The 255095-nt window shown below is 42.6% G+C and overlaps 23 protein-coding genes, 1 long non-coding RNA gene, 2 other non-coding genes and 2 pseudogenes across 42 annotated transcripts; 17 read left to right on the top strand and 11 right to left on the bottom strand.

Annotated features, from left to right (window-relative positions):
• Positions 1-1253: 1253 nt before the first annotated feature.
• Positions 1254-8312, bottom strand: LOC9267254 (protein DGS1, mitochondrial). Its single transcript, XM_015776291.3, has 14 exons — positions 8046-8312; positions 7560-7674; positions 7244-7447; positions 6886-7014; positions 6632-6799; positions 5762-5956; positions 4725-4825; positions 3581-3670; positions 2672-2744; positions 2557-2585; positions 2328-2451; positions 2025-2135; positions 1694-1794; positions 1254-1613 (listed from the first exon to the last, which is right to left on the bottom strand). Exons 1-14 carry the CDS (start codon positions 8252-8254, stop codon positions 1511-1513), a joined length of 1752 nt encoding a protein of 583 aa, XP_015631777.1. The 5' UTR covers positions 8255-8312; the 3' UTR covers positions 1254-1510.
• Positions 8313-11773: 3461 nt separating this feature from the next.
• LOC4332961 (expansin-A21-like) lies at positions 11774-13444 on the bottom strand. The gene is given in 3 exon segments (NM_001417793.1): positions 11774-12428; positions 12798-13134; positions 13225-13444. Coding segments are annotated over 3 exon segments (795 nt in total). The 5' UTR covers positions 13367-13444; the 3' UTR covers positions 11774-12112.
• Positions 13445-24611: 11167 nt separating this feature from the next.
• On the bottom strand, positions 24612-29309 carry LOC4332960 (polypyrimidine tract-binding protein homolog 1). 2 transcript variants are annotated; one of them, XM_015777447.3, is made up of 10 exons: positions 29039-29309; positions 27908-28117; positions 27127-27189; positions 26972-27045; positions 26779-26874; positions 26119-26173; positions 25907-26011; positions 25743-25824; positions 25316-25428; positions 24612-25161 (listed from the first exon to the last, which is right to left on the bottom strand). In XM_015777447.3, exons 1-10 carry the CDS (start codon positions 29231-29233, stop codon positions 24760-24762), a joined length of 1395 nt encoding a protein of 464 aa, XP_015632933.1. In that variant the 5' UTR covers positions 29234-29309; the 3' UTR covers positions 24612-24759. The 2 variants fall into 2 exon arrangements, with proteins under 2 accessions (XP_015632933.1, XP_015632934.1); XM_015777448.2 differs by having other exon boundaries at positions 25363-25428.
• A 2197-nt stretch (positions 29310-31506) lies between these two features.
• LOC4332959 (KH domain-containing protein At4g18375) lies at positions 31507-36036 on the top strand. 3 transcript variants are annotated; one of them, XM_015776696.3, is made up of 8 exons: positions 31507-31647; positions 32361-32936; positions 33249-33671; positions 33764-34021; positions 34108-34374; positions 34456-34514; positions 34707-34779; positions 34947-36036. In XM_015776696.3, the coding sequence occupies exons 2-7, from the start codon at positions 32364-32366 to the stop codon at positions 34753-34755; spliced, it is 1629 nt and encodes a 542-aa protein (XP_015632182.1). In that variant the 5' UTR covers positions 31507-31647; positions 32361-32363; the 3' UTR covers positions 34756-34779; positions 34947-36036. The 3 variants fall into 3 exon arrangements, with proteins under 3 accessions (XP_015632182.1, XP_066165102.1, XP_066165103.1); XM_066309005.1 differs by having other exon boundaries at positions 34878-36036; XM_066309006.1 differs by having other exon boundaries at positions 34883-35197.
• A 147-nt stretch (positions 36037-36183) lies between these two features.
• On the top strand, positions 36184-36257 carry TRNAI-AAU (transfer RNA isoleucine (anticodon AAU)). Its single transcript has one exon. It is a non-coding gene; the product is annotated as a tRNA-Ile (tRNA).
• A 3140-nt stretch (positions 36258-39397) lies between these two features.
• On the top strand, positions 39398-41455 carry LOC4332957 (RNA-binding protein CP29B, chloroplastic). Its single transcript, XM_015772975.3, has 4 exons — positions 39398-39832; positions 40325-40426; positions 40761-41042; positions 41147-41455. Exons 1-4 carry the CDS (start codon positions 39485-39487, stop codon positions 41210-41212), a joined length of 798 nt encoding a protein of 265 aa, XP_015628461.1. The 5' UTR covers positions 39398-39484; the 3' UTR covers positions 41213-41455.
• Positions 41456-53539: 12084 nt separating this feature from the next.
• LOC4332956 (cystathionine gamma-synthase 1, chloroplastic) lies at positions 53540-57159 on the top strand. Its single transcript, XM_066308272.1, has 11 exons — positions 53540-54059; positions 54156-54259; positions 54372-54445; positions 54581-54749; positions 55357-55416; positions 55507-55710; positions 55785-55871; positions 56133-56240; positions 56344-56439; positions 56522-56640; positions 56722-57159. The coding sequence occupies exons 1-11, from the start codon at positions 53657-53659 to the stop codon at positions 56840-56842; spliced, it is 1545 nt and encodes a 514-aa protein (XP_066164369.1). The 5' UTR covers positions 53540-53656; the 3' UTR covers positions 56843-57159.
• A 3150-nt stretch (positions 57160-60309) lies between these two features.
• On the top strand, positions 60310-63923 carry LOC4332955 (transmembrane emp24 domain-containing protein p24delta9). Its single transcript, XM_015775755.3, has 3 exons — positions 60310-61009; positions 63388-63464; positions 63549-63923. The coding sequence occupies exons 1-3, from the start codon at positions 60533-60535 to the stop codon at positions 63691-63693; spliced, it is 699 nt and encodes a 232-aa protein (XP_015631241.1). The 5' UTR covers positions 60310-60532; the 3' UTR covers positions 63694-63923.
• A 4595-nt stretch (positions 63924-68518) lies between these two features.
• LOC4332954 (probable polyamine transporter At3g13620) lies at positions 68519-71588 on the top strand. The gene is made up of 2 exons (XM_015775753.3): positions 68519-69496; positions 70787-71588. The coding sequence occupies exons 1-2, from the start codon at positions 68605-68607 to the stop codon at positions 71392-71394; spliced, it is 1500 nt and encodes a 499-aa protein (XP_015631239.1). The 5' UTR covers positions 68519-68604; the 3' UTR covers positions 71395-71588.
• A 38177-nt stretch (positions 71589-109765) lies between these two features.
• LOC9270360 (probable polyamine transporter At3g13620) lies at positions 109766-117671 on the top strand. Of its 2 annotated transcripts, XM_026024463.2 has the most exons (3): positions 109766-110807; positions 112023-112092; positions 116852-117671. In XM_026024463.2, the coding sequence occupies exons 1-3, from the start codon at positions 109829-109831 to the stop codon at positions 117444-117446; spliced, it is 1644 nt and encodes a 547-aa protein (XP_025880248.1). In that variant the 5' UTR covers positions 109766-109828; the 3' UTR covers positions 117447-117671. The 2 variants fall into 2 exon arrangements, with proteins under 2 accessions (XP_025880248.1, XP_015629002.1); XM_015773516.3 differs by lacking the exon at positions 112023-112092.
• A 150-nt stretch (positions 117672-117821) lies between these two features.
• LOC136351134 (uncharacterized) lies at positions 117822-119757 on the top strand. The gene has a single exon (XM_066308963.1). The coding sequence runs from the start codon at positions 117929-117931 to the stop codon at positions 119624-119626; it is 1698 nt and encodes a 565-aa protein (XP_066165060.1). The 5' UTR covers positions 117822-117928; the 3' UTR covers positions 119627-119757.
• Positions 119758-122055: 2298 nt separating this feature from the next.
• LOC4332952 (probable polyamine transporter At3g13620) lies at positions 122056-132076 on the top strand. Its single transcript, XM_015774650.3, has 2 exons — positions 122056-123084; positions 131268-132076. Exons 1-2 carry the CDS (start codon positions 122133-122135, stop codon positions 131864-131866), a joined length of 1551 nt encoding a protein of 516 aa, XP_015630136.1. The 5' UTR covers positions 122056-122132; the 3' UTR covers positions 131867-132076.
• Positions 132077-140135: 8059 nt separating this feature from the next.
• LOC4332950 (glucan endo-1,3-beta-glucosidase 4) lies at positions 140136-148005 on the bottom strand. 2 transcript variants are annotated; one of them, XM_015777494.3, is made up of 5 exons: positions 147803-148005; positions 143087-143214; positions 141210-142172; positions 141080-141107; positions 140136-140728 (listed from the first exon to the last, which is right to left on the bottom strand). In XM_015777494.3, exons 2-5 carry the CDS (start codon positions 143151-143153, stop codon positions 140350-140352), a joined length of 1437 nt encoding a protein of 478 aa, XP_015632980.1. In that variant the 5' UTR covers positions 143154-143214; positions 147803-148005; the 3' UTR covers positions 140136-140349. The 2 variants fall into 2 exon arrangements, with proteins under 2 accessions (XP_015632980.1, XP_015632981.1); XM_015777495.3 differs by having other exon boundaries at positions 143087-143205.
• Positions 148006-152964: 4959 nt separating this feature from the next.
• LOC9268085 (serine/arginine-rich SC35-like splicing factor SCL33) lies at positions 152965-156367 on the top strand. Of its 2 annotated transcripts, XM_015772593.3 has the most exons (6): positions 152965-153079; positions 154083-154234; positions 154785-154862; positions 155426-155590; positions 155694-155828; positions 155910-156367. In XM_015772593.3, the coding sequence occupies exons 2-6, from the start codon at positions 154089-154091 to the stop codon at positions 156037-156039; spliced, it is 654 nt and encodes a 217-aa protein (XP_015628079.1). In that variant the 5' UTR covers positions 152965-153079; positions 154083-154088; the 3' UTR covers positions 156040-156367. The 2 variants fall into 2 exon arrangements, with proteins under 2 accessions (XP_015628079.1, XP_015628081.1); XM_015772595.3 differs by lacking the exons at positions 152965-153079; positions 154083-154234 and adding an exon at positions 155122-155230 and having other exon boundaries at positions 154831-154862.
• A 9604-nt stretch (positions 156368-165971) lies between these two features.
• LOC9272317 (IQ domain-containing protein IQM2) lies at positions 165972-168961 on the top strand. Its single transcript, XM_015773818.3, has 9 exons — positions 165972-166102; positions 166232-166789; positions 166904-166969; positions 167069-167157; positions 167250-167340; positions 167439-167585; positions 167685-167777; positions 167903-168004; positions 168149-168961. The coding sequence occupies exons 2-9, from the start codon at positions 166268-166270 to the stop codon at positions 168770-168772; spliced, it is 1734 nt and encodes a 577-aa protein (XP_015629304.1). The 5' UTR covers positions 165972-166102; positions 166232-166267; the 3' UTR covers positions 168773-168961.
• Positions 168962-169224: 263 nt separating this feature from the next.
• On the bottom strand, positions 169225-169343 carry LOC112938463 (U5 spliceosomal RNA). The gene has a single exon (XR_003241662.1). It is a non-coding gene; the product is annotated as a U5 spliceosomal RNA (small nuclear RNA).
• Positions 169344-169801: 458 nt separating this feature from the next.
• LOC4332948 (uncharacterized) lies at positions 169802-179099 on the bottom strand. 2 transcript variants are annotated; one of them, XM_015777566.3, is made up of 5 exons: positions 178898-179099; positions 171878-172148; positions 171233-171469; positions 170900-171117; positions 169802-170444 (listed from the first exon to the last, which is right to left on the bottom strand). In XM_015777566.3, the coding sequence occupies exons 1-5, from the start codon at positions 178948-178950 to the stop codon at positions 170183-170185; spliced, it is 1041 nt and encodes a 346-aa protein (XP_015633052.1). In that variant the 5' UTR covers positions 178951-179099; the 3' UTR covers positions 169802-170182. The 2 variants fall into 2 exon arrangements, with proteins under 2 accessions (XP_015633052.1, XP_025879847.1); XM_026024062.2 differs by lacking the exon at positions 178898-179099 and adding an exon at positions 172337-172731.
• A 3624-nt stretch (positions 179100-182723) lies between these two features.
• On the top strand, positions 182724-186583 carry LOC4332947 (protein COP1 SUPPRESSOR 2). The gene is made up of 6 exons (XM_015772316.3): positions 182724-182873; positions 182976-183212; positions 183327-183441; positions 183544-183617; positions 184556-184713; positions 185894-186583. Exons 1-6 carry the CDS (start codon positions 182797-182799, stop codon positions 186064-186066), a joined length of 834 nt encoding a protein of 277 aa, XP_015627802.1. The 5' UTR covers positions 182724-182796; the 3' UTR covers positions 186067-186583.
• Positions 186584-202822: 16239 nt separating this feature from the next.
• On the bottom strand, positions 202823-206885 carry LOC107280222 (uncharacterized). The gene is made up of 4 exons (XR_010740086.1): positions 206263-206885; positions 204892-204987; positions 203378-203464; positions 202823-203296 (listed from the first exon to the last, which is right to left on the bottom strand). It is a non-coding gene; the product is annotated as an uncharacterized lncRNA (long non-coding RNA).
• A 2107-nt stretch (positions 206886-208992) lies between these two features.
• Positions 208993-209810, top strand: LOC4332945 (uncharacterized). Its single transcript, XM_015774631.3, has one exon. The coding sequence runs from the start codon at positions 209197-209199 to the stop codon at positions 209635-209637; it is 441 nt and encodes a 146-aa protein (XP_015630117.1). The 5' UTR covers positions 208993-209196; the 3' UTR covers positions 209638-209810.
• Positions 209811-211841: 2031 nt separating this feature from the next.
• LOC136355630 (putative F-box/LRR-repeat protein At5g02700) lies at positions 211842-213632 on the bottom strand. The gene is made up of 3 exons (XM_066308462.1): positions 212859-213632; positions 212512-212765; positions 211842-211875 (listed from the first exon to the last, which is right to left on the bottom strand). The coding sequence occupies exons 1-3, from the start codon at positions 213630-213632 to the stop codon at positions 211842-211844; spliced, it is 1062 nt and encodes a 353-aa protein (XP_066164559.1).
• A 2337-nt stretch (positions 213633-215969) lies between these two features.
• On the top strand, positions 215970-217509 carry LOC4332944 (uncharacterized). Its single transcript, XM_015774836.3, has one exon. It carries the CDS (start codon positions 216041-216043, stop codon positions 217319-217321), a length of 1281 nt encoding a protein of 426 aa, XP_015630322.1. The 5' UTR covers positions 215970-216040; the 3' UTR covers positions 217322-217509.
• Positions 217434-218133, top strand: LOC107280295 (uncharacterized; annotated as a pseudogene).
• A 1742-nt stretch (positions 218134-219875) lies between these two features.
• LOC136355540 (uncharacterized) lies at positions 219876-222030 on the top strand (annotated as a pseudogene).
• A 3186-nt stretch (positions 222031-225216) lies between these two features.
• LOC4332943 (uncharacterized) lies at positions 225217-227488 on the bottom strand. 2 transcript variants are annotated; one of them, XM_066308306.1, is made up of 2 exons: positions 227334-227488; positions 225217-226643 (listed from the first exon to the last, which is right to left on the bottom strand). In XM_066308306.1, exon 2 carries the CDS (start codon positions 226591-226593, stop codon positions 225313-225315), a length of 1281 nt encoding a protein of 426 aa, XP_066164403.1. In that variant the 5' UTR covers positions 226594-226643; positions 227334-227488; the 3' UTR covers positions 225217-225312. The 2 variants fall into 2 exon arrangements, with proteins under 2 accessions (XP_066164403.1, XP_066164402.1); XM_066308305.1 differs by having other exon boundaries at positions 227345-227480.
• Positions 227489-232918: 5430 nt separating this feature from the next.
• On the bottom strand, positions 232919-237050 carry LOC4332942 (uncharacterized). 2 transcript variants are annotated; one of them, XM_015772322.3, is made up of 5 exons: positions 236587-237050; positions 236113-236490; positions 234416-235024; positions 233798-233925; positions 232919-233206 (listed from the first exon to the last, which is right to left on the bottom strand). In XM_015772322.3, the coding sequence occupies exons 1-5, from the start codon at positions 236968-236970 to the stop codon at positions 233203-233205; spliced, it is 1503 nt and encodes a 500-aa protein (XP_015627808.1). In that variant the 5' UTR covers positions 236971-237050; the 3' UTR covers positions 232919-233202. The 2 variants fall into 2 exon arrangements, with proteins under 2 accessions (XP_015627808.1, XP_066164885.1); XM_066308788.1 differs by lacking the exon at positions 232919-233206 and having other exon boundaries at positions 233794-233925.
• A 2317-nt stretch (positions 237051-239367) lies between these two features.
• LOC107276793 (heavy metal-associated isoprenylated plant protein 43) lies at positions 239368-240590 on the top strand. Of its 2 annotated transcripts, none has more exons than XM_066308807.1 (3): positions 239368-239504; positions 239606-239678; positions 239772-240590. In XM_066308807.1, the coding sequence occupies exons 1-3, from the start codon at positions 239493-239495 to the stop codon at positions 240098-240100; spliced, it is 414 nt and encodes a 137-aa protein (XP_066164904.1). In that variant the 5' UTR covers positions 239368-239492; the 3' UTR covers positions 240101-240590. The 2 variants fall into 2 exon arrangements, with proteins under 2 accessions (XP_066164904.1, XP_015630086.1); XM_015774600.3 differs by having other exon boundaries at positions 239603-239678.
• Positions 240591-243188: 2598 nt separating this feature from the next.
• Positions 243189-251739, bottom strand: LOC4332941 (protein phosphatase 2C 32). 7 transcript variants are annotated; one of them, XM_015776475.3, is made up of 7 exons: positions 251538-251739; positions 250372-250949; positions 247497-250001; positions 245373-245486; positions 244646-244910; positions 243836-243969; positions 243189-243518 (listed from the first exon to the last, which is right to left on the bottom strand). In XM_015776475.3, exons 3-6 carry the CDS (start codon positions 249933-249935, stop codon positions 243854-243856), a joined length of 2934 nt encoding a protein of 977 aa, XP_015631961.1. In that variant the 5' UTR covers positions 249936-250001; positions 250372-250949; positions 251538-251739; the 3' UTR covers positions 243189-243518; positions 243836-243853. The 7 variants fall into 7 exon arrangements, with proteins under 7 accessions (XP_015631961.1, XP_066164833.1, XP_015631964.1 ...); XM_066308736.1 differs by having other exon boundaries at positions 250372-250941; XM_015776478.3 differs by lacking the exon at positions 250372-250949.
• Positions 251740-255095: the final 3356 nt, after the last annotated feature.

The raw sequence follows: 255095 nt of genomic DNA, 5'->3' as shown, positions 1-255095 counted from the left end.
GGTGAATCGTCCATACCCCAAACTAGCTTTCAAGTTCTTTGGCCCATTTGAAATTCTGGAGAAAATTGGTCAGTCGGCTTATCGGTTACAGTTACCAGACTCAAGTTTGATTCATCCCGTCTTTCATGTCTCTCAGTTGAAAGCACATGTTCCTGATCATACACCGGTCTTTACTTCTCTTCCTCACCCTGTGGTTTTGGATGCCGCTGACGTTTGGCCTGAAGAAATACTCGATCGTCGGCTTGTGAAAAAGGGCAATGCAACACATGTTCAGGTGTTGATTAAGTGGTCTTCTTTACCGGCGCATCAGGCTACCTGGGAGGATTATGAAGTGCTCAAGACCCGCTTTCCATCAGCACCAGCTTGGGGACAAGCTGTTTCTCCGGCGGGCGGTACTGTCACGCCTGTGCCACACGCGTGACGAGCTACAACGCCAGGATGACGTTTACAGTAACGTGTCGGGTAGGTGTGTGCGCATGTGTGTTGTGTGATTCGGCCAAGCGGCCAGGATGGCATGTATGACCTTTATAAGTAAGGAACCCTGTAATGAGAGAGGTGTGAAATGAAGAAAGGAAAAACGAATCTCTCCTCTCAACTCTGCTCTGCCCCTTTCTTCCTCGACTCTGTCTCCTCCTCCTCTGTTCTTCACCTCTCCTACTCTAGTTCTTCCTCTGCTATGATCTAGTAGTGTTACACGGAGATGAGAGGAGAGGAGAGGGAGAGGAGGAGGAGGCGGAGGCTGTGGGGCACTGGGGACGAGGAGGAGGCAGCGATGGCAGTGAGGGCCGGGAGGAGAAGACAGCGGTGGCGGTGGAAGGAGAAGAGGCGGAGGTGGCGAAGCGACGCGTGCGAGGAGTCGCAGCGATACACAGGAGAGGGAGGGGGAAAATGAAAATACACAGGCATAGGAGGACTAGAAGCTGAGAGAAGTTTCTTGAAGGGTTGTTTCTGAAATCTTCTCTTATCAGATCCGACGGTGGTCGTTTACCAGCAGTTGTATCGGACGGTCCCTGTTTTATGGATGACGTGGCCCAACCAGATTGCAAGAAACTTTATTTCTTTCAATACTTTAGATATGTTCAGGCAAAAAAAAAAACATAATGCCATTTTCCGCTGATCCTGTAACGATGTCTTTGATCTGGATGATCAGAAAATGAAGTTTCAAAACAACACAATCTGCTTCTGTTTTCTTATCACCTCGAACCGTTTGTTCTTTATAGCTCATGAGAGTAAAAACTGTTATTTCCAGTGGCTCATCAAAAAGATCATCCATTCACATCATAAGAAATAAGTACTAGACATTAGGAGCGGCACAAGGCCATTTCTCTATCGTATTTTCGGTATCAAAATCTTCATGGAAATCCTACCAGCAGGTGCATCAGACTGAATGCCTAGGCAGGATTTGCGCATTCATCGTCTCAAAATGAACCACAGTAAGTTCACCAATCATCACCCGAGGAAAAAAAAAGGATGATGAAAAATTTCAGATGCATCAAACACCCCCTAATGGCTATGGAAAGCAGTCATACGTTCCCTTCAGTCGTGAAAGAACCACCAGCTTGTCTGTCATACTCATCTTAGGTTTCGCCAGATCCAAAATGTCTTCTCTTAATCTGCAACACAAACGATTTTGTGGAAAGGTCATCCAGAGTAACCAGGAATCAAATGGTAAAGAATATGAGTTGATACTGACCTTGACCACTCGCCTGTTTCTTCTGCATGTGATTCAACAGCTCTGTATAATCTATCAAGGTTGTACAGTGTTAATCCGAACTTACAGCATGCCTCTTCCTCCTGTAAAGGAAGAAATTCAGAGGCATCATTTGTAAAGGGTGCCCCTCATTCCAATATTATTAAATTTATAATCCAAAAGTTAATAATAATAAGAGGGAGCACTCATCAAAGTGGCTTTGTCATCGATACAAAAGAAGCATTCTCAGTCAACAAATTTAGGCCGAAAAGCTCTTTAAAGATTGAGAGAATGAATCCTAAAGAGCAACTCATATAGATGTAGATAACATTACCATTCCATTAATCATGCAATTTTTAAACTCCATAAGTTTTCTCTCTGCATCAAGAAGCAGCAGCCTTCTTTGGCGCCGTGCAATCCTGCCTCTTCCCTCGGCGCCTTGGTCCTAATTTATAATTAAGACATTAGTCACCATATTTTTTTGCTTTTCTACACGCATGTCCACATACTGCAAAGATCTGTGGCACAAATAGGTTACAGGGAAACACAACAAGGCCCCACAGACCTACAGATACTTCTGACAGATGATGATATTTCAAAGAGAGAATGATAGAATCACGGAACTCTATTAACATACATTCATAATCCATGCTTGCACCACAGTGAGGAGCAAAAGCGAAACACCAAATGCAGGTAAAGCTGCAAGAATAGCGAAGTTTATCGCATTTCCTTTAAGAATCTGATCCAGTTCCAGCATTGCCCTGTGTAAGAAGAATCCAATTACATCTGTTGATGAATATTAGACAAGAAAAATATATCTTTATGCATTTTAGTTATTATTGTCAGACAGAAATAGTATAACTTACTGCTTGATATCCACTGTGCGCTTCTGAAGCTGAATGTTCAAAGTTGAAGGTGAGAATAGGAAATATCATGAAGTGGAATATTCGATGCATCCAAAATAGAGTCAAGTGAACTAACCTGGATAAGCATGGCATATGCTAACTCTCCACCGAAAAGATTCTTAACAGGATGGGTCCATTCCTTCTCATATCTGCGCAAATACATGCATATAGTTCAATGCACAAATAAACAAGATAAAGGATATGTCTACTGTCAATTTAGCTTTCCACTACAGAAGCACAATCTGAGCATTAAGTGATTAACTGGTCATCCTAAACAGAAATTTTGGAACAGCTAGCTATACAAGAAGTATGTAAATATGTAGAACCTACTACTATGTAAAATAGCTATAAAGCATGTGTAACACGAATCTTCCAGATGCTATTGGAAACTAAGAAGCTAATAAGTTAATTTCCATTATTGAAAAGTAATGTCAAATCTGTTTTAACGTCAAATGCTGGGTTTCGAGCATAGAATTACATTCATCTTGAACTTTTAACTTCTATCACCACCTTGCAGAATTTTACTGAGACATGAAATAGAGTTCCCAAGAAATTCAGATGGCTCATTGCTTTCATCCAAACATACTAGGAAACAAATGAACCCTGAAGTTGGAAGAGCCTTACGGTGCAAGGTTTACCCCACGTGCAAATATAATCACTTTAGTTTCAAAAAAGCAACTGAAACTCAAATGAAGTATATGAAGCACATGCCATGTTTTCCTTTGTGATCAAATGATCCCAAGTTCCAACCCTGAATCAAAAGCTCCTCATATGGAATTACCTCTATAATATTTGCTCTTAAAAGGTAGCAGAGAAAGATCAAGATGAAGAATTACTTTCTTCAGCATAAGGAAAATACAGTAAAATTCTTGAGAAAAAAATATTACAGGTGCCTTTTGAACTTGCAACATTTGGCCTAACACTGTAACGCATAAATGCAAACAAGTCAACACCACATCAGTTTATAGTTTTCAAACAGACTTACCTCTCCATGAAATTCTCCATAAGTGCTTGATCTGATATATCTTGTGGCAGCTTCTCATTTGAAGTTTGCTGACAAAATTCAAGCATCATCCTACAAATCCAATATGTAACCAGTGGGCTTAAAAAATGCAAAATATAATTTATGCTCCTCTAATGGACTCAGAAAAAAATGGCTGCAAAGCTGAAGTTTTGCATATTCAAGAAAATTAAAGTTTGTAATTTTTTGTTCAAGACAAAAGAAATTGCAAATTTTTTACTGAAAAAGTTACAGCACTCCAGGATGAAAAAACATTAGTCAAAACCAATAATATCAACAAAAAAGTAGATAAACGAAGAAAATCTTGGTGCTGGGTTGGGGAATCTTTTTGTTTAGGCGTCACCACTCTTTTGTACAGTATTTACTATGTCATCAATGGCTTCATCAATCATCACACCTGTACAATACTTTCATATTGTTTACTGTGGGTTAAAACGGGAATGGAAGTAGTGGGAAGTTTTCAGGACATGTCCCTAGACACCTACTGCATGACTGACTAGCTGTAGTGTAGCTGTTGCATGGCGAGGGAAGCAAGGAGTGAGAGATATTTTAGGATTTTTTTTCCATTGATTGATTCCTCAAAGCAGGTGCAGTTTGTCTGACCCTTTATACAGAGAAAGGACCTAACATATCTTATCTCAGCATAGCAGCTACTTACTTGGTATCTTGAGGACGAGGACAGAATCCTAACAGTAGTAAACAAAAGATAACAAAAAGGAAACAGAAATTCTAAGCTGGTACCACTGTGCTCTTGTGCCACCACATCTACTTCATGTCACACAAGACAAATACTCATAGTGACTACCCCACTATTTATGCCTAAAATAATTGGAAAGCACTTCAAAATATGGTGGTGGGTATCCCAAATCAAAATTACAAGCATATCTGCTGCATTATTGAAACCCCCATACTGGCATACTCGACTTAAAATTCTTGAAACCACAGGTAAATATCATCTAAAGTATTCATATCTGAGTAAACAGATGAACATGATGAAAATGCAATATTAGATATGCAATATGGTACTAATTTGTCGAGTGGCAGAAAAAACTATGTGATATGATTACCATTAAATTTGCATATTAGAGATGTAGTATCAGGGAATAACCTGCGCAATACTTCTTCATTCAGTTGGACCTCTTGTGTATCCATTACATGTTTACCTCTGTTTTTGAATGTCTCAAAAAGCTCACCTCTGATGGAAATGATCTAATGATCATCAAATGAGAATAAAACAATCATGATGCAATCACAATAACATAATTGATTTCCAAATTTTAAGAACAATATCAAAATTCAGCCACAACAAAGGTGTGGAAAAAAATTGCAGCTATATTAAATCCAACTAGAAGTTCCCCACTAAAACTTGACACTTGATCTCCTACACTAATGCTCTCTGAAGTTATATCATGTTGCATTCAATGGTTCCACAAGGAATAGTATTTAGACTATTTCGGTGCAGATGTTGGTGCATATTACTCTACTATCTGTTGATTTTTATATAATATTGTGTGCGATTTGACTTGGTGTGGTCTGCCAAAATGAATTTATGACTGTGAATCTTTTGCAATATAGCGTGTGTAACTACAAAATCATGATCATAAGTTATTGCAAACAAAAATTCAAAATTACCATTTTTGTATCACACAACTATATAATGTTGCATCTTACATTACTTATTTATTGGTAAAAAATTACAATGTCCAAAATTTTGAAACTACGTGTGTGCCTTATAATTGTCAACAAAGATAGTAGTTAGTTATATGCCTTATATACACATGTAAACTTAAGGATGTTCATGGTAATAAGTGCAAGTGCTGCAGTAAACAAACACATGAAATTGTTTCTATACTCTATCATATATGCTTATACTATAAGAAAACAGTACGGCTAGTATGCACAAGGCAGCATGCTTTTCTTTCCCTTTATCTGGTTTTCCTTTTTGTTAGACAAATATTTGCATGAATAGATTAACAAAATCTTATCCTCCTGTACCTCAGAGAACATCTCATATATGTCAATGTCGGAATAACGAGAAAAGACTTTAACTAGAATGCCTTGATTCACCCTCAGTTAACTTACACTAGCATCATTTAAAAATGCATAAGATAAATAATAGAAGGACATAAATAGAAAGTATCCTACAGGTTTCTCAACATGCACATCCCAAAATCCAGCTATTGACTCTTTGGCACTTTGAACCCAGTTGTCGATGTCAGAACTTCCCATCAAGCTACTGTGTCGCAAAAGCCACAGAGAACATGCCGAGAGACCCAACGCTCCACATGTGTAGGGCAACCAGTATATGGTCATATGTCTTGGTTTTTTATGCCTTGAGAGCTATAATTGCAGAAAATATTTGCTTCAGGCAATTAAGCAACATATAATCATCTGATAAGAAATGTAAGATTTATTGTTGTACAGTGAACAAACCCACTTATTTCTACATAACTGCAACTTACATAGTTTATAAAAGTAAAAATATGATAAATGGAGAAATCACAAAAAATAAAATACTACCTGGAGAATGCTATACATTTACACATTTACTCTGTATTGAGATACAAGTTTGGCATTGAACACATTTTCACTAGTTCATCCACATGATTAATTCTCACATCTCAAATCTCATGGTTTTGATAATCAGCATGTTGCTCCATTATATGCATGCTAATGGGGCGCCTGTTCAGAACTATAGGTATGACAATACCACTCATTTATAGTCTGAAACAATGCATATGCATATAGCTATATAAACATTTTATACAGCAAGCACAAACAGGTAGTGGGCCTGTTCAGCAAGCTGGCAGCGGCGGCTGCGGCTGCGCGTGTGCATGTGGCACTGTTGGTGCCGGCTGTGCCACAACTGCAGAACAGGCAGCCGAACAGGCCCAATCATAGAACCTCCAATAGTATAACATTGATCCAACCATACCCCATCTACAACTCAGGTAACATTAATAGAAGTAGCAAATGCGAGACAAGTTGCTGTTGTTGAAAGAGAAAGTTGCTTACCTGAGAGCAAACAAGGTTATCTAGCTTCTGGAGGTTTTGGTAGATAAAACATATAGCATCTGTTGAGGAGGCCTCTGTCCACTCTGAGTTATCATAATCAATTTCTGGTAATCTTTCAAAGAGAAGTTCAGATGGGCTTCCATCGAGTGCGAACAGTAGAGTATGCCCCTGAAGAAAATATATTACATAATGCCAAACACAAAAGTATATTATACATATAACATCCAAATGCAAGAAAAGCAAACAATGCATACCTCACAAACATTTTGGAGTGATACCTCCAATTTGGAGAAGACAGTATTCAAAACAGCAAACAGTGTGTGAAGCGATTTATCTGAATTTTCAGTTAATCCTTCTTTGAATTTGTCAACTTCGCAATAAACCTATAGAACAAGCAAGGTATGATTTGGATTTATAAATGTGGAACTGTGTCATGTAAAACAAACAATGTTATCAAAGAGTTAGAAAATTGGGTTTGAATGATCTGACTAGAGTAGTACAGCAATTTTTGGAAGCGAGCAACTACAAAGTTAGCTTTGAAAGAACTGCTGACACGAGTTTTATTCTACTAGACATAAGCATTTGTAATGATAAACATCTGACTAAACAAACCTCAGCAAGAAAAGCAGCCAAGCAGTGTTGCATGTTTGTCAGGACAGCAAGTTTTGTTGAGACCATATCAGATGCAGAGTGCAAAATGTACTGGGTTGGACTCTCATTGCTCCTTAGTCTAGTCAATGTCTGATATGTTGCTTTAACAAAGGCCCTTGGTCCCCTTTCAAAGATCATAAAATACATTTTCTGTGAATTTGTTCCCTGAATAAATATAACAGAACCAAAAATAGGTAAATAGCATGAAGTATAAGATGCACTCTTTTAATTAATTGCAGCGTAAAAAAAATAAAAGATTTATGAATTAACTTGAGACCTCAGCTTTGGACTGCCAAAAGAGTAAGCTTTTCTGAATACCATGCAAACTACACAGCGTGTGTTGTACAATATCTTCTAGGATGCCAAAAGCTTTGGGCGTCTCACCGGTAGCCCTGAAAGTAACAAATGATTTAAAAAACAAACTTCATGCAATTATGTGTCATCAGTCATCACGGTCATCGACGACGCAAAGAAAATACCAGAACATTAGGCATTAGCCACACGCTTACACAACATTCCTATCAGATATTCGCATTTGTAATCGGTAGATTTTGCCTATATTGCACCTAGTCACTAATTCCAAACGCATTGTACGAATTCCTCACATACCACCAGCTACCAACCTAAAACCCCAAAATTTGCCCAAATTTACTCGGTCTGTCCAGTCCACGAATGCACTAGCATAACACTAGCAAGCGAGAGCTTGCAGCACAAGCATAAGAAGCACAGGAGGCACACTAAAATCCAAGCAGTGGTTTCTCACCGGGCGGAATGGGCGGCGGCTGTGCGGAAGGGGAGCGGAAGAGCAGGGCGTCGGCGGCGGCGGGGGCGGCGGTCCGAGAGCGAAGGGAGGCGGGCGAGGAGGGAGCCCCATAGGCGTGCGGGCACTGCCAGGGCGGCCGCGGCGGCGTGTCTCGCGGCCTCGATCGGGTCGCCGGAGCTAGGGCTCGGCGGAGGCGGAGAGATCGCCATAGCGCCGCCGCCGTGGGGGCCTCCGGCTGCGGACTTCGAATTTCCCTTTTTTTTTTCTGACTGTTCGGGGAAAACTCTCTGCTTTACCCCCTCAACCTTTCACAAAATCACAAAACACCCCCTTCTATTACCAAAAACCCTACTGTCTGCGCCTTCAAATTTGGAGTCCTTTACCCTATGTCATTAATAAAGTTGCTGGTTACCTGTATGCCAAAAAAAAGTTTAGAGTTACATGTATACCATGAGCCCAACTTTCGTTGACCCGTGTGCTATTTTGGATGGATGGAGACATAACAGAGGTGTTAGGGGTTGTTAGGGGCTGTGTAAAGACGGTTTTGCCCTTATGTACAATAATGGGTTTAAAAAATTAGAAAAGTGAAAAATAATTTAGGAAAAGCGTTAAAAATCAGAAAAAATGAAAAATAATATTTAAAAAAGGTAAAAATCAGAAAAAGTGAGAATAAATTTTAAAAGTGTTTAAAAATCCGGGAAAAAAGGAAAATGTGGGAAATATTAGAAAATGGTGGAAAAAATAAGGAAAAATTGGAAATAAATTTTGTAAAAAGGAAAAAACAGGTGCATGACCATTGCATACCGACAAATAACGGGTAATCAAATATTATAGTTTAGTGTGAGTGACAGAAATTCATGTGGGCAGGTATTATTGTCCAATACATAAAAACAAGCATATGCCCTTTTTTTTATTTAATGCTTCGAATCAAGCATACACATAGAGCTTCCAAAGGGCACCAATTTCCAAAAGCAATCGCATAATTCCAAATTCCGTTTCTCGCAAAAGACGAGAACTCCAAACCATATACAGATGCATCTTGAAACCCCACACGAGAGAGCGAGAGCGAGAGATCAAGAGATAGCACGAGAGCAGTAGCCACAGCTAGCACATCGTGATTCGAATCTCACGTGACCACCGCAAATATCTCACTCGCTCACCTGCGGTGGCGGCCATCGACGGAGGGCGCGACGGCGCTGCACCACCCGGTGACCGACGACGATGCCGCCCTCCCGGACCAACCACCACCCGCCGCGCGTGCCGCCCACGTGCCGCGCGACGAGGGAGGACGCGGGAACGCGTGGGCCCTGGAGGAGGAGAGGAGGAGGCACGACGGCCTGGGCGCACGGCGACGGCTCCGGCTCCAGCGAGGCGAGGCGGCGACGGCTCCGGCGAGGCGAGGCGGCGGCGGCGTGCGGCTAGGGTTAGGGTGCGGCGGCTTGCAGCGCAACTGGGAGAGAGCATGCACTCACGGGAGATAGCAGGAGAGGAGAATAGAGCTGAAAATCCTTAGGGGCAAATTAGTCATTTTCATACATGGGTCCCACATGTCAGAGCTATGGAACCGTTAAGTTCTAACAGAAGGTGGACGGAATGTCACACGGGTCAACGAAAGTTTTTCTCATGGCATACAGGTGACTCCAAACTTTTTTGTGGCACACAGGTAAGCTGCAACTTTTTTAATGGCATAGGGGTAAAAGACGATTTTTACACCACCTATTTTTACCATCCTTTGCAAGTTGAACCATGTTTACTGATTGGGTCACTTGGTATGCATTTACTAGCGGTCGGCAGTCCCCTTCTCCAGGCTCCGGCGAGGGATCCCTCGACGGCGGTTCCGCCTGCCTCTCTGGTACGAGTACTTCCCTCCCAACCTAAAAAAGTCTCCCTTCACACGCAACTGCTATGCAGCAGCATGATCAAACTCAACAGTCAACACACAAACGCTACCATCTAGGTCCACCGGCCACCGGCTGAAGACCCTTGTTGCATACGGCTGGAGGTCGTCGGTGCCAAGGTGGAGAAAGTCTCGTCATCCGGCCATGTCGCTAGCGTCAGGGCGAAGGGCCTCTGCCTGGTGGACGCCCATGCCACCTCGATCGATGGCTTCCTGAAGATGGAATCATTGGGGTCGTCGGCTGGCTCGTTGCTATCATGCTTGTTTTGGGTTTATGAGGTACACAGGTATGCGTCTGCTATTCGATCATGGAGCAATCCATGGAGGAAAGTTGACCCTGAGATCTGGGAGAGTGAAACAAAGCAATGTATTCAGTAATTCCTAGGAGATTTGGGTTTTGTGGGGCAATCAATATTCCTCTTATGCTCTTCAAAAAACTAGAGTAATTAATCCGTGTTCCTCGCTTGGTAATCGGAAACATGTTGAATTTTCTCATGAAAAGAGAAGATCGGATCTTGATTACTGCTAAATGTAATAGTTGGCCTTTTTTGCTTCTCATGCATGATCTGAATGGGATAGTTCTGGTATAGTCTTAGATCCTGTCAACATAATCAGATGTGTCGTAGTATTGTTTTGAGTGCGATAGGGCCGAGCATGATCACCACAGGGTCCGTGTCAGGCGTCCACTGGACGACGACATGCTAGCCCTCACTGATGACCACCCCGACGCGTCGCGCACGCTCCTGGTATCGCGCACCATCGCCACCATGAGCAAACACCAGCTGCTCGTGTGGATTAGGCCGAAGCACAACCCATGCCATAAACCTGGTCCAACCTGAAAAAGATGGTAAAATTAGGTGGTAAATCCGATTAAAAAATAAGGATAAAATGTTGCAAACTTCTTTAACTCCCTGAATATACTCTATGTTTTTGTAGTGACATTATCTATCTTCGCCATTTCGATGAGATTTGATGGTAGGAACGATACAGATAACAATCTGTTCACTTTAGTTATTTGCGGCAGCAGCTGCTTAGCACCAATAATATCTATCAACATTCTAGCTGTAGCTGCCACTGTTGCTGCAAAGAAGCTGCAACTACAACAATCTCTCCTGAACACACCAAACAATTGTAATTGGAGTGCGATGAGAAAAAAGAAGAGTATCCCGGGCTCATAAAGCTAACGGACAGGGTGGACCCTGTGATGGGTGGTGAAAAATAGGGACGTTGATGTTGCGGCAACAACAGTGAAGCAATTGGGTTGGTAGTTAGTGTTGGGCGAGATTAGTAATAGGAGTATAATGAAATTTGAAGGATGGGAGATGGAGGATAGAGGATCAAAGATCAAGCTAGGTAGAGGGGTAGTCAACGAGAACAATGGGAAGGGCTAGGTTTAACAAGTCTAATTGGAATTGGAAGCATATTGGCAACACGAAGTGGTAGTATTGCTCAGTAGAAGAATGTTGTAAGTTTTATTATAACACTATATTTAAACATGTCTTCTCGATATGTCTTGCGAAATCCATATATAGTACCTAACAAGCACAGAAAATAGCGCACCACCAAAAACATATGAGCAGTACACCAACAACATGCAACTGACACATGGATCAATTCTCCTATTACATACTACCTTCATCCTACAATATTTATCGTTCTAGGTTATTTAGCATAAATTAAGGTTTAGTAAGGAAGGAAAAATTATAGTGCCCTTATTTGTATTGTAGTGAGAAGGTGGTTGGGGTAAAATGGAAAGAAATTTATATGGGGTCATTGATGAGATAAGTAGTACTTTAATAATAATTATTTTGAAACAAAATTTAAAATCCAGTAAGACAACTAATTTAAGACGGGGAATATATTACATTAGTGTTGTCTGGATTACGTCAGTTTCACATATTACATCCATCGCACTACTAACAACATACTATTGCAATACAGTGGAATTCCTACGTGTCAATCGAACCTAATGATTGATCGATCGATGGAGATCCACTTAATAAGTGGCAAGGGGTATGCAATAAGTGGCAAGGGGTATGCGATTTCAATCTGAAGTTTAAGGGATGTCTCTTCCTCGAAATCTTGTTTTTTTTATCCGACCTATCAATGGACAACATACATCATCGTTCTAGGCGCGCTACTATACGTACGAGTCATCTCATCGATCTTCTCAGGTGAACTGGCGTCCGGTGAAGGTCTGGCCGAACGCCCATCCCGCCGGCGCGACGTTGTACGACACGACGGATCGGCGGTCGCCGGTGGTCACCGTGAACGACAGCGCCTGCCCGTCGAGCAGCGCGCCGCTCTGCCAGTTCTGGCCCCAGTTCCTCGCCATGGCCTGCCACCGCGCCTTCCTTCCCCCGCCGGCCTTCACCGCCACCGCGTGCACGTCGCCGGCGCCGCCCACGTTGCTCACCAGCACCAGGTTGAAGTAGGAGTGCCCGTTGATGGTGAACCTCATCCCTCCCTTCCTCCGGCACGCCACCCTACACACACATTTAGACCTTGTTTAGTCAGCGAAAAATTTTGTTTTAACATGTCACATAGAATATACGGACACACATTTGAAGTATAATAACAAAATAAATTACAGATTCCGCTACGAATCTGCGAGACGAATTTATTAATTAAGCCTAATTAATCTATCATTAGTAAATGTTTATTATAGCACCATATTGTTAAATCATGACGTAATTAGGCTTAAAAAATTCATCTCGTCATTTACACATAATTGTTTTTTTCTATATTTAATTTTTTATTTTGGGAGCTAAACAAGACGGGTAAATCAATGGCGGATTAATTATCAGCTAGTACGACGAGTTGATCAATCGATGGCGGCGGCGGCGGTTGCTGACCGGCGGTAGGAGACGGGGACGATGCCGGACTGGAAGCGGGCGATGCGGAGGAAGGCGGGCTGGGAGAGGTCGAAGTGGTGGAGCGGCGGGTTGCACCAGCCGCCGCGGTCGCCGGGGAGCGCGTGGTTGGCCGGGCACAGGTCGGTGGCCGTCACCACGATGGACTTGCCGGCCGCCGGCGGCAGGCACCCCCGCCGGTCGCCGCCGCCGCCGCCGCCGCACCGCAGCTCGAAGCAGGCGCCGCAGCTCAGCCCGTCCCCGAACATCACCGCGCTCAGCGCCGCCGTGTCCGTGCCGTACCCCTGCCCGTACGTGTTCCCGTACCCGCACGCGCCACCTGCACACAACCGGCGGCGCCATTGCCGCCACTTCGATCAATTCTGAGCTGAGATAGATGTATATGTATCGGCGTGCATTGGTTACGTACCCATGGTGCCGGAGGCGTCGGCGCCGCCGTAGAAGGTGGCGTGGGCGTCGGTCCAGCGGCCGGACGCCGCCGCCGAGGAGGAGGACAGCGACGACGACAGCGAGAGCAAGACGAGGAGAATCGGTAGCGACGGCGGCGCCATTGTCGTATCGTACGTACGTGCGCAAGCGAAAGGGAAAGCTGATTAGTTAAGCAGCTTGTCCACTTCGACACATCGATCGTTTTGTTCGTTCGTGTGGGGGATTTATATAGGCGCCATAGCTGGCTAGCTAAAACATAGAAGAAAACACATATGACTACGAGCAGGTTTTCAATTTCGAAATTAGGTGTTATGCCGGAGGTGAACGAAATATTGGAAATTTCGGGAATCTCTGACCGAAATTATTTGAAAATTTGACCAAATTTATAAAAAAATGCAAAAAACCAAAAATTTCGGGCAAGATTTGAGCATGCCGGCGAGGGTGAAATTACCGAAATTTTAGAAATTTCGAATCAAAATTTCAAACCGTGCGTATGAGTTTGTAATTTACTCATTCGGCTTCATATTATAAGTTACTTTAACTTTTTTTTCTTAGTTAAACATTTTTAAGTTTGACTAAATTTGTGAAAAAATATATAGTAATATTGTTAACCCAAAATAAACATATTATCAAAATATATTTAATATTACAACTTACAAAACTAATATATTTACAGGTTTTCTTGTTAGTATGAACGAGCTTTTTGAAGATGTCGATGATGAACAAGTACTCCGCCCATGGAGGATGGGGTGTACTAAGTTGCCAGTTGTCTCTTCGGCAATTTGAACATATAGATCTTGTACAACGAATTTGGATGGAGGGTTGTCCAAATTAGTTATACTATCCCTCTCGGTTGTCTTTTTGTTTTTTTTAACGGAGGGAGTACGTCTTTTAAAGAAATACTCCCTCCGTTTCATAATGTAAGACTTTCTAGCATTGTTCATATTCATGTAAATGTTAATGAATCTAAACACACACACACATATATATATATATATATATATATATATATATATATAGTAAATTTGTTTGGTGCTCCATGGTGCCCGGGCACCATTGTTGAAATTGAGTATATACCCAATTCAAATGAGCATGAAACTTTTTCAATTATTTAGGTATTAATATTAACTACTTTACTAACTAGTTGAAAGCAAGTTTGAACTGAATTTGAACTTGTTTTTGTTAGATTTTGATTCTAGGTATATAGCATCCATACATATAATTAGTTAGGTATGTAATCATGGATTGTGAAATAAAGTTAAATTTGAGTTGTTTTGTTGATAGGTATAGGTATGAATCGAATTCTTATAACTAGGTATATACTCACAATTTGAAAATTTTGAAAAATTTAAGTGATTTTGTGCATTTGAAACCATGGTGCCCGGGCACCATGGTGCCCCATATGAGGGTCCTATATATATATATATATATATATATATATATATATATATATATATATATATATATATATATATATATATATATATGTATATGTATATTAACATCTATGTAAATATGGATAATCCTATAAAGACTTACGTTATAAAACGAAGGAAGTACGTCACATTTGTTGTCCCCAAGACCGCAGAGGCCCGGGGACCCGTCCTTGTTCCTCCGACAGCACGAATGCATGCCTTTTCTCTCATACGTAAGTGTGTATCGAAAATCGGGCAAATTTCATCCATTTTGATTTCAGTGAGAACCTACACAACATTAGGGCACCCGCAATGGTTATCTATAGGCTCTCTACAAGATATCTATATTAGCATATTTTTCTACTTGGAAGAGATTAAATGAAGAGAGAGAGCAAAGCTATCTACTAACCTGAAGATAGTATATAGAGAAAAACGAGGCAATGTATTAAAGAGCTATAGATACCCATGTAGACATACTATTGAGATGGTTTACTATTAATCTAGTCTATTGCTGAGATGTACATATTTTATAGAGAGCATCTTACTTACCATTGCGGGTGCTCTTATATCCTATTTAGTTTGAATTTGACATCCGAAATTTCCGAACTTCATTCATTGTGGTGGAGCCCGAAATTTTTATACAATTGAATCGTCCCAGAACCTCGTCGATCTCACCGTCATTCAGAGTTTAGGCTTCAGGCTGTCCATGAACAAGGTTGTTCATGGGCATCGATCCTGTGACTTGGGGCAGAGGCAGGCTTCCAAAATCTTGTTTAAATTGTATTAAATATACTACGTAAATTTTATAGAAAACCAATACTTTATTAGTTGTGCCTTACCTTACCTCTAGTCTTTAAAAATTTATGGCATCGTCACTGCTCTATGACTAACAACTTTCAATATCTCTACTATTATAAAAATTGAAGATGTTTTTGCTGGTACTTTAACACGTCATCCGTGTATGAGTCGGTTTTTAAGTTCATTCTCTTTTGGAAACCGTATTTGGGTCGTGTTTTAAGTTTGTCCGTTTTTAGAAATACAGAAGGAGTCGTATAAGAAATCTTTTCAAAAAAAACTCGCATGCTAACTTGAGATGATCGGACTCCTAATTGTAGCTAATGATTTTCTAGAAAATTATATATCCAAACGAATTCTCATAGTGAATTTCACCTTAACTAAACCGTATAACAATAATAAGATTAAAATAGTTTTCACCCGTTGCAACGCACGGGCATTTTTTCTAAGTATATTAGGCCCTGTTTCTTTTAGCTTGGGATTATTATAATCCAGATTATTGGGAGTAAGTTGAAAGAAACAGATAACTTATTAAAGTAGCTTATTATAATCTGGAGCCCAGCTTATTATAATATGATAAGCTCATTTTGGTGAGCTTTTTCCAGATTATTAGGTGAAAAATTACCCACCATGCCACCCCACTCCCTCTTTAGACTTGCAAACCCAATAATCTAGGCTCTAATAATCTAGAAAAGAAACAACTAACCGCTTATTCTACTACAGATTATAACAATCTAGCTTATAGTAATCTGACTCAATAATCTAGATTATAATAATCCCAAGCTAAAAGAAACAGGGCTATCGGAGATATAGGCCCGGGGGAATGCAAAGTGAGGGGAAGTCACCTTCCCATCCAGCCACGTGGCTCTACAGCCTGGCCCTCCCCCCGCGTCTCGCGAGTCGCAGAAGCAGCCAGGGGGCCTCGGGGTTCCACGTCACACCCCTCGGGCCCTCGCGCTGCCTCGCCCCGAGGCCCTCGCCCAACTGCCATGTGGCGGGGGAAGCGAGCGGGGAGGAGACCCAGGCTGAACAGCCATCAGTGCGCGCGGCGTCCCAACTGTCCCTCACCGCGTTTAATGCGGTAAGGGCAGACGTGCGGTGCCGCCCGATGGACCCACGTCAATCGGGTGTGACCAATCTGTGACCGGCCTATTGCCGATTGGACGGGCGGTCGTGCCCCCACGTCGCCTCTGTATCCGGCGGAGTGGAGGTAGGTATGTCCTGTCCCATCGGAGCGTTATCCGGAGTTCCCTCCACGTGAGGAGGACCGCCACAAGCCTTCGCTCATTTAAGAGGGAATGACAGGGCTGTCCCCCGTGTCAGGCGGGGGGCGGCGCCGGGTCCCACTCAAGGACGGACTGCTGCTTAGCTTCCGGGCGAAGGCACGGATCGTGGTCCGATCAAGGTAAGGAGGGTTCCTCTCCCGTGAGAGAAGAGGTAGAAGCAGCACATGTGGTATCCCCTTGAACTATAAAAGGAGGACCTTCCCCGCCGAAAAAGAGGACGACACTCAGTAGGCCTAAACTCCAGGAAGCGAAGAGCAAGAACGTTCTCCGGAGTTGAGGAACCCTTGTAACATTCAACCATAAATCCCACACACAGGAGTAGGGTATTACGCTCCATAGCGGCCCGAACCTGTATAATCTTGTCGCCCATACGCGGTTAGGAAACACTTAGGGCGGATACACGATTTCGAGAGGTGAACCCTTTTCCCCTGGCCGAACTCATAAAAGGGGATCTCACGATCTCCCGCTAGAGAGGATCACTCCTCGACAAGGGCCTTAATAAATACTCCCTCCGTTTCATATTATTAGACTTTATAGCATTACACATATTTATATAGATGTTAATAAATCTAAACATATATATATGTTTAGATTCATTAACATATATACGAACGTGAGCAATACTAGAAAGTCTTATAATATAAAACGGAGGAAGTAGTACTCTACAACTTTTCTCCAAAATGCAAGGAGTTCAAATAGTTTTTGGGTGATAAGAATATAAAGCTAGGTAGCATGCATATTTTCATGTGGTTAATTGCTACAGTACAGACACTGTACAGTTCTGATCTGCCGATAAAAAGGTCAGGGCTGGCCTGCTACGAGAATTAAATTTGAAAACATAATGATTTGCTTTTTTCTCAGAAATTTTGGGATGTAATTTTTTAGCAGAAATATATCATCGATCTTGCACAACTGTTGTGTGAAAATGATGTTGGCGTGACGACACGCGCGGAATGGTCTTGCATAAGGAATCAGCGAGACCGAACGTCTTGTCCAACGGTGCCGCTTAATTAGTGAGTAATTACCCTAATTAATAATTAATTAATCATAATTAGTAATTATTAATTGATTAATTAATGGCTAAAAGTCCCACCAACCGTTGAGGCTGAGTTGCTTAACGATATGCTTGTTATTCTCCTTTTAATCGTAATAGGAATTTTAAAAATCAAATATAATATTTTTTAAGGTTTTATTTATAGTTTTATATATCCCATCAACCAATGTCACCCAAGAGCAAGTTGCTCCTACCCACTTTATTTTCATTTACTACTATTTGTGTTTTATACTGATAGAACTTTCAACATTCAACATTTTTCATTCTCATTTTTTATTTATAAATTATATTACTACTTGAACTTTTATTTCATTTTTCCAATTTTCAGAAATCATTTTAGTTTCTGTTCTAAATTTTACCTCATATTGTACACTACATGTATTGTTTCTTTAATTAATTAATGGATAATTAGGGTACTTAATCACTAATTAACAATTTTCAATCGGCATGTCAGTCGGTATCGCTGGCTGGTTCAGCGAGACTGCTCGGTCTCGCGGTTTGGCCGCACGGTCTCGCGTCGCCACCGCGCATGTCCTTGTTTTCGCCGTTCGGTCTCGTTGTTTCGTCGGGCGAGACTGCTCGCGTCGTTATTTTCGTGTAACGGTTGTGCGAGATTGACGATATATTTCTGCTAAAAAGTTTACATCCCGAATATTTATGAGAAAAAAGCAAGTCAAATGTATCGTTTCAAATTTAGGCCGCCTGCTATTCAGCCTTCAGTTATGTAATCAGAGATGGCTTGCAAAGCCAAAACCACATGCAAAATATTAATGCAGAACCATGAAATGGGTCTACATTTTGCTTCAAAGTGTGTTTCACACCTTTAATTCTTATATGAAGTAGTAAATGACTAGATGCGACAACCATGTTGTGCATTTCCCTTCGAGGGACCAAATCTACAGCAGAACAGCACATCCATGGCCCCTTTTGTAGTCTGTATCCGCTCATCAGTTTCATGTACGGTGCATGCTTGTGGTTTGCATGCCTGAGGCTAAATTGAATGCTACCTGCATTGCATAAGCCAAGCAGGACCAGCAGCAACCATGACATATCCCATGATGTCAAGATCCCTAGACCATCTCCAACAAGATTGCAAAGAGTGGCTGCAATCTGCATACATGTGGGGGCACTAAATGTGCAGGCAAGACAAGCCTTTAAGCCTCCACAACCAATTGGGGAACTGCCTCTGTGTGTTCTTCTCAAACTACATCCCCTTTTCTTTACCTTCTCCTTCCAATTGCATTGTGCATACAAGTATAAAACCATTCTTGGCTCTTTTGCCATTGCCAGTGCCAGAGGTAGGTAGGTGATGATATGGATGCTAATAGATCTCTCCAGCCTGCAAGTTGCTCCTGTTTGGTTGTAAGTTGTAACCAGTAACCAACTAGTATTTGGTACGTACGGTGGAGATGAAACCAACAAGATCTGTGCGTGAGACTGAAGACTGTGTAGGCATATTTATGAACAGAGATAGGCCATGGATATCAGTTATGGAAGTCTCCCAATTTCAGATCATGATGTCCTGCTGCCTGTTGGCATCAAACTATGCAGATCCAGGAAAGATAGGAAAGAACAGCATCTCAGGGCTGGGTACATTGCACTGATGCACACAGCATCTTCAGTAAAAGAGCCTCTGTGCACTGCGAGATCTTAGAATTCTCCACGGAGATTTTACGATGCTAATTATGGTGGCTCAGTAATTGGGACGCTGTTTCAGTGTTGACATCTTCGCTGTCATGTCAGAACAAACAGAAAACTGAGGCCCATATTTTTCAGACATTTTTTTTCTTGTCGGTAGCACACTCATATGTCAGAGAAGTTCAACCAAACAGATTTACCGTTAGAGGAACCAAAATTACAAGCTAGCCTGTAAAAATTGCCGTATGCAGATAACAAATCTTTATCATTTCCATGTGTCTTAGATGCATCTATCGAAGAAGTATCTTTCAGTAAAGCAATTCCTTTTTGTTAAGAATTTTCTCAATACTACTATAAGAGTTTAGGCCTCCTTTGATTCATGGGAAAAAACTGGAGGAAAAACATAGGAACAAGAATACCAGGGGAATTGGTACTATTCATCCCTTTGATTAATAGGAACTGAACAAAGGAAAAGCATGTAAAATTTTCCTACGACCATGATTTCAAGAAAAAATCATAGGAAAATTAACATCCACCGTGAGCTCATTTTTCTTTTGCTACACGTAGGATCAAGGCAAAGCACTATTGAAAGATATGGTTTATCCTAGCAAAATCATTCAAACTCTGATTACTATTAACTTATTAATACTTAACTTTACTATGTTTTTCCTATGCACCAATCAAACGATCATTTCTATAGTTTTCCTATGTTTTTAATCCTCTGTTTTGCATATGATTTTCTTTACTATTTCTATGTGTTTCTTATTTCTACGTTTTTTCAATCCTGTGATTTTCAAGGAACCATCAGTAGTTATAACCCTAGTAATTCAGCAGGTAAACACTGGACAGTTAACAGTTTCTAGAGCACGGCACAGGTGCAACCGTAGGTGACCGACATTTTCACTTTATTGTTACTTTAGATGCCAATGCCTAACCACCTCAGCTTTGAGTCCTTTCCAGTCCTTTGACCTTTTATTTCATCTAATGTCTATTAAAGAAGCCGGCCATTGTTCCAAATCATGGTGTGTGTTTTTTCAGATTTCCTTTCATTGATCACCTGTTTCTTTGGTACGACGTAAGACAAGTAGGAGCGAAATTTAAAGCTCTGTTTGCGAGAGCCGGAGATTCCGAGAAAGGAGAGCACATTGTATTGTACAGTAATTCGCTGCAAAATGTTCTCCGTGAGAGAGCTTATTCTTTTCACTGATGAAAAATCTCTCTACTGACAAAGGCATATCCAAAGTGACAAGAAAGATTTGCTTACAACCTTTCCTAGGAGTAGCTCTCACGCTGAGATTTTATTGGGCTTGTCCATATCATGACTCCAACCCTGGCAATCCGAGTGCAGAGAACAGAGATAAGAACAAGAAACACTGCATTGTCACTAAGCTCTGGTCATTAACTGAATCTAAGTTTGGTGACAAGTAGAGCGTCCACATCAATTTGGTTGATCCATATGGTTAGTGTCACAAGATTTTGTCCAGTGTAACTACGCGGCACTAGTGCTAAGTAGTGGCTTGCTACTCCATGGCAGTAGGCTGGTTGTTGTCTCCCAATCCCAAGTGCGGTTTCCAGGGGATTTCACAAGAAAAAAAACAAAAATAAAATAAATAAATAATGTGGTGAGTATAATTCACACTTTCACAGTGAATACATAATGGAGATGTCTTGTAAAACCTTGGCTCGTGCATTGTCATTGCTGGGTACTCCGTACTGAAAAATCAAAGAGAGATGCGTGGACAGGTTGACAAGTGCACAGTCACTTGAGCTTTTTCTTTGCAGCGTGGCATATGCCATGTGATTAATTGCTCCTGACATATACAGGGCATGTTCACTTTGATGTCAAAAAAAACCTTACCAAATTTTGTCATTATATTACCAAAATTTTGCTGGATTTCCTATATAGTTACCAAAATTTAGCAGCAAACTAAATGTAGCCACTTTTTTTTGGCAACTTTATCAAAATTTGGTAAGGTTAAAAATTGCATCAAAGTGAACATGCCCATAATCGTTCATAATGACATCCGATCGAATCCAAGGAAAGTATATATTAGTAACCGGCTGACTGTTGTTGCTGGTACTGCCAAGATCGCTGCAGCAGTGCTGGCACCACAATGGCCTCCCAAACGCGTTGCCCTGCCTCCTCCAAATTGATGTTTTTACTTTGAGATGTGGGCCGTAAGACAACAGACAAGAAAATTATGCGTTGCTCAGCAGAAGCAAAGGGGGGCAGGACAGACGAATGTGGCACTGCCTCCATTTCCAATTACATGTCGCTAACACTATTCATGTTCAATCTTTTACCACTCTTATTTTAATAACAAGTTATTAAATCTCTACTATTATAAAATTAAAAATATTTTTGCCGGATAGTTTGGTCCGTTGCCTTCGAATCCTAATCACTTCCCTCGTCATCGTTTTTTTTTTCTCGGCGCTCGCATGTGTTTCCTTTTTTTTTTCTCAGCCCGTAGCGCATCACATCGCCTCCTCCGATTCAGTTCTCCTTTTTTTCCGCGATCCAGCAATCAAGAGATGGGCTTGGCAACGTAGCGATGAGAGAGGTGCACAATGCGCCTGGGAAGGTCAGATGGAGATGGCCTGCGCGCGTGTGTGCATCTTTCTATTTTTGGCCCAGTCAAATAATTGACCCATCCTAATGGTCAAATATAAATATGCATGCTCTCCTATTATCAGGAAAAAGAAATAAAAACAAAGGGAAAAGAAAATGGGTAACTTTCCGATCGTCACCGCGTTTTCGTCCGTCGATTCCGCGGTAATCTTTCGTTCGTATATACAAGCTTTCATCCGTCGATTCCGCGGTAATCTTTCGTTCGTATACGAGCACATCCGATTACGCCATGGACTCGCCCCCAATCCCCTAGCTCATATATAAGGAAACTTAATCTTTGTTCGTTTGTCACTACCTAAACCTTAAGTCCTACCGATCCTAAAAGTACAATAAGAGATTGTTACGAGGAGGCGAATCAGATCGGTATAAGAGTAAGAATATCCCCCAAATTCGAAACCCTTATTTTGATTTTTCCGAAAAATACGAACCCTAACCTAAGAAATTCCCAAAATTAAGAACAGTTAACCCCGAACAGGCAAATCACCAGCTCAATGGAAAACCCTAAGACTCACCGGGATTAGGGTTAGTTCGTCGGACTTCGTGGCGCACGGCATGAGCTCCGCCTGTGTGCGCACCTCCGAACTCTCAACCATCTTCGTGCGACTGGTGTACAGCTACACGCACCGCCGTGCATCCCTTAGCCGTCATGTTGAGGAGGAGAACTCGAACTTGAGCGCCGCCTCAGTTTGCCGCTCGAGGTCGAGGCTCGCCTTGTTGTAGTCTTGCGCCGTGTCGAGGAGGAGAACTGAGGTGGGAGAGAGGGATCGACGCATGGTATCAGCTCGCAGCACGCCGTTTACCACCATCGCCGCCATTTCGCTCGATGCCGACGGCCTCAGCTCACATGAACCGTCGCCTTGGCCATGGCATCCCACTGCGCGCCGCCGCCCTGGCCTCGCCGGAGCCATGCTCGACATCAGGTTCGCCACACACTGGCGCCTCAACATCGCCGCCGCTCCGTCGGCGTCGCCGTGACCACTACCCCTCGCCTAGCACCAGAAAATAGGGCCAGGGAGAGAGGGTAATAGGGTTAGGGTTTCGGCTGGTGGCAATTTTATCCGGGTTGATCAATCTAAACCGTCCGATCAGCATTAGAGGACCCACGACTCTCCCACACTGCATCAGCCACCCATCAGAGATTGTAGCCATCCATCAGGATCGGACAGCTCACGCTAACGGGCCGCGCTTGGGCTTCGCGTGCCTCATGGGCCGCACGATCACGTGCCAGCTCTAGCCTCCGAGCCGTTGCCGGTCTTCGGGCCAAATTGATTTTCCGTTATTATCGGACCGAATTAATGATTTCCTCTTTACATAAGAGCATTTTAATCCGTTTAAGCAATTATTTGATGACATAAAGTTGCATTATAAACTTTCTTGTGCAATTAAGATCATATATGTAGCTAAATGGAACCAACAATAAATTTGGCAACAAAATTTAATTTATTTCCATTATTCATATATAATGTTAATTTAGCTTCATTTTGGCCAAACCATTATATGTTTTTTATGACATTTTGACACTTAGCTTTATTTATAGCCCCAAAGTGAGATACAATTAAAATCCTATGAAATTATGCGTGTTAATTGTCACGTTATGTTTTAATATTTTATTGTTCCATATATGTCTACGATATTAAGGAATAGATTTTTATTTATGTGCACAATTAATATATTTTATTTCAATCATGCCATTTCACTCTATTTTGGCCCAACGGTATTATGGAAATCTTACAACCGGGCTGCGGCTAAAAAGAAAGGAAAGAATGGGCTTTCGACCCAAAGCCAAGTATGGATTTTAATTAACTTATTCAATATAATGTATAGCGGTACCAATGTTTTAATTTATCGCTCAGCTCCTAATGATTGTTGTGCCATTGGAGAAAATGGCTTTGGCTTTTGTTGTACCACTGGAACAAACGACTTTACCGTTGCAACGCACGGGCATTATTCCTAGTACTTAAAAAATGAGTAAAGTGCATGGGTGATACTTAAACTTGTAAGGGTGTATCATCTAGATTCCCAAACTCTCAAATACAAATCCAATTTCCAAAACTTGTCAAAATATCTCATCTAGGTCTCATTTGCCGGTCAAGATGATGTCACGTCATGTTCGTGTGGCATGCCACATCAACGTCACACGTCACGTAAGATCCTAAAGAGGTTGTGACGTTTTAAGACCTAAATGACACTTTGACAAGTTCTAAAACTTGGATCTATATTTTAAGAGTTTAGGAACCTAAATGACATAACCTTATAAGTTTAATAACCGCTTGTGCACTTTACTTGTAAAAAAATAGTACCATATTAATCAAAGTGCGTCTGATATAAATGTAACCATGTGGATTTGTTCAACTTAAAAAAATGATTGGTGATCAAAGTTAAAGCAGTGATTTTTTTTGTCACAACAGTGACAAGTAAAAAACGAGGGAATACTAAATTCCAAGATACAGACCAACGAGCTGACGATAAACATATTAGGAATATACAAAGTTACCTTTGGGAGAAAACTATGATGAGTTTCGATGAAAACCCTTCATTTTGTGCCGCGGATGAGAACAACTGGATGAAGAGTTTATTTATAAAAAAGGTTCCATGAGAAGAAAGACAGGGAAAAGGAACTGGTTTTGCCCTATTGCAAAGGTACACAAAGTTACTAATTAGAAAGGGCATAGTACCAGTTGTGAATAGGAATCTAAATTTAGCGATAATATGGATGTGGTTGCCCGGTTCCTGGTGCACCTGCTGGTCCAGGCTGATTTCCATATTGAGGCGGCGGCATCTGCTGCGAAGTATGCAACTCTTGTGGTGGGGCAGCAGGAGCAGAGAAGCCCCCTGATGCGCCATACTGCATTGGTGACGAGTACATTTGACCTGGATATGCTCCTGGAGCTGGAGCATACCCAGAGTTCCCGGGATTCCAATTTGGCACTTGCCCTGTTGTGCCGTGGTTTGGAGCAGCAGCTCCAGGTGGTGCATATGCACCACCGGCTTGTGGATTACCTTGCCACCCAGCAGATGTTGTTGGTACACCAGGCGGTTGTGGTACTGCTTGCATCGCACCTTGAGGGATTGTGTAATCCCTGCTCTTGTCACTGTGTGCCTGAAAGAACAGACAGATACATGGTTCATAATTCATATGATAGGAAAGTCTGTGCTTGAATACAAGATGAAGGGTTCTATGATGGCAGTAAATCATATCGTCTAAACAGGTTTCATGCCCATAATACACTAAAGAAAATGCACACCTATTATACCTTTACATTGAGATCAGTATGACGAGAATATGACAGGTGGAGCTTACAGTAGCCACCATCGTAGATGCAATGCCCTTCCAATGCTTCCTTCGCAACTGAAGCTGTAGTTACATCTGAATGGTAATGTAATGAAGTCAGATCATGAAAAAATGTCTGAATTTAAAGCACATGAAATCATAAACAGAACAAGCACATGTTTGTTACGATGTAAAGGAAAGCATGTTTACATTGGTTAGTTCTGCACAACTTCTGCACATTCACTTCAATTACAAAAATAGGAAAATAATTTCTGTAAACGAAATAACAATATCAAGCTTTGTTGGAGGTGTGGTCTGCTAGGTCAAATGTTGAAAATGAAAGCACTAATTCAACACAAAACATAATTATTCTGTAATTCTACTAAGATGATATGTTCCAAGGTTCATACCAGGGTACTGAATCAAAGCTTGTGTTCCACCGTTCTTCTCAAAAATAGCTATTTTCTGGACTGTACCAAATGCAGAGAACACCTGGAATTGATTAATCTTAGTCAGCATATAGTAACTACAAAACAACAAAATCTTTGAATAAGTGCTTTCCAATTTAACTTACAGTATGGAGAACATCCACCGTGACTGCATATTGCATATTTTCAATTGATGCGAGAAGAACATTGCCTTCAGCTTCCACTTTCCTTCCATCGGCACCAACAGCAGGCTGTGAAGGAACATCAAAAGGCAGTTTATATGAAAGGCAGGTTCATATAAATGGAAAAAAAAAGACAATTAAATTATTCAAATGTTGGTGATATCCAATAGTAGTACCTGTAACGTATCTATTGCAGATGAATTAACCGGAAGGTAAGGGTTGGTGTAATCCCTGCAAAATAAAAAAGAAAACATGTTTAACAAGATACATAGTAAGAAGCATTTTGATCTATAATAACACAAGGCAAATAAGATAAGGAACAAAGATGGAGAAGACGAATCCACTGACAAATAAAGATTTTGCAGTAATATACTCATACAAATATGGAAGTTCCATACAAAAAGCAAGAGGCTAAAAAAATGGAAGCCAAGTGCTACTATGGATGAATATGCCCTTAACCCATGAAAAAAGCTACTTTGTTTTAGCCAACGATTAGGTTGCAAATTCAAATCTGGAATCCAGTGGTTGATAGTCTATTTTACCAGGTTTTCAAAGTAATCATGTGTCAGTATATAAGGAGGCAGCAGGATGAACAGGAAAGATGAATAAAGGTAAAATGCCCATGATGTGGCAGAACACGTATTTCTGAATTTGCAGGGAAAATATGAGGTATGATCTTGCAATGCCTAGGCATAAATCTTAATGTAGACATTAAAATATGGTACCAGGTAGTATGTTGATATTACAATCCTCCTAGACATATAGAGATCCATCTTAACAACCGCGAAATTTGATCTTTGTAAATTAACTCAAGGCAAAAAAGATATAAGTGATACCTGCTGCGATGTGACTGGAACTTGATATTCAGATCCTTATGCGCAGAGAACGAAATACGCAAACAACAAGATGTTACATGCTCTGGAAGCAAGTACCTACATTAAATTAAAGTCTCAGAGGAATTCAGTTTATAGGAGGAGCAAAGTGTGAACAATATTAAAAGATGCAATGTACAGAGAACAAAGATGTCACCTTGGGATGCTTCTTCCATCTAAGGCTTCTCTTGCTGCAGAAGCTGTGGCTGCATCTGTGTATTGAATCAGTGCCTGCGGGGGAAGAAAATAAGGTGGGAAGATCGCCTTTGTAAACAATCAAGTATATTAACAGAATTTGAAATTTCAAGTAACCTGAAAACCTGCAGCCTTCTCAAAAGTGGCTATTTTGTGAACAAATCCAAAAGCTGAGAAAACCTGAAATATAATAGAAGGGTCATATATAGGAGTAAAAGAGAAAATTAATCCAGGAACTGGCAGCACATATAAAAATCTTGTAGTTGTAGTACATAAAATCAATTATTAAATATTCTATCTGGCAGGAAACTCTTAAAGGTTATCCTTTTGTCCACCAAAAAGACAAAGAGGACAGAAGATCTTAGACAGATGAACCAGGGACGAATGGAACTATATTGTATTGCTAATAGATGGATAAAAGAACCACAAAATGATCACAAAAGAAGCACCATAGATGTACTAATTTTCTAAAGGTTGGGAATTTAACCTTTCATCAATAACTTGGATAAACAGGGAGGTGCCCTACACCGTGGAAAAGCGTGATGATGAAAGATAATTAGAAAATGGCATCCCCAAGAGTTCATAAAAACTTCAGATGTAATAGTTAGAAGACAGAGGCAGCAAAACAAACATGATATCTCTCCAATTGCAGATGTTGATAACGACATTTTCTCCGTGTTAACATGGGCCTGCTGATTCATGCAGAATACGTTACTACGAGATGAAGAGCTATGTAAAATCTTTGATTTACAAGGATCAGGTCAGGTAGACTCCCTTGGATCCCTTCAGTCAATGGCAACCGATATAGCAACAGTCACACTTAAATTTTTCATGATCTTACTAATTCACCCATTGAAATACTTTCATGTTGGAAAAGAAACTAAAATTTAGAACTCACCAGATGGATCACATCGATGGTGACATCGTTTGCTTGAACACCTTCTATAGTAACTAGCAACACATTTCCAGCAGTCTCTCCAGGGCTCTTGTTGTTAACTATTTCTTGTCTGTTTGAATACTGAATGTAAACAGTTTTGCCTCGGATTTGCGCTGGTTCCGAAGATGATGCAAAGTAAGAAACCATCGAAATAGCTTGATTAATGTCAGTCTGCAAAGAAGGAATGGCTTTGCATAAGTAATGCGCAGCATTTATTACAAATAAAACATAAGTATAAACAATAATAGAATTTGTAGGAAGATAAAGTTTCTGAAAGCCTTTCCTAGAAGTCTAAAGATACACCACATTTTATTAGATAATCAATCTCACAAATAGAATCATACTCTAAAGTTACTAATGACACAGAATACAGCTTTGCTGTCATTTCAAAGCTCCCAGCTCCCGCCACCATATATCCAAGAGCCACAAATCACATCCCTGTAACTGTATCCTATCACAAACCAAACAGTGACATGTGGAACTTTTAAAACCACAAAACCACATAGGCCCAGCCATCCATATAGATAGCGGTTACCGAGTATGCTACAGATCGATTCCTGACAGACAGATTGATACAACATATAGCATTCCAGTATCATAAACTAACCTCGGTCAACTCCAATCACAAACCCAACAATCCACCTGAAAACCCATCCAAAATACTAACATTGTTAAACAACTTTACTACTAGTATCAAATATCCAGTCCCGCGTGTATCCTGCAGCCGCATCTTATCAAATCCTTTACGATGACCGAAGCTCATATCAATTCCATCTTCGCGATGTGTTGGCATAGCAAAAAAAAAAAAAAAAAAAGCTAAAACCAAGCAGATGTGAGGACGGCATGTGAGCCAGTGACCCCCACTGTCCCCTAATTACGGACTGCGCTATACTATCCGAGACAAAATCCCCTAATTACAGGACTGCGCTATACCTATACGGCCGAATCGATAGATCGTGGATTGAACATGGCAGATCATCCGGTGGCCGATTCATCCGAACGGATCTCGAATGAGATCGAGCGACGAGAGGGGGGAGATGGAGGCGGGCCAGGCGGGTGGGGAAGGGGAGGGAGAACGGGGGGAGGGCTTACGAACTCGACGAAGGCCTGGTTGCGGTTGGCGCCGACGCCGCACTTGGTGTTGACGATGCGGCCGAAGGGGTTGCAGAGCTCGACGAGCTCCTCCTCCGCGCACTCCCACGGCAGGTTCCGCAGGTGCAGCACCTTGGACGGCGTCTGCGTGTACCGGAACTGCTGCCCGCCGCCGCCGCCGACCGACGACGACATCTCGCCGGGAGGGGAGGAGAGGGGAAGGGATCTCGCGCGTGTGGAGGCCGGAGGGAGCAGCAAAAGGCTAGGGTTCGAGTTCGAGGAGACCAGCGTGTGGCTGCCTAAAGGTTGTGCCTGTGCGCAGCATAGATCTCTCTACAAACTGACCCTTCCAGAAAACTTTTTGCAACGACCGTGCTAAAAACTTATTTGCATAAATAAATCGTCAGCTCAACGCTATTAAGATTAGTGGTGATATATAATGCTTTAGTGTCAAGAATATTGACACTCACATCCTATTCGAGAAGACAAAAATTTAACTAGTCATATAGAATTAGCTTCATGGTGTTTGGTACTAAGTTATAAGAAAATATATAAATGCATGCTTGTATATGTAATGCACATGTGAGTTGCTACTGGATCTGGTGCTCGGTACTAAGTTATAAGAAAATATATAAATACATGCTTGTATATGTAATACACACGTGAGTTGCTACTGGGTCTGGTGCTCTCATCCTGAAGACCCTGGTTTGAGTCCTTCCTTCTACTCCTTTTAAGGATCTTTACCTTTTTTACCAATTCTACACTTGTTAATTATTTTTCGTATTTTATTGGGAAATGACACATTTTGTTTAAATAAATCATACACGAAGAAAATAATGAAATATTTTAGGAATTTTAAAACTAAGAATTATGTAGAATAAGTGTTTTAATTAAAGTATTAATTATGAAGTCAATAATTTTAATAAAAACATTTTCACCAAAATATATATCACAATTTCTTAGTTTAGCCAATAATATAAGGATTTTAGGAATTTAAAAGAAATAAAAAGCTCCCGAGGACACCAGCATTTGCTTTAGTTCGAGCTTAGTGTTCTCTTAAGAATTATATATATTTAGTGTTTTAGTTAAAGATTAACTATAAAATAGATATTGTCGATGGGTGATACCGCGACTACGGTATTTTGCATAGTATGGGGATCGTTGGTACCAAGGTATATGCGAGATTGAAGTAAAAGATATGGAGACAAGAAATTTTATACAGGCTCAGGCCCCTTATCTGACAGGTAATAGCCCTACTCATGTTGGGCGAAGCCGATGTTGCTCTTATTCATTATAATTAGACCAGTACAATATTTGGGATATACCTATCTAGCCGTTATCGACTTGGCGCCCGAAAATACCATCACGTAGCCAACAACGGGGTAGTCTTCCTCCTCGAATTCGCACTCGACGAGATCAGAGATAGCGCTAGATCTCTCTTATTGGCCTCCGCATACATCATATTGGGTTTGTCTAGGCTTATCTCTGATGTCGATATCTAGCGGCTTGTCTTGGCGTGTGTTGATCTGTTGTTGTGTCGTGTATTGATCTTTTTTTCCCTCCTCCTATGGGATATATTTATACCATAGGTGTCCCATTGTCCATGTAAAACTAGAGAGATCAATATGGATACAATCCAAGTAGTCCTTATAGTTTACATATAGAACTCTATTCGTCATTCCTTATCCGGAATTCCTTCTATATACGAGGTATGATTCCGTATAACACTTGGTACATGGTGTGCCCTACCGAGCTTAGTCAACCACTTTTTGGTATGTGGTATCCATAATATATTTGTATTTTAAATTTTATATTAAAAAATAATTTCACCAAAAAATATGTCACTATTTCTTAATTTCGCCAAAGAAAATAAGGGGTAGAAAGAAATTCCTTCAAATGGGAGGCATCCCTAGTATTTGAACCAGGGTTTCAAGCTTGACAGACATAGCCTCATACCTACTATTTTTATATATAATCTGGTAAATTCTTGCCGCTTCCGATGGAATATTCAATATCTTTAGCGTTAATGTGATATTTATATATAACCTGGCAAATTCATGTCATCTTCGATGAAACGCCAACGTCAAAGATGTTAAAAAGGATATACTCCCTCCGCTCCTAAATATTTGACACCGCTGACTTTTTAAAACATGTTTTACCGTTCGTCTTATTAAAAAAACAAGTAATTATTAATTCTTTTCATATCATTTGATTTATTGTTAAATATATTTTTATGTATACATATAGTTTTACATATTTCACAAAAGTTTTAAACAAGACAAACGGTCAAACATGTTAAAAAAAAAATCAACGGCGTCATTGTTAACCTCGATGGCTCTAAGCGCATGATTAGTTTTTAGCACGATTTATTTTTTAGATAAGTTTTCTGAAAGGGTTAATTTGTCAAATTTTCGGGCTTTAGTGAAAAGCTTGAGATAAAAGGCGGTGTACACGGGTGTCTCCCCCTTGGCCGCTTCCCTAGGCTTGGCGTAAAAGAAAATCTCCCCGTCTCGTCGTCTCCTCCGCTCCTTGCGCCATCTCGCGGCTGAACAGGGGAGGGGCGGCGATCTCCATCCGGCGAGCGGAGCAGGGGAGGGGAGGGGATCTTGGTGAGCATCCATCTGCATTCTCTTTCTGATTCATCTATCTCTCTCTTCCACCGGGATTGCACCTCCGTGGAATTTGCTTGCGTTAACCCTAGCTTCTCTTATAGATCTGGAAGAGGTTCTTCTATTTGATTTCAGAGCCTTAACCTTAATACAAGTAACAGTTTGTTTGTTCCCCCCAATAGTTTGGGGGTTCAACTGAACCCCCACGTCCCAAGTTGGATCCGCCCCTGATTCGCGTGGTTGGAGTGTTTTGGTTAGAATTTTTTTTTTGTCGGGATATCTTTGTTAGTTCTTCAACTTAATAATAATTGAACTGTAAAAAAAGAGTCGGAGAGGTTATCATGAATAGACCAAACAATTTTTATTTTTTCTCGTTAGATCTTTTATAGTAATCTAGTTGGTAGGATCGAAAGATGACTTTTGTTCATTGTGGTATGGGATTGATTTGTTCATGTGGATTCGTTTAACGCTTGGCCATGATAAACATGCCATCATGCAGCCATACAAGTGTAAGGATTATTAATATGTGCTGTCATTACGAATTTGACAGGGTGATTCGTGTGATTATAGTTGATTTTATTTGGTAAATGAGAATTTCAGGAGGGTTTGATGTGAATAATCTTAGAATAGCTTCCTTCTTGCGCGTTATTTTAGTTTCCATTTATTTGACCCAATATTCTCTACTGTGTTGACCGTTCTTTCTCCGATTGTAGACAATGGTTGGACCTGGGCATAGGAACAGTCACGGGAAGCGTCACTCTGATTATGCTGAAAATGGAGGTGGCAAGAGAAGGAATCCTGGTGATGATACATATGCTCCTGGTCCAGATGATACTGTCTACCGCTATCTTTGCCCTTCTAGAAAAATAGGGAGCATCATTGGGAGGGGTGGAGAAATTGCTAAGCAGATGAGGGCCGACACTCAAGCTAAGATAAGGATTGGTGAGAGTGTATCTGGTTGTGATGAGAGAGTTATCACAATATTTAGCTCAAGCAGGGAAACTAATACCCTAGTAGATGCTGAAGATAAGGTTTGCCCTGCCCAAGACGCTCTCTTTAGAGTTCATGAAAAGCTATCCATAGATGATGATATTGGGAATGAAGAAAGTGATGAAGGTTTAGCTCAAGTTACCGTTCGGTTGCTTGTGCCATCAGACCAGATTGGATGCATTATTGGAAAAGGTGGGCATATTATACAGGGAATCCGCAGTGACACTGGTGCTCATATACGTGTTCTTAGCAATGAAAATCTCCCTGCGTGTGCCATCAGTGGTGATGAACTTCTTCAGGTTTGTGGAGGATCTCTGTTTCCATCTTTTTCCCGCGTTACACATGTCGTACATGCGTTACTACTATAGGCATTTATGGCTCTGTTTGGTAACATGGGTTATTTGTGACACGTCCGCAACATTCTCTTTTACGGAGTACCCTTTTTAAGGTGCAGTGACTTAGATTTAATAGTAGCTGTTTTCACTTTCCAGTCAACCAGCAAAATAACTTTTACTAGTTTAATTTATCATTTACAGTACTTGATTTTTTTTGCTATGCCATCTGTGGAATAGTCAATAATGCTAATGAACCCTTTATTCTTTTGGCACTAGATATCTGGGGACTCAACAGTTGTCAGAAAAGCTCTTCTTCAAGTGTCATCTCGTCTCCATGACAACCCATCTAGGTCACAGCATCTTCTTGCATCCAGCATGACACAGCCTTATCCAGTGGGCTCCCACCTTGGTAGTTCCTCAACTGCACCAGTTGTGGGGATTACGCCTTTAATTAGTTCTTATGGAGGATACAAAGGTGATGTGGCTGGAGATTGGCCTTCTATATATCAACCACGGAGGGAGGAGAGCTCTGCAAAGGAATTTAGCTTGCGCCTTCTTTGTGCTGCATCAAATGTGGGAGGTGTAATTGGAAAGGGTGGTGGAATTATCAAACAGATTAGGCAGGAGTCTGGAGCCTTTATCAAAGTTGATAGTTCAAATACTGAAGATGACTGCATAATTACTGTTTCTGCAAAGGAGGTGCTTTTCTCCTACGGTCCTCTGCTGATTTAGCATCCATGCGGATATTTAATTCTAGTCCTGATCAATTCCGCTTTCTCTTTCTCATGCAGTTCTTTGAAGATCCTGTCTCCCCAACAATAAATGCTGCAGTTCATTTACAACCAAGATGCAGTGAGAAAACTGATCCGGAATCAGCGATCCCGTCTTACACAACACGCTTGTTGGTGTCGACATCACGTATTGGGTGCTTGATTGGAAAAGGTGGTTCAATCATTACTGAGATAAGGAGAACATCAAGAGCAAACATACGTATCCTTTCTAAGGAGAATGTACCAAAAGTAGCAGCAGAAGACGAAGAGATGGTTCAGGTACAATTTAAACTTATGTTTTAATTTTTTTTTACTGGTCTTTTGTACTGCGATGAGTTCACCAATGTAATTTGCTTGCACAACAGATCAGTGGAGACCTTGATGTTGTAAGACATGCTCTTCTGCAAATAACTACTAGGCTGAAAGCCAATTTCTTTGAAAGAGAAGGTGCTTTATCAGGTTTCCCACCTGTAATCCCTTACCATCCTCTTCCAGTTGGTGTTTCTGAAGGGCCAAAGTATCTAGGCAGAGATACTAAGCCTCTTGGGCATGATTATCCATATTCAAGTGGATATCGTGGCTCAGATGATATTGGCCCTATTGACAGCTATGCAAGTTATGGCAGCTCCCAGGTATAGCTTCCCTTTCACTTCCCTTCCTTTCCTCTTCATGCTAACAGACTCTTATCAAAACTTCGACTGGAATTTCTCCAGGTCTCTGGAGGAGGTTATGGGGCTTATGGTGGATATAGTGGTCGTTCTGGCAGCAGTGGGTAAGCATACCTGTACTTTATGAGTCAGCAGTATAGACAGTACCTGTCATAATACCAAATATTTATGTTTCTCTATGTATGGAAATTCACTCTTAAGTGTGCACTAATTTTTTTTAGGCCTAGTCTACTTAATATTTCATTAATCTTTATATCATATGTTTTGCTCACTTAGCACATTTCATTTTTCATCAGGTTATCTGGCCCTAGTTCATTTTCCTATGGAAAGCGACATGGTTATTAGGACTTAGATTGACAAATGCAACAGGTATGGTTCATCCACCTTGTCTTGAAATGAACAGAATGATCATGCGATCAAGACTTGCTCCTTATTGCATTTCTGCCTTTTAAACACATTTAACCCAGCTCAGCTATCTTCTGATGGACCTGTTCTTTTCACCTTTGCCCCATGCCCACCTCCCTTACTAAAAACAGCCAAGACAAAAGAATGCCAAGACCAATGAAGTATGGAGCCTGCTTATTGGAGCCCCTTCCCAAACCAGATGACCAAGAGTATGGCCCCAACCTGGAAGCTTTGCCTAAGAGGGACCTGCCTGGATGCCATAGACCATCTTATTTCCCTAGTATACAGCATTTACTTATATTTTCCTCTGGGACTATGTTGATTCCCCGTCTTACATGTTCTAAACCTATGTATTGAAAGTTCACAGTTGAGACTTCCTGTATGTGTTCTCGTGCAACCTGCTTCATCTTAGTAGTTCGTGTGGAAGAACTTGGTTCCCTGTTTGCCAACCAAAAGCCTAGAAGTTACTTGCCCTTGCTTTAAGGATGTGGATCGTGTCATCCTTCACATTCGTTCCTATCTGCACATAGTTCCCCAGAGAAAATTGTACCTCCTCAGTGAGCTCAAAATAGGCTAACATAAAACTTAAGTTTACCTATAAACCAATCTCAGCATGGTCTTCTAGTATCAACCTGTCTGGTAAGCTATATGACTACTATGGCGATTTACAGTTAGCTGGAAGTTTTCGCTTTTGCTGATTTATAGATCATAAAAGCCCTAACATGCAATTGTGCAAGCCATGCTATACATGGGATCTTGACTTGATGTGCACGTGTGCTCTGATGCTCAATCTGAGTGTGGGTAAGTTTCAGAGAACCTCTCAAAGTTAATAACTGGGTTGAGATTTTATCGAGTTAAGAGTTTCCTTTGTGTTTTGGAGTCTTTTCCTCTTCTTTACCCTTCTCATGGAGGTGCAGGAGCATACGCCGTGTGCTGCTACTGCAGACTTGTCCACTGCTATATGGAACCACTGCTGGAGTTGCAGAACGTTGGTGCCATGCCATGCAGGGCATTTGTTAGTGTATTGCTGTAGACTATGATACATTTTCGATGTAGGCGGTAACATGGCAAACAGTATTGTGCTGCTTTCAGTATATTTCTTTTTTTTGGCCAAATTTGTTTATGCATGTAAAAGCAATTCTCTCAACATTGTATTTGAACAGTTTGGTCGAATTAGCCGATCATTCTTATGTACTGATTGATGTCCACTGTTGTTGGTGATGGACTACTGAGCACTTTGTAGTACGTGATTTTCATAGACCGGTGCTGTTGTGATTTTCCTAGACAAATGTAGTGTTGTGGCAATTGTATTTAAATGAATAAAGGGAACTACCAATATTAGTAGGATAAAGTTCAAATGCACAGCAAGGCCTATTAGCTCAGCTGGTTAGAGCGTCGTGCTAATAACGCGAAGGTCGCAGGTTCGAGACCTGCATGGGCCACTTTTTTTTGCCACTTTTTTTCCCTTCCATGTTCCATCTCCATTTTGCCACTTTTTTCTCTCGCTGTGCGCGCTGTGCATATTTCGGTGGGGAAAATAGATTCATCGGCAGCTGCCATATATTATACCTAGCGAAACCCCGTGAATTGCTACGGAAATTTAGTATGATAACAATAAAAAAAATAACGTGTAAGATAGCTAGATAATATCAGATTAAGTAAAATAATGTGGTTTATGATAATTTAAATTTAAATAGTATGTAGAATGGTGATTCAAACGTAAAAAGTAAGGTGGTATGACTTTATGGAAGAAGAAAAGTAGGGAGATAGTTTGGACCGTAGATTAATTATCTAAAGGCGGAAAATAATTGATGTGATATGACTTAATTAGAGGAAAAAATGAGAAAGATAATTTGGACCATAGATTAATCATTTAAGCACCAACTAAGTGAGGATAAACTATATAAGTATATAGGATATCATAAAACATAATAAAGATATACATTGAAACATTATGTGAATTATATTGGATGATAATTTAACATGTTTGTATTTGAAAAGCTCTTAAATTATAAAAACTATAAAGATATAACATGTTTGCATGATGTTTAAATGTGATGATTGTTAGTGGATGATGATGTGGCATCTTGTTAATTAGTGGATTAGTGGATGATAATGTGACATCTTGTTAGTGGATGATATGATGTGGCATCTTTGCATGTTAAGCTTAACGAGTTAGTGGGAGATAACTTTATAGTAAGATATGATATGTACATTACTACGAACATGATCCCTCTATTGTATAAGGGCATGTGCAATGGGTCTGGATCCCCTGGAGTCACTCCAACTCCATCGGTGGATTTGATAGAATCTCTACGGTCTCTTTTTTATCGACGGTTGGGATGAAGCCATTAGTTCCCACTTCCCACTAGTCTCTTTTGAAAAAAAAAGAATTTATCCTAATCTTGTAACAATAACAAATCACCGTCTACAATATATTTAGACAATTTGAGAATATACAAGCTAATTTTACTTGCATAACCCAGAAATTCTTTGATTAATCCATGGTGTAAACACCGTACTGAGCACGTGCCTCTAGTTTTGCATGTATATGGTTTATGTGTGTTTGCATGTACTATGCGGTTAACACTTTTTTTTTTACATGAATGTAGCTTCTTGTGTTTGGGAAAGAAGAGAACATGTATACTTTGTTAATTTGGTAGGCAGAAACTTAACCATTACTAACATAATAAAAAAATAAAGTAATTCCCATTCAAACCATAGGAAGCAATAGATGGCTTCATCTCAGCCATAGGAAGCAATAGATGCCATGGATTTGATAAAATTCACCCGGTGGAGTTGTACTCAACTCTAGGGGATCTGTACCCCAATATATATAAGCCTATGATGGAGAAAACAAGGTGGCTCCATGCACAAAAGGTACATTTGTTAGCTTGTGACTGAACTACAATTCATTTTTTATTTGTTTGTTGCCGGTAGCAACGTGATGATTGGGTAACAGCTAATACCAACTTTCACATCACAGTGTATATAACCAGGTTGGAAGGAAGCATTCAATGCCTATTACCTGCTTTTCTCCCACATTGTGGATGTCCTAATGTAAGGGATTTTAGAGGGATGTGACGTATCCTAGTACTACGAATCTAGACAGATGCTAGGGGATTGTTTGGCTGGAGGAGTCAACCCATCGGGGAGGGATGGTAACTTATTTATAGTCCACCTTTCATCATCTTGCATGTCCCAGTTTTAGAGTTTATAAAAGTGAGGGACAAATATATTAGGGTTTGTTAAAGTGTAACTACTATCAGTAATAAGCAAATTAACTATATTATTTGTACAATAAACAGTGTGGGGGTATGGAGAGGTCTTCTTTTCTCTTGTGGGCCTTACCTTCACCTTTTGCATTCACACATTGGCATATATAAATACTAGAGTTAGGGAATAAAAGAGGGTTTGGGGATAGAGGGACTTGAACCCTGACTTAGAAAGTCGACGGATTTTCCTTTTACCAGAAATTTCATTGTTGTCAGTATTGACATGTAGAATGGGACTCTCTCTTTATCCTCGTCCGATTAATCCGCTTTTAAAAAGATTTCAAAAACTATGATTTGAAGGATTTGATTACTCAATATTCGATTGGAATGGATTTTATAACACCAACTAAAAATTATCACAAAAAATTCTAGGAAAATTCATACATGTACTTTCAATAGTATTACATCTACGTGCAAAGTCGCATCTTCAAATTCATTCTACATAGAGAATAACAAAAAAGATAAAATTCTGACAAAATTGCAACCTTAAAACTGTCAGATTTTTTGTTTTTTTTTGTTACGGCTAAAATATAATGAATTTTACTTTAAGATTTTAACCCTAGGTGTAATACAATTGAAAGTATGTGTATGATTTTTTCTAGATTTTTTGGTGACATTTTTTAGTTGGTGTGCACGTGTGTACACGTGAGGGCCTGTGTGCATAGGATATGTTGCCACATATATATATATATATATATATATATATATATATATATATATATATATATATATATATATATACACACACACACATACAAAGCTACTACCTACTGATTCCTAGGCCCATACAAATTTATATTTGTATCGGTATATGCGGAATGTGTGAAAAATAAAATTACCTTGTGATGGAAGCAATAGTAAAATTAAGTAGAAGATATATACCTGCTATTAAAAATACTATCTTATTCCCCAAATGTTTGACGGTAGTTAACCAACGAAAAAAACAGAGATAGTATTTTTTGCTCATCCATGTCAAAAAAACGAAGCCAATATCTATACTACATTAAATGTGGGCAGTGGTGATGCCAGTGAATCTTCCGTCACCACCACTCTTACTAGCGTGTAGGCTTTCACGCTGTTGGTGGTGTTGGTGTTTCATCCTGAAACAACATAAGCTTTGTGTTTCTTGGTCTGGCTAATTTAGTAAGCATCTAAAAATTGATGGCAAAAGACAGCCGGAATTGTAGATTCTTAAGGCTTTGAAATGAATGCCAAAATTATCCTTTAAGATTTGGTGGTCATGCACGGGCAAATTAGCTACAAGTATAAACAAACAATATAAAACCCGTCTCCTCTCCTCTACTGTTGCCTCTTTCCCAGTTTGTGCTCTCTCCTCTCCTCACTCCGCCTTATCCCCAAAACCCTATCGATCCCATCCCCTTTCCTCCTCACCCATGGCGGCCACGCTCTTCTCCACCGCCCTCTCCCCGCACCTCCTCCCCCTCCCCTCCACCTCCTCCAACCCCGCCTCATCCTCCCTCTCCTTCCTCTCCAAGCCGCTGCTCCCCGCCCTCGCCGTCGCGGGATGGCCGCGGAGGAGGACCAGCCCCTTCGTGCCGGTGGCCGTGGCCGTGTCGGAGGAGGTCGAGACGGAGGAGGACGAGGAGGAGGAGGAGGAGGGCTCCGGGGGCGAGGAGTTCTCCGACGACCTGAGGGTCTTCGTCGGCAACCTGCCCTTCAGCGTCGACAGCGCCCAGCTCGCCGGCCTCTTCGAGCAGGCCGGCTCCGTCGAGATGGTCGAGGTCACCACCCCATTCGTCTCGCCTTACTAAGTACTCCTATCACACCACCTTCGTCGAGTCGCTCGCTGGTGTGTCCCTGTCTTTGTGAAACCAGAAATGGACCGCTGGTCGCTGGTGAAGTGGTGATGAATGATTGTGTCTAGTTGCTTCATATTACAGTTCACGACAAATTCATTCTGTTGTTAATTTAGCTTAAACCGCGATACAATTGGGTTGCATATGGTAGTGTGGGCATATTCTCGTTCTTTTAAGAAAAAAAAACTTATTTCGGGTGCTCATTGTGAGGTTGTATTTGGAGATGATTAAGGATGCGATAAGGTTGCCATTATTTAAGGTTGTTAAATTTGGTGTGCTGGCGCTCATGCTATTAATTCTGTGACTGGCGAAAGATTTAGGATTGCATTTTTCTGGTTAATTGCTCAATTTTAAGAGTAGTACTCGGCTTTGGTTGATTTTTCCTATATTGTATCATGCTAAACTGCATTGTTGCAGGTCATCTATGATAAGCTGACTGGAAGGAGTCGTGGGTTTGGGTTTGTGACAATGTCTAGTGTTGAAGAAGTTGAGGCAGCTGTCGAGCAATTCAATGGCTATGTGAGTATATGCTTCCATACTTCTAAGTCATTATTTTTGCTCCATGTTGGTATATGGGCTGGCTAAAAATATATTGCATAAAGTGCGCTCCTATTTCATCTCTTTGGTTTGCATGCTGTGGCTTGCATTCTTTCAAGATAACTGTAGCTGAGGTTGCTCGATATGAACCTGCTTGCTTGTTTTAATCCTTGTTTGCTTTTAGCTTATTCATGACTAGAAAACAAACTTTAATTTACTCTTTTCTGGCATGTTGCTGGACATATGTTGTGTTATATCCTATACAACATCATTGAATTGTGCTTAACTAATTTGCTGATTTCATTTCTTAAAACAGATACTTGATGGGAGATCTTTGAGGGTTAACTCAGGGCCACCACCACCAAGGGAGCAATCATCGCAGAGAGCACCCAGGGGTGAGGCCAACAGGGTCTATGTAGGTAACCTTTCTTGGGGTGTTGACAATGCAGCTCTCGCAAACCTATTCAGTGGGGAAGGGGAGGTCTTGGAAGCCAAGGTCATCTATGACAGGGAGAGTGGCAGGTCAAGGGGATTTGGTTTTGTCACGTATGGTTCCGCTGAAGAGGTTGAGAATGCAGTTTCAAATCTTGATGGCGCTGTGAGTTTTCACTAAGTCTGGCTGGTTTCTTATTCTCATATGTCTTTCAGCATCATTGTTCTTTTAGTGTGTGCTAAAACAAGCCTATTTTCTTTGTTGTGCAGGACATGGATGGCAGACAGATCCGAGTTACAGTAGCAGAATCGAAACCACCTAGGAGACAATATTGAAATTCGTTTAGATGCCCTGAAGCCTATGGTTAGTCCAGATATGAATCATACTATCGTCATGATTGTTCTATAGCATCGATGGAATTCTAGTCGTAACTTCCACCATATGGTTCAAAAGATTGGTTTGGTGATGAGATATATATCATTTTGTTTTAACTTTTTGAACCCACTTTTTTTTGTTATGTATGGCTTGTTCCTTGAATTATAGAGTAAAGTGCACGGCCGGTCTCTAAACTTGTGCTATTCAGGTCTCATAATTTGACAAAGTGTGTCATTCCGGTCCAAAACTGTCATAATCCTTTCGAGATCCTGGCGCTGACATGATATACCACATACTAAGCACCAACATGGTATCATCAGTAACTACGCAGTATGTCCACATCTGTATTTCTAGATTGACCTGCCCTTCCAACTTGGCATCTCATTGAATCTGCTCAGTATCTTGAGCGGATAGACCAGGTTGGGCTGATCTTGTTTTATTTTGGGAACAATTTCGATTGATGGGGCTCTGACGGGACCAAATATACTTGGACTTTTTTTTTACCAGTATACGTTGTACGACTCCATTTTCCAATAAAAAAAAAGGTGAATAGCCTATGAAGTTTCGCTTCGAGCTCAATTTAGTTGTTGATGTTTCAAACCGTCCAAAAAAAGTCCTCCAAATTTATTATTTGGGTTAATATAGTCCTTAGAAAAAAAAAGCCACGAAAGCATATCAAGTCATCCTTGTATGTAGCGGTATGAATAAAATGACTATTCTACCCTTATATACCATATAGAAAAAAAAAGACAAACAGAAAAAATAACAGGCCAGCCCAGTCCCAACATTGTTAATTTACATGATCGCTGCAGCAATCGTAAGTGATAATTATAAAACGATCATATACGTGTGAAACATTTATCTTCTTTTATCTTCTTTCTTTTTTATATGGTATATAAGGGTAGAATGGTCATTTTGTTCATACCGCTGCATGCGAGGATGACTTAGCATGCTCACATGGCTTTTTTTTTTTGGTCAAAGGACTATATTAACCCAAATGATTAATTTGGAGGACTTGTTTGGACGATTTGAAACCTCAAGAACTAAACTGAGCCCAAAGCGAAACTTCAGTGACCATGTTAGTTATTCACCCTTAAAAAAAAGGAATAAGTTCACTTGGTGACTCTCAAAAGTGATTGTAATCTAATCCGTGACCCTAAACCACAGAACCGGATATCTTGACCCCCAAACTATGGAAATCGGTACAATTTGACTCCCTCGGCGGTTTTAGAGGGCGGTTTCGCTGATGTGGCGCTGACGTGGCGGTATTGACCGGGTCTTTTTTACACGTGGCGTTGACGTGGCGCTTAGGTGGCATTTCAATTAAAAAGTTATACGTGGGACCCATTTGTCATTCACATACACAATTGTGGGGCCCACTAACATGTGGGCCCCACACGCATCTTCTCCCTTTCTTCTTCCTCCCCTCCCTTCTCTCTTTCTTTCTCCCTCTCCTCTACGGCCGTCCGTGGGGAGCGAGCGGCGGCGGCGGCCGTGGGCTGGAGCTGAAGCGGCGGCCGCTCGCCGTTCCTCTCGCACCACCACCACCCGCACCACTCGGCGGCCGGCATCGAGACGTCGTCGGCGGCCGAGCGGCGGCGGCAACAGCCCACGGGCAGCGGCGGTGGGCGGCGGCGGGCGGGAGAAGCAGTGGGAGGACAAGGGGAACGGCGGCGGGCGGCAGAAGCAGTGGGAGGACGAGGGGAACGGCGGCAGGCGGGAGAAGCAGGCCACGGCGGCGACTTCGACTTTGACTGCTGAAATGGCGATGGTGATGGCGGCGTGGTCGGCGGCGAAGCGGTCGAAGAGGAACTCGGATACCTCGGCCGCCGCTTCCCCTCATCCTCCCTCTGCCACGAGCCACCGCCGCCCTCGCCCACCCGCTCTCCCGCCGCCGCCAGCTCCCGCCCGCCGGCCCCCATCCCTCAGCCGCCGCTCACACCGCCGCCGGCTCCCCTCGTCCTCCCACTGCTGGGCCGAGCTCGCTGTACCCCGCCGCGTGTGCCTCCCGCCGCTGCCGCTGTGGTCTCCTCCGTCTTCGCCGTGGTGGAGCTCAGCCCGGGTGCCGCCGCCGCTCGCAGGTCGCCGCACCTCCGTCTCCGCCTGCTGCGGGAGAGAGAGAGGGAACGACGAGGAGAGAGAGGGAACTGAGGGAGGGGAGAGAGAAGGGACATGTGGGTCCCACAATCTATTTTCTGTGTCATTGACAAATGGGTCCCACACATATTTTTTAATTCTAAATGCCAGCTAAATGCCACGTCAACACCACGTGTAAAGAAGACCCGGTCAATACCGCCACGTCAGCGAAACCGACCTCCAAAACCGCTGAGGGAGTCAAATTGCACCGATTTCCATAGTTTGGGGGTTAAGATATCCGGTTTTATGGTTTAGGGTTACGGATTAAATTTCAATCACTTTTGAGGGTCACCAAGTGAACTTATTCCTAAAAAAAACTGTCCATTTTGAATTTTGGAACAAGTCCACTTTTACTCCCTTAAAAATGACCCGAATCTAATCCATGATCCTAAACTGCAAAACCGGATATCCTGACCCTCGAACTATTGAAACCGGTACAATTTGACTCCCTTGGTGGTTTTGGAGGGTGGTTTCGCTGACGTGACATTGTTGACCTAATCTGTGGGGTTGATGTGGCGCTTTGGTGGCATTTGAATTAAAAACGTATACGTGGGACCCGTTTATCATTCACACATAAAAATTGTGGGGCCCACATGTCAGTGGGCCCCACATGTCATCCTCTCTCTCTTTCTTCTTCCTCCCCTCTTCCTTTCTCTCGGCCGGCTGCGGGGAGCACAGGCTGGAGCGGCGGCGGGCGGGGGCCGGAGTGGTGGCAGCCGGCGGGAGCTGAAGCGGTGGCCGCCCCGATCCCATCGCCGTGCTCCACCTCCAGCCAGGAAGGCGATGTCGTCCGGGAGCGCCACCCCGAGGAGGATTTCCGACTGCGCCGCCACCGCTGTTGACGCCGACGACGCCGTTGCCGGAGGTTGCAAAGCCTCCCCAAAACCGATAGCAACGGCGTACTGGTCATGGCGCTTGAATGCGATAGCAACAGCTCATGAGATCTCTCTCCACCGATTATCTTCTCCTGTATGTGCCGCTCGTCGATTAGTTCGTTTCAGAGCTTCAGACTACTCACGACGACGATCGCCTTGCCGATCTGCCTCCTGAGTTCCGCGTGCTGAAAACGACTGCCATTGATGTTAATCCATTTTCCTTGGATCATTGTGTGTGCTACTGCAAAACCGATCTAATTCTGTGTTCTTGCGGTAGTAATTGTCTTGTATATATAGGAGCATTTGTGAAGACCAAACAACTGGGCATTCAGGAATTCAGAGTTCAGATTTTAGTAGTGTTGTGATTTGCAGGGCGGCAGTTGCGTGGCAGCCGACGAAGCCAACGGCTCCTGTGACGAGGACGAAGCGATGTCGGCGAGGGGTGGTGGTGGCTCGTGCTCGTGGCGAGGTAGAGGCGGTGGAAGTTGTGAATTAGTGAAACTGCAGCTTGACCTATATTTGAGGGAGTCCGCCGCGCCCTAATCCAAGCGCCATGGACGAAGGCGGAGCCCTCGACGCCCTTGACCGGTCGGCCGGCGAGGAAGACCCACCCACTCCCCTGCATCCGCATCTCTTTCTCCTCCCTCCCCTTTCTCCCCCGGCACGGCGTTCCTCTTGTCGCATGGGCGGCCGCGGCGCGACGGGATTGCGTCCGCTGTCGTTGCCGCGCTACTCCACCGCCGGTCGTCGCTCACCAAGCTCAAGTCCCGCTTCGTCGAGCCCGCCTGCCGCCGCTGCCGCTCCGGTCATTGCCGGCCGCCGCCGCTCCAGCTCCCGCCCGCTGTCGCTACCCCTGCCCGTCTATTGCTCCACGAGAGAGAAGGTGGAGAGAAAAGGGGGAGAGAGGGAGGAGGAAGAAAGAGAGAGAGAGGATGACATGTGGGCCTCACATGTCAGTGGGGACCACAATATATTTTTGTGTGAATCACAGATGGGTCCCACATATATTTTTTTAATTGTAATGCCACGTAAGCGCCACGTGTGACGAAAACTAGGTCAATATTTCCACGTCAGCACCACATCAGCAAAACCACTGAGGGAGTCAAATTGCACTGATTTCAGTAGTTCGGGAGTCATCCTATCCTATCCGGTTTTGCGGTTGAGGGTTACATATTAGATTTGGGTCACTTTTAAGGGAGTCTATGTGGACTTATTCCTTGAATTTTTGATCGCATGAGCTTCAGTTCGTTGCGTGGGACAGTGGGAGTGGTGGGTTTGTTCGTTTGGCCGGCGGTCCATCTGTTCAGTCAAATCCCGAAGTGTTAGTGGATTTAACTTTGAACCCTATTTTTTTTATTAAAGCACAACGTCGTTAAATCTTGAAAAATCCGCTTTCACGGGGAGTCGAACCTAGGACCTCAGATGCTACTGAGACTCTTGTAACCACTAGGTTACAGGTCCTTTCGCAACTTTGAACCCTATTTGAACTTGATTTGCAGAATTTGGATATGAAAGCTTTGGTTTTAACTTCTCTTTTTAGAGAATGGTATTTTTTTACCCAACTTTTGCATCAAAACAGATGTATGCGGTCTTTTTAAATTGGGAATTTTGTCCCTCAAACAACCTAATCTAAAATTCTTTTATATAAAGATTTGAACTCAGTATCTTGAGGTACTACTTAGGTCACAACCACTAAACTAACTTCTCGCACCTGCAAATTTTTTTTTCAAAATATCTAGCTTTCTCAAGCAATTCAGAAAACTAGAAGTCAAGAGCTTTGGATTTTTTTTAACTTTTTCAAAATTTTAAAAACTGACTACCAACCACCTGCATATGTAGTGTAGTCACTCCTTAAAATTTTAAAATCAAAGATGAATGGGAGGATCATGAGAACAAGGTGGTCGTTGAGGCGTCAAGCTCTCGTGCAGCCGCGGAACAGCAACAAGAACAATTCGGAAGAGCAAACATGACCTCTACTTGCTTTCTCTCTCTCTCTCTCTCTCTCTCTCTGGATAATTGGAGACGACAAATCACGTCGCCAGAAAGCAGCCTAGTACCCACTGAAATCCAGAACGACTTTTCTCGGAGAAACGAAGCCGTTCGTGCCTCAACAGTGCTGCCGAAACCGACGCCATATCGATCATGCAAAAGCATTTCTGTCTCAAGATCCAGACAAACACTACCAACACATACACACACACTCGCAAACGCTTCATCAGACTTTCTTTTGAGTACTGCAAGTGGAGATAAGGAGAGAAATCCGATCCGTCCTCCTCTTCTCCACCAAATAAAATGATTGGCAATAAGCAGCAGCAGCAGTAACAATGCAAAAAGAGCATGTAATCTATTGGTTGCAGTGATCTGAATAGCATCATAAGATTCTGAGTTTAAATCTTCATAGGAGTGAATTTCAGATTAGATTGTTTGCGGGACTAGGTTCCTAATTTATAGGAGCGAATTTCATATTTGGTTAAACAAAGTTCTCAATTTAAATGATTGTATATATCCAGTTGGATGTAAATGTCGAGGAAATAATACCCTTCTTAAAGAAACATACATCCTGGCCCTGGTAGCGACAAGATCTGCAGAATCTTGCAAATTTGGTGGTGGCCATTGGCGGATCGCAGCAAAAGGATGGGTGCGTGCAGTGTGTGCGTTCGATAATAATAGTATAATTAAATGGATGGGCTAACAAATGTAATGCGTCGTAAACAATCTGCCGCAGTTGGTTTATAGGCAGCTGCCATTTTGCTCAGCACTGTCCGTCCTTGTCCTGTCCTGCGAGCCGACGCGGTGGCCACTAAAACTAACTAATCAAAAAATCAAATCATGATTAGATGAGATAAGGTTGTGAGCTCATCGATCTCCGGCTGTACTAAATTCTGGGGTTCACTATCATTGCCATGAATCATGCATGTCGACGCACAATCTATCTTGCTGCTGGAGCGACCGTCCGATCTTTTTTTTTTCTCTTTCTGGTTAGGATATGTGCGGCGAACTTGCTCCTCTATGTCCAGCGGGAAAAAAAAGTCTGAAAAAAATATGTTCAAACCATTTCCACACCAGTATTTTTTTTTGTCTTCAAATGGTTGTCGGTGTACTGTATAATACTCCCTCCGTCCCAAAATATAACAACTCTTTTAGAATTTATTTCAAAATATAACAATTTATTTACCAATATTCTCTTCACAACTAGTCACAACCCTCCGCTATTCAATTTTTCCATCTACCTCACTTCTTATCTAATCACAACCCTCATTCATTTAATTCTACATGCTTTCTTAATAATCGTTTCTAACTCCAAAAATACTTATATTATGAGACGAAGGGAGTATGAGATATTCCATAGATGTATGGATGTGCTAGTCCACATATATCATACCCAATATGTGTACGTAGAGATTGACATGTGGGGCAATAGGACGGTGGGATCCACGCATCACTGGCCGTAATGGCAGTGGCATTATGGTAGAGGATCCTCACCCACATACGTATAACGAGGATAGGATTCTGAATTAAAAAAAATCAACTTTGGCAAAATCCTGATGACCTACTCGACCTCGACCAAAACTATATCAAAGGATTCCATGATTATTTCTTCGAGTATAAATGGCCTCGGAAGAAGGATTAAGGATCAAATCATCAAGCCTAAAGCAAACTGAACAGATAGAAGAGCAATTCGCTGACCCTTACAATAAGCCATCTCGCTAGAATAAATTTGAAATAGAATTATTAGAATAAAAACTCGAAAATGTTGCCCTATAATGGAAGATAAATCATGGCATTTTTAATAAGTTATAAATTTGTATCACAGTAAACTATTCACAGTGTCACCTTGTATTTACCATTGGACTAAAATCCGATCATTGTGAGTTGTATTCTACCTTTTCTTCAACTCTCCTCCGGCTTTTATCTCTCTTTTTTTTCACTAATAACAACAACACCAATGTCCCCATCATTCCACTTTCATTACAATGTAAACGTTAGTATATGATGAGAGGATGTCGGCATCGCTAGATTAGGATTCGGGATGAGGGTTAGTGTGAGTGTGGCTATGGGCCGGGGAGAGGGGTGTTCTGAAGCTTAGAGGGATGGTCGGGGAGGGGAGTGGTGGTTCGGGCGGTCGGTGATGTGTGGTAGTCGGGTGGTGCAGCTAGGTGGCAGCAGTACATAGTTTTGGTAGATTAGCTAGTCGCAGGGGTTGAGCGAAATGGAGTGACCATGAGGCGGAGGGAGGTACCTATGTATTAGGTGAAGTGAGCCGCCGGAGATGAGGTAGGCTAGATGACACCGGTGAGTCATGGTTTCATGGAAGTTCATTCGAAGTAAGAAGATAGAAAAAAAATATAACATGTCTCATTGGAGAAGATAAACCATGTATATCATGAATTTGTTAGGTGTCGATCCAACGGCTCACGGTAGATACAGGGTTATTAAAATTTTAGTTGACTGATATATAGTCAATCCCGTATAAGATCTAAGCATGCATAAAAGTGGGCTCAACAAGAAGTGCTAGGCTGCCAACTAATAATTAGCTTTCACTAAAAGTAACAACAGAATCACTTGCACCAAATCATATTTAATTTTTGACATGACATTCGACCTTATTAAAAAGACTATGTCAGTATTATTTATTTTATTATAACTTGTCATAAATAAATCTATTGAAGCATTTTAAACCTGACTTATTCTTTTTTATTACCCTAAATTCTTTAACAAAACAATATAAAATTAACAACATCGTATATTTTAAAACAAAACGGAGGAAATATATTGAATTATCTAATGATGTTGCGAAGTCACACCACAATATAGTGTAGGTATGCCGTGACCTATACATCTAATAACACCAAAAAATTCTCTATGTTATTATTCTTTTCCCATGATTTTGGAATATTCGTTTTGGGATGATGGGAAAACAAACGAATGGATATGTATATATCCCTCCAACTCAGCCGATGAGTTGGGTTCTATCCTTATTTGTGACTGACAGTGCATGCCTAAAAAGGTGGCCCTAGGTGGCCCGAGAGCAAGTGCCAGGAACTGAATCAACTGAAATGAAATACCCCAATTCTCCGTGGCCCCGTCCACCTCACATTGAGCGAAAATGTTCTTTTTTTTTTCCAAAGACATAATTACGTTAGGATTATCTATTGACTTCGTTTTCAGTCTACTAACCAACCAATTTATTTGGATCATTAACCAACCAATTTAATTGGATCATTAACGAACCAATTAAATTTGGGTCACACCATTTCTTTAGGCTGAGTTTTATTTGCTAAGGTTCCCAAGTTACACATCTCGTTTTTCGCGTGTACGTTTTTCAAACTATTAAACAGTGTATTTTTTTCAAAGAAAATTCTATCTGAAAGTTGCTTCATAATTCATATTTAATAATTTATTTTTTTAAAAAAATAGCTAATACTTAATTAATCATGCGCTAATGAGTCACTCCGTCCAATAATACCAACCGAACATCAACCTTGATACTCCTACCATCCTAATATAATATAGGCATGATCAAACTTGTACAATTTTCAAAACTAATATTTGACTTTTTTTTCATATATACTAGAATCTTTGACTTATATTTCTCATATACTATATGGATTGTTACACCAAAATTATAACTATCTAAAAGTAAATTTAAATGTGAATCCAATGATATTATTTTAAAAAAAATAAAATGTAATTTATATTATACTAACCATTGGCCAAATATTTTTAATGTTGAATCTTAAAATATATGCACACGTTAATTATATTATGGGATGAAGAGGGTATTAAGGCTGAGTTCGGCACCGAGTGTTCCCAACTCCGCTTCCTCATTTTCCGCGCGCACGTTTTTTAAACAGCTAAACGGTATATTTTTTTAAAAAAAAATTCTATAGAAAAGTTGCTTTAAAAAAAATCATATCGATGCATTTTCAAGTTTTTTTTTTGACTAATACTAATTAATTAATCATATGCTAATGAACTGCTCTTTTTTCGGTGCTAGAGGTGAACTTTCCTAGCTCTAACGAACGAACGCATCCTAAGCTGTTGCCACTACAAGCCTACAACACCAATTTCTGTCTTCTGAAAACCCCTATTGGTGCTTTGTGAAGTCCTGGTGTGGCCGACTACAATTAGCCTATTTATGGTATTTCCTGCACTATAGGGAAAATATCTAAAGTAGTGAAAGAATTAATCTTTCTCTCATCCTCATTGAGCCACGTAGGCTACAAAACGACCACCATCAGATGTAGGCAGCAAGCAAAATGAACCGTTGGATTCTTAGTTCTATTCAAATGAACAAAACAAAAAGCCTCAAAACTACAATGCACACTGTCAATGATAGAGAAAAAAATCAATAGCATAGTTCAAGTAAAAATACAAAATGTATTTACTAAAACAAGGAACTTCGATATGTTGTCTTCGGTTTTGGTTTTTAATACATGATGCTCTTGATTTTTAAAGATGTATTTAACAAAATCACATAATTATCATTTATTTTGTTAGTATTTATTTTATTATTTATCATTTATTTTGTTAGTATTTATTTTATTAGAGGTATTTTTATGTATATTTCATATTTACACAACTTTTAAATAAGATGAATAGTCAAAAGTATGTCTAAAAATTAGCGGTGTTGTACGTTAAAATCCAGAAAGAGTACACACTTGCAAAAATAAATTATTTGATTAATTACTAAAGTGTTGCATTTGTACTTAAATATTTGTATTAAACATTATGTTATCTTAATATATCATTTACATTCCATTCAGCAGAAAAAACATGCCTAAAAAGTACTTAGTATATCGTGATAATAGTTTATTATGTTGTTTGAATATATAGTGATCTAGAGAATGGTGTGTGATATGCACCAACAACAAGCACTTGAATGACTATGGCCCTGTTTAGATCCCACACAAAAATTTTACACCCTATCACATCGAACGTTTGAACACCTGTATGAAGTATTAAATATAGTCTGAAAAATAACTAATTATACATATTATGACTAATTTACGAGACGAATCTTTTAAGCCTAATTGATCCATGATTTGACAATGTGGTGCTACAGTAAACATTTGCTAAGGACAGATTAATTAGGCTTAATAAATTCACCTCATGGTTTACTGACGGATTCTGTAATTAGTTTTTTTTTATTAGTGCCCTAACGCCTCATGCGACATCCTATATAATACCCGACGTGTCACGCCAAAACTTTACATCCCTAGATCTAAACACCCCCTATATCCTAATATTATGCAACAAAATGATGTAACTCTGATTTCTACTTCTCTAAAATAACGCTCTCATAATATAATATATTATTTTTAAGATTATTGATAGCAAAATAAAATATCCCTATTAAATAAGATTTGGTTGTGGGTGAGTGGGTAGTAGTGTGTAATAGGTAGAAAATTGAATTTGAGTTGATAGATGTGATAAGTACTACACCAAAATCTCTTATATTATTTCTCAAATAAATTGTTATATTGTGGGATAATTAGTAAGGATAAAATCTCTTATATTATGTAACAAGGGAGTATTAAATAGTGCAGATGTACTCACAAAATAATTTACGAGCACGTGTTAACACTTATATGTGGATATTTATTGTTGCGCAACGCGCCACTCTGTGACTAGTTTAATATGAAATAAGTTATATAGTGCCATGTGTAGATTATCGTCATAAACTGAAAATAAGATATGAAAGTAGAATAAACTAATTTTGTTTATAATACTGCCAAATTGCGACTACCTCAATACTAACAAAGAAATGTAAGACCAGAATTTAGAACCAATAGTTCAGATTTTATCATTCTCATTTTCAACATCAACTTCACATTTTACTGCCTATACATATTTTTTTAATAATGGAATATAATCCCGGCCTTTGCTCAAATAGCTACATCCAATTATAACACCAATTCAACAAAAACTCACACCTGAATAAATAAAAGCACACACAAACTAAGAAAAACTCACACAACATAAAAGATCACAATTATTTTATTGCCTATACATATGTGAGCGGTAAAAAAAAACCCTTCTATAAAAAAAAATGTCATGTGCGGCGGTTGCAACTTTACAGTGTAACTGTGTGCATACATCATATTATTGATCCTAACTTAGTTTATAAAATCTATGGATGTGTATAGCTACCATCTAGCTCCCTTGAGTCTCGGTCGGTCTTAAATCTCTCACTATCAAATACTATCATGTAAGTCTTTGCCAAACCTTGATTAAGACATGGCCAATAATTTATCGTAAGGTACAATTTTGCAAAAGATTAGGTGAATTGTGGGAAGGTTGTGCCATGTCAAAAAAATGTGGCAACCAGCAATGGACTCAAAATTGTTCAGCAATGTTTGGTTAAATGGGTAGATGTGTATAACTAACAAGTAACAACTAACAACCCACTTAAGTATTATTTAGCTTAAATTGGGTTCAATACTACATTTCGCAACACCAATCGCCAACACATCAGATGTTCAGCTAAGGTCAGGTGTGTCCACAAGTTCTTACTACTAGGTTTGGAAAAAGAAGGAGTAAGCCATGTGATATTCAGAGTTACAAACCATGCATTGTCAGAACCTAAGCTCTAAAAAACCTGAAATGTTTGGCAAATTATAGCAGTAACCAAACATAGATGTGTTTGAGAGGAGAGGAAAAGAGAAGATACACAAAATGAGATTAGTCATTAGCGTATGATTAATTTAGTATTAACTATTTTAAATGTGAAAAATGGATCAATATAATTTTTAAAAACAACTTATAACACACCGTTTAGCAGGCTTAGGAAACACCTGCACGGTAAACAATAGTGTTTCTCTCGCTCCGCTGATGTCGAAGGAACATGTAACTATTTTCCGCTCTTAGATATGATAATCAACTTTTTTTATATGGAGTAGTAGGCAGTTAAACGTTGAAATCTAAAAGTAACAAAGGGCCTGTTCGGTAGGCCAACTGCTGCGGCTGCAGCTGCGTACAGTGAGTGCGAAACTGTTCGTGCCGGCTGCGCCGCAGCCGCAGCTAGGGCAGCCGAATAGGCCCAAAGTTACCTTAACACCGAACGTAGCTGACATGACTTGAGATCCTCTGCAGTCAAATGCATGGTGTCTTCATCAGGGCCACACCACATGTCAGTGACAAAGTCACGTGACTTCGACGGGATAGGGTCCTGCTCATGCTCAGAGTTGAAAAAAAAAATCCGTTCTCCCCCTCGGGTGCACCTAGCCACGGAGGCCTCTCACCCACCCCACTACAAATAAGCCCGCACCGCATTTCGAAAGGTCACACGAGCGCCACCCACACCCCTTGGATCCCCCCCCCCCCCCCTTGAAGCCGCCGCGACCCGCCGCGCCGCCCGCCCAAACCCTAGCCCTCCTCCTCCTCCTCGCCATGGCCACCGTCTCCTCCCTCCCGTCCCCGGCGTTCCTGGCCGCCGACCCGGCCGCCGCGCTCCCCTCCGCCACCATCCTCCGCTTCCCGCCAAACTTCGTCCGCCAGCTCAGCACCAAGGCCCGCCGCAACTGCAGCAACATCGGCGTCGCGCAGATCGTCGCCGCCGCCTGGTCCGACCCCGCGCGCCCCGCCTCCCTCCCCGGCGGCGGCGCCGGCGGCCGTCGCGGCGCCTCCTCCCGCGCCGCCGCCACGCCCGCCGCCGCCGCCGCCGCCTCCGCGGCGGCGGAGGCCACGGCCGAGGTTGGCGCCATCCCCAACGCCAAGCTCGGCCAGCCGTCCGCCGCCGCATTGGCCGAGCAGGCCCTGCTCGGTTCAGACGCCAGCCTCGCCGTCCACGCGGGTAATCACGATCAATCCCCTCTCAGATCTATCGCCTTCCCCCCGCTGCTTCGGTTTTTTTCTGATCCATTTCGTGCTTTTGATATACCTATCGAAGGCGAGAGGCTGGGCAGAAGGATCGCCACAGACGCGATCACCACGCCAGTAGTGAACACCTCGGCCTACTGGTTCAACAACTCGCAGGAGCTCATTGACTTCAAGGTTAGAAATGATTGGCGATCTTTCGTAAATAGTTGGGGGGTTGCAATTACTCCTACAAATCGATTTGGTAGATGCCCTTTTTGCAAATGTTAAAAATTTCCTCTTCTCTCAGGAGGGGAGGCATGCTAGCTTCGAGTATGGGAGGTATGGTAACCCGACCACTGAGGCATTGGAGAAGAAGATGAGGTGATGTTTCCCCTTTGTTGCTGGTGTAATATTTTCTTCTTGAAATGAATGGTTCTGCTAATTGGAAGTGGGAATGCTTGATGCTGTGTTGGTTTTAGTGGATGGGATTTTGATTGCTCTACTTCGATGTTTCAGTGCACTGGAGAAAGCCGAGTCCACTGTCTTTGTGGCATCCGGGATGTATGCAAGTGTGGCTATGCTCAGCGCGCTTGTTCCAGCAGGTGGGCACGTTGTGACCACCACTGATTGTTACCGCAAGACGAGAATTTACATGGAGACTGAACTACCTAAGAGGGGAATTACGGTAATCTGATCTTATTATTCTTGTTTGCAGTAATGCATATGTAACTTTCAATGGAGTTTTTCTTGTAGTTGATGTGACTTGTCATTGTTCTATAGTAGCAGAAGGCTTACAAATTTTAAATTTTATGATCTACTTAAAATATTATATTTGGACATGGAGGCTACTATTTCCTGTGTTAATTGGCACAGCAATTACCTGTCATCTTTCTAAGTTCAATTTTATGTTGTATAATAAACTAATCCAACATAACTCGCATTCTTTTGTCCACCACCACTCAATCATTGCTACTTTAGTAATCTGTACAGATTCCTGTGAGAGCCAGATAGAGGCATTTATAATTATACCGGTACTTTTTGCGTGCGTGCGTGTGCACACACTTGATTCTGCAGTTACTATTTGAGATTGGCTTTCCATCAATTTGTAGAAGCCAAAAATGTATAATGATTTCATAGTTGCTTTCAAATTTCCAGTATCTTGGAAGTGCATATTAAATATTTATGTTCTGCAGAATACGGTGTTTGGAATATGCCTATGATCTTTGTTCCATTTGTTTATACATAAATGTTTACAATTTGTTGCTTATCTTATGACACAATTTTGTGTCCAGATGACCGTTATTAGACCTGCTGACATGGATGCTCTCCAAAATGCACTGGATAATAATAATGTGAGTGTGATCTTTGTACTATTTCCTTTTCCTCTAATGCTATCATATGCCTATTTATTAACCAAAAATTTATCCGTGACCTCTACTCAGGTATCCCTATTCTTCACCGAGACTCCTACTAATCCATTTCTGAGATGCATCGACATTGATCTTGTCTCAAAAATGTGCCATAGCAAGGGAGCATTGCTTTGTATTGATAGTACCTTTGCATCCCCAATCAATCAGAAGGCACTAACTCTAGGTGCTGACTTAGTTATCCATTCAGCAACAAAGTACATTGCTGGGCACAATGATGTAAGTGTTTGGACCAAACTTCCTGTACTCATTACACATATAGATTGCCTTGACAAGAATATTTTGTTTTTTAGGTTATTGGAGGCTGCATCAGTGGCAGAGATGAGCTAGTTTCCAAAGTCCGCATCTATCACCATGTAGTTGGTGGTGTTCTAAATCCGGTGAGTTTGGGCTGGTAAAATATCTCTCTCGTTTGCATTGACTAGAGGTAGTGATAGCCCTTGTTAGGTAATTCTGTAATTAAAATCGTCAATTGTACAGAAATAGATAACACACTATAATAGATGATCTGCAGCTGTGAATGTCTGAAAGCGATTTGAATTGAAGTTGTGAATGTCTTTGCATTCTATTTCTGTATGTTATACTGTTGATGAATATTCTGGTCTCTTGTCTCTTAACTTTTCATGCCATTATGATACCAGAATGCTGCCTACTTGATTCTTCGAGGCATGAAGACACTGCATCTCCGTGTACAATGTCAGAATAATACTGCAATGCGGATGGCCCAATTTTTAGAGGAACATCCAAAGGTTTGCAAACTCTGCACTTTTCATTTGTTGTACAAGCTATGAAGCTACGAGTAGTTCTTTTTGTTGTGTTGTTTTTTCTGAGTCTCTTATTTCCTATCCTTAGATTGCACGTGTCTACTATCCTGGTCTGCCAAGTCACCCAGAACATCACATTGCCAAGAGTCAGATGACCGGCTTTGGTGGTGTCATTAGTTTTGAGGTACTTTCTTCTCTTTAATTCTCATCTCACCTGTGGATATAACACCACCCATTTAAATTTCTAAAATACCTTGTCTGTGCAGGTTGCTGGAGACTTTGATGCTACTAGGAGATTTATTGATTCTGTTAAGATACCCTATCATGCCCCATCATTTGGGGGCTGTGAGAGCATTATTGATCAGCCTGCCATCATGTCTTACTGGTATGGACTGTTCATATTTTGTCACATTCAGATAATCAATCAATCAAAAAGAACATGTTGCTGAGTTATGAATCATTACAGGGATTCAAAGGAGCAGAGAGAAATCTATGGAATCAAGGACAACTTGATCAGGTTCAGCATTGGAGTGGAGGATTTTGAGGATTTGAAGAATGACGTTGTTCAGGCGCTTGACAAGATCTAAGCACCTGATTGCATCCTCATCATGAGAGTTCATCTATCTGATCTTGTTTGCCTCTGCATCACGTGGAGAACTTTGATATTCCAGCTGAGAATTGCGAATAAGTTTCTTCATTAGTTCCCATTATCTAGTCTTTAGTTCCAATTAAGTTTGTGTCTCTGTTTTTTCCTCTCAAAATGGCTATGTTCAGAATTATTTTTGAAATGCTGAAAATCCACCGTTGTGTTGTGTACTTTTGCTTGCCTGTTGTCCTGTTGGTAGTCGGAACAGAGAAGTTGCTTTGCATACCGTTGGGATGCATTATACCAGTAGTTTTATTACGGTTTGAGCCTTGCTATTGCTGACATAGATCACTATGGGTATGGGATGTATGGATTCAATGAGAACAAAGCCCAATCTCCATTGCAAGGGTGAAAGGATGCTGGGGCTTGATATCATATGATGCTGAACTACGCTTGGTTATTGGCTCCCGCATGAGGTTGCCGCTTGTAGATGTCCATGCGATTTGTGGTGAGTATTCTGACCGTAAGTGGATGTATGCTGAAAATTTGTAGCATTGTGTCCGTGACAAAGGAAATGTAGGACTCCAGAAATTTCCATTGATCCTAATGGCTTCATTTTCTCTCCTTTCCAAATGAAGGCCTCCAGTATGGTATGGTTTGGATTTTTGGTTACCACAGTTAAATTTTGTTAAACAGATTGATAGCGTAAAAATTGGATGTGATTGCTTGTATACAATGCTCCATAGCTATATTGTACGGAGTATTTCCTGTATTTTGGCAATGGTAACATTCAGCCCGTGCCAAAACTTTGTAGTCAAATGCCCATCATATTGGACCAAAGGAAATAAAAAGACGCCATAAAAAAACTCACTGTTAAACCATTGAGTGTTGTTATTTGAGCCAAGACATCGGTGGTTTACAGCTTTGCTACACTTGAAGGAAGGACGTGGAAGGCAGAATAATGCATTCTTTTAAGATGGGTCTTCTTCGATTAATCAGCTTATTGAATGTAATGTTAATGCAAGTGTAGGTCTAGAGCAACGGCATGTGGCAGTGGTACACGAGCAATTTGGTTCAGGAAATGCTATGAATACGATATTTTACGTACAATCTTAGTACGAACAAAATGTACGACAGGGGTCAGGAGCGTAGAGCTCATGGACCCTCAAGCCCATATCTCATATCTAGACTCATCTTCTTTCTTTGCCTCTTAGCTTATGTCGTAAATATGACTTTCCATTTTATTTTCTTTCCTATTTAATGTCCAAGACCATATAATGCTGGTATAAAAGAGAAAAAACAGTTGCCAAACATATACAAAATGCCCTCTTATAATATTTTAATATAAATTTTTGCTTTGCAAAACATGCCATTTTCTTAGTTGATCAATTCGCCACATGATAAATTAAATGTTGAGTGCCGAAGTACAACAACTCCTTCTGATTATATGATTCTTTACGTTTTAGATAAGGTTAAGGTTAAATATTTATAACTTTAACTATCAATAACTTAAAAAAATATTTAGTTTACAACATATATAGATTTGTCTTTATGGTAAATGTTATATAAAAATATAGTCAAAGATATATTTTAAAGAACATGTTCTAATTTAAACGTTAATAATTATATGAAACCAGAAAGATATGATAAAGATATGATGTATATAGATTGGTTATGAAGAAAATTACTTCGGTTCGCTGTATCAGGATGCTTACGAGATGGCAGGCCTAGACATGATGAGTTTGGGCCTTGGACATGGGCTCACTATGGGAGAGTAATCTTTTTCCATGTGGATCCATACCTTCTAACCGTTAATGTTCGATAGGAGAGAAGCGTTATGCCATCGTAAAAAAATATCGTATGTATAGCAGTGCTGATTTGGCTTTCACCTAAGAACAACATAAACATTCTGTCTAGTCTCTGGAAAACAAGATGTGGAGTATAATCCAATTGTTTTGTCTGAGTTTCAAATAAATAAAATCTGTCACGCCAAATTCCGTATATTTTCGATTAACCATCAATGCTCTATTCGAGAAAGATGTATATCCTTTTTGCCCGATAGCCATATTCTGTCTTCCATAACATTGATAGCAAGAGTGTCGGGTGATGTTTGCAAGGTTCTCGATGGGATTTAATTACTCGGGCTTAAAACACATCTTTAGTCTTGCCAATTGTAATTGAAAAATGTTAGCTTGCCAAGGACTTTACTTTGATCGTAGAAAGAAATCCAGTTCCCTCCTTGGGCACTACTAGCAGTAGTTTTTCCAATTCGAAGTAATACTGATTTTCTTTTTTTACCATATCCATGTTTTCTAAAAACGTAGTGTCCCATATCAACGTATCGTATGGTGTCGGATGATGCTCCTCTACAAGTCATGTGACTTTGTTACCAACATGTGAGCTTGGTGATCCATGAACTCACATATCAGTGACAAAGGCACACTTACTTTGTAGGTAGATTATTTCAATCCATCAATAACCTCTCATATCTAACAAAGTGGAGAACCAAAGTAAAACTAGAGGAATATAAAAATAAAAGGAAATTGCTATGCATACAACCCAGCTGTCTGACTCACCGTACGACTTAATTTAATTAACGGTTACAAACGGCTGCATTGCAAAAAAAGACATACTATTCATCGTAATTGATCCATGGTCGTATATATCTTTACTGGACGCTCATTCGGATTGGTCGCCCGATCGAATTTGAGAAAAATCGGGCGCTGACATCAGTCCCTGATTTATGTGCAAAAACTACTTTAAACTGTTTTTTCTCTTAAATTACTTATCCAAATCATGATCCGATTGCACCATTAATTTCGTTGTAATTAAATCTTCAAAACAAGACCACACATGGATATATTCCGACGAAAAAAATAGCTTATTATTGAATTATTTTTAAATGTTGCATGATATATTGGAATTGTTTTACTAAGTAGATTGAAAATGTTTCACTCGTTTAAATCGGGTGTTGTTTCACTTTATATAAAAATAATGTTTCAGCAAATAGCGAAAGAATGTTTCATTTCACTGTAACATTAGATCTATATATAGTGAAACATTGTGAGTACACTAGGTGAAACATTTTTCGGTGGAACAAAAAATAAACCAAATTCCCTTAATAGGGGGTTTCCAAAATATGTGGATTTTTCGTTGCAATAGAATATTTCGTTCACTGCAACATTAGATCTATATATAGTGAAACATTGTAAGTACACTAGGTGAAACATTTTCGATGGAACAAAAAATAAACTAAATTCCCTTAACAGAGAGTTTCTAAAATATGTGGGTTTTTTTGTTGCAAAAGAATATTTTAATTCAATGCAACATTAGATCTATACACACTAAAATTATGAATACACTAGGTGAAACATTTTTTTTGAAAAAATGGGAGGGAGAAGTGGATGGGCCCACGAGGTGGTCACGTAGGGGGAGGGCGCGGGCAGGGGGAGCGCCCGATCCGACACCCCCGCGCCGGTCACCCGGGGTGAATCATTTTCGATCTTTACTTGTACGTCTAGTTGTTAATAAGTTGTACGAGTAGATAGTTACACAAACCGAGAAGGTAAGAAGGAGGTAAAATAGACTCCGTTCCGTTCCGTTGCCTGGACACGCCTCGCCTCCTCGTCTCCTGGAACAACGAAACAGGCGAACGCCGCGTCGCCCTCTCCGATCTCTCCCCGCCTCCGCCATGGCCGCGCGATCCCTCCACCACCTCCTCCTCCTCCTCTTCCTCGCCGGCTTCCACTCCCTCTCCCTCTCCCCCGCCGCCGCACTGCGGTTCGACCTGCAGTCGGGCCACACCAAGTGCATCTCCGACGACATCAAGGTGGGCGCCATGGCGGTGGGCAAGTACCACGTCGTGGTGCCCGAGGGGGGCGGCTCCACCTCCTCCTCCTCCTCGTCGTCGTCGTCGGCGCAGCCGCTGCTCCCGGAGTCCCACCGCGTCTCATTGCGGGTCACGTCACCCTACGGCAACAGCCTGCACTACTCGGAGAACGTGCAGTCGGGCAACTTCGCCTTCACGGCGTCCGAGGCCGGGGACTACCTCGCCTGCTTCTGGGCGCCCGACCACCGCCCCACCGCCACCGTCGGCTTCGAGTTCGACTGGCGCAGCGGCGTCTCCGCCAGGGACTGGACCAACGTCGCCAAGAAGGGCCAGGTCGATGTGAGTGCCTCTCTCTCTCTCTCTCTCTCCCCCCAATCTGGGATCCCCCAAACTCTTTTTGCTTACTTTGTTCCAATCTGTTAGGATCAATCAATACTACACGGCAGAATTAGTTTTTTTTTTGAAAAAATTGTTAAATATTGTGATCCATGGGTTGAGGCATTGAGCGATCGAGGGCTTACTAAACCAGAATTAGGAAGAATAAACTCTTACCTTGTTCCAAGTGTTCTTTCGGATAATTTGTTAGATATTATGACAGATGGATTGAGGCATTGAGCGATTGTGGGCTTACTATATAGAATAGGAAGAACAAATTCGCAGCAGCTCATAGTGGAGTGGAGACACTATGTGGGTTTGGCTGAATGCTCCTTAACGTCACCTTTGTGATTCTAGCTTGGATTTGATTAAGCAGGTGTGCATTGCATTGCGTGCCAGATTAACATCTATAGATTGCAATGCCGAATGCCTGGGGGGTTCTTAGTAGATGGAGACTTTCTTATGCTCTGATCTAGTTGGATGCACGATTTGGTTGTGTCAAATAATTTTGTAATTTATGTGTTTTTATACATGCTTGATGCATGTAAGGGGTTTGGCATGTTTTGTCTTGACATTTGGTTAAGTAGATTCTCTGGTTTGGAGCTGCATGCTTCTTATAATGATTTCTTTTGTACCTTTTATCGATTGATTTGTTGTTAGGTTGTTACAATTAATCCTCTTTTCCAACAGGATTGGTATACTCATCCAGGGGGCATTTTATTGCATTTCTGTGTCAGAGGCTAGAAAATTTGGTGTTTCTTTTCTGAACCAAATATGAGTTAACCAGTATTTTTCTTTGGGTATCACCCCTTAAGGACTTGTTGTTTACCTTGATCAAACATGGCTGTTCCTTTTTCAATTTTGTCTGTGGAGGTGCTTGAACATAAATCAGTACTCAGTTTAGTGACCTAATTTTGCTAAAATTTCCACTTCAGTTCATTTGGTTTATGAATTTATACATATGGACTAGCAATCAAGAAAAGTGCAGTTTTAGTTGGATAGTGGGTCAATAGGTAAGCATGGGTGGACCCACTTGCAGCCCTAGTGGCTTCTTCTCCTTATTGAATGTACTTACCTTATAAAACTTCGTCTTTCACTTTATGCATATTAACGTATGCTTTATTGGTGATATGGCGCATAATCTTGATAACCCTAACACAGAGAGAAGGCATGATTTATACTTGCTAATTTTGGTGAACACAAGTCATTGTTGATTAGATAGGCTAGGGTGCTAGACCAATAACAGAATTCTCCCCTCGTGCTGCCACCTCCCTGCATCGCTCCCTCCCGTAGCACCTCATTCATCCCTCAGCGCTCTGCAGCACTTCATAGTCCATACGTCACATCCCTGGCCACATCTCCTTGTTCTGGTCCCTCCCCACATTAGCCCCTTTGGCATCGTTGATGCCTGTATGCCCTATATGAGGCAGCAGCAGTAGTGGCCAAGGAGAGTTCGTCATGGTTGTATTGACTTTGTCGTTGATAGATGCCAAAAAGAGGACAGCTATGTCATACCCAGTGGTCAATTGGGTTTATAATTTACGATAAACTTTGGCAAAGGGCCCAACTTTTTAGCCTATAAAATTTGAGGGCCAGGCCTAAAATGGGGTGATCTGAATTTCTATTTTTTTACCTAAAAATATTTAAGGGCTAGGTAGGGTTGTGAAAGAACCCATCACCCTAGGTAGATATAATTTACACCCATAGTTCAACTCCCATGTATGAAGCTTGAAAGGTTACTCCTTTCTTCAAAGCGCTAATGACGTAGTGACTGCATAAAAATGGTTTGCCTTTGGCATATTGCTTCAAAATCAAGAAGGAACTGGTAATTTTTTTAGAAAGGTATTGCTCCCACCAAGTAGGCCTCTTCACAATTCATGTTGCACCAATGACAAATCATGTTTTCTATCCATTTCCTAATTAATTGTGAGGTTAAGCAATACATGTTAGTTCACACTAGAGCATGTTCATATGTTATTTAAGTGGATTTTCCACTTTGGTTTACCAGGATTGGAATCCATGAATTGTGGGTTGTAAACCTTAAGAGGCTGTCAAATATGCTACTGATTATTATGTTCATTAGCACAGTAGCATGGGTAGTACCGCTTACTACAACTGTACACTATCATATCGTTCACTTATATTGTTCAATCATATCCCCTCCCTTCTCTCTCTAACTGGTGACTGTAGCATCACAATGGGTCTTATCATGCAACTCATTATCAGCAGTATTACACATTGTAAACTAATATGTTAATGTGGACATGCAAAATCACCTCCATATTGTAGTATTTGCAGAAATATATCTTTTGTTCACACATTTATCTTTTGATATGTGGCAGATGATGGAGGTTGAGCTCAAGAAGCTGGAGGATACTATCAACTCTATCCATGAAGAAATGTTTTATCTTCGCGCAAGGTATGGCTTGCAATGATAAAACATTTCTTTGTGAAATTCAATATGATCTCTTAAATCATTATTATCCGTGTTTCATTTCTCTAGGGAGGAGGAGATGCAGGAACTGAACAGGAGAACAAACTCAAGGATGGCTTGGCTTGGTTTCTTCTCACTAGCTATCTGCCTGTCAGTGGCGGGGTTGCAGTTGTGGCATCTGAAGAACTTCTTTGAGAGAAAGAAGCTTCTATAATTCTGACTCAGAACATTTAGGCATAAAATTGTGTGATTTCTCTTTTTATGCTTACCAGGCGTAAATTTCCTGCAAGGGACAGATGTTAGCATAGTTGAGGAACATTTCTTTTCAGTTTCCTAGACCAACTTAAATAGATGTAAAATGCAAAGACGACACCAATTTTTGTTTCCTTGCTTGCAAAGTATGTTGTTTTCATGGTTCAAAAGACAAGGTTCTATTTTTTTGTTCTTGGCCTGGCCTCACTGCTCTAACCAAATACTTCATCTGCAGTTGGTTACTGCTGATTATGGTAAGTTTAGAACCAATGTTGTTGTGATTTGTGATAACACATTCATAATATTTTATATTTCTAACACTAATGCCTTGTACTTCCTATGGTTATATGTTTTTTCTTTAGGCTTGAAGCATGAGTCATTTTTGCCTGCTAGATGCGCCCAAAGACTGATTATCATGTCAGGTTCTGTGACTGAAAAGGGCAAAGGTATACACTGAACTTTCTATTAGCTGTTGCATTTGCCCTTTTTTGGCCTTCAGAAACAAGTGCCGCCTTCTCACCTTTCCATGAAAAGCGCACTTACTTATGACCATATCAATACCAAAGTTTGGCTTACGATTATGTGGGGTTTTTTTTTTTTGAAGAAACAACTATCACTACGAAGCAACAGGCCAGATGTGTGGACGTTCGGTTAGATGGCCAAACTAATAAATCATGATTACAAAACGAAGAGGAACGTACATAGATTCTTGTTTTATTAACTAGCTAGCCACCTATACACTCAAGGGTCTGAAGGCTCTTCAATAGCTTATTGGAGAAGACATCCCTTGGGAGAATCTAAATTAACGCATAAAAAAATAGAAAAGTAACAGAGAACACCAGCCTGAACCCTGTTAAACAGACTGCAGTGGTCCATCTGAGACAATAGCAATGCATAAACCCGTGCAACATAGAAGTGATGATCCAAGGCAGTGAAGTTATCTTGCTTGATTGATTGTCGTTGTATTTTTGTGGGGACAAATCTTTTAGTTTTAGATCATGCAGTCCAATGCTTATGGCACGTTTCTGGGTAGCAGTTTCCACATTTTATGCGACCAATGTTAATACACTAGTAGTATACTTGTGAAGTGAGTTTTACTCTAATTCTTGCACTTTCAGATTTCTCTATAAAACTATTCCAGGCCTGTTCTAGCTGATAGACAACAGATGAAACTAAGTTTATGACAATTATTTGAGGATACAAATGAATGAGTTGACTATCAGAAATTTGATAAGTTGATTTTATTTTTTTCTAAGAAATGTTGATGAAGAATGTTTTTTTTTGAAAAAAAAACTGTTTAGGAGATTAGGAAACGTGTCCACGATAATCCATAATATGTATTGTCATTAGAATGCCCGTAATACTTGCATTTTGACAATATGTTGGTTGGCACTAGGTAGTCAGCTTGTATCTGGCAAATCCGACCAACAGTATGTTATGCAAAAGTTTTTTTTGTTTGTTATTATCAACATTTGTTTGTAAATCCAACTGGTGTGTGCCAGTGTTAAAACGTTATAGTCATGCGTGGTATTTTGAAGAGGAATGAACTGACGAAGTTCCACTGTTATTTTATCGAGAAACCGTTTTTTTTTCTTGCAATTATCAGGCATCTGCAGCTGTATGGCTCTTGAATTTTGACTTATCTGCAACTTAACGAATCTAATTGCAGCAACTGGTTTATAAATGTCTCGTTGCTGGTCAGAATAATCAGGCAGCTGACGTATCTGTATGGCTGTATCAGAGGTGTTAGTCCACTTGACGCTTGCTCATTTTGCAAGTACTAGTAGGGGCTGTAGGACAAGTCAAAGAAAGCCTGGTAGATAAAAGAGGTTACCGCCAAATATTTCAACTCAAATCGAAAGCAACTTGATGGAAGCACTGCATGAAGATTTTCAACGAGATGTCTAAATTATTGCAAAATGACGAAGGCATCAACAACGACAGATTCACAGTTAAAACATAAGTACATGTCACAGCGTTAACATAGGTTGAAATGGAGCTGTAACAAGCTGATTAGACCCATTAGGTTTGCGTTATTATGCAGCATCAAGTTACTTTAGGAACTTTGCTATAATTTCGTAAGAAATACTAATTCCCCCTGTTAAAAAAACATCTTTTTTTTACTATGAATATGGATGCTTTGGGATGATACTTTGCTTGCATGCTGCAGCATTCAACGAAAAGTCTGAACATGCAGGCAGCAATGTTTCTACATGCCTTTCTTTCTCTGAAATATTCGGCAAAGATAATATATCTGCTAAGAAATATAAAAGAGTCACAATATTTTTAGGCCATGTTTAAGCTACTCCTAAAATGTCCTCACTAGCTGAAGACACTCGTAGGGAAACTCAGCTCGCAATGTAGGATACCCCTAGATGGGCTCCTCAAAATCTGAAGTAACTTAATAGAGACACTCCAACCCATAATAGGTATTCCAATACACAAAGCCCCATATTTATTTTTACTACCCTACCCCTAATCTCTCTCTCTCCCACCCCCTCTTCTCTTTTTCTTCGCCACCATCCTCGCCTTTCCCTCTCGCTGCCGCCGCTCGCCTCTCCCGTCGCCGGCGGCCGCGAGGATGACGAGGAGGGCCGCCTCTCCCGTCGCCGGCTTCCACCGCCGCCCCTCTCTCTCTCTCTCACGTCGCTGCCCATCGCCGTCCTTCCCAGCATCCTCTGCCTTGCACCGTCGCCGGTTGGGGGCACTAGATCCGGTGCTGTAGTGGGCAATGCGGATCCGTCTTCGCTGTCACCTCTCTCTTCTCTCTCTCTCTCATTGCCACGCCGCCGGTGAGGGGCAAGAAGGGGAGGCATAGGGGAAGGAGGTGGGGGACAGGGCACCGGGTCGCCCCATTGTGTACCCCCAATGGAGTAGCTCAGGAAAAGTGAGCTGAGGAGCCCAGAGCCACCCGTCCCCTGTGTAGGGGTCACGCTCGCGCCTCCCTCCTAGGGGACGACCCGACGACGGAAGTTGGATGTCATTTGCGAGGCTACTCTCTAGGGGCACGCGTTGCTGATGGCCTAAGTTCCCACACAAAAATTTTATACCCTGTCACATCGAACGTTTGAACACCTACATGAAGTATTAAATATAGGCTAAAAAATAACTAATTGCGCAGATTGCAGCTAATTTGCGAGACGAATCTTTTAAGCCTAATTGCTTCATGATTTGACAATGTGATGCTACAGTAAATATTTGCTAATGATGGATTAATTAGGCTTAATAAATTTGTCTCGTTATTTACTGACAGATTTTGTAATTAGTTTTTTTATTAGTGTCCGAACACCCCCATGCGACATCATATATAATACCTGATGTGACACGACAAAACTTTACACTCCGTATCTAAACACCCCCTTATTTTATACGCAACATAGATTTTGAAAGCACGAGAGATGAATATAAAAATCAGTGGCCAAATGATAGGCTGCTAGCGATATGCGTGGCCTATTTCTTTTTAGAATCTTCATAGCTTCCCGAGATATCAGCACATGCTCATGCTCTTAGTCACTCTAGAGTCTATTACTATACGCTCCCTCCATCTCTAAATATAAGTGATTTTGGTTGGATGTGACACATATGGAGGGAGCAGTTACTACTAAGTTAAAAAGAACAAACATATATACAAACCTATTTTTTATGAGATGGAGAGGGTACTCTTTCTGTTCCAAAATAATTCAACTTAAGATAAAATATGATCTATCCTAAAACAACAAATTTGTATTATCTTAGAATATGTTATTTTGGGATGGAGGAAATAGTTATCCTTGCGATCTACTCCCTCCATCTAAAAAGGGCAACCTGCAAAAAGATGTGAAACAATATAGTACGATGAATCTGGATATAGAGGTTCAGAGTTATTATACTATATTGTGTCATATCCTCTCATAGTCCTTTTTTTAGATGGATGGAGCATATTATAGTGATATAGTCATCCCAGTTGGCTATAATTGGAAGTGATTAATCTGGTCAAATCAAATAAAAGAGAATATCCCGTCTTAAAAATAACAAGTCATTTTGAACTTCTCGAGACCCATTTTAGAATTTTGACTACCTAGTTCAGTATAATCATTATCATAAAAAAGTTATTTAGTTTGTTCTTATTTTTTGCATAAGTGTAATATTATGAAAGCTCTTGTTAGGATAAAGTTGAATATATCATTTTCATATACCCAAAAAGATATTTTGAATGGTTTTTATGGTTAAAATTAACTCTTTTTGAATGTTCGTATTTCAAGCAACTTGTTTTTGAGAGCGGGGGTATGTTACTTATTTATTTGTCATATCGGATCTAGCCCAAGGAAAACTTTCCTTTTATATTGGATCAATCACAAAAAAAGCGAAACGTCGAACTGAACGCAAATAGTGTTTCTCCTTTCCCTTTTCTTCGGTTTGACTACAGGAGTGATAAAAGCATATCGGTCCAAAATATCTTTCCTACAATCATATTTGTCTCGCACAACAGCCAAAACATAGCAAAATTCTAATTTTCATTACCATGTTCATATAGAAAGGCAATGTCGAAAGCTTCAGATACCAACGATACATTTGAAAAGTTTAAAAGTTGGATTGAAACACTCAATTTTTATTTTGGTACAAAGTGACAGAGCGAGAGACAAAAATTACTCGCACATCTGAAATGTGACCAATTCGATAGATTGCTGCACCATTTTCATATAAAATTCGAACTAAAGCAGTTTGCACGCACCAAACACATGACTAGTTGACTACTAGCAATCACTGCCCACTCATACATAATCCCGGCAATGGCGGCCGAGGCGACCAACCCCTCCACCTCGCCTCACCAACCTCCTCCACGACTCCGGGGAACTCGAATCCCGCCCCGGATAGTCGCCGCCGAGATCGATCCATGGCGGCCGAGGAAGCCCACCGCCTCGCCGACGCCAGCGCCACCGCGCCGCCCAAGAACGCCGCCGCCGTCGATGGCGTCGCCGTGGCGGCGCCGGCGGCCGGCGGCGGGCATGGGAGGGCGCCGGGGAACAAGCTGTCGCTGGTGCCGCTGATATTCTTGATCTTCTTCGAGGTCGCCGGCGGGCCGTACGGCGCGGAGCCGGCGGTGCAGTCGGCGGGGCCCCTGTTCGCGCTGCTCGGCTTCCTCGTCTTCCCCTTCATCTGGGCCGTCCCGGAGTCGCTCGTCACCGCCGAGCTCGCCACGGCGATGCCCGGGAACGGCGGGTTCGTGCTCTGGGCGGACCGCGCGTTCGGGCCCTTCGCCGGTTCGCTCATGGGCACGTGGAAGTACGTCTCCGGCGCGATCAACGGCGCCGCGTTCCCGGCGCTGTGCGCCGACTACGTCGCGCGCGTCGCCCCGGCCGTGTCGGGCGGCGGCGCCCGCGTCGCCGCCATCGTCGCCTTCAACGTCGCGATCTCGGTGCTCAACTACACGGGCCTCAGCATCGTCGGGTGGACCGCCGTGGCGCTCGGCGTCGCGTCGCTGTCCCCGTTCGCGCTCATGTTCGGCGCCGCGCTCCCCAAGATCCGGCCGCGCCGGTGGCGCGCCACGGCGGCGGACAAGGACTGGAAGCTCTTCTTCAACACGCTCTTCTGGAACCTCAACTACTGGGACAGCGCGAGCACCATGGCCGGCGAGGTGGAGCGGCCCGGGAGGACGTTCCCGCGGGCGCTGCTCTCCGCCGTCGCCATGACCACGCTCGGCTACCTGCTGCCGCTCTTGGCCGCCACGGGCGCCATCGACGCGGCGCCCGAGGACTGGGGCAACGGCTTCTTCGCCGACGCCGCAGGTAAATTCTTCCGATCACCAACAACGCCATCGAATCGAATCCAGTAATCAGATCACGTTCTTGCATAATCACAAACACCTAGCACGCGCGCCACGCCGAGATTCTTGATTGATTGATTTATTTATTACTTTTTGCTCTTTTCCATTGACATTGGTACACGATTCCATCGAACGTGTGGACCATGGAAAACAAAAAAGATTTTTTTTTCTTTTTGCGGGGAAATCAATCTTTTTTAGTGTTGTTGTGATTGTCATGAGCCATGGCAAGTTAACAACGTGGGAAAGAGGAGACCAAGCAATTAGGCAGAAAGGAACAATTAGATGATGATATTATTGTCGTCGAAGAAAATCTCTATAAAGTCAATTCCCCTTAGAACAATATGGCAATATCTTTACAGTACTGTCAGTACAGCTACCTCTCCAAGAACAGTACAAAAGATTATGTGTCAGTGTCAATGACATATACTCCTGTTTAGAGCTAGTCAAATCCTATAAATTAATTCATATATCTTACTGTATTATCTTAATTTGGTGTTCCATTTGGACAATGATAATGATGCCCAACATTTCTACCATTCTTCAGCTGCACAGATGAAATTAATTACGCGCTGCATGTTCCATAAAAAGAATACAACAAAGAATACAACATAAATAGTAGATTGTAACGACGCATAATTACCTTATACCTCTCTCTTTCTCAGAATTTAAGGCCTGATCAAACTTGACAATAGTCTCCAAAACTAATATTTTTTTCGCATGTACTACCTCTATTTCAAAATATCTGTTGTTTTAGATTATTTAGTAAAGATTAATGCTTAAAAGGAAATGACCATAGCGCCCCCTATTAAATGATGTATGATGGGGAGTGTGTCGGTAGTTTAGAGTAGGATAGAGAAAATTTTCAATTAGAGGTAACTAATGTAACAAAAGGTACTTTTAAGTGACAAAGCTTTTTGACAAAATTTAAATCCTAAAGCGTCAATATTTTGGTACGGAGGAATTACTACACTGTCTATAGGAACAGAGTCATAGCTATAAGAAAGTATATTCAAATGTCAATCCCGAATCCAATAATACCGTTGTCAACAAGTAAAATTTAATTTACATCAAACTAATTGTCAGTAAAATATTATATTGTGATGAGGAGGAGTGAGTATTTTCCAAGCTTCACACAACAATCGATTTACGCGGCGCATTAATTTAACGATCTCTGCATCTGCATTGCACTACTGTGGATGGTTGATCATTTTGATTGATCACTTTCTCTGCAAACGCATGAACACGTACGCAGGCATGATCGCCGGGGGTTGGCTCAAGTACTGGATCGAGGTGGGCGCCGTGCTCTCCACCATCGGCCTCTACTCGGCGACGCTGAGCAGCGCCGCGTTCCAGCTCCTCGGCATGGCGGACCTGGGCCTCCTCCCGCGCGCCTTCGCGCTCCGGGCGCCGGTGTTCGACACGCCCTGGGTCGGCATCCTCGCCACCGCCGCCATCACCCTCGCCATGTCGTTCACCAGCTTCGACACCATCGTCGCCTCCGCCAACTTCCTCTACAGCCTCGGCATGCTGCTCGAGTTCGCCGCCTTCGTCCGCCTCCGCGCCAGGCTCCCCGCCATGCCCAGGCCCTACGCCGTGCCGCTCCGGGGCCTGCCCGCCGCCGCCGCCCTCTGCGCCGTCCCCTCGGCGTTCCTCGTCTTCGTCATGGCCATCGCCGGGTGGAAGGTGTACGCCATCAGCGCCGTCTTCACCGCCGCCGGCGTCGCGGTGTACTACCTCATGGACCTCTGCAAGGCCAGAGGGTGGCTCACGTTCAGCGCCGCTGCCGCAGACCGCGGAGGCAGCGGCGGCGACGCGATGATGTACCGGCGTCAGGGGAGCACGGCGAGCGAGGTCGTCTGATGAGGGGATCGATCGTCGTCGACGCCATTGATTCCGGCGTTGCATTGCAAGCTGTATATGCTTTCCGATGTTTGTTTATCTGTGTGTGTGTGCGCGCTTCTTTCCTTGTGCAGAAGAGCATAGGAATTGAGTGATTTGTAACAGTCTTAATTAGTCGTAGATGCTGATCAAATCAAGAAATGGGTTGCATATTACTTTCAAATTAGCAAATTGTACATTCATGAAAGTGGTAGAACTAAAGAAGCATACATAAGCTCAAAGAGAAATTCTCGACCTCACTAAAATCCTATTGAAAACCCACCAGGATTTCAATCCTATTAAAGGAAAATGAGCAATTCTAAGGCACAAATCTAATGAACCAATGGTAGCATCTTGTCCCTGATTGCAAGAAATCATGGACAAGCTCAAAATCGCGGCGAACATGGTTAGCACTTAGTAGCTAGTACGAAACACCTAGAAAAACTTTGAAAGAAATACAATCTTGGCTAACCGAATGCACACTTTTGGAGAAGGTGAGGAGCCATACCTACATGGGCGCGACATGGCTTGAACAGGAGGACAACACAGCAGCATGCCGACGGCGTGATGATTCGATGATGGCACGCATGGGCGTCACAGGACACAGCTTAGGAAGAAGAAATGGTGTGTGCCGTCTCAGGTCATCATGGAGTAGTACATGATGTTTGCTTTGCTAGGGGTATTTGAGAAGAGTGTGTTTTCTTGTCTTGAACTGTTGATGTTGGGGGAGAAACTGTATTTGTCGGATCTGCTACAGTACTAGTACTCCTACTCTTACTCCGTAGGCCGGTACATTTCTGTTGGGTGGAAATGGGAGGAAGACTTCCGGACCCATCATTTCGCTTATTCGCGGAATAAGCCAAGCGGCACATTTGCAAGCGAAAAATAATTTGTGAATAAAATTTTTATATTTGTAGCTATGCTTATCTCTGAAGTCGATATCCGGCGTCTTGTCTTGGCGCATGTTGGCTTGTATGTTGATATTGTATCTTGATCTATTGTTTCATGTCCCCTCTCCTCCTAGGGGGCCTTATATTTATACTCATAGGTATCCCCTTGTTCAAGTAGAACTAGGGAAACCAATATGGATACAATCCGAGTAGTCCTTGTCGTTTCCATGTAGAACTCTATTCATCCTTCCTTATGCGGAACTCCTCCTATATCCGAAGGTTGTTTCCGTATAAGACATGGTATGTGGTGGGTCCTGCCAAGATTTAGTCAACTACTATAAGGTATGTGGTATCCATAACATTGACAATGTGTTCTTAGCGATCCAAAAGAAAATGCTGAAAAATAAGCTTCGATGAAAAAAAAAACCTCAAAATCAGCTCCAAATGTAACATTGAAAATTCAAATTTGGCTGATAAGCATAAGCATAAGTAAAAATATGAGGCCCTTCCTCTCTGTTCTCATAAAAACCGGTACTCGGTAGGAGGGATGCAGCGGTTGATAAGAAAAGTAAAATGTGTTTGAAACTCACAACGCGGGAAAAGATGTAGTGCAAACTACATATATAGTGGAAACATGAAAACTACCATTAGAACGTAAAATGGATGTTCAATATTCGTCCACGTATGAGTAAAATTTTTACTCCTGATAATGTGGACGAATATCAGACGTTCATTTGATCCAACGATAGTTTTCAGATTCCCACTACATATGTAGTTTCCACCCTATATTTTCCCCTTACTACGCAGCAAACATGTGACATAGAGGAAATCCAAAATCAGAAAATGGAAATGCTAACGCATTTAGAAATGATTAGACTCATTTCTTAGACACGCAAACAATAATAAGAGAGTAAAGCACGAGAGCTGTCTTGTTTGTTTGTGTAGGCCGAAATTCAGGCCCACCCATTTGTATGCCAGAATTGGGCCCATCAAGACGAGGCCAAGGTTAGCTAGTGGGTTGGGCTGGTGTGGGATGCTTCCAGGTGATATTTATAAGGCAATAAGTTCATATTGATTCCCTTAACTAGTAATTGAATCTGATTCGTATCCTATACCGGATATCTCGATCCTCAACTATTAAAACGGCTACAATTTGACCCCATCGATAATTTTAGAGGGTGGTTTTGCCAACGTGGCTCCTACGTAGTGATTTTGATCTAGTCTTCGTGGTGCATGGTGGTGGTTTTTTTTTCCTTTCCTAGCTAATGCCTATTAAGAATCACCGCACCATCTGGTGTTAGTCGTCGTAAAAAAAAAAACCGGTAGATTCTCGTTAGCGAACTTGTACCAGAACTGCTCCGTCCGTGTGAAGCGCAGGTCGGGGGCGTCAAAGAAGAATCGGCATGAGCTCGATCTCAAAGCAGAAAAATCGCCATGCCTGCGCCGTCTCCACGCACTCGAACGTCACCGACGACCCCGGCAGCCGATCCACGAATGGCCGCCAGAGGCACCACGTACGAGTCGTACGACAACACACCCTTCGAAGCTCCCCCAGGAGGACGAACACAATTAGAAGTATAATAGTATAATAGTGAGTTATAAGCCTACTATAAGTTTACGTGGATGAGAGAGGTAACAAAAAAAATCAAGAGTGTAATGGCTCTCATGCAAGAGCTAGCTTAACACAAACTCCAAGACAATACATTAAATGTATAAGTGAGAGATAGAGAGAGGAAAAGAAAAATTGTAGCCGACCTTATAACTAATCTATTATATATGTTGGCTTTAAAATGGACTAATAGTATGAAGTGAGCTCTACTACCATCTTTGCTCTTAGCTGCACCGGGTTCCTGGAAGGACCTGATCACGGAGTTGATGGAAGGACCTCTTGTTGGTTCTTTTCTCCAACAAGAGAGAGTTGGATGAAGATTAAGATTTTTGTGGCACGCTTTTCAAACTGATAAACGGTACGTTTCGTTCTATATGAAAGTTGCTCTAAAATATCATATTAATTTATTTTTTAAGTTTGTAATAATTAAAACTCAATCAATCATACGCTAATACCACCTCGTTTTGCGTAAAAAACTTAATATTCATCTTCATCTTCAGAAGAAAAGAACACCACTATATATACTATATGTGTCGGTTCTTAATCTAAAACCATCACCTATATTTTAAGAATAGGTGATAATAATTTAGAAAAAACCAGTATCTATACGGAGAGAAATATAGCTGTCGGTTCCAGCCCCAAACCAACATCTATAATATATTATAGGTGTTATTTTTCTTAAAAAACAGCACCTATACGAAACCGAGCCGAGCCAAGCCAAGGAGAGGGATCATTTTCCACCCGCCCCCGCAGCTCGACCCTATCGTTTTATCCGCATCTTAGCGCTCTCTCTCCCTTCCCTTTTTTCAGAGAGTAGCATAGCGCTGTCCCTTTCCGTCCTTCTCTTCTCCTTCTTCTCTTCTGGCAAGGTGTCCACGGCGGTGGCCAAGGGCAAGGATAGCAGCGGCGGGTGGGACGAGGAGTCCTCCACGTGGTGGTGGTGGCCAAGGACATTGGCGGTGGCCAAGGGTGGTGGCGGCAACAGTGGTGGTGGTGGAGGTGGCCCTCTCTCTGCATTCGTCTTCCCCCTTCTCCTCCTCCAGATCTGCCAGCCGACAGCAGTGGCGATGGTGGTGGAGGTGGCCCTTCTTCTGCATCCGCCTCCCCCCTTCTCCTCCAAATCCAGTGACGGTGGTGGAGAAAGCTGGCGCAGAGAGTGAGGTGGCAGCCGGAAGCCTAAAAGGAGGTGGTGGTGGAGGCCGTCACACTCCTCCCCCCCTCGCCAAGCACTTCGTTGTTGGCTCCATTGGGCCTTTTTTTTATTATCTCATTGAATACTATACATGTTGGTTGTGGGGTAAGAACTAATACCTATAATTTCTGTATGTACTGGTTTCAGAACTCCTAGGTATAGATGCCAATAAATTAGTGTCGGCTTGAAAACTGACACTTACTGGCTTTTAACCAGTACCTATGTTGGTTTCTGTCGTAGTGGCGGCCATGCCCTCGATCTTGTGGAGGAGTCTCGTGCTCGCCGGCCACTGTGCTGGTGGAAGATCGAGCAGAGAAAAGCAGCAAAGCAGCACTGAATTCCTCCTTGCGTGACGCCATTAGCGCCATAGTTGCAAAATAACCCACGCAGCCGTTGCAAAGATTAACCCGTGCTGAGCTCCCCCCCCCCCCCAAAAAAAAAAAAAATCTTTCTCTTGAGCTTGTTGGTGCTAGCATCTGAATGGAGCCTCGCTGAAGAATGAGCCGGTGGAACTCATTGGTGCAGGCAGAGCTCAAGCTAGTGCTCGGGTCCGTTGTGCTGCACGGCTCATCGTACGCTCTGGAATCTGGATGCCTCGCACAGGGCAGACAGAGAGGGAGCGAAGAGAAGCAGAAGGAAAGAGGAAGAAGAAGGCCCTGAAAAGCTGGCTCTCCATTACTTTATTTTTTTTTCTAACCAGGCATACCAAGTAGACGAAAACCACGCAAATGCTTTGCGCCGAGCGTCCGATGCAAGAAGCTATCGTCGGACGCGCGCGGCTTCGTTACATATCTACATAGATATATGTTTGATGATGTCACAGTATACAACATGCAAAGAAATAGCTACAAACTTGATTTTCAAACAACATTTTCTCCCGTACTATTTATTCGATTTACGATTTGATTGCACCGTTATATTCGTTACAATTAAATCTCTATAACAAGATCTCACATGATCATATTCCGATGAAATATATATATATATATATATATATATATATATATATATATATATATATATATATATATATATATATATATATATATATATATATATATATATATATATATATATATATATATATATATATATATATATATATATATATATATATATATATGTTTCAATCGTTATAATTATATGTTTCACGTATGAGAAATAAATGTTCCAATTAGGATTTCACTTTGTTGCAATTTTTAAATTTTCTATTGCAACCGATCTTTATTTAATGTCACCGATAGTATTGTTAAGATGTTTCAACATGTATTTTTCAATGTTTCACTATTGCATTCATAAATATTACCTACAATGCATTTGTCGAGACATGCAAGAAACACCTCGTGCAACATTCACAAATGAAATAATGAAACATCACAAAATACCTATTTGAAACATCCTGTGTGTGCAACACTAAAAAACACCATTGTTAAAAAGACATGAAAAATATACAACATTGTCGAGTTCCAGCTGAAACATTTGTTACTCATTCATGAAACATTGAATTATAATGCTGGAAACATATATTTTTTTAATCAAAATATAATCATTTGAGATGTTATTGTAAAGATTTAATTATAAAGATTTAATTATAATAAATGACATGAAAAGTAAGTCACCTAAAAGGTTTCTAAATGCTAATATAATACTAATCAATACATGTTAGACTTGTTACAGGATTTGCTGCATATAGTGCACACGCTGACACGCATGTTGCATGCTACAGAGTTACAATCACAGGCGCACGGCAGGATGGCATGCATATGTCAGCACTCAGCAGCAAGCAAACCAGGCATCCGATATTAGGAAAAATATCGGACGTCCGATGCGGAGTCGCCTCCCGAAAACCACTCTAATTTGGTAAAAACTATCTTAGAAGTGTAAATTAAACTGTATTGATAGTTGAGAGCGTACGATATCAGGTTTTAAATTTAAAGGGTGTGATTTAGACAAACGTGATAGTTTGGGATGTAAAATGGGCTTATCCCTTATCGCTCACCTTCAAGAGTCTTGATGACATTACGATTCATTCTCATTTAGAACCCTAGCTACTTTCCACCCCAAAATCTTCCTTGGTGCCACCGCGCATCCCCTCCTTTCCTCCTCCTCCGACCACTGTGCCTCCCCTCCTCCTTCGGCCACCGCACCTCCCCTCCTCCTTTTCTGGCCACCGCATCTCCCCTCATCCTCCAAAGCTCTGGTGGCGTGGATTGATGTTTGGTTTTGCAAATCGAGCTTGGTAGCGTGAATCGATCTCCGAGGGCGCTAGTCAGACGCTAGCGGATGATCGAGCTCGGGTGGTGTGAATCGATCTCCGGCCATGCAAATCGAGCACCGGTGGTGGATCTAGACCAAGCGGTGTGGCAGGTCGATCATGGGCGGAGCAGAGAAGTGGACGATGGCGAGCTCCTCTGCGCGGCGGTGTAGTTTGGGGGACGGCGAGCTCCCTCCCAGGTCTCCATGATGAGCTCCCTCACCGGCCACCAAGATGAGCTCCCTCTCTTCCCTCTCTCCCTTTCCTTGCAGTGCGGGTCACAAACTATAGGCTAGAACTGACGAATCCTAGCACATCCCAACGAGGAACTTGTGCCCAAACTAGGATCCGCGTACTTCGCAGAGTAACGAGGGACGCAGACGTGGCATAGAATCTTTGACATAGCTCGTTGGGGGTAGAATGACACCTAATCACACTGTGAAAAGCCCTAACAAGTGAAATATCACTTGTCCTTATAAACACCGTGCTGTTACGGTGGAGTTGTGGATAGATGTCTTCACTCACTAAGTTCAAATCCTGATGCTTAAACATATTATGCACACAAAGGTGAGCTTTAACTAAAATTTTAGCGAGTTGAAAGATGTGCCGCTAGACTCCATTTCTTTAAGTTTATGTGAGAAGACAAATTTGTGAGTGTATACGTACGATGCTACGTGTGTAATAGTGTGTGTGCATGTGCGTATGACATGTAAGTGGAAGAAACTTTACTTGTCCTTGGAGTGCCCTGTTATTCTTTGTCCTTCCCCATTCCTCACCTCAAACTTAAACATCCGCACGGTCACCAAAAGGACAACACGGGAGGAAAATGACTGAATCCCAAATCTTGCTTCCCTATGTTTAAATTGTAGTTTTAAATTTATTGCCAACAAATCTTGCTTACCGATATAACCTATTATCTCCATTTTGAAATATAAATGCTTCTAACATTTAAAATTAGTACTAGATATAAACACCTCTAGCACTATTAGGAGTGCGTACTATTTGTCTCGTTAATCACGTCTAATTTATTTTTTCTACCTTATGTCCAATCACCTTTCGACTTCCAACCAAACCAACTATCTCTTATTAATATTTTTTTTCTCATTCTGCATTTATGCTGAAAAATCTTATTCAATAACATGTATTAATATTTATTTTTCACGTTCTTAATCTATGCTGACCAATCTAGAGATAAGAACTGAAAAATTGATAGCTCCTGATGAGAATAAAAGATTCATGTGTGATGCAGACAGTCATACATCTCGACATAAGGAATACTTTATCTGTCCCATGAAAAATCAATCTAGTAATTGTATAAGATTCTTCTTAGTAAAATAAATAAGGAATACTTTATCTGTCCCATGAAAAATCAATCTAGTAATTGTATAAGATTCTTCTTAGTAAAATAAATGTGGATAGACTCATATCTAAATTCATTATAGCAGAAAATATCTCATTTAATACTAAGTTTGGTTTTTGTCGGGTGAGTACCGGAGTAGAACGCAGACAGCTCTCCTTCCCGCACCTTTCGGTGGTCGGCCAACCCAGCCGTACGGCACTGTGGCGACCGCCGGATGTGCCGTGAGTTCGCAATCAACGAGTCCTCCTGCGTAATAATTCACGATGTAATTTGGACAGAACAAGCAAAGCTGCACGTACTCCATTCGTCCCGTATAAATCAAATCTACTAGGACAGTACAGCACTCCCTCCGTCCTAAAATAAATATAATTTTACATTGTTCATATTTATATATGTTTGACTATTTGTTTTATTTGATAATCTTTTATAATTAATATTTTTATTGTTATTAGATAATAAAACATGAATGGTACTTTATGCGTGACTACTTTTTCTAATTTTTCAAATAAGATGAACGGTCAAACGTTGGACACAGATACCAACGGCTGCACTTATTTTGGGACAGAGGTAGTACTAAGAGCAAGTTTAATAGTATATCTAACAACCGGCTCCAAATCATTTGTAGTCAATTTTATAGGCAATTCATACAATAGTTACCTATAAACATATACTGTACAATTAATAAGTCTCACCTGTCATACACACATGCATCTTAGAGTCCATGCTAAAGTTGGCTATAAATCTGTAGCCCTCTACTCTTTTCTCTCCTTTTTTACCTCCTCAAAATATGTTTATAACTGGCTTATAAGCTGCTACCGTCAGCAGCGCGACATGCACAATAAAACATGTATTGTGGTGCACGGTGAATGGCAATTAATTAAGCCGATGACTGCTGCCGTACCCCCCACCCTCCCGACTAAAAAACCTAAACTAGAATTTGGATGGATGATAATCTAATACAACGAATTCGACATGTATAATCCAAATCCAAATCCTAGGTTAGTTTTTTTTAATGGAGTTTTTTTTAATTGGACATCTAGCTAGGGATGAAAACGGTCGGAAACGATACATTATTTTATTATTTTTTTCGAAAACGGACGAAAACGGTCGGGAAATTTTCATACTTATGAATTCATCTATTTAGTGTCAATTTCAATGCCACGCTGACAGAAATTAAAAACACTAAATTTTGAAAACGATAACCATCGCTAAAAATATTATTATTATTATATAGTTTTACGGAAACGGTGTATATACGGTCCGAAAATTTTTATACCGTTTTCACCCTGCAGCCTTGATGTTACCAGTCACTTGACTTAATGGCTGGCAGGCAGGCTTATCACTTGAGTCGACGTACAGCCCCATGATCAACAGTTCAACCTTAGTACTCCAAAGAAGTTTATTTTGACTTCTTTATGTAAATCTAAAATAATTTTTATTTTTATCAATTATTACATGAGAGTTTGTAAAAATAAAAAATAAATATATTGAGAGTAGATAAAGTAGAAAATAATTATATTGAGATTTATCCAATTTAATATAATCATTATAACTAAATACTCTATGTCCTATTAAAAAACAACTTCCGGGGATGAACCTGGATAAGCATTTATCCAGATCCATCCCTACAAGTTTTTTTTCATTTTTTTTCTTGGACGGAGGGTGTAACTCAGAGGATTATATTTTGCTCAAAGAAATATGCATGTTTCAATAGCAAAATTTCGGTTACTAAAAATCAAAATTCGGTTTTTTGCAATCATGGAGGTTGGAGACTTAAAAAAAACCCTGTAAAACAAGGCAACTAAGAGAGATTTTGCTTTAATTTAAGCTCGCAACAAGCAGCCAAAGAATAATGGCACTAGCAGGTACCTCTCCTAGGCCAAAATAAGTTGATTTGTATATTAGTTAAAGTTTATCTAGCTCAATTGGTTGTTTGTCAGATTTCTTGTGGTGAAACCAGTCCAAATAGATGCAAGACCTAAACTTGATAAGAGTGTTCGTTAATTAGTTTTTTCAGTAGTCACTATTACATAACATCTAATAAGGGACATCTCATATATGACTTATAGGTGTCAGTTGGGAGACATAACCGACATCAATGTTACTTAAGAGGCCCGCATATAAAAATCTATTTTCGCAAATAGACCTCTAAATACACCTGTATACAAAAACAAGCCTATTTTCGTAGACGGAACTTTTAAGCAGCCACATGAGAAAATGCATTTTCACATGCAGGCCTCTCAAAGCCCCACCTACAAGTCTGACCTTTGTCCTCTCTTCCCTCTCCACTCTCAGCGCCTTCAAAATGTTTAAGTCTCATCCTTATCTCCTCACCTTCTCTCCCTCACCTTTAATTTTTCCGTAGTCTTATTTCCTCTCTCTCTCTCTCTCTGTCACACTCCAATCCGGCACCGCCGTACAACGGCACCTGACAGGAGCGTGTCGTAGGAAAAACGGCGCGAACCGCTTCCTACGAAACCGCAATTATAGTACCAGTCCCAGGACATAGTGCTGGTACCCACGGTGACAAATATGAATCATTGCAATCCTTAAAATAAATAAAGGACTTATTTACCTTAACTTATGTTGTAGCTTAGAACAGCCCGAGAATGCAACCGACGATGCGGACGAGGAAAACACCAACAGCAGCAGCAGCAGCGGAACCAACGGACTAACACCCAACACCACAGGCGATGGCTGGGAACCAGGACGAAACCCTAATCTTCACTTCACGATGGAGGAACTATATATATATATATATATATATATATATATATATATATATATATATATATTTATATAGAGCAAGGGTGAGTACTTTCGTACTCAGCAAGTCACGGGAATCAGGTGTTTAATGCAAGCTTGGAAGAGAGGCAAGATTGTTTTACAAATCCTTTGTTTGAAATCATTTTGAAATCACTAAGTGATTTATTTCTTTCTAAGTTTGGGTCGAAAAGGAGACTTGCGTCTCGATTCGACTTAAGAGATGCTGTTCAACAACTCAATTGGTAATGTATTGACCTCCCGGGTCAAATCATTACTTCCTGGCTCCCAGAGCCATTTCACTTGATTAAGCGGCTCCCAGAGCCTTTTTCATTTTCTCGGACTCCCAGAGTCCAGCTGCCCAGCAGCACAACAATCCGCTTCCACTCGGGAAGCCTAATCTATGATGCCCGCAAACATTCCGAATCACACAGATTCGTTTCTGACCACTCAGGTCATCCATCTGCCATGTAGGCTGATTCTGGTGACGATTCCCAATCCACAACAACTTTTCATAAAGCACAGGCAAACAAATCTACGCAACGGAAACCACCTCACATCCGCCCATGACCGTGGGCACGGCTGTTCGAACAGTTAGTTAACCTCTGCAGAGGGGTACACTTTACCCACAAGATACGAACTTATTCCGAACACCCGTCGGTATCGGAGGTTCGCAACAAAGCCTTTCCCAAGCCGACCCAGGGTTACCTCATGCCACATAGAAGCATCAAATCCTCACATAAATATAGGCCATTTTAGTTTTCACAAATCAAACTCCAACCACCTCGATCGGTAATCTGGCAAGCTTCGCGTTCTTGCCTTACCAGGAACCCGGGTTGGCTCCAACCGACCCCGCCCCGGCGTTCCCAACTATTGGCATGCGAGGTTTCCCTGAACCGACTAGTTACTTAGCTAGGGTGTCCCATACCACCTTGTGGTTGCACTTTGTTATACTTGATGAGTTTCCCACAGGAATCGGTCCTTATATGCGAATACGGGACAACGCCATGCAGGCACCACCCCCACATCGCGAGTTTTCATAATTCATTTATTTTTAAACACACCGACACCACATGTCGGGTTTTCAAGGCTTCTCAAACCCATTTCCCAATTTTTCGACAGTCAACGGTGTATGTGGGATATTTGGTATACGCGCTCAGAGAGCACGGATACGGAAGTACCACAAGGGTGGAGCGGCAAGGAATCAGGGTAGTACAATCTACAGGAATTAGTGCGACTACTGGGTAGGTCCGTCGGTTTGGCACGCAAACCGAGGCCAAGCAAATTAAGTGTGTGATTCTAATAATGCAAGTTACAAACAAAATAATAATGATTTTCCAATTATATGAGCAATTGGTCAAAGGGTGACTTGCCTTGCTCAAGATCTTCACGAAGCTTCATGAATCTACGAGAAATCCCTGATCGACGAAAATCCGGTAACCGCGGCTATACGCAAACAGTCAAAACCTAAATGAAAGACTAAAAGAAAGACCCTATTTAGACTAATTAATAGTGCCATTAAATAGATCTCAATTTTACAGGAGTACTGGAAGTTGACGGAGTCAATCGGAGCTACGGATTGAGAGATATGAATTTTGGAAGCTCGAATGGGATTTTCTGGACTAGGAAATGATTTATCTGAATTTTCTGGAATGAAAGGAATGGTTTATGGAATTTATAGAAATAATATTCTCAAGAATATTATTGACAGTCACTGACGTGCGGGGCCAAGGGAAATGATTTATGGAGCAAAGGAAAAAGGAATTGATTTATGAAAAAGGGAAAAAGGATTTATTAAATCCTTTTTGGAAAAGAAAAGAAGGATGGATGTGATTTAGACTTGGGCCGAGCGAAGGGGGCGGGGCCCAGGACATTTGCGGCGCGGCTGAGGAAAGTGGGCCGGCGCACGGGTGAGGCGGTCCAAGGCCGGGCGCGGCCCGCGTGAGAGGGAGCCGACCGGGCGGACCGCGGTCCACCACGCGGGATCCGGGGCGGGCCCGCTTGTCAGCGGCTCGGCTCACCGATGGCGGGGTGCATGCGAGCGGGACGCTAGGGTTAGGGGGAGGGGCGCGGTGCGCGGTGGACGCGGGTGCGGCGGGCCCACGCGCAGCCTCTCGGCTCGCGGTGGACCGCGCGCGCGCGAGCGGGAGTGGAGGGAGGCGGCTGACCGGGGTCAGCCCGACCCAATCCACGCCGAGGTGGCGCCAACGTGGCGCCTTCGTGGCTGCCATGCGGGCCGGCGAGAGGAGGAAGACGAGGCCGGCCGGAAAATGGACGGCGGGCGGCGGCCGACTTCACCGGAAGCACTACGCGGCGATTCGATCGAGAGGGAGTTTACCGTACAAGGGGGAGCACGGCAGGGGATGAGCCAACGGCTCGGATTCTTCGAAAAGGGGCCGGCGACGACGAATCGCGGCGGCGCACGCCGGCGGCAAGAAAAGGGGGAAACGGCGGAGGGGCGATGAGGATTCAATTCAAGGAGGTGGGAGCATCTCCGGGGTTCAAGGAGCCCATTTCCGGCGTCGGATGGGGTGGAAGAGCACCGAGGAGGGCCAGCGACGAGCGGCGGCCTCCGGGAGCGGGCGGCAACGGCGGCGAGGCCATGCCGGGCGGCGGCGGGGCTAGGGGCAGCGTCTACGTGCGTTCGAGAGTCTAGCTGAGCTACCACGCGAGCCAAGGAGGGGCGAGGGCGAGCGAGAAAAAGGAACGGGAGGAAGGCACTACCGAGCCGGGCGGGCAGTGATGGGCGGTCGACGGCGCGTGGCGAGCTCTCCAGCCTTGGACCTGGGAAGGGGAAGAAGAGGTGCCTGGAGTCCTCGTCTCGCGTCCCCGCACGCACCGGTTTCCCTAGTGCTTCGGCGACGGACGGTGAGGGCGACTGTAGGGCAGGGGCGGCAACAATGGCGCGGTGGTGGCGACGAGGGAAAACGAATGAGGGAGATGGGGCGACTGCTGTTTTATAGGCGCGGGGTGGGGCATCGAGGAGAAGGAACTGACATTGGGGCGGTCAAGGGGAGCGAGCTGGCGGTCGTGCTCGGAGCTAGCGGCCAAACAGCAGTGGAGGTGCGGTGGCTGAGGTTGGAAAAAGAGAAAAAGAAGGGGGAAAGAGGAGCTTGACCATGCCGTTTCGGGGAGGGAGAGAAGCGGGAGCGAGAGCTCTGGCTCCTGGTTTTGGACGGGTGCGGGTGGAGCGGCTTGGGCACGCGCTGCAGAGCTCCATGGAACGCCATGGATAGGTAGGTAGGTCAATCGATGGACATACATATAGTTGGATTTGAGAAACCGATAGTTAGTTCGAGTAGGTTGATAGAGCGATAGGTAGATAGGTCGATGGATAGATAGATAGATGGGTAGATGGTTAGATAGGTTAGATAAGCGGATAGATCGATCGATGGACAGGGAAGGATTCAAGGACGGATTTGACATTCTCGGAATCCGGAGAAGTATTGGCAAGGAATTCAAGGACAGGATTGAATTCCGGTGTTTGATTTCGGAAGTTGAATCGGAATTGGAATCTTCAGGTGGAGGATTTTGATGGCGATGAGAGGGAACAACAGGATTTGAATTGAGATCCAGGGCATGACTTAGACTCACACTCAAAGAACGAAAATTTTCGCAATTAGGATTTTCTCAAACTAGTTTTTAACGTCTCACGAAAAGCGGAGCGTTACAGATCCACCCCCCTTACAAGAATCTTGACCCCAAGATTTGAAGGTGGACCACACACACGAAACCAAAAAGGGGATCTTCAGACTTCATCTCAGCTTCATACTCTGTTGGTCTTTCTTCATCTCATGGTTGCACACTAGCCACAAAACGATCTGGTACTCTCACTCACTTAACATGCTTCATCTTACTGTGGGTTTGTTTCTTCCTGCGGATTCTGTTCTTCAGCTTGCTCGAGATTCATAACTTTTCCTTTTGTTTCCACTTGCACATGGTTCAGATGACTTTGTCCAACAGGCGGTGAGGTTAGCGAGACAGATCCACTGTTTGGTGACTTTGAGCTTTTTGGTCCGGGTACGCTAGGGAGGCTCGCTGTTGGTTGAACTTGCTTTGACTTGACTTTCTGAGGGCAGTACCATGAATAGTGTCCCATCTCATGGCAGATGAAACATTCGACTCCTGCCTTATGACCACGTCTTTTCGGAGGTGGAGGGCATGACACGGAGTTACTTCCTTCAAGGCTTTTACTGTTGATCACTGTGGTTTGCTGACTAGATTCTGACATTGTCGAGCGAGACGTAGAACCGAAACCATTGGAATACTGAAATACTCTCTGATAGTACTGTGCTGGCGAGTTTGTTTTTTTTGACACAAACCTTCTTTTGCTTGAATCTCTAAGGATATTACTTTGCGTCTCTTCTATTCTTGCATCTCTTATTCTGCATCTTCTAGTAACAAGGACTTATCGACCATTTGCTGAAACATCGAGAAGTCGTGAGCCAAAAGTTTCACTCGCAGTTTCGCATCCATTCCTTTTAAAAATCTTCTGATCTTCTTTTTATCAGTGTCTGCATCTTCTAGGGCATATCGGGCCAATCTGTTGAAGCGACTCAAATACTCGTTGATACCAGAGGATCCTTGCCTGATATTTGCAAATTCTTCCTTCTTCAAATCAATTATGCTTTCAAGGATGTGTGCTGAGCGAAAGACTTATGCAAATTCTGCCCAGACGATGGTACCAGCATCTGTATGGTTAGCACAATAGTTATCCCACCAATCTGCGGTAGGTCCTCTCAACTGATGAGCAGCGTAAAGGGTCTTCTCATACGGAGTACACTGTACCAGATTTAATCTCCTTTCCACATCTTTGATCCAATCGTCACCTTCAATAGGCTCAGTTGTTTGAGAGAACTCCGGCGGACGTGATGTCAAGAAATCATTCAGTTTTGATCGCCCATTATCTTGAACCATATGGGGTTGACGCTCTTGTGTGTGTTGTTGTTGCATAGCAATTATATTCTGAATCATTCCTTGTAATATCTGAGTTTGCATGGCTAGGATTTGGTGAAGGTCCATGGGTGGGGGTTGATTACCTCTTGCATTATTAACTGATTCGGAAGCAACCGTATGATCACTCTCAGCTTCTTGCTCATCTGCTTGGTTAACTGGTTGATCGGGAATCTCTGACTGAACTGGCTCTTCTTCAAAACCAAAGCGATTAGGAGCACGGGTTTGACGGGTAGAACGACGAGCCATCTACTTCAAAGCGACTGAGATCTGACCGAACCAGAAATGGGATAAGAAAAGGAGGAAAACAAAAACACTAGATCAAAACGTTTTTCGAAATCGCAGAAGACATAGGTGGTGTATTCCAGCCGGTAACCCAACTGGTCTAACACCTGAACACGGGCTACCAAACAAAACTCACACACGCACTAGTTCACCACAACTCCTACCGAGCGGGTGACGGAGCTAGGGTTGCCTACCAACAAGGGCTTAACTAAGACGCCTAGAGGCTTGAGCACACCTTTCTTCAACTGGGCGTGAAGACAGGTTTACTCTAGGATAACATGTCAAAACAAACGACTAGCTTCTACTTTTGGACACAAAAACATTTTTCGCAAAACTAGAGCTAAAGGGGACAACGACACCTTAGCTTTCACAAATAGTTTTTGTACTCAATTAATGCCATCCTATTCAGGGGTTTCGATCCTAGGGCCAACTAATGCTCTGATACCATCTCTGTCACACCCCGATCCGGCACCGCCGTACAACGGCACCTGACAGGAGCGTGTCGTAGGAAAAACGGCGTGAACCGCTTCCTACGAAACCGCGATTACAGTACCAGTCCCAGGACATAGTGCTGGTACCCACGGTGACAAATATGAATCATTGCAATCCTTAAAATAAATAAATGACTTATTTACCTTAACTTAGGTTGTAGCTCAGAACAGCCCGAGAATGCAACCGACGACGCGGACGAGGAAAACACCAACAGCAGCAGCAGCAGCGGAACCAACGGACTAACACCCAACACCACAGGCGACGGCTGGGAACCAGGACGAAACCCTAATCTTCACTTCACATCATCTTCACTTCACGACGGAGGAACTATATATATATTTATATAGAGAAAGGGTGAGTACTTTCGTACTCAGCAAGTCACGGGAATTAGGTGTTTAATGCAAGCTTGGAAGAGAGGTAAGGTTGTTTTACAAATCCTTTGTTTGAAATCATTTAGAAATCACTAAGTGATTTATTTCTTTCTAAGTTTGGGTCGAAAAGGAGACTTGCGTCTTGATTCGACTTAAGAGATGCTTTTCAACAACTCAATTGGTAATGTATTGACCTCCCGGGTCAAATCATTACTTCCCGGCTCCCAGAGCCATTTCACTTGATTAAGCGGCTCCCAGAGCCTTTTTCATTTTCTCGGACTCCTAGAGTCCAGCTGCCCAGCAGCACAACAATCCGCTTCCACTCGGGAAGCCTAATCTATGATGCCCCCAAACATCCTGAATCACACAGATTCGTTTCTGACCACTCAGGTCATCCATCTGCCACGTAGGCTGATTCTGGTGACAATTCCCAATCCACAACAACTTTTCATAAAGCACAGGCAAACAGATCTACGTAACGGGAACCACCTCACATCCGCCCATGACCGTGGGCACGGCTGTTAGAATAGTTAGTTAACCTCTGCAGAGGGGCACACTTTACCCACAAGATACGAACTTACTTCGAACACCCGTCTGTATCGGAGGTTCGCAACAAAGCCTTTCCCAAGCCGACCCAGGGTTACCTCATGCCACATAGAAGGATCAAATCCTCACATAAATATAGGCCATTTAGTTTTCACAAATCAAACTCCAACCACCTCGATCGGTAATCTGGCAAGCTTCGCGTTCTTGCCTTACCAGGAACCCGGGTTGGCTCCAACCGACCCCACCCCCGCGTTCCCAACTATTGGCATGCGAGGTTTCCCTGAACCGACTAGTTACTTAGCTAGGGTGTCCCATACCACCTTGTGGTTGCACTTTGTTATGCTTGATGAGTTTCCCACAGGAATCGATCCTTATATGCGAATACGGGACAACGCCACGCAGGCACAACCCCCGTATCGCGAGTTTTCATAATTCATTTATTTTCAAACACACCGAATACGGGGCGACTGCTGTTTTATAGGCGCGGGGTGGGGCGTCGAGGAGAAGGAACCGGCATTGGGGCGATCAAGGGGAGCGAGCTGGCGGTTGTGCTCGGAGCTAGCGGCCAAACGGCAGTGGAGGTGCGGTGGCTGAGGTTGGAAAAAGAGAAAAAGAAGGGGGAAAGAGGAGCTTGATCATGTCGTTTCGGGGAGGGAGAGAAGCGGGAGCGAGAGCTCTGGCTCCCGGTTTTGGACGGGCGCGGGTGGAGCGGCTTGGGCACGCGCTGCAGAGCTCGCGGCAGGCAGCGGGGCTGAGCGGCAGGGCGGCATGGGCGGCTGCGCGGCGCAGGCGGCCAGGGCGGACGCGGCGGCGACCGGGCAGTCGGCCGCGCGCGAGCGCGCGCGCGAAGGCGAGTTCAAACGGCGGTGGCGGGAGGGAGTTCGACAAGAGGGAGGGAGAGAGAAACAGAGAGAACGAGCGACGCTCCCTCTCGACTCCGACAGCGTGCAACGCACGTGGTGGGGGAAGAGATGATGGGCTGGGAGGGGAGATGGGCCGTGGGAGGAAATCCGGTCCACAAAACTTGAGGGAGGTAAAATAGACTTTTCCAGAGAATTTGATTTGGAGAATTTGAGTAGGATTTTGGAATTGCAAACCTTGAAATTTTAATTTGGTGAAATGTGAGGAAGCCAAGGATGGGATTCAAAGCGGGATTTATATATATTTCTTTTGAAATATATTTGTATCTAGCGACTCCGGGGATTATTTGAGAGGGATTCCAAAGGAAGGGAAAATCAATATTCGAAGATGGATCAAAGGGAGATAGCGATGGAACGCCATGGATAGGTAGGTAGGTCAATCGATGGACATACATATAGTTGGATTTGAGAAACTGATAGTTAGATCGAGTAGGTAGATAGAGCGATAGGTAGATAGGTCGATGGATAGATAGATAGATGGGTAGATGGTTAGATAGGTTAGATAAGCGGATAGATCGATTGATGGACATCGAGGGATTCAAGGACGGATTTGACATTCTCCGAATCCGGAGAAGTATTGGCAAGGAATTCAAGGACGGGATTGAATTCCGGTGTTTGATTTCGGAAGTTGAATCGGAATTGGAATCTTCAGGTGGAGGATTTTGATGGCGATGAGAGGGAATAACAGGATTTGAATTGAGATCCAGGGCATGACTTAGACTCACACTCAAAGAACGAAAATTTTCGCAATTAGGATTTTCTCAAACTAGTTTTTAACGTCTCACGAAAAGCGGAGCGTTACACTCTCTCTCCCCCACTCACTTTTCTCTCCCACCTCTCCCCTCCTCTCCCATTTTTCCACTCCTCACATCCCGACGGTGGGCTCGAGTTGGCGACGACGGGAGCGGGAGAGCAGTGGTGGGCTCGTGCGGGCGCGGCAGATCCTGTGGGAGCGCGACGGCGGGTGCAGCGACGGCAACGGCGAATCCGGCGGTATGGAGGGCGACGACGGCTGCCTTGGCAAGGTCGGGGGATGGCGATGCCAATGAGGAGAGGCGGTAAATGGGATTGTTGGAATTTTTTTTCACGATTTTTATTTTCGTGTGCGGACTACATAAGCACCGGCACACAAAAATCCGATTTTCCCGTGTGGGTGCGTCACCCACATGGAAAAATGGGTTTTGACCGCATGCAAAAATGTTTTTTTTATGTAGTGTTCCTAAATACTTCTTCATGTGATTTTGAGGATAGATTGCTACCTAATGATTTAATTATGATAAGAAACTATGGAGAATACTAGCGAGAGAGAGGTTAGGAGATGGATAAGGTCACACAGGCGTTCAAGTCAAGTTGGAGACCCAACTCATATCAAGTTCGAGTCTACCTCGGCTCCAAGAGTAGTCTGTGCTAAAAACATCGCCTAGGTCATGTTCGGACTCCATTTTAGACGTTCTACCTATGTATGGAAAACTAACAAGACCACCTTTCCGATGGGTTTGGTCTTCCTTCGAAGTCATTGGGGATCGTCAAAACAAGTGGTGTCCAGAATCTGTCCGAGTGCTGTGTCACCATCTTTTTGTACCGTTGGGCCATGTATCGTGTTGGAGTCCAACAGGGACGCATCCAGGGGTTTTTGATCGACCGTAGAACCTATATATTCAGTAGTTGTTGTCGAGTTAGGGTTGGGTTTTGCTTAGATTATTTTTGCAATTGCAGTTTCACCGTTCATCGGTTTGTGAAACCCCGACATCAAGTTCTTAATCAATCCTCTACATTTGTGTTGCAATATTCTTATTCTTGCTTGTGTCTTCGATTCGCACGCAAGGATAGCCTTCTCGGCGAGGTCAATCGGGTTTGGCATGGTTAATAACCAGAGGAGACGTGGTGCTGCTATTACATGGTTCATATTATGTTAATCGAAAGTCGGATCGTGTGTGCCAAGATTTTGCCAATTCGATAGATCTCTACTTGACGGAAGATTGGGCACCCCATTATCATTATAAACTTTTCCCAAATTACTTTTTGAACAAAGGATAGAAACACCATTGAATCTATGAAATTCCTTTACAATATTTTTTGCTGATCCATGTGGAAATTTTGGAGGAAAGTCACGAGGCCGCCCGGTTCAACCTCCTGAAAAATGTTTTCCTTTGACTTTATTAATTTCTTGATTCCTGCATCTATCTGCGGTCTATGTATCATGTATTTTTCTTGTATTTTGTACTTCTTTGTTTTTTTCTTATTCATATATTTTATCCCTGTGTTCGACATGGGCAATTCTTGATAAAAAAAATGCATATGAATTTTCTTTGAAGCAATTCTACAGAGGACTTTGAAAGCCTCATGCTAGATCAATTCCTCAAGAACATTGTGGAGAAATGTTATTCCTATGCTATGAATTTTATTTAAAATGGTTGTCTATATCCACGTAGATGCATGTAGAAACTGGTGGGTTTTTAATCCAAGCAGTTTTAATCCACGAGTTTTCTTCCAAGCAGTTATACAAATTAAATTACTCGCATATAAGAATTATTTTTCATTGTATTCCCCTAGTCTTTCTCACAAGCCACAAAATGCTTCAACCCAAAATTGGGTGATCCGATCCCCTCTAAATCGACATGGGCTGTTTGCATGTTGATCCATCATGAATAATCACATTCTAAACCATTCGCGGTTATAAACAACCCTACTTCGTTTTTGAAAACAACACATCCAAATTAATCGAAAAAAAAATCCAATCATACAATAATGTGTTTTTCCTATACCCCATTTATGACACAGGCGAGTTGAAAGTAGAACCCGCCTGTGTAAACATTGGCCAAGGGATGGACCAATGGGCCACCTGTGAAGAACTAACTTAGAACACACAAACACATAGATCTACAACAAATTATGAATTATATCGAGCAAAACCTCTGCCCCTTAGTTGGTCGAGCAAAAACAAAGCCCCTCTCTATTCTTCCCAATTGAGCTGGGGTGTGAGAGGGAACGTGCATATATATTATGGACCTAGTTTTCCCGATTGAGCTGTTGGTTATGTAATAGATCCAACACCTGTAAGCTCATAAATATAGCCGTGCCAGGGCTACTTCATACCGGTTCATAACTAATATTGGCATATATAAGTCGTGCAAGACTATTCAAGGCCCTTATATATGTGGAAGAGGTTATGGAATCGAATCCCTCACATGTATGTGATCTGTGATTTTTTTTTCTTTCCTCGCTTGCATGAAACTTAAAGCAAATCTAATAGTTTAAAATTACGTGAAAGTTATATATAAATTACAATGTAATTGTATTATAATTGTACTATATTTACATCTATTAAGTTTTTAAGAGGAAATTTGTAGATAAATATGTAACAAAATGTTACACCGTTATTAGCTCATGGGCACCAAAAAAATCTTGTGGTTATGTCATCCGCAGAAGGCTCCATCGTCGTGTGTCTTTGATGTTTGTACCAATCAATTAAACTAGATGATTCCCGCGTGTGTTTTTCTACGAGATATATAAATAAATATATGTTAAATGTTGTATAATCATGAATAGAATTGGAGTGAAATATTTTAAAAATGATTTGAAGATAATAATTACTATGATGTGGTATGTTTGCATGCTAGCTTTTAGAATTAATAATAAATACTATGCTTACCTATTGAATTTTAGATGTTTAGTGGGTCGTAACTTTATAGAACGTAGAACATATAGATAACCGGTATCCTAATTAAGTTCAAGTTCAACATGTCATCAAGAGTATATATATATTCATTAAGGTACGTGGAATTATACTTCCTCCATTTCTGAATAGATAATGTTGTTAACTTTTAGACGTATATTTGACTATTCATCTTATCTAAAAAATTTATTGTATCCATCTCATAGAAAACAAACTTAGTACTAGAAAGCGTCGATATAGTCTATACTAGTTATTTATGGGAGTGTGAGCTAGTATGTAATTATAATTTATTTTGTTGTGAGCTTTTTATCGCTAAAAGCACTTTACACATGATTTATTTCTTAGATATTTGCGAATGGTTAAATGTGTATGAAAAGTTTACATAGTCAGCTATTGAAAACGGAGGAATTATGGGCTTGTTTAGATCATTGATAGAATTTTTCACCCTGTCACATCGAATGTTTGGATGTATGTATGGAGTATTAAATATAAAAAAACTAATTACACAGATTACGTGTAAATTGCGAGACGGATCTTTTAAGCCTAATTGCTCCATGATTTGATAATGTGGTGCTATAGTAAACATTTTCTAATAACAGACTAATTAGGCTTAATAAATTCGTTTCGCTGTTTATAAGAGGAATCTGTAATTTATCCTGTTATTAGTCTATATTTAATACTTCAAATATGTGTCTGTATACTCGATGCGACACGCCAAAACTTTACACCACTTACTCCCTCGGTAAGAAAAAACTCAAACCTATGACTGATTATGTCATATCACATTCCTAGGTTAATTTTTTTTTAACGAAGTGAGTATGTTTTTACGCTGACTTCTAAAAAGTGAGACGCCTGCGTACGGCCTGACGGTAGTACAAGTACTCGATAGAACCGTCGATCGTAAATTATTGAAGAGTGAAGAAAAACCCCGTGCACTGCAATTAATTGTCGTGCATCCCTCCCTGCCATTGCACGTTGCCACAGCAGATGGTCCGGTCGGTCCACCTCCCCTCCATTGGTGAATGACAAGGGCACGTTGGTGGGTGAAGTGAACTGAGTTTATCGTAATTATTTGAGGGCATAAAAAGATAAATTAAATATCACTTGAAAATTAATGATTTTGATTTAAGAAAAGTTTTAAAAGGAAATTCTAATGAACAAACTTTTTTTTAAAAAAGTATATTATTTAGAAGCTTAAAAATGGTGACTCCGATAATACGCTAGCTAGCTATTCCCTTAAAAAATGCCCTATTATTTGATGTTCAACTTGAAGCATGCAAGATATGCGGGCCGGGCCCACCAAGGCGTGCTAGGAAGAAAAAGCATACAGGTCTGGTTCCACTGCAGTAATGCAGAAGTTCACTAATAGTGAACCTTTACATTACTGAGGGGATCTGGATTTTAAGCGCACTTTATTACATTAGATAATATACTCCTCCGTTTCATTTTAAACGTAGCTATTAGTTTTCATGTCCAAATTTCATCGTCTATTTTATTTAAAATTCTTTTATGATTATTATTGTTGTTGTTATTAGATGATAAAATATGAATATATATTTTTTTAAAAAAAAATTAATAAGACAGACGATTAAAATTGGACACGAAAACTTATTGTTGTGTTTAAAATAGGGCGGAGGGAGTATATCGCAAACCGATCTATCGTCGGCGGAACCAGAATCAGCCGTACAGATAAGTGGCGCTGGTCCTGGTGACACGTAAACGAATATCGTGGAGAGGCACATCCATGGGCCATGCCACGTACCGTCCCGTACATGCATGTGCACCTCTGGCGACATTGTGGGCACCTCCTGGCTCAGAAACGGAACATGCTATACTCGATCGATGACAATTAATAACGTGTGGGGGGAAGAAACGTGTTACCTCTAATTTTAAATAGTGAATTTTTACTCTCTAAACCTGTTCATCTATGTTACCCATGTTTCTAAACTCTTAAAATATATTTAGAGTAATTTTTGTTGAAACCCTTATTTTCATAATCAATTATGACTTTACCTTTTTTTTCCTTCTATATAGCCATATTTACTTTTAGAGGCAATTGTGTCTCTGCCCTTGCTTTACATCTCAATTGTGATTTTACCCATACTTTTTAGGGTTTGTGATTTTGCCCATGCTTTTTTTAAACAGGGTAGCTGCCTGCCCCTACTCTGTTAACTGATGGTAACGGTATTAAATGTGTGGTGAATGGACGAGTATACCCCTGACATGTTTTGGCTTGCACAGGATACATGTTTCAAGTTAATTTTGAGCAAATTTCATATGGGAAATAAATGTTCACAAATTTTGTAAAAGTTGATAGAACACAATATTTTGGATAATTTTGATAGAACTTTCGCAATAATTTGAACACAGTTTATAAACGATGTCAGAACAATATTTTTGACAAAATTTTGACAGAAATTCATCAATAATTTGGACACAAATTATAGAAGATAACAGCACACTATCAAGGACAAAATTTCAGCAATAATTTCTGCTCGCTGCTTGCTAGCTCGCTGCAAGCACACTTCCTGCTCGTTGCTTGCTAGCTCGCTGGCTGCGGGGCCACCGGCCGTGGCGTCTCCCTGCGCGTGCAACACCGCGGGGCCGCGCCGACACGCCGACAGAGCCGCGCCGCTCCTTTCCGACGCTCCTCAGTCGCGGGGCCGCCGGCCGCCGCGCCTCCCTGCGCTTGCAATCCGCGGGGCCGCCGTGCCGACGGAACCGCCGCTCCGCAGGGCCGCCGCGCCGCCGCGTCGACGGAGCCGCTGCTCCTCGGGGCCACCGCGCCGCGCCTGCCCACGCCCGACTCCACCGCGCGCTGGCCCGAGCCGCCGCTCCTCCCTGCCGCGCGCCGCCGCCGCTTGCAACCCAACAAGCTAGGTTTTTCGATTGGATCGGGGACAGCAAGGTTTGGGGATTTGGTTGTTTCATTGAAGCAAGGGTAGAATAGTCATTCACAAATTATAATAGCATTTTCTTTGGGTGTAGCTATATTTATGGGGCCATATTTTTCATGAAAAAATAGTCGGCATGTATTTACATTGTAAGTCCCTAAATTACATATGTAATTTTAGTGTATTTATAATGTAAGTCTAAGTACTAAAATTACATATGTAAATTCGAAAATTACATATGTAAATTCGAAAATTACATACTAATTACATATGTAAGTGGGGTGTAAATGAGGTGTAACTACTGTGTAAGTGGCTGAAAAAAAATCGATTGTAGCATATGGCGCCATATTTCTAGCAACTCCGTTTTCTTTCATCGTTTAATTCGGAAATCCTGGGCCCATGAAACTACCATCCAAACTAGGGGCAGACGGCTGCTTCGTTTCAAAAAAGCTGGGGCAAAATCACAAACCCTAAAATATAGGGGTAAAATCATAATTGAGATGTAAAGTAAGGGCAGAAACCAAATTGACCCTTACTTTTATTATTGACGAAAGCAAGTGAACCCGGAATAGTTGAGCGAAAGAAATAGGTCTTTTGTAAATCTTGAGTTACCCTTCTATCCTTGCTGGTGGAAGGAAGGAGAGGAGCTCCTGGATGGACCACATATATACCGATGTTTCTCCATCCAACAGCAACAGCGGCAGTGATGACTCGGGCAGGCGGCGGCAGCGCTAGCTGCATGTGGCGAGCTGTAGTAGGCGGCTGTAGCGACCTCGCCAAGGGAGATAGATCTAGGCAAGGTCACTACATGCTTACTGGAATACTCCGTATTGTAGAAATTGCGATCTACTAAGATATAAGTGCTAAGCCTAACATGATCACCCTAATGCGGAATCCTTAGGTTACTGACCGTTGTTTGAAGCTATTGATGCTGTTCTCCCTGTTCTTGTCGGTGTAGAGGTAGTAGTGGTAGCAGTAGCAGTGTTGCACCGGCTTGATCCCCAAGGGGTCACCGGCGATCACTTGCGGGGTAGCGGCGGCCTTCCGGTGCCACCTACACTGTCCCGGAACTACCACACGTTCTCCCTCCAGCGCTCAATTGATTGGATAGGGTTTTTGGGATTTTCGGGGAGAAGAAGGTCGTGAAGAGATCGTCATCTCACCACGACACCAGCCTCCCCTATTAGTATGGCGCTGAGGGAGATCGGGGGCAATCCAAAATATAGAAAGATTTGGCGCTACCGATCAATGCGCGTAATCACGTAATTATGGAAATTGAATCGCGTTAATCCCGTAGGCACCAGGTGGAAAACGGCCATCCGAGATTTCCTCTCGATTTCCATGCCGAGAGATAAACTTTCCTAACATTCTCCCCCTGATCTTGAGGCTAATGAGTTTATTCTTAGAAAAATAGATTTACTAAGGCAACGCATCAGGGTAGTTATCATATCCTACCAAGACTCCGGTACCTATAGTTCACTATAAAACTTCGAAAGAACTCTATCTAATCTTAATGGGAGTTAGTTAGGACTAAGACTAATGCCTCTATTTCTAGGATCTTAGTCTTAATCAAAGGCAATCAGTTATTCCCATGCCGGCTACATGATCTTTAAATAAATTGGGAGGTAAGCCTTTGGTGAGCGGATCCGCGAGCATTGACTTAGTGCTAATATGCTCAATCTTAATGGTTTGATCCTGGATTCTATCTTTCACAACATGATACTTAATGTCGATGTGTTTGGCAGCACCACTCGACTTGTTGTTACTTGAATAGAATACCGCAGCTTTATTATCGTAGTATAATGTAATTGGTTTAGAAATGCTGTCGACCACTCTTAAACCCGGGATAAGATTCTTAAGCCATACGGCCTGCCCCGTTGCTTCATAACATGCCAAAAATTCAGCCTGCATTGTCGACGATGTAGTCAAGGTTTGTTTAGAGCTTTTCCATGAAATAGCTCCATTTGCGAGAGTGAATACATAACCTGATGTGGATTTCTTAGTGTCTACACATCCCGCAAAGTCTGCGTCTGAATAACCTAGGACTTCAAGTTCTTCAGACTTCTTATATGTGAGCATGTAATCCTTAGTGCCTTGGAAATAACGCAAGACTTTTTTAACAGCCTTCCAGTGGTCTAATCCTGGATTGGACTGAAATCTGCTAAGCATCCCGGTAACAAATGCTAAGTCTGGACGCGTACAGACTTCAGCATACATAAGGCTTCCGACAGCTGAAGCGTATGGTACCATTTTCATCTGATCTGATTCTAATTTATTTTTCGGGCTTTGAAATAATCCGAATTTATCACCCTTGACTATTGGAGCAGGTGTTGCAGAGCACTTACTCATATTATATCTTTTTAGTACTCTGCTAATGTATGATTTCTGAGATAACCCCAGTACTCCTTTAGACCTATCTCGGTGTATTTCAATGCCTAAAACATAAGATGCCTCACCAAGATCCTTCATATCAAAATTAGATGACAAAAATTCTTTAGTCTGATGCAACATATTAATGTCGCTGCTTGCTAACAGTATGTCATCCACATAGAGTACTAGTATTATAAATTTTCCACCCTTAGTCTTAATGTAAATGCAATTATCCACCTCATTCTCCTTAAATCCGAATCTCTTAATTATTTCATCGAATTTAAGGTACCATTGCCTTGACGCTTGTTTAAGTTCATAGATAGATTTCTTAAGTTTGCAAGCCAAATGGTCCTTGCCTTCCATAACAAAACCCTCGGGTTCTGCCATGTATACATCCTCATGCAATTCACCATTAAGAAATGCAGTCTTTACATCCATCTGATGGAGCTCTAAATCATAATGAGCAACAAGCGCCATGACAATTCTAAATGAGTCTTTCTTAGAGACGGGAGAAAAGGTTTCATTGTAATCTATTCCCTCTCTTTGTGAAAAACCCTTCGCTACAAGCCTTGCCTTGAACCTTTCGATTTTCCCTTTGGAGTCAAGCTTAGTTTTGTAGACCCACTTACAGCCTACTGTTTTGGATCCTTTAGGAATTTCTACTAAGTCCCAGACTCCATTATGACTCATAGATTTTAATTCATCGTCCATAACTTCAAGCCATTTGGATGAATGTTCACTCGTTATTGCTTCTTTGAATGAGGTAGGATCATCCACCTTCCCAATATTTTCACCTAAATAAACATCATAATAATTTGGAATGGCAGATCTCCTCTCCCGTTGTGATCTTCTAAGTGGTTCATTTTCGATCACTGACGGTTGAGAAGGTTCTTCTATAATTTCTTCATTTTGTGCCTCAGAAGTCTGTTGAGTGTCATTATTTAATTCATTATTATTTTCAACAGAGTCGGTATCACCAGAATTTTCATCTGGTGCTACCACGGTCTGAGTCACAGGTACAACATGAGGTACCAAATTTATTGGAATATTATTCTCTTGGATTTCCGGTGTAACATTAGCCCGAATTTCCTCAAGATTAATTTCTCTTGGACTTCAGCTGATCTTCACTATGTTTCTGGGACAATCTCTATCTCGATTTCCATCTCGATTCCTCCTCCACATCTGATCCTTGGATTACCAAATTTGGTCGTTAACACTTTCCTGTGAGCTCCCCAAGACTTCATTATTTTCTAAGCATACGACGTGTCTTGTTTCCACAAATTTAGTGACACGGTCCGGGCAATAAAATCGGTACCCCTTAGATGTCTCAGGGTATCCGATAAAATGGCAGCTTACAGTCTTAGGATCTAATTTCTTTAGTTGTGGATTAAATATTCTTGCCTCAGCACGACAACCCCACACACGTAAATAATTTAATGTCGGTTTTCTTCCGGTCCATAATTCATAAGGTGTTTTGGGTACCGACTTACTTGAAACTCGATTGAGTATGTGTGCAGCTGTTTTAAGTGCCTCTATCCATAAATTCACAGACAAAGTAGAATGTCTAAGCATACTCCGTACCATGTCCATAAGTGTACGATTGCGACGCTCAGCCACTCCATTTTGTTGTGGTTCTCTAGGCATGGAATATTGGGCAATTATTCCATGTATATGAAGGTATTGGGCAAATGGACCAGAACTTTGCCCATAAGGAGTATGTCTCCCATAAAATTCTCCTCCTCGATATGATCTCACTACCTTAATTTTTGCATTATGCTGATTTTCAACCTCAGCTTTGAATATTTAAACTTATCGAGTGATTCAGATCTATCTATAATGGGGAAAACATATCCATAACGGGAGAAATCATCTGTGAAGGTAATGAACGAGTCATATCCATCAACAGATGTTACTGGGAACGGTCCACATATATCCGTGTGGATTATCTCTAATGGACACTGCTCCTAGTAGCTCCTTTCTTATTTTTTTTTAGTGAATTTTCCCTTAATACAATCTAAGCAATGATCCGCATTTGAAAAATCTAAGGGTTGAAGTATCTCTTCCTTAATGAGACGCTCCATTCTCCCCTTAGAAATGTGGCCTAAACGACAGTGCCACAATTTTGAAGACGTCTCATTATCATTACATGCATTCAATATATTCATAATATGATTATCCAAAGAGAGCAAACAGAGCTTGTCTTGCACACTAGCAAGACCAATATCAATATTATTATACTTAATAAAGCATTTGTCCTTAGAAAAATTACAATCATAACCACTGTTCGTTAAAACCATTACAGAAATAAGGTTCCTCTTAACAGAGGGAGCATAAAGAACATCATGAAGTAAAAGATTATTGCCGCTTGGAAGTCGAAGATGAAGCTCCCCAACGGCCATCACTTTAATTTCAGCTCCATCAGCCACTCTTAGGATCCGCTCCCCCTTTCTTAGCGTCCTTACGGAACGGAATCCCTGTAATGAGTTAGCAACGTGCACAGTGGCACCTGACTCAATCCACCATGATTTATGAGAAAATTCAACGTAAAGTAATTCATCAACATTAGAGACAATATCAACATTAGTACCTTTCTTAGCAAGCCAAGCCCAAAAGCCTTCACAGTCCCTCTGTGCATGACCTTCTGCCTCGCAAAACTTGCAAAGGAACTTACCAGCAGAGTTCTGACCTGCTGGAACCTGAGATTTGCCCTTATGAGCACCATTAGAAGCCTGAGTGGAAGGAGTGTTGGGCTTCTTCTTCTTGTTTTGGGAGTTGCTGGACTCCCCTTGATAGAACTTTTTCTTACTGCCCTTAGCACCATGAAGGAGGTTCAGCTGATCCTTATGCTTCTATTTGTCAGCCTTCTGACGATCCTCCTCCTCAACAGAATGAGAAATGAGTTCTTCAATGGACCACTTATCCCTCTGATTATTATAGTTAATAATGAAAGACTCAAAATCAGAAGGAAGTGAACTCAAGATAAAGTGGACTAGAAGATCATCATTAATTCCCATGTCCATACTCTTAAGCTCTCCATTCATAGCACCCATCTGCATAATGTGCTTTCTCACACCATCTTTATAATTATAGCGCATGGACGTTAGGCGCTTAATTATAGAGCTAGCATAAGACTTAGAAGAACTCCTGAAGTTCCTATCAATGTTTTCTAAGTATGTCTTAACATCATCAGAGTCCTCAATACCACCAATAATGACATTTGATATGGCACTCTTGATGTACATGAGAGAAATCCTATTGGACTTCTCCCATTCAATAGTTTTCTCACGATATAACTTCAGTTTCTCCTCATAATCGTGCTCAACACTAAAAGGTTCCTCAGGACGGTCCTCTCTAATGGCATAATCATAATCGAGTATGCCTAAGTTGAGTAACACGTCAGCCTTCCACTTAGCCCATTAAGAGGCTCAATGAGTCAGATCTGACCAAAAGCTGAAAAATCATGAAGAAAAAATATTCATAAGTACATATATGCAATTAATATGCGTTGGCTCAATTAATTACATAATTAAACAGAAATAAATTCCCCTAATTACATCACCGTTGGGCAGAAATAATTTTGGGAAACATAATCATAAATAAATTTTCGTGAATTTATAATCAACGTTGGTCAAAAAATAAATTCACATCATGAAAAAACAAATATCTAGCCAAATTTCTCATTGGTTCCATTTAGCTAGAATTAATTTATAAACAGTCATAAATTTTTTCATAATTTTTCAGCAATTTTTAAGCAATCCAAAAAGGTACTAATGCAAATCTGTAAATAAAAATACTTAAAGGGAAATCGAAAAGAGAAAATGGCCAAGTACACATTATAGCATCAGCCCGGCCAGCTTGGGACCTTAACGCATGCGGCCCATAATGCACAGCGCGGCCCGTGGCGAGATCGATCTCAGCCGTTTGATGTAATAGACGGTTTGGATTTATCCCGAATCGGAAAACATATAGCCGCCGGCTGTAACACTAAAAAAAAATCTTTTCCCCAACTCTCTCTCTCTCCGAAAAGAGGCGGCGGCGGCGATTTCGCGGCGGAGGGGGCGCGCAGCATGAGGCGGCGGCGGCACGCGCGTGTTAACAGTGAAATTTGGTAAGCCCGGAGTAGTCATCGGCTGAGAGTCAGCATCGGCTTCGAAGTCCTGAGATTAGCCGATGAGAATTGTCAAGTCGTTAGTAGTCAGATTCCTGCTATATTCGGTTAAGGAAATCAATCTACTAAAGGAAGCTTATCCCTAAGTGACCGAGTTTAAAGAGGATGCGGCATGGCAGTTTATCTATTAATTAGGAATAGTTTGTTAGTTTCCTTTTATCTTTGGAAAAGTGTGTTTAGTGTCCGATAAGGACTTTATATTTTCCTTTTTTCTTTAGGTTAGTTCCTTTCTTGTCCGACAAGGACTTGTATCAACCCATGGGTATAAATATGTACACCCGGGGTCTATGTAATCTATCTTCACGATCAATGCAATTCGGCGCATCGCCACCCTTTTTACTTCTACTTTTGTTTTTTAAGTTCCGACGGAACTTGGCATCGGTGTTCGATCTCCGGCGAAAGGGTAAGTCCAATGTTCCGTCGGCCCAGGCAATTGTATCGTTTACGTCGGCGTCGTTCAAGGCTGCATCAGTACATTCGACCTCTTGGATTGCTCTGGTTTGGATGATATAATTGCCTATCTATTTATCATGTCTCTGTTAATCTAGTCTTAGCATATCAATTTAGGTCTATCGGCTGTCTCTCGCTTTAGGGTTCCTGCCGGTATCGGCTAAATCGCGTTGCTAGATTAGATTAGCCTAGGCATCTACCACCGTGAAAATCAGTCAACGGCTTGATTGTCTAGATATTGTGTTTCTTTTCATACTTAGTGCTGCATCAGTTAAGTTTGATCTACTAAGTCGTGCTTAGAACCATAATCTCTAGCCTGCTTATTGATTGCCAATAAGGGTTTCATCGGGGTTTCAGCCGGTGAGTTATCTGGACGTTGCATTGGCCCATAAGGATTGCATATACATATAAGTTGGATTTAGCCGATGACAACAAAGGTTTCATTGTTTAATCCAATCTTGTGGATTTCATGACATCGGACCTCTAGCCGATGGGTGCTTTAACCTTCGGATCAATACTTGTTCTACTATATCATATTGTTAGCCGATTGGTTTCTACTGGATTATATTGCTATATTACATCATCATCAGCCGATTGCCTTTATATCATTATCTACATTTGACATATAGCCGATTGCTTAAACCCTATCGCTATCGGCTGGTATCGGCATCGGCTATTTTCGGCTATCGGCTGGAACTACTCCATCGGCTTGTCAGCCGATTGGCTGTTTTGATCTACTATTTGCATATCTTGTCGGTTGCAGGATTAAACTGACTGGCACGCCCGCATCTCATCAATCTTTGGACCTGCACAGGAGCTAAGCATATCTCTCAGGCCGGTGTGTTCGATTTTTTCGTCAACACAGATTAGCCGATGAGAATTGTCAAGTCGTCAGTAGTCGGATTCCTACTATATTCGGTTAAGGAAATCAATCTACTAAAGGAAGCTTATCCCTAAGTGACCGAGTTTAAAGAGGATGCGGCATGGCAGTTTATCTATTAATTAGGAATAGTTTATTAATTTCCTTTTATCTTTAGGAAAATGTGTTTAGTGTCGGATAAGGACTTTATATTTTCCTTTTTTCTTTAGGTTAGTTTCTTTCTTGTCTGACAAGGACTTGTATCAACCCATGGGTATAAATATGTACACCCGGGGTCTATGTAATCTATCTTCACGATCAATACAATTTGGCGCATCGCCACCCTTTTTACTTCTACTTTTGTTTTTTACGTTTCGGCGGAACTTGGCACCTGACGCGGGGCTGCATCGGTGTTCGATCTCCGGCGAAAGGGTAAGTCCAATGTTCCGTCGGCCCAGGCAATTGTATCATTTACGTCGGCGTCGTTCAAGGCTGCATCAGTACATTCGACCTCTTGGACTGCTCTGGTTTGGATGATATATTTGCCTTCCTATTTATCATGTCTCTGCTAATCTAGTCTTAGCATATCAATTTAGCTCTATCGGCTGTCTCTTGCTTTAGTGTTCCTGCCGGTATCGGCTAAATCGCGTTGCTAGATTAGATTAGCCTAGACATCTACCACCCTGAAAATCAGTCAACGGTTTGGGTGATCTGCTTAGCTCCTGTGCAAATCCAAAGATTAATGAGATGCGGGCGTGCCAGTCAGTTTGATCCTGCAAGTGACAAGATATGTAAATAGTAGATCAAAACAGCCAATCGGCTGACAAGCCGATGGAGTAGTTCCAGCCGATAGCCGATAACAGCCAATGCCGATACCAGCCGATAGCGATAGGGTTTAAGCAATCGGCTATATGTCAAATGTAGATAATGATATAAAGGCAATTGGCTGATGATGATGTAATATAGCAATATAATCCAGTAGAAACCAATCGGCTAACAATATGATATAGTAGAACAAGTATTGATCCGAAGGTTAAAGCACCCATCGGCTAGAGGTCCGATGTCATGAAATCCACAAGATTGGATTAAACAATGAAACCTTTGTTGTCATCGGCTAAATCCAACTTATATGTATATGCAATCCTTATGAGCCGATGCAACGTCCAGATAACTCATCGGCTGAAACCCCGATGAAACCCTTATTGGCAATCAATAAGCAGGCTAGAGATTATGGTTCTAAGCACGACTTAGTAGATCAAACTTAACTGATGCAGCACTAAGTATGAAAAGAAACACAATATCTAGAGAATCAAGCCGTTGACTGATTTTCACGGTGGTAGATGCCTAGGCTAATCTAATCTAGCAACGCGATTTAGCCGATACCGGCAGGAACCCTAAAGCAAGAGACAGCCGATAGACCTAAATTGATATGCTAAGACTAGATTAACAGAGACATGATAAATAGATAGGCAATTATATCATCCAAACCAGAGCAATCCAAGAGGTCGAATGTACTGATGCAGCATTGAACGACGCCGATGTAAACGATACAATTGCCTGGGCCGACGGAACATTGGACTTACCCTTTCGCCAGAGATCGAACACCGATGCCAAGTTCCGTCGGAACTTAAAAAACAAAAGTAGAAGTAAAAAGGGTGGCGATGCGCCGAATTGCATTGATCGTGAAGATAGATTACATAGACCCCGGGTGTACATATTTATACCCATGGGTTGATACAAGTCCTTGTCGGACAAGAAAGAAACTAACCTAAAGAAAAAAGAAAAATAAAAAGTCCTTATCAGACACTAAACATACTTTCCTAAAGATAAAAGGAAACTAACAAACTATTCCTAATTAATAGATAAACTGCCATGCCGCATCCTCTTTAAACTCGGTCACTTAGGGATAAGCTTCCTTTAGTAGATTGATTTCCTTAACCGAATATAGCAGGAATCCGACTACTGATGACTTGACAATTCACATCAGCTAATCTCAGGACTTCGAAGCCGATGCTGACTCTCAGCCGATGACTACTCCGGGCTTACCAAATTTCACTGTTAACAGTGCGAGGCGTGGCGGAGCGCGCCGGGAGGCGGTGGCGGCAGGGCACAGCGGCGACGGCAGCGGGGCTGCGCGGCGACGACGCGCGGCGTAGAGGGCCGCGGTCGGCGGTGCCCCGTGCGGCGGGCTGATGCCGCACGGTCTAATGCCGTGCCGGTGCCTGCCGTCCCGGTTCTCCTCCGTGCGCAGCCGGGGCCATGGCAGCGAGCCTCGACCTCGCGCGGCCCACGGGAAGCAGGCGCGAGGCCGGTCCAGGACGACGGCGAGGACTCCACCGAGCGCGCGGGCGAGCTGATGCCACGCGCGGCGACGACAGTGAGGGTCGTAATGTCGGTATGTTATTTGCTAATCCGCCGGGAATTTTTACGGTTCTTATTTGGGGAATTTCTCAAATTAGGGTTTTGAAATTTTGGGGAAAATTTGGGGATTGTTACTATCCGCCGAAATTCACCTCCTTCTAATTGCTACCCAAGCCTTAAATGATTAAACAACATAAACATGAACTAATTGGCCTTGAGCAGTGGTAAATAAGCCTTAATCTTGGCCTAATTAATTATTAACAGAACACTAAACATGAGGAAAATTTCATCAAACCGACTTATACAGAAGCAAGATCATGGCATTAAGCTTCAAATCGGGATGATGGGATCATGAGACTAAAGCAATGGCTCTGATGCCAAATGTAGAAATTACGATCTACTAAGACATAAGTGCTAAGCCTAACATGATCACCCTAATACGGAATCCTTAGGTTACTGACCGTTGTTTGAAGCCATTGATGCGATTCTCCCTGTTCTTGTCGGTGTAGAGGTAGTAGTGGTAGCAGTAGCAGTGTGAGCACCGGCTTGATCCCGAAGGGGTCGCCGCCGATCACTTGCGGGGTAGCGGCGGCCTTCTGGTCGCCACCTACGCTGTCCCGGAAACACCACACGTTCTCCCTCCAGCGCTCAATTGATCGGATAGGGTTTTTGGGATTTTCGGGGAAAAGAAGGTCGTGAAGAGATCGTCATCTCACCATGACACCGGCCTCCCCTATTAGTATGGCGCTGAGGGAGATCGGGGGTAATCCAAAATATGGAAAGATTTGGCGCTACCGATCAATGCGCATAATCACGTAATTATGGAAATTGAATCGCGTTAATCCCGTAGGCACCGGGTGGAAAACGGCCATCCGAGATTTCCTCTCGATTTTCATGCCGAGAGATAAACTTTCCTAACACATATAGCATCAAACTAGGTTGTGTTTAGATCAGGGGTTTGGCGTATCACATCAAATATACGGGCACGCATTTGAAGTATTAAACATGGTCTAATAATAAAAGAAATTATAGAATCCGCCTATAAACTGTGAGACGAAATTATTAAGCCTAATTAATCTATCATTAGAAAATATTTACTGTAACACTACATTATCAGCTTAAAACATTCATCTCGCAATTTACATGCAATCTGTGCAATAAGTTATTTTCTCATTTATATTTAATACTCTATGAATGTGTCCAAATATTCGATGTGACAAGGTATAATTTTTTTCCAGGGATCTCAACAGACCCCTAATATATGTCGTGCTCTTGGAGCGATATAATGGTTCTCAACGGCAGCGCCGGGCCCCGGCTGGGAATAGCACCGCCCAGCATCTCCTCGTCTGGCTGGATAAGACCATTCCCAACCCAAGACATTAAACATAGTTTCCATAAACTCCACATTATCAAGTACTAAACGCTACTCTTCTAATGCAAACACCATTATTCCACACTTAAATTTAATGCTACTTATCACACATGATGCCTTGGATGTTGTGTAGAAATCATGTCTCATGCAAGACATGATTTCCTTCTCTTTCCTCATTTATTCACTTGTCATATCATTTTTCATTCTAGGTGGCAGCTTATTTAATGTTATGGACACCATCCTAGTCATTGGGTTGGGAATGATCTAATAGTACTAGCTCAGTGCAGTGAATTGAAGTAACCGTACGAACTATAGCTAGTACACTGATGTCTGAACGTGGTGATTTGTTTCAAAATTTTGCTGATATTCTTCGGAATTGTTATGTTCATCAATGTTCGTAAAAAAATCATTTGGTATAAAATATCTTTAAAAAAATCAAGTTGCTAACTGCATGAGCAAAATGAGAGAAAATTGCACGATTACTGATGAATAAATATAGGGGCAAATGTGCAATAGCAAGTAAGGGTATAAATGTCTTTTTGCCAACAACTGGACACCATCAACTTAACCATCCAAAGTAGGAGTAAAATTTGACTTATTCCAAACAAATGGGGGAAAACAAAAATCCCAAAAAAACAGGAGCAAAACCACAATTGAATGTGAAAATAGGGGTAAGAACAAAATTGCCCCCATTATATTTTTATGTCCTCGAACTAATTAGAGTGTCATAAGTATTCCATATTGCCATGACCACTCCACGATCCTATGTGGCGCTTAAGTGACATGCTACATAGACACTAAAGTGACATTCCATGTAAACATTCTGGTCTCAAATTTTTTTTCATCTCCTCCACATTTCCCTTGTCTTCTTTTCTTTTTTCTCTTTTTCCCACACGAATAGGAAGGAAGAAGAGGAGATAAAAGATAAAACAAAATGAGTCAATGTTCATGTTTATCTGCCATGCGAGAGGATCCTAAATGGGTCATTGTAATTTGGGACTGGAATAACACACTCTCAAAAGGTTGGGGACTTAAAAAACAATTTGGACCCTTCAAATCAATGAATTTAGGGAGAAATTTTATAGGATTCAAATCATATAACCTCTTCGATACAAAGGACCGGAACTTTCCAAATCCTACGAAATTACTAAGGAATGGCTCATTACATATATTACATATAGATTTTGGAGAAAACTTAGCAAAAACTTCAACCTCTTGAAAAATTTCCTGAGTCTATTCTCTCGTCCTATTCCTGTGGACAAATCAAACAACGATTCATGTGTTTTTCTATATTTTATAATCATTTGTTTTGCACTTGTATTCCTATTAAAATTATGTGTTTTTTCTATTTCTTCCTATTTTTAATCCTGCATTTCAAAGGAGCCCTCAATGTTCGAGGACCTAGACAACACAGGCGAACAAGTTTAGGGACTGTTAGTGTAATTTACTTTATCGAATATATACGCCACCTAGTTGGCTTTTTAAAGATTAGGTTTAATAATTCATTTTATTAGAAAACTATGTGAGCATAATTTATTTTGTTTTTTTTCTAAAACCATCATTATTTATTTTGTATTTATTTGTTTTATCATAATAGGTATTTTAAGTATGCCTTACTTTTTTCATATTTACGCCAACTTTTTAATAAGATAAATGATTAAACAAATTGTTTCCAAAAGTTAACAGTGTCATACTCTCTATTTTGATTTGAAAATAAGTTGATTATTTCTACCTCTTAAATATCATCAACCCCTAAATTAAATTTTTTTATTTTTTCAATACTTTCTAATTGTCCACCTATCAATACTATTTTCTATTAATGAAGGATATTGTCGGAGGGTAAAACTCCTTTAGCGGGAAGCGTGAACTTCCCCATTGGAGATTCGGCCAGAGAGCTAGTGAGCGGAAACAAGGCAATGGATAGAAAAACGAGGGATGCAAGCTTTATTCATTGTTCGATCTCCTTCTGAACTTTTTAGAGTGAAAGCGATTATGTGATTGGAGTACAGTGAGCTTGATCTGATAGCCAGCCAAAAACATTTCTTCTACTATAGCTACTCTTTACAATTTGAAAAAAAAAGTGTTTATCACCAAAAAAATAACTATGCATTACAACCGACTCATAATAATACATGATAAGAGTAAATTCTTTTTATGCTTTCAAACTTTAGTCTGTAATACATAATTTTATTTTAAAATGGTATTAATAGTTTTCTTATAATCATCCATATCAGTGGATTTAGAACAACAAATAATTGTTATGTTAGCGTCTTTTTTTTTTCACCACGAAGATTCAATTCACCTATAATAACCTCAATTAACTTGGTGGCTTTATGCTCCCACCCACTCGCTACCACTTTTTTTCCTTTGACTGAGTGTAACGCACGGGCATCTTTTTATACTATAACATATAGATTTTTCATATCTGTATGTCCTCCGTATGTACGAAAGTGATCACGCGATCGGTAGCGTTTTCGTGGCGATACGGCATAAGTGGTGTAGATTTAAATGTCCAAAAACTCGGCACGATTTAAATTCAGATCGCCTCGTTAAGGTCAGATCGTATTGGCCGACCAGGTTATGGTTATAAAAACACGAATGAAGAGAACACTAGCAACTAAGTAAGCTCGCATGAGTGAGCTCACCATGGACCAAGAAATCCAACTGAACCAGAGGCCATCGCCGCAGCGACAGCAACAAGCACAAGAACATGGCGGCGCCACCGCACCGGCGCCGGCGCCGGCGACGCCACAAGATGATGAACAGCAAGGGCACCAAGCAGCTGTCGCCAGGCATGGCTGCGGCGGCGCGACAGCCGAACGCCACCACCAGACCAAGCTCACGCTACTCCCGCTCGTCTTCTTCATCTACTTCGAGGTGGCCGGCGGCCCGTACGGCGCCGAGCAGGCCGTGAGCGCGGCGGGCCCGCTGTTCGCGCTGCTCGGCTTCCTCGCCTTCCCCTTCGCGTGGGGCGTCCCGGTGTCGCTCGTCACCGCAGAGCTCGCCGCCGCGCTCCCGGGGAACGGCGGCTTCGTCGTCTGGGCCGACCGCGCCTTCGGCCCGCTCGCCGGCTCCCTGCTCGGCACGTGGAAGTACCTCAGCTGCGTCATCAACCTCGCCGCGTTCCCGGCCCTCGTCGCCGACTACCTCGGCCGCGTCGCCCCGGCGGTCGCCGTCCCGGGAAGCAGGGCGCGCACGGGCACGGTGCTCGGCATGACCGTCTTCCTCTCCTTCCTCAACTTGGGCGGCCTAAGCATTGTCGGGTGGGGCGCGGTGGCCCTGGGGTTCGTGTCGCTGGCGCCGTTCGTGCTGATGACGGCGATGGCGGCGCCGAGGACGCGGCCGCGGCGGTGGGCGGCGCGGGTGCAGGTGAAGGGGAAGAGAGACTGGAGGCTCTTCTTCAACACGCTCTTCTGGAACCTCAACTACTGGGACAGCGCGAGCACCATGGCCGGCGAGGTGGAGCGGCCGGAGCGGACGTTCCCGCGGGCGCTCGCGGTGGCGGTGGTGCTCATCGCCGTCAGCTACCTGCTGCCGCTCATGGCGGCGGTCGGCGCCACGGACGCGCCGCCGGAGGCGTGGGAGAACGGCTACTTGGCTGACGCAGCAGGTACGTAGTACGTGTGTACGTATATACGCTGACGCGATTACGATATTGATGATGTCACAGCTTCTTTTATCAACAAACAAAACACACATGATGTCTCCGGCAGATCGCCGTACCGGTAATTGTCGCCGTTGTTTATTACTTTATGAGTTATTTACTCATCATATGAAAAAGATCCAACCTTACATTTTCTTGGTGGAAGAAGTGGCCATTATTTTCTCAATTATTATTATATTATTATACAAAAATTGATGATGTTTTCGTCTAAATTTTAATACATCATTTACATTTGAGTTGGTTATACGTTGCTCTTATCTAATTCGACACGAGTCAGAATAACTATTATACACCCCGTCATAGCCCAACCCCTCCTCGACCCTCTCAGTCCAACCCAACCGGCTCACACCATCCCGTCACCCCATCCCACACGCTTCCACTTAAAGCTGGGCGCGTTACTCCCCGATCGGGGTCCTTTTTCTCTTTTTTTTTCTTTTTCTTTTTCTCCCAATACAAAAGACACTATAATTTTTTAAAAAGTATCAATACAAAATGTTTTTAATATTACTTAAAATATGTGTTCATATATTTAAAAAAAATTTGGCACACGAAGTAAACAGAGCCTTAATTTCCTGGATAGTCTGCCACAACAGGCTAGCCTTAACGTTGGCACTGTCAGTTTCCAGGATAACCGGCGTCTGAATCCATTCTGCTGCTAGCCGAAGCCCGTTTCTGCACGCAAACGCTTCTGCTTCCTCGGCCCACTGACAACTGCGATACATATTCCATGAAGTCAGGAGCACGTCACCCATATGATCGCGAATGACAATGCCAGTTCAATCATTCATCTATTCGGCTCTTCAGCGTTCCATTCAATTCTCAATCTTATAAAAAAAAGAAAGGAAAAACACCACTCTCGACAAGATGGGTTAGAGCATCACCAATGTATATGTCAAAGTGATCCATATAGATGAGACCTATATAAATTGTTTTTCCCTATAGCAATCTCCACAGTGTATATAGATACAAGGTATCAATAGAAGAAGAGAGAGGAGTAGAGATAGATAATATAATTTATTCCATATGGGTAGTCCATATGCATATGGGTATCTTTTGTTATTTTTTCCATATGGACTAGTTGCACAATGGTTATAGATGGCTGAATAAAATATTCTATTGCTTATGAACTACTTTTACACCACATTGTGGATGCCCTTACAGCGACGAAGCTTGTGAGGAATCTCAAGGGACCAGCTACAAGTATTCCACTCTACCAAAACTACAATTCACTGTACGTTGTGTTTCCCTTCAAACTTTCAACTTGTTTGTCATATAAAATGTTTCGACAGTACATACATGGAGCATTAAATGTAGACGAAAAAAAAAACCAATTGTACAGTTTGCATGTAAATTGCGAGATGAATTTTTTAAGACTAATTACGCCATGATTTGATAATGTGGTGCTACAGTGAATATTTGCTAATGATAGACTAATTAGGTGTAAATATTTGCTAATGATGGACTAATTAGGATTAATAAATTCGTCTCACTGTTCACACACGAAATCTGTAATTCGATGGTTCGAATATGTGTTTCCATTATCCATACAGTATACAGTAGCAGTATATCGCAAATATCAAGGCAACACCACAGTAGAGGGCAACAACCAACGAGTCAATGCCAAAATGGGTAAAGAACAAACAGTAAATTCTACTAGCACGGAACTATTCCTTCTGTTCTGAAGCGACCCTATTTGACGCTGTATGTTAGACTTTTTAAAATACTTTTGACCGTTCGTCTTATTAAAAACTTTTACGAATATTATTAAAAAAAACTTGAATAGTAGTAGTATATTTAACAATGAATCAATGATTGGAAAAGAATTAATAATTACTTAATTTTTTTAAAATAAGATGAATGGTCAAACATGTTTAAAAAAATCAACAGCGTCAAATATTTAGGGACGAAGGGAGTAAATCATAAGGAGTAGGGGTATATATTTTTGCATGACCTTAAATAACATACTTTGAACATTCATTTATTTCATATTATGTCATCGATAACTATAAAATTAGTATCACATAAAAGTATTTTTAAAAATATTAATCTAATGATATAATATACATAATACTTGACTAGATATTATTAGTATAACTAGCTAGGTGGGCCGCGCAATTGCGCGTCTAGTACCCAAATAAAATCATATATTTTTCAGTATGATTTTACTTAAAATTTATTAAATAGATATCTCGTTCTCTTAAGACTTTAAAAGACCAAACCTTATCATCCTCGTATTTCTAATTATATAGTTTTTAAAAGTCACATCAGCTGCTATGCTACCCCTTACTTCAGTCATATCCTTCTTTATTTGCTTGCTCGATCTACCACTATTTCTATTCATTCTCTTTGAAACCTTTAAAAATTGGATCATATAGTTCTTAGAGTTTATTGTCTCATTGGTTTCGTTTTTATAATTTTTAGAAATCCCGTCAAACACTGCAATTATACTCCTCTATGACCCATCCACTGTCTTTTCTCTTTATTGTCATTAGGATTTTAAATTTTGAACATAATTATCATTCGGGTTTATTTTTTTACTTTCTAGAAGTCCCGCCAAACCGTCAGCGACTTTGCCATTGTACTCCTTTATGGCTTGTCCGCTGCCTCCCTTATTTATTGTCATTAAGATTTTAAAATCGAACATGATTATCATTAGATTTTTTTTTTACTTTTTAGAAGTTCTGGACCTTTAAAAATTGGACCTTGTAGTTTGTAGAGATTATGATCTTATTGGGTTTTATTTTTTATAATTTTTAGAAGTCTCGTCAAACGATGCCACTATACCCGCCTACTGTTTATTGTCATTGGGATTCTAAAAATCGAACATAACTATCGTTGGAATTCATTTTTTTTTATTTTATAGAAGTCCCCCAACCGTCGGCTGTTCTACTACTCCTATACACCCCGCCCGCTGCTTCTCTTTTTTATTATCATTGAGATTTTAAAAATCGAATATGGTTATCAATGAGGTTTATTTTTTTACTTTCTAGAAGTCCCGACAACTGCCTTACCCATTTGCTTCACGACTTGCCTATCGTTCCTCCTTTTAATCGTCATTAGGATTCTATTTGATGTTTTATTAACAGTTTTTATATATCGTATCAACCGCCACCGCTCTACTCCTTTATAGGCCTGTTACTTGAATTATCTCATCATGTGTTTTAGGTGATCTTTTCTTTCAATAGTATTTATTTTTTTTCACGAATTTTAGTTATTTATAAATTGTATTCCTAATTGAAATATTTCCTATTTTTTTTCAAATTTCAGAATTTATTTTTTTCAGATTTTAATTAATACCATATAGTGTTCTTTTAATATTTTTTTTAATTTTAGTTGTTTCAAAATTGTATTCCTACTTAAACTCTCTTTTAGTTTTTCTAATTTTGGATATTATTTTATTTTTATTTTGAATATTAATCAATCTCGTATTGGGTTCTTATATAGATTCTTCTTTCAATATTGCTTATATTAAATTTCGAATTTTAATTAATTTTAAATTGTATTTCTACTTGAACTCTTCTTTTAATTTTGCTAATTTCGGATTTTATTTTTATTTTTATTCCGAATATTAATTAATCTCGTATTGGGTTCTTATATGGACCCTTCTCTCAATATTCCTTATTTTTAATTCATATTGAAATTTATATAAATATTCATATTGTATTTTATGTACGTGTTAGTTATTAATTATTTTTAATATCAACTTTTAGTTATTTCTAAATTATATTCCTATATGGACTCTAGACTCGTCTTTCAATATTTTTTTTAAATTCCATATTTCCGTTATCTGTAAATTGTATTTCTATATAGACTCTAGGCTCTTATTGCAATATTATTTATTTTTAATTCTGAATTTTTATTATTTCTAATTGTATTTCTATGTGGACTCTAAACTCGTCTTTCAATATTCTTTAATTTTTAATTTCGAATTTCAGTTACTTCTAAATTGTATTCCTATATTGATTTTAGACTCTTCTTCCCATGTTTTTTTTAATTTCGAATTTTAGTTATTTGTAAATTGTATTTTTATACAAACTCTAAACTCTACTTTTAATTTTATTATGTTTATTCCGAATTTTAGTTAGTTTTAAAACTTTTATTATGTTTATTTCGAATTTTAGTTAGTTTTAAATTCCTATATGGATTCTATACTCTACTTCTAATATTCCTTATTTTTAATTATGAATTTCTATAATCTCTTAATTGTATTTATATATGGACTTTATACTCTACTTCTAATATTTCTTATTTTTAATTCCGAATTTATATTATTTCTTAATTGTATTCTATACAGACTTTATACTCTACTTATAATATTTCTTATTTTTAATTCCGAATTTCTATTATTTCTTAATTGTATTTTTATATGGACTCTAGTCTCCTCTTTTAATATTCCTTATTTTTAATTCCGATTTTCAGTTATTTCTAAATTATATTTCTATATAGACTCTGTTTTTTTTTCTCCGATTAATATGAGAATTTCTAGACCGTGGGAGCGAACATGGAGACTTTTTTTTATTTCTTTAATAAGTTAATAGATTAGGTGCACGAACCGATTGCCGCATGAGATTTTTGAGGTTGTGTGCGAGCTGACAACTCTGTTCTGTCATGTAAGCGCGTTGCTCGAGTGGACCAAACCCACCACACATTCTCAAACCCGTTAGCCAGAGATCAAAATCTAACATACCCTGCATCTTAAAATGGTTTTTGTTAAAATATACAAGGAGAAATTGAAGAATTGCGGTATTATTTCAGTACAGCACGTAAATAGTAAGACCCCTTCCCACTTTATATGTTGTGCGCAATCCGACTGGGCTGGGCCGGAGATAAATGTGCAATTGATGGCTGATTTGGCCCAAGGATAGCATTATCAACAGGAATAAGTTCATATGAGATCTCTTAACTTGTTAGCGAATCCGATTTTCGTCCTTCAACCGGAAAACCGGATACAACAATTCCTCAGCTGTCAAAACCGGTGCAAAATAAGTCCAAGGAGGTTTGGATGGCGATTACAGTTGATGTAGCTGCTATGTGGTTAATTTTACTCGGTCATCCTCTAACGTGGCATTGACATGACGCTTACGTGGCAATTTGATTTGGAAAATAATAAAAACCCTGGGCCCACATGTCAGTACCCAAGGGGGGTGGGCGAAGCATGCAGGGGCAGCAGGCGAGAGCGGCGGTGGTAGACGAGAGTGGTGGCGGCGAACGAGAGCGGCGGCAGCAGCTGCTGGCGCCCCGTCGCCACCCAACTCCGGTGACGCCTGCCCCCTGCTCCGCTTCGTGAGGAGATCCACATTGACCTGCTCCGCTTCCCGGGGCGGCGCGAACACTACACGAGCGTCGGCCGCGCGTGCCCACCATTTTGCGCGTCATCCCCTCCGCCTCTCGCCGCCAGCGATGTCATCGTGCCAGCCACCTCTCTTCCCTCTCCCACGACAACGACGACATGGGGCCAGATAAATGGAGGAGCGCGACCGGCATCCTCTCCCCCCCTCTCCCACGACGACCACGGTGACATCGACGAGAAGGCGCTGGGGCAGCAGGGGGATGACACCGATGAGCACCCTGATCCCGGTGCTGCCTTGTCGCCCCGCCACCCCTGCCTGCTTCGCCTGCCACACGCTCGCTCGTCGTGCTCGCCCGCTGCCCCTGCTTGCTTCGCCCGTCGTGCGCTTGCCCGCCGCCGCCGCCATATACATGTGGGCCCCGCATACTTTATTTTTTTTTTATTTTTCTGACTGGGATGCCACGTCAGCGAAATCAGGTGTCTATACTCTTATAGACCTAAATTGGACGCTTTTATACAGTCTAGGGATGAAGATTTTTGATATTGAGGATAAGGGATGTAAAAAAAAAAACTCGGTGTAAAGTTGAGGGACGGACTTATTCCCCGTAAAATATGAACATGTTAGGCTCGATTTAATCTCAGCCCAGCCCATGTAAGTTTTACAGATTGGCCGTCTGATTTGACGTGATTTTCGATGCAGGCATCATCGGCGGGCGGTGGCTCAAGTACTGGACGGAGGCCGGCGCGGTGCTCTCCTCCGTCGGGTTGTTCGAAGCGCAGCTGAGCAGCGGCGCGTTCCAGCTCCTCGGCATGGCGGAGCTGGGCCTCCTCCCCTCCGTCTTCGCCCGCCGCGGCCCCGGACGATCCGCCACCCCGTGGGTCGCCGTCGCCGCCTCCGCCGCCGTCTCGGTCGCCGTCTCCTTCCTCGGCTTCGACGACGTCGTCGCCACCGCCAACCTGCTCTACAGCCTCGGCGCGCTGCTCGAGTTCGCCGCCTTCCTCCGGCTCCGCGCGAGGGAGGAGAGCCCCTCCTCGCTCAAGCGCCCCTACCGCGTCCCGCTGCCGCTCCCCGCGCTCGCCGCCATGTGCCTCGTGCCGTCGGCGTTCCTGGCGTACGTGGTCGCCGTCGCCGGGTGGAGGGTCTCCGCCGTCGCCGCCGCGCTCACGGCCCTCGGCGTCGGCTGGCACGGCGCCATGAGGGTGTGCAGGTCCAGGAAGTGGCTCAGGTTCAACACCGCGGTTGCCGCCGACCATCGTCTGCAACTACAAGATGCTCCTCCTCCTCCTGCTGGTAGAGTCTGAACTCTGAACCCGTTTTGGCAGATTTCGTCTTGCGAAAAGATGAAACACGGTAAGAAACTCGAAATATTTGCTAGTAGAAGACTAATTACAAGCTATACTAGTACAAGACTAATTACATGGTTGGATGAAGCTCTAAAGTTGGCGTTTTCATATTTGTTCCTCTAATTAATCACCGTGTACGATTGTGGTTCATTATCAGAGACGCGGTTTAAATTGAACGGTCTGTCTCTCTCAAATCTGAAATGGTCACATTTGTAGTGAAGTGGACATCCATGAAATGGCGACAAGGAGGCGGACATGATCATATTCATATCCACGTACTAACCCAGCTCCTCTTTTGTGGCACACGCGGCTCCACACTACAAACCTCCGTTCCGCGCCACAAACTGCAACCACCACACATGCTCCATCGCCCGTAGTCATCCTACAAACCAATAGACACCGCGCGCGCGGAACGCCATCGCTGCCACATCTCATGGACGACGTGTGGCCGTGGCTGGCCGGCCTGGCCGGCGAGGAGCCGCCGCCGCCGCAGGCCGTTGTCGCCCTTGCCGCCTTCGCTGACGGCACCACGTCCATTGTCCTGCAGGCCGACCACGTCGCATTGGCTGAAGGTGATGAGGAAGAGAAGACTCTAGTAGATTTCTCTCTCGCCTTGAACAGCACCAATGGCGGCGCAGCGCGCGTGCTGTGGACGTCGGGTCGATTTGAGGCCGCCTCCGGTGTCGCGTTGCAGCGGCAGCTGCTGGCGAGGCTGCTCGACGAGGTGATCACGCTCTCGCCGTCCGTCTCTTGCTTGAGCGGAAACCTCGGACTCGGAGTCGGCGGCGCACCGAAGTCGAAGTTGGACGAGGAGATCGTCGCCGGCATCGGGAATGATTCTGCCGCCTCATTCTTCTCGCTGACTCTCCTTCTGCGCCTCTTCTGGCTGTGCGCCACCGAGGCACCCGCCGACACCGGGTTTCTCTTCTTCCAAGCTCTCGGCGCCGACATCCAGCGCGCTCTCGTGGACTGCCGCCCAGCGCTCGCCCTGTTCCTGGCCTCCCTCGGCCCGGACGTCGAGGAGCGGTTCATGCGGTCGCTCGGCTACATGCTCGCCAAGCTGTGCTTGCTACGGGAGATGCAAGCGGATGCGGATCAGCCGGCGCCGGCGGCGACACGGCGCCCGCGCGCGCTCCCCGCGGCGTGCCTGTCGTACGCCACCGAGGTGCACGGGCTGTGGGTTCTGAGAGGATACGCGCCGGTGCTCGCCATGCCCCGTGTCACCTGCGCGGCATCGACGACGGCGCCCATCACGGCGCTGCCGCACGAGGCGCCGGAGGAGCCGGCGCTGAGGTACGGCCTGGTGCACCAGCAGCTGGAGGTCGTGGCGCAGCTGGAGTACGCCGTGCGCGCTCGCCGCGGCGAGAGGTTCATGACCGTCGCCGTGCGCGTCGACAACGTCCGGGTACGCGTCGCGCGGCTCGGGTTCCGGAGGGACGACGCGGACGCTGACGCCGACGGTGGCGACGCTCACGACGACGCCATGGACGGCGAGCGCCATTTCCCGTCCCGTCTCCGCCTCTGGGTCGGCCCTAGGTTCGGCGCGTCGTACGCGACCGGCCCGAGCCTCGGCCGGTCGACGGGGAACCCGGAGCAGGACGTCGAGACGACGCGCACCGTCAAGGGCGCCTTCGCCGCCGCCGGCGCCACGAAGCTAGCCAACGGCGGCGTCCCTCCGAGGATCAAGGCCAAGACGCGGTCGTCGGCCCGGGCACGCAACCGGAGCTGGCGGTGGGAGCAGGAGGCGGAGGGCAGCGCCGGCGTGTTCGAGGGCGTGCTGTGCGACCCGGCCACCGGCACGGAGATCTCGGCGTGGCGCGGCGACAACAACAACAACAATGGCGGCGCCGGTGACCCGCGCAACGGGATGCGGCGGCGGTACGGCGGGCCGGGCAGGGCGTTCAGCAAGATGCGGGGGCTGGTGGTGGCCGGCGACGAGCTGCCCGAGGAGGTGACGTGGAGGGTGGGGAGGGAGGCGGAGGGGAGAACGCTGCCGTGGCGCGTGGGGCTCAAGGCCTGGTTGACCTACCTTCCCAACCAGGTGAGGAGCCACCATTTCGAGACGAGGTGCGTCGAGTGGGCACACGAGGTCGACCTCCCGCTTGCCGCCGTTAATGGCGACGAGAGGTAAAAAAAAAAAAAGAAAATCTCTCTTTATATCACCTATGAACACATACTAGCCAAAAGAAATGAAATGATCTTATGCACGTATTGTGTATATGAAATGAACAGCTAAAATAAGAGGTTAAGAATCTAAATTCAGATGCTGTCCATTTGCACCGATTTTTCTTTTTTTTTCTTTTTTTTTTCGCAGGGCATTTGCACCGACTTTAAGATAGATCATCTTAATACCTGATCGGAGACCAAATCGTAATGGATGCAAAACTATTTCTATAAGGGCACAACTATTATACCGCCGTAATGGTATAACCCCCCATTTCAAATGCTCATGCGTCCACTCACTCTCCCACTCCATGCGAGCACGCAACTCCCGACACGTGAGCGCCTGACACACGCCATATGCATCCATTATGTGTCAAGCCATCTTGATATGTATTTATCGGGCTGAACCTACTAGTCAAGTTTGGTTGGTTCTAGAGACCAAAGGGTGGGAGGTTTCGACTCCATTCGGCTGGGCTAGTTCGGTTGTTCCATCTAGCTCTTTTCTCATTATCAAGTTCTCACCACACATATATTCATAGTCTTGACCAGTACATGTCTATGATACTTAATTGATGCTTAAAAGTATCATCACATATATACCTTCCAAATGGTACTCGTGTCGAGCGATACTAGTCGGCATCAGACATCATCCCCTGATACATATCGATACCAAGACTATACTAATCAGCACTAGGTCCGATAACGTTTAGTACCACTCTTTGTACCCTCTATTGGTACCAGGCCGGTATTAGGGGCCTGTTTGGTAGAGCTCTAACTCCTAAATTTATCTCCAGGAGTTGGGTCTAAAGTGGAGTTGTAGAGCTACCTAAACCTAACTCCATCTCTCTAGTTCATTTTGTGAGAGACCTCCACCCAAGCCCACTCCCATTTTAGGTGGAGCTGAAACTGTTTGGCTGAGCTCCAGCTCCAGAAGAGGTGGAGCTGGAGTTGGAGCTGTGACAAACAGGCCCTAGGTCTAATACCCATCGATGCTACACATGGTACTCCTGATACCCATCGGTACTAAGCTAATACCGATCGGTACTAGGTAGAGTATATTGGTCAGTACAAACTTGTTACCCTTATTAGTACCATGTCGATATCGGGTCTGATACTCGTCGATACCAGAGTTACTACTCCTGATACCCGTCGGTACCTATGTGATACCAATTGGTACCAAGTCTAATACCAATCAATACAAGACTTAGTAGCCCTGATACCCGTTGATATCAGACTAATACATGTAGGTATAAGGTTTGATACATATGTACTAGCCTAATATTTGTACGATATTAGGTCCTATATCTTAGGACAAAGATATGAACCTCCATCGGAAATAATATGTATATACCAATTGAAAAAAAAGAAGAAATGAACTCTATATAGCAAAAGAAGTGAAGAAAAATGTTCACTTTTACACTTGACACCACTTAAGAAAAGAGTATATAAATTAAAAAGTACTAGCTATAATAAGTTGGCAAGAAGGTCACTAAGCTCAGTCTTATCGCATGATTAGGGTAATGGTTTTATTTTTTCATACATCTTTCTCTTTTCTTCTCATTTTGTTTTGCCGCCCCAACATCTGCAGTGAACAGTTAGACAGCCATAGAGTAGGCTGATCGATAGTTGCACGTTCTGACACATGTCATCTGTACCGAACCACGTGCAAAGTTACTAACCATATATAGACTTGTGTACCCACGAAGTCTGTATGCAAGAAGGAATATAATTCCATAAGCTCATGTAGTTTCTTACATTAAACTTTTACAGTCAGTCTAAAAGCAAGTTTAATAATATTAGAGCAAGTTTAATAATATTGTCAACTAATATCTTTAAAAGTTAACACATATCATCTACAGCCAACCTAATAGTATGTTCACTCATACAATAGTTAGTTGCAGGCCCGGCCACAGGAGAGGAGGGGGAGGGGGTTGAGCTATGCCACCGCACAGGGCCCACAAAGTGAAGGGGCCCAACCCCATATATGCTGTATATAATAGCCCATAGAAATTAGGAAGCCTATTAGCCCAGGAGAGAAAGAGACACACCTACGTGAAGAAATTTCCATCATTTTGGCTTCCTTTCGTGCTATCGCCTATTCGCCTCCGCCGCCCTTCTGGCCACGTCATCTTATTAAAGGGCCCATTTTTCTAACTTCGTTCTAGGCCACTAAATTGACACGACAGGGCCGGGTTAGTTGTACATATGTATGATGCATCATTTTACAAATATGTGATCCTGTTTAACATGGGAAATACTAATGTATGTTCAGGTGTACGCATGGATCCTAATGCGAATCTGACGTCTCTCCACTTGAGTGCTATTGCACCCGGGTGCAGAAAAATACTTTCCACCTTAATCAACCAGGTTATATACGCACGATGCGTACAAGAATGCAGGGCACTGGGAACACACTAACTAGCTTGCACTTGTGTTACTTAGCTAGTATAATTAATTAAGCTCACTCGATCGCCATGGACCAAGAAATCCAACTGAACCAGAGACCATCGCAGCGAGAGCAACAACAAGAAGAGCATGGCGCCACCGCGGCGATGCCGCCACAAGATGATGAACGGCAAGATCACCAAGCAGCTGCCGCCGTGCATGGCCAGGGCGGCGGCGGCGGCGCGACTGCCGAGCGCCACCACCGGAGCAAGCTAACGCTGCTGCCGCTGGTCTTCCTCATCTACTTCGAGGTGGCCGGCGGCCCGTACGGCGCCGAGCGGGCGGTCCGCGCGGCGGGCCCGCTGTTCGCGCTGCTCGGCTTCCTCGCCTTCCCCTTCGCGTGGGGCGTCCCGGTGTCGCTCGTCACCGCCGAGCTCGCCGCCGCGCTCCCGGGGAACGGCGGATTCGTCGTCTGGGCCGACCGCGCGTTCGGCCCGCTCGCCGGCTCCCTGCTCGGCACGTGGAAGTACCTCAGCTGCGTCATCAACCTCGCCGCGTTCCCGGCCCTCGTCGCCGACTACCTCGGCCGCGTCGCACCGGCCGTCGCCGTCCCGGGCAGCAGGGCGCGCACGGGCACGGTGCTCGGCATGACCGTCTTCCTCTCCTTCCTCAACCTGACCGGCCTCAGCATTGTGGGGTGGGGCGCCGTCGCCCTGGGGTTCGTGTCGCTGGCGCCGTTCGTGCTGATGACGGCGATGGCGGCGCCGAGGACGCGGCCGCGGCGGTGGGCGGCGCGGGTGAAGGGGAGGAAGAGAGACTGGAGGCTCTTCTTCAACACGCTCTTCTGGAACCTCAACTACTGGGACAGCGCGAGCACCATGGCCGGCGAGGTGGAGCGGCCGGAGCGGACGTTCCCGCGGGCGCTCGCGGTGGCGGTGGTGCTCATCGCCGTCAGCTACCTGCTGCCGCTCATGGCGGCGATCGGCGCCACGGACGCGCCGCCGGAGACGTGGGAGAACGGCTACTTGGCCGACGCAGCAGGTACATGGTTATCAAACAGTGCTCTCTCAATGGCATTATAACGACGGCCAGCATGACAGCTTAGAAACTCTTTTCAAACATACAAGCAAGCATTGGAAAATGAAAAGTACCTCAACAAAATGAAGATGCAACACTAGAGCATACAGATAATTTGTCAAACAAGAGAAAAGATATATTTATTTATTGCCATTTTAATTTGAGATAAATTAACATAAATAAAAACATCCCCGCAAAAAAAAACATAAAGAAAAACAAAGGGAATATAAAGACAGTAACAGAAGAAGTTTGCCTCGCGGTCACCTAAAGCCTGCGCCCTGTGGCCTGTGACATCCCGTCTCCATAGGAGCTGAGGATTATACTGACCCCTTTCGGTATAACGAATCGGATAATCATTTGCTCAGATTCGTGGTACTGGGAGAAAACATATCTTTTACTAGGTCAGAAACCAATGATCCAAGAATATCCAAAATGAATGCTCTAGTGTAATGCTCAATTTGCCTTTTTTCATTGCATTATCTGGCATCAACTTGAACTGATCCCGTAATTTTTTTAAGCTGATGGAGTAGTTAGAACATGTCATCATCCCGTAACTTCCAAGTCACCATCAGCTGCCTTTCGCTTTTTTTTGCTTCATCACATGTTTTACTGGAGTAATTCCTTGTAAGGTCTCAATTTCATCAATCGATGGACCCTCTGACTTGCCTATGATAGGCTCAACTTAAATTGATAAGCCCATAGACAACTCACATCTTGCAGGACGCCATCATTCTACTAATGCTCCAATTAGAAATCTGTCTATACTCATTCCAACCATCTGAGCAACTTGATAAAATCTAAGCCTCTTCAATAGCTGCTCACATAAATAATAGTATGGAATGTCAACATGGTGATACCTGACACTTGCACCATCATTATCCTACATACATAGGGTAAAAATTAGTCAATCATTCTTTTTTTGGAAACAAGTATATGAAACAAGCTAACGACAACTTACATTTTCCCAAACTATTGAGATTTTGTACTGGCAGTGGGGCATCCACAGCAGTGCACTGAAATGTTCTGAAACACTTTTTTCAGTTTGCTGAACTAAAGTTTGATCTCCATCTAATAAGCCTAGCTCTCCATCAGTTCTTGCAGCTGACCAACGAGCATCTCCAACAGTCTCTCCAAATCTAACTCTCTAAATGTCTATTTGGCCAACTCTCCATCTAATTTGGCAAGTCAAACTCATTGTTTACTCCAACAGCCTCCTCATTCATCCTCTCTATTATGAGTCTATGACAATAGGACCCACATGTCAATCTCTACAACTCTTTTTTCTTCTTCATCTTTCTCCCCTTCTCTCCAAACTCCAAACCCCCTCCCCTCTCCCCTCTGCTGCCATCCGCCTCCGCCACCGGCGCTCGGGCTCCATCCTCATCTGCCGCCGCCGCGAGTCGGCGACGGCAAGGCGGCGGAAGGCGAGGGGCAAACGGCGGAGATGTGGATCTTGTAGGGGATCCCGGCGTCCTTGAGTGGCTTGGCCAGGTCGTCGGCCTTGGACACGGTGAAGGCGTTGAAGTCGTCCTCCATCTTGCGGGCCGCGGCCTCGGCGTCGTCCTTGGCGGACGGCGGGTTGCCCATCTGCCCGCCCTCGCCGCTCTGGCTCCGCCCGCTATTGCAGCTCTGGCCGAGCTTGGGCTCCATCACCATCCGCCTGCCATCGCCGCTCCGGCTCTGCCCCCATCAGCCGCTGCTTCGGCACCATCCCCATCTGCCGCCGCTACTTGGCTGAGCTCCCGTGCTTGTGCGAGAAGAGAGAGAGGGAGGGGAGAGAAAGCGAGAGAGAACGTGGGTCCCACTAGATGAGTGGATGGCCAGCCGGCTTGACTGGCTAGATTTGGCTAGCGGGAACTCAGATTTGGCCAACCAGATGGCTTGGCCCTTCGGTTGGAGAGCCTGTTGGAGCACGATTTTTATTTTTTTAGAATTGCTAAAATTTAACTTGGCCAGCCATTTGGCCATTCTATTAGAGTTGCTCTCCCATCTAGAGTAGTCCTCATCTTACTACTTGTCTTAAAAAAAATTAATAGAGCATGTCCAACAATTTACAATTGGTATATTTTTTTCTGCAACTAAAAAATAAGGATTGTACGATGATTGGTCCTAAAGTAAAACTAATTCATTTTTTCCAGATTATGTGCACACTATTGTCTCCTTAATCATCTTGTTATGTTGACAAAACAGGAATTGAACAGACAAATCTTCTATTATATACTAAAAGTTCATTAAATTTTCTATAAACGCTCTCAAACTGACATGTGGTCTCCTACAAATACTCCTAAGCCACCACGTGGCACTCAAACAAACTAAACAAAATCTTAGAAATTCTTAAAAGAAAAAATCCGGCACAATATGCACCCTCCCGTATGCGTGGGTAGCATCAGGCCTGTCCCTCGCTCTTTCCACCTTTTTTTTTTCTCTGCGGTAATTGAAGATATAAGTTGTTCCATAACAGATTTCATCCAACCATTCATACATGTATATGGTTCTCTCCTTTTCACCGTACGTGTCCATGCCTCTCTCCTCTTTCCTTTGTTGAGTATTAGTTGGGATAGAAACACAAGTTAATTAGGAAGTCATCAAGTTTCAATCCATCAACAGTAACTTTCAAGTTTTATATCCGATTTTTATCTATTTGAATAATTATATTTCGCAACTAAATCCACAATTCAATGCCCATAGTAATACATGCTAAACATATTTTAACATGTAAAATAATATATCATTTTGAGTTGTACTGCTGCCACGTGGCAATTAGAGAAATCTTAAAATTTTTAAGGAAAAACATTTAGCTATTAATGTATGCTTAAACGGATGGAACCATAATTTTGCACCATTAAATTAGATTTATCTTAAAACAATCAAACAAGACCTCCCATCTTTCTCGCCTGCATATGCACGTGTCGGCACACCCCTTAGATCCTCCTCCCTCTCCTTTGCTCATTTTTTTATATATAATTAGGTAACATTTATTGTTTATCATAATAAATTTAAATCGCTATAACTTTTAAATTATACATATAAAAATTATGTTCACGCCATTGTAATCTTTTGAATTAAATCAATTACTTAAGATACATGTTGAGTATATTTTAATATATATATATATATATATATATATATATATATATATATATATATATATATATATATATATATATATATATATATATATATATATATTATTACTGGTGGTATTTTGACCATTTGCATTATATCTTAGGGAAGAAAAAACAACAACATAGATTATTATATCATATATCATTTTACAAACATGCATGGCTAATAAATTATCTATATTTACCATTAAATTAACAATATAGTATTACTATATTTAGGTCATATTTTGATTCTTTGAATAAAATCCAAACATATATGAAAATTATGAAAGATGATAATATAGAGCATATTACTAAGTATCTGTTATTAGTTCATAAATTTCCACGATTAAATCAGTACTACAATGTCAACAAGTAATAGGTCAAATATTGGTACTTTGCATGGCATTTTAGAATTATGACAAATCTTTTAGCCTCATCATCTCGCTTATGCTTATGCTTATAAGTCAAAATTTAAATTTTAAAACTTAATTTTGAAGTTGATTTCGTGGGGGGTTTTTTGTGGTTTATTTTATAGCATTTGTTTTTGAACCGCTAAAAACACGTGTACAAAAGTTTTACCCACAACACAAGCAATATAAATAAGCATAAGCATAAGCATAAGCATAATTGAAACGATGGAACTCTTGGAGAAAATAATGATATGGATCATATTATTATATAGGTATGTTTAACATGTAGAATCCAGTCTATTTGCCCATAAGGGGATAACCTAAAGTATCAATCCTATTTACGACCATATAAGTTATGAGAGTACATACCATGTGTTTTTTCCTCTTTGTTTTCTATTAAAAACGCATGGTATGTGAATATCTTATACTAAGTTTGGTTGATTAGAGAGTACAAATCATGCTAAACTAATATATCAGAATTCACGAAATGAAAATGTGCTTTATAAGAAGAATTGACGACCTAACAAAACTGTACTTTAGTCGATGGCACTAAAACTAGAAATGCTATACATATAGAATTAGATCAGTATGATTGCGCTCTTATTGCAAATTAAATTTATTTCCAAAGAAAATAATAAAGCATATGAAATAAAAGGAGAAGTGAGTAGAAGTATGTCTTTAATGAGATGAAACAATCCTACTGGCCATATTTTTAATAAAAAATATCATCGAGTAATATATCGTAAAATCCATAAAGATATCTATAATATATAATAAAATTTGTTACTTGAAGTTTAGAAATTCCCAAAATAAGATGTGCTACATATTAAAAAACAAGAAGAAACACGCGTAGTACAAATGATAGTTTCATATGAGCAAATGATAGTACGGTTTCAAAGTAATTTTGGTTTAGAATCAAAATGTTGGAGGGGTAAGTAGAAAAAACCAATTCAAAACAAATTATTGATAAAATATTTAAGAAAAGTCACCTACACATAAACATTCATAATAAAATTTCAAGCAACACTAAATTATATAATCTAGGTGCTCGCGCATGTGCGCGGGCTACTTTCCTAGTTAGCTTAAAAGCATTTGCTACGATGGCTGTTGCTCATATTTCAGTCATTGTCCTCTAAAACATACTCCCTCCGTCCCAAAAAAAAGACAAACCCTGGTTTCCGTGCCCAACGTTTAACCGTCCGTCTTATTTGAAAAAAATTATAAAAAAAATTAAAAAGACAAGTCACACATAAAATATTAATCATGTTTTATCATTTAACAACAATGAAAATACGAATTATAAAAAAAATTCATATAAGACGGACAGTCAAAGTTGGACACGGAAACCCATAGTTTGTCTTTTTTTTTGGGACGGAGGGAGTAAGCACGAAACAGCTATTGCCTGAGAAGTATCAGTGCGATTAACGTATCAATAAAGAAAAGAATACTACACAGGATTTACTCATTTCCTCTTGAATGCAAAAATAGAAAAGAGGTAATCATACAACCTTGATCGGTGCTTCAATGGTGGGTTTCTGATTTGGGGTTTTTACTGTGAGAAGATGAATAGGGGATTCTGTTTTTAGGAAGTTTGGACGCTATATATAACAACGTCACGTCCGCTGGAAGACTGGACGCTCCAGATAGACTGCGTCTAATTAGGCTAACAGGATGCTACGAAATCACGCCGTCCTGTTTATAAATAAAAATTCACACCGCCCTGCTTAGAAAAAAAATATTTCTTGTTTTGCTCAGATAAAAAAAATCGGATTACTTTTCACAGAAAAGAGAGATGGATTAAGCGAGAATAAGCACATCATGGTTAGGAACAAAAATTGAAAGGGAAAGAACATAGGTAGTGGCGCCACAAAAAGAGAAACAGTTAACTTTTAACCATATATATTTTTTATGCAGTAATTCTATATATCCATACTGAAAATTCCACATTTTTAATTACACTACTTTAGATTCATAACTCTTGCAATATGTAATTGTACATTGTTTAAAGAATTTGCTATGTAGAGAACTAGGAAAAGGAAAATCGATTACTTGCCTGATTCAAGAAAGATGGTAGTACCAGTGCAAATTAAAGCATGTGTCACCCTCTATTTCGTTGTAATATGTCTCCCCTCAAAGTTTCTCCACTATAGTGAGCCGATCGATCCTCTATTCTTTTCGCTCTATATAACTTCAAAAAAAAAAAAACCTAATATAGTACATCCTTCATTGAAAACTGTATGCCATACTTTGTTTTGGTTAGGACAACACTACTTTATTATGATATAATTTTTATGGCGTAAAATTGATCTTATTACATTGGGAGCGTACGTCTAGATTTTTGTCACTTTTTTCTACCTTTGATGGTAATCAGTGATTCTCATTGCTTCTTCCTTTTTTTTCTTCTAAAAAGGTTGAATAACATATTTAAACATAACAATATATGAAATAAATTTACAATTCATAAACTTTACAAATTATATAAAAAATATTCAAACCTAAATAAAAATAATGTAAAGCTAAATATGACAACAAAATTATAGTTAAAAGGAGTAAAATTACACATTGCATACTACTGCAATTTTAGAATTATTATCAATGTGCGATTTTAGGTGACAAATTTACAAATTTGTATCCCCTATTAGATAGATGGATTTATATTCAGAAGTACTTACTTATAATTATGCTTTTGTATCACATAAATTATATTATTGGTAAATATATTGTTAATTAAAGTTTTTTTCTAATGAAACAAAATATTCTTAATAATAGAAAACAGAGTAGTAGCATCTATCATTGTACAGGCATTTAGGATCAATTTTGATATTGTAATACACATATCCTTGACCCACACACAGCACCTCTGTCTGAACAAAATGGGTTATAGCAGTGACGAAGCTGCTAGTGAGTTTTGAGAAATCTCAAGGGGCAGTTGCATATCTGTTCCGCTCTACCAAAGCTACTTACAATGCCTTGTCTGTTCCGGTATCGCAAAAGCCAAGGCAAGAGAACAATAAGATCAGCAACAACACCAACATGCCGAAGCAAAACCAATGCCTAGATCGGTTATGAAACAAACAAGCACACAGCTACCAAAACAGACAAAAGTAAGCATAAATATAGATCATGGTCGGATGATATAAAGCTAGCAGTATATTACTGTCTCTATTCTAAATATAGATATGATATATTCTAATATTATAAAACTAATAAATCTAAACATGGATCGATATGTTAAGATTTATAGCACTTAGATATATCCAATATATTGCTATGTTTTAGAATAGAGGTAGTACGTTTTTTTTATTTATACATGCATCATAAATTCTTTTCTTGATTACTACCTCTCATAAATAACCTCAATCATAAAAGAACATTATTAAGGATGTGTAACTGGGGGCGCCTAATGTGCGACTAATCGCGCGCCTGGGGCCGCACACGACTACTGCTAGTACCTTTTACTACTAATCTATTACTACTACTAGTCTATTATTACTACTATTAGTACTACTACTATAAAAAAATATATACACATTAAAAAACCTAAAAAATATGTGTATATAAACTTTATATATATGCATATAAACTTTATGTACGTGTATACAAAATTTGTATACGTATGTATAAAAAACCTAAAAAAAATATATGTACACAAACTTTATATATGTGTATACAAACTTTGTATACATGTATATAAAATTGTATATGTACATATAAAACCCAAAATAATACACATATACAAAGTTTGTATACATATATACAAACCTTATATACGCATATACAAAGCTTGCATACGTGTATACAAACTTTATACATGCGTATACAAAGTTTATATTTTTACGTATACAAAGTTTGCATACATACGTATTAAAAACGAAAAAAATACGGAAAGAAAAAAAGAAAAACGAAACCGAAAAAAATACGAAAGAAAAAAAAAGAGAAACCGAAAAGAAAAAAAAAAGGGAAAACACGGAGCTCCTCCCGCGCGGCGCGCTGTCCGGCGCCCCTCTCCGCACGTGACACGTGTCCAGTCGCGCGGAGAGAGGCGCGCACGACTGGTCACCGAATAGCAGTTTCGTGTGTAACTACCACAATTTAACTTGATCAGGTTTTGCATATAAACAAATAGATATTCAAGTTTATCCTAATATGAAGATTTATCGTGTTCCACTTTTGTAACTCTTTCTACACAAAAGATTAAGGACAAATTATTCAAACTAATATCGTGCTTTAAAAGAAGCATCAGTGTGGTGGTGTAATCATCTGTACATGACTCCACCCAACGTGTTTCAAATCCAGCGTCAACGAATATGGACAGGGTGACACGCATTGCCCAAAGAAGTTTTTACAGAACATACGACAACCTTATTTCAAGTAGGGTTTGAAATTTCGTTTCAAAATTTCTGAAATCCCCCCCCCCCACCAGCAAGCTCATATCTCGCATGGAATTTTTTGTTTTTCTGCATATTTTTGAGAATTTGACCAAATATTATTCAAATTCATTCAAAATCAGTCAAAATTTTAAATAATTTCGGCCAAAAAAATTTAAAATTTCTAAAATTTCGGTGCCCCCAGCAGAAATAGCAATTTCTAAATTTAAAACCCTGATTTCTAAGAGATTTATTTTATGCAGGCATCATCGGCGGGCGGTGGCTCAAGTACTGGACGGAGGCCGGCGCGGTGCTCTCCTCCGTCGGGTTGTTCGAAGCGCAGCTGAGCAGCGGCGCGTTCCAGCTCCTCGGCATGGCGGAGCTGGGCCTCCTCCCCTCCGTCTTCGCCCGCCGCGGCCCCGGACGATCCGCCACCCCGTGGGTCGCCGTCGCCGCCTCCGCCGCCGTCTCGGTCGCCGTCTCCTTCCTCGGCTTCGACGACGTCGTCGCCACCGCCAACCTGCTCTACAGCCTCGGCACGCTGCTCGAGTTCGCCGCCTTCCTCTGGCTCCGCTGCCGCGGGAGGCACGCTGCGGCGCTCAAGCGCCCCTACCGTGTCCCGCTCCCGCTCCCGGCGCTCGCCGCCATGTGCCTCGTGCCGTCGGCGTTCCTGGCGTACGTGATCGCCGTCGCCGGGTGGAGGGTCTCCGCCATCGCCGCTGGGCTCACCGCCCTTGGCGTGGGATGGCACGGCGTCATGAGGGTGTGCAGGTCCAAGAAGTGGCTCGGGTTTAACACCGTCGTTGCTGCCGGCCCTCATCTGCAACTACAAGATGATCCTCCTGCGGCGGACAGAGTCTGAACTCTGAACCCATTTTTGGCACAGTTCATCTTGCAAAACATGAAAAATGGAAGAAAATGGTAGTGTTTCACTTGTATATGGCATGTACCCGTGTTTTGCTTAGCCGATCCTCCCGATATTTCTTGCTGTAAGTGGATAATGGAAGGATTACGCTTATATATGTACTCCACATTTCTATCAATCTAATCATTCTGTTGAGTCATTCAATCTCAGGTGGTATCACAATGTTATATGGAACATGTATTCAAATACAAGGTAAATCACTGCCAATTCAAATCTATGCAAGGATTGTCACTCATCACCATGTACATGTATAAGAGGCATGTTGAAGAACGAAGTGTCAACACTACTGCAGAAAAGACCTTTGGTGCCAGTTGGGAAGCGGCAATAGGTGTCGGATTTCCCAACCTACACTTAGAAGGCGGCACCATTGAGTCTCCTCAAAGGTGCCAGTACCTTTAAGGTTTCCGGGATGAAAAAAAAATGCTCAATACATCATCACCGAGCACATTCCCCCTACTTCGCCCCCCAAAATCAATCCATCGGTCAGTATCACAGCAACACAACAACAACATCATCGCAACAACACAACAACAATCAAGCTGGATCCGCCCACGGGAGCCGTCGGCATTGCCACCGCCACCGGATCCGCTACAGGAGAAGCTTGGGGCAGATCCGGATCCGCTACCGGATCTGCCCGCCGGAAACACCTCCGTCGGATCCACCCACGGGAGCACTGATGCCATCTCTGCAGTTGCGGGAAAAGCTTGGGGACGGAGGAGGAGGGGGTAGAGGACCGTCGGATCCATCTGTCGGAAGCGCCACCGCTAGATCCGCCCGTGGGAGCACCGATGCCATCATCGCTACCGTGGGAAAAGATTAGGGGTAGAGGGGGAAGGGGAGAGGGTAGAAAGACTATCGAAAACGCCATCGCCGCTGCCTCTGCTGGATCTGCCCGCGAGAGAAGCTTAGGGATGGAGAGGAAGAGGGTAAAGGACCGTCAGATCCGGCCCACGGGAGCCGCCAATGCCATCGACTCTACCGGATCCGCCGATGGCGAAGGAGGCGAGAGAGGAGGGGGCAGGACGAGAGAGGGAACTGGTAGAGAGGGGAGGAGAGCTCGAGAGCTGGAGAGAGAGAGAGAGAGAGAGACGGCCGAGAGGAGGGGGTGAGTGGATAAGCCCCCCCCCCCCTCTTGGCTTCCGCGCTAAAAAGAGTTAGATCCGGAATGGTTCGGTTTTTTTAGTGTCGGTTTTTAATTAACCAACACCTATAATATATTAAAGATGTTGGTTTTTTTACACTGACACCTATAGTATAGGTGTTGGTTTTTCTCAAGAACTAGTACCTATAGTCGTTTAAAGGTATTGGTTTTTTTTATTTTCAGCCTATGAAGGTGAGAAAAATACTAGGCGTCGGTTTTCGCTATTCCGGCACGTATAATGCTGGCTTGTGCGTGCCTTTCGTGGTAGTGCAAAGACTAGCATATATATATCCATGCTGATCAATTTTTTTTTCTCTGAAGAAAAGTCCTAAAAGGACAATGAATTTCTCAGTTTATGAGGTTACGAGGGAAACCGGGTCGAAAAACTTTACAACGATACGCTTATAATCGAATAAAAATTGGCAAAAAAAAAAACCAGCACGAAGAGCAGACAAAATCTTGCGGCAGCACTACTTAAACTCGTCATAAGTCATCATTGCCGATCTCATCGTAAAAACGATCCAGCAGCTTTAGCCTTCTATAGCTGTCTTCACCCCTGTATACAGGGTTGGATGAAGCTCTGAAGTGACATTTTCTGATTTGCGCAAGCATGAACAGGATGGTTTAGAAGAATCAATCAAGCAGCATCTTTCCATTCTAGCCTGGGGAAAAAAAGAAAGGAAGGGCTCTCTTTTTATCTCCAATAGGGTCACATTTGTAGCGAAGTGAACACTCATGAAACGGCAACACATTACCATGGAGGCATGGAACACCAAGCAGGTGACACGCACTATACAGATCAGCCTGCCACTGGGTATTCAGTACCCATCCCCATACCCATACACATTTTATTTGGGTAGGGTATGGGTAAAAGAATTACCAATTTAAATTTTGAATATGGGGAAGATATTACCCATTTTACCCACTTCATCCGTACCCATTTGCTATGGTGTAAAATTCGGACCTAAAATTTTTAAACTCGAACTCACATTACAAAATCTTATCAAATTTGACTGGAATTTGGAGGGATGATTTATTATATTAAAGAGCAACTTTGTACAAATTTTGATCCATTTCTACATGTGGAGCCCACATATGTCTCTTCTCTTATCCATTGGGTTACCCATACCATTGGGTAATACCCACTTAATTTAGGTATGGGTCATATTTTTTTTAGATGGAGACAGATAAAATTAGGTATGGATATGGGTTACCCAATACCCTTCCCGTGGTAGGCCTAACTACTGATAAAAAAAACTAGCTACCAGTGTCTCTGAAATGGCACCCATGACGCTTTGAATAACATCATGTCTTCTTTATTCGATCGATCGAGGCCAGGCGCCACGCAAGTGCAAGACATTTGTCTAGTTGGTCCTCCAAAACAGAGTTTGGATCTCAGACAGACTAACAACCAGAGGATGGCCAAATGGCTCCACATGCCCACTCTATTGTCAGACTCAGGAGACGGCCCTTCGCCTACTAGAAGGATGTAGATACATGAGAAGAATCTGGGAGGAGATTGCACGATGGATGGACTGCGACCATCTAAGCCCGTCGCTTTGGGAGCCGGCCTCGATGGTACATGAGTGGTGGGAGGCCACGGTTAATACAAGAGAAGCGCTGAAAAAAGCACTACATATGCTAACCTTGTTGGTCGGATGGGAAATTTGGAATGAGAGGAACCAGAGGATCTTCCAACACAAAGAGATGTCGGCCTTAAATATACTCTCCAAGATAAAAGGAAGAAGCAAAAACGTGGAGCCTCGCGGGCACGAGACACCTTGCCGCATGGCTGAAAGTGTAACCTTTTTTGGCCGCTAGGGCCGAGGCCTCAAAACTTTTAATTACTTACTTTTTGTATAATTTTCACTTCTCTATTCAATGAAAATTAGTAGCTTGCCGATTTCGTTAAAAATAAAAAAGGATCGATCGAGGCCAGGCCTCTCTTGGCCAATCATCACATATACGTGCAGAGAAGAAACGCGTGCTTCTTCTCATCACCCCATATGATTGAGGTTCATTATCAGAGACGCGGTTTAAATTGAACTGTCTCTCTCGTACGGTCACATTTGTAGTGAAGTGGACACTCATGAAGTGACAACAACAACAACCAGCTAAGGAATGAAAAGAAATGGTCTTTAATTAATACGTTTAGCACTCATGTTAAGCATCATTTAAGCCCTGAAAAGTATTGGTGTTACCAGTGTCTTGCATAATATCTTCTTGGAGCTTTATGGTTTATGCTTAGTGACATGGGCCTTGTTTGGATCCTTCGGGCTATTAAATAGCCCTCCGAAATCTTATTATTTAGGAGTATTAAACGTAAATTACTGACAAAATCAATTCCATAACCCCTAGGCTATTTTACGAGACGAATCTAACGAGGTATATTAATCTATGATTAGCGGATGATTACTGTAGCATAACTGTAGCAAATCATGAATTAATATGCCTCGTTAGATTCGTCTCACAAAATAGCCTAGGGGTTATAAAATGGGTTTTGTCAGTAATTTACGTTTAATACTCCTAAATAGCAAGATTCTGGAGAGCTATTTAATAGCCTGAAGCATCCAAACAGGGCCATGGTTTCCTCCTGCAATGAAGAGATGCCAGCAAAGAGCCAGAATTAAGACGTGTATGCATTGCACAGTTGGCTTGCATTATAGATAGATGATGGGTGGTAGATGATGGATTAAAGTGGGTTTATGACAATTATTCAACGATAAAGATAAACAAATGAATTAAATGATAGACAGTTGAAAATTTATTAAAAGTAGAGTCCACGAGAACACTCCCTGATTGTGAATAATTACTCATCATCGGAGCTCAAGGGTATAAGGATTCCTACCGGTCATGAATTGCTACCTAATATGATTAACCGGGAATTCTTGCCAATTGATGATGCATATACAATCTAACTTCCCAGGAAAGTTAATACAAATAATCTGAGCACAAATTAGTAGTTAAAGAAAGTAAACATATGGGAGGCGTACGTTGCCGTTTGCTGCTTCAAGCAGCATCTGCTAGAGGATGAAGCAGAAGTGCAGGAGAGAGACTAAACTTGGGGCTACATGTCATAACAGCATGTTTAGATATATAGTTAAAAGTTATTATATTTTTTTTACGGAGATAGTACTATTCTTGAGAAACAGAGAACTCGGTGTGTTAGAACTCAACCATAAACTAAGCATGCAGAGTAGAGAAACGAAGTAGGCAGAAGGCTACATGCAAGTGCAAATTACAAGTATGTGCTGTTTGGATATTTAGCTAATGTGAAGAGTCCTTGTGTAAGAGAATTGAAAAAAAAACACTATATGTCATAAATTCATCTTCCATCTTTTTCTAGTTCCTTTTTACTTTTAATTTCTAATTCAAAATATTGGTATCAAGGATTTGTTAATTCGTTCAATTTGTTGATGGATGAGAAAATTTATTTCCACACGTTACGGTGTACGGGTATAATGCTAGTAAAAAAATAAAAATGAGGGGGTAATGGACACAATGAGTATACAAGATGAGGGTCATCCAGCAAGAAGCCTTTGTGGTGGCTGGACTGCGAGGCAGCAACGGCGAAGCAGAGGTGGTGCCACATGAGGCAAAGGCCGCCGGAGAGGAGGCGGTGGCCAAGTGCATGGTGGAGGCTAGCAGCGAAGAGGCAACGTCACCTGAGATGGAGGGGCCCCTAGGAGACGTTATAGTGCGACTGTGCGAGGTGGAAGCCACCGAGATAGAAGGCGCTGGAGTGTTGCCTTGTGTTATCGGCGGAAGAGCCAGTTTACATGTTTGGGCCTGAGTGAGAAGGTTAAGAATGGAAAGAGATGGGATTTTTTTTAATCGGTTAACTGCACATGACATTCAGCCCTTGCAGGAGTAAAAAGTCTATATGACTTAACGTCTTAGCATAGCTTTTCTTTTAAAACCCTGTATAAGTATAGTATTTTCCGTTTTATTCAATGAAATTAGCATGCTTTGCACTGGTTCATTAAAAAAATTGCACACATGGCATGAGTCCCACATTGTTTGGTGTTAGCAAGCGATATCAAACCGAACATGTGAGATTTTATACTATTTGCTAGCTGCTTCAATACCACACTGTCAAATGGTGCTCTCCTGGTCGACTTTGATTTTTTTTTCCCATCGAGACACCACAGCCAATGCTCTCATGTCATTTTGAACACAATATACTACATCACTGTCACATCACATGAGCCCTGTCGCACCGAACAAAAAATAACCATGCTACCCCTGCCCTTCATACGCAGATCCTCCTAATCCCCATCGCTGCCTTCTCACTCTCCATAGGTACTCTAACCCAATCTTCGACGATGACGACAATGGTGGCGAGCAGCGCTAGAAGAACAAAAACCACCAACAAGATGGCAGCGGGGTTCGTGGAGCAGTTTTCGGCGAGGAGTTCAGGACTTCGGGGTAACACAGTGCTACCTCAACATGCATACTAGCGCTACCCTAGCCTACCAGATGATCCACCAAAAGGTGATGGCAATGCTGAGGACATGTGGTGCGAGGTGAAGATCATGCATGCTACGTCCACCTCGTCATGGTGCTTTGCGAGAGCAGCAAGATCACCCCTGCAGCGTGGGGAGGGAAAAGATGGGCAACGGTGGGGAGATGGAGGAATAGAGCACCTGAAGTGGAGGCACAGTTGAGGTGGTCAGGGTAGATCTGGCATCTTCGAGCTCAATAGCAGACTAATATGAAGCCCTCGGGCTCGTCGCGGCTGGCTCTGGCAAGGAGAGGCAGCCAACTCGCTATGTGGTGCTCTGCGTTGGTGGTGGCAGCGGCGATGGCTCGTCATCAGAGAAGGAGGTTGGTGCCGTCACCGTCCATTAGTTGTTGCCAATTCGTCTCCTCCCGCATGAACTATGTCCAAAAAAGTGGAAAAATGGGCAAGAGAGTCAATTTCCCCGAATTGCATACTTATCATGCTGTGTTAGAAGAAGTGATAAAATAAAAACAATTCAGAGTTCATGAGTGTCAAATAATCGAAGTCACTCAAAGATGGCACTCGTAGGGTTGACTTCTCCTGCCTGGTTCGGTTGCCAACATCATTGTGCATTGGTAGAGTTGTGCATACATAACTTAACTCATCATGATTAAAATCCGACTATATCCATAAATTGAATTATATGCTCTCGCAGAGTCTGTAAGTTATACCTCTTTTGTGAAAAGAAAAAATAACCTCGAAAGCCTAAAGCTACATCAATGTAAGTCAAATTAGCATATAGTCCTGCCAAGCCGATTTGCCATGCAACACTACACAATGGATTAAAATTTGCACCAAATTTATCGAGCCAGATCCACTCATGCAAATGGTGATGATATTACATTGAAAATAATTGTCACTCTCTGTCTCCCCCATGTATCTAAGGCATATACAATTATAAGAGTTTTATTTCAACTCAGTATCACAAAAGATTTGATAGAAAATGGCTCTTAGAGTATCACCTTCCCAAAACTGATTTTGAGGGATTTTAGGTGAAAATTTTGATCAAATCCCCTATAGTCCAACACACGTTTTGGAGTTTTTTGGAGTTCTCTTCCCTTATTTCTCGCTCCGTTGATTTAGGGGAGAGAAAGCGCTCCCCTCCGACTCGTCTCTCACATGTGAGGGAGGAGCGTGATCTATTCTGCACGAGAATTCTATTTATAGTTTAACAGAAGGGTCCACTTTTAGTTTTTTTTATAAAATTTAATTAGGTTTCTCTTGAAGATATCAGTTTATTTATTTCTATTTTTAGTTTAGGAAACCAAAAACAAATTTTTAGGAGGAGATTATTCATAATCTCTTGGTAATGCCCTTAGATAAATGTGCAATTGATGTCTGGTTTGGGCCAACTATATCAGGTCTACTTTACATACCTCACCTAAGGTTCGAGTTTCAGTTGCATCCCTCAACCGTTATACTAGGTATAACAATCTCTCATCTTTTAAAATTAGTATAAATATAGTCTCAAGGCATTACTGAGGCTGATTTTGGTTGATATCGGCGTTCACCTGACGTATTAACTAAGTTCTCGTCCCATGAGGAATTTATGTGGCACTTATGGTTAGAAAAAAAAATATGGTAAGATCCACGTGGGGCTCACCTGTGAGGGGTCTTCTTCTTCCCCTTTCTTCCCATCTCTCTCTACATCTCCCCTATCTTCCTCTTTGTCTCTAGGAAGGCAGGCGGCGAGGATAGGGGCGACACCTAGCAGGAGAGGAGCAAGGCAGCGGCAAACTCGCCTCCGTGGGGGTGGGCAAGGTAGAAGGAGTGTGATCGATTGCCCATGTGGGTCCTATCGTTATTTTTTTTTCTAACGGTAAGTACCACGTAAACGCTACATGGCACAAAGAACTAGTGAATACGTCACGTGAGCGCCGCGCCAGCTAACACCAACCTCAATATTGCCTTAAAATTATATTTACACTTGTTGTAAAGATGATAGATGTGTTGTATTCGGCTTTAGAGTTGACAACGTGATTGAAACTCAACCCTTACACGACGAATGTAAAGTGGACTTCTTCCTTATGGCAAACATGCCACGAGAGCCTCTAAATACAGGCCCAACACTGATCTAACATGGACATGCTCAGCTCATGCAAATTTACAGGTGGGCTCCCAGAATTAATGAGAATTTTGTTGCAGGCATCATCGAGGGTGCTGGCTCAATCATTGTAAGGGGAGGCCGGTGCGGTGCTCTGCTCCGTTGGCTTGTCCATGGCGGTGCTCTGCTCCTAGGTCCAAGCAGTGCCTCATGTTCAACACCGTGGTTGCCGCTGACCATCATCTACAACTTCAAGATGCTCCTCCTGCACTGAACTCTGAACCATTTTGGACAGAGTTCATCTGGAAAATATGAAACATGGAAGAAATACTTGTACTGTACTATGTATTTAGTGGAATTTTGAGATGTTATGGAACATATATTCAAATGCGGGATCAATTGTATATTTGTATCGCCAATTCAGTATCATGTAAAGATTGTTTTTTTCCAGATCCAACTCAACCATGCGTGAGGCTAGTGGCATGTACATGTATAACCATTAACTGACAGGTCGAAGAACAGAAATTGTCAGCGACTGACTAGCACATATTTTTTTAGATAATGTCCATGCTGATCAAGTATATATACTATACATGCATAATTACATATATATATATAAACTCCTAATTTTTCGTATGCATAATTTCAATCCGCCGCCTACAGAGACCAGCAATTTCTCAGAGCAACATCACAACGCATGATTCCCAAATTTACACAAATAGAAACGAACTTCACATGAGATCGACGGACAGGAGCAGCACGGCGAGGGCAGCGGCGGCGAGGCGAGCGCCGGAGGCGCCGCCGTCGCGGTGGCCGGCGCCGCCGTACGGGCTGAAGGCGCTGCTGGGCCCGAACGACGAGCCGCTCCCGTTGAAGCTCCCCGGCGGGCCGAACCCCGACGGCGGCGTGCCGAACCCGCCCAGCGGCGGGGTGCCGAAGCCGCCCGCCGGCGGGGTGAAGCCGCCGGCCGGAGGGGTCGTGCCGGCCGCCGGCGGGCTGAAGTCGGTCGGTGGGCTGGTGCCGACCGGCGGCGTGAGGCCCGCCGGTGGGGAGAGCGTCGTCGGAGGGCTGGCTCCCGGCACGCTCGTGTTCGAGCCTCCTGCCATCGAGCTGCACAAAGTAAACAGAAATAAATATGATATTTATCCTTGTCGCATTCTTGCATTGCTAATTTGAAAAGCTAAATTTCAAACAATCTTTTATTATTCACGTTTCGTTTTCAGCTATCCTTTAAACATTTAACATTTTTATCTTTATGATACTCTAGATCATTTTCAACTCTTTTATCAATCTATATCCAATTTATTATATGCTGAAAAATGGTGGTTACATATAGCTATTGAAGTTCATTGACGAATATGAAATATCGGCAATAAAACATGTCTAAAGTAAAATTTACTCTCGTATGAATGTAATATGTGGCTGATTTGTTCAAGAATTTCCACATTTGAGCTCACTCACCTTCCTGTGAAGACGCATGATCCTGAGCCTGAGAGTATTCAAAAGAAGAAGAAAAAAATTAAATTCAGCAAAAATTCAGTGACCGAGGAGGGAGTGAAATACTCCGTATTACAGAAGAAATGGAGCTTACTGGGATCGGCGGTGGTGGTGGTGGCGGTGCCATTGAAGGAGCAGGTGGCGCCGGTGGACGCCATCTTCTGGTAGTAGTCGTTGTAGGCGTAGGACGCCAGCGCCGGCAGGTTGTTCTGCTTGTAGCACGCGCCGCCGGGCTGGATCGCCGCGCAGTCCGCCTGCCCGGGCCCGCACGCCCAGTTCAGCCCCGCCTGCAGCGCCGCCGCGTCCGCGTTCTGCAGCGCCACGCAGAACATCCCCGCCGACGTCGCCAGCGACCGCCTCTCGCCGCCGCCGACGCCGCCGGAGGCCTGCAGCAGGTAGCTGTGGTACACCACCGTCGTCGCGCCACCGCCGAATTCTTCTGTCTCCACCGGCGCCGCGATCACCGGGATGGCGCCCCCGGGGAACCCCAGCGCGCGCATCGCGCCGTAGGCCGCGTCGACCATGGTGTCCGTGGACTCCGACGGCCGGGTCTTGAGGAACAGCGGCGCGCCGGTGGCGTTCAGGAACCGGAGGAGGCCGCCCGCCACGGCGGCGGCGGCCCACGCCGGGGGAGCCTGCAGCGCGGCGCCGGACACCGCGCTCGACACCTTCACGCGGCCGTCGAGGCGCGACGCGGCGAGCGCGGCGTGGAGGTTGGCCATCGCCGGGAGGAGGAAGTACGCGTTCCCCGGTGACCTGGCCACAACGTCGTCGCCGGCCACCACGTGCGTGATCCTCGTCGCCGGGAGGAACCGCGCGACGTTGGCGGCGACCCAGAGCTCGGCCTCCTCCGGGAACTCGGCCATGTGCTCGAGCTGGTCGTTGGGCACGGTGAGGATCACCTCCTCGCCGGTGTTCGCCAGCGATCGCAGCGACCGATGGTCCCCGCCGCCGATGAACACGCGCGCATGCTTCGTCTGCTTAGACTGAACAATCTTGGCGAACTCCGACGGCGAGTTCTCCGGCGAAGGGATCGTGTTGGCGCCAACATAAGTCCCTGCTCATCATTGGAGCAGAAAATTTAGTGTAGAACAGGCAAACACAACAGGTGATTTCTGAATTTCTGATTAGTGACGAAGTGCAGAAAGATAAAAGTTCAGTTGGTTCAGTCTAGTCTACTTATCCTGTTAATCCATGTTAGTAATTGATTGGAGCAGAAAATTTTAGTGTAAGACAGGCAAACACAACAGATGGTTTTGAATTCTGAATATCTGATTACTGACGAAGTGCAGAAAGATATGAAAGTACAGTTGGTTCAGACTAGTACTTAATCCTGTTAATCCATGTTGGTACTTGGTTGTAGTACATGATGGTTGTGCACTTCATAGTTCATACAAATAATGCATAGAATGATAGTACTCTTGTTAGATTAAGAGTGTTAGATCATGAAGCCCTGGAATCATTTGCTGTCATCAGGGAAAGAAAACATGACCTGCTGCATGAAAGATCAGAACTGGCTACAGTTCAGGTTTCAGAGTGTTCAGTATTTGAATGTTTGTTTTCTCACAGCTGACTGATATGATTTGGGTTGTATCAAACAAATCATTGGCTAAGTATATATTATTCGCACCATTCTACTATTTCTTAAGCATGAGATAACTGATAAGTTTCTAGATGTCACATGTATGGCGTATGCTTTTTGTGACTGAAGATAAGGCATGCAAAGTGGGGAAAAGCACAAGCATATCAGAAAACTTTGTACTAGCTTAAAAGTCTCCTATAATGTTCTGCACTTTAGGCATGTATGTTCATTTTTTTTGTAAAGAATCTCAGTGATGAAAAAGAAAGTGAGAAAGGAACCTGGTTCTGTTGTTAACTGAAACTGAAGCAAAAACTAACAAGAGAACAACTGATACGGAGTACTAATTAGTAAATGATAATGCTACTTTTGCTACTACAGAGTGCACATACCTGATGCATTGCAGACAAGACAGATGAGCAAAAGTATGGTTCCCCGCCATCTTCTGTCCAACATCATTGATGATAGATGGTGCTACAGGAAGGGCAACTTCTTGATGCACCTCTTGGACCTGTTGAACCTAGCAATACCATCAGAGAATTCCAGAAGATTATAGAAAGTATTTGCAATTGGACGCTTGCATCATTGCATGCTCATTTTGGAGTCAGGGGAAAAATGACCTGTTTCCAGATCCTCATGAACTAAAGCACAAAATTCCCAAAAGAAAATGGGGCAATACCCCCTTGCAAAAAAGAAGAAGAATACCCAAAAGAAAGTGCCTCTTGCAAAGTGCAAGCAAAGCTAAAGGACTTGCAAGGAAAAGACTACAATATAATAAAATCCTACAAAAAAGTTCCTATCAAATTCTCCATCATTGTTCACACAACCCTTAGCAATTACATGCCAACTCTATAAGAACAATACATGTCAACCAGCCCCATGCATTGTTTTGATGATTTTCTACTTAGTAATATAGCAACCTAGTATCGAATAGGACATATACTTCATAGTACAACGAATCTGAAAAGAAAGCATGTCCGGATATGGAATTTCCAGCCGATTCAGCGAGAAGTTCCATGTCCTCTGAATAAGTCCGGTAGTTGGGACGTTGTTGGATCAGAATTCAGAACAGAACAGAACAAACACAGCAATATTCATAATACGGATGCTGCGTTATCTGAGGTCGGCCGGGCCATACATTGTAGCCTTGGAGATGCTTCGAGAGATGGAACCGTATACTCACCAAACAACCCTACTAGTCCTACATGGCGACGTCATGAAGAAATTAAGCAGGGAAAATAATTGAGATGCGACACGACACACATCGAAGAAAGAAGAAGAAGAAGAAGATGGACTTGAATTCGCCGGACCCAGCCGGTGATCTGATCGATCACCGCTGCCTGGTGTCATCGGCAGAGCGACACGAACTAGGCTAGTCTTGAAGCCAAGTGTCCGCGTCTTATTGGGTTGACCATGAATGATCCAAAACAATTTCCTAAGCTAAAACAATTATTAGTAGTAAATAATTTTACGGTTATTGAGAATGTAACGTGAATTACTACAATTTGGTACATTTTGATACCTAGGTACTATGAGATACCAAATCTATCTATCTATCTATTATATACTAAAGTTCATTAAACTTCCTACAAACGCTCTCAAGCTACCACGTGGCGCTCTAATAAATTAGAGAAAATCCTAGAAATTCTAAGAAAAAAGCAAAACATCTACCTCTTGATTTTCACTTAAATTGGTGGGACCAATATTATACACCGTTAGATAAAATTGATCTTAAAACAAACCAAATACTATGGGGTCCCACCTCTCCTCCTCCCGTGCATATGTACGTGGGTATATATATATACACGTACATACCATGTACATACACCCTTCTTTTCTTTTTTTTTTCTTTTTTTCTTCTTTTTCCATTTATATAATATGGATATATACCTTTTTAAATAATCATAAAAGTCCATTAAACTTCCTACAAATGCTCTCAAGCTGCCACGTGGCACTCTAATAAATTAGAGAAAATCCTAGAAATTCTAAGAAAAAAGCAAAACATCTATCCCTTGATTTTCACTTAAATTGGTGGGTCCAATATTATACACCGTTAAATGAAATTAATCTTAAAACAAACCAAATACTATGGGGTCCCACCTCTCCTCCTTCTCCCGTGCATGTGTACGTGGGTATATATATACGTACGTACCATGTATGTACACCCTTCTTTTCTTTTCTTTTTTTTTCTTCTTTTCCATTTATATAATATGGATATATACCTTTTTAAATAATCATAAATTTACAACACAAAGAATCTACCATCATACAACTCACTGGTAACTAAATTAGCTCTACAATTTTTGAAAATAAAATTTAAACCATTATATGTGACCATTAAATTAATAATGTAATATAGTTTCCACTTAAACATGTGTATTCATTATTTTGTACTATTATTTTCAAATAATGCACTATTTTAAAATAAAGTTTACACAATTATATTGTGTACCTATCAAATAAACAATTTAAGATCTATATTAATTGATTTATACGTGCACTTAAACCGATGGACCCATTACTTAAATTATCGGAACTATTTTTTTATTACATTGGACTATTATTCTCAAATAATGCATGGTTTCAAAATAAAGTCTACACCATTATATTATGTACCTATTAAATTAACAATTTAAAATATATATTAACTAATGTACACTTACACTATAACCGGTGGACCCATTATTTAAATCATTTGATATATTATTTGCTAATAAATAAAACGTCCGAAGTTCTCTTTTTTTGCCCGCTGCACAATGCACATCTGCACCTTTACCTTTTGCACGCATGACAAAGCATCATGTCTGGCACTACCGTTTTGCCACATATCAAATCATATATGGAGATGATTAATTTTGTCAATAACATGAAAAAAAAATTAAAGGTGTGATGCAGCGAGAGAAGAATTAAGCACTGTGGGTTGTGTTTTTTTTCTAACACTTAGCTTTGTTTAAGCTGAAACCGAGAGTTGATTACAGAATAATTATAACGTATTGTGTTATGTCGTATTTGGATTTTGCACTATTTGTTCGTATAGATGAAAGAATTCATTATGTTATAAATGTGAGCACAATATTAATGAATATCAATAGCACTCTTACAAAGACTAGGGTGTTATAAAGGAGTTTAAGATCCTCTTTTTTTCCCTGATTTCATAGTTGGATTTTCGTTTGCACGCTTTCCAAGTTTCTAAATGGCGTCTCTTTAAACAACATTTTAACTTTTTATAAGTCAATTTATTCGTTTATACCCTCAAATAGCTATCACATAAATAAGATAATTCATCAATTTCAGCTGTCCTAAACCCTAAGTAGTACATATTTTTTTATGCGAGTCATGGTGATCAGTAAATTAGGGATCAACTGATAATCAAAGTCGTAAGATGAATATGTAAGAGCTACTATGAACAACTGTAATCGGTGTCAAAATTAATTGCTACTAATTAGACATCTAATGGCTTGCTAGCCACATCATTAATTTCTCTCAACATGTATATAAACATGCACGAAGCTAGAACAAATATTACCATATGCCCTATACATATATATATTAAGCGGTTAATATTCTTATTACATGTGTTAAGTCCTTTAAAATTTCTTAAAACGCTCTCAAGCTGCCACGTATTAGAAATTCTAAGGGAAAAAAATCAAAGTATCCATTACTTGATTTTTCACTTAATCGGTACGTCCAATATTATAAACCGTTAGATTAAATTGATCTTAAAAAAACAAAATACTATAAGGTCTCACCTCTCGTCCCGTGTCATAGGTATACACCTACGTACATGGTTATGTACGCTTCCCCTCCCTTTTTTCTTTTTTCCCTTTTTTCTTTTTTTCCATGCATACACTTCCCTCCCTTTCTTACTATATCATGCGCCTTCTTGAGACGATTTAATCACAAGAATTTTGAGTATCTTGCTCTCGCATTTTTCATTTGTGGCCATACTATACGGTATATATATAGATGGACTGTATGATAATTAACTAGCAATGGTTTCTTATTTACTCGAGAAAAAAATGATTTAAAACTCATACCTTAAGAAAAAGTTTTTGAATGGTTTTTTAAGATACCTTAAGAAAAATAGAACCCTTAAATTATTATAAAATAACATTATCCGAACTTTAGTTTGCCCTTAATCTATAAGACAAAATTTTTGAATAAATAATAATTTTACCTTTCAATAATATAAGTGCCGCGCATACGCGCGGGCCACTTTCCTAATTTATAATAGAAAAGTGGTACCTCATAGTACCTCCTCAAGTACCGTAAAATTTATCTTAGTAGTAGCACCCCAAGATTCTGACTTCAAATCTTCATATGAGCGAATTTCAGATTGAGTTATTTGAGGGCTATATTTTCTATTTGATAGGTTCCTAATTTAAAAATATTGTCTATATCTGGTTGGATGTAGAGCCCGGGTAAAAAATACCCTTCTCTAAAAAAAATCAGTAGTAATCAGGATTAGCGGATTAAGTGCTTAGCTATCCCCATCAAAGGATAGATATGATATGATAAAAAAGAAACAACTTTTAAAAGTACTCTACTTAATCCCGTAGCTCTCGTATCTTCATCAATTTCAGTAGTATTGCTTTAAGCGTCAAGGTCACTGATTGATGCTCGAGAGTGAAATGAAATAATCATCACAAAATTTCCAGCTAGAAATATACTACGAGTTTAAATTGGTGGAGTAACAGTAATACGGACAACTCGGATTCAAGTAGCCTATTGGGTATGCGAGAATCCCATGCAAAGCTCTACGAGGATTTTTACAGTGAAAATAAAATCGCTCCAAATTAAACGCTTTGACTGACAGAATATGAATATCGCACATGAAGTAGCCAGCTGATTGATAGGAGAAATGAAGCTCAATAAATTTGAAATTGAGAAAAGGTTAGATCATACTGATAAGAATTAACAACGCTAGCATAACGAGGATGAACTAGTATAATTCAGCAGATAGCAATACAGAAACCGGGCAACACGATCGATTACCCGACGATCGAGAGGAACAGAAACAAGAAGCAGAAACAACAGAGTAAATCACCATGAACGAACGAATGATTTCATGCTGCAACAACTGGAATTTCACTGATGGCTGTATGTACCTGGGAGTAGCAGAGAGCTCTCCCAGCTCGCAGCCTCGGATCTCTCCTCGTTTCGCTTCGCCCGGACGAAAAGCCTGGCCTCGGAACTGCCGCTAATTTATGCTAAGCACTCTCCTCTGTTACTGTGTTCTTGGAGCTGATGAGCCAGCCAGCAGATAGCAACTGAAGCTGAAGCTGCAGCTGCGAACCGAGCAGGGAGGAGCAGAGTGATGGCAAGGCGACTGCCATTTTATACGCAAGCTAATCTCTCCATCAAATATTCAATTAGTACGGTAATGACGCACGCTAAACGACGCTATCATCGGTGACAAAGGTGGCCCCGGAAGATGGCTACGAGGCGTTGGACCAAAAAAAAAAGAGAGAGAGAGAGAGGAAGAGAAAAGGAAACCAGAAAGGAGAAGTAGATGAGCAGCGGCGGCGTACACACGCAGACACACCATCCATGCAGCGACATCTTCTGTTTATCTCGTCAGTGAAACTGAAACGTGTTTGGTTTGCACTTGGGCGCCGGCCTGCCTGCCTGCCTGCCACTACTGTAGATTGCATGCTTTGCTTCTTTCTGCCGGATAGTATACCGACGGATCGAGAATTGTCTGACCAAGACGGCATGCTTTGCCTTCGAGCCTGTTCACTTTGGTGCCATTTTTAACCTTAGCAAATTTTAATAAAATTGTTAAAAAAGTGGCTACATTTAGTTTGCTGCCAAATTTTGGTAACTATATAAGAAATCCTGCTAAAATTTTGGCAAGTTGCTAAAATTTTGGTAATGCTAAAATTTGGTAAGGTTTTTTTTTCATCAAAGTGAACAGGCCTTTCATCTTAGTCTTCAGTTAGGTTTGGGATGGATTTTACAATATAAAATTTTGGTACCTACATACAAATATTCAGTCTCATCGTTCTATTTATGTTTATATTTGTTAGCTAAAATTTAAATTTAGAGTTGATTTTAGGTTTTTTTTTCATCGTAGTTTATTTTTCAGTCTTTATTTTTAAGTCGTTAAGAACGTGTATATGAAAATTTTATTCACAAACTATTTTTCATTTGTAAATATACGTGATGGAGCTGATTGCTCTTTGGCTTGTACTTTGAAGTTATCTAGGCTGATATAAATTCAGAGATGCAATTTCTTAACAACAGTATATCATGGATCTCATGCTGATGTGACATGGCAATGCCAAAAAGGATCGGAGCCATTGCCTGACAGGTGTGATTGGGTGCCAACCCCTAACCGAAACATCAAGAGAAGCATCTGGTCAAACCGGCCGGACAGTAACATCTGGCTACGACTTGGGAGTTTCGGACTTCAAAACAGGTGATCCATCTTCAGCTGAACGGCATATCCATTACAGTACTATCTTCCAACCAAACTTAACTGATACTCTTTCATCCGGCCGAGTAATTAACCTTAAGCAATCGATTGATTGATTAATTAGTCCCTCTCTAATCTTTCTTGAGGCTTCAAAAGCAAAAGAGAGTCTAATTTGCCATGTCATTAGCCGACTGCTTTTTTGCTAATCACCCAATGCATGATAAGGTAGCATTTCGTTGGTGCCCTGCTTCTGCTTCTGCTTTGCGCCGATGAGCCGATCTAGTTGCACCAAAAAGGGGCAACTAAAAGAGACGCAATGTGGAATTTGCTTTGTGCTGCATTGGGGACGGATAAGCCTCGACAAGTAGTCGACAGAGAGTGCTTGATGCGTCGCGCTTTGGACCTGCTGACGGGGTTTCTCACATGCGCTGATGCACGGCACACAAAAACCGACTAGATTTCGCCGTTCTTTTATCCGGCTATATCCTGCAACCTGCATTAGAAAATCGTCATCATTCTAAGGGTCCAAGATTACCACCCATTTTTATTCTGATACACTGCACGTTCCCAATACATTATACTCCTGCGTAAAAGTTAAGGGTCTCATTGGTTGTCCTATCGCTTATAAGTCAGAGCCAAAATTTAAATTTTAAAACTTGATTTTCAATTTGATTTTGATGTTCTTTAACATAGTTTTTTTTTCAATTTTAGCTTTTAAGTCGCTAAGAACATATTATATATATATATATATATATATATATATATATATATATATATATATATATATATATATATATATATATATATATATAGGTAAATTAACTGGTGCTACATGGAGTATGGGCTCCAAGATTCAAATTGAGTATATACCCAATTTAAATGAGTATGAAATTTTTTTAAATGTTTAGATATGAACATCAACTTCTTTACTAACAAGTTCAAACAAGTTTGAACTTTTTTTTTGTTAGATTTTGGTTCTAGGTATATAACATCCAAACATATAATTCGTTAGGTATGTAATAATGAATTGTGAAATAAAGTTGAGTTTGAGTTGTTTTGTTGTTAGGTATTTGTATGAATCAAATTCATATACCTAGGTATATACTCACAATTTAAAAATTTTAAAAAATTTGAGAGAATTTGTGTGTTTTATATCTTGGAGCCCGAGCACCATGGAGTCCCATATGTGTATCATATATATATATATATATATATATATATATATATATATATATATATATATATATATATATATATATATATATATATATATATATACACACACAGAAATTTTACTCATGTATTTTTTTTAATCGTTAATAGCTCGTTATGGCTTATAAGTCATAAGCAACTGATGGGGATAATCTAATTTATTTTAAAACGGATGAAGTATCAAACAAACAAAAGTATCAACGTTATATATGGCCATTGGAAACTCGATGACACACTTTGGCCGAAAAGAACATAGTTGTACATCACCGGATCACCCCTGCGACACCATACGTGGATTCAAATGCAGTCGCACTCATCAGCACGGAGCACGTAATTAAGTAAAACATTATCTTGTGACAAGGAAAAAGGAGCCGGCACACGTTGCATCATCATATGTATTGTTGATATACACTTCTTCAATTCGTTGGCTTTTCTGCAGAGATCCATCAATCATAGCTTAGGAACAAAGGAAACTTTGGCTCAATCTCTCCCTAGCCTCTATGTACACATGGGTCGTTGCATTCTGCACACATCGATGCACATGGCTCGATTGCTTTGCTTGGGTTGGTTCTCGACCTGCTGGCCGGTGATGGACAAATGGCGGTGTGGCGCCCGGTAGCCGTGTCTCGACTGTTCTCTCTCTAAAACTTTAGTTTTGTGGTGGATAAGTGTAAAGTTAAGGTTTCGTTATTTTCGGCCTCATCTTTTCACTTAAATTTTAAATTTTCAACATTTAATTTGAAGCTGATGTTGGGATTTTTTTTATCGAAGTTTATTTCTAACCTTTACTTTTAGATCGCTAAGAACACGTATATAAAAGTTTTTGTTGGAAATTTGGTCATAATTCGGCATATTTTAATCCAAAATATTAAGACAATAAACATGACATTTGCAATATGAGTAGATCTAGTGACAGTGATAGATGTATACAGCTTGAGTATGCTTAATATGAAATAAGCATCAACATTTACATAGTAACACAATACTGCCATTGCGAAGAGTATTAACAAAGAAACATCTAATAGAATCGGGAGAATGAAAGTATACCCCGAAAACATCCCACCGCTGGATTTTGAAGCAGGATTGCCTCCGTTGATGTCGTTCATCATCTTGTCTCCAATCTCCGTCGACATCTTGGTGAAGGCGTCGATGCAGCAGCAGTAGCCGTGAAGAACAAGAGCAGTCGCGCTTGAAGCGTTACCCAAAAACTTGATCGCCCGCCTACCCATACAGGTTCTCAAGCGGACGGAGTTTCGGAGGCACCTGCTCATCCCGTACACCTGAGCGCGCAGGTGAACAGAACCGGGGAAGGATTCTACAGCTCAAGAACAGAGGAGGAGGAACTCGAAGTGCAAGAGAGGTCGGGAAGAACTTCTTTCGTCCTTCTAGTCGCTGTGGAGTATATATATACGAGCGTGGGAGTAACGTTCGGAATCATCAACCACGGTGTTTAATTTCGTAACCGACGCGCTCGTTAATACGGAATCAATTCACGACGTTTAATTCCGTAACCGACGGAATCAATTCACGACATTTAATTCCGTAACCAATGTGTTCATTGATACGAAATCAATTCTCCGTGTGTTTAATTCCGTAACCGACGGAATCAATTCACGATGTTTAATTCCGTAATCGACACGTTCATTGATACGAAATCAATTCTCCGTGTTTATTATCGTCAATTCATGACATTTAATTCCGTAACCAACGCGTTCATTGATACGAAATCAATTCTCCGTGTGTTTAATTCGCGTTCATTGATACGAAATCAATTCTCCGTGTTTATTACCGTCCGTTACAAAACGAGAGAGCGCAGCAATAGCTATCTGCCTCACCCCGCCTGGTTGTCCGCGCACCATCAATAGAGACTCTCCACTAGCTCTGTATTTAAGTTGAGACCTCTTCACTTATATTTCTAAGGTGGTATTATTACCCATAGCACTTAATGTGGGCCAATGGAATTTATTAGGATTTAATTGGGCCTAACCCATTAATCTAACAGTTTTATTAAAAAATTACTCTTTGTTGCAAATATGCCGTTTGGCTTATGATGGGAACCTTTGTTTTCTATTTTCTGCTAGTGTGTTTAGACCATTTTCAGCAAACGTAAGAGTTTTAGCGAAATGAGGTTAACCCCCTGTAGGAGCTGAGAAAATTCATTTGTTACAAAGAAGGCGTTGTAAAACGAGAAAAAGGAACAATACTGATTGAGAGGATGGAAAAGGCAGAAATGGGAAAAAAAAAGAATATGGTATGAAACAAAGAAAAGAGGGGAGAAAGTCAAAGAAAGAAAACATACCAAACTTTTTCATGAGGGGAAAAATATGCCAAACTTTTCCTGAGAAGGAAAAATTTATACTTCTACCAAACTCGAAAGACAAAAAAAGAGAAGAGAAAATGAACCAGACCGAAATGGGAAAGCAAGAAAGTAGTCGAAACTGGAAAGCGAGAAAACATACCGTCATGGGCCAAATTTCTCTACAGATCAAAGCCCAACAAGAGCCCGTTTGTGTACAGCCCATCTTACCCGTCACGGCGTCACCTCCCGCATCCACCGTCCAATCCCCGCCCCCCCGGATCCAACGGTCCACGCGACATCTCTCCCCTCATTAAAGCCAAAGGCGGCACGCACGCACCCCTCCCCCTCCGCGCTCCTCCTCTCCCTCCCCCTCCGCGCAACATCCGGAAGCTTCTGGAAATCTGGAGGCGACGAACCCAGGAGCGGCGAAGCGCCTCCAAGCCCTAGGCGGGAAAGGTAATCATCATCCGATTCGCGAGTCGAGATTCCTATCCCCCCGTTCCCCTTCTCCTCCTTCTCCTTCGCCGGTGAGGAGATTTCTAGGTTTGGATTTGTATTGGTCGCGGGATTTGATGCGGTTTGATGGTTGATTCGTGCGCGCGCGTGTTACATACACGTCGTTGTGTGCCGCGCGCCATCGGGGAAACCCTAGCTCGCTCCACCGCGCGGTGTGGTTGCGGTGTGATGCCGCCCGTTAGGCTGCAGCGTTTGCTTGGAGGGTGGTGGTGTCTTTGAGGCCGGTTTTGTGAGCGGCGGGCCGATTCGAGGGGGTTGCGTCGCCTGATTTGGTTATGTTTTGCGGTTTGCGTGGGATTTCCTTTTCGCTAGGGTTTGGGTGTTCTTGGCGGTGTGAAGGATGGAGTGTTTGCTGGTGGGATTGAATGGCAATGATCGACAGCTGTGTGGATTGGCGGCGTGCTCATATTCTTTTCTAACTCTTGATTTAGATGCCATAGGAAGATGTTATGCATTCATTCACAACAGTTATTTCTTATACTTAAACTTGATTGATATATAAAGTATGCTATTGAACGCTTCTAATCATTTCATCAGTACGGAAGATGTTATGTATTCATTCACAACCATTGTTAACAATACAGTTAATAGTTCTTATAGATTATTAAGTTGACGACTCTTAAGTCTTGAATGCCTTGTGTGCGTTCAAGGCACTACTTAAATTTACCATTGATGGATGTAAATTGGGAGTGGCAATTATTTGATGCATAGAAATATATTGTGATGTCTATTTTTCTCGAATGCTGAAATGTTGTAGCTTGTTTTATTCCCTACCAGCATCTACCGAACCTTTTTAGCTAAAAATAGCTGAATGGAAGAATGAGTCTTGTTGATAAGGTCACTTGCTGTTGGCATTGTTCTTTTTAGCGGAACGAGTAGCTTATGAAACACAATCGCATCATTTGAATTTCCTCTAATGGCAATTTTTTTCCTGTAAGCTTAGATCACTATGGGAAGAGGCTATGATTATGGTCCATCACCGCCAAGAGAATACAGGAGAAGAGCCCGCAGCCCAAGTCCTCGTGGGCGCTATGGAGGCCGTGACAGGGATCTCCCAACTAGTCTTTTGGTGAGGAATCTTCGCCGTGACTGTAGGTAAGTTTCTTTGCACCTTGGTCAGTAACTGAATGAGTGTTTTCTTGTTAAGTAACACATGCAATCACACATTCCGGTTACACTAGTTGTAGTTGAGTTGGTGCAATTCATCATCATTTGGGCCAAGATAATGTCTCTTTATAAAATTATAATACTACTGATGTGCATTTTTTAAATCCGTAAATTATTTTTCATCTTGAGCTTCTATTGCATACAGCTCATGAGCTTGGTTTGCAATGCCAAAATTCATTTAGTCATCACTTATAAACCAAAGAAGCATTGCTTTGGCGCAAAACAGATTGGAGTGTAAATCTAAACATTGTTCTTCTGTTGTAATGACATAAGGCAAATGAGTAAATGTTTGTTGTTTTCCTAAGGATTTTTTTTGTAACCTGTGTTATTATTGTCATCTGTTGGATATTATATATTTGATTTACAGAAGTTCGTAACTGTAAGGATTTCTCGCCTTTTCATGTCTTTTAATTTCAATGCTATTTTACCACTTTCTCCATGTTGCATGTCTTTACCTTAGACATAATTATGAATACAGGCCTGATGATCTACGAAGACCATTTGGAAAATTTGGTCGTGTCAAAGATATATATCTTCCAAGAGATTATTACACTGGGTAAGGCACCTCAACTCAAATAGAGCCAGTGTTCATTTTCAACTGGAGGCCTACATGCTGTTTAGGGATCAAACCATGAGATGTTTAGGATGCTGTGATATTTTTTCAATCCAGTAATATGCTATTTTTGGATTCATTTGCAATTGGCTTAAACATGTGCTTTGGAAATGTTTGTTTGTGCTTTAGTACATTTGGTACACCTAAATTGAATGATTTTTGCCCACCTCTTAAGATTAACTGTGAAAATAATTTTTTGAAGACACAAGCCTTAAGAGTACTCTGTTGAAGAGAAGGGAAGAAATAGAGTATAAGAGATATGCAAGTTATGAAGAGTTTCAAGTCTATCTTTAAACTCTGATGAGTACAAGGTCAGCAGCCTAGTGCTTGCTTTATCTGTTGAAAAATTTGTGTATCAACATCCAGGGAAAGGAATCAAGGTTCAAGGATATGAATAATCAATTGTTCCTTTACTTGACTAAAGTCAAGTATCCTTTTCAGGATTTTCTTGTATACTGTTCAGAATTGTGCAATTAATTAAAGCTAAATCTTGTTATCTGTAACAGGGAGCCTCGAGGATTTGGGTTCATCCAATATTATGATCCTGAGGATGCTGCTGATGCAAAATACCACATGGATGGGCAAATTCTTCTTGGCAGGGAAGTTACTGTTGTATTTGCTGAGGAGAACAGAAAGAAACCATCTGAGATGAGGGCTAGGGAAAGAGTCGGGTATTGCACTGCTCTCTTTCATCCTTTTTCTCTAATGTTTTTTGTTTTGTTAAAGTATTATCTCTTTTGTGGCATATGTAACCAGTTTGTTCATCTTCTGCAGTAGCAGGGACCGTTCTTATGATCGCAGGTCGCGCTCTCCTAGATACTCCCGCTCAAGGTCACCTGTGTACTCTCCAAGATCACGGTCCCGTAGTCGAAGCTACTCACCTGCACCTAAGAGAAAGCACTATTCAAGGTTTGACTTCAGTATCCTCCATGGACGTTTATATTAGTTTATTCACAACAAAATCATTCACATGTTTTACCATCTTAGCAGGTCTCCTGCCCGTCGGGAGAGATCTCTGTCGCGCTCACCAGCGGACAGCAGATCACGAAGTAGAAGCCTCTCTGATGACCGCCGCAGCAAGTCACCTGACAGGGAGAGGTCTCTTTCTGTTAGCCGGTGAGGAGCTTAGGACCCAAATGCCAACGGGGCACTGGGTTGAACCATGTTTCGATGATGACTGCTTCTTGTTACTAGGTTGAACCATGTTTCGGAATTTTTAGGCCATCCTGATCTTCTAGGAATGTTAATGATGTGTGGTCTTCTAGGATTTCCTTTTCATTGTTGGATCCTGAAGATAAAAAGTCGAAGCATCGAACAACTTATCATATTCTTTGACCTCGTGCCCATTTTAAGTGACTGGTTATTGCCTTTTGTGGTCCTGTAACGTTACCAATGATTTCCCCATTGGCGAGCAGGCATTGTTAATGTAAGAACTCAAGTCAGGATTACTAGTTGTCTCAATTCTGCTTTTCATACTCATCATCTGGAGGTTATTTTGTTGGTTAATAAGAACAGTTTTTTTTCTCTGATACAAACAATGTACCTGGAGTTAAAATCGGTATATACTCGAGAGATGTGACATGTGGCAATCTTCCCTTCTTTTGGTGCCCTTTAGATCTGGAATTTCTTTAAGGAACCAAGATCATTGCCTCACAAAATTAGACCTCACAAAACTCTGCTATTCACATGATCTCCTGGTTTGTGGCGGCACTGATTTTGTTTTGTTCCTCGCTTAGACGCGTAGTCGTAGCTTTCGCAAACGTAGCTGAGGATTTGGATCGTTCGCAGGCCGAAACCAGGAGACGATGAACGACGATGCAAATGCCAATTGGACGGCCCGGCGCTGATGCAGTTATGCTTATGCAACATATGAATGTGATGAGCGCAAAATGATCCACTGCTAAAAGGAAATTTATACAGATGTTGAAAGGTCAATTGAGAAGCTGGAACCGACCATGACCGCGCATGGTCCAGTACAATATAGAAATAGTAGCACATCAATGGGTTTTGAAGAAAGAAAAAAAAAAGAACTGGGATCAGTAATAGGCTTATAGGCGTGCCAACTCACCTCACCTTCAATCAAGTACTCTACAGAAAAATGGTACTTCAACCAGCAACCAGTGTAGTAAAATGGTCGGTAAAGATAATGTGGCCCAGCAACCAGTGTATATGTAGGAGCAGCTTGGAGTTGGCGAGGATTTGGTCGGCAAAAGGAGGCCAACTGCCGGTTTGACCACGGAGTAATAAGCACTGCATTGCCTTCTGGTTGATCTCCCGGTCCTTACGAGTCAAGCAGTAAACTAATCTTTTAATCAGCCGGCAGCTTGGCCACGGTTAAATGTCCTGCAAATTTCGGTCGCACGTAGGAGTAGCTGCCTAGAAAGAGCGTGTTGACTCTCCAGGAAAGGCAACAATTAATTAAGAAGAAAAAACCGAATTAATTGCCGGACGAGGTTTCCGGTCAGTTTCATCGATATCCCAATCCAGGACACCATGCAATGCAACTAACTTCTCCAGCAGTCAGCAGCACTGCGTTGGGTCGGGTCGTCCATGTGACGCCTCATTCCCGATAGTCATAGACAGAGATATCATATCCACTTACACTTGATTAGCTGTAGGATCTGAACAAGAACATACTAGGTAAACAGTTAACAGTCCTGACCACCTCTGTTCATGCCCCAGAAGAAGAAACATTGTTCAGAATTTTATTTTCTGTACTTGATGAAAGCAGGTTACAGTGTAATCTTCCTTTTTTATATAGAAAATTTTGACAACAAATTAATCCATGATCACACGTATATGCACACCATAATCTCTTCTTGGTTAGGTCATGCCCAATTGTCCATCGACACTAACTCATTGCATCCACAAACGAATGATGCACATGGATTACTGCTTGCTGGCTGCCTACTGTTCTACTTCAGCTGTTTTGCTGGTGACACCGACAAGTTCATGATTCTCTGCAGGAAATCAGTGAGAATGCCGATCGAAGCACAATCCATGACATGACATGGCATATACGAGCCTGATTGATTACCATCTAGAAAATATGTAGTTATCATACAAATATATGCGGCTTGGGTCTCTTTAATTACGATCTGTAACTACGGTTTCATATAGCAGCAGGGAAAGGGCAATGCGTATCATGTCAGGGTTATCAGCCACCCATCAAAATCAAGCCAGCCATGTATAATTGTATATGAAGTGTATTTCTTTCAAAATAATAATAATAAAATGTATATGGAGTATATATATACATGCATACATGTCCGCATCTTGATCGATCGGTGCCTGTGATTAATTCAAGATCACAGAAAAAAAAAGATAATGCACAGTGTCAGCACAGCTGGAATAGTTGTTGGCCAAGCTGGATTCCTGTCAGGTCCAGTTTACATCATCTCTGACACCCTTTTTAATCGATCAATAATTAATGTTACTTAGTACTCCCTCCATTCCAAATTAATCTACATATAGTTTTTTTTGAAGTTATTCCTAAATGATCTACATATTTGTGTTCATTCATTAAGTCTATTCGTTATTTGTACATTGGAGTAAATGGACATTGATGCATGCATCCATGCATACAAGTATTTATAACCCACATGTAATATCTTGATTTGCTATTGGCTAGGAAATAGTGAGAATGGTGTATGCATCGAGTTTGTTGCTAGAGTAAATATAGTATGAGAGATTTATTAGTTTTTCTTGGTCTTGATATACCATGAAATATGTATATCAATTTGGAATGAAGGGAGTAGTACCACTTAACTGAGGAGGAGGAGCGTGTAATGCTGCTTAATTATATAGAGCAGCTGATGCATGTGAATATATTGATGTTTTTGTTTCCGAGCGGATATATTAGATGATTTGACTCTCTAATCCAATCCATTAATTTTGCTCAGATATCCAATTAATTCATGTTTCTTTCATCAGGTCAAGCTAATTAAGTATTCTCTCTATATCTCAACCATGTCAGTATGGTTCCAAGTAGTTGTGGTACTAAACAAATGGACGGTGATGGCATCAGTTTATTTTTTTAAGCTAAAAATCTTAAATGTAAATTTTAAGAACTTTTTTGACACTCCTTCCATTCTAAAATATAAGCATTTCTAAAGTTTCATGTGAAAATTAGGAAAGCAAGTGGATATAAATTGTAATGGTTGTGGTGGGTTGAGATGAGAAAGAAGATTGATTGAGATTTAACATGTTATATTCTGAAATGAGTATTAAATGTTCGTATTTGTTCCCCGCAAAAAAAATATTCGAATTTGTTATATTTTAAGATGGTGTAATATATTTGGACTAATTATCTACTTATACATATCTAACCTGCACTAATTGAATAAATAAGTGACCAAGATCTACTAGATTTTATCTCGATCCTACGCGATATAGAAAAACATGAGTTTAATTAGTTTGGATGTCAATTTTTTCCCTTAGAATCATAGGAACAAGAAAGCTTTCTACTCCATCCGAGCCCTAAATATAAGAGATTTTAGTTGGACGTGACACATCTTATTATAATAAATCTGGATATAATCATGTCCAAATACATTGTACTAAGATGTGTCACATCAAACCAAAATCTCTTATATTTAAAGATAAAGGGAGTATATTTTTCTTTTCCTCATTCTTTCGAATCAAATGCATGAACGGTAACCTTTCCTAGTACTCCTTCCGTCCCACAAAGGAGGTCATTCTGCTCGCAAGCAAATGTCCCATATTTTTTGACATTGTACGCTGTACTTCCCCAACAGCACACAGTTACGAACTTCTAGAAAAACATCCATAAAAATGTTTTGAATTGATTGGACCGGTTACATTAGTTTAATCCATTAAGTAGTAGATGTGGTAGTTCATTTTCACTCAAAACTAATTTGGCTCAATCATTCTAGAACGTCCAGCATTTTGAGACGGAGGGAGTATATGATTTCAATTGCTCTTTTTTTCCTCTACTTTTTGTCCAATTCAAATGGTTTAAAAGGGGTGTGTTTAGTGAGAATAACCATGGTTTATATGCAAATAATTTAAAACGGGAAGTACATCTTGAAAAGTGTCACGCGTACTAGTAGATGAACACTACAGCGTCCATGTCAGCTGGCCGCCGGCGCACGTGGGAGTTTGCCCTAGCGGTGTGACCCGTACAAGCGTACGTACGGACGCACGAGTGCGTCCTAGCTACACGCAGGCTAGCAGCTGGCTGATTAATTGGGCCTTTAAATGCAGTAACCTACGAACTGTACCCATCTTTGACCAGAAATCCCCGAACATTATTACTCCATTATCTTCAAATTTTCCAACAACAGTAGTAAGAATGCAAGACCGACAGTAGTCAAACGAATATGCAGTACAGCAAGCATAGACGACTTCAGGTCTCTTTAATTTAACGAAATAGGTAGCACGTTTTCTTTAAACGATTCCAATCACTCATTTTGCCATTCCTAAAACAGCATGATTATTAATGTGTAAAATTAAGTTTATCAATATGTTCTTTCCAGCTTCCTCTTAAAAAAACTTCCTCCGTCCCAAAATATAAGCATTTTTAGAATAATGTAAAGACGAAGATTTTTAACTTTAACTATTAGTAGAAAAAAGTAAAAAAAAACATCAATCATGTAAAATTGATGTTACTAGATGTATCATTCAATAAAGTATCATAATATACAACTCATTTTATTTAAAACGTCTTATTTTTATAGATATTGTTGATCAATGTAGCATCTCAAAAACTGTGTCGAAATCTAAAAATACTTATATTTGGGACAGAGGGAGTATCTTCTTTTTAGCTATTTACTATTTTTCAAATATACAAAGTTGTTACCTTTTGAACATCATTGTTGCACAATCGTCTTATTAAAAATAATTATGTAAGGATCATCTATTTTGTTTTGAATTGTTTTATAATTAAAGTTATTTTAAGCATGATTTATATTTTTTAAATATTCACACTAAATTTTGAATAAAATGAATGGTTAAACATTATGTTCAAAAGTTAATAATATTATGCATTTAAAAACATAAGGAGTGATATATATATTCTACAAAGTAGGAAATGAACATACTATATCATCATGATGCCATCAAGCTAGCTAATTATAACATGTAAGTAATCATTAATTTGCACCATAGGACTATTGTTGACACGCTTTATTTTATCATTAAGTTCGTACGTAACCGGCGGATCGACGTAGACTCAATTCAAACCTTCATTAAATTTAAAAAGGTTATATATCCCCGTTTTCTCTCCCTAATCCAGTCTGTCATGTGCTTGCTACTTCTTGATACAATCGTTCGTAAAGTGCAAGTTTAGAAGATCCTCCCCACTTAAATTAATTATTATATCATGCCGAAAGAACTTAATTAGCAGGGCACACGTTGTTTCTAGGCAAGATCAGCAGCATTTCATAATATATATGTGCATGCATGCATATATGTAGATATGTCAGTGTCATGACACTGAGGAAGCTAGAAACTCTCACTTATAATTCCACCACACACCAAAACCATTTGTCTCATCGATCAGTCCCCTACGCCATATTAATTGTTAAAATGACTTTTTGACCTAAATTTGTGGTCCAATATAACACACATTATATGAATACAAAAAACAGAAATAATGCTGTTTTTAAAATAAAATGTTGGCAGAAAAACATGAAAATAAATTAACAATGGGATTATAGGATATTTCTTAGATCCTTCATGTGTCTAAAACCCTAGTCGTCGCCACAGCCCACAGGAAAAACAAGCTAGGCCTAACAACAGCAACACTAGTGCTGTACATATATAATTATATATTTATTCATGCTGCCAAATTAAACTAGATGCATGTACATTAGCTAGGTTGTGCGTGTCGGAGCCCATAAATCCCTCTGCCCTTCGCGTGATCCAGGTAGATTAGATTTGCCTTGCTGCTGTCTCTCATGTGCACCGACCCCCTGTCTGATTAATTAATTTATTACTAATCTATAATATAAAATACTTCTCAATTTATATAATATTATAAAATCGAGTATCCTGAACTAATTAATTCGTCCAAAATGGAAGCTTCCACGGAAGTTTCTTCTGTGTTCTTCTCTCCTTGGACGTACTCGACCCCATGCGATTCTACGCTAGCAGCTGGGAGATCGAGAGTATAGCAGTTTTTGCTACGTCATCGATGACCATGCATTAGGCTAACTAATAATCAAGCCATGCATTGGTTAGCTGATTAATTTCAACGCATGATTAAATTAGCGTCAAGAACACCCTGGCATTTCGGACTAGAAAACTGCATATCATGTTGCTGGTTAAGGTATATATCATCATGCTCCCAACGGAGAGTACGGAGAGATGAGCGATTAGATCAATTAAACAGGGTGCTTTCGGTGTCTTCTTCTTGGATAATCTTGGCACTTTTCTGCATAATTAATTGTTAGTGCATATATGTATATGTATTTGTGTCTGTATTTTGTGATATGTTTTTGGGCTCGGAGGTTGTGTGCCGTCGGGCTGGTCAGCAATTGCGTTCAGAGGGCAACGTCTTAGGGCTTTCTTTTTCGATGAATAATTTATCTAGGTATTAATATAATTCCTTCTGTCTTGTGCCTGTTTAATTCCAAGAGACATTTAGCATTTGTTGTTTGTTCCTGCTGCTAGCTTTAATTACTCTGCATCATTAATACGGTCCCAGTTTTGTTGGCAACACTGGTATTAATACGCATCTCTGTACTCTATGATTCTCTCTATCTTTGCACTGGGATTAATTATGAGAGCATTTCCTGTGGTCTAGGGGCTGAGTATAAACTCTCAGCAAAATGTCATGAATTTAGGAGGGAAAAGAATGTAACGAAGGCTTTCATCCACTAGTCATCATAAACTTCAGCAAAAACAAAAGAAAAAGTTCCCCTAAGAAATTAACCCGATATGAAATGGGAAAAATTTTAACTGCAGTTTAATTTACAGCCTCATCGTTTGGGATAAGCCAAATGGCATATTTGTAAACGAAAAAAAATTTATGAATAAAAATTTTATATATGTGTTTTTAACGATCTAAAATCAAAGGTTGAAAAAATAAACTACGATGAAAAAACCCCCCCAAAATCAACTTTAAATTTAAGGTTGAAAATTTAAATTTTAACTGATGAGCATATAAGCATAAGCGAAAAGATGAGGCTGTTATTGATTTTCCTTGCACAAGTCATGAATATACATTTGATTTGATTTTTTTTCCTGGAGTTATAGATGTCGCAATTATGCATTTTACCAAAATTTTGATTACTCGCTGTAAGGTATTTTTATGGTTAATTTAGTACCCTGTTGACCATGCTTAGTTACAATCTTGTTGCAGATCTGCTCTATGATGTGCTAACCTAAGTAGGATGCACCCACATTTGGGTTTTTGCTTGGAGACCTAGCAACATTGAAGGAAAACAAAATTGTGGCAGTGTCCAATTTCTCAACTCATGGCCCATGGTGTCCACGTAGACAAAGAAATATATAAAGGCTGTGTTTAGATTCAAAGTTTGGATCGAAACTTCAGTCATTTTTCATCATATCAGCCTATCATACCCACATAATTTTTCAGTCACATCATCTTTAATTTTAACCAAAATCTAAACTTTGCGCTGAACTAAACACAGCCGCACCGTCCAAATTTCTCGACAAATTTGGAGTTTTGGACTGTCAGTCCATCCCATTTTTGAGTCTCACACGGCATGGGCGAAAGTAACCGACCGACCAGCAGCGCTCAAGTCAATTTAAGCAAAAACAAGACAAACTGTAGCCATCAGGCCATGGCGTGCCACGTGCCACCTAGAATGGCAACCACGTCATCAACGTATATGCAGTGACGTGTCCATATACAGTTGATTTGCACGATAAGAGTCTCATATACAAGCAAAACTAACGAATATGTTTGTTTGCGTAAACATCATACACTGACCATTTCTATTAGGCGTAAACCAAAATCAACTTCCGTGTACACTGATGAAGAGAAAATGGAATCAAAATCTAGCAATGTGGAGTACGTACGGTAAATAGATCAAATTCAAGGACAAATTCTTTCGTATACTAGAAAAATGTCCGTGCGTTGCAATGGATGAATGTTATTTTAATTTTATTATTGTTATACGGTTTAGGTAGAATGAAATTTACTGTGTTAAATTCGCTTGGATAGAAAATCATGAGCTGCAACTAGGAGTCCGATCGTCTCAAGTTAGCATGCGAATTTTTTTAATGAGATTTCTTATGCGACTCCTTTTGTATTTACAAAAGTGAACGAACTTAAAATCCGACTCAAATATGGATCTGTGTTTTCAAAAGCGAATGAATTTACAAACCGATTCATCCACATATGACGTACCAAAGTACCAATAAAAATATCTTCAATTTTTATAATAGCAGAGATTCGTATATATAGTTCCTATGATAGGCTATTTGGTTGGTGTTTATAGATTCTTCTTTTATAATCCTACCAATCTAGCCTAGAAGTAAAATTTACTACTCCTTCCGTTTCATATTATGAGGTGTTTGACTTTTTTTAGTCAAACTTCTTTAAGTTGTCTAAGTTTGTAGAAAAATATACTGATATTTTCAATACAAAACAAACATATTTTCAAAATGTATTCAATATTAAATTTAATAAAACTAGTTTGGTATTGTAGATGTTGCTATTTTTTTTCTATAATCTTGGTCAAATTTAAAGAACTTTGTATAAAAAAAAGTCAAACAGCTTATAATATTAATCGGAGGGAATAGTTAAGATTGTTTATGAAGTAAACATGCCATCTTTGGGCAATGCACAACACGAACTAAGTGAATCCTAACCATCTAGAAGTAAAATTGATTAAATTCAAAATTGCTCAAGTAAATATGTCATCTTTGGACGAAGCACAATACAAACTGAATCGTACCCTTCTAGAAGTAAAAGAATTTACTAATCCAGATTGCTTACCAAGCAAACATGTCATCCTCAGATGATGCACAAAGTACAAACTAAATGGATCGGATAAACTGTACCTTTTGAATCCGTCCATAATTAACGTATCACCTGTCGCTGCCATCGTCTCTCCTTGTCGCTGCAATTGACTTTCAGCATCCTTCCTAACGAATAACCATGCATGGTTACAAGAAATTGCCGCGTGTATGTCATTACCTTTAGCTAATTAAGTCCCTTCATAAGCTTTGGTAAATTATGGTGAAAAGGTCCAGCACTCTGAAAAATTCCATCAAGAACATCAGTAAACAGCATTTGAATACTTAAAACTGAAATATGGGCTACATTCACACTCGATTTAACTATGTTGACGGAGATTAAGTCAGCTGATAAGTTTTGCCAGTCAAAGCGCAAATATTTCGAGACGAAAATGACTCATGACTATAAATAATCACTCCACAAGCAGAGTAGTAGTAGTAGTAACATTATTTGACCAAACCGACCGACCTATATGCTGATTCAGATTGCTTGTGTTTGTCATTTTCCTCGTTGCTCTGAACTTCTACGTGTAAAATCCATCGGCATTGCCATTTCACTTTCAGTGCATTGTAGAGGAAAAACAAAATCAATCCAACTTTAAAACAGGTCCTGCCTGAAAACGTCAAGAATTTGCAAAGAATGTGTAAGCAGTAACTGTACAGAGGCAAATATTCAGACATTCCAAGCAGAGGCTCTTTTGCTGTACAAGCAATAACCGTATACCAGATCAGTAGAAATTCAGACATTCCAAACAAGCTAGTATTTGCAGTAACTAAGAATTTTCAGAAGAAAGAAATAGTAGTAAAAAACACGAGCAGATCCATGGCTAGAGAAGAGGAGACAGGAGAGAAGAGGACACCACCTACCCAAACAGCGTCGTCGCGTGGTTTGATACACGCTCTCACCTCATCTCATCTCGTCGCCATTGACAGACTAGCGCCGGCCTGTCCAGTGCCGATGCCGAGTGACACACCTGCCTGACAACACGTACGTACGTGGAAATCATAAACCTTTTTTTTTATTTTATTTAGTTTCTTCTCGCCACCGCTCGCCTTCGCCGAGCTCCCTATATATCGCCGTCGTCTCGCACTGCCTCCATCGGATATCCAGCTCCTGCAGCCAAGAAACACTCACACGCACGCACAAAGCGATCAGGCACCTTTTGTTTTGTTGCTTTAGAGGTTAATTACAAACAGGAGGAGAAGATCCTAGTTGTCTAGTTGAAAGTGAGGTGAGTTCTTGTCGTTTTGAGTTTTTGATCCAATCTTGTTAGTGAAGTCGTGAGCTTGTTGTTTGTTTGGTGGTGTTTGTTGCTATTCTTGTTCTTGAAATCTGAAGGTGTTGTGTTTGGTTGGATTAGGTGGTAGAGAAAGAGAGAGATCCGGGCTGCAAGCAAATGGGCGTCCTCTTCTCGTGCCCCGTCGATGACTACGACGCATTGGAGGAGAGCGCCGCGGCGGCGGCGGCGGCGTCGTCGGAGTCGAACTCCGGCGGCGGCAAGCCGGCGGCGATCCTGAAGGCGTTGGGATCCGGGAAGCTGCTCATCGAAGGGTCGCTCAGCTTCAAGCGTGACCAGCAGATGAGCCCCACCTCCCTCCTCCAGGTGGAGACCGAGATCTCCATCAAGCCTGCCGCCGCCGACATTGCCGCCGCGCCAAGGGCGAGGTTCGCCGCCGACGGCGGCGCGGCGGCGGCGGAGAGCCCGAAGCACGAGGCGGCGGCGGTGAAGCTGCAGAAGGTGTACAAGAGCTTCCGGACGCGGCGGCAGCTCGCGGACTGCGCCGTGCTGGTGGAGCAGAGCTGGTGGAAGCTCCTCGACTTCGCCCTCCTCAAGCGGAGCTCCGTCTCCTTCTTCGACATCGAGAAGCAGGAGACGGCCGTCTCCAGATGGTCCAGAGCAAGAACCCGAGCTGCCAAGGTAACAACACTGCCTTTTCTTTTTCTTTTTCTTTTTCTTTTTTTACCACCTGCAGTTTGTGTCTCTGAGTAATTTGATCTGAACATCTTTTTGCAAAATTTGGCTGAATTTCAGGTCGGGAAGGGATTGTCCAAGGATGAAAAGGCACAGAAACTCGCATTACAGCACTGGCTCGAAGCGGTGAGTACTGAGTTACAAGTTGAATGTGTGCAAATTATTCAGTTTTTTTTTTTTTACCGCTGTGTTATCGTTCAATGAGCTAATGTTGCAAATGTTCAGATTGACCCGCGCCACCGGTATGGTCACAACCTTCACTACTACTATGATACCTGGCTCCACTGCGAGAGCAAGCAGCCTTTCTTCTACTGGTCAGTATACTTGTCACTCAGATATCACAGTTTCAGACTGAATAGAAATGTTAGTTCATGGATCATGATCCTGATTTGATTATGTAATGCAGGCTTGATGTGGGAGAAGGGAAAGAGATCAATCTTGAGGGCAAGTGCTCCAGGTCGAAGCTTTTGAGCCAATGCATCAAGTACCTTGGTCCTGTAAGTGGTTGCAAACATGATGCTAAGAATTGCTAGAGTTAGAACATCACGAAGTTGTAAAGTGGCTAACATGAAAAAACTGAAATTATTTTGTGCAGAAAGAAAGAGAGGACTATGAAGTTATACTTGAGGATGGCAAGTTCTTGTACAAGAAAAGCCGGCAAATCCTCGATACCTCTTGTGGGCCAAGAGATGCAAAGTGGATCTTTGTTCTTAGCACATCAAAGAGCTTGTATGTTGGCCAGGTAATTTTCACATATCTTGTGTCATATTGGCTAAAACTATTGCCAGCCTTAGAAATGTCCGTTCATTGTGTAATTTTGTTTTTGTAATCTCAAATGCAGAAGAAGAAAGGCAAATTTCAACATTCAAGCTTCCTTGCTGGAGGGGCGACTTCTGCTGCCGGGCGATTGGTGGTTGAAAATGGAACCTTAAAGGTATGTATTGTTTATAGTCAGTCCATTGAACAACTTGTTCATCCTTTACAAAGAACTGGGTCATGTGTTGAGTTCTAGTTGCAGACAAAATGCTGACACAATCATGTTTCCTCTTTGTCTGACAGGCTATTTGGCCACATAGTGGACACTACCGCCCAACTGAGGAGAACTTCGAGGAGTTCAAGAGCTTCCTGAACGACAACTCTGTCGATCTCACCGATGTTAAGGTAAGCAAGCACATCATGTAAATTCAGACAGAAACTGAAAAAGAAAAATTCTCAATGCTGCAGTTATCCTGTAAATTTTCAAGCAAACTGAAAACTCCATTCAGCTGTGAATTTGTAATCTGACATCCTTTTGAATTGGTGCAGATGAGCCCAGCAGAGGAGGACGAGGAATTCTGGGGTAGCCTGAAAAGGATCAGTTCAGAGAGCTACCCCAAGAACACTGCCACTGACAACTCTGAAGACCAAGCCGCTGAAGCTGAAGAAACCGGCAATTCCCAGATGCCTCGAGTCTCTGACGAACCAACCTGTGCAGAGATCGACGGCTGCGACGAACCGGCGGCGACGAGGAGGGTAGATTCGTCGTCAGCTGTTGCTGCTGCTGCTGAGAACACTGAAGCCGAGGAGGAGGATCAAGAAGGCGGCGGCGAGCAGGCGCCGGTGCCGAGGGAGAAGATCCTGGAGAGGATCAACTCCAAGAAGGGGATGAGGTCGTATCAGCTCGGGAAGCAGCTCTCCTTCCGGTGGACGACCGGCGCCGGGCCGCGGATCGGGTGCGTGCGCGACTACCCGTCGGAGCTGCAGCTGCGGGCGCTGGAGCAGGTCAACCTGTCGCCGAGGAGCGCCGCCGCCGCGTCCGCGTCCTCCCGGTTCTCGTCGCCGCAGCGCCGGAGCTTCAACGGCGCGGCGGCGCCCGCCACGCCGAGGGAGGCGCTCCGGCCGTCGCCCCTGCAGCATGGGCTGGTAGCCACCGTCGCTGCGGCTGACTGATCATGGACGGCCTTCGCCGTGGAAGAAGAAAAAAAAGATGAAACTTTTGCCGAGTAATTTGTATAATTGCATACTAATTTAAATTTTAGTGTAGATCTTGTAGAACAGGTAATATACATTAATTACATATACATTGATATAGTACTAGCAAAGTTGTTTGACATAGTGTATATATACAAGTTTTTTTCATTCTTGGAAGAAGTTGACCACAAGTGCACGAATTGATATGATATATGTTCCAAAAATACGAATGTATTTACATGCCCATATGTTAATTAAATTTTGATATCCCCGCAAAAAAAATAATTAAAATTTGACATAGAAATAGCGATTTCTGAATTGAAATTGAAAGAAATTAAAGAACTGCTTTGAAGTCTATATAGATACAATATGAAAATTTTAACTGCAAATTTCAAATATATAGAGAAAAATGTTTAAATTTATTTGTGGGGACCTCCTCAAAAGAGTCGGTTCCCTCCAAAAATTAGCGTATGCTGCTAATTGCGGCGCGCACACGGTATTCTTTAGTAAAAGGCGAAAGAATAGTTCGCTCTGTGCTCACCGCGCAGCTGCGTGAGTTCAAGCGTTGGCACCAGACCCCTATATATAGCAGAGCTCCCTAAGGCCTCCGACTTGGTTAGGCGAGGTGGGACTAAACGAGCAGAGAGCACTCTACTGTCTAACTGTTCGCCCTGCGACAGCCAATGCGGCCCAGATGCAAACGGGAGGCCTACATGAGCCGCCCAACCTGTAGGCCCAAAAGCGAAGGCATCATGCTGAAACTGGAGGAAACAAGAACAGTAATGGTCCTTTATTATGTTATTTTTTTGTATACAAAGCATGAGAAGAGATCTCGTGAGAAATGATCACGGCCAATTCCAATAACAGAAGAGATCTCCTGTTTTTGTATAAACCATGGGAAATGGTCACGGCCAATTCCAAATCCAAGTGCTACGGCAGTACCATTTCCCATGGCACAGTATATTCTCGTCGCAAAATGAAGATATCTGTATATTTGCCAAAGAAAAGGAACAAAGGGAGAAAAGAATCGACATTTTCACGAAGGTGAAGCATGCAGACATGCTAGTACACTTGCTGCAAGATCACCTAGTACAGACAGACACCAGCAATCACTAGTCAGTTGACATGCCAGTGCTATCCTCTACATTCCCAACCCAACAGAAGCCAGACGAAAACCTCTAGCCAACAACAGTGCACGCAATGAATCAACAACCTTAGTTAGGGCGTGTATTTGAGTTAGACAGGTGCATTCACCTTATGCAATTAGCCTACCTACACTACACCTCTTCTTCCGCTGGAGAAAAGCAGACGAGAGATGAATATCCTACTTTCTCAGTTTCTCCCTTTCTGAAGCAGCCGTATGTACTTTGTCCCTGTAGAACAACGCCGTCATACAACATCATCCAATGGTACAGGCCGTGATGGGGAGCGCTCTTGATGGGGATTCTTGTGGCCAGTAGATATGCCATACTCTTCTGTTAAAATACCTTCCGACTCTTTTATGTCATTCAGAGCTCTCTTGGCGTACACCGTGAAGGCGACCGTGAGGACAACAGCGATGACGAACGAGATGGCGTTGTATGTTATCTCCACCGGTGTCATCTTGTAGTTGCCATACTTCATGTCAGCCAATGTGCGTATCAACCGCCCGCTGCACCAAAACATAGAAAGATGAACAATCAAAAGCGCATCACTGAACACCATACCTAGTGCACTTAGTAACTCCTGAAAGAAAATTGCATGTGTCGGTGACCTGCATTAGTTGATTAACTGCAAGTGTATACACTACTGAATTGCTAAAGTTATTGTAAAGATAGTTATCCTGCACAGATAACTTTTCCTATATAATATAAATTTACTCTTTTATAATAAGTTATCAATCACAAACCTTCTGACATGTTTTCATGTATATATAGCTTGCAAAACTAGTATATCCAATACCGTTTTACTGGTGAGCTTATGCTTGAAAGAGCGATTCATTAAAAATCAGTGACTAGGTGCACTATTGTTGACAACATGATAAATAAACAGCAATGGAATACAGTGAGTGAGGACATATAGGTAGCAAAATTGGATGTCTGCAGATTGGAGAGGTATGTAACCAACCTATAAATATAGATGAACGCCTCGGGTATCATCCCAGCAATTGAACCACATAGATAAGGGTTGAACTTGATTTCTGTCACAGTTACAGCGTAGTTAAAAATTGTATATGGAAATGGCGAGATTCTGAATAGTGCAACAACTCTAAACTGCTGGAACCAATTTCCTTCCCCAGCAAGTTTTATTAGAGCTATCTGCTGAGGCCATCTTTTTAACCATGCCTGCATTAAAAAATGTAGAGGGAAGAAGAGAGCAGAAAATTAGGGCAAAGCTCCTTCAAAAAAGATGCAGGTCCTAAAATAGACATCACAAGAACATGCAGTTCAGAATTTTTACATGCAGACGTTCGCGGAACAATGAGCCAATCCAATATGGAACCACCATGCCTATAGTAGTCCCAACCATAATAATCAAGAAACCCCAACCATAGCCAAAGATCATTCCAGCTAGCCACATGGAAGGTCCAGAAGGGACTAAAGTAACTGGGAAGAGGGCTAAAGATGCAACGAGAACAACAGCCAAAACTGGACGCCCAAAGGCACTTGCTTCCCATTGCATGATTGGCAAGAGAACCTACAACAAACAGATCTTCCAACATAAGTCCAAACAATTTTCTGGAAAATGAATATGATTAAAATGTTACTCCTATCTGGCACAACATGGTACAAAAACAAGAGATAATTGAAAATTTTGTAAACTTGAAATTAAATTGCATTGTGACAGCCGTGCATCCATTAACCATACATTCATCTAGCATTCCAACTGGTGTGCATAAACTAGGGTATACATGGGAACATATGGACTAGTCAAACTATCAATCAACAGTTTGAAATTTCATAAGCAGAAACCTCCACTAATGCATGGTAGTGGAGGTTTCATAAGCAGAAACCTCTGCCGACAAACCATAAAAAGAACTCAAGTCAAGATTTCAGTACTTGGTCAACCTATGAACCTATGACAAATATTACCCTTGATGCTCACCTTCTCGAAGGCAAAGGGGACTCCCCATTTCACGAAGACATAAGATACTAATATAAGAAGGAAGCAGCCAAGCAGAACTTTCATCCACCAAATGGACCTTGAGGTAGGTTCTTCAGGTAGGACTACCGTGTTATCATCAGCTATTACACTATGAGCTGGTCTGACCAGCCTTTCATATTCATCATCCTTTGTGTTTTGCTCAGGTTGTTCGATTCCGTTGCCTGATGCCACTGCGGAAGAGCTTGGCATGTCTGTAACTACCTCTTCACGTCTGTTTACAAACCAAGCAGATTAGAATAAGAAGTTACTCAAAACATGTAACAAATTTTATCAATTTATCTCATTGAAGTAAAGATGCCATGTGCTTGTTTTGTTTTGTGTACTGGAAAAGCATGGAAATTAGTTGTATGGATTAAATCTAAACAAGATGTGCAACAAAAATTAATCTGATATGCTCACATTCACAAGCATGGCTCATATCTTTGTCATTTGATCTCACATTCTGTTGGGCTGTAAATACAACAGTATGTGTGTGTTTTATGTGCTGGCCCATCTGCTAGAGGGCCCATCTAGTCATGTATATGTAAATAAGGATAGCAATACAGAGAAGGTGAAGCTTCCAGAGAAAATTGGCTGCCAAAAAACTTCATGGTATCAGAGCCGACCGGCCGGCGGCAGGCGACGGCTGAACCCTAGCTGGCCGGAGGCGTGGAGGCTTGAGCAGGGTAGAGAGTGCGCATCAGCAGCGGCGCGGAAGAGCGGGGCCAGCGCGGCGCGTCGAGGAGGAAGAAGCCGAGCAGCTGCAGGTGCGGAGCTGCTGCTGCTGCTTGGGGCTGAGCTCGCAGGTGCAGAGCTGCTTTGGGCTGAGGCAAGAAAGAAAGTGCTGGTAAACAGCTGGTGTTGGTGCTCCTCAGGAAGAAGTGGCTCTTGCTCTGTAGTGGCGGGGTCACAGCACAGTGAAGACTTTGCATCTCTTGTGGGTGTGTGATTGGCAAGGAAACCGAGATAAAAGCACAGCTACTGCTTTTGTGATATTGACTATTTGAGCAATCTATAGGAAGGGAAAGGTAGAACAGGGGGCTCAGATCTGCTAGTTGGGTTTCTACTGGTTTGCAGTTTCAGAATTTGCATTATGGCAGAAAATCAAGGAATAGAACAAGTGATGGGTAAATTGGTGGACATGCTAGCGAAAAAATTTAGTGAGGCCTCAACTACAAGCAATGCAATTATCCCTCATACTGAATCAATACTGAAGATTGAGTTAATGCAAAACGAAATCAAGTTGGAGGGTGTCAAAAATTATTTGAGTTGGTCAAGGAGGGCATTACTAATACTAAAAACAAAGGGGTTAGAAGGATATGTCACAGGAGAAGTGAAGGAGCCTGAGAACACATCAAGTGTAGAATGGAAGACTTGGAGCACTACCAACTCTTTAGTGGTGGCATGGTTGTTGACTTCATTAATCCCAGCTATTGCTACAACTGTTGAGACTATCTCTAGTGCGAGTGAGATGTGGAAAACTCTTACTAAACTATACTCAGGAGAAGGTAATGTGATGCTAATGGTGGAGGCACAAGAGAAGATAAGTGCTTTGAGACAGGGGGAGCGCTCTGTGGCAGAATATGTCGCAGAGTTGAAGAGTTTGTGGTCCGATTTAGATCATTATGATCCTCTTGGATTAGAGCACTCTGATTGCATAGCAAAAATGAAGAAATGGGTTGAGCGTAGAAGGGTTATTGAGTTCTTGAAGGGTCTAAATCCAGAGTTCGAAGGAAGAAGAGATGCAATGTTTCACCAAACCACTCTTCCTACCTTAGATGAGGCCATTGCAGCTATGGCACAGGAGGAGCTTAAGAAGAAAGTATTGCCTAGTGCCGCACCATGTTCACCAAGTCCCACCTATGCAATTGTACAAGGTAAAGAGACTAGAGAGTGCTTCAATTGTGGTGAAATGGGACACCTTATGCGTGATTGTCATGCTCCACGCAAGCCTACTTATGGGAGAGGAAGAGGTGTTGATAGAGGTGGAACAAGAGGTGGAAGAGGCTATGCTGGTAGGAGCAATAGAGGAAGAGGTTATGGATATAGAGGTGATTACAAGGCTAATGCAGTTACTCTAGAAGAGGGTTCTTCCGGGACTACACCTGACAATGTTGCCAACTTTGCTCATTCTACTTCAGGTAGTTTTAATCAAGCATTTATGTCTATGAACACTTCTCATTCAAGTTGGATATTAGACTCAGGTGCATCCAGGCATGTCACTGGCATGAGTGGAGAATTTACATCATATAAACCATATTCATTTGCACATAAAGAGACCATTCAAACTGCTGATGGCACATCATGTCAGGTTAAGGGGGAGGGCATAGTGCAATGTACTCCATCCATTACTTTGTCATCAGTGTTATATGTCCATTCTTTTCCAGTGAATTTAATTTCAATAAGTTCTCTTGTTGATAATATGGATTGTCGGGTTTCCCTTGATCGTGAGAATTGTTTAATTCAGGAGAGAAGAACAGGGAAGAAACTTGGGATTGGTATCAGGCGTGATGGACTTTGGTACTTGGACAGAAGAGGGACAAATGAGGATGTGTGTGCACTAATGGCTTCAACAAGTAAAGAAGTGACTGAGGTATTACTTTTGCATTGTCGACTAGGACATATATCTTTTGAAATTATGAGTAAAATGTTCCCGGTAGAGTTTAGTAAAGTGGATAAACATATGCTGATATGTGATGCATGTGAGTATGGGAAGCATACTAGAACATCATATGTGAGTAGAGGACTTCGCAGTATTTTGCCCTTTATGCTAATCCACTCAGATGTGTGGACGTCGCCTGTGGTTTCTATGAGTGGAATGAAATATTTTGTCACCTTTATTGATTGCTATTCCCGCATGACATGGTTATATCTCATGAGACATAAGGATGAAGTGCTTAAATGCTTCCAAAACTTTTATGCATATATTAAAAATCATTTTAATGCTCGGGTTCAGTTTATTAGAACTGATAATGGAGGGGAGTATATGAATAGTGAATTCGGTCACTTTCTTTCTTTGGAAGGAATATTACATCAGACTTCTTGTCCTGATACTCCTCCACAGAATGGAGTGGCTGAAAGAAAAAATCGCCATCTTTTGGAGATAGCTCGGTCACTAATGTATACTATGAATGTACCTAAATTTCTATGGAGTGAGGCAGTAATGACGGCAGCTTATCTCATCAACCGCACACCATCAAGAATACTTGGAATGAAGACACCATATGAGATGATATTTGGGAAGAATGAATTTGTGGTTCCACCGAGGGTGTTTGGCTGCACTTGTTTTGTTAGAGATCATAGACCATCTATTGGGAAACTTGATCCTCGAGCTGTTAAATGCATCTTTATAGGCTATTCATCCAGCCAGAAGGGGTATAAGTGTTGGAGTCCATCAGAACGGCGGACATTTGTAAGTATGGATGTTACGTTTAGGGAATCTGTTCCATTCTATGGTGAGAAAACAGATATAAGCTCTTTATTTGTTGATCTTGATGATTTAACTAGAGGTGACCATGATCAACAAAAGGAAGGTGAAATCTTGGGTCTCAAGGAGAATGAACAATCAAAGGGAAAGATTGTGGTTGGTGAAATTCCATGTGCTATAGGTGATCCTGTACAAGAACAAGAATGGAGAAAGCCACATGAAGAGGAAAATCTTCAAGTTTACACAAGGAGAATGAGACTTCCAACAACTCAACAAGTTGAAGTTGATGATCAAGTATCAGATGATCTTACTCATGTGCAAGTGTCTTCGGAGTCAGGGGGAGAACAAATAGAAATTAGAGAAGAAGAATCAAACTTGCCAATTGCCATAAGAAAGGGGATGAGAAGCAATGCAGGCAAACCTCCACAAAGATATGGTTTTGAAATTGGAGATGAAAGTGGTGATGAGAATGATATAGCCAATTATGTATCTTACACTTCCTTGTCATCGACATACAAGGCCTTTGTGGCATCTCTAAATTCAGCTATAATTCCTAAGGATTGGAAAGAGGCAAAGCAAGACCCAAGGTGGCATCAAGCAATGCTAGATGAACTAGAAGCTCTTGAGAAGAACAAAACATGGGATCTTGTATCCTATCCCAATGGAAAGAAAGTGGTAAACTGTAAGTGGGTATATGCAGTGAAACAAAATCCGGATGGAAAAGTGGAGAGGTACAAAGCAAGACTTGTGGCTAAGGGATATAGCCAGACATATGGAATTGATTATGATGAAACGTTTGCACCGGTTGCAAAAATGAGTACGGTAAGAACTATAATATCTTGTGCAGTTAACTTTGATTGGCCATTACATCAATTGGATGTCAAGAATGCTTTTCTACATGGCGATCTTCAAGAGGAGGTATATATGGAAATTCCACCTGGATTTGCTACTTTGCAAACTAAAGGTAAAGTATTGAGACTGAAGAAATCCTTATATGGTCTCAAACAGTCGCCAAGAGCATGGTTTGATCGATTTAGGCGTGCAATGTGTGCTATGGGCTATAAACAATGTAATGGAGATCACACAGTTTTCTATCATCATAGTGGAGATCATATAACCATTCTTGCTGTTTATGTTGATGATATGATTATCACTGGAAATGATTGCTCGGAGATAACTAGGCTGAAACAAAATCTAAGCAAAGAATTTGAAGTTAAGGACCTAGGCCAGTTGAAATATTTTCTGGGTATTGAAATTGCAAGATCTCCTAGAGGGATAGTTCTTTCACAGCGGAAATATGCATTGGACTTGCTCAGTGACACAGGTATGCTTGGATGTCGCCCAGCCTCTACACCAGTTGATCAAAATCATAAGTTATGTGCAGAGTCTGGAAATCCAGTGAATAAGGAAAGATACCAAAGGCTGGTTGGGAGACTGATATATTTATGTCATACACGACCTGACATAACTTATGCTGTCAGTATGGTGAGTCGATATATGCATGATCCAAGGAGTGGGCATATGGATGCTGTCTATAGGATCTTGAGATATTTGAAAGGAAGCCCAGGTAAAGGCCTATGGTTTAAGAAAAATGGACACTTGGAGGTTGAAGGCTATTGTGATGCAGATTGGGCAAGTTGTCCTGATGATAGAAGATCAACTTCAGGCTATTGTGTGTTTGTTGGTGGCAATCTAGTATCTTGGAGGAGCAAGAAGCAACCGGTGGTGTCTCGCTCAACCGCTGAGGCAGAATATCGGGCAATGTCAGTGAGTTTGAGTGAGTTGTTATGGCTAAGGAATCTTCTTTCTGAGTTGATGTTGCCGGTGGATACTCCAATGAAATTGTGGTGTGACAACAAGTCAGCAATCAGCATTGCTAACAACCCAGTTCAACATGATCGAACAAAGCATGTGGAGTTGGATCGTTTCTTTATCAAGGAAAAACTGGATGAGGGAGTTTTGGAATTAGAATTTGTAATGTCTGGTGGACAAGTTGCTGATTGTTTCACAAAGGGTTTAGGTGTTAAAGAGTGTAATAGTTCATGTGACAAGATGGGTATGATAGATATCTATCACCCATCTTGAGGGGGAGTGTTGGGCTGTAAATACAACAGTATGTGTGTGTTTTATGTGCTGGCCCATCTGCTAGAGGGCCCATCTAGTCATGTATATGTAAATAAGGATAGCAATACAGAGAAGGTGAAGCTTCCAGAGAAAATTGGCTGCCAAAAAACTTCACATTCTAGGCCATGATAATCTACATGGCTTTTCCATACAGAACCTGGTAAAATGAGGACGACGATAAAATGAAGTGCTAGATTTCATGACCGAACAGAGAATGTACATCGATCTATAGCTCAATCAATAGATGCCATCGGGGTGCTACATTTGGACAATAAAGTGCAGTAATCCCTAAAACTAATGCAATAACTGCATATCTATTCTACTGAAATACAGGTCATCTTTCTCACACCACAGCAATGTGGCATGAACTAGACAAAACATTTGACATGTGACAATCCTTGATCTAAAATTTGAATAACCAGGTCAAATGTTCCAGTTCGTATTTTTCTATTTGTTTAACACAATACAACAAGTATACTTAATTTACATATCTAGTCAAACTGCCAGCGGCCAATTTCTTCCCAGTTTATCTGCAGTACTCAACACCCTACAACATTGGTTTCGTAAAGAGCAACAGACAGCACTCAATCATGACACTCCATCTTTCCATGCGAAATACTGCTATAACTAGAATTTCAGATATGGTTTTAAGCTGTAACAGTAAAAAAAACCGATGTTATAAACATGGTTAAGCAAGATTTCCCAAAATAGCTCCCGCTTGAGTTGCAACGATTTTGAAAGAATCCCAAATGGATCACTCCATGCTCGCTGCCCTTCTTGCTCGTTCATGTGCCACATTGGCCTCCAAAAAACGGGGCGTAGGTGAAGAAACAGTTAACAACACCCCGTGAGTCTTGTGTCCGTGTCCGTGCATGGTACTGCTGCGAGGGGAACATCAACCCGTGCCCATCACACATCACAGCGCCCGTGACCAAAAGGCTCAATGGGCTCTCTAATGGCGGATAAGCGGCAACGAAGAACAAAGTGCACGCCACAGCACGCATAAATGCCACTTTTGTTTTCCTCTTGGAGTACGGAAAATTGAAAGAACCGAATAAGCCCAAACCACACGCCATGACGCAATGCTATTGCACTTTGGTGGGAGAACGCAACCGACCTCGAGGCTTAAAACCAACAACCACACCCGCAATCTTTGGCATACAAAAAATTCTCCAAAATTTTCGGCCGACAAAAATTCTATTTTGAATTTGTAAAAGAACAGATTAACAAGAAGCCTCCCAAACAAACCACCTTGGATGCATCGTCGGCTCCAACTAAACCCAAACTCCTTTTTTCTCCTACTAAGAAAATCGCCAACACACCACCAAACTTCCCCTTTTTTTCGAAGGAAAAAAATAACTCCAACAATCTGAACGCGATGAACAAGCAAACAAACAGATTGCAGCGAGAGCTCGGGGAAGGAAGAATACCTGGGCATGGCCATCTCCCCCGCCTCGATGCTGAGGGGGAGGACGCGTGCCATGGAGAGACGAATACCAAAGAGAGACGCGTGGTTTGCCTTTGCCTTTGGCTTTTCCACCTCCTTTCTCCTCCCCTTTCTTTCTGGAAGCTTTGCAGCAGCGGAGGGGGGAGGAGAGACGAAAGCAGCAGCAGCAGCCGCGCGGCGCACACGAAACGAGAGAGAAAAACAAAAGGCGGTAGTAGTAGCAGCCGCGGACCCGGCGAATTTACCGGGATGCCCCTGGGTGGAGGCGAGGTGGGCGCGACGCCGTGAGTGAGGCGGACGGAAGACGGAACTGGCCCTGCTCGCACGCCCGGGGGAAGGGGGAATATTCGTCGGCGCGCGCGGGGGCGTGGAGTCGCTGACGAGGTGGGCCCACCGGCGGGGGGGCGGGGGTCGAGGTCTCGGTCTCGGTGCGTTGCCGCGTGGTGACGCGTGTCGGGGGGTGGCTGCCGGGTGGGGCCCGGCCGGGATTGCTTCCGTGTGGGTTGTGGTTGGTTGCTGGGTAGTTGCGCGGTTGCTGCTCCTGCTAGTACTGGTCAGGGTTCATAATTTCCACGAAAACTGATGGAGTTTTACGAAATTTGGATACAGCTTGAAATTAAGTTTCGATTAAAATTTTAAAAGTTAAACAGTATATTTGGTCGAATTTCAGTTGAAATTTATCAAAAACCGATTAAAATTTATCAAAAATCGTGATATCAATAGGACTCGAAATTTAGTAGTCAGTCGGTAATGTTAATGTAAATCCTGGTACTAGTTTCCCCATACTTCGAAGGGAAGCAGAGTAGTTAAATATGGAGTCAAGTTAATTAATGGGTCGTCATTTTGTCTTGGTCAAACCATGCTAGCTGCTGCTGTTGTCGTCGTTAAGGTTTTGCTTTGAGAATTCTTCGCTTCTAGAGCAGCAAGATGTGTTGTTGGACGGCTTCTAGAATTGACCTGATCATTTTGGCTGGATTGCTGCTTGGTTTTATTCTAAAGTAAAAGTGTATGCATGGCTAGGGGTTGACTTTTGTTAACCATGATGTATGGGGTGATTATACTAGTGGTATAGTGGGCCGTGCTTATGGTGCTCTTAAAGCAACAGTAGTGCAGGATACGCCCTAAAACCTTTAGCGAGGTGTCACGTGCTACGTAGGCCAAGACACTGAAGTCTGGTTTAGTTTCCAAAATTTTTTTCCCAAAACATCAAATTGAATCTTTGGACACATGCATGAAGTATTAAATATAGATTAAAAAATTAATTGCACAGTTAGGAGGGAAATCGTGAGATAAATCTTTTCAGTCTAATTAGTCCATAATTAGCTGTAAGTGCTACAGCAACCCACATATGCTAATGATGGATTAATTAGGTTCAAAAGATTCGTCTCGCGGTTTACATGCGAGTTATGAAATTATTTTTTCATTCATGTCCGAAAATCCCTTCCAACATCCGGTCAAACGTATGATGTGACACTCAAAAATTTTATTTTTGCGAACTAAACACACCTTGAATGGACACAGGTTTCATGTTGTATGTGGTCTCAAGGGTCTATACATAGGCTCCACAACAAATCTCATGTCACGGTCTATCTCTGATGAGCTCAGGAACACGTACCTCAGCTCCTCACATAGAGTTAGGGGTGGGCAGAATAAGACCGAACCGATGAGCCGAACCGAAAAGACTAAGACCGAGATCGAGAAATTTGGTTAGTAGTTCGGTCTCAGCCATCGAAAGACCGGATTTTTTTGGTAATTCGGTTATAGGCTTCGGTTAACCGAATTAACCGAGAAAACCGAATTGTGGCCCAATAGGCCTAGGAAGCCCAATAAACCCAGTACATACAGCAAACCCTAGAGGAGGACAGCCGAGTAAAGTCAAGCACGCCCTCACCGCCTCACATCCATCGCGCTGCCTCCAAACCAATCCCCACCCTAGCGCACCGTCACGCCTCCACCTCGCGTTTCCTCCGACCCCCGCCTCGTGTCGCCTCCGCCCTCCGCCTCCAGCGCCGGCGCCACCTTCGCCTCGGCGCCGCGCCGCCACCTCCGCCCTCCGCCTCCAGCGACCTGCGTTGGCGCCGCCTCCGCCTCCATCGCGCCTTTTATTTGTGACTTGTGAGCTCTAGTGTTGTATTGTCAACTGTTGCTGTTGTGAAGTTTAGACTTGAGACCTATCTTGTGATATATTTTTTGGTGTTTGATGTTGCCTATTATTTGGTATTTTTGTGATATATATGACTGTGATAAAATGTCTGAAAAGAGGGGAAGTGCTGTCAATTTTTTTCATTTCAAACTTATCTCCTGAAAATTCGGTCAGACCGAGACCGAATTTGCCGGTCCTGAGTTTCCAAAGACCGAACTAACCGAAAAACCGAAGACCGAGACCGAATTTTTTAGTCTAACCAAACGCCCACCCCTACATGGAGTACACCGAGCGCAAATATGGAGGATGAACAACACATCAACACAATTTCTGTTGTGGATGGTCTCATTGTAATAAGAGAACATTTTTATTTATCCACATGTCTGGTTATGATATGCAGTGAATGATATATTGTGCTTCACTTATTAAAAATGAAGTATATAAATCCACAAGTAAATAGAAATATTATTTATCCATAAAGATATTCCATTTGTGCATAATTCTGCACACATGATTGGCACTGATGTGGATGGTTTTCTAATAGTAACTCATTGTTTTTCATTTCATCGTTGAGCAAAACGCATAGGTAGGAGTTAACATTTCTTAACCTTAACATAAGTTAAAATCAAACGCGGCGATAAATTCAAACAAATAGGATCATAAAAAAATTGTGGCGAACAAACTATGGTTTTCTTTAGTTTATTTTTCTTTTTAATGTTAATCTTCCTCCACACAAACCATCACATCTACCTCACTCTTTTGTATTTTTCAATCTGTTCTACTTCAACCATTTGTTCAATTGGTGGTGTATAGGTTTATCGGATTGAACTTTTAGCATTTGAGCCAAACCATATCATATGGAAGGTATCATATGGCATGTTCGATTGCTTTCGCTGGCCTTGTGCTCATATCTTGGGTACACAGAGCGATTTGTTTGGTTACGTGGTTATGCGCTCCACCTAAATAGAATATGTATAAAATGCATCCCGGTCCTAAACGAGAGTTGTGAGCTTTGCTGTGAGATAGGGATGGATAATGCAGGCAGACAGCTTTCCCTACGCACATATTTGTGTAGCCTCGTACTCACGCTCACGATCTTTATCAATAGAATCACTATTTCACACTCGACAACAACTTCATTTGTAGATATTTTTAAGGTCTCATCCCCTTTATTTTAAGTATATGCCATCAAAATATGGTACTTTTAGGTACTACTATCCTACCTTTAAATGCTATTTCAAAAATTAAACTAATGGTCATCAAATGCATGGTCATGCGAGGACTGATTACTGGAGGCAGGGGCATAAGAGTAGTTTACAATTAATTACGCAAACTCCGTTTTGAGTTCCAACTTTGAACGGTAGAGACAGAACGAAAATTTTGATTCAAACTCGATGGCTGCTGGACAGCTGGAAATTCAAAACACCCCACACGCGTCCGCCCACTGTCCTTTTGGACCCAGATCGCAGCGAAGAAGCGGACTAAGCGGTCCAGACCCGGTTCAACTGTCCGCCAATGAACCGGGTTCATCCCGACCGCCCGACCCGGCCCGCTGCCTTGAGTCGGAGGCGGCGGCGGCGAATTCGTTCCGATTTGGGGAAAAAAAAAATAAAAAATTCGAACCAAACCTATCCAAAATCCCCATCTCGCCACCATCTGCAAACTCGCCGCCGGCCACCCCGCCGTCGACGAACCCCACCCAAACCTCGCCGGGGAACCAGTCCAAGCTCCGTCCAACCATGCGGAAGAACTTCCGCAAGCGGAACCTCGAGGCGGACGCCGCCGCCGACCACTCCGACGACGACGACGCCCGCCGGTACCCCTCCCCTCTCCCCGCTCCCGCCGCCGCGCCTCTCGCTTGGGTTTTGGTAGGGATCTCTCGCTGACTGACGCCTCTCTCCCTCTCCCCCCCTCGCAGCGTCGCCCTGGAGGAGATCAAGTACATGCAGAAGCTCCGGGAGAGGAAGCTGGGCATCCCCGCCGCCGCCGCCGCAGCGGGCGCGTCGTCAGCGGCTTCTGCCGACGGGGCCTCCCCCCGCGGAAGAGGCGGCGGCGGAGGTGGGTTAGCGGCCGGAGGGGATGCCGAGAAGGAGGACCTCGTCCTCCAGGACACCTTCGCGCAGGAGACCGCCGTCACCATCGAGGATCCCAACATGTGCGTTTTTAACTTCGCGTGTGATTGTTCTTGCCAATCTGTTGTTTTCATTCATCTTTGATGATGCGGAATTGAAGCGGAGCGTATGTGCGTGCGTGGGTCTGATGTTTGAAGGCTGAGGTATGTGGAGAACGAGCTGTTGAAGAAGAGGGGCAAGAAGGTTGATGTGAAGGACAAGGAGGAGAAAGACCAGGTCGATGAGCTCTACACTGTGCCAGACCACCTCAAGGTTGGTAGCCGAACAGAGCTTCGATGCACTCCTGAAAGGATATTTCATGGTTTTGATATGTGTGCATTGTAATGATGGTGCCAATCAATTTTTTGCTTATAGGTTAGGAAGAAGAACTCGGAAGAGAGCTCAACGCAGTGGACCACTGGCATTGCTGAAGTTCAGCTGCCTATTGAGTAAGTTCTTGTGCCCCTTCGTTTGTTCTTGTTTATAAAAGGTTCATTTGTTCATGTTTATAAAAGGTTGTTAAGGTAGTCTTCCATATTATGTTGTAATTCAAAGGGGAAGGTGCCCAAAATACTGCAATGCATCATAAGGAGATGTGCATATGGGCTTGTTAATAAGGATATTTATTAATTGACTAGCTGAATGCCTGTGCATTGCAACAGAATTTTGGAAAAGAAGAAATTCATTATACACATTTTAAATACCCTAAACAAATTTGCCACATTATTTTTCTCTAATCATCTAGATAGATGCTTTCGCCATCACCTTCACACGGGAATTTAGAAGACACATGTTACTACGCCCTAACAACAAGTAGCCCACCTATCAGGGAGTGGGTGGTGGTGGGCGGCAAATTCACCACTCAGCACCACCATTGGAGTCTTTTAAAATGGTATAGATAACTGAACCTACAAAACTCCCTACAAGTATGCACTGGTCTTATGGACATCTCTGGTTGTACTTCTATTAAAAAAGTACAACTTTTCTTCTATCATACATGGGAATGATGTGATAATCCAATTGAGACTTTTTAGGACAGCATGATAGTTAGATAAGATAAATGGTCCAGTGGGATGGACAAACCTGTAACTGTTATTTTCAATCTAAAGTTCTAAACTGATCTATGCATACAATGGTGTGCTCGAATTATAATTCCTGATTTCGAAGGTCTCTGAAGGGTCAACAACTCAACATTGTACTGTCAGCATTGTGGGTTCAATATAACCTAAAAGGTTCCTGTTCCTCGTTAATATTCTCAAGGTTCTTGGTGCTATATATGTATATTAATCTATTATTCTGGTACTAGAGTCATGCACTCATGCGTTTCTTTAGAACTGGGCCTGCAGCTATATACAGATTCATGTTACCATCTTCTTGATTGTTGCAGGTACAAATTAAGAAACATTGAAGAGACCGAGGCAGCTAAAAAGATGCTACAAGAGAAAAGGCTTGCCGGTAAAACAAAATCAGATGCTAACATTCCGTCGAGCTATAATGCTGACTTTTTCCATCGCGGAAAAGATTACACCGAAAAGTTGAGAAGAGGTTTGTACATATACCTTTCAGTTTTCAGGTTATCATAACTAGTTTTACACTTGTAGTGTCATCACCAGAAACTATCGAGTCTTAAGTCTATCTGATATTGTAAGGCACATAATGCTCCCAGAGGAGTTTACCAGTCTAATAAACAGAAACGCCTTCAAAAAGTACTATATGTTTCTAATTGTGGTTTCTAGGAACGAATAATTTGTAAAAGTACAACTTTTTTTAATTTTATATTTACCTCGCACATAAAGTTAAATAACAGGTCAAGTCTATCAGAAATGTAGAATTGTAGACAGGCATAAATTTTGTCACTAGTACACTGCCGTAGTGCTGCACCAGTTCTTCAAATAAATATATATTCTATTTTTTATTTAAAAAGCCAAAACAACTATCTTCCAATCTAAAACTAAGTAAAACATGTTTTCTTGTAATCTACATATGCACATGTGTAAACGATGAAATTGGTTAAAAAAGGATCATGCAAATGAGTAATTCATATGCATAAATACATGGATGATCAATGTAAAGCACACGAACACCATTATCGATTCCTCTTTTTTTTTTCATGAGTAAGAGAGAGATGCAAGGTATGCGCACACCAGTCTTATCAGATGCCAGCTTTATGTAACAACTGATGATTGGCACTTGATCTAAGCCATGAACAGAGCTTTCGAATGATAATTTGCATATCAGATATTCCTCTTGATTCACTTCAATCACCTGGGCCTGCTGCCAGCTTTTGACCAGTTGCAGAGCAACACTTCAATCACAACAACTTATTTCCAGTTTTAGCATACCGAATATAACTTTATTCTTAAGATATCCCTTTTTATTAAGAACAATTTGCTATATAAAGAAAACAGAGGTACCCAATGGACCTACAGCAGAAGTATTCAGGTTTTATATAAGAGTTTTGATCTTCAGCTGTCTTTAATACAGATCAATTGTTCCCCTCAATAGACCTGAATTTTAAATTAACATTGAAGGAATCCACTAATCGTTACATAATACAAATTGCAAATAGCCTGTGAAACAATCTATGCTGCATCAAAATCCACGAATATGGGAAATGTGATGGTAGCAATACCATTTTTGAACTTCTGTTTTAGAAACAATAGCTGTGGCATATCATTGATATAATTTATCGTTTAAGTGCTAAACTGTTCCATTTTCCTTGCAGAGCATCCTGAACTGTACAAAGATCAAGGTTCACAGGCTAATGGAACTGGAGGTAAATCAATGGGTGGTAACCATCCAGATGGTGCTGGTGCAGGGCGGAGAGAAGCTGCTACTGATGAGTTGTTGCTTGAGCGTTTCCGCAAGCGTGAAAAATTCCGTGTCATGCGCAGATAACATGAAATGGAATAGGATGCTAACTTATGCTATTTCCTTTAAAGGGCAAGCGTGTCAGTGTGACCACATGATGGCCCTCTATACATCGGTTGATTTTGGCTTTTGCTTCTAAAGCCAGTGTCCATGGCTCATCATGTTATAGGCGTATCTTCGAAGCATTTGGGAAAATTGGACAGGTCTTCATGAAACTGATCAATATTGTTCTGTACTGAGCAGCAATCCAGGATCTCGTTTCTCTCTTTTCTTTAAAACTGCTGGTTCAACCATGGATAAATTGCCAATGATCTCAGATATGCCTTTCCATCCCGATCCTGAGGCTTACCTTCCATGCTTATCATTTCTGCTGCTTACACAACCACCTTGCGGCTTGCACCTTATTACTGAAAATTTCCTGGATATAAGCAAGCACTGGCAATGTACCTTATGTTATATTTTCATCAGAAACACTCAGCTTTGTTGATGTTGCCCTTCTGAAACAAGGAAAAGCTGTCAGTAAAGAAGTTGTTAATTTCTGCTCCGTGCATTGATGTGACCTTGCATAATTTTTTGAGCCATCATTTGTTTGGTACATTATGATTATCGCTGTATTAATGTTGACCGGCTATTTTGCATCTATAACTGGATTGGATGGCGTAATGCTTGTAGTGTGCAAGCTGTTAGTACATATGTTAGGTTAAGAGAATGTGGGTTTGTCACAGTTCAGAAATATTATGTCATTTTAGCATGGTTGCATGTCGTATTTGAGACCGTACTGAAGTTGAGTTGGTGAATCATCCATTCTGTAATCTCAACCTGTGTACTGAGGCTGTTTATTTGGAAATATTGTGCATGCTCATACTGGGTGAGTCTTCTGCCCCTCGGATTGATGAGATTTTGGTCCATGTGTACCTTTTCAGCCGTCTGATTTTCTGCTCAATGTTTCGATTTTCTGCTCAAAAGGCTTTCTGGAAATTTTTTCCATTGCTTGTTGGAATATTTGGAAGCAGAGAAATGCCTTCATTTTTCAGAGTGTGGATCCACATCCTTCTGATTGGTTGGTTAAGTTCAAGCATGAAATTCGATTTCATAGTTGTAGGATGAAAGAACCTCTCTTATCTTCGGTTATTAGAGATTGTTTAGATCCCAAAAAATTTTGGCCAAAAACGTCACATCAAATGTTTGGACATATGCATGGGGCATTAAATGTAGGGAAAAAACAATTTCACAAGTTTGTATGTAAATTGCGAGATGAACCTTTTGAGCTTAATTACGTCATGATTTGACAATGTGATGTTACAGTAAACATTTGCTAATGACGGATTAATTAGGCTTAATAAATTCATCTCGCAGTTTACAAGCGGAATCTGTAATTTGTTTTGTTATTAGTCTACGTTTAATACTTCAAATGTGTGTTCATATACTTCAAAAACTTTACACCCAAAGAATTAAACACACCCTTAAGGGTGTGTTCTCTATTCCCGGCTGGGAACTTGGAAAATTAAACACACCCTTAAGGGTGTGTTCTCTATTCCCGGCTGGGAACTTGGAATAGTACGTACGGAAAACGGAACGGTCCATTAGCGCGTGACTAATTAAGTATTAGTTTTTTTTTTCAAAAATGGATTAATTTGATTTTTTTAAGCAACTTTCATATAGAAATTTTTTGCAAAAAAAGTATCGTTTGGCAGTTTGAAATGCGTGCGAGTGGAAAACGAGGGAGATGGGTTGGAAAAAGGGAGTGCCGAACACACCCTAATTAGTTGGTTGCAAGCTTTGTAATCATGGATTTTTTGTAAATTCTGTATATCTTTACCTATTATAAAAGTTCAAGGTGTTTTTGCCAGAATTTTGGTACGTCATCCGTGTTTGAAACGATTTTAGTTTTATGTTTTGATTTTAATCTATACCTCTACTTAAAAAATTCCCGTCTTATATACATAAAAAAAGAAAGAAAAGTCCGAATCAAAAAGGTAAATAAAGAAAGAAAAGAAAGTCCGACTTAACGAGCTATTAAAAAAAAAGCTTCCGTCGTCGTTAGTAAAAAAAAAATATCTCTTGTCTGACTCTATAGAGAAAGGAAAAAAATCTCCCAGTAAAAAACAAAAAATCTGTTTGATTTTGTTGGCACCGGTATTTTTTTTCCTTTTTTCTTTGCACGCAGAGTTTTTTTTCCTTTTTTCTTTGCACGTAGAAGAGTTTTTTATGCGGCTAAAGCTTTTGTTTTTTTTTATCTTTTTTTAATCCGATCTATTCACCGTGCATCTCTTGGGTGCTTATAGTTTTTTCGTCAATATTTTTTGTCACCGGTTTTTTCTCCCGTGTGCTTTTTGTTTGTCTCATCCGGTTTTATAATCCCATCTATTCGCTGCACACCTCCCGAGGTGAACCCTAGCGCCACGCTGCTGCCATATCGATAGTGTGTTTTCTCCTCCAATTTAATTATAAAAATCGATTCCCTACTCCTCTCTCACCATTTTCTCAATGATTTCCCCTTCGATTTAGCTTTAATTGCTGGATTTAATCTCTGTTCTAAAGTTGCCGATTTTGACGGCGATCTTCCCCGGTCATTTTTATCCCGAATTTTACGCTCTGATTTTGGGGAAAACGGAAAGAGTAGATCGAGTGGATCAAAAACCTTGAACAATTTTGGTTACCCAAGAAAGATTCGGCCGGATTTGATGGGGAGATTTGCTTTGGCAAACGTACGGGCACGAGATTATCTTCGGGCACGGGATTATCTTCGGGAGTCTTCGGGAGGTTGAAGATGGTAGTCATATTCGGAAAGTTAAAGATGGTAGGGTCAAAGAGAAGCAGACCAAATGGAGGGAGGTAGCGGGCTAGCCTAGGGCTGAAAAGGAAGGAAGTCTTTTGGCTAAAAACCTAGGAAATATTTTCATTAATTTTTTTAATTATAATCTATAGCGATCCCAATGTTAAGATTTTTATTAACTTTTTTAATTATAGTGTATAGTGATCCCAATATTTCAATTTATTACTTAGCTCTTGATATATCACTGTAAAAAGTCTTTACCCGTTGCAACGTACGGGTATCTTTTCTAGTATTAATATAATTTAAACTACTGGGCGAACCCCGGTAGTCTTTCTCTCTCTTAAAAAAAAAGATGATGAAAACAAAAATCCGCAAAATTTTGTTTCTGCCATTTGCTGCGCAATCCAAAATTCGTTACGCACCAAATCAACACGATGGAACAAAACTGTAAAATGTTGGAACAAAAATGGAAGCTAGAGGCGGTAGCAACACTGGCCCCAGGCGTGCAGCGACCGGGAGCGCGAGAGCACGCGCGACGCCGCCCCGAAGCTCACCTCGTGCGGCAATGGCAGGACGCCGTGCTCGTGCCTCACCATCGACACGTGCACCTTGCCGGCGACCGACCGGGCGACGTCGTTGGCGCCCCGCCACCTCCCTCGCCGGAGGCTGTACGCGTTCACCTGGCCGCGGGTGTGGACGAACACCTTGTCACCCTCCTCCTCCGCGCCCTGCACCGCCTCCACCTGCTTCAACGCCGGCCACAGGTTGCGCCGCCAGCGCCACCCGCGCTCGTCCCTGAGCAGGTCGATCCTCCTCTTGAGCTGCCAGCTCCGGCGGTGGTCGCCGTGGTAGTCGTCGAGCACCCACATGCTCACCGTCGTGCCGCGATCCTCCACGGCGAAGACGCACAGCTTCCCGGCGGCGGCGGGCAGCACGCTGATCCGCGCCGTCTCTAGGTCCATCGCCGCCATGCGCTCCGGCGTCTCCTTCAGCCGGAGCTTCTCCCGGGACATGTCGAACGCCAGGAGCTTCAGCTTCCGGACGGCCGGCCAGCGGCCGCCCGACTGCACCAGCCAGTGGAGCTTGCCGTGCAGGGCGGCGGAGCGAGCGGCGGCGTGTCCCGTCGTCGCCATGGTGATCTTGGGTGGCGGCGCGGGGCCCACGCGCCAGGCGGCGTCGCCGATCGTCTGGACCCGGAAGACGGCCGGCGCCAGCTGCTTCCGGTAGTAGTAGTGGCCGACGGTCTTGCCGGAGGCGTGCAGGATGTGGAAGCGCCCCGTCGCCGGGTGCGCGTAGGCGCCGACGAACTGTCGGCGGCGGCCGGCGCGGAGACGGTGGCGCAGGCGTTGGTGAGAGGGTTCCAGAGCACGTACACGTCGGCGCCCTGGCCACCCGTCGTCATGGCCATGCACAGCACGCCGTCCCATGAGCCGAGCACCAGCGACGAGATGCTGTACTTGTCCGTCGTCGCCGCGGCGCCGAGCGAGAGGACGCGCCGGTACGGCGGCACGGCCGCGCCGTCGACGTTCCAGTGGCTGCGGAACAACTCGAACCGGACGATGGTGTCGGCGGCGCGGGTAGTGTTGATCTTCACGGTGACCTTTGCGGCGACAGGCCGTGGCCGTGGGACGTAGGCGCGGTAGAATTCCGGCCGGGAGGTGAGGCGGCGCCAGGCCTTGCACGCGGCGCGGCAGCCGGTGACGATGCTGCGCGGCGGCAAGCGAGAGATGATCTTCTCGACGATGTCGTCCGGCAGCTCGGCGGCGGCGGCGGCGGACATGGTCGTTGGAGTTGGAAAATAATCGATTGAAGAGGAAAATAGATCAATTAACGCACATATCTAGGGCAGCTAGGGCTGGCCTGCCTCCGAAGCTTAAATTTTGTTGATTCACCATGTATATTTTTCAAAAAACTAATACTACTCCATTAGTCAAGGTCTATCTTAGCTTAGTCTTGTATAATTTCTACTCCGCCACTGCATATCATGTTTACGTCAGATTTTGTTTTACTTATCCATCGAATAAGTAAAAATCCTAGTTGACAGTTTCAGCCGTTGGATGCGGCCATGTAGGCAATTTTTTTTTAACGCTAAGCTAGATATAAGGGCATAGACATTAAACATAAAAAGGAAACGTATATTTGGTTATAGGCTTATAGCCATCCTGCCCTATTTTATTCCGCTAACTCCTCCGGTCCAGGACTGCTATACGAAAGATATTTTTTAAAATAAAAATTACTCAAATGTAATTATAATGCAATTAAACTGTAATTATAATGTGATTACAGTGTACCATAATTATAATTACAATGTAATTACAATGATACATTATATTTACACTATAATTATATTGTTCGTGTGCTTATTAAAACAAAATCGATACCTACCTCATCTGGTAATGGCTGCATTGCATGTTCTCCACCATGAGATCCTGGATCATTCTCACCCCTTATGCTAGCCATTCTTTTTTTTTTCCACCAGCTAATACGTGAATCATTGGGATTGCTATACACAAATGGAGCTGCACGCCCACTTGTATTGGATCAAACTAAATGGACGGGCATGACGGCCTATATATATATATATGCAATGGGACCTTAAAAAGGCTAGTACATGAATTATTAGGATCACTATACACAAGTGAAGCCACACGCCCACTTATACTGGATCAAACAAATGGACGGCCTACATATATGCAAGGGTACCTTAAAAAGACTAGAGGGGTGAATTGTGTGATTTTTGTATATATTTCGAGGATGCTACGTCTCTGTCAAAGGCTCCTGATCAGTTATCGGTTGCCAGCTGATGCGGATTGGGGAGTTCCATGCAAGCCTATAGCACAACATTGACATGGCATAGTTGACCGGGAACCTATCCTATGCACACAAACTTTCCATGCACAGTACTCCGTGCACGTACACCAACTAGCAAATATTACAGAAAATTCAAAAAAAAAATGGACACATACTTACAATAGTATTACATCTACACGTGAAATCTTATCTTCAAATTCATTATATTTTAGCTGTAACAAAAAAAGATAAAATTCTGATAGATTTTTACCCTTTAAACTGTCAGATTTTTCACTTTTTTGCTACGGCCAAATATAATGAATTTGAATATGGAACTTGGCAGATAAGTGTAGTACAATTAGGAGTAAATGTCTAATTTTTTTATAGAATTTTTTGTGATATTTTGCTAGTTAGTGTGTACGGGAAGTTTGTGTGCGTAGGATATGTTCCCCTCTATAGTTTTGTTTCAGTGTTTATGACACTGACTGCAACGGGGAGGTGTCATACTGTCATTTGATGATATCTTGAGCATCTTGCGAGATCTGACTGGTTCTTCTCTGACTGAGCAGCAGAGAGCCATAAGAATTTGTATAATTGCACGTAATTGTAGTTTGTAGATTATTGCTCATGTTGTTACAACTACATGCTGCGGCTAAAATGGGTACCTCACATGTCGCTCTGATCAAGCTGATAGTTATGAAGTGGTCATAAACTGTTGAACGACCCTAAATGCCATGCGCTGGACTACTTTTTTTTTTCCATGATCACATTGTTAGTCTTGCTGGCTGGAGTAATTGTTGGAATCAATAGAGATTAATTTCTACCTGCGAGTCTTTTTTTTTTCATGAACGCGCGAAAAAATTGCACATCAGTATATTAAAAAAAATAGAGTTTTAGTTACACAACGCAATCGACCAGACCGGTCGTTGCCGGGTATAAGGAAAAGGACTGCGAGAACGAGAAAAAAAAGGAAAAAGAGTAATAGTAATAGTAATGTATTTTTGGTGGGGCTAACACTCGTGGAGAAGTGATCTTTTCCCGTGGCACCCAAAGTCATAATTGTCCCGATTAGATTAAGAACCGATACTAAAGATGCTTCAAGGCCCTTGAAACATTTTTAGTCCGGGTTTACCAACCGGGACTAAAAATTGTTCTTTAGTCCCGATTGGTACTAAGACAAATTTTTAGTCCAAGTTGGTGTTATCAACTGGGACTAAAAATACCTCTAGGATTAGTTCAAAAGGAAAACATCTTTATTCAAGTTAGATGTGTGTAGTGTGTACAAGGTGGGATGGTTACGCGCGTGAGGGATCTTGAGTTCGAATCCCACATCCCATATATATATTTTATTTGCTATGTAACTTTAGTACAAGTTTTCTGTAGTTCCGATTTACTCGTCCTGTTGCTATAACCAGGAGTAAAAACCGTTTCTCCAACAGTATACACTACTACAAAAACCATTTTTCGTGGCGGCCATTTTGGGTTTTCGCTGACGGAAATTGGAGCCGCCACAAAGCAAAGGCCAGTGAAAATCAATGATTTTCGCTGGCGGTTACGATCTGTTTGCAACAATAGATTTTTCCCTTGTGGACAATTAGGAGGACCGCCAGCGAAAATCTATTTGCGCAAGCGGCTAATTAGGTGGACTGCCAGCAAAAATCTATTTGTGCAGGCGGCACCACTAAGAGGATCACCAGCGATATCTTTTTGCAAAAACAATAAAAATAATAATTCACATTCAGAAGAAGCATTGTTGCATTTTCAAATTTCAAATCCACATCAGGAGATCATATTCAAATCCAATCCAGATTCACATCAATATCCAAGATCACTACATCGATTTCTCAGTATTTTCAACATGCAAACATCAACACATTGAAATGAAAATAACATGCAATCATCAACACGTCGTCATCGTTGGCGACCTTGTTGCTATTGCCACCACCGAAGCAACTGTCGCCGTCTCCCTATGGCAAGAGGGAGGAGACCCGGGAGGGGAGGGAGGGCGTCGCCGGTCCCTAACCATCTTGCCACCGGATCCGCACCCGTCGCCATCGCCATCGCCGCCACGACCGCCGTTGTCTGGAGGGGAGGGGAAGGCAAGGTCGCCACCGCTGGATCTGAGAGAGGAAGGGAAGGGGAAAGTAGGGTGGCCGCCACCGGATCTGAGAGAGGGAGAGCAGGGTCGCTAACTCACCGTGGCCCTCTCGCTACCCAATCCGCCGTCCGTGCCCGTCCCGCGGCCGGATATGCCGCCTGCGGCCCTGCAGCGGCCGGATCCACCACTAGCTCCTGTGCCCTGCGCAGTCCGCCGGGGTCGCCGCCGTCGCCGTCGCTGGTCCGCCGTTGTCACGCGCCCGTCTCGCGGCCGGATCCATCGTCTGCGACCCTGCAGTAGTCGGATCCACCGTTCCCGCGCCCATCTCGGGCGGGGATTCATAGCCCGAGCCCCTCGCAGGCCGTCGTGGTCACTGTCGTCTCCGTCGCCGATCCGCCGAGGTCACGCCGATCGATGCCGAGAGGAGGAGGAGAAGGTGTGGACGCCGAGAGTAGGAGGAGAAGCTTTGGCCTGTGGGAGGAGAGGTTGGGGGAGGTAGGGGAGAGGTGGGAGATGAGGAGGAAGTGAGGTGAGAGGAGAAGATAAGATCGTCGGTGGGAGTGGAAAGAGATAACATCCGTGCGATTTTAATATAGGGAATTTCTTTTCGCAGTCGGTGCTTGTTGGCGGCTGTTAAATGCTGATTCTATACCGCCAACATCTGCCTAAAGTTCAGATAATAAAACATCCAATATAGTGATAGGTGCTTAATCTTACATATTCCATAGTGTTGGTGTATATTTGTATGCAGGTGATAAACCCCAATGTTGGGAGGAAATCTAGACTAAAGGGAGAAGAAACATGTATCTATACAAGGAGGGGTTGTGAACTTCATCAAAATATCAGTAAATCAACCCAAAACTCCGAGAAATGGATAGAGGAAGGTCCAGGGAGTCCACCGACCGAAAGCCAGGCCAGGAGGGCCCAGCTCAGGTTCGGCCGAACCCCCCTGATCACCGTTGATCCTGGGGTTTGGCGTGGTGGCGCTCCAGATGAATTCCCAATGACGGTTGCGGGGCAGTTCGAACATTTCCCCTTCTCAGAACCGTCATAACTTACCTATAAAAGGACCTCACTTCATTCACTCTCACACACACTTCCAAGCTTGAGCTGAATTATAAGAGGCTCTATTGTACTATATTGTATACTAGAATAGGAAGAGAGTAGAGTAGAAGAAGTTGGAAGAATTCCGGAGCTGTCGGTAATCTTCTCCTATTTCTTTTATTCTGTTTATTACTTTGAATTCAATATAATATTCTTCTTGAGTAATTTAGATTTATCTTGTGAGAATTATCTCTTGGTTAGTTCCTAAATAGCATACGGGATTATTGTTCACTATAATCAACTAAAATATAGTGATTGCTTTGGTGAGTTATAAACACTAAAGTAGATAGTAATTGCTTAGACGTGGTGTTTAGGTAATTGTTATCTAGTAATTGCTGCATATCCCATAGTATGTTTGAGGTAGGTGTAGAGGTGGTTACAGCCCTCGAGATCACTTAAGTCCTCCCTGTCCGGGTACGTAGTAGAGCAACATCTGGGAACAACGGGTTGCCTTGGTCTTCCTCTTCCTACCGGCATCGGCTGGTTCTCTTATTTGCCCTTGGAGTAGGCTTGAGGTCCTGGGGGCATAACAGCCGATGACAGGGGGAGCTAGACCACCTCCATTTAGTAGAAGGCCTGGAGCATATTCTATGTCTTTGCCGCTATTGCTTTTGCGATGAGGAGAGGATTCTATTGTCTGCAAGACAGAAGAAGAGGTTAGTCAAAATACAAATCGGCTGACAGTCATTTTACATGATTGACAAAGTAAGGATTTACCTGAGGGATAACATCTGGGAATAGATCTGTCATGTACATGGAAGCCGATTGGTGGAACAAGTGCTGCTTCCATTCACCCCACCATTTGTCAAAGTTCGTGCTCCTGAACCTTGCTAGTTCTACATTATCGATGCTGCCCAAAGGGGGTCCTGGGATGTTGAGCAGTCGATCCATCATCAATGTTGATGAGATTTTGCCTCTGCATTGAATTTTATCGGCAAAATAGAAGCCGATTGGCAGCTGTCCCATCCCAAACTGCCTAGCCGAGCTCATGGGATGGTAGAACTCATAAGATACTTGTATGTTTCTCCCTTGATGGATGCCAACAGGAAGAATACATGGACTGATAGCAGCCGAGAAGACTTCTCTAGACTTATCATATTTTTTAGAATTGATTTCTTCAAATATGAAGTCTGATGGCAGTTCAAAGCTCATTGAGTCTTCATATGCAAACCAAACTCGGGCATCTTTCTGAAAACCATCATAGAAACTGAAGAACCAGTCCCTCAGTAGCTCAGCCGATAACTTGGATCCAGAATCGGCTGGTGTGGATGCAGCCTCTCCATATGACATGCATCGGCGGTGGGTGAGTTCTTCTCCATCATCATTTGTAATCGGTTCTAGCCTTGGAAATTCAGCATATGTCAAAGATGACCGATTCACAGCCTTCATGGCAACAAGGTTAAGCCATGTTTGCAACAACCACCAAGGGCCACCAGCACCGACTACTGATCCACTGGTTATCTTAACCGATGCATTGTTTAACATCTGATACAGATAGCCGAGGAGGATTTTTCCTAAAGGGATTTGTTTCTTCGCTTCAAGGCTTTCGGCTAAGAACTACCAATTGGTAGTAGGGCCACAACTCGAATCGTAGAATAGGAATTTTTCAAGCCACATCAGTAGGAAGGCTACATGTTCTCGGGGAGTAACAGATCCTTTGCCCATGTATGCAGCAATATAGCTGGACCAGCAACCTATGGTTTTAGTCTTGAATCAAACTGATTCTTGGAGTTCAAGCTCATAGGGTTGGCCGATGCGGTGATGTCTAAGCCAGTAATCATGATGACATCTAGCAGAGTAGGGGTCATCGGCCCTTGGTTAAATATAAAGGCATTGAGGGTGTTGGACCAGAAGTATGTTGCAGAAGCCATCAGGGGTTCATCCTTAGCTGAATTTACTAAAGTAAGAGCAAGGGCTTGGCTGATTCCTAGTTCGTCCCAATGAACCTGCTTGCTAGCCGATACACGCTTGTACCATACGGGCCAGCTTTTCTCAGGAGAACTTTTCTCAAGGGAAGGCCAAGATTTGAAAGTATTTTTCCAGTGACCTAGATTTGGGTTGGCCAATCTAAAGGGTATCCTGTTGGTTTCGGTGCTAATGAACTCAGTGGGGTCGGAATAGCCGATCGGACCAAGGAAATACTGATGCTCATGAGATAGACTGGGAATTGCAACCAGATTGGAAAGATGCTAAAAATGCAAAAAAGAATAGAGAGGAAGAAAACAAGATGAGATAAGGAAAAACCAATCTACTGCACAAAGGAGAGGATCTAGCCGATGGGTAGTTACCTCTGCGTATTCGGCTGATGGCGCGGCAGACGGGCTGGTGGAAGTCGACATCTCCGCAGGCGGAAGCTTGGCCAAAGGGAGAGTCGCCTCGAGATCGCCTTGCGCACCGAGGGGATCGCCGGAGAGAGAGAGAGAGAGAGAGAGAAGACGAAGTTGGCTTGAGCGGTGAAAACGGAAGTAACGGTGTGAAATTTCTCAGGGGTGACGGTTAGTATTTAAAGTGCTGTGGTAACGGTCGGAAAAACGGTAATGAGCGATATTCCTGGAGAAGTAGATATGGCAAATCCGAAACATTACCAAATATTCCGGACTTGGGGGGGCATGTGTTAATAACCAAATCTGGTAATTTCAGTATCGGAGATGAAGATAAAACCGAAGCGGAATCCAAGGATGGATCGTTCCGGAAACAGAGCAAGAATCGACTGAAGTTCGAATCGGCTGCGACTAGAATCGGCAGAATTTGAGTCGGACAAGGTTAGCCGATTAAGCCGATTCTGACAATACGACGCAGTACACGTCATCGGGTTAGGTTGAAGTGCTTCATGTGGGTTGCCATGCATGGATTGAGTCCTGGAAAGACAATTGTATCTATTACTTAGGATGTTTTATATAATTTCCTTAGAGATAAGTTTAGGCAAAAGTCTGTCGTAAAGACTTATGGTATCTTAGAGTTTGTTAGAGATAAGAGTCGTGTCCGACGAGGACATATTTTGTATCTCGGGTATAAATATCACCCGAAACCATGTAATCAAACAACACACGTTCAATACAATATCGGTGCATCGCTACCCTTTTACTTTCGTTTGATCTCGACGAGTTCTTACTTTCGGGTTGAGCTGCATCGTTTCGATCTTCAACTAGAGGTAAACTTGTCATGGCGACTTGCGTTCTCAGGATTAGTGCTTCCATCTTTATGACACTCTAATATTGTTTATGTAAGTTGTTGAGTTAGAATATATCCTATATAATCTCTGGCAATATTGTTATTTAATCCTCAGTCGGCCAACATCTATAACTAGAAGGCAGCCGATCAGGTTAAATACCGACATTGACTTAGATTATATAAGGTATCCACAATTCTATGAAACATCGAACAGCTTGATTGTCTAGGTATTGTTATTCTTTTCATACTTATAGCTGCATCAGTTGAGTTTGATATTATAAGTCGTGATTAGAATCTCAATCTCTAGCCTGCTTTTGATTGCCGATTAGGGTAGTATCGGGGTTTTAGCCAATCTTATCTGATTTAACTACTTTATATCCTATATGCGTGATTGATATGTTAAATCTGCTCTTTATGTTAAGATCTTGTTGCATTTAGGTATATTAAACTTCATGTCTGATATATTCTGCTTGCTTTAATATCTTAATGTAGAGTGGTACCGGAGTATTAGCCGATACATGCTAGATCTATCTGATCGGCTATGTTATGAACGGTTATAATCTTTATGTTAATGTATATTTCGATCTAAGTGATTTATACTGTCTCGGCATGACAACCGATCTATCCCAATCACTTGATTTAAATATACATCGACAGAAGGATTATATATCATTAATATCTACAGCCGATCGAATAGATTTAGTTCTTTCTTGCTTACTTATGACTGCCGATCGATTAGAATATGACATCGGCTCAAAGATAAATGATATGTCATCGGCGACTGGCCGATCGGCTATCGTTTATGGATTTAACTGCTATTTTTCTGTCTTTGTTTCTTGTTGATTGCAGGATCAAATCAACTGGCATTCTCATGAATCTAAAGGTAAGATTTTTGGACCTGCACTGGAGTTAAGTAGATCTCCCAGGCCTCGTGTTTTTCGCATCGGCACCTTGCGTACCTCGTGCAGCAACTCGACATGCTTCTGGAACTTCCGAACTTGCTGATGGCGGCTTTGATCAATGTATGCCAGGCTTTTCAGCTCGGCGGCGCCGATGAGCACGAGGGTTCTCGGCACTTTCGGTGCTAGCTCTCTCCACTCCTTCATTTCCATCGATCGAGCTAGCTCTCCCCCGACGCAGAATCGTCCAGGCGTCGAAGAACCTGGGAGTGACCAACACCAGCGCCCTGGGTGTTCTGGCCAGGGCCTTGTCGGCCGGTGATGCGGATGGCGTCCCGGTAGTGGGTGTCCCTGCTGGTGCACGGCGGCTTGACAACTCGTGCTGGATGCCGATCGACAAGCCCGGCGTAGCGCACAACGATGTGGTCGGCCATCGCGTGGCGAGCGGTGCCCCGCGAGAGTCATGGTGGGGCAGACTCCAACGGAGGCCGGGTCGCCGAAGAGGCTCATGGCAATGGCCGCCGGCATCCCGAAGCGTATGTTGCGCATCAAAGCAGCGCGCTCTTGGATCTTCCTGACGGCTCGCATCCCGGAGCTGAGTTGCATGAGCGTCCATTGTCGCCGATCGAGCTCTTCCTCTCCCTCTCGCTCTTTCTCGCTTCGGTTTGGGATTGGGATCTGAGCGTCTTCTGTGTGTGTGGCAATTTGGATGGAGACGAAGAGGAGTACAAAATTTATAGATAAGCGCTGTGTGAAGAGTGGAAATGGGAAAAAAAATTTGGTGCATACCGGATGTAAATCTCACCCCGTGCATACCCAGCTTAGATACGCGACACGTGGACGAGGCGTCCATCTGACGGCCGGCCTGCACTGCGCGCGCGCAGGCGCACGGCCATGCCTCGTACTCGGCTGGGCTTGCGCGAGCGATCTCCACGCTCGCCTACGCGGCTCGTACTCGCTCATCTCGGCTCGATCTAAATCCGCTTCGCTTGTAGCGGTAGGCTCCCAAAAGTATTTCCTCCCCGCCGTTCCCCTCTACGATACCGCCGCCGCCAGCCGCCTCTCTCATCCGGAACCCGTCTGCCGCTGCTACCCTCTTCTACGCGTGGGAGGGCGCCGTGCCGCTGTCTGCCTGCTGGCCGCCCCTCCTCGTCCAACTGCCCGAGGTAACTGCCGCCGCTTTCTTCCTCCACGGCACCACCTGGGTAGCCGGCGCCGCCCACAGCCGCTGACATATTCCTCCTCACGCAAGAGGGCCACTGATGTGGTGCTGTCGTCCGTCGTGACTCGTGAAGGTGGCTGCTTACCATCTTGAGTGGTTATGCTATTGACTGTTTGTTTATAAACAATAATTATTTTTTCATATACAGTCATTTACAGTCAGTTGCAAGCATGCTCACAAATCGATATGCTTAGTCATGTTGGCTGATTCTTAGTGATGGGAGCTGATTCCAAATACTTCCTCCGTTTCACAATATAAGACTTTCTAGCATTGCTCAATGTAAGACTTTCTAGCATTGCTCACATATATATAGATGTTAATGAATCTAAACACATTAACATCTAAATGAATGTGGGCAATGTTAGAAAGTCTTACATTGTGAAACGGATGAAGTAGTAAATTACTCACTACATTTTTACATACAACATCTTTGCAGGGGAGACAGACATAAGGGGTGAAGCTTGGCTGATGATTCAACATTAGAAGACTGCAATGAACAAGAGGCCACTTAAGAAATGCCATAGAACAATCAACGACAGAAAAATATGGACTGAAGGAAATTATTCTGGGAGCTGATGTGTGAAAGTAGTTAGTTTTGCCTCATGTCTGTAGCCTTTCTTTGTAAGATGCACTAAAGTAGCTGGGTAGTCTGTATATAGTTAAGAGTTTGCAGGGACAGTAGTCATAGATGCTACAAATTTGAACCCCCTTTTGGTTCAAATAGCAAAGAAACTCATATCTGTACAATATATTTCTTTTATCACCTGGCGTGTTGGATGTTATGAAATCTGCAAAGTGATTGATTTGTTAAAAAACTTGTGGTTGTTTCTCTGATTCCTTGCGAAAATAAGATCTGCAATATTGTGTAATCTGAAATCGTGATGTTCAAATCTGGAATGTGGGGCCTGTTCACTTTGATGCCATTTTCAACCTTACCAAAATTTGGTAACGTTGCCAAAAAAGTGGCTACATTTAGTTTGCTGCCAAATTTTGGTAACTACATAAGAAATTCTGCCAAAATTTTGGCAAGTTACCAAAATTTTGGCAATGCTGAAATTTGGTAAGGTTTTTTAGCATCAAAGTAAACAGGCCCGTGATGTCTAGAAGCTGACTTTCTTAAACAATATTAGATGATTTCACATCTCATACATAACTGGGGCCTCATCGTTTGCCCTATAGCTTATAAGCCAAAGCCAAAATTTGAATTTAAAAACTTGAATTTGAATTTGATTCTTTTTCAACATAGTTGTCACAGCCCAAACCGGCACCGCCGTACAATGGCACCTGATAGGAGCGTGTCGTAGGAAAAACGGCGCGAACCGCTTCATACGAAACCGCGATCTCAGTACCAGTCCCAGGACATAGCGCTGGTACCCACGGTGACAATTATGAATCATTGCAATCCTTAAATAAATAGAGGACTTATTTACCTTAACTTAGGTTGCAGCTTAGACAGCCCGAGAATGCAACCGACGACACGGACGAGGCAAACACCACCAACAGCAGCAGCAGCAGCAGCAGAACCAACGGTCTAACACCCAACACCACAGGCAACAGCAGGGAACTAGGACAAAACCCTAATCTTCACTTCACTTCAACTTCATCTTCAGAGCGGGCAGAACTATATTTATATAGAGCAAGGGTGATTACTTACGTACTCAGCAAGCCAGGGGAACTTAGGTGGTTAATGCAAGCTTCAAAGATAAGGCTGTTATTTTTCAATCGGTTTAATTTGCAAGTTTTCAATAATCTAAGTGTGTGCTTTCCACTACCAGAGCGAGACAAGTCTCAACTCGGCCGGGGCGAGAAGTAACAAATTTATGTATCAAGATTTGCACAACTCCCGGAGTTGGCTTCGAATATGGTTTTTCCCAACCAAACCAATTTTCCAAACTTCCCGATAATAGTGGTCCCCAAACGACCAATCACTTCCAGGGACTCCCGGTCCCGCTATCCCCCGGACAGCTAAATGCTTCCCAAGCATTAGGTTTCCCAAACCTTAACATCTTTTCATAAAATAGGGTAAAACAAAAACTACACTAAGGAATCACCTCACATCCGCCCATGACCGTGGGCACGGCTGTTCGAACAGTTTGTTAACCTCTGCAGAGGGGGTACACTTTACCCAGACGACATTACTAACCCGGGTCACCCAGCCCGTGCAGAATAGCCACGTCTGGTGACTTTGGGGCTTTCATGACAAGGCATTTCGAAAGCCGACACAGGATTGCCATATGCCAACGAGAGGGGTCCCAGACCAACAACAAGTTTGGTCCCAGACCATACTGTGCCAGGAAGCCCGGGGATTCTCCCCGACACCACCCCGTTGAATCCACATGTCTCTTGGCATCAAGGCTCCCCTGATTAGCTATTTACTCAGCCAGGGGCGTCCCATTCCACCCATGTGGTCGCACTATTGTATGCTTGGATGTAATTCCATAGGAATCGGTCCTTAGATGCGACCGCACAAGTATTCCGCCCAGGAATGGCCTTGTGTCGCGAGTTTCATTTTTAAAACTCATTTTCTTTCACAAGGCACCGATCCAAGCGTCGGGTTTTCCAAAGCTTTTGTAAACCAAGTTTTACCCAAGAAGTTACTCAGATTTTAAGTTTGAAGGTGACCGTCGATACTCGCACAGAGTGCATGAATATCGAGGCACAACTAGATGGTTACAAGGGAACATGATATAACAATTAACAATGGAAGGATCAGATGCAACAAGTTAGGTAGGCCCACCGGTCTACCTCGTAGACGGGGCAAACAGATTAAGTGCAATCCTATCAATGCATAATATTTTACAAGCAATATAATCCCTTCTTCCTATATAGTTGGTACCAACTACAACATTAGCTCCTATAAAGGAAGCACCAGGTTAAGCCACGTCATTGAGACTTTAGAGCCGTAGAGCCGTCTGATCAATCTATTGTCAGATGCCAAACACCGTTAGATCTTATTCTCGGCTGGACACAGAAATCAGGCCCAAGTTGGTTAGCAGGCCCTGTCAAGCCCGTCCGAACTCCTGCAAACCTCTGCTGGACACACTCCGCGAAGCCACGCATTGACGGGGATTTCGATCGGCTTGCTTCCTGGTCCTGGACCGTGCAATCCTCACATACTTGGGAGACGGAGCGACAGAGGCCGTTCATATCCTGCGCTCCACCCATCCTTTCCTCTTCATCAATCACTGCCAATTAAACTAGAAAAAACAGCCGCTATCAATTGCCTACTTCAACTATAACTGCGTCGATTTACCAACACTCGCAGGGTCTCTTCTTACTCATATCATCACCACGACGCTGGTATTCTCAAGCATGGCACCGGATTAATCTACTCTGCTTTCAGTTTGGTCACATCTTCAGCAGTTCTGCATGCGAGAAAACTGTGAGTTAGCTCAATCCATGTAATTTGCTTGCTTTGGATGGATCTACCGAGCACAACAGTTGGCCGCATTCTCCTCCTGCACTAAAGATGGTAGACCATACATCTCTGGCCACTGCCGTAGAAGTACTTCTGTGCAGAAGGTATCTATCTCCACTTCTTTTCTGGTTGGTTAATTCAGTTAATGGAAATTGTTTACAGACTATATTCAAGGTGAAATTGCACTACTGCAGGTTATAAATCTTTCCATTTGCAACAGTCCATGTTCTATCTCAATGATATTCATACGTTCCTCTTCAATGTCATGCCCTCATGCATGCAAAAACAAAAAAGGGTCTTCGATCTCAGCTTTAAAAGGGTAGCACAAAATTTTTTATTGGAATATTGAAAGTTCAGGAATCAAAGAATCATCTCCATGGGCACAGGTAACTAAACAGGTAAATATAAGCTACATATATAGAATATTTGCTTAATTTATATTTTTGTTGATCTCTTTATTAATTATCTTTTTCCGACAGTAGTCCATTAGGATTACACTTTTTGAATGCAAATTCCTATTTCAGGATTATTATTATCCCTGCCTAATCCATGTATAAGATTTCCCCCTATTTTCTGAAACCAATGTAGCATTTGCCTCTCCATGAACTCCGGCAGAAGACAGTCACACTACAATTAAATATAAACTACATGTACTCCAGCAGAAGGTAGTCGCCTTTACAACAAGAATCAATTAATGTCAATTGCCAGCAGCATAAAAAATCTCAAAATGTGTTATTTCTTTTTTTTTTTTCGAACGGTCAGGCAGTTGCCGACGTTTTATATTAAGAAGAAGATATCCCATTTTAAGGAGAAAACGGGACCAAACCTTACAATGCTCAGTTAATGTTATAGCCATATAGTGGCTGTAAACCCGTAACTAATCACCCCATATTAATCCCTCACACACCATATGGTACTTTAGACATGAAAATTAAGTTTCTACCTCCCTTATTGGAATACATATTTAAAACCAATTTGTTCAAATTGGTTTTAAATATGTAGATTGTAGAGTGCAGTGTCAACTCCCTTTCGAATAATTCATTTGTCATTTTTGTAATCTACAGTATGTTGTGTGCCGTGGTAGTATCAAGTATGTGTATAATCAAACATTTTCCTGGACTACTATAATGAAATCCAATTTACACCGATTTGTTATTTTGAATTCAGTATGTACCATAAACCAGGAGGCTTTAACATATAAATGCACATGAGTCTCTTTGACACCACACTGAAAGTAATAAAAAGCATACATTTTGGTTCACAGTTTCACACTAACTTTTTATGTTTGAAATAACTTATTAAGCCCGCAGCAACGCGTGGGGATTCAACTAGTTAAGTTCAAATATAGGCTCAATATGTTCAAAGGTGGCTTGCCTTGCTCAGAGTCTTCACGAAGCTTCACAAATCTTCGAGAAATCCGCTTGAAGAAAAATATCCGGTAACCACAACTAGGCGCAAACAATCAAAAACCTAAACAAAGACCAAATAAAATATCCTATTTAGGCTAATTAATAGTGCCATTAGATAGATCACAATTTAATGGAATTATTGAAAGTGGAACGGGGTAAATCGGAGTTACGGATCAAGAGATATGAATTTTGGAAGTTTAAATAAATTTTCTGGACAAGAAGATGATTTGTCAGAATTTTCTGGAATACGAAAAATGGTTTATGGAATTTATAGAAATAATATTCTCAAGAATATTATTGATAGTCACTGACATGCGGGACCGAGGGAATGAATTATTGGAATCCCGGAATAGGATAAAGGACTTTATGGAATTTTGGAAAAAGAAAGGAAATACTTGTGGAATATTGGAAAAAATATTCTCAAGAATATCTTTGACTCATTGAAGAGTGGGGCCAACAAGAAGGTCGAGTGAGAGAGAGGAGCAATTGGAGGTAGCAATTGTGGACTTTTAGCTCTTGGGTGTGTGGGCACTGGACTTGGAGGAGGGAGTAAAAGTGAACTTTCTATGTTTTGTTAGGCCGAGGAGGAAGGCTGGCCAATGGGCCAAGCCCACGAGCCAGAGGAGAGAGGGGTGGCTGACTTGGCGCTGTGGACTGGGTCAAATGCCACGTGGGCTGCCACGTAAGCGCAAGAGAGAAGGAGAGGGAGGCAGAGCTCGCCCGGATCGGACGGCTTACGGCGGCGCAACGGCGCCGGCGAGCGGCAGCGAGCCAGAGGGAGGGGACGGCGCCGGAGGCAAGAGGAGGAGGATTGGATCCCTTCCACCGGCGCGGATTAGGGCGCCGGGGTCGGAGGAGGGCCAGCGACGGCGTCCGGCGGCGGCGGCGGGAGCGGCACGGCGCGGGCGCAGAGGGCGAAGCTAGCGACTGCGGCGGCGCTTCGGGGAGGTCCGAGGGGGCACGGGGATAATGGTGGCGCCGGGAATCAAGGAGAGGAGGGAGGCCAACGGCGGTGCGCAACCGTGTGCACGGCGGCGGCGGAAAGGACGGCACGGCGCAGGGGCAAAAGAGGAGGCCGGCGGGCGGAGCGACGGTTTGGGGTGGTTTGTTAGAGCTCAAGGTGGGTGGCGGCGAGAGGATTCGGCGCGGGACCGACCGGCGGCGGCGGTGAAACAGAGCGACGGCGACGAGAAGGGGAAGAGAACCGACAGCGAGGAGAGGATGGCCGATGGCGGCGCGTGGTTGCCCGCGGCGGCAAGAACAGCAGCACGGCGCGGGAGGGGAAAAGAACGGTGCGACCGTGGCGATAAGAGCAGGGAGGAGGCGAGTAGCTCACCGACGGGCGAGGCGAGACGGCGTTGGTGATGAGGGCTCGGAAGCGAGAAAGGGGATGCCGGCGGCAAGGATGTCCTGGCGGGTTTGACGCCGAGGCGGGCTGATGGAGTTGTCCGCCCGTGGCGAGATGATCACCGCGACGGGAGCGGCACGGCGCCAAGACGGCGTGGCCGGGGAAGAAGAGGGGAGCGCGAGGATGGGGCGGCCCAGTGGCGGCGAAGAGACGTTCTTGGTCGCGGCGGCGACGGCCAGCGACGAAGGAGTCGGCGGTGCTCCGTTCCTAGGAGCATGAGACCAAGGGGATGGATTGGGGCTCAAGGGGTGGTATTTATAGGCGAGGACCGAGGAGGGCGCATGCGAGCTGGCGCTCGGCTAGCGACCGCAAGCAGCATCGACGCTTTCGTGGGTGACGCGAAAACGGCGACGGCGTGGATGCGTTGGGCGGCGGAGGCGGTGGATCGGGCGGAGCGAATTGAACGCGGGGCGCGGGAGGGTTGGCACGGGCGAGCGGGCGCGGTCAAGGTGGGGGCGGCGAGGTGCTGCAGCGGCGTCAGCGGCTCTGCCTCTTGAGCAAGAAGCCAAGGAGTTGAGGCAGGGAGCTCGCTACCCGGGAAGGGAAAAAGCGAAAGGAGGAGGAAAGGGAGCTTTGCTCCTTCCGTTTTGGGAGGAAAGGGATGAGAACGAGCCGCGCCTCACGGTTTTGGATGCACGCGGCATGGGGCGCCGGGCCCGAGAGGATGACGCCGGCGATGACTGCAAAAAGGATGGGGACGGTTTGAAGGCGAGCGCGGACACGGTGGTCGTCGGGGCAAGCGACGACCGAGGGTAGCGATGGCGGCGCCCAGGCGGCCGGCCACGTGCGTGGGCACGCGGGAATCGAAGGCGGCGGCCGGAATTTTGGGCGGCGTCGGTGGGAAGCGACGCCGAGAGAGAGAGAGAGAGAGAGAGAGAGAGAGAGGGGGGGGGGGGGGGGGCTCCCTCTCGCTCAGAGCGCGTGCGGCGCACGTGCTGGTGGGGGGGGGGGGGGGGAGGAAACATGCCGAGAGAGGAGAGTTGGGCCGGGGAAGGAGGAATCAGCCCAAAAGATCGACGGAGGTATAATAGACTGTTTACCCAGAAAATTTCTTTAAGGAATATGAGGAGCATTTGACGCTGGATTTGAATTCAAATTGGATATTTGAACTCAACAAAATATGGAGAAACCAAGGAGGGGATTCAAAGAGTGAATTCGATACTTTCGGTAATGGGAAGGAATTTCGATGAGGCGTGATTTTCGATGTCGATGGGTGGTTGAAGTTCAAAGCGAGAATTGATATTTTAGGGATATGTTTGTATTTGGCAGCTCAAGGATTATTTGAGAGGGAAACAAAAGGAGAAATCAATGTTCGGGGGTGAAACAAAGGATGTGGCGGTAGAATGCAATAGATAGATAGATAGATAGATAGATAGATAGATAGATAGATAGATAGATAGATAGAGCGATGGAGACGAGGAGAGGGAGAAGCTTGGATGTTAGAGCTAGCTCAAGGAGGGAATTTGATCGGAGGGGCTTTAGGGTTGGAGTCTGGTTTTGGATTCCGGAATTAGGCGATATTTGTGGTTAGGGTTTCTGGATTGAAATCCGAATAGAAGCATTCGAACTTCGAGATTATTTTGGAGCGGAAATTTTGAGGAGGCGATCATTGATATCAGGGTATTGAGACAAGGGAGGGATTTTAAATTGAGATCTTTGGCACAACTTAGACTCAACACTCAAAGAACGGAATTTTCGCAATTAGGATTTTTGTAAATTAGCTTTTTAACGCCACGCGAAAAGCGGAGCGTTACAATAGGTTTTTTTTAACTTTGGCTTTTCAATCACTAAGAACATATATACAAAAGTTTTACTCACATATCATGTTTTAATCGCAAATAAGCCGTTATGGCTTATAATAAGCCTAGACCAACCGATGGGGGCCCAAATTCAGGTTTTAGACATAACTACCAAATTCAGGTTTCACATCTCATACATATAACTACCAAATTCATCTTAATGTTTGATTATGATCAGCATCTTATTGTTTGCCGAATCCAGGCTAAGAACATGCAAGAGAATGTGCATTTTTTAGAGTTAATTGCACTTTGGTCCACCTTTTATTACTAAAGTTTCACTTTGGGCCACCCTCTAACTAATATTTTCACTTTAGACTAGGTAAGATTACCTTTGTTGCGGTTTGGACCACCCCAAGTTACTTTTCTAGTTGTATCTACCCTCTAATCTTGCGAAGAATAGTCTACATGTAAATCGGGAAGATTATCGGTTTATGGGTGCCGATGTGGTTAAAATCATTTATGTGCTCGAAAAAGTTTTTGGGTGGTTCAAAGTGAAACAAAGGCAAATTAATCTTCTTTTTTTTGCGGGGAAAAGGCAAATTAATCTAGTCCAAAGTGAAAAGGTTTTAAGGGTAGTCCAAAGTGAAACTTTTGTGATAAAAGGTGGCCCTAAACGCAATTTACTTTTTTTTTCCGTGGAAATGTGGCTTGCTGGATAAGAACACGGGAAATTACCGTCTCACTGACAAGCAGCTTTGCGCCCACCCGCCCGCTGTTTCAAATTTTTAACAGCGAGTATTTACATTTTTTCACTCACCCCACCCGAGGTGAGAAATCCGTTACAGTCGTGGGCCCCACGTCTCTTCCAGGCTGGCCGCTTGCTAATATTTCATACCAACCGCAACCACGCCACGCCACGCCTCGACTCGAAATCCTTCCAGAAACAAATTGTTGAACACCCAGCGAGCGAGCGAGCGAGCGAGCGAGATGGCGGCGGAGGTGTGGAAGGCGCAGTTCGGGAGGCTTGTGGAGGAGGCGGCGATCCGCGTCGATGGCGTGCGTGAGAGCCTCCACGCCTTGCTGCCGCAACTGACGTCGTCGTCGTCGTCGATGGTCGCGGGCGATGCGAACACCGTGCGAGATACGATCCAGCTCGCGCTGGACGCGCTCGGCCTCGGGGATGAGAGCTCGTGCAGCAATCTCGCCTCCGCGATTTCCTTCACGGTGGCGGCCAGGCTCCTCGCTCTCCGCGGCGACGGCATCAACCCTGCTGTCTGTGCGTCTTCTCAGGGTGAACTACCTCGCGGAGCAGAGCGCCGCAATCAAGCTCAGCTACGCCGAGAGTGACGCCCGGAAGGCGTACGCCCTTGTGGACGGGTGCCGCGGCCACCTCGACGCGGCCCTCCTCCTGCTGGACCATGTAGGTCGTCTACCAGACGTGCAGGGCATGATCAACGCCGAGCGCCTCGCCGCCGTCGCCGACCTCGAGGCCGCGATAGTGGCCGTTCAGCGGAGCGCCGAGATGGCCACCGCCGCCCGGCAGGACGTGTCCGGCGCCAGTTGATTCCGTTGAGTCTTCGTATGCTTGATACGTACCTCGTTCATCTGTCCATCTCTTTTTCGCGCTTGCCGTTCGACCTGCTCCTGCTTTGTTACTGTTCGTGTGATCGTGTCGTCTGATCGATGAATTCTGAAACATTGTTTGAAAATTTTGGTTGCTTTTGTGCACTTGTGCTAGCTCTATGTCGATCCTCACCTGGATTGTTATGTGGATTTTTGATAATGAGGTACTAGTGTTTTCTCGGATATATACATGCCTTCTTAATCCGACGACGCGAGATTTTCTACCTGTATTGCTAGCTTGTTAATTGTTGATTTGTCAAGATGTTCTTACAAAAAAAATTATGTCATGTCATCTTTGGGGATTCAGATTTAAGAACAAGTCTAGCTGCGGCTGGTTGATATGGGCAACTTGTTCTGTATCTTTTGGGATTCGAGTAATACTCCATAAATAACCGAGATTTTCATTTATTCACAAATTAGAGATTTGGGACTTGATCTGGTTGAGTTTTTTTGTGGAAACAGAGTAGTACTAGTGCCATTGTGTCCATCTGTTTCTTCTGAAGCAGTTGCCTATGTTTGTTCATCTGCGTGCAGTTTTTCCTTTTCCCAATCAAAATTCTACCTGCATTATGTATGATCTGTTCTGCCTATTGGTATTAGCGAGAATAAGATACTAGCTCTGACCTCTGACCATTTTAAGTGCTAGTGCTTATTCAGAACCCTTTTTTGGACTTTATTTAACTCAATATGGAGTGATCAAATTTTCTTTTATCTTTATGTTTTATTCTCGCTGTAATTACTCTGTCCCTTGCACTCGAATTTTCTTAATATCATATAACAGGTCAAGTTTTTATCTGTGTGTACACTACCAGTAAATGTGCATAAATATTTTGGGCATTTTCATGCAGCTAGTGAAAACTGCAAATTCTGACATTAAACATGTTGCATGTGTTGTCACGTTATTCAAGGCATTATTCGCGACTGTCGAGGGTAGCCACAACAATATATACCATGTAAAAACCATAAAATTCCTATTGAGAAAAGGAAAATAACCACGATAAATTCTTGAGGGGGGAAAAAAGGGAACTGGTGAAAGCATCCAACTCAAACTAGAGCTCAGTACTAGTTGTACAAAATTTTGAATTCTAACAAATTCTAGGGCCCGCTTACCGGAGCATCTTTCCTCCGGCTTCGACTCTTAGTCCTTCTGGTCTCTTGGCAACTGTGGAAGGAGCGGAACTGTTTTCGACTCTGCACTCTCTTCAGTCTCCATGCTTTTTGAGTCCATCCGCTCGGAAGGCCATCTGTGAGCTTCCGTAGGCATTGCCGCTTTTGGGGATCTCCTGGGAGTGTAGTGCGGCTCCACCTCCTCTCTCTTGTTTGTTGGAGTAGTTTTTCTTCGTAGTGGTTTTTTTTTTCCTTTTCTGTTTTGGTCATTTTATTATTGTTCCTCCAACATAGGTCTGTCTGGCCGATTGCGTTGTGTAACAAAACCTTTTTTTCTTCTAATATATTGACATGCAATTATTTTGCACGTTTACGATAGGAAAAAAAAAGAATTCTAACAAATAGCATACCCAGTATCGATTGATTAATCCATATGTACTATCTGTCTGCACTCTACTTTTTTTATTGGCGTCCACTCGAACGTTGTAAAATCTTGCATATGAGCACCATGGTAGCAAAATGCCCACTTTCCTTCCTTATTAAGTGGAATGCTATGTAGAAATTCTTCGCATTCTTTCGCACATATTTGTAAGCTCTGGGATAGCATAAAGGCTGATATGAATGCTACTATCATCTTCTTCAAGGCCGGTGCGCTTGCATGTAAGAATTTCAGGAGCCTAGCTTCGTACTGTCGTTTGTAAGCGCTGGTAATCTTTATATCCTGAAGATGCTCTAACGAGATGATATGATGATCCCTCTGATTTTGGGTACCGATACCTGTAGGTCTTTTGCAATATTCTGCCTATGGAAAACCATCATCAATTCGATGAATTAAATCGATGTAAGTTATTAAACTACTGATCAGTTAATAAACAACGGAGTAGCAGCTTACCATCGAACAATATTTTATGTTAAGTTCGAGATGTTTGAGAAATTTGCACCGAGTAAGAAGACATAACACACTAGCAATATCATAAACCTGTGCAAAAACCTGTAATGATAAAGATGTAGCGTGAGGAAGTTGTGGTATATCTTTTATCAGCTCAACCTCTGCACTATCGTGACCGTCTTTCTGCACAAATTAAAGGATCATTGTTAGCTTATTAATAATCCTAAAGTTGAAGACATGACGAATATTTGTACCATACTTTATTTCTGTTATGTCTCACATGCATGCACTGCATCATGGTGCTCGGGCACCAAGATTCAAATTAAGTATATACTCAATTCAATTGAGTATGAAAATTTTTAAAATATTTAGGTATAAACATTAACTTCTTTACTAACTAGTTCAAACAAGTTTGAACTGAATTTGAACTCATAATTTCAAAAAATTTAAAAATTTAAGTGAATTTATGTATTTGATACCTTGGTGCTCTATATAAGTGTCCTATATAGTAAAATTATGGAGTATAACAAAAGAAAACTCAGTATTATGTTATAAATAATATATGCGAGTGAAACTAAAGCTAATCACAGTCTGAAAAAAATTGTAACATGTATAATTTTATCATCCATCCTTGAAAAGTACCAGGAATTACCACCCTTTCTAGTGTAAAATTTAATATCTCTGGGTACTAAGTACCTCGAGGTAAAAAAAAAATTTAGTGTAAAATTTTGGTATCTCGAGGCACTTTTTCAAGGACTATGAAATTTCTCTAGCTCGTATATACAACACGTACGTACCTGGGTAATAGTTAGGTGTAACGTGAGAAATTGAAGGAATTTGCAGCATCGTAGGAGCCGAATCCTAGTTTGATTTACGTGGTCATTACATTCGGGTCGTCGTAGTGAACTCATCTCAGTCTCAAAGATCCGCACGCACGGCATATCCTCGACTTGGACAATGGAAGCCACCCTCGTGTAGAAGAACGTCAACTCCTCTAGCCTCGGCGCTGATATCACCAACCTTCCTATGGACGCGTTCCTCGTGTGGAAAACACGGAGCCTGGGAGTCCTGAGCTCCAACACCAAAGCACGGCTCCAGATCCAATCCAACGACACCTTTAAAAGCTCGTTGGACTCCAGATGCAACGACTGATCTGTCGTTGTCGCCGGACTCACAGTTTGCTTGTGCAAGCATAGCTTCCGCAGAGAAGGGCAGCGTGCTGTTGACAAGAGCTGATTGAGATCATCAACATCCTCGAGCGTGAGATGTACAAGCGAATCGAGCGTCACGTTCGTGGGAAGGCGGCGGAGACACGCTTTGTTCAACGACAAGACCATGCTCTCCAACCTCGTCGCGCCGCCGCCGCAGGTAATCATAAGCTTATTACTACCCAAAACCTGCATGCAGCCGTTGCTGCTATTGCTGTTGTGCAAGTTCAATGGCAGCATGTAGTTAAGTTGTAGGGTGAAAGACTTGGATACATGCTGCATACCATACTGAATCCACGCGTCGACTTGGGCAACATCCACTGATGGCACGACGCGTTTGCTGCCGCCACTCATGCAACGGCTATTGAACAACTTAAAGGAGATCTCGAGCTCCTCTACTACAGTAGTACTAGTGCCATCATCGGCGCGCCTGGCAAGGATATTGTTAACGAAGGCGATGAACCGGTCGAGCTTCTCCTGCTCGCTGAAGTCGTGATCGAGGCAGAAGAATCTGAGGACGGGGACACGCGCCCCAAGATGGCGCCATCGCCGCGAGACCGCGCACGCGCGCATCACGTCCGTCATGCTGGGTAGGGAGGCGAGGATGTGCGCCAGGATGTCATCGCTGAGGTGACTGATCAGGTCGTTGCCTCCGCCTCCGCCGCTGTCGTGGTGATCAGATGGATTTCGCCGCAGCAGTTTCGCCTCGCGCGTGGTGGTGGTGGACTCCATGGAAAAAAGGCAACTAATTTGATTGCCTAGTTGTTGTTACGGGCGTTAGGGCTTCTATATATCATCAAAAGTGAAAAAACAATAATGCTTCTATTTGTATCTATATATGCGGTTACAGTTAGGAACAGCACGCGTTTCTGCGTCTGAGTTCTGAACGTACATGTTCACAACTCTGCGCTCTTTAATTGGGGCTTGATGGGCCTATTAAGTTTTTGGGGAAATTCGGGACGTTAATTTGTCCCAAGTGGCATAATGAACCGTAATGGGCTGTTCCTCGTCTTCGTCTCCATTCAAACCGCGCCCATGTAAAAATTTCAGAGTTGTGACGCATTTACTAGTGTGGTTGATCAAATTTGGAACACTGCCGCTAGCAAATGGAATGCGAATCTGCTGCTGAATCTCAGATTGTGATGAACATCATCTACTTATGTGTTTGCACACGAATTCGCATGATTGGTAGTTCGGTACGCACGCGCCAGAGGAAATTGCAAGCGATTTCAGTGATCTATCGACCAAACAAATGGAGCCCTACGAAAGCAAGATGCGGCGAGCAGCGCGACCATTGTGCCATTGTACAACAAAGGCACAGATTAAACCAAATCAACTTCTAGTCTCCTACAGTCCTAGTTCTGGAATTAATGGATAGCCCAGTTCATGCTAGTTGATATTCCGAAAAGAAACAGAACAAAATCCCCAGTGCAAACCACCCACAGCTAAACTTGTTCTTAAATCTCAATCTCCAAACATGACACAAAAGAACAAGCGCTCCAAGATGTTCTATCTCAACTATCCCTGCTGCATTATCCAACAGGTGCATATTGATAATTGTGCAATTAACAAGCTAGCAATCCATGAGGAAAATCTCATATCATTTGATTAAGAGGGCACTCATATATCCAAGAAAGAACTACTGCATTCTCAAAAATTGACAGAACCCACATGTAGGAGAAAGAAAAAAAAAAGACTTTTACTGACATGCAGTCACAGTGATGGCTAACCTTGAGCAGAAAGTGCCCAAAACATTTTTACTCATTACCTGTTTGTTTACACACAAATACTACAGAATTTACCTGTTACACGTAAGAGATTAAAAAAAATTGAGGAGCAAGGAACAGAGTAGCGGCAGGCATAAAACATGAAGATATAAAAGAGCTTGATCGCTCCATACTCTGTTTCCTATACAGCCACAAACTCAATCAAATCAAGTTCCAATGCTCTAATTCGTGAATGAAATAATCTCAGTTTATCACTTGGAACCCCAAAAGATACTGAACAAACTGCCTGTATTAACCACCCACGGCCAAACTTGTTCTTAAATCTGAATCCCCAAACATGGCAGCAAAAAAATTTCAGAACATCTTGACAATTGAACAATTAACAACCTAGTAATCGAGGTAGAAACTCTCACGTCATCGGATTAAAAAGGCATGGATATGTCCGAGAAAACACTACTTCATTATCAAAAATCCACATAATCCGCGTCAAAAAAAAAAAATCCACAGAATCCAGGTGAGGATCGAGTCGTACAGCTAGCAAAAGTGCACAAATGCAACCAAAATGTTCAACCAATGTTTCAGAATTCATCGATCAGACAGACGACACGAACAGGTAACAAAGCAGGAGCAGGTCAAATGGCAAACACGAAAAAGAGATGGACAGAAGAACGAGGTATCAAACATACGAAGACTCGACGGAATCAGTTGGCGCCGGATACATCCCCCCGGGCGCCCAAGGCCCTCTCGTTGCCCAACTCCGCGCTCCCTATCGCGGCCAGGAGGTAACCATCGGCGGCGGCGCGCTCCACCTAGATCAAGCCGTCGACGCCAGGGAGATTCGGATGGTCCAGCATGAGGAGGATCGCATCCAGGTCCTCCCCGGCTTCATCACGGAGCTTAGTCACAGGCGTTCCGCTCCGCGAGGTACATACTGGGCGCCAAGGTGGTTGATCCCGCCCAGAAGCGTCGACGGCCGGGTTGACACTGCCGCCGTGGAGGTGGAGCGCGAGGAGATCGGCCGCCTTCATGAGGGACTTCGCTGAGGCGAGATCTCTGGACGCGTCCACGAGCTCTCCCATCGCGCGCAAGCTGTGGATCCTGGTGCGCGCGGCGGCCGCGCCTTCTCCTCGCCGCTCGCGAGCATGAGATATGAAATAGCCAGCCTGGAAGATACGTGGGGCCCACGGTTGTAAGGTTAAAAAAATTGAAACTGCGGGTGCAGGAGTTGTCAGTGACACAGAGATTCCCGTGTCTGTCTTCACCGGCAAGCCACATTTCCCCTCCTCCCTCCAGCAGCGCCTCTCTATAAATTGCGTCCTCGTCTTCGTCTCCATCCAAACCGCCCAAGCCGAAGCTAGAAACTTAGAAAGAGCGGAGAGGGAGAGGGAGAAGGAGAGAGCTCGATCGGCGGCAATGGACGAGTGGGAGGAGCTTGCGTGGAGAGTGCCCGAGACGCTCATGCTAGTCAGCTGCGAGATGGAAGCCACCAGGTTGATCGAAGTCGCCCACAGCAATCTACAAGTGCGCGGAACTTTGTTCCGCCGGATACACTTGGGCATGCCGGCGGCCATCGCCATGAACCTCTTCGGCGACCCGGCCGCCGAAGGAGTCATCCCCACCGAGATCCTCGAGGAGGCCCGCCGCGAGATCTCGCAGAGCGGCGCTCGCCACGGGAAGACCAGGCACGTCTTCGCTCGCTACGTCGTCGCGCACCTCGGCGTCCAGCAAGATGACCCGGCGTACCGCAGCTGGGAGGTCCACCACCAGGACGCCATCCGCTTCACCGATAAGGCGCTGGAGAAGGTTAGCGAAGCCGCGTCGCATGCCGAGGCGGCCAAGGACGCCGTCGACATCGCCGAGACCCTCCTCTCCCAGCCCCAGCCCCCGCTCCAGCTGTGGGCAGAGTGGACGTCGGCGGCCGAGAAGCTCGTGGACCAGGCCGCTTTGGAGGCCACCCTGGCGCTGGACGAGGTGCTCCGGGCGCGCCAATCTGTTGCTCTCGAGTTCTTCGACGCCGTAGCGATTCTGCGTCGCGGAAGAGCTCCACCGGCGGCGGTGGACAAGTGGTGGCAAGAGATTGAGAGGACACTCCCTGGAGCCTTCCTGCTCGTCGCCACCGGCGGGCTGAAAGCGCTCAGGTTGATCCGAGATGCCCATGGCAAGCTCCAGGAACGCGTCGCTATGCTGCGCGTGAACTTACGCCAGGAGACGCCGGCGGCGGCCGTCCCCGTCGAAGGAAATTCTGCCTACCAGCTGGATCCCGAGGGAATCTGCCCCACCGTGGCCCTTGAGGACGCCCGCCGCGAGATCTCGCAGAGCACCGTTCTCCACGCGAAGACAAGGCACGTCCTCGCTCGCTACGTCGCGCACCTCGGCGCCCAGCAGGATGACCCGGCGTACCGCAGCTGGGACGTCCACCACCAGGAAGCCGTTGACCACATCAGCAAGGCGCTGAAGAGGGTGATCGATACGGTGTCAAACGCCGAGGCGGGCAAGGTCGCCCTCGTCATCATGGGTAGCGTTGCCTACGGGTGCCCGCTGTGGGATGTGTGGGCATCGGAGGCCGAAAAATTCACGGCAGTCGCTGCCCTCGAGGCCACTATGGCAACGAATGAGATGCGCTGCGCTCAGGAAGCCGTTGCTCAGGAGTTGTCCGATGCCTGGACGATTCTGTTGTCAAGGCGAAGAAACTGAACTAGCTGCACCGGCGCATGGTGAACATACGGCTCAGATTTGCTACTGATCTCCACTTTTGCTGTTCTCTTTCAGCTGAAATGAAGTCCTATACTCCTTTTTTCTACTGGAAATGGGAAGGACGACTTTGGTCCTCTGATTCTTCAAGAGTTCTAGTTGTAGCAATACATTAAGACTTAGTACCAATTTGCTTTAGAGTTCTGTTTGTTACTACGTCGCCAAGGCGCTGGCGCACGTGACGTCACCGATGCACGCGGGGGGACGAGGAGGAGGCGGCCGCCGCGCGCACCAGGATCCATCCAGCTTGCGATGGGAGAGCTCGGGGGACGCGTCCAGAAATCTCTCCTCCGCGATGTCCCTCATGAAGGTGGGGTGGCCGAGCTCCTCGCGCTCCACGACGGCAGCGTCAACCCATCGACGCGTCTGGGCGAGATCGGCCTCCTTGGTACCTCGCGGAGTGGAACGCTAGAACCAAAGCTCCATGAAGCCGGCAAGGACGTCAGTGTTGACGGGTGCCGCAGCAACCTGGATGCGATCCTCCCTCTGCTGGACCATCCGCGCGTGTCCCTGGCGTCGAGGAGGAGCTCTTCGCCGCCGATGATAACCTCCAGGGCGCGATCGGGAATGCGAAGTTGGGCACCGAGAGGGCCGTCGGCGCCCGGCAGGATGTATCCGGCGCCAACTGATTCCGTCGAGACTTCTTATGCTTGATTCCTCGTTGGTCTGTCTATCTCTTACTCGTGTTTGCCATTCGATCAACCTGTTCCTGATTTATGACCTGTTCGTGACGTTTGACCGATGAATTCTGAAACATTGGTTGAACATTTTGGTTGATTTTGTGCAGTTGTGCTACCTCTATGTCGATCCTCACCTGAATTCTGTGGATTTTTTTTATAATGAAGTAGTGTTTTCTCAGATATAACCATGCGACTTCCGTTCAAAAAAAAAAGATATAACCATGCGACCATGCCTTCTTAATCTGATGATGTGTGATTTTCTACCAAGATTGCTAGCGCTTGTTAATTGTTCAATTGTCAAGATGTTCTTAAATATTTTTTTCTGTCATGTTTGGGGATTCAAATTTAGGAATAAGTTTAGCCATGGGTGGTTAATACGGGTAGTTTGTTCTGTATCTTTTGAGGATTCAAGTAATAAACTGAGATTATTTTACTCATGAATTAGAGCACTGGAATTTTATCTGGTTGAGTTTGTGGTTCATTGGCTGTATAGGAAACAGAGTAGTGTCATTTTGTATCTATCTAGTTAATTTCGAGGGAAAAAAGCATCTGAATGTAGGTTTATAGGAGTTTGTTTACACTGATGTTGCTGACATTGCTGTAAGTTGCATCATCTGCATTCAGGTTTTCCTTCCCCCAATGAAAATTCTGCCTGAATTATGTATGATCGGTTCTGCCTGTTGGTATTAGTAAGCTAGTTCTGATCTCTGACATTTTAAGTGCTACTGCATATTCAGAGCTCCTTTGGACTTTATTTAACTGAACATGGAGTGATCAAGTTCTCTTTTATATTCATGTTTATGCTTGCTGCTACTCTGTTCCTTGCTCCTCAATTTTTGTTAATCTCATATGTATAACAGGTCAATTCTGTAGTATTTGTGTGTGTAAACAACCAGCATGGAGTATACATTTTTTGGCCCTTTCTGCTTTAAGGTTAGCAATCTCTCTGGCTGCATGTCAGTAAAAGCCTTTTTTGCTTTGTGGTACATCTGGATTTTGTGAATTTATTAATATAATGCAGTAGTTGGATACATGCACGCCTTCTTAATCCAATGATCTGAGATTTTCTACATGGATTGCTAGCTTGTTAATTGTTCAATTATCAAGATTCACCTGTTGGCTGATGCAACATGGATAGTTGGCATAGAACATCTTGATGAGCTTTTTTTTGTCATGTTTCGAGATTGAGTTTTAACAACAAGTTTAGTTGTGGGTGGTTAATACTGGCACTTTGATCTGTATTTATTTTTTTTGGGAAGCTATCCCTTTTCTCCAGAATTAGGACACTATAGAAGTTGATCTGGTTTAGTCTTGTCTGTGTTGTTGCACAATGGCACGAGACCACTACTGCAAGTATGAAACACAAGTAGTGTATATCAGTTTGGTTCAGAAAATAAACGCTGAATATCTACATGTAGCATGTTGAAAATAAGGGATTGAGTGCGCTAGGAGTTTGTTTGCACTGAATTTGCATTGCAGTATGTTGGTTCATCTGATTGCAGTTTTTTTTCCATTCCCTAAATGATTTATTTTAAGCACTCTCTAAAGATTCAGAACTCTTAATCTGTATGGAGATCTTTTCTGGTACTGCTGTAAATGATAAATGTGATGATATATGACGTATAACAGAGACCTCATGCTTATAACAGGTCAATTGTGTGTACATAGCCAGCCAATGTGCATAATCATTTTCCTTCAAACAAAACAAAATAATGAATCAATTTATTTGGGCCCTTTTTGAAGAGGAGGTACCGAATCCTGACCATCCATCACACAAGATCTAACAGCTGGAAGGGGTTAGTACTTGCTAGTACCAGATGCACCTAATGGTACTCGAAACCTGCAAGGTTGGCTTCCAAAAATCTGTAGAAGAAAGAAGAGTAAATTGCACCCACGGTACAACTTGGCAGGTGGGTGCGATATAGTGCAAGAACTTGAGAAATGAGCGTCCAAGTGTAACAACTTGACAGGTAGGTGCGTTCTACTACAAGAACTTGACAATTTGTATTTTGGTGCATCAATTTGGCTAGGCATATGCTAGGTGAGTTTTTTTCCCGATATCAATAATGCCATTACATAGCAATCCTACAGATATTACCTTAGATATTAAATTTAATCTTTAGTAATTATATTGCATATACAGTTTACATCCAATTACCTTAAAATTTTTTTTCGTTTTCTTTACCTTCTCAAATATCAACCGAAATATAATAATTTTTACATCCAGTTTAATTGACTTCAAGTTATTAATTATTATAATAAAAATATAAATATGCTTATACAAATCCACACTAGTATATTGTCAAAATAATTACTTAAATTGAATCTATGTAGAAAATGCTCCAAATAATTAAGTTGTCGCATAATTTCTTAGTTTATTGTATCAAAATCGTACCTACCTTGCAAGTTGTTATATTTATACGATCACTTATAAAGTTCTCATACTAAGGTCCTGTTTGTTTCAGCTTAAGATTATTGTAATCTAGATTATTAAATCAGATTACTCTAAGCTAGATTATAATAAGCTGACATAGAATAAGCTGCGAGCTGTTTGTTTCTCTGAATTATTGGAGGCATCTAAGGTGATCCAGGACATCCTGGCCCGCCTGCCGCCGCGCACCATCGTGCGCTGCCTCGCCGTCTGCAAGGCCTGGCGCTCCGCCGTCTCTGCCCCGACCTTCCACCGCGCCCTCGCCGCCCACCGCCCGGCCGCTGTCGTCAAGGTCACCTCCGAATTGGCATATTTTGGCAAGCCATGGCGCTACTGCAAGGCCTTGCTTCTCGACACGTTCCGCGGCCGCTGGTACCGCGGCAACGTCCACACACCACGCCGCCGTCCCCGCCTCCAGCTCGCGACCATGGCGGCACCACGCCCTCACCTGGGTCGTCGGCTCCTGGGACGGCGTCGTCTGCGTCGACGTCGAGTACACTTCTCGGTTCTTCAGGTTCGGGCCCGACCTAGACAACACGCAGCCGGAGCGGCGGGAGCGGGAGTTCGTGCTCTGGAACCCGCTCACCCGGGCCTGCGCTACCGTCCCTCCCCCGGCGCCCGGCGGCGACCGCGGCGTCATCATCGGCGCCTACGCCCACCCGGCCACCATGCGCTTCCACCTCCTGCACGCCGCCGGCGAGGCGGAACGTGGCCTGTTCGCCGCGACGGCCATCCGTGTCCGGCGAGTCGGAGACGGCGGCGCCTGGCGCGAGGTTCCCCTCCTGGAACAGCAGGAAGAAGAAGACGGCCACGACGACGCAAACATGCAAAATTGCAGCGGAGAAGGAGAACCATAATCTTTCTCAGGATGCAGGCATCTCAATCCGTCAGCTTGCACGGGAACCTGCATTGGATGGTGCAGCGTGGCTCGGGCTCGACCGCGCGGTTGAACGTGCTCGTGTTCGACACAGCGCGCGAGAGGTTCCGGCTGATGGAGGCGCCGCCGTGGGACGACAGCCGTGGCGGGGGGGGGGGGGGGGGGGGGGGAGGAGAAGAAAGGCCGGGCCATGTCGCGGGTCGTCGTCCTGTCCGGCGTCGGCAAGCTCTGCGCCGTGGCCGTCTCGCCGGCGACGAACACGATGGAGATGTGGGTGCTCGACGACGACGACTCCTCCGGCGGCGCGCGGGCGTGGCGGCTCGCGGAGAGGGTCGGCCTGGTGATGATGTGGGACAAGCGCGACCTGTCGAGGGCTTTCTCGTCGGCGACGCAGGTGTCAGCGGTGCAGGGCGACGCGGAGGGCGAGGAGGTGATCCTCCACAACGACGGCCAACATCGACGCGTATGCCGGCGCAGGGCGTGGTCGACGGTGTCCGTCTCCCGCTTCGCCACGCTGCTGCCGCAGCGTCGTGCGGCACGACGTGAGCTTCGGCGAGGCGTCGCGGCTGTTGGCCCAAAACCGGAAGACGTTGGCCCAACCGGGAGAAAGCCTTGCTACACCTCAAAAGCTAGTTCAAGTGGTGAGGGGCTCTCCCACTTTTAAGTTGGTTTAACTCCCCCTAAATTAGCAATGTGGGACTATTCCCAACAATTTCCCCCGTCACACATTGGTACCCCTTAGCCCTGATCAGCCCCACACACAGGCACATACGGGCCTCACACCCGTGGTCCACTGATCGGCCTCACACCCGCTGTCCACTGGGCTTTGGGTTTACACCACCCTGAGTGTGCACAAGCAATAGAGATTATGGGTTTGTCTCTGATACCAACTTGTTGGCCCAAAATCGGGAGACGTTGGCCCAATTGGGAGAAAGCCTTGCTACATCCCAAAAGCTAGGTCAAGAGGTAAGGGGCTCCCCCCACTTTTAAGTTGGTTCAACTCCCCCTAGATTAGTAATGTGGGACTATTCCCAACAGTGGCGGCTTCAGCTCATCGTCGACGACCATGGCCAGCATCTCTACTCCCTATAAAAATATTTTCTCCCCCTCCGTGCCACTCAGTAAGGCGCGACCATATTTAATTCAACTCTTTAAATCAATAAATAGTTAAATAATTAATTGTAAACTAAATTTTATTTGCTAAAAATAATATTATTGGATTACCATTTAAATTTTCTTTTCGAAATATCTATTTGGACCTATACTTTACCATAGCATGTTGTTAAATATATGTAGAATCTATGCGGGTTATCGTTCAGTATTCGAAATCGAAGTTATTTGTTCAGTCGATTCTTTTATCTTCAGGATCTATATGGGTTGGCGAAACCTACTACAGGCTCCAAATCAATCTATAGTTAACTTAATATCCAATTCATACAATAGTTATCTATAAACATATGCTACAAAATCAATATCTGGCCCACCTGTCATACACAAATGCGTCTTGGAGTCCGTGCTGTAGCTGGCTACAAATCTATAGCCCACTGCTCTTATCTCTCCTCTTTTATCTCATTAAAATATGTTTATAGCTGGCTTATAGTCTGCTATTGTATCTACACTTATAGCCCACTGCTCTTATCTCTCTTCTTTTATCTTCTTAAAATATGTTTATAACTGGCTTATAGTCTCTCGTAGACAACTTATGTTTGTTTCTGAAAGATTAAAGTCCTCGATACGCATCACATTTCTCACTTATTTGCTTTAGAGGAAACTTTATTCATCCTAGTTTGAGAACTTTTCCCGATAATGCTATGAAACCTGAAGTGATGTGATGAACGATTTACAACAAATACGGAGATGATGGCAACTATACTTTAATTAGATCATTATCAGCTTATTCAAAATAAAATCAATCAAATAACAGACAAGATATAATCGTTCTAGAACATCTAGCTGATTCACGGAAAATCAATCAAATGTGTATGCTCCTGATACACTGGTGCAGAAAATATTTGTATGTTGAGGTTAAAGAGATCCAAGGGAATAAAGTACTAGATTGGAGCTTAATTTCATAAAGTCTGGTAGAGTAAAATGTGAATCTTTTGTATAGCCAGCTTCTTCTAAAACATGGATCAAAACTTTCTGAAAATACATGAGAAATAGCCTACGTAAGTAAAGCAGAAAAGGACTACAGTATACAAATACCATGAAATATTAGTTTCCGTGAAAAATTACAAATGACGTCATTTTTTTAAGAAGTCAACTTAGAGGTATTTAATACCTACTATTATACTGGTCCCGCGGAAGCACGGACCAGACGGAAGAAAAAAAAATATTCTGCAGGAAGAGCTATCACAACTACAAAATCGATTTTTCATGGCGGTACCATATTATTTTCACTGGCGGCTTTTTGTGAAATCCACCTACAAAATTATAACGAGGGGTGAGGGGCTAAGAACCTATTTTCGCTGGCAGCCCACTTAAACAACCGCTGGTAAAAAATTGATTTTAGCTGGCGGTAGATAAGGAGCACCGACTGTGAAAAGAAATTCCCTATATCAAAATCGCACGGATGTTATCTCTTTCCACTCCCACCGACGATCTTGTCTTCTCCTCTCACCTCACCTCCTCCTCATTTCCTACCTCTCCCCTACCTCCCCCAACCTCTCCTCCCACAGGCCACAGCTTCTCCTCCTACTCTCGGCGTCCACATCTTCTCCTCCTCCTCTCGGCATCGATCGGTGTGACCTCGGCGGACCGGCGACGGAGACGGCAGTGACCACGACGACCTGCGAGGGGCTCGGGCCACAAATCCCCGCCCGGGATGGGCGTGGGAACGGTGGATCCGGCTGCTGCAGGGTCGCAGACGACGGATCCGGCCGTGGGACGGGCGCGTGACAACGGCGGACCGCCAATGGCGACGGCGGCGACCCCGGCGGACTGCGAGGGGCGCGGGAGCTAGCGGTGGATCCGACCGCTGCACACCATATATGTATTCCTATGTCTAAAATTGCGGTAGTATGTAATGTGTAGTTTTACTTCTTAACTGCAATTTTATTGTTATATGTGGCTTCACTTCATTTTTTTTTATCTAAGTTTGCATCATTTTCATGTAATTTTGTAAATTTTATTAATTATAGATTTATTTCTTGTAAATTTTGTATGTTTAAGTATGTAGGTCAACCTTTTAAAAAGGGGTGAAAAAGAGAAGCAACGAGGATCATTGGATTGCCATCAAAGGGACGAGAAAAATGACTAAAATTATTGACAATTTCAATCATCTGAAATCTAGAGTTCCCTATGTATATGAATTTTAAAACACCTATCTGGGTGTGTGTGGAGAGTCAAGCATGCGTTACTGAGTAAGATATCTGTATCGAGATGGATTCTAATCACTCGAGTGGACGTCCACCCGTTTATTGCATGTCAACTTAAATGGTTATGAAAAAATTCAAAAAAATGACAAAATATATTAATATGTAATATTACTCCACAAACATGCAATTTCAAATTCAACTTCTACAAATTGTAACAAAAATAACAAATTTAGCTGCAATTATACAAATAGTAATTAACGTTTTGTTTGTTATTTTTGTAGAAGTCGAATTTTAACTTATATGTTTGTGGAGTGATATTTTACATATTAAACTATCTTATCATATCAATTATTTTCATAACCGTTTAGATGACATGTAATAAACGGGTGGTAATTAAAACAGTTTCCCGTATCGATTCGCCCAATGAAGGCGCATGTAGCAGAGTCAGATTCAATCATCCTAGCATATTACTACGTCCTTCCTTTTATATTTGACGTTGGTTAGTTTAACTTCTAACATCAAACAAACAAAAATACCACCAACAAATTAATTCTTTATAAGATAGTTCTTATTTTATTCATTTCCTAAAATTAATAAAACTAAGCTGATATAAATAACTCAATCGGTGTTCAGTAACAAAACAAAGTAATTGGGTTCATAGACAAGTACTGGTCATCGACGTCGATGTCGATGGTGTGGTCGAGCAGCCGGGACGCCTCGCCGAAGCTGGGCTGATCATCAGCAACGCTCTCCCGGTGCGGCAGCAGCGCCACGCCCACGGAACCACTCCTGGGGCGCGCGGCGCACACCCTCGTCCACTTCCTTCGCCGGAGGCTGTACGCGTCGAGCCGCCATCTCCGCGGCGCGTCGGAGGAGGAGGAGTCGAGCACCCACATCTCCATCGTGCTGGTGGCCGGGCGCACGGCCACGGCGCAGAGCTTGCCGTTGGACAGGACGACGATCCGCGATCTTGCCAGGTCGTCCTCCTCGCCATGGCGCCGTGGCGGCGCCTCCATCAGCCGGAACCTCTCGCGCGCCGGCTCGAACACGAGCACCTGCAGCCGTCCGGGTCCGGCCGATCCACCCCGCTGCACCAGCCAGTGCAGGTTGCCGTGCAGGGCGACGGAGCGAGCGCCGTGCATCTGCAGCTGCGCGTGCGCGTGATCGTCTTGTTGTTCCAGGAGAGGGAGGGGAACCTCGCGCCAGGCGCCGTCTCCGACTCGCTGGACACGGAAGACGGTCGGGACGAACAGGCCGAGGCTACCTGGACGGCGTGCGGCCTCGCCGGCGGCGTGAAGTAGGTGGAAGCGCATGGTGGCCGGGTGGGCGTAGCCTCCGATGACAGCGCCGCGGCCGGGCGGCGGAGAGACGGTGGCGCGGGTCATGGCGAGTGGGTTCCAGAGCACGTACTCCCGGAGCCGGCCGGATTTGGGCCAGTGATGGACGCCGGCGTCCCAGCGGCTTCCCCGGAGCAGAGGAGCACCTCGCTCGACGCAGAGCACGCCGTCCCAGGAGCCGACGACCAGCGTATCGAGTACCCACGGGGTGTCGGGCTCGGGGGCCATGGCCGCCGGGAACACGAGGCCGCGCGGAGACCGCGGCGTGGTGTGGACGTTGCCGCGGTGCCAGCGGCCGAGGAACGCGTCGAGGACGACGGCGTCGCGGTCGCAGCAGTCGATCGCCGTGGCGGTGGCCTTGCAGACGGCGGCCGGGCGGTCGGCGTGGGCGCGGCGGAAGGCCGCGGCGGAGACGGCGGAGCTCCAGGCCGAGCAGACGGCGAGGCAGCGCGCGATGGCGCGGGGCGGCAGGCGGAGCAGGATCTCCAAGAGCAGCTCGTCGGGCAGCTGCTGCACCTGTGCGTGAGTGCCCATCTTGTCGTCGTCGTCGTCCATGGTCGGCAGGTCAGGCATTTTCCTTCATCTCGTATAGGGCCGTTTTGGTTTGATGCCAAAAACATACCCTACCAATTTATTGGCAAATTGAATAGTTTGTGTGTTAGTTTGGATTGAGACTAAATATTTGGTAGTGCCCCTAAAATATTTGGTCATATTCTAGAAGTTTCTTCACTATGCTATAAGAATTTGGCTTTAAATTGGTAGCAATCCAAATGTTAGCTAAATAATTTTACCCTACCAATATTTTGGTAGTGCCAAAATTTTCCTAGACTTTGGCACTACCAATGAATTGGTAGGGTAAAGAACCAAACAAGCCCATAGATATCAAAGCCCTCTTGCAGAGACAAATCAATTTCACCCCATAGATATCAAAGCCCTCTTGCAGAGACAAATCAATTTCAAATGTGCCGAGATTAGATCAAATTCAAATGTGCCGAGATTAGATCAAACTGTAACGGAACTTATGCTTCATTCAGGAATAGGAGCATGGTTAGAAATTTCAGCCATTTCGGATCCCCCGATACGATATTATTTCGACCAAAATTTTTATTTTTATTTTGTGAATTTGATAATATTTTGTTCAAATCTGACTAACATTTGTTCAAAATTTCGGACAGAAATTTCCTTATACTGGTGACCTCCAATAGAATCGGCCAAACCAAAAAATTAAACCATGATCAGGAGTCCTAAACTTGTGGGAGGATTATTAGTCCTTTCATCGAAAGAAATTAAAAAGAAGTTCATTTTTGTCTCACCGGAACATTACCATCGAGGGCCGTCGCCTGACATCAGTTAGAAGAAGAGGGAAGTGCAGCTTGCGGTCGGTGACGGCGGAATCTCGCGGGTGGGAGAGGCGGAGGCGGCGGCTGCTCGTGACGACGGAGATGCGATCAGCGAATGACGCGAGCTTATGGGTGGAAAGGGCCGGGAAATCCTATCCCCCTGGGAAGTGATGTGGATAGGGCCGGTAATTTCCTGTCCCGTGGGCTTCCAAAAATGCATATAATCTAGTTCGTGAATGATTTCCTTGTGGAATAAGTTCACCTGAGATCCCTTAACTTGTCATCGAATCCGATTTTCGTCCTTGAACCCCAAAACCAGATACAACGGGTCCCTCAACTATCATAACCGGTGCAAATAAGGCCCTCGATTTAGATGGTGGTTTAGGCTGACGTGACAGTGATGTGGCTGGTTTGACTTGGTCCTCGTCCTATGTGGCAGTGATCACTAAAAGCAAAATATTAAAAAAAAATAAATGTGGGGCCCGCATACCAGTTAGACTAAAAAACAATGGGATACTCCTCTTCCTCAGCAGATGGTGGGGCCAAAGGCAGCAGCCGCCCATCCTCTTCTCTAGCGCAGGACGGCGGGGCCAAGGCGGTGCTCGGCCTTCCGCTTCTCTAGCGCGGGCGGACGGTGGGGCCAGGGGCGCCGCCCCATATCCTCCATGCGCAATGTTGCAGCAGCCTTTGGGGCAGCAAGAAGACGGCGTTCGAGCGGGATGGCCGGCGAGGAGGTGGCCGCGGCGATCCATAGCAGCAAGAGGCGGTTGTGGTGGTAGTCGGCATGCTCCGACGCTCTAGTCCGGGCCTCCGGCCGCTGCCCGTCCGGCGACAACAAGGATAACCCTCTTCCGTGCCAACTTCGGCGACGACGACTGCCCGCGCCGATGCTCCTCCGTGCGATGACCTAGACCCTGTCGGGGCCCAAGCTCTGGGATTGCGACGCGCCTGGTGGTTCAGAAACCACCACCGGCCACCACCACCACCAGATCTCCCGCGTTGGCTGGTGAGGGGGACGCGGCCAGGTCACGCTGCTCGACCTCAGTCGCTCCGCCGCCACAGTCCGCTGTCCAGATTCGTGCTCCACCTCCTCTCATCGTCGTCCCCGCTACCTTCCTCGGCCCGCCGCGTGTGCGCCGCGCTCGCCGACCGTGACGAGCATCCTCCTCACCGTCGACACCATCTCCTCTCCCACCGGCCGCCGCAGCTAGGGCCACCTCCCGCGTCCCCTTCCTCTCCCGCCGGCCCATGCGCGTCACCGCTCCTCTCCTGCCTCGGCCGCCCTCTCCGCCGACGCGGCGCTCGCGTTGTCGGTCGCCCTCTCGTGTCGGCCGCCAGATACCAGCTTCTAAAGAAAAAGAAGAAAAGGAATGAAAAAGAAAAGAAAAAGATAGACAGAGAGAAGAGGGGAGGGGAGAGTGAGGATGACATGTGGGGCCCACGTGGGTCCCACCTTTTCTATTATTTTTATGTCTAAAACTAACATGTGGATCCCATCGGTTTTATTATTTTTCTGGATCGAATTGCCACGTAAGCGCCATGTTAGAGCCACGTCAAATGAAGATCAAGTCAAACCAGCCACGTAGGCGCCACGTGAACCAAAACCGCCATCTATATTGGTTTTGATAGTTGAGGGACCCGTTGTTTCTGGTTTTGGGGTTGAAGGACGAAAATCGGATTCGTTAATAAGTTAAAGGACCTCAGATGAACTTATTCCTTTCTTTGTAGGCCTCCTTTTTCAAGGAATGGGCCAGGTCCTAATAAAATTCTGGATCCCTTCTACATGTCGTATAACCAAAAAAAAACAAATTTAACAGTCAATATCTAACTAGCTTAGTTTAATTTATTTGTTTTCCGTTATGATATATAGAAGTTAAATTTTAACTTGCATATTTATAGCGTGATATATCATGTGTTAATATATCTTCTCATATTTTTTTTCACTACCATTTGAGTGACATATGAACAACGAAGGGATATACTTTCGAGAGATTAGATAGTTTCCCATTATAAAAATATGTTATCATCTCCAACTACACAGAAGACTTGCTAAAATAGAAGAGAGGGAGAGGAAAGAAACACCGTTCTTTCACGCGCACTTGCACCGTGCGTTGCATACTATAGTCCTATCTAGGGCTGTCAAAAAAGCTCGAGGTTCGCGAGCTATTCGAGCTCGACTCATCCTAGGCTCGATTCGAGCTCAGCTCGAGCTCCAAACGAGCCGAGCCTGAGCCTGTTCCAAAGCTCGCGAGCTTTGTCGAGCCGAGCTCAAGCTTCTAACGAGACTAGTAATTTATGATTTTTTTGTTGCTATTTAATAAATTGGAAGATCAAATATGTTATTTGTATGCCTTGTATTGGCAGCATATATTTATTTTATTCTTTTTCCTCTTCTACTAATATGATAAACCATAAATTATTATTTTTTAAAAAATATCCTTTGAAATATAAATTGTTCTAATTAAAATTCGAGCTCGGTAGTCGAGCTCGAGCTTGGTAGTCAAGCTTGAACCGCGCCTGTTTGAAAATTCGAACATTTTATAGGCTCAGCTCGAGCTCGATAGGCTCAAGCTTGTATCGAGCTCGAGCCTAGGCAGGCGAGCTCGCTCGAGCTCGGCTCGTTGACAGCCCTAGTCCCATCTTCAATCGGGAAACCACCCTCGAATTGGATGCGTACAATCGTGAGTTTTTGTTGTGGGCAAGTATTGGAAGGGTGGGATAACTGCAAAAGCACCGCTTCTCCATGGATGCAAGTGGGGTGAGCAAGCAAGTTTTTTCATGCTCCCCCGTTGAAAAAACTCCCCTGTTTTCATATTATAAGTCATTTGATTTTTTTAGTCAAAGTTCTTTAGGTTTAACCAAGTTTATAGAAAAAATTAATAACATCTACAACACGAAATTAATTTTATTAAATTTAGCATTAAATATATTTTAATATAATGTTTGTTTTGTATTAAGGGACTATTCAAATTTTGAGTATTTGAATTCAAATTAGATATTTGGACTCAGGAAAATATGTAGGAGTCAAGCATGGGACATCGAAGTGGGAGGTTGATATTTTTGAAATAGTTTTATATTTGGGGCTTGGAGAATTATTTGGGAGGGATTTAAGGAGAAAGGAAATAATCTTAGAAATTGGGGTTCAAATAAAGGAATTGAATTTGGAATTTTCCTTGGAGTTGGAACAAATATTCGGGAAAGGATTCAAAGGGTTATAGAGATAGATAGAGCGAGGGAGAGAGAGAGATGGATGAAACTTGAGAGTTTGAATTCAAATTCGAGTATGGATTTCAGGAGACCCAGGAGAGAGTTTAGGGTTTGGAGGTGAATTGTTGAACCGAACTTGAATTTGAATATTCGACGAAATTTGTGGATAGGGTTTTAGTAGAGAAATCTGAATGGAAGATATTACTTTGGAACGAAAATTTGGAGGGGTTGATTTTTGGCATCATGAAGACATAACAAAGGAGGGATTTAACTTGAGATCTAGGGTACAACTTAAGCTCAACACTCAAAGAACAAAATTTTCGTATATATAATTTTATTAAATTAGTTTTTAATGCCACACGAAAATTGGGGTGTTACAGCTTTTAGTAAATTGATCAATGCCCAATGAATAGTCCACATTAACTTGGTATATCGTGAAATAAATATGTATAAATACTAAGGGAATGTCTATCTAACATTCAACAGAAAAAGTCCCCAAAAATATGTCAAATGCAGTTGCACCGTAATATAATTAATATATAACTATAATGTAAATAGAATGTAAGTACTCCCTCTGTACTCGTAAAGGAAGTCGTTTTGGACAGCGATACGGTCTCTAAAATACAACTTTGGCTTCTTGTTTCTATAAAAATATTTATTGAAAAGTGATATATGTATATTTTTATGAAAGTATTTTTCAAGACATATCTATTCATATAATTTTAACATTTTCAAACTCAACAACTCAAGAGTTATTCATGATTTATATTTCTAAGGTTTGACTTAAACATTTTCTTAAACGACTTCCTTTACAGATATGGAGGGAGTAGGGTGCAAGTACAGTAAACTTGGCAAAGCTCAGAGGCTGCGCGCGCGAGGGGGAGGTCGCGGGTTCAAGACTTAGCAATCTGTAGTTGAATCTCAGATGAAATCATTCCCCCCCCCCCCCCCACCACACACACACAGAGCACGAATCTCAGAGTATATTTCTACCCAAAAATCTGTCGAAAGTTTTTTTTAGCAATCCCGAATGCTAATTGGCAACAAATGCGATGGAACTTGATCTCGTGCGCCAGGCATGAGCTCGAACACGAGCACCTGCAGCTGCAACCAGCCAGTGCAGGACGACGGAGCGGGTTCCCTGCATCTTAGAGAGATGGATGTTATTGGCGCACCTACCTATTCGCCTTCCTAACCATGTCGGATTCTCTGGAGGTAGTAGGCAGTCGGGAGAAACATGCCGGATTCTAGGGGAAGGGGACCTGCGGACTTTGCCGGAAGCGGTGCAGGGGGTGGAAGCGCATGGCCGCCGTCGCGGCTGGCCCGGGGGGAGAGACAGTGGCGCAGGCAGTGGAGCACGGGTTCCAGAGCATGTAGCGGAGGCTTCGTAACCGCGCTCGACACAGAGACAGACCACACGCTGTCTCAGGAGCCAAGGACCAGGGTCGATGTACTCCCCAGTCCCCAGGCGAGGAGACCTTGGACGTTACCGACGGCGGCACGGCAGAACGAGTTGAAGAGCACGATGGTGTATCCAAATCCATCGGGGAATCAGTTAAACTTAATAAAAAAACACCCTATATTTTAAAAAGAAATGTCTGAAAACCCCTCTAAACTTTATATGAAAAGTCCATTGTTAAATTAGGACATCCAACCCATCCAACTTTATAATACAGTTCACTTCATATTACCCCCTCCAACTAAGGCTTTGTTTGACAAATGTGATTGAGAAATAACATCTCACCCTCCAAAAGACAATATTGCATCATAGTCATCCATTCTTCACACCTCATTTAATCCTAGCCATTCATCCATTTCACTTTCCCAATCCCACCTCTCAAATCCCATTTAATAAACATACCCTAGCCATTCATCTCTCAAATCCCATTTGCCAAACACACCTAAGCTTGTTAGGTTGTTAAATGAATGTTAGTGTAAAGTTTAGGGAATTGAATGTTCGGTTTTAAACTTCAGAATGCTAGATGGACTTTCAAACTAATTATAGGGAGTTATTTTGACTTTTTTTTTCTATTTTAAAATAGGAGGGAGTATTAAAACAACGTACTCACGTGTATTCCCAGTACGCCATTCTATCAAAGTTGTATCAATTTTTACAGTTGTATGTATATCTTATTTTGTGAAGTGTCCTATGAAAGATACTTTATCAACACTTTGATCCATTTCGGATCTATTATGTAGACTAGCCTAGATCTATGAAAACATTGCCAAAATTGTCTGCCTAGCAACTTTTGTTTGTACTAGTTCTTTTCCGGCAAAACCAGTCTTCAAAACCCTTCTTGCAGCCTGTGCTTAGAGCACAACTTTTCTAGAGGAAATTTGCAGTGCGTATATGCAGATTGAAAATCTTGGGTAACTTCAGTGTAAAATCACATTCAAAATAGCGCCACTGTGTCCATTAGATAACCTACGTCTTACACGACATATTTCTCATACAGAAGTCCAAACATGGTATACACTGGGTATCTAGTCGACAAAAACCACAAACATGGCACAAGATGACCCAGGAGGTATCAGTGTATCATATCTTGCCGTCGTACCTTGTAGGATGAGGATCTCCTTACGACTCACATTGCGTCGTTATCGTGCAGAACATGTTTACAAATCAACATGGTTATTACCTGATCAAGTAAAAAAGAGTCAAATCAGTATAGAGAGTAGAGAGTATTTGTATAAATCCACTAAAAAGTGTTTACATCAAACCTAAGAAGGAACGTGTAGCGCAAAGCAGAGCAGAGCTAGGTGCAATCATGAAACCAAATTGGTTTTACAACATCAAACAACAAAGAAACTGCCAACTATATAGTTCTTAATTCTCTTCCCTTAATTGTTTTTGATGTTGGCAGCAAAAACAGGACAAAATAAAATTCAAGTAAATGGGAAGGGAAGAATTCACTCAAGATTAAAAGGTGACAACACTTCGTGAGCTGTCTACACAAATATCTTCTGTTCTGAGTTCTGAATTTCTTTCTAGCTGTTTCGATGCCCAAATCAAAGTTGTTGCAAACTTGCAATTGGATCATATTCTGCAGTAGATAGTACTACCCAGGATGGGTATATCTACATTTCACTTGACATAACACTACCGCTGAATTCTTTATCTAAGGAGCAAACAGTGGCGGAGTTCTTTTTCATTTCTTCCAGCAGCAATAAGTCAAAACCTTTGGGCATATTCATTTCAGATGGTGTAACGTGGCAACAGGGTGACTTACATTAGCCGTATAGAAGCTGGCCCTGTAACAGCAGCAACCTTCTGAGCCTTCTGTGTTTCAAATTTGTACAGGCCTTTCAGCTCTTTCTTTGCTTTCCGTGCTTCTCTCTTCTCTTCTTTCACTGCAGCCTACATGTATACCAAGAAACAGCCCAGATGACAAGGATGTTACACATACCAATAAACAATTTAAAAATTATTAAAACAAAAAAAAGTGGTTCACCATATTAAGCCGATTTACAAATCATTTTACAACACTGCTCCAGCTAGGAACACATTGTAATCTTGAAGAACACTTATCAATTCAACATAACCACCAAGAAATACGCTAATAGCTAGGCAACTGTTGTACCATAAATTAACGCTAGTTTATCTTGAAAAAAGTTTAAACTAAACTTGAACCTACAGACAACTTAAAGATTAGTACTTCAAGATTTTTATACTACAAATGATGAAATGACTACATAGGTCGCAGGTATAATGCAGCATACATTTGGTCAACCGTTGAAGCCTCCAAATGAATCAAATAAACACAATTAAAATGCTTTCCCGGTATTCTCTACTGTTTTAAGGAATAACAGTACATGATTGCAAGAATATCCTAAAACCACTCTTTTACCTTTCTTGCTTTCTTTTCCTCCTTTGTTTCCTTTTGAGCTCCTTTCTTAAAACTTTCAGCACTTGGAGTTTCTGTTGGCTTTGCTTTCTTCTCCTTCTCACCATTTCTTTTCCTCTGTGGTAGGTATTCTACTGGAAGTCTCTCTTTGCCTTGAAGCCTGATGATATCTTTCGTTGTAGCTGTTTCTCCAGGAAAAACTTTAGGGAGCCTATTTTTAGGATTTCCTGGTGTTTGAATCTTTCCAGGATGGTTGTCAAGATTTGAGTATGTGGAAACAATAGTCTCACAGTCCCAAACTTCAGACTCATCACTGCTTTCTGAAACAAGTACAACTTCTTCCTCTTCAGCAGTTTCATTTAAATACCTTTCAGCATATTCAGCACATTTTTGGATTACATTAGCAGATTCATCCACCTCCTCTGCTGTGCTTGAATCCAATTTTCTACGAACAAAATCTGCCGGCGTTCTATATTCTTCTGTGACAGATACATTTTGACTATGGAACAGTTTCAGTTCATCAATAACCTCAGTAGGCAGTTCACATTCCCCATTTCTAACACCTGGATCATCATCATCATCATCACTGTCACCATATTCTTCCAAAGCAAGCTGCAAGTTGATTCACAACAAGTCAGAATTGGGCATACCATTTGCGATTCGCAAAACAAACGAGTCCAAATTTGCACGATGAACTTCTAATCGTAGAAAGACATGACTGATTAGGCGTCTGGTGATGATTCCCTCAATTCATAAAATACATGTAATTTTGGACAATGGGACACTATCTAGAACAGTAGTTTGACCACTAACTTTTAGTGCATTATGTATATCAGACCGTGTAAAAAGTATAATATTCAAGAAAGTTCTTGAGACAAATATACTATATAGTGTATTGATATTCGAAGTTTCGAAAGTCAACTGGATGCATGTCTAAAACAACATACGCTTCCAACTAGAGGGAGTTGAACAAGATACAGCATCCGGTATGGTATGCTCAATTAGTTTGATGACCAGCATTATATATGAACACAGTCATCCATTATGCGTAATCTTCAATCTAGAAGCTTCAGATCTACCATCTACACAATGATAAAAATATGAGTAAATTTCACAAAACTACAGGTATTTTGACCAAATTATCACAAAACTACAGATTTAAGGAGTTGTATCACAAAACTACACATTTAGCACCAAATTTATCACAAAACTGCAGATTTTAGGTTAAGTATCACAAAAATGCATATTTAATATTGAACTTATCACAAAACTACAACTTTTGGAGTTTAAATCCCTAGCACCATTGTTATGTGGAGCTATAAACATTATTACTTTGTGATTAAATTGGTTCTAAACCTATAGTTTTATGATAATTTAGTTACTAAACATGTAGTTTTGTGACACTTCATCTTAAATGTGTAGTTTTGTGATAAATTTGGTGTTAAATGTGTAGTTTTGTGATACACTGAGTTAAATCTGTAGTTTTGTGATAATTTGGTCATAGTATCTGTAGTTTTATGAAATTTACTCTAAAAATATATATTTGACAAGCACATAAATACTTAGAAACTTATGCAGCTATAAGGGTAGTCCCGTAATATGCCCCTATAGAATAAAAGGAAGGAAAGTTATACTGCCCCTATAAAAATGGTGTATGTGAAATCATACTGAAGGAAACACAAAATGCAAACGAAGCATACCAAATCAAACTGTTCATCCAGCAACCGCCGGACCCTCGGCTTGGGCTCACCCTCATCATCCTCAAACTCCTCTTCCTCTTCAACATCACTTAAGAACACACCATCCATCACTTCCTCCTCTTCATCATCATCATCTTCCTCCTCATCCCCCTCAGCCCGGTTTGCCATGATGACAAAATCCTCCTCCAGTCCCTCATCCTCCGACCCGCCATGGGAGACATCGGTCTCGTCGAGCAACCTCGCGATGTCAGGATCAACCGCCCTCTCAATCCGCCTCACAGGCGCTGTCTTCGCGGCCACCTTACACATCGTCCTCCCCTCGTCCATCTCATCCTCAACATTGCCAGAAGCAATCCGCACCCTACTGGCATCATACGCCTGCACGCCCAAAACAACAGCATATCATCCTAAGCATCAGACAACCGAATAGCAGGAGAAACGAAAATTGGGGTTTCGGGAAGGGAAGTCGCAGACCTTCACGTCGAGGGGGAGAGGCGGGGCAGTCTGGTTGGGCGCGAAGGATGAGGCGGCGGCGGCGGCGGAGGGGCGGAGCTCGCGGAGGTGGTGGAGGTAATTGTAGCCGTCGTCCGGGAGGCCGAGCTCGAGGATCTCGCGGCGGACGTGGTCGGGGAGGGGGCCGGAGGCGGAGGAGAAGTGATCGCCGGCGGCGGCGTCACCGGTGAGGGAGAGGGATGAGGAGTCGAAGGCGTCGTCGTCGCCGAAGCCGGGGACGGTGTAGTCGTTGCTGTCGACGCGGACGAAGACGCGGTCGTTGGGGTCGGCGGCGCCGGCGCGCGGGAACAGCCGGAACGTGGCGAAGTTGCGTGGCTTGCGCCCTCCTCCTCCTCCTCCTCCCATGGCGGCGGCGGCGGCGGCGGCTGGCTGGATTAGGGTTTTGGGGATTTGGAGAGGAGCTCGTAAACAGAAGAGACGGTGGCGAGGAGAGAGGAAATTTTGAGGCGACAAGACGACAAGTGCGTGTTCGTTCAGCCCATTTCTTCGAGCGGATTCGGCTCAATAGTGCGCATAATTTCGGCCCAACCACGAGCGTTATTTCGGTCCAGAACTGCTCGCAACTCCGGCCTAAAGTGGAGCGTAAATCCAGCCCAAAAATGTGGGTAAATTCAGCCCGTAATTGTCTATCCGTTCGTTTAATTTAAGCCCAACTAATAAATAAATAGTGTTCATAACCGGCGTCATGGCGATAGCGGATATGACACAATTTTACTATATATTTGTCAACAAATTTTCTCCTAAAAATTTAACAGATGTAATTACAGTACAATCGTAGTGTAATTACACTATAACTTGCATGTAATTGCACTGTAACTATAATGTAACTTTCAAAAATCTCTCTGTAACATGTTATTTCGGTAAAATGGAGGTCGTGGAAACAAATCCTTTCACATATGTGTGTGCTGTAATTTTTTTTCTTCCTCACCAGAACAAATCTTGTAATAGATCTAATGATTCCAAATTACGTGAAACTTACATACAAGTTACACTACAGTTACATGCAAGTTACAGTATAATTATACTACGATTGTACTATAATTACATCTGTCAAATTTTTAGGAGAAAATTTGTCGACAAATGTATAGGTAGTCCCGATATGACATAGCATGTTGGAACTAAGTGATCGCTTTTTTTAAAAAAAAAAGTACAAATGACAACTATTTTTGTTTCGCGGGCTGCTATAGCATAAGGCCATTTTATATAACTACTAACCCATAACAAATGACGAGTTTATTAGTTGTTTTGTCTCTTAAAACCTTGTATTCTTGTGAGTCGGAACATATAATGAGTAGAACATCATATATGTTCACTTCTTAATTTAATTTGAGTTGAAATAAGACATCAACTCTTCGATTGCTACTAAATCTATATTTATACTCAGTTATATGAGTATTGCTTCTAATTTGTTTCTCAGTTGCTTTGTTAATGTTTTATAAGATCATTATTCATGGCATATACTCAAATTTATGCGTGGTTATTAAATGTTGCTATTGGAACCTAGCGTCCGCTATAATGCTCGTTGTCTGCGATTCGCTACATAGATATCAATCTGCTACTGACTCATTATGTGCTATTTATTACTCCTTCTGTCCCATGTGTTTTTTCTGTGTCCAACGTTTGACCATTTGTATTATTTGAAAAAAAAATATAAAAAAATAAGTCACATATAAAGTACTATTTATTTTTATCATCTAACAACAATAAAAATACTAATCAGAAAATTATTTTAAATAAGACGGACGAACAAACATTGAACACACTTAAAATGGGACGGGGGAGTACCTTATTAGGCCTCCTTAACAAACTTCTTGTGGGCTCGATTTCTTCATGATTTTCCGTAGCACCAAAAATTAATGCAAATTTTGGCTTGGAGATACCAATCCCTCATGTCACGCACACGATGTTCCCGTGGATGGATTATTAGTCCTTAGATTAGTGTAGAGAAAATGTTTTGAAACATCTCTCTAACATTCTAATCTGTAGTATTATACTCATCCTCTGAGAGAGTGACTGCTGACTGAATACTGTCATACGTACTGATCAATGTTTAATCAGGCTTCACCTCGATCTACGTAATCAAAAGTCTTCGTGCTTGACCTCTGATGAGTTCAGAGAAAGTACATGCATCCACGTTCTCGAAGCAATTAACAAGAGCGCGCCGCATCTGGATTCTTGAAAAAAAAAGGAGATAATATTATGAAACTTAACGAGTAATCAGTTAAAGGTTATATATTATCCTGTGCATTACTAGGGACAGATTGCAGGAGAAGATTAGAAAAAGGCAAGAGGCGGCTGATTGAGACAAATCGTTATCGCTCAAAATAAAGTGCACTGATTCTTTATAAGATTGTGATCGGCAATAAAATATTTATTCAACACACAATCTCTGCCTTGAGAGAACAAAACACTAGCTGTAATTTTTTTATAATCCCTTCTGATTATTTAATCTCATATATATATCAGATCAATCACCCAGAACAACTCACCAAAAAGAAATATATTTACAAAAGTACGGGTGATCTGACACCGCCGGCTTACCTCCGAGAAGAACAAATGTGAAATGCGTTCTCTAATGCAAAGCATTGTGCTCAGAGAGAGAAAAGAAAAAACAAAGAATTCGTTAAAGCTGTTGACCATTTCAGCAATTTAACACACTAATCAATCGAATTGGAATAGTTACGACAATTAGTTTAATTTGCAAAGCTCGTATAATGACGCAGATCGATGTCGATCCATACTGATTCAATTATGGCGAGATACACGCAACCTCCCTTTCTTAGCATCAAAGCTCCTCACCCTCTCACCTCACCTGCTCCACTTCGTCTTCCTCCTCCTCCTCGCGCTAGCTCGATCGATCGCCCGCCATGTCGTCCAAGGTCAGCTTGCTCTTCCTCTCTTCCACTTCCAGTTCGTCGTATATGGCTATATGCATTGCGATTATATTAGAGACTTAATCCTAACTGAAATCTTGCAGAAGATCGTGATCAAGGTGGACTTCGTCCGGGCCAAGTGCAAGGCCGTCGCCATGACCGTGGTGGCCAAGATCCCAGGTACTAATTTGTTGGATGAATCAGGTGCAACTGCAGCTTGAATCATCATCGATGGAGCTGAATTGAATTGAATTGAATTGATTAATTTTGCAGGGGTGAAGTCGCTGGCGGCGGACGATGAGAAGGGGACGATGACGGTGGTGGGGGAGGTGGACGTGGTGCAGGTGGTGGGCGAGCTCCGCAAGGCCAAGTTCGCGGCGGAGGTCGTCAGCGTCGAGCCGGAGAAGAAGCCCGAGGCGCCCAAGAAGCCCGACGACCCTCCCAAGAAGCCCGACCCGCCGCCGCCCTGCCCACCGCCGCCGCCGCCGTGCTGCCCCGGCTGCAACTCCTGCCGCCCCGCCTGCCAGTGCGCCGCCGCCCCCGGCGGCGGCGTCGTCCTCTACGAGGTGGAGGCCGATGGCTACGGCTGCATCATCGCCTGATTTTTTTTTCTCCTTCTCTGATTAATTAATTAATTACTACTACTCGACCATTGGGACCATTTTCTCTTCTTTTTCTTTTTGAAATTAAATTAAGATTAAGCTTCTTGGTTATATATATATATATATATATATATATATATATATATATATATATATATATATATATATATATATATATATATATATATATATATATATATATATATATATATATATATATAAAATATACATATAGTCAGATTGTCAAGATGTAGACTTTCTTGTACATTTCGCTAGAAAAAAAAGTGATAATTAAGGGGGGAAATGTCTACGTACCTACCAATGGTATGGGTGTTTTTCTTCAGTGTTGATTTTTTTAATTAATTATTATGTACTTGCATGCATGACACTAAACACCCATCCAGGTAGCTAGTATCAAATGTATTATAATTCACATTGTAGTATTGTACAAAAAAAAATCAGAAATAATGTTATGGTTCATGATGGGCGAAATCATAGTAGCACAAAGATAATGATGAATTAGTGGGTTAGTTCAGGATATTATACTAGTTACATGAGCAACCGTGTACAGCCAGCGTGATACTTACTCGAATGCGTTTGCTTTGCAAAGTCAGCTGGGAATCCAAGATCCCATTAATATTAATTAACAAGACCAGCTAACCAGTCAAGTATTTCTTGGATTTTTTTTTATTTTTTTATTTTACAAAGAGAGCAGCAAAATTTGATTCTGCCAGTTGGTTGGACCTTCTGCAGTTCAGAGATTGGCAGCTACATTATGCAGGACAGTTTGATGAAGTGGGGTCTGAGATGCCAGATTTATGAAAAAAAAAACGGAGTCAAAACGTTGTGAATTGGAAGGTGTTTAGAAGTAGCATAAGGCTATTCCCAACCCAAAACACTGACATAGTTTCTATAAACTCCACATCATCAAAAAACTAGTAGTAGGCACCACTCTTCCAATACAAATACTACTATTCTATACATAAATTTAATACTACTTATCTCACATGATGTCTTAGATGTTGTGTAGAAACCATGTCTCATGCAAGACATGATTTCCTTCTCTTTTTTCGTTTATTCACTTGCCACATCACTTTTCATCCTATGTGGCAGCTTATTTAATACTATGGACACCATTCTAGTTATTGGGTTGGGAATGGCCTAATGGCGTATTCTTGGTGCAAGAGAGAATTTAACTTCTGCTGCAATTGGAGATACATGTGCTAGGCCCTGTTTGGTCCTTTTCTCATTCTAGATTTTCTTTGCGCGCTTGCGTTTAGTGTTAAAGGTTATATAAAATTTTCTTGTAATAGATTTCTAAAGCAAATATTTTAACTTTATAGTGATTGATTCATTCAGTTATACCCTCAAATAGCTACCATAAAAATAATTCATCATTTTCAGCTATCTAAAAGATGAGGACATATATTTTCAATCTCGATGTCACAATCTTAACGCCAATTCGTTGTTGTTTGTTTGCACATGAAGAAAAAAAATTCCAAACTCAATTTTAGTTCAGAACAACATCGTGGATTATCCCCCAACAGGTTTCCAAAATTTCTAAACGGTGTGATGTTTGTAAAACCTTTCAACGGTATTACATAGAGAACTTCAATAAATAAACTTCTCAAATTTCTAATATTTAGGGCCCCTTTGAATCAAAGGATTTATATAGAAATTTCATAAGATTCAAATCCTATAGGAAATTTTCCTATTTGGCCCTTTGATTCAAAGGATCGAAGCTTTCCAAATTCTATGAAATTCCTATGGAATGGCACATTGCATGTGGATTTTGGAGGAAATTTAGCAAGAGCTCCAACCTATTGGAAAATTTCCTTTGAGTCTATCTCTCTCATCCGATTCCTACGTTTTTCCTACGCTCCAATCAAACGACCATTCCTATGTTTTTCCTGTGTTTTGCAATCCTCTGTTTTTTACACTTCAATTCCTGTCAGAATCCAATGTTTTTCCTATTCCTCTGTTTTTTCTACCCTACGATTCAAAGGGGCCCTTAATTTATTCTTGGGTGCCCTTAAATAATGTGACATGAACTCAGTTTCATTCATCATCTATCAGCTGGTTCGAACTTTTGACTTGAAATGCTGCCAAGGCTGTGTATAGTTCACGTTAAAATTAAAAGTTTGATTGAAATTGGAACGATGTGACGAAAAAATTAGAAGTTTTGATGTGATGAAAAAGTTAAAAGTTTAAAGAAAAAATTGGGAACAACCAGACCCAACTTACAGACCAAGTGCTGTAGAGTGTAGTCGTCACAGATTAGCTCGTATAGGGTCGTACAGAAACCAAATTAAGTACAACTATCTAGTGGGTGAAGTACACACTTGGTCAATACTGTAACAGCCTCTACTCTTCCCTGCATGAATCATACTACACCAAGACAAAATTATGGACAATAGTACACTACGGCATAAGCATGCTATAGCTTGTACAGTTGTACTCTGAAAAGTTTGGTGCATAACGAATCCAGCCTTTTCAGTACATGGATAATTGATCGACGTCACCACGAACTTATCCTAAGATAGTTTTCTAAGGAGCAGGTAGCTCAAACAGTCCCAAAAGTACCTCTTTGAAAGGAAAATAGCAACAGACTTGTATATCCTCCCTCCTTTCCTAAATGTTTGACACCGTTAACTTTTTTAAACATATTTGACCGTTCGTCTTATTCAAAAACTTTTGTGAAATGTGTAAAACTATATGTATACATAAAAGTATATTTAACAATAAATCAAATGATAGGAAAAGAATTAATAATTACTTAAATTTTTTGAATAAGACGAACGGTCAAACATTTAAAAAAAAGTCAACGGCGTCAAACATTTTAGGATGGAGGGAGTATATTTTAATCTACAATTTGCACGAATATGCACCAATCATCTGTAGTAAAAAAAGAAAAGAAAAGGAAGTTTTCCATTTCCAGTTTTCCATCCTATAGAGAAGCGGATAACAAAACATACTAACCAACAACTCACTGCCGGTACATTTTTTAGCAGAGATCTCACTGCCGGTACATTTTTTTGTCTAGCTAGTAACAACTCCAAAGGATTCTTAGCTCAGAAAGACAAGTGAATAGTATAGAACATGGATCATTCATTCATGATCAAGCTTTTAAGCTCCCTTAGAAATAGGGAAGTGTCTCTTTTGTACATTCCCTTCTGCAACATCTGAATAATGCGACATTTTGCAAAAACAAACCATTACAGATTAAACAGTCAAATTGGCACATGAATGAAAGCTTGAGAATGGCTACCAAAATGCACAAGGCAGCTGCTGCTGCTGATGTACAGTGCACAACCACCAGCCATATGCCCCCAAACAGATGGAGTAATGCTGAAAAAAAACCTGTAGATCAGACAGCTCCAGCAGCAGTTGTAATGCACAAATTCCAATCCCCCACGCCCTGTTTTCAAATGAAGGAAAACAAAATGGAAACACAAATATACACAATACACTTAAAGTAAGCTAATAGAAGGCACAGGGAATAAAAATCCCCACAAAAATGAACCTTTTTACTAATAAGAAACAAGAAACATGTATAAGTCAAAGTTGGACTGGCCAAGCATGCACCACAAATCCAAAATGTTAAGGCAGAAAAGGCACTATGTATTGCCTAATGAAATTTGATCAGAACTTCAAAAACTGAAGACAATGAACAAGACAATGATGCCTTTTCTGATTGATAATTCACTACGCTAAGTGAGGCTGCAAGGAACAGACCAAGTCACATCTTGATGCTCAACCAGAAGATCGCCAAATTCTGCCTTCAAGGGAAATTACCATAACAGAAACATCATCATGGTATTTTCGGCGATCACCCTGAGGGATATCCAGCAACTCATGAAAGTCCATGCCTGCGTGTATCATACAATACCCAAGATAAAAGGGTTAGCTTTTGGAGAATGACGAGCACAATAGTTCTTCTATAGTTTTATTTCAGGCAATAATTCAAAGCTTGAAAAAATAGCATTACTATATACAACTCGGTTCATACAAATATACATATCGTATGCCAAAATAGAAAAGGAGTTCCTGGGAGCTAGTAAAGTAGCAAATATATATGGAAATAGCTCATGTGGTAAAGAAATGTTGGGTCAATCCCTTTAAAAAATAATAGGATATTTCCAGAGTCCTAATAGGACCGTGAATTGCTTCAACAATTTCAAGACAACCAAGGTATGACCGGAGTCTTGATTGGTAAAGGTAGTAGCAAGACCATGAAGGATTCAAAGGTAGCAAGGCAATGCATGAAAGTGTCATATATCAAACTGAGTGAGCATATGTCATCAATTGACACGCCAAAGTTCAACCATGTTAACATACAAATGTAAAGAGGCATTGATAACAATGCTATTAGCAGTCTAATTTGTTATGAGATTTTAGTTATTACGGATCGTAACAGATCTAGTTGAGTGTACTTTAGCCTGATACTCTCACTGATGGCATAGATAAAAATGTTCACCACAGTAAAGTGTCATTTCCTTGTATGAACCAAATAGTACATGCTGTATGAATAAAGACATAACTCACCATTCTTTTTTGCTGCACGGCATAACAGCTCGGCTACAAGGTATTGAGCAGGATCACCCTCTGGTACATTTTCCATAAACCATGCAACATGTGAAACAACCTCATCATTGCTGAAATATTGATACAGTCCATCTGAGGACAGGACAAGAAACCGGTCATTTGAGCAAAGACGGTGGTGAAGGACAGCAGGGTTGCAGCTGATATATGATGATGTTCCAACATAGTCGATGCGAAACATCTCAAGTAGTATGTCATTAAATTTTGGCTGCAACAGGCAAAGAAGATATTTTAACCGTTTGCATAATAGAATATTACATTGTAATATAACCTTCGAAGTTACAACATATATAAAAACACCTTTGGGAATGTCTAAGACTACAAATGTGTGTATGTCATATCCAAAGAGAAACTTACTTCATACCTATTTATTTCAAAAAAGATTTAATAACATCAACTACAATCCTACAAAAAAATTTCACATTAACAATTAATCTTCAATTTTCTGATTAGATGGTATCATATTGCTTTTCATTGTTATATTGATACTGCCAGTTCATTTTTTCAACAGAATCACTGAAATATTTGGTTTGCATCGTAGGGTACCTCTAACTGTAATATTTGGTTTGTTCAACAGAATCACTGTAATATTTGGTTTTCAACAGAACCTTGGACATAAAAGCAGTGAACAACAGCCATGGACACAAAAAAAAAAAAAACTCTAAGCTACCTTCTTTAGAAAACCTGCACCAAACGCTCTTGTAACCTTCAACTGTCCTTTCACCCTGTCATTAAATACAGATTGAGGGTCGTCAGGATGTTCTGCCCTAATCCTCGAGACTTCCTGCAGAGAACATAGAAAGAACAATGAGGTTAACAAATAATTATCATCTTTAAAATAGAGTACAAGATAAAACGGTAAGCCTAACTTTATAAATGTAAAACCTGAACAAACAACATAGGTGTTTTAACCAAATAATCCCTCTAGCATAAAAGCTCCATTCTCCCAGAAAAACATAAGGCACAAATGAAGGATTCACACTGCGAAACTTTTTACATTGCCCGTTTCACATCCTGTTCTAACAGCTAGCTACAAAAGAGAATACGATTGCTTCCAAGAAATTTATAGTCGATAGAGATGCTGATTTCATCCATATGAGAATGTAACCAACAGCACATCAGGACACTTCCAAACAACATGACTGAATATTCAGAGTAGCTTTATCACTACCTCCAAAGAAATTTCGAAAAAAGTATTCATTCTTTCAGAAGGTGTATTTGCAAGGTGAGCTAGTACCATTTTCATGATTATGCAAACTATATTCTCAGTGGAAAATAGAGAGCGTCAGAGTACTATTGAGGTGGCACTTGAAAATATAAATGTTTGACGTTAGGAGGGTCAAGGACAACAGATTACTAAGAAATAAGTTATTAAATCTGAAAGGATGTTAATGTGTAGACCCACAGAGTAGATAATAGAGTTTGTGTTGAATAATTATAAGGTATATGGTATGTGAATCTTGTTTTATGTACCTGCGTTTGGTTTTGGTCAATCTGAAACAGGATTTGATATTGGGAACTTGGAAGGCGAAGACTGAAAACAAATGCAGGTTTTTGGCTTGGCTTATGGTACACAGGAAAATCTTGACCTCTGACAAGCTTCAGCTCAGGGGATGGGACAACAGCCCCATCTGTTCCCTATGCGGCATCGAGCCAGAGACAGCCCGACATCTCATCATGGAGTGCTCATTCGCGAAACAGGTTTGGAGCACAATTTGGTCCAAACTAGGACTCCAAATGCACGCTACAAATCTCTTCAATGGAGACATATTGGCATGGTGGGAAACTTGCAGGAAATCAATGGTCAAGGAGCAAAGACGAAATTTGGATGGCCTAATGTATATGGCTTGGGGGATCTGGTTACAGAGGAACAACAGGATTTTCAATGGCGTGTATAGCACGGTTCCGCAAGTGGTTGACTCCATCATTGCAATGTGCAAAGCCTTCGATGAAGCTCAGGTTACGCAGATGATTATGCGTCGGATTTGATGCTTGTTGCTTTACATTTTCTTAAAATCTCCTGTATTCTCTCCCCTACAACCCTGTGATTTCTTCTGTGGAACCTTTGAGAGGTGAACCTGTATCATTTCTATCCTCCTTAATGAAATTGGCAGAGCTCCTGCCTTTCCCCCTCAAAAAAAAAAACTTGGAAGTACTAATTAACTGGCAGCCATGATTCATGCTAACAAAATATAGCATAACTATTTGCTATTCCTAGGACCTCAATTTTGCATGCGGCAGCTTTGATCCTCCGTATGCCTCAAAGCAGATGAACAAACATTAACAACGACTCAGCAAGCTAATAAAAATCAACTCATTTTTTGACATGTCTTGAGAGAAAGTCAAGTAATAATGAAGAACGTCCAGATAGCTCATAAGCTTCATTTTGTTGACCAGAACAAAGATAGCATACAAAATAATTATCATATTTTCTCTTCCAAATGATTTCCTCAATTGTTGTCTTCCTGTTGGTTAATGTACTTGACATTAACTTTAATGGTTTAACCCAAGTAAAATCTACAGCATTTTTTAGGAGAGCAGACTCAACAATCAATACCATCAAATTCAGTGTAAGCCATCACATTAAGAGGACATATATAGCATCACTCTGGCTCAGGCACACGGTACATTTAATATCCTACCGAGATTTTCAGGGAATCACAACGATGGTAATAAATGACTTGCTAAAATATGCATGATTTGACAGATGAATCAAAATCACCAAATTGTCATGCAGGACAGAAGATGCTAAAATCAAATGAAAGAATGTAACAATCAAATATCAGAAACATACCTCCTCAACACTTGTACTATGATCAGTCGATAGTTGAACTGCTCTCATCTTTAATTTACAAATAGTCAATTCCTTAGTTTTTGTGTTGCTGCTTAGGTGGCTATTAGGATTATGCATTGGTGACTCCTCAGATATCCTATCAAGTTCAACACGAACAAGTGACTCCCTTGACCTGTTACGATGTCTTAAATCACCCTTTAAGAAGCTTGAGTTATTGTATTGCTCATTATCTTGTGCCAAGACAACTCGGCTATCTCCAAGATTCATAACATATACATCCTGATCTTTCATCAACATCACAAGCACACATGAACCCATCAACGCGAGCTCAGGATTTTTATCAAGCTCCCTTTCCACTACGTCCATGTATGCTTCCTCAGTGTTTTCAAGCGCCCGTGACATTGCCCTCAATACAGCATCGTGGTCTACTGGTCCTGATTTGCATCTCCTAGTAACTTCAGAAGGTTTGATAACACTTTCATCAACATGAGGTTGGTCTCTATGCCAATCATAGTTCCAAGGGAAAAACTTCTTCTGCAACAATTTTTGCTTCTTGTACATCTTCCTCAGCTTTGACCCAAACAAATATCTTCTCAGAATTTGTTTGTGCCCTGATGACGATGATGAAATTGAGCATTCATTACACTCTTTTGGATCTACCCCAAGCACACCGTCACCTGATCTTGAATGTTTATCATTCTCAAAATCATCAAGACATTCTCCAGTTGCTGCCATTGAAGACCTAGAGAGCTCGGCTATATCCCTAGAGCTTTCTTCTGTAGTTCCTGCCTGCATATTAAATATGCTCCTCCCTTTCATTCCCTCTGGTGATAATTTGGAAACATTTCTATTATATTCTTCGAGCAATTCCATCTCAAGTAGCTCAAAAAGTCGTCTGCTCCTGATTTCTTTCGGTGATTTGACATCTTCATTACAACAAGTACTAGTGTTTACATCTGATGTACAACCAAAGCTAGTGTTTACATCTGTATTTGAAATATCTCTACCAGAGTTATAAGACTCTGTACTCTGGAGATTATTCCCCATATCAGCCCCCACCTTTTCCTCGACTATTTCACCAGCATTCAACTTCTGATTACTTGAAGCCTGCAACACTAAATCTCTCTGACCACTGGTGTTCAAATCCATCTGAACTTGCGAAGCACCCCCATCACTTATCTTCACATTGGATACATCTTGTTCCTCAGAATTAACAAGTTGTTCTGATTCAACACTATCAGCTTGGAACAGAATGTCACCTCCATCAGGCAGGTCCTGAGGAACTGCAACGGATTCACCCTCTCCAAGAGTAGATACTTGAGCACTCCCTTCAGGACTGTCTTCATAAACCCAGAGCAGTCCTTCCAGCTCTTTATCAATGGCCTTGTATAGATTGCTCATTAAGAAGTCCGGTGCATCCGGACCGCTAAAACCATCATAAATTCCAATAAACAACCACCCTTGCTCTTCAGAGAGGACAACATGAACCCTATCCTCTCCTGCCTTGCCATGAGCCCACTGCAGGTTCCTTGTTACACTATACTCAAGCTCAGGGAGCCCAGCTTCCAACCCATTATGTGAATCTTCCGAAGTGCCCTTTGCATCCCTCGACAAGCTCAGTTGAGCCATAGGATGCAACAGAAATCTTTGGACCCAACCAGTACCTTGTGAGCTCCTACTAAATGTTCTTGACAGCGCACTTCTCATCGGTCTGCTAATGCTACGTACAAGCTGTCCGAGACCAGCCTTCCTCCGACCATACGAAAGAGGTGCCGAGAAGTTGCTTTTGTTGCCACTGTCAATAGGACCAGACATGAAGACTCCTTTATCCAGTGGCCCAGACATGAACCCAGCGCCTTTGTCCAGCGGCCCCGACGCAAATCCTCTCTCAAGCGGCCCTGACAAGAAGGTATTGAGCGGCCCTGATCCCCGTGGCACCGGCTGCAACGGAACGGCGGCGAAAGAGGCGGTGCTCTCGAATGCGGCGGCAGGCTCCTGCACATCAGCAGCAAGGGACACACACAGATTGCCTGTCCGAGCCGAGGACGGGTTGGCGCTGACGGAGGCCCCCGAGATCGTCCGGAAGGTGGTCTCCGAGAAACTCTTGCTCGGCCTCTGCAACCCGGCCATGGCTGCCGCCGCCAGGTCGTCGACAACGACAACCTCCTGCCGGAATGACCCGCTGCGGGTCTCCGAATCCAGCACGGAGGAGTCGAGCGTGTACCTCTCGGAGTTGGATGGCGTGATGGCCGGCGAGTCAGTGATGGCCCCTGGGCGGACATAGCAGAAGGAATGGCCGAGTCCTTCGTCCAGCGGCTGCAGGAACTCCAAACCGACGCCGCCACCGGCGGCCTTGTCTGCTGGTGCGAAGCAGCCAACGACCCTGGAGGTGCTGTTACCCATGGCTGGCTGGTTGGCTACACCCAGTCCCAGCACCATCCCTCCACCTCCACCACCCTACCTCGACAGCAGCAGCAACACACCAGCGACCCCCAATGCCCGTCGCTGAAACAACCCAAATTTGAATCACAAATCAAGTTAACAGTTAAGAGGCTAAATCGCCTGACTAACTAAATAATCAATATAAATTATGGTAAAACAAAAACCTCAGATTATTCAAATGCATCCACATACACACAAATGGTTGAAGATTCGGTATTACAAGTGCCATCGTAATTAGTAAGTGTTCAATTTACACATACTATAAAAAGCTATATACGAATACAGATACATCAATGTATTAAGGAATGATTAATCAACCATTAATTTCTTCTATCAATCAATAAACAGCTAAAGCGAATTAATATTACTCATTATGAACATGTTGCCTAGAATACAAACTGACCAATCAAACTATGCCGCACAAAAGCCACACCTGTGTCCACGATGAAGAGAGCCACATCTGAGCAAGGAGTCAAACCTTAGCCACACCTGAGCTCAATTAGTCAAGCCCCACACAGTGAGAGGAGTGGGCTGCCACCCTCAACCAGTGAGGAGCAAACAAGTGCTAGGCCACTTGACATTCCTTATTTAGCACAATAGTAGCCAAGCAGGCAAGCAGCGCAGTGCCATTCTTCATCCTTCCACTGCCATCATCCTAACCATCGCCATGAACAGATGGTGACCCAGTTCACCATTGTAAGGCCAGCTAGCTAGGGGCCGATCAGTTAGACAAACCAAGCAGCAGAGGAGGAACAAGGCAACCAGCTGCACCACAACATTCAATCCACAGAACAATGGCACCTCTATTCATGCCTGTAGATTCTTCCACACACCAAAACCCAACAGCAACTCAGGCTCAACATGTTTATCTTGTCCACCACTAACTAGGCAGCCAGAGGAGATGGAGGGGCTGACCAGCATGTGGCAACCACAGGAAAGCTTGGAGTAAATTCGTCAGGTACCAATAAGGTGATTCTTGTCTACTTGCCCTCCTTCCTCTGCACTGCACCCCTACACAGAACCATCCCCAAGCAAGTGTTACAATCACTAAAGTAGTTGGATTAAGCTAAGCAATGAGTTAGCCAAACCAAACAGATAGCAGTATATAATCCTTAAAAGATTCAGAATGTAAACTTAGCACATTTTATCTAGAAATTTCGGGTAGTAACCTGGGATTATTCACCAAGTAAACAGATTAACACATGGAAACAATTACTTTCGCCTAATCATTGCCGAATAATATAATATCCCTGTTAAATACCTCTTACTAATTTGGGGGCACAAATCATATTTTAGGCATAAGGAGTATCTACAACAAGAAGTTCACAAACTTGGGAACCAGATTAGCATGCATATATCAAATTAATAGTCAGTATGCTCACTCCATCGACTATATCTGAATAAAAGAGGAACAGCACACAGCAGGGGTAGTAGCAGCAGCCGCAGCAGTAGCCCTAGAAGGGAGAGGGGGCAAGGGGAGCTCGCCGCCGGCAGCTCTGCCCTTGCGGCAAGCAGCGAGGAGAAATGGCGGTGGCGATGTGGAGCTAGGGCTGAGGCTCAGCCCTGACAAAGGAGAAGCAGCTGAAAAAGGAGGAATACCTGAGCTGATGTGGGGGGGCGTCGACGAGGGTGGCCGGCGTTGACCTCCGCCGCCGCCGGTGGTGGTGGATTGGGCGGCGGGGCGGCAGTGGAGGTGGAGATCAAGCAGAAAGTTGGGGAAGAAGAGGAGGAGGTGGCTGCTGGTTGTGTTGGTGAATGGGGAAGAAGACTAGAGATGAGAGAGGGAGCAACCCAACAGCCTGTGTGAGCTTAGGGGTGCCCTCCATTTTATATTTTAAGCCAAGAGCAAAGGCTCTATAAAATGCTCTAGAAAACAATGTACTCCCTCCATTTCGTATCTCGTCGTTTTGATTTTATTTTCTAATCCAATATTACAAGTCGTTTGATTTTTTTTTCTAATCCAATATTTTTTTAGTTTAATCAAGTTTATAAAAAAATTATAGTAATCTTTTATATACAAAACAAATATATTATCAAAATATATCCATTGTTAGATTTAATAAAACTAATTAGATATTTTAAGTGTTGCTAAATATTTTATAAAACTTGATCAAACTTGACGAAGTTTGATTAGAAAAAATTCAAACGACTTATAATATGAAACAGAGAAGTAGTACTATGACAGATGATAAAAAAAATTATGTACTTATATAACATAACAACATCCACTTAAATGTAAGTATATTCCTGACATGAGAATTCCATTTTTAATTAAATACATTTTATACCTATTAAAATTTTAAAGTACGATAGACGTTCACAACAGATGATCGGTGATGAATTTATTTTCAGGCACTAAAGCAAGTCTCCCTTTTGATATGTTGATAGATGACAATACTATTTTAAATTAAAAACCTATTTCATAAAAATATTTCTTCCAGTATTGCATCAAAGTATATTTTCAAAATATACTTTTTTAGGGTAATAATTCCATCCTACTCTCTGATTTCTTTTTTTTTTGGAATTTTCAACCCTGTTTATTTAGCACTCTGGGGAATACGTGAGGATGAGATGGAAAGGGCGTGTATTGGGGGTAGAGTTTGTGTAAGTCTTGTCCTTTTTGGCTTTAGACAGTTTGTATTCCACTTTAGCTCCTTTAAATTTTATGCCTTAATTTTTACACTACAACTCTACTGCCACCGGTTTCCTCTCAACGACAACAAGTTCGTCTCTCTGCGCCTTTTGTTTTGCTTGCATGATTGGATTTGGTGCTCTCTATAGCTAATGCTTGTGAGAGTCAAAATAAAGTTATTTTCTTTTTTTAAAAAAAGGCAGGCTGGATGATCCCCTGCATGGGACCCTCCTAGCTTGGCCTCATCACAAACCCAATCCATCATGGATTTTATATATCATCACCATCATATTATTGTAAAACCATATACTTAATTGAGGTTTTGCTTACCCCAACAACCATGCAAGACATTCCTCAACGAGGATGATGCATGGTATGTGCTACTTGCATATATGATGTTGAGTCTTTCAATTCCTACATCATTTGAGCGTGAATATATATATACCGTTTGACGTTGATCAAATGTTAGTTAAAGTTGATATGGGAGACTGTAAAGCCTTTTATGTCTTTATCCATGTGAATTTAATTACTATTAAAGTAGATCCTATCTAGAATATAATGTTGTATACATATATTCTTTTGTTTATTTTTAAAATAAATGCAGAGAAAGAAAAACACGGGTAGGACTTGTTATGCATGTTCATGGGCATCAGTACGTTTTCCACAACGTTGAATTGGGAAGGACATCCAGCTGGAGCCTAAGCATGAAGTGAACAATCAGCAAACATGTGTGGGCATGCATCCAAAGAAAAGTTATAATGTGCGAAGTTGTTAACTTTTAAATGTATGTTTTACTATTTTATTCAAAAGTTTTGTGTAAATATAAAAATTATAAGATGCTTAAAGTGTATTTAATAATAAAACGGATCACAATAAATAAATAATAATTTTATATTTTTTTAATAATATGGATTATTAAACATGTATAAAAATGAACGACGTATTAAAAACAAAGGGAGTGTGTTTGTGTTACGTACAGTAGCAGCATTTCCTAATGGCTATGGTGTCATAGAATCTTGCCAGTTTGCATGTTGAAAATAGACTGTTCGATGATGCCCAAGTTGGCAAAGTTAACTCCACTGTTATCGGCGTCATTGTCGCCTATTAATCTTGTCCCCATACTTCTCATGAAGAAGAGATTAATTGTCCACAACCACAAGTCAACTGATGAGTAATCGTACCATATTGTTTATTAACCACTAACTAGTCCAGCTAATTCCCGATCAACAAGTTATTAGTAGCACTCAATTACTACATGGAAAACGAAAATTGGCCCTATTAATTTACTCCACGTTAAGATCCAGAAGAAATAAATTAACCCAATTTACAAGGGAGACAAATGATGATGAGGAATATATATCAAGCTGACAAACGGGATCTCCCTCTATATATATGAACATATATGTGGAAAAGACAACAAACTTCGGAACACAGAAACTTTTACAGGATTTTCAGAACAATTCATTTCGTCCAAAGTTCTCATGAAATTCTTCCAAATAGGCTCGACATATCTTACTAACCCTACCCTACAAAATTTTAGTAATTCGGGACCTTTTACACTCAAAATTTCTACCAAAATTTTCAGAAACAAAATGCCACCAATCCTCATCTTATTACCAAAAAAACTTTGGTAGGTTTTTGTTTCAACGAAATGAGCAAACCCATAACACCTGTGTTCCAAAACACAGAATTTAAATTATCCTCCAAATAAGCCTTACATTTTTAGGAGTAATAGATTGTAAAAATCAAGGTGTTTAAGTTTTTTCTTTGAATAATTTGTTGGTTTAATACTTGTATCAATAAAAATATAGAGTAAAGTACAAAGCCAACCCTTAAAGTTAGAGCATGGTGTCACTTAGATCCACGATCTTACAACTCTAAAATTGACATCAAGGTCCATGATCTTATTTAAGTGAATTATTGTGGTCCAAAGCACGTCTGATCAGGTTGACCTGCCTACGTGGCTATCCAGCATGACTACATCTTGCAATTAGCCCCCTTCGTGCTTGATCCACCCACTTCACCCATTTTGTTCCCCTCTTCTCACTACGATATGTAGGGTTGTGACGATAGTAACAGGGGCAGAGGTGGAGACACGGGTAGGACGGAGATGGCGAGGAAGGTGGGTAGGGCGATGCTAATGAGGAAGGCAACGGCTAGGCTGATTCGTGAAGTACACTGATATATAGGGGAGCCTATGGCTACTCGAAACAATAGATCTTCTTCAAGTGCCCAGATGAAAAGGCACGATCTTCCATTGATCTAGTGCCCTTTCTGCCACAAGAAGAGCATCGTGGAGCCCACTACAACAACACATGCTAATGGGGGTTGCATTTTCTTCACGTGTCCTGACCAGAAGGTAAATATGATTTGATCTTTTTGTGCCTTCCTATTATGAATTGGGCATTGGTTGCCATTGATTCATGTGTCTAGAAGGATGTTTCTAGATGTAGTTTATGGTACTGGGCATGATCGTCAACGCCCACGGCCACGATCGCCGCCCTCAGAGTCATCACCACTGTGCG

Source organism: Oryza sativa, chromosome 3 (genome assembly GCF_034140825.1).
Source record: "Oryza sativa Japonica Group chromosome 3, ASM3414082v1".
Lineage (NCBI taxonomy): Eukaryota > Viridiplantae > Streptophyta > Magnoliopsida > Poales > Poaceae > Oryza > Oryza sativa.
The sequence above is the reverse complement of the archived record's forward strand: the minus strand, read 5'-3'. Positions and strand labels throughout refer to the sequence as shown.

Coding starts and splice junctions, on each gene's coding strand:
- LOC9267254 (XM_015776291.3), bottom strand. CDS start 8,254: ATGGCGATCTCTCCGCCTCCGCCGAGCCCTAGCTCCGGCGACCCGATC. Junction 5,957..6,631: donor ATAACCTTGTTTGCTCTCAG/GTAAGCAACTTT, acceptor CTGCAATTATAG/CTCTCAAGGCATAAAAAACC. Junction 2,586..2,671: donor CATATGCCATGCTTATCCAG/GTTAGTTCACTT, acceptor TTGAACATTCAG/CTTCAGAAGCGCACAGTGGA.
- LOC4332960 (XM_015777447.3), bottom strand. CDS start 29,233: ATGTCGTCGTCGGTCGGCGGCGGCGGCGGGCAGCAGTTCCGGTACACG. Junction 27,046..27,126: donor AGAAGGCTGCAGGTTTTCAG/GTTACTTGAAAT, acceptor CTTCCCCCGCAG/GCACTGATTCAATACACAGA. Junction 25,825..25,906: donor CGGTGGATGTTCTCCATACT/GTAAGTTAAATT, acceptor AATCAATTCCAG/GTGTTCTCTGCATTTGGTAC.
- LOC4332959 (XM_015776696.3), top strand. CDS start 32,364: ATGGTTGGACCTGGGCATAGGAACAGTCACGGGAAGCGTCACTCTGAT. Junction 33,672..33,763: donor TTACTGTTTCTGCAAAGGAG/GTGCTTTTCTCC, acceptor TTTCTCATGCAG/TTCTTTGAAGATCCTGTCTC. Junction 34,375..34,455: donor CAAGTTATGGCAGCTCCCAG/GTATAGCTTCCC, acceptor GAATTTCTCCAG/GTCTCTGGAGGAGGTTATGG.
- LOC4332957 (XM_015772975.3), top strand. CDS start 39,485: ATGGCGGCCACGCTCTTCTCCACCGCCCTCTCCCCGCACCTCCTCCCC. Junction 39,833..40,324: donor GCTCCGTCGAGATGGTCGAG/GTCACCACCCCA, acceptor GCATTGTTGCAG/GTCATCTATGATAAGCTGAC. Junction 41,043..41,146: donor TTTCAAATCTTGATGGCGCT/GTGAGTTTTCAC, acceptor TTTGTTGTGCAG/GACATGGATGGCAGACAGAT.
- LOC4332956 (XM_066308272.1), top strand. CDS start 53,657: ATGGCCACCGTCTCCTCCCTCCCGTCCCCGGCGTTCCTGGCCGCCGAC. Junction 55,417..55,506: donor ATGCACTGGATAATAATAAT/GTGAGTGTGATC, acceptor ACCTCTACTCAG/GTATCCCTATTCTTCACCGA. Junction 55,711..55,784: donor ACATTGCTGGGCACAATGAT/GTAAGTGTTTGG, acceptor TTTGTTTTTTAG/GTTATTGGAGGCTGCATCAG.
- LOC4332955 (XM_015775755.3), top strand. CDS start 60,533: ATGGCCGCGCGATCCCTCCACCACCTCCTCCTCCTCCTCTTCCTCGCC. Junction 61,010..63,387: donor CCAAGAAGGGCCAGGTCGAT/GTGAGTGCCTCT, acceptor GATATGTGGCAG/ATGATGGAGGTTGAGCTCAA. Junction 63,465..63,548: donor ATGTTTTATCTTCGCGCAAG/GTATGGCTTGCA, acceptor TCATTTCTCTAG/GGAGGAGGAGATGCAGGAAC.
- LOC4332954 (XM_015775753.3), top strand. CDS start 68,605: ATGGCGGCCGAGGAAGCCCACCGCCTCGCCGACGCCAGCGCCACCGCG. Junction 69,497..70,786: donor CTTCTTCGCCGACGCCGCAG/GTAAATTCTTCC, acceptor ACACGTACGCAG/GCATGATCGCCGGGGGTTGG.
- LOC9270360 (XM_026024463.2), top strand. CDS start 109,829: ATGAGTGAGCTCACCATGGACCAAGAAATCCAACTGAACCAGAGGCCA. Junction 110,808..112,022: donor CTACTTGGCTGACGCAGCAG/GTACGTAGTACG, acceptor ATGCCCTTACAG/CGACGAAGCTTGTGAGGAAT. Junction 112,093..116,851: donor TACCAAAACTACAATTCACT/GTACGTTGTGTT, acceptor TTTTCGATGCAG/GCATCATCGGCGGGCGGTGG.
- LOC136351134 (XM_066308963.1), top strand. CDS start 117,929: ATGGACGACGTGTGGCCGTGGCTGGCCGGCCTGGCCGGCGAGGAGCCG.
- LOC4332952 (XM_015774650.3), top strand. CDS start 122,133: ATGGACCAAGAAATCCAACTGAACCAGAGACCATCGCAGCGAGAGCAA. Junction 123,085..131,267: donor CTACTTGGCCGACGCAGCAG/GTACATGGTTAT, acceptor TATTTTATGCAG/GCATCATCGGCGGGCGGTGG.
- LOC4332950 (XM_015777494.3), bottom strand. CDS start 143,153: ATGATGTTGGACAGAAGATGGCGGGGAACCATACTTTTGCTCATCTGT. Junction 141,108..141,209: donor CACCACCACCGCCGATCCCA/GTAAGCTCCATT, acceptor GAATACTCTCAG/GCTCAGGATCATGCGTCTTC. Junction 140,729..141,079: donor TCATGCGTCTTCACAGGAAG/GTGAGTGAGCTC, acceptor TACTTTGTGCAG/CTCGATGGCAGGAGGCTCGA.
- LOC9268085 (XM_015772593.3), top strand. CDS start 154,089: ATGGGAAGAGGCTATGATTATGGTCCATCACCGCCAAGAGAATACAGG. Junction 155,591..155,693: donor AGGGCTAGGGAAAGAGTCGG/GTATTGCACTGC, acceptor CATCTTCTGCAG/TAGCAGGGACCGTTCTTATG. Junction 155,829..155,909: donor AAGAGAAAGCACTATTCAAG/GTTTGACTTCAG, acceptor CCATCTTAGCAG/GTCTCCTGCCCGTCGGGAGA.
- LOC9272317 (XM_015773818.3), top strand. CDS start 166,268: ATGGGCGTCCTCTTCTCGTGCCCCGTCGATGACTACGACGCATTGGAG. Junction 166,970..167,068: donor TACAGCACTGGCTCGAAGCG/GTGAGTACTGAG, acceptor GCAAATGTTCAG/ATTGACCCGCGCCACCGGTA. Junction 168,005..168,148: donor TCGATCTCACCGATGTTAAG/GTAAGCAAGCAC, acceptor GAATTGGTGCAG/ATGAGCCCAGCAGAGGAGGA.
- LOC4332948 (XM_015777566.3), bottom strand. CDS start 178,950: ATGGCACGCGTCCTCCCCCTCAGCATCGAGGCGGGGGAGATGGCCATG. Junction 171,470..171,877: donor TCCCCTTTGCCTTCGAGAAG/GTGAGCATCAAG, acceptor TGTTTGTTGTAG/GTTCTCTTGCCAATCATGCA. Junction 170,445..170,899: donor GCGTTCATCTATATTTATAG/GTTGGTTACATA, acceptor GTTTTGGTGCAG/CGGGCGGTTGATACGCACAT.
- LOC4332947 (XM_015772316.3), top strand. CDS start 182,797: ATGCGGAAGAACTTCCGCAAGCGGAACCTCGAGGCGGACGCCGCCGCC. Junction 183,618..184,555: donor GAAGTTCAGCTGCCTATTGA/GTAAGTTCTTGT, acceptor TGATTGTTGCAG/GTACAAATTAAGAAACATTG. Junction 184,714..185,893: donor CACCGAAAAGTTGAGAAGAG/GTTTGTACATAT, acceptor TTTTCCTTGCAG/AGCATCCTGAACTGTACAAA.
- LOC4332945 (XM_015774631.3), top strand. CDS start 209,197: ATGCGAACACCGTGCGAGATACGATCCAGCTCGCGCTGGACGCGCTCG.
- LOC136355630 (XM_066308462.1), bottom strand. CDS start 213,632: ATGGAGTCCACCACCACCACGCGCGAGGCGAAACTGCTGCGGCGAAAT. Junction 212,766..212,858: donor ACAAGCAAACTGTGAGTCCG/GCGACAACGACA, acceptor TTGGTGTTGGAG/CTCAGGACTCCCAGGCTCCG. Junction 211,876..212,511: donor AAATTCCTTCAATTTCTCAC/GTTACACCTAAC, acceptor TAATTTGTGCAG/AAAGACGGTCACGATAGTGC.
- LOC4332944 (XM_015774836.3), top strand. CDS start 216,041: ATGGACGAGTGGGAGGAGCTTGCGTGGAGAGTGCCCGAGACGCTCATG.
- LOC4332943 (XM_066308306.1), bottom strand. CDS start 226,593: ATGCCTGACCTGCCGACCATGGACGACGACGACGACAAGATGGGCACT.
- LOC4332942 (XM_015772322.3), bottom strand. CDS start 236,970: ATGGGAGGAGGAGGAGGAGGAGGGCGCAAGCCACGCAACTTCGCCACG. Junction 235,025..236,112: donor TGGATGAACAGTTTGATTTG/GTATGCTTCGTT, acceptor ATCAACTTGCAG/CTTGCTTTGGAAGAATATGG. Junction 233,926..234,415: donor AGGAAAAGAAAGCAAGAAAG/GTAAAAGAGTGG, acceptor GTATACATGTAG/GCTGCAGTGAAAGAAGAGAA.
- LOC107276793 (XM_015774600.3), top strand. Junction 239,679..239,771: donor CGTGGTGGCCAAGATCCCAG/GTACTAATTTGT, acceptor TTAATTTTGCAG/GGGTGAAGTCGCTGGCGGCG.
- LOC4332941 (XM_015776475.3), bottom strand. CDS start 249,935: ATGGTGCTGGGACTGGGTGTAGCCAACCAGCCAGCCATGGGTAACAGC. Junction 245,487..247,496: donor ATAGTACAAGTGTTGAGGAG/GTATGTTTCTGA, acceptor TGTTCTCTGCAG/GAAGTCTCGAGGATTAGGGC. Junction 244,911..245,372: donor GTGCAGGTTTTCTAAAGAAG/GTAGCTTAGAGT, acceptor TGCCTGTTGCAG/CCAAAATTTAATGACATACT.